Below are 245,652 nucleotides of genomic sequence, written 5' to 3' on the forward strand. Positions count from 1 at the left end.
CCAGAAGAGAAATGGAGTAAACACACAGCTGGTATTCAGATGTAATTTTTAGGAAACTGCCAGTATATTGTGAAGCAGCACATTTTCCAAACACTGCTAACATCCTAATATCATCACCTTTTAGCTGACCATTAGGAAATATTCAAACACATTAAAGTTTGCAATACTCTCTTGAAAGCTGGTTAATGGTCATTATTAGGAATTATCCATACAGTTCACTCCAACATTTGCCAAAAAACTTTACAACATTTTAATTTTAAAAACTAACAAAATCAGGAACAAATTATAAGCTTTAGCTCAGGTGATCTTATCTTTCATTGTTGCACAATACCAAAAGAGACGTGATGGTCCCCATCCCTTCTGCACTGTCTGTTAAAGCAAAGCTGCTGGATCAGACAGCTGCAGGCTCCTCTGACTTAGAGACCTAGCAAAAACTCACTTCCTTTTGGAACGAATCCCTCTCGCCTTTCTCATTTTTAACAGTCCCAATGCAACCGCAAGGTTATTCTCCACTCTCAAATCAAGATTGGGCCCTTTGACATTTTGAGTCATGCTAAGTAGTCCATTTGTCTTTAATAAGATTACCCCCTGATTATCTCTTTGGAAGGCAATTGATCAATCAATACTAATGAATTCATTTAGACAAAGGATCTAGTATCCAAAGGTATGTATTCAAAATTGAATTTCACATTTACCTTTAAGTTCTTAAATATTTTTAGAAAGGGGTCTACAGAAGTGAATAGCTTATTAGGTGCCAACAGCTTCATTATAGAATATTAATCACCTTTATGGTTTCTTCATACCAGTGCCTCAGGTAAGACTGATTTGAAATATGGACAGCAGAATTAGAAAAGACTGATTTCCCACCGCTTTAGCACTCACAACTAGATTTTCCCATGTCTACAAAGGCACTAATCTGACAGAAGTAATCAGGGCATTCATATGACTGCTGTCACCTATAGATGATCTGATAGCTAATGAGGGTTGAACTGACACTACCACATCTTCCTAATGAGTGCTGATAGATAGGCAGGTAGGAGATACGGATTGTATTTTCATGAAGCTCATAGAAATCAAGTATCTCACAGATTGAGCTCCATTGTCAGCTTTGGCTGAAATTAATTGATGGCTTCAAAATTGTTAGAGGAGGCACAAACACCAGGAGATTATACTCTTAGTCTCATTTCTAAAAGAAACAAGGCTTGCAATGTTTAGTTTATTATCGCATATACACCTTTCAGATAGGTTTCATCTGTTAGATCACTATAATGCCATACTGCAACATTTTTCAAATTGTACTTAGTTTAGAGGAAACTTAGAACCTTGCCAAATTAATCTGACTTAGTAACCCAACAAACCTTACCGGGCCCTATTCAGCAAAAACAGCCAACTGTTGAATGCCTTACTCTAAGGGATTTAATTCCCCTCACAAAGATTACTCAAGACACTGCAGACTGAGCATCCTGCAAATACTTGCAGTTTCCCCCTCAGCTGACAGAAACCACTTGGTTGTTATCCTAGGGCAAATCTTATTCCAGGCGGCAAACTGGCCTTTTCAGATGCCCCAACTTCAAACACCACTTAAAAAAAACCAACCCAAACTAAAGAAAACCCACTAAATAAAGAAAACCACAAGTTGTGTGAAAGTGTTTCTAGTATGAAAATAGCGTATGCCTAATTAACTGAAGTAAAATGAACAAGACACTCACTATAGCCGGGCACTGCTGCAGAAAGAATGGTACAAGGTAGACAGTGGTAAAACATGACTTAACAGATCTTTCTCAGGTGTTGAACGTAGTTCTTCTTAAATAGAGTAAAATATCTTTTTCCACAGTTTCTAGTCTCAATCTCCTCCCTTTAGAATTTAAAGACATTGATAAGCATGTCTTTCTATCCTAAGCCCATATTCCTCTGGCATGTTGTACTTGGAACCATTACATTCCTGTATCAGTAGTATTATCCCATTTCTGAAGAATATCCACGTCCACTCATGCAATTTTAAATTAATAACCACAAGAATCAAGAACTGAGTCTGAAAAACATCCTTTTTCATTTCACTTAGGACTCTCAGTTGTACTAGTCCCCTATACCTTTCTTCATGTTTTCCTCCTTCCGAACAGACTTATGGTATTTCTCTGAGCCAGAGAAGGCTACCTTCTCGGCAAGCTGCAAGGCAGCTTTCTGTTCTGCAGAAAGCTGTAAAGCTCGCTGGCAGCAGTGTCCAGTGGCCCCAGGCATCACCTGGAGCCAGGGCATCCTATACCCTGAAGCACAAGGCAGATGAGTCTCAGAGAGCCTTTTCACTGAGTTTCCCTTCCACTACTTTGGGGTGTGTGATCCGACCCATCTTAGCACATTTCTGAGGGCTGCTTGGGAAGCCTGACATTTACTAAGTTCCTGGTGCACTGAGATTTCAATTAGTTTATTTCCCTTTCTTCAACTGACAGCAGCTAATCTTCTGGCTAACCAACTTCAGAATCTCAGGTAAACTTCACCCAGCCCTGTCCTGAAGAAGCTACTTCTTGTCTTTGCCATGAAAGGTAGCTTCAGCAGAGTAGGACTCAAATTTTGTCCCACTACTGATTGTACTATAGCCCTTTGTTAGTGATATATTTAATGAGGTCAGCATAACTCAGCATAATGTACTCCTAAATATATTTAATATTGATTTCCTCCACTTCACTAGCAAAGTAATGTTGGACAGACGGCCAAAATATTAATTGATTTTCCAGACATTTTTCTTTTCCTAAGGTTGCTTCCAATAGAAAGATTAAGAAAATTTAATCTATCATCTCTAAAAATCTATTCTACATGCAGGTGTTCCACTATGTCTGCCTCCTGGTATCCTCTATCACTTTCCTCACGCTGTAAAACCTGGCTCTGAGCTCCTTACAGCTATTTACTTCAGCATTAAACTCTCTATTCAGCATTTGCCTTTCCTTTCAGGTGTTGCCAGTGAAGAATCTACTTCTCCTTGGTGGCAGGCCAAATCAGTCCTCATCCAATTGACTCTGAGGACATTTTAAGCTCAGAACTGCTTTCCTCAAATACTTACAGAAGTGTTTTTCCCAGGAAACCTTATCATTAATTTCATAGTTTCTGGCTAAAACCTGTCAGCTAGCATCTGTTCTCAAGCCTGCACAAAACACTCCCCGTTTTATACAGACAGTATTATATTCTTTTTATCAGACTTTGTATAAGATTACATATTTTCATCAAGTTTCAACAAAATGCTGAAGTAGGTAAACTGACCAATGTATTTCAGCATCTCCCAGACACAACAGCAGCATAACTAGGAAGGAACTTCCCTACAAAACATCCTGATCCACATGTCCCTTACAAGCCAGCTTAAGGCTTGCTAAGTTTTCCATGAGGCTACATTAAACAGTACCAAAAAGAAAAACAACAAACCCAAACCCCAACAAACCAACCCACAAGCACATCTTCATCCCACAGGGGAACTCCAAAATGGAAAGGGATCATTTGGAAACAGTAATGGTAGTGTGCAGGTTCCTTTAAATATAATCACTAACATTGCTTGTTTGTGAGTACTGAAGATAACAACGTAAGACTTCAGGAAACCCAGATGATATCAAACCAACAGTAATTTCAATTTTGATGCTCTTCATGCGTGTAATGTTTCCTGTACCATTTGGTGTGTTAACATAAAACATGAATTAGAAATACACAGTCAGCGCAACCAAATCGACTTTCTGAAACATTCCCTTTTACTTTCTCAAGTGTACATTGCTAATTACATGTTAAATTATGTATTTTTAATATAAACTATGAGTTTTCTCTCCTTGTTTACTAATTCTAATGTATTTAATTAGTCACATTGATAGAGGCTTGCCTGCATAGGAAATGTGGATTGAGATCTGTTCTTAATGAGAACGGGATAAGCTTCCAAAGCTCTGTAATAAATTGTTCTGGAAGCACACTCTGCTTTCCCCAAATGTCTATCCCTTTACCTCTTCCCAGCCTCTTTCAGCTGCCCTCTCCTTCCATGTTAGAGCTTACTTTTAAATATTTTTAAAATGATCTCCTAGTAAAAAAGCACAGTCTAATATTTCACAGGTGCACTCATGCTCTCTAGGGTAAATGTATCACCCTGTCATCACCATGGTCAACACATTCCTCACAATCACATTATCAGCTGCTTGTGTTGTTTCTCTCCTTATGGGGTGGTTGGGAACGCACAGAGCTGCCGTGTGAAAGATTTCCAGGTGCAAGGTTATAGCTTTGCATCTGTTTTTCTTCTCATGAGAGTTTTTTTTTCCTCCAATCTTTATAGGATTTCCATGTGCTCTTATTATGTTATCACTAGTATATGAAATATACACAACCTTTTAAAAGCGGACTAAATACTATGCAGAGTGAAAGCAACACTGGATTACAAGATTAAGGCGATTTTACCAGGGCTTCATTAATATAAACACTATAAATAAATTAATTAGTCCAGTCCTATACTTCACTATGATTATGCTATCCTGCATTCTCAGCTATCCTTCACTGTCTTTTAACTTTCAGTTACTTATCACCAAACCTCCTTTTACCTAAAACCTGAGAGCTATCTTTCTTACAGAACATCAGCATAAAAGGCAATCATCACTTAGAAAACTCTATATGTGAATTGCCAAATAATTTCACTGCCAATTCTAAGTTTCATTAAAAAAAAAAAGCTCATCCCTCCAGACCTTTCGTGGCAGTTGGGTCCATATCTGGACTTCCCACCTTTATACAAGATAGGAAACAAAAGATCCATTCATTACTGAACTTTAAGGAAGGTGTGTCTATATTCAAATGTGCATTGACTCACAAATGTCAGACTAAAATAAAGTCTGGAAAACTGGAAACACTGTAATGCTCCCATGGAAGACATGACCTTGCAAGCAATGATTCTTATTTTCCACAGCCACATACCTGGCTACGTTAGGGTTTTCCCTTTGTCTACAAAACTGGCACAGATTTTCACATTAATTTTTCTGATAATATATAAATTTTATCATCTCAGGAGACACCATTCCCAGAAGACATCCTTTGGCCCACCCACTCAGTATCCCTAACTATGCAGATAGACAACTCTTCTACATCTGACTCCATGACTGCATGTTCCCTGGAAGCTAAGGAGAGTTTGAACCATCCCAAAACCCACCACCAGCAGTAGATTAATAACATTGTAGATTACAGCTGAATAAGAGAGAACGACACTGCAAGTGCAGATGCAATCCTAGGTTAAATCTGTTTATACAGTAGGGGCAGTTGTCACAGAAGGTTAAGACTGAAATCTTGAAGTTTTTAGAAGAGCAAAAACTGATTCTAAATTAACAGCAATGTATTAATGTACCTCTTTTCAAACCCAATGCATTTCACTTGTTGCAAGTGAAAGGGATTTTTGTTCCATCTGAATCAACTTTTAAAGGGTTCCTTTCCATCAATTTCTTTAGCAGCTCAACAGCACTAACTGCAGGTTTCTGTGGCTAAATAGATAAATGGAAATTTCATGACAAGTTATTAGGCTTTGTCACTGAGCTCTTATAGAACATTGCAGTCTGTCCCTTTACTTGTCCCACCTATAACATAGTTTGATTAATGAAAATTTCTTCATTCTTAACCATTTGAGGTAGGTGAGCATAGTGCATTGGCCTTCTTCAACAGTTCCAAGTATTTTTGCTTTCCAGAATTCATTCACATACTAAAGTTGAAAGGTGAAGATTCTGAAATTAACTCAGAATTTCTACTGCATATCAGAAAAAAAAGATCAAATTCTTTTGGAAAGACTGCATACTTTAAACTCTCTCCGGTGAGTATAGTAGACAAGCTTAAGATTTATTTGTAGGTAGCAATCCTTGCATCTCTTGTCACTCAACTAAACAGCACACATGTTTTTAGTAGCTGTGATGTTACAAAACAAGACTCAATTAGAATTAGATCATGCCAAAATTGGAGTCCAGAAGATTTACACTCTGCCAGATTGCATACAATATTCTTGTTGCAGCTAATGCACAAGCCAAGTTCCAGTGAACACATTCTTATAATATGTTTTGAAATTCTATTACATTAACCCTGTTCTGGATTTCAGACTCTGCTAGTGCTGCCTGACAAATAGCTTGCTGTTACAATGTCAATTGTGCTGCTTTTAGAGTAGACTTTACGGTCATATTTTCACTACAGTTTAGAGGAAAACTTGTAGGAAGCCACAGGCACAGAAGAGAAAGAGAAAAGATATGCCCAGACAGGCCTGTTTTCTCCCAGGGCTGATACAGCTTGATCAATACTCAGTATCACTGAAGGAGATATTTTTACTTATGAAAAATAGTAGGATAAAATAGCCAGCAAACCTCAAAAGTTATTTAAATGCAACTATTAGAAGTTCTATACTCTGAATTTTAACTACAAAGGAATTTTGAAGAGTCCTCAATATTAGAATCATTTGAAACAAAAAATTAAAAGGGACTACATTCTTAAAGGAAATATTTTTAATAAAAAAACTTACTAATTTAGTTGCAAATTAAAAAAAAAAACAAAATAAAAGTACTGTAAACAGGAATAATATGTTCTATGTATAAGAAGAATATCACAATAAAGTAGTTGAACATTTACATGCAAAATTGAAATTAACTTCAATAAGGGACTTTTGAATAGCTTTCCAAAGTATGTGTAAGTAATATTAAAATCCACTTTCTATCTTCTATGGATACAAGCCATTAGAGAACAATTTCTTGCAATATACTTACAAACTAAATCTCTTAGGGAATAATTTTGTCCATTTTGCCTACATTTCATCATCAGAGTAACAATGCTGAGATCTAACAAGAAGTGCAGTAACAGCTAGGTGATACTAATTTAGTTCTTATCCTTGTTGAAGAGTTTCGCCAGTCAATCGCATAACACATTGCTTTCTTACCATGAACAATTTTCCTTTCACACACAAAATTTACTACCTTCTGAAAAAAAAAAATTAGACCTCATATTGTACTGTTTTGTAGTGAATGAACCTGCATTGATTTTTAAGTTGTTATGGGGAGACTCTAGTTTCTGTAATCCGTCCTTTGGAGATCCCATTGAGTAGATCAGGGATTCTGAAAAGGCAACCGAAAGACCAAGCCCACCCTCTAGAAAACATTAAACAAATCTAGGTAACATGCTAATCCTGTAGAGAGAAAGGGAAGGAGCATTAACCAAGTGGCCTCTGAAGACAGCCAGTAACACAAGGACACAGCAGCAGCTGGGCCATTAGGGTTTAGATCTTTCTCACCTGTGTTGAGAGAAAGGCTGTAGGTTTAGGGAAAAGTCTAGGATAGGATAGAAGTAACTTCTAGATAAGAGGTCATAAAATAAGGTTGTTATGGCTGGCTGAAAGCAGGTTGTTGTTTAGTTAACAGGCTTCCTGGAGTAATTAATTGGAAGGGGACAAGTTCTCTGAAGGTTGGGATAGGGCCTCAGCAGGCAGATATGCTTTCTGACAGAAAGTTTGAGCTGCCTTACAAGCTTGCTGTAGGAATATAAGCTTTCAGGACCCTGATCTCTGTGGGCCCAAAGCTTAGTGGGAGTTTTGCTGGGTTACAAGAAAGGAAATGGCAACAGGTGTTTCAAAGTGGGATATACCACCACTTCACAGGATCTGAAGGTTCATGGGCTAGACTTAGGAGTGATGACTAGAAAGATGTTTCTGCTAGGGAGCAGTGCATGCCTGTGGTAGGTGGGAGAGACTGTTTTCGAGGTAAAGGACTAGATGACAGCAGGGATATTTCATAAGGCAAAAAATCATTCATTGTAACATTTGCTCCACTCCTCATGGGGACCATGGTCTGGAGGTACTCAAGCCCTTTCTGAGTTGAAATAAGGGATCTGGGGACACAACCTGATGCTGTGCTTCTGTGGCTGTACTTGCACTATTATCTTTTTATGGAAGTTCTTCTGTTACCAGAGTCTCCCAGAGTCTCCTATTCCATTATCTGTTGCCCCAGATAACAGAAAACCTGGTAATATTCTTGATGATTAGTACCCGTGTACAAAAACACAGCCCCCAGTCACAGTGAAGTTGACTACTTTTCACTGTATGGGGAAGCAAGTGCCTGAATTAGATGCTTCAGGTCAGTTGCTGAAAACACACTGGGTTTTGCCCCCTCCCTTTCCTGCTCCAGCTACTGCTTCCAGCATAGCACCATAAAACTGTCCATCATCAAGTAAGGAGCTTTCAACCACCACAGGGTACTTGAATGCCTGTTTCTGTAAAAATCCATAGAAGTCTGTATGGCTCTTATATTGTCATTGCCAGCATATCAGCAGCCACTTGTAGTTTAATTTATGAAAAAACTTTGTTTCGTAAACTATTGCTACCAAATCATCTCAAGCTAGCACTGCTATTGCTTTCAATTTGGAGAATTATTTTGTAGTGTGGACAAACCAGCAATAGAAACCAAAGCTAGTAAGTTCAAATGAAGCTGAAAGGAAAAAATGAGTTTACTAATATGCCTAGGTAATTCTGTGAGGGCTTGCAGCTCGTTTCTCATCCCAGTAGATTTAATAAAACTTGTTGAATAAACCATACACAAAGGGTAGTTGAGAAAAAGTAATATTTAAATTTATTTCAATCCAGTTTGACCGTAATTTTTTAAGGTTAATTGCTATAAGGTTTACCTGCTATGGCCAAAGTTAACTATTTGCTCAGTTATATGCTTTAAAATATCTTTGCAACAGATATTTACTAAATCTATTTGCTAACACAAATCATGTGCATCATCAACAGCAGGGACAGAAATGGGTTAGAGACAGGAACATTCTCAAATAACTAAGAATGGTCATTCTGGTTCCCTAGTGAGGTACTTTAGTAGACAATGGGAAAAGTCTCGTTGCTGCTGATAATGAGGTAACTACAATGTGACTAACAAAAAGAAATTATCTTCAGGACGGTCAGTTTGTCATTTGTCAGCATTTTTTTCACAGAAGTTCTTACAACCTTGGAAGAAATAAAACCAAGATGTCATTTCTATGGATCAGGTCACATAGGAACACTGCTAAGGTTCTTGCCTATCAAGTGAAAATCAGAAAACGTTTATAACTCTGCAAATGTCAGTTGACATTAGCAGAATTATTTTTTATTATGTTTGTCATTGCAGTAAATAGCACTTCTATCAATAATTTAAATTCATTCTAAATTGGCATAAATTCAGGATCTCTTGGGTATATAGCTTATTACAGTTCTGTGGATAATAGATAATTCACACATACTTCTAAATCTACATTCTCTTAGTCTGGATAGGAAAGCTGTACAAATCATGCCAGGATTCCTATGACAATAAAAAAAAAAGCAAGACCAAAGCTCATCCATGTTTCACTGAAAAGAAATAACTGAAGGGGTTGTGGGGTACTACAACAGAGAAAAAACCAGTAATGATTCAGACCTCTGAATATACAATATCCTTTATATGGCACACAATAGCAACAACCAATCTCTGATGCTACGGCCCAGTAGTTAAAGCTGAGACCTCGAAAAAATCACAGAGCTTCTTCATCTGTGACACAGTGCAAAGGGCAAAGTAACAGTATATTTTCTGGCAATTTTCCTTCAGCACAGAGGAAAATTAATGTTTCAATGAAAAATAAAAGGAAAACTATTTCCTGGGGAAATAAGCATTCTTCTTTCGTCTTCTGACTAAATTTTATAGTTGTAAGAAAATAAAATCTTACTCCTGTAAGAGTTTATTTGGTTTTGGTACCTGCTAAATATTTGAATTATAATGATCTATTTGTGATTTTAAATTCATTCCCACCATGTGGGATATTAAGAAATAAAATTTCTCATAGCTTTAGATTCGGAATTCATATAGTCGTATAGAGCATATACTGCTCTGTATTACATTGAGTATTATTTAGTATCAGGTTTTCATATGCAAATACAAAGTGTGAACTGCAATGAAAAACTGTGAAAGCTTAGATTCTTACTACTGATCCAAGGAGAACTAGAGTAAAAATTTGATACATAAACAATGGCAACAGGATGGATAGGTGATGGATAGAAGGATATTCAGCTGGGTAGACAGAAAACAATATTTTGTTTTTCTGTTGAAGATTGTCAGTGGTTCAGCACCGTACAAAACCAAGGGATAGAACAGGATGTTCTAGATTACAGGATGGTTTGGGGATTTTTTTAAGTGCACAACAGTCATGGTAAATTGGATGTACTAACAATGATAAGCTTGGCAGAAACTGTGCTTCAAGGAATCATTTGAGTTAAGGTAGGTTAGTAATTTGCTTATAAAAGGTGAGAGAGACCTTCAGAAATACGATACACATGGTCTTTAACAGCACTTACTGATGCTGATTAATGTATGAAAGCGATCAACATAGGTCAACATAACTGTCGTCAAGAGGTCAACATCAAGAAGGCTCCAACAATATCTCTAAGAAAATAGCCAGAAGCTTGGATTTATTAATTCATTTACAAGTAGTGACATAGATGGTTGTCAGATGGATGCTATGAAGATGTAATACTCAACATTAGAAACATTAAAAGTTTCTTGCATATCCTGATCAAGTCACAAGGACACGCAGCAGCTGTCAGTCACTGGGTCACAAATTGTCTGATATTACTTCTTCGGAACTTGGCAGCCCTCTGCACTGATTCACCATTTTTCTTTTTATAAAAGATTATACAATTCTTAATGTAGTTATTTATTTTGAGATAATTACATAGATGACTTCTTAGTCCGTTGAAATTTTCATCATTTCACTAGTGGCCCCAGGAAGATATTCACTGCAGTCTAGTCAAGAGAATTCAAGATACCTAGTAAAGACACCTATAGCTAGGCATGTGAGTAGTCCTGCTTAAATTAGTGAGTTTACCTTTGCAGTAAAAGATAGGTACATGTTACTTGTTTTGTTGAAACAGGATTCTCCTTATGCAACTAAAACAAACCTGGGCTTAGTTACATGTTTTGAAAAATCAAAATCTGTAAACTCTCATCATCAGTTAATTTACATGCAGAAGAATGACATCCTCATTATTCCATGTTAAGTGACTAGCAATTTTCTACAGAGAGTTAAACATTTACTTGACCAAGAATATCATCTGGAAGGTGGCAGAAATGAAGACTACCAAGCCCCGGATTTCTAGGGAGAGGATGATTTCTAGATAAAATCAAAGGAAATCCTTCCCTTACATCTTACAAAAAAATGACTGACGGCGCAATGAAATGTATTAAAACACTGTTCTTGGATAAACTGTCTTTCAGCTGGCATTTATATTTACAGTTACAGTAGGTATGCTGTAAGGTTATTGCACTTTGTTCCAAAACCTGATGCCTAGTTATCTCAGCCACACATCTTGTCCAATAAGGCAGTTTTATGAACTGGCATAACCCCAAGTAATACTTCAACATTTTGATTAATTTTGAAAGACGAAAAAATTTGGTTTCTTCTTCATCTTTTCACTGTTAAGCAAGCAAACACCCATTTGTTGTAAAACAATTTTATAGTGAATCACTGTCACAAAAAAAAAATATTATTGTATGCTACCTGTAAATCTAAATTATAAATCTAAGCCTATCCTATGGTTAAGCACTCTGGCCAAAAGAAAATATGACCTTTGGCATATTTGTGCATTTCAGAATCTGTCTGTATTTTGTAACTGCAAATGCTTGACTCTGACTATCTCCCAAGTTCCATATGCTTAGTTGTACTATTCTGGGCTAATGCAAGAAAATAGGTTAGTCACCAAAAAGAGAATCTCAATGTAGAACATCCAATTCTAAAAGTTATGATTGGTACAAAAAGATTCTCACAACCTAAAGGAACAGAAAATTGAAAATTAGCTGCTACACCTTTTAAGAAAATCTATTTCTACTAAAATTTTTTATATATAGAATAGATTGCTGGGAAGGGTTCATTGTTGGTCTTTCAGAAACAGATATATTTTTTTCTTCAGCTTCTATTTTTTTTTTTAATTATAAAATTTCCTATCTACCCATTACAGGAGAGAATTATTCCATGAGCTCAGTATATTTAGCTTAGATTGTGGGTAACTTAATTATAATCTTAAGTAGCTACCTGAGAGGGAAAACTCTCACAAAAGTTAGAAAGAGTCTTGCTCAAATCGATGGGAAGGGACTATGGCCTTACCACTCACAGAAGTGCTCAGCACAGCAGCCAGTGCTGGTATGAATTAGAAACTGCTATGCATGGAGGACCTAGTAATGTCTATAGGCAAGAACTGTATGAGCCATGAGTTTGTACAGGACCAGGGGGCAGCATGCTATTAAAGCTACGTTAGACTGCTTAGTGTACAAAAAAGATGAGGATTCTACTCATCTGTCCACAATATTTCTTCTTAACCCTCAAGTCTTTCATATGGATTACAAAATAAGTAGCAGGTTCCTCTTCTTGGCATAATTCAGGAAGTTCAGGTTCCTCTGCTAGAATCACACAAAATTTAATTTAATGCTCAAAATCACCAACAAATCTAAAATGCTGTTTGTTTAAGGCAGTCCATTAAATATATTGACAGCTATTATCTGACAGTGAAAACAACAGACTTACAATTAATTAAGCATCCCAGAGTTCAGACTGTTTAGGAAAAATTGAAGATATTTTAAATAGAGAAAGCTTCTCAATCTTTAAAAAAAAATCCCATCTAATTTATGACACAGTAAGGTGGCTGAAACACACTGGATAGTGCTTTACTTTTTGATGTCCCACACTAAACAGGATGCTATACACGCTAATTCTGTTTGAGTCTGCAGATATATGAGAGGAAGACTACTGTTTCATGAGCAAATGTAATTCCAGCAATGCTGAGTTTCAAGTACCTGACCAGAAAATGTTGACACTGGCTTCAATTAACCACAAACAGTAATGCTCCAGGGTTGAGGGGAGAAAACATTCACAAAAAACATTCATGATTCTCTCACAAACTGTTTGTCAGAGAAAACAAGTTTTCCACACACCAAAGGAGTTGTAAATCCATTGCTTTTTCCTGGGTGGTCTGAGATTTATGTAGAACGTGGAAGAGCTACAAGAGATCACAGAATCACAGAATCCCAGGTTGGAAGGGACCTCAGGGATCATCTAGTCCAACCTTTCTAGGAAGAGCACAGTCTAGACAAGATGGCCCAGCACCCTGTCCAGACGACTCTTGAAGGTGTCCAACGTGGCTGAGTCAACCACCTCCCTGGGGAGATTATTCCAATGGTGACTGTCCTCACTGTGAAAAATTTCCCTCTGGTGTCCAATCAGAATCTCCCCAAGAGCAACTTGTGTCCCTTCCCCCTTGTCCTCTCCATGGGACTCCTTGTAAAAAGGGAGTCTCCATCTTCTTCATAGCTACCCCTTAAGTACAGGTACATGGTGATGAGATCCCCTCTGAGCCTCCTTTTCTCAAGGCTGAACAAACCCAGCTCTCCCAGCCCTTTGATCATCTTGGTGGCCCTTCTCTAGACCCCTTCCAGCAGGGCCCTCAGCAGGGGACTCTGTACCTCCACACAGTTAGTGAGATGTCATTTTTGTGGGCAGAGTAGGAAAACTGATTCAGTTTTAAGGTGTTTTATCGAATTGGTGTTCACATCTATTTCCAGCCATTACAGAACTCTCAGCTTCCTTCCTTCAGGCTTTTTGCTTCATCCCTCCAATACCTACCACCCATTTGAGAAACTCATGCTGTATTATGCAAAGGCTGTTCAAACATTGTTTATTGACATCAAGCACCTTGGACCCACAGAAATTCCTGATGGACACAGGCAGGAGATGATAGTGTTGAAATAGCCAAAAAGGCTGTTTTTTACAAAGAGAGTGAGACTTTAAAATCATTAGACTTGTAAAACCGTATTGGGATGATCCCACATAACTAACAAACTGGTGGATTCACAAGAAGTCTGCCTTTTCACAACGTGGAAAGGCTTGTGACAGCCATGATCTCTGCAATCTGGGAGTGCAGAGACTTGGCCACAAACTGCAAGTCACAAAAAAAAGGAAACGGAAGAAGGCATGATCATAATTCAGTCAGTCTCTGCTTTCAAAGCAAGGTTGAAGAACGAGGAGGAGAAACCTACTACATCCTTACTGTATGACAGAGTGTGCCTCAGAGAGGTGCAGACACTTCTAAAGATGTATTAGGCACAATCTCTTTAGAACAGAGATTTCTTTTTCAAGGGAGTGCAGCTCTTCACTGCCTCCTATGAAATATTATTAGAAGAAATGTCCAGGACAGATCATAAAATCTTTCACAAAACAGAAATCACAATGTGAAAGCACATAGCTTCCTCAGTTGTCAAGTACTTGCCCTTAACAGAGACAACGCCAAGCACTGTGTGGTAAAATTAGCCATAATGAAGTATATGAAACTGTATTACTTAGGAATTGATATCTGGCATTTTTATTGAAATAAGATATGTCATCTGTAAATCGGCATTTACTTATACTAGTGGCAAAATCATGTACGACCTGTAAAAGTGAAAAGCCTAATGTTAGGACTAAGTCCTGTTTTATTCTCATGGCTTACAAATAATATATAGAGGTGAGCAGAGAGAGTCTGAGATCATATCTGAGAGCGTATCTGTAGCTTTTGTCAAAGTTAGGATGAAGTTTAATGGTGAGATTTCTGTGGGAATACACGATGCCAGTGCTCTAATTCCACAAAGCTCTGAAGCACATGCTCAAAATCAAATGTGAGTTTTGCACCATGGAATAAATTTATACACATGCTCAACTTAGGTGTGTACTTCAGAGCGTTGTTGAATATAGGCCCAGATATTTTAGCTTATTGAAGACACTTTTTATTTCAGCAGATCACTAGTAAGAACTTTATCTGAACAGATTCTTTAAACTTTTCTATATGTGGGATATGCTTGTATCTATATCTATATATAGATATTTTCCCCGTCTTAAGTATGACAGGGATATGAAATATTATCCTGTCAAGCTATATTCTAAATTAATTTCTTCTGACTACCATAAAAATATTAGTTGCAGTTGAAGACGTTTCAAGAGCAAAACATATGTGTTAAAATTCTACATAGAAAAGATCAGGAAATTATTATCTTTCAATTAAAAATAGTGAAGTATTGATCTCTTTAGGACAATGTCAAGATTTAGCAATGCAACGGGTATGTATTAATGAAAGCAAAACTACCTAACATAAATTACTGACCAATCACACATAACAAAGACCTACATAAACAATTTGGTAATTATTGCAGGGAGCTCCATTAAAACGGAAATCTGAAAAAACAGTGTATCTGAAACATTTCACTGAATCTGCATATTTACTGTCTCTTCATGATCTTTGAATAACATGTTCAGTTTGCACCTGAAAATGATATACGTATATCTACAAATATAATTACTATGTTTGCACTTCCCATATTAGCTACATAAAAAAATGGAAAAATCACCATAGAAAAAATATATATGGATAGATTAATTTCCTTGTGCTTGCTGTTAACACCTGTAGGCTACTTTCTCCGCTGATACAAATTGGTATAGTTTCACTAATTTCAAGAGAAGTGTGGTTTTTTGCCAGCTGAGCAGCCTGCCTTGTTCTTTTTGTTTTGCTTTGTTTCAATAACCAGATGGAGGCAATTTAAAGATACAGATATGAGACCACTTAGAGAAATTATTAACATTGCTTTATAACATATTTGTGTTTTTAAAATAAACTGTAAAATCTGGCGTGGAAGCAGTTAGACTTCAAATTAGAGTTAACTCACTGGTTTTGGACATTGCAACAGATATCCCTTTCAACATAAATTTTGCTTTCAACTTAGCCATTCAGAAATCTCCTGAAACACTGAAATGTTTCCTACAACTTTTGTCGTCACAGCTTAGGTTCCATTCCTCCCCAGCTGAAGTAACAGTTAACGCCTGGATTGTACCGTGGCTACATTTTCCTCACAACATACAAATTCTTGGATAAAGTAGGAAAAGCTCAAAACTCTTCTCAGTAGAGAGGGAGGAACTAATAACTCAAGGAACATGACATTTTTATTAAGCACCATGGTCCAAGTTTCTTCAGGAACCAGCTTTAATAATTTGGTTGTACATTGCTCTGAAGGGATTAATATTATTTACTTATAAGCATGGCTTGGAGCAGGACTGCTAACACATCCTGTACTTCTTCATCAGCTCTGCATCCGATTTTGGCTACACATAATTCAGAGGAATCATCACAGAGTGATTTCCCAACTATCTATGTGCCTCCAAGCACACGCAAGGGAAAACTCTACCAAGCATAAAAAATGGCCTTTAATATCACAGTACACCTTTTGAGATGCTTCCCTAAACTAATTCAGAAAAGCAGATGAACATTTCTGTCTGTTTGTTCAGAAAATTATAGAAAATTCTACACTGTCCTATATAAGAAGATCAAATTGGGACCATTTCAGTATTAATCACTGCTGTCCATACAGATTTTACTTCTTATTCTCCATGTTTTGTTAAATATTTGATAACATTCCTGACTGCTCTCTGAGGATAGTCAGAGAATGGCAGACTTTTAAGAAAATGTCATAGTTGTAACACTTCTAAATATTGCATTAAGATAGAATTAATATATTCAAATGTAAGTGTTCTTATTGTGTCATTGATAAGACTAATCTTATTTAAGTTCTATTAATTTCAAAATGCTTTATAGAAATAACTAATTTTAAAGGCTTCAGACTCTTACAGAATCTTTGAGCACACTGTTACTGAAGTAGCGTCCACAGCTATTACAACTGAGCAGAAGCAGTATTTCTCCTTATTTTTAATTTGTTTACCTTTTTGTTTGATTATCAGAAGGATTCACACCAACTGGAGTTCAACAACAGCTTTAAGAATACATACTTTTAGCTTCTTTAGGACTCGTGATAGGTAGCTGATCTCCCATTGTCAGTAAGAATTCAAGCAAGAACTTTATGTTTAAATGACATAATAAAGACTAAAAATATTTCTCCTCCAGTTGAGTGCATTTGGCACTCTCTGTAACTTCACAAGCACAAAATCTAAGCATGCACAAAGAAAAAAAACCAAAACCCACCAAACCCATTTGTACCAGTGCAGGGCTTCAGTATCCCCTTTTACAATAAAACAACAAATCTTCCTTCAAGACTTTCACTTGAACAACAAGATAACTACATAAAAGAAAGAAAGGGAGTGTAGACAGGACTAAAGCTTGCAGTAAGGATAAGTAAAAGAGCACATACAGAAGACAATAGGGAGATATCGAAATGTTCCCCCATACAAAAGGGAGGAAGAGAAAGTTCTCTTGGAGTGAATAACTATCTCAAACATTAGGAGAAGGAAGTAGCTGGTCTAAGCCAAGAATGAGGAAATCAGCTGTGGTTGATTAGCAAACAATTGTCTCATTTACATTACCTCAATATACTGCAGAGAGTCACTCTGGTGATTAACTAGTTTGGGTCTACTGATCAAAAAAAGGTTTCCTTGACACCTGATAAACTAGATGAATATGATTTAGAGGGTATAATTTTGTGGAATTTTCCATATTAGATAACCAGAAATGAAAGAGAGATTGTCAGGTCAAAAATAATGGCTGGTGACAACTGCTGCTGCTCTGTATTTACCCTTCAGACACACCCAGAGCAGCCTCCCTCAGGGCTGCAGCCTGATGCTGTGGTAGGTACTTCGCTAATAAAGGACATGGCTGCTGCCTGAGCAAATCAGTAACAGTTCAGAATAACTCATCACGGTCCAAATAAATAGATCAGCATGCAGTTATAACACTGAAACACTGTGTTAATGCACAACATGTGGAAAATCGGAAAAAATACAGAAAAATAGCACTATAAGCCTCCAGATTTAGTACAGCCATTAATGTAGCTATTTCTATTTCATCAGTGAAACATTTTGAGTTGGACTTGAAGGTGGAAATACTTGGTTTGGCTTAAGCCAATGTGAGAGCTTAATACCACCAAAAGGGTAAGATCCTGCTTTTCTTCCCCCACAGGTCCTTCACCACTAACACTTTCCACTGAGGCCCACTTCAGATCCCCATGTGCATGCGTACACACACACAAACACAAAGAGCTGATTCAACTCACAAATCCGACAGAAGACTGTTTGCTTATTTTTTCTGGGACAGCAAGGAGAAATATCTGTCTTTCAGTAATGATCTCCTACTACTGTTAGTAGATTACCAATTTGGATTGGGCCATATAATTTAATTTCATCCCAAAAGTGTACCTTCATGAGATACTGACTTCACTGAAATGACCTGGGATAAAAAAACCTTCCAAAAAGTGTATTTTTAAGCCACTTTTTCAGTAATCCAGTTAAGCCACTTTTTCAGTGATCCAGTTTACAATGTTCCTAAAAAATATTATATTGTCAGAACTGAGGAGGCAGACAATTTGAACACATGACTGGAAACAAGCCATCAAGGGAAGAAGACAGCGTTTCTTAAGTTGGCTTTCTTGGGAAAACCAATGTCTGGCAAGCCTGCGCCTTTAGCATCCGTGTATTTTCAGAGCTCAATTTCAGAGTTCAGAGTACAGAGTTCAGTTACTTCACTGGTGGCATACCTCAGTGCCCATTAATTACCTATTTTTGCAAAGTGAACTTTATTGGTGACTTGTCTTTTTCCAACACTGCTTACACTGTGAGTTTTCACAGAATGGCTGAGCCAATGTAACATCATTTTGCTGCTTGAAGTGGCTGTCTTCCTTCCTTCCTTCACTTCATCCTTCCCTGTACCAGTTACAGCTCTCATGTGAGCCCTGTGAGAGTGCTTCAGCTCCCACCAAATCACAGAAAACTATTCACTTTTATTCTGGATTAGTTTTCTCTGGTTTAGTGAGTGGAACTGGCTTATGGTAGGGTCAGACAAACACAATAGCCAGCATCAGGGAAGCAACAGGAATGTGTGGCCAGGAGAAGGGGGAAATTGAATTGACCCTTTCAGCAGCGGCAAGCCAGTTCAACTTCAGAACAAGAAAAACAAAGCCTTACCTTGACTGAAGGTAATAACCAATGGCTCAGTTACTGTTGGCCCAACAGCTAGCTGAATTCAGCAGTTTTTCAAAGAAAGTCTTGTCACCTTCCATATCTTCTGGGTATAAAGGGTATAACTAAAGAAGAATTATAGCACTCATAAGAGAAGTCCATCATCTTGGCAATGAAAGCAATACTCCTGCACCACAACAGGCAGTAGCAGTGAGGAATATAATCTGTGTCTTTCATAACACTGTCATTAATAAGTGCAGTGATACAGCTAAGAAAGTGCTTTTTGGACTAAGATCAAAACAGAGGACTTTATCAGATGGAGGAGATTTCTCTCCCTGCCTCTCTGTCCCCTCACTGAACTGCTCTCCATCCCTAACTGCCTTCTAGGACACACAAGCCTCCACTCACACCAAATGTGTGGTGGCACAGTTCTCTTTGGGTCCTTTCCTAGGAAAAAGCAGCAACACTCCTGGCCTTGGGGAAGGGAGGGTGAACATTTCCATGAAAGCAAGACAACCACAGAGATACTACAGACCCAACCCTGTGAGGAGGCCAAAGAGGGAACAGAGGAAAGACAATAGAGCACAGGCAGAGGCACGATTATGCTCAGAGCCAGACTGTGACAGAGCACAGCAAAATCTAGTGCCACAGATACAATCCTGCAATTGCAGGAACTAGTAACTGTATCATGTACATTTAGAACTGCAGTATTACCATATATCACCATATGCCGTAACCACCCGCTGCGAATAGCAAGGATCCTTCAGTCGTTTTTTTCAAGCATGAAAAAGAGATCCATTACTGGCTGGATTCTCTCTGAAGGTTATGGGAGGATAATGGCCACAGGAAATAAAACACAGCTATTGCCATCTTAACACCTGCAGTTTTACTTCCATTACAGCATGACTTCTCTAGACATAAAGAATCAACCTGTTTGAATTGTACCCTGCAGATACATTTCTAAATACAGGATGATTTTACATGAGCTGTCTCTTGGATTTCTCTTAAGTAGAAGGATCAAGCAAGTCTTAGTCTTGTTAAATTTTGGTATGGATCCAGACTGATGCCAGTTAAGCCACAAGCACAACTGTCTGACTTTTGTGATATAGCAACATGCCATGGGAGGCTCCAGCAGCCCAAAATGCAGGAGCGTCTGGGAGTAGAAAGGGAATTGGCCAAACAAGTAATTTTTCAGACCTATTAAAATATTTTATTTCATGTATTCTTGTGTACTTCTAGAAAAGCCAAATGTAGCCACAAAGGGATTTCTTTTCTTTTAAGGATATTGTTTCCTTGGGTATATTTGAAGAAAAGTGGATGTTGAGCACTTCGGAATGAGTACTGGAGAGCTCTGAGGGCACCAGGCACGCAGCACCGCATGGAGTACTGCCACCTTTTGGTCATTTTCTGCAAAAACCCTTTTCCTTATTTTTTAAAACCTCACTAGCGTGTAACATTGTTTCTTTTTCCATAAAGTCCTTCTGTCTTGGAAATCGTCTCTCCCTTCTTCTGAGAGATATGAAGAGATATTTGGAAGGATATTTAATATCCTTTGTTGTACTTGATTATTAGGTCATCTTGGTTTGCAAGCAGTCTTTTTTACAGTTCTGAGAAGGCTTTGTGTTTGATTAATGTGAAATAAAAGCATATTATTACAGTTTTATTCAGACTCACAACAATGCTGCTATACGTGACTGCAATCTTCAGATACTGCTATCCTGGACAGAGTTATTAAATATGTCCTTCTTTAAAATAGGTGTCACAAATAATAATAACCAATAACCCTGCTCTAAACCACAAGACTGGAAACCAATATCCTAAGAAATTTACAACTTTCAGTGACACAAAAAAACACTGACATCCATTCACTCCAACAGATATTTAGTGCAGGGGATTGTTTTCCTGTTGTAAAAAAGAGCCACATCTTGTATCCTTCTGGAGTCAACAGGAATTCTGAATAAAAAGACCCAAGCTGAAACCTTTCAGATTGTACTTGCTACTTCCCTGCACGAATTACTGAATTTCACTTAAGTTCCTATCCACACGTAAGATTTACACACAATTCTTTTTCTAGAGAGAAGAGAAAAATGCTAATTCTGAAAATTTCCAAAGGTCCCACTCCTTGGACTGAAGGAAATGGAAACTGAGGAGAACAGACAACATCTTTCACTGTCAGGCAAAAGGAGAGTAAACTAGCGTATTTACTTTTATCAGTTTAAATCATAAAGTACTCAAAGTGACCACTCCTCTTCATCTCAGGGGTTATAAGTTTTTTAGCAGGGCCTGTAGCAATAGGACAAGGGGCCATGGTTTTAAACTGAATGAGGGTGGATTCAGGCCAGATATAAGGAAGACAATTTTTACAGTGAGGGTGGTGAAGCACTGGCCCAGGTTGCCCAGAGAGGTGGTAGATGCCCCATCCCTGGAACCATTCAATGTCAGGCTGGATGGGGCTCTGAGCAACCTGATCTAGTTGAAGATGTCCCTGCTCACTGCAGGGGGGTTGGACTAGGTGACCTCTAAAGGTGCCTTCCAACCCAAACCCTTCTATGATTCTACGATAACACTTTGGGGCGGGCAGGGAAACTTGGTTCTTTCAATATCTGTTAATTCTCCTGCATTTAGTTATGATCTTACATCCCTGCAGCCAGAACAAGACTGTTTGTGTGAGGATTCCCCCAGGTACAGAACATTTTTCTAGTTTAGTGACAAATATATTTGCAAAATTGTTCTCTTTTCTCAGAGGGTAAAAGGTCAGGGATTACTTTGACTGCTGCATTAGACCCTTATGGTTACATTTTCAAAGCTACGCTTATGTTGGAAACACAAATCCTGTTATTGTTACAGGATTAGTGCACATAACTTTCCAAATGCTGCTTTGAAAATGGAGCCAAGAAATATTATTTTTGTGTACTTTCTGGAATTAATGTAGGCTTGATTATTGGCCAGTCTTACAACAGCACTGTTACATACACATCTTTTGATGCACTTTCTTTCTATAGACAGTCATTCAGACCTGTCCGGATTTCTTTATTAAAGGGACATTTATTAAAAAAAAAGGAATGATAAGACATCAGTTTAACCTACCTCTTTCCTTTGCCACAGATTGATACAATTTGTCTTGACTCTGCTAAGACTTTTTCTTGCCTTTTTTTTCAATTGTCTCTTAGGAATAAAGAAAAAAAAGCCTTAAAATTAATAATATAATCTTTGTTTTGCGTAGTTCCACTAGGAACTTCAAACCTGCGCTGCAGTGATGGAATCAACCTGGTGTTGGCATTCACAATTCCCTAGTTCCTCCAGCCTGATTAAACTTTTTCTCCTGTTCTGAATTAAAACAGGTTTAGAATCTTATTACATTGTACAATTGCCTCAGGTGAGAACCAGTTTTCTCCTTGTTACCTTACAGCATCTACTGCAATCAGAGTGTTAATTTCTAACTGTAAATGCTTAAAATTGTCCTCTGCTTTTATATGAACTCTTAAATGAGAATGGGCCTTCTAACCATTGTTTTAACTGCTAAAATCATTAATAACGGTCTTGACAAGGAAATAGAGGAAAAGAACGTGTCTTGCAATAGAGAGAACATCTAGTTTCTGTACCTTGATTATACTGAGGCATGGCATGCATTGCCTATCCAGCACTACCAAATCTAAACCAGTTCCAGACATGCCCTGTGGCATATCACTAGGCACCTGGCACAGTCTGAGAAAGCTAGAAAGCCCAGAATTTGAGTACCATGTAAGTAGGCATTTTAAGGATTATAATTTTGGCCCAGAGTGCCTAATTTTGCATTTGGCATACTACAAGCTTATATACTTATCCTGATTTGATTTTTATTCCTGACACTGTCATTATCTTATTTTCAGTTTATACAATAAAGTAGGAAGCTAGCTGCTTCCAATGTTGGCTTCCTGTGTATCAGCAGGGTGAGAGGGCCTCATCAGGAGAGTAATTCAGTTACCCATGATGAATTCTTCCTCTAAATTGCCCTCTGGGTGGTAGAAACCTTTTTCTCCTAACAGTTATGGAGGATCCTAGGAAGGCACTTGCCTTGCAGTGCCTTGCATTAGATTGTGTGAAAAGCACCCAAAGTTAAAAATAACGCCTCCCTTACATGGGTACCCCAGCAACGTCCGGTTTTTGTAAAAGCAAGTAAATTGTGGTAGTCATCTTCTCTGATATTGTCACGCTCACATCTTATACAGAGCTGACATGCAGTCAATATAAACCTCCATTTATCCCACAAGCCACATTTCAACTATTTAAGGCTAAAACTATCACTGACCTTAGCTTTCATCTTCCTCTTTTGTCAAAATTTTCTAGGATTTAAATATAATCCAAGCAGAAAGAACAGAGATTATTTCTTCAGTAAGTAATGATAATTTCTCTTGTGTTGGTGCAGTATGAATGCAGACAGCATCCAAAAGTCTTACAGCCACTGGTGTAATAAAGTTCTTTCTTGGTGTGATTAAACATCAAATAGTTTTAAAGAACCCATTTATAAAATTTGAATTTCTAATGCTTATTTCACTGCTGAAAATCTTGTATTATGTTCAGACAGCTGATCTATAAATCCTCCCAATCCTTAAACTGCACTGGCCAAAGTACTACCATTCATTAGATAAGGACAGTGACTACCTCATTTAAAATGAATCCCAGCAGATGACAGGTGGTGGAGGTAATATTTTCTAGTGTGACAAGAGCCAGAAATACAGTTACCTAAAGGAAATAGCATTGAGGGTTAGTAGATATTAAACAGGGAAAATGCCTGCATGATGATGACTGTGAAGGAGGCCATTCAGAGCTTCTACACAAGCAATATTTCTTACATAGTCTTGGCTATAATCCAAGACTATATAGTCACACACACATATGTATGTATAAAAAATATACCATCCATCCTGGAATATAATTTAAAACATAAATTACAAATCCTTACGTATATTAATCCAACAGTTGTGGGCTACTTACTACGAAAGTCCACTGTTACATGTTACAAGGAACAATATTACTTTACTGTATTGTTTAAATACATTTGGTCTTGTGATGTATAGAACACTGATGGTGTAAATCTGGATCTTATGTCTCATTTGGCAAGAAGCAGGCATTTCTAAGGGTTTTAATCGTCTGAGGACGAAGTAATAATTCAGTTCCAATCCTCGCAAGCTATACGCATGCCTAAGTTCTTGCACACAACATAAAAAAGTCAATGGGAATGTTCACATGACTAGGTTTTAGGCATATCCATAAGGCTGGAAGAACTACGGCCTTAGCATGTGCATGGATAGAAGTAGTTTTACGACAAAGGGGAGAAGAAGGGTCTGCAACAGCTAGACATGTTCTCCATAGAACCTGGAATAAAATCAAAGATCTTAAATTGAACAGATGCTTCAAAGTGATACTGAAGTATAAGTAATAATAGCCCTCAGGATTGCTTCAGTCTGGTATTTAATTGTTTAAGGTTTCACTTTCTCTACGTTTGCAGTTGATTTTCACCTAAAAACCAAGCAGAACTAAAAAAAGCAAACTCACTATATATTTTTTAGGTGAGTAAAACTTTTTGCAGATGAAGTAGGTATTTTGAAATTACTGCTTCTCTTTTAACTCTAGTGCATAACAGAACAAGTTTGCAACAACTTACGGATATACCTAAACACGTTACGGCTGCCTACCTGTTGCCATGATCAACACATGGATGTGTCGGGATGGAATGGTGGTGTGTTTTGCAGCCAAGCCATGCATCTCTACAGCCTGGCCTAACAAAGGTCTCTTTCAAGTGTGCGACAGCAATCATAGATAAAGTTTCTAGAAGGAAATGGGCTCAGATATATTATGACAGTTTTGCTCTCAGCAAGGTCGAACCACCCTCTCTAGGCAGTTACTATGGAATATACCAGCACTACATAAGGGGCAGCCTGTGCAGGGTACACAGAGGCCTACCTGCACGTGATCGACCACACTTCTGAAAGAGACTTATTTTACAACAGCAAGATAGAGGGAGTGGACAAGCGCAAAGGGCAATATATTTCAGTAGAGCAAAAAGTGAAGTCTTTGGCCGTTCTTAAGTAAAGCTTGAAGGTGTTTTTTTTCTTTCATTTAAAAAAGAAAAAAAAAAAGTTAAACCAGACTTAAATAATACAAAGCAAAAAAGCAAAACCACAGGACTGAATATGGGAAAGCATCTATCACACTAACCTAAAGCAAACTGAGTGGTGTGACATGTTCTTCCAGTGCATGGCTAAGGCAGGAATAAAAAGCTTAGCTCAAGTTCAGCCTGGAAACAAGAGGAAAATGCTTTCAGTTACAGTTTGGTCTTGTCCAGAAAAGTTCTGTTGGCATTCCGGATGCATCCACAATTTTTAAGATACAGGGTACCTCCCATCAATTGTTCAGCTGCATTTCAGCCCAGAGCGCAGCACTAAGGTCAAGAGAAGTTTAGAATTTATTACAGATAAAAGATTGTTGCTGTGGGACCTCTCTGGCATGGAGCCCCGGAGAGCAGAAAGCAGCCCCCCGTAACTGCTGGTCTACACAATCTCCATTGTTCTCTCAGGTTTCACAGCTGCGAAGGTTGCTTCCTCTTCCAGAAAGCAAGAGCTCTCCTCCGTGCAAAGCTGCATAGCAGCTCCTTGACATGAAGGATTTTTCTCTTTCAGTCTCATTTTGGCTGGGAGGGGAGAGGTGGGGGTGCTGACCTCATATGCTCTTCACTGCCTATATTGCCGGGCCCCCAGTACCAATGGAGTTGGCCTGAATGGCCCAGTGGGTCTCAGGTGGCTGGGGCTTTATAGGGCATTTCCTCTCTGTGTGCTAGTCTTGATAAAAATTACTTAAAGGATACACCTCCTAAATTATTCATTCTTTTTTATTTGACAAAAAAACAACTTTTGCCTTACATATAAGAATTTGAAGATAGGCTAAGAACATATGAATTAAATATTTTAAAGCCCTATTTAATTGATTAACACTGTTCCTCAGAGACATTCTTGCTAGTTCCTGTCTAAGAGGATCCTTCACCTAACAGCTTCTTTTAATGGAGGGAGCTTAGGCTAAACATGTTTCCCAAACTTTTTAGTAACTTGATCCCTTTCTACACTGGAATTCCCCCAAGCCCCCTTGCAGGAATCACCCGCAATTCCCAGGTGATGACAGTCCAAAAGGCAGGATATTTGTGGCATAAGGAAACTACAGTTTGAACAAATCTCTGGAGTTTAAAAAGGGATATATCCATGCTATAAAATGGGAGCTGTAGACCCGGTATCCTCACACCCTGCTATGGCGTAGTGCCATCTCGTGGACACCAGCGGTTTCCAGCAGAACGCAGATGAGGCAATGAAGCTGGAAAGGAAGACGAATCGGTCGTTCCAGTAAAGAAACTAAACCCCGTTTCATCTGCTATGTTCCTGATGTAGTAGAGCATTCAAAGCAACCTACAGGCATCTGATTGCTCAGTTACCATCGCATATGTTTATCTTTGAGTGCCTTCATGGTCGAGTCAGGCGACATGTATGTGAAATTGGGGTGTGACCGCTCCAGAAAGCTGAAACTTAAAACATGTGAAGATTTGGCCCAAAATCTGAACTTTAATCATTATTAACTCTAAGTAACAAAGGCAGTAAAAAAAAAAAAAAAAAGCCTAAAATAACAGAGATCTAAAAGGTTAATATAGTCCTTCCACACAATTACTATTGTATATTAATATTTGTGCATCATTTTTCATATTTAATGCAGTTAAAAATAATTAATTTACCCACAAACATCTCCGTGAGCTAGGTACCAGAAAAACCTATTAAAAAATTGTTTGTTTTACTTCACAAATTTGGTGGTCTGAGAAAGACAATGTCATTGGGTTTTTTTCTGATGAAGTGATTTCATATTATTTCCAAATGATCTTATTCCACTCCAAAGGCAAGTGAAACAATTTTGATTTATAACTATTTAAAATCACAGACTTTCCTTGGAAAGCTAATTTGTCATGCTCCTGAATTCCCACTTTGTGGGAACGTGAACAGGCATTATTTTGTCTGTTCCATAAGCTTTTAGTTACTGTAGTTCCCAAAATAAATGCATCACTAATCAGCAACTACCAAAACAGCATCCGGTCTGAATCTAACCTTTTGCAATAAAGTAATAAAAAAAATATAACCAGATTAAGAACTACTTTATTTTCCTAGGTAGATCAAAATCTCCTTCACTGCTTCGGTTAGATTTTTTTTCTGACATAACTGGAAACTCTTTTGCTAAACGAAATATATCTGCCTTTATTAGATTAGGATTTGGCAGCAAACTCTGAAATATTATAGTCTGCCATATCAGATGACACCAGGGCTTAAAACTTTTCACATTCCTTTAGTTACACATTCTAGCACAGCTCTGCACAAATTCTCAAATCTGAACTTTAAAAAAGCCTCATTTTTGCTTTCTGCCTGATGCCAAATGAACGCAAAGAACTCTGGCTTTTTCTTTTGTTGGAAAACCTCAGTTGTTTTTAGGGTAGACAAAATTAACTTGGCTTACTTCCATCACGGATGTATGGGTTGCAATAAAATTCGCTTTCTTGAGAGAAGGTGCCCACACTCCCCATAAAACGCAGGAAATTTAGGCATTCAAACTAACAATTTTAATGGACTGACACCTAGGCTACCAGTAAAAGACACCAAAAAAAGAAAAAGGAGAGGATCTAATATTTGCCACCCATAAGCAGTTAGGGGCCTATCCTTATTCGGGATTCTCAGCTCTCTTCTAGAGCTGGTGTCTATGTCCCATCAGCCCCTTCTCATAAAAAATAAGACAGAAGACTCACAGTGTTTCCGAATTTGCAATACTCTATAACTTAATGGTTAAAGCATTTGCTTTTGTAGGGGAAGGTGCATGTTTGTGTTCCTCCTCTGGATAAACAAAGCCTTGATTTTTGTTCTTCCATGACTGGTGTGAGTTACCTGCTTTTCAGGATACACGATCAATACTACTTTCTCCTCTCCATCTGCCTCCAAACTAGAGAACAAGAAATTCAAACCCTCTGCTCTAGGAAAGAGCTCTGACTACTGAGTTTTGGAAGGGCATATAGAAAAACTTTACATGTCTTGTTGCTGTACATGTCTTTTGCATAGATGGATCTAGACTCAGTTGCCATTAAAAAACAAAGGAAAAAAAACCAAACCAAACCACAAACCCACAGCTCTTCATGTAACATTTCCACAATTTCTTAATCTATCAATATAGTTTAATTTCAAGCTGGTTTGTGGACACTCTTTAAAACTATGTTCTTTAATTTCTGACAAAAATACAGACTCGAGAAGGTTGTTGTCTCTTTTTTCAAATGGAAAGACTTGCTTGTCAGACACAGTTAGATTTTAAAATTCTACTCCAATCTTCAAATATATAGCTGACATTGACAGAATGTTTTACGATGTGATCTCTCTCTCCTACTTCCAGCTAAGATTAATAAAGTCCTCATGTCCCCTTTGGCCTCCAGATCTTATTCCGGGAGGAAATCACACCTTAAAGTAAGTGATCCTGCCAGATACTTCATAGATTCTCATTAACAGTGAAAGTGGCAGGCATGTTCCATCACAGACCTTCCCAAATGCATTGAGGTGAAACAGAAAAAAAAAAATCAGTGTGTTCATCTACACATATAAGTATCGTCTGCTGTTATGATCAGTATTTTTTCTTTCTAGACAATACACATGTAAGAATTTGGTTTACCCTGAAGTTTTTAGGAGTTTCTTTTTGTATCCTCATTCTTCTATTACTGCAGCCAAATAAATTATTTCATTAAGACCTATATTTTAAAATATCATCCTAATATACATGATGAAGTCCTTTACACAGATAAATTTCTGGGCATTATTACGCTGTACAGTGCTATGTAAAGTGCATTTCTCCAAAACACACCTAATTCCAGAAGTATTAACATAATTAACATAACATTTTTAAAAAGCAATCTAGTGGGGGCTGGGGGGTGGAAGCCCAAGTGCTTGAAGGACTCTGTTAACCAGTTCTCTTCTGCTTAGGCTGAGCCCAGTGATGGGACTGTATTCAATGCCATGTGTGACTGTCAATTTTAAGCACAGTATGACAACGCAGCCATGTGTTTAATCAACTTTTTGCATTACTCTGGGAAGTGATATCAAATCTATCTTTTGTAGGCTTTTTTCGTTTTTCAAACAGTAACATTTCCAGTACATAACTGATTTATTGTTCTATACTGTGAGTTATTATTCTAGATTTCCAAGGGGAAAGGACTGGTATTTTTGCCTTCAGGATTGCTCTAAGAAAACACCTGCATTTAGAATAAGAAATTTTATAGAGCTATGAGATATTGTCCAGGTTACAAGTGGAAATATTAAGAGTTATATCCCATCTGAGGCTGAAATGAATATATTTTAAATTTCTTTTTCACTCTTGCACACATGGAATAGGTTTAACGTAATTCTCAATGCCTGTAGACTTCTTTAAAGCCTAACTGAGATAAATCTACTGTCAGAAGAAGGAACTGTGTATTCACACAGGAGTAATTACTTTTAGTCTTATTCGGCATTTTAGCCTGAAACCTAGTGAGCATTTTCGTTGCCACCATGGAGAATCTGACATAGAGAAAATGCCTCTAATTGTAATCCCATAACCTCTAACTTACTTTTAACTTAACTCCAGCTGTCAGTATGATTACACTAGAAAAAGAACTGCTGGAAGATCAGTTGTGATTGGCACCAGAAAAATAAACTTCTTTTATTTCTCTTCACTTCATACTAGAGCAGCATAGATGAGATTTGATCAACTAGCCAACTTCAGCAAAAGATGTGGATATCTGATATACTATCAACCAACACTGTTTAGCCTGTTTTCTCAAGCCAAGTTTAATACTCCGTAGCAGCATCCAGCATAATGGCTCAGTCCTGCTCCCATGACAGGACTTTTGTCAGGTAAATGCACCTGACGTCCAAGAGACTGGCTAGAGTCTTTTAGCTTCCTACACAACAGAGCCACGTAGCCAGTCCTACACTTCCATGCACGCCTAGAAATCACAGCTGAGCCATATTGCACCTCATTTTCGCCAGGGCAACGTATTTTAGTAAGAGTATTACAAAATATTCTGTAGTTTTACAGAGCTTTACAAAGGATAGGGAAGGATGGTGGTGCAGAATAATCACATCCTCCTACTGGGGTTGTCCTTATCTAATTTTTCAGATTTGAGATAAGAACACGTTATGGGATTTTGATAGATTTTTACATTATTTAAAATAAATATTCGCAGGTGAGACACGCCTTGCGTTTTAGCAATGTTAAAGGGTAATTCTGCCTAGAGGCCTTCACTGTTTTACAGATTCCACCCACACTTAAATGTCAGATGTTCTTCTGACTAGCTTCTGATCCAGGCAGATACTGCCTTTTTGGTCTAGACCTTTAACGTCTGAAACAAATTATGCTGTTTACATGCTTAAAGCTCCTTCAGACTAACTACAGCAAATATACAACATCCTTCAAGATGATCACAACTGATTTCTTATGATTACTGTGCTGCACAATGTGAAAAGAGATATTTCTATAGAAACAAGGTTATTATTTGCTGTGGCTGCGTTTAATCCTGATAGCTTTGGCTAATACACAGGACACGCTGTTATTTTGTCTTTTTCATTCAGACCAGGACTCTTCCTCCTCTAGGTCAGAAGCAAATACAGTTAGGCATCGTCACTCCAATTCTGCCCACAGGTTTCAGAGTCGTCTGCAGTGCAATTTGCAAAATATACCGTTTTTTATTACTGAAGCCTATGGATTATTTTTCAGGAACAATTTCATACAGTGTCCTTTTTTCTGAATGTCATTGACTGAGGTTATTCCTCCTTTGTTACTGTTGATTGTCATTGTATGGAAATCTCAGATTCTTAGTCTTTAAAATTTTCTGTTGCATTGCCATGAAAATAGGTCATCCTGTTATTCTTTAGTGCATAATTTATATTCATTATCTTCCTAACTTGCCTGCTTAAATCTGTACTGTACTAACATGTTTTCTGGTTTTATACTTCAATTTATATACCAACAGCATTTTAAAGCCTAAGATTGTTCTATGTAATATCCAATTACAACAGCATTACAGCCAGGAAATGAAGTAAATTACATTGAATAAGCTCAGAATTCCTGTTTGAGCTGCATCCGTGAAACACAATTGTATGCATCTGTCTGTGGCAATGATAGAAAAATACATCTTGTAAATGTTTACAGCTATCATTTTAGTGTCTAAGTTTGATTTCTCTGTTAAGTACCATTGGCTTTCTGTTGCTATTTATACAGGAGTCCTGCTTCACAGAGAATAGAAAGACAGCAAAACCAAGCAGGACACTAAATACATCTCAGGGTTCTGCTGACATCAGAAACCACTCCAGCTTTGCTCGAGAGACTCTTCATGTATTTATAACCCTGTACTTTACAGTTTCCTTCCATTTACTCTATACATAGGTGACCTACCAAACGTATGCATGACAGCCAGTACAGATTCCCTGTGCCAACAGGGAGCTGTCTGATGTTAGGGCCGACACTCCAATCAGGTTTGAAAATGTCCTGGACAAAAACATGTACCATGTAGCAAAACCTATAGGAGCTGCCTGCTAAATACTATCCATAAAAACAGAACCATTGGAAAGTGAAGCTAACAACATAAAAGTAACTTAAGAGTCGCTTCAGAGATGAGAAGAACATTTAGGTTTTGCACAAAGTGCTGGTTTTCTTTATCAGCATATTTCTTTGTTAATAATTTCTGCTGAGCCCCAAGGCAGAACATTTTGGGCCATGGACTCAGCCTTTCCTCAAAGCCAGGTAAAGGCATCATTTAAGAGGTTAAATAATATATATTTAATATAGATTTTTACATATAACTTATCTTAAAATAAGACTAAAAAGAGATCACGGACATTGAGATGCTGCAGAGCTGCTCCCTGCTCAGGTCATCTTAAGTAATGTTACAGCAGTGGTTACAGTAGCCTTGTTCTCCTCCCAGTCACTCCATGGATGTCCTTTCTCCTCTTTTTTCATCATTCTGAGTAGTTCCTGCCTTTTTTGAAAGCCATTACCAGCAAGCACAAGTTTAAGTAATGAGACTATTCAAGGTCAATGCATCGGTCCTGACAGCTTTTTGGTAGCACACAGAACATGAGGCAAGACAGAGCACTGTGTGACTAGTGAAACCCATATATTGGGTTGTCTGGCTAAGAAGTGATCTGATTAGCCAGGGTTGTTTCTGGCATGCACGTTTGCATGAGCGTGCTCCATCAGCATAATATGTCAATGGTAAAAATCTTCCCTCACTTACATACAAGTAGAATAATTTTCTAATCTTATCCATTAAAAAGTACAGTGTTATTTATATTGAATAAAAGCTTGTTCTTAAATGGGCTTGACAGAACAGTTTCTGTTAACATTCTTCAAAGGTAAGCTAGGATTTACAGCAAGAATAAATCAAATGCCAATGGACCATTTTGTACTTAGTTAGGAATAATATTTTTCTAGTTTATTCATTATATTAAAACACTGCTTAGTTAAAATAATCCAGCTCCCTTTTAATCAGCCCTCCTTCTTCAAAGCTAGTTTAGTTGTTTTGGATCTTCTACTTGTATCTAGGTGTCTCTTTGAAAGGCACAAAGCTACCCACAAAAAAGAAAGACTAAAGCATTACAGTAAGGTGTAGATGGCATCTGGGTGCCAAAATTCCAAAATTCAGGTTCTGTAAATCCTGTGCCAACAAAGGAGCTACTGGGGCTAATTTTTTTTCTTTTTTGTAAGTCGTGGTTTCTGTACTGTGAAGAATGAAGTAGCGTTTCCTGTAAGTGGGAGTTGGAATGACTGAGCTGACACCACTCTTGATGTGTGCCCTGAAGCAAGTCATTGCTCTCTCTGCCACACTTCCTTCAATCTAAAATGAGCATATTGTAGTACCTTCCTCAAAGCAGGGATGGAAAAATAACCAGTAATATAAACATGTAAAAAAATGTGTGATCCTTAACTATACACTTCTAAAATGAGGAGAGTGACAGGACTGGCACCCTTTTGTATACTGATCTTTTAACTACAATAAAATTAAGAAACTGTCAGAGAAATTACTGGAGCATGAAGATTACTTGTTGTTTCATCCTTCACTAAACATTTGTGAGTTATCAGTTTCTGGATGCAGGTTTATGGGAGAGTGAACAGCTCTTAGGACTGGGTACCCAAAAGTCCTCCAGCTTTGTCAAGAGATTAATTCAGGGGGAGACCAGGAGCCTACTCCACCAGCTGCAGGACTGTATGCAGGCCAACAGGAGCAAGCGCACCATGCGGTACTGCCTCCAAACTGAAATAATTAAGAACCAGTTTATGACTCATCTATGATATGCTGTCTCTTCAGTCTGTGCTTCGTTCATAAACAGATGGACTGTAAATATTCATGAAACAAATTTTTCAAGACCAACTTGTGATCTCATAACCAAACACTAATGGGATAAACCTTTGTGAAAATACAATTGAGACAGATCTCTGGATATAAGAAATATAGAACATAACATAATAAACCCTGACTAGACATTTTTAGAATTATTTTAGAATTTGAAAGGCACTATTAAATGACATAATGGCATTAAATTAACCGGTTTTGCAGTGACATTTGACAATCCTTACTAAATTGTGACCTATTGTACACAGGAGAAGATTTAAAAGATTAGGAGTGCTTGATTTAGAAAAAGATGAAAGAAAATCTTGCCTAAGAAATATAGATAGCATATTTTTACATTTGTTTTTATTCATAAGGCAAGAACAAATGGACATTCATCATTATGACAGACTAACATATGCCTGTAATATTTGTGTTGACCTGTAAATTCAATTCTGTGACCATTATTTTGCCTGGAAAGCTTCTAATTTTCTTTCTTCTTTCCTTTTGCATTTTTCCACTTTGAAGTAAATACACATTGAATGGTGAAGCCTTTCCATTCATCAAGAACACTATTAATGAGAAATATGCCAAAAAATGGCAATGCCAATCATTCAGTTGGGTTCACTCTGGAAAAATAGGCTGCCTGCAACACCAGAAAACTGTTTTTCCTTTTTTCCATGTGTTGTGAGAGGGAAGAGCTGAGGTAGGCAATGGATCTCATGACTTGTGGAACTGCTAGAGACCTTTTGACAGAGAACCTAGAACCTGACAGATTTTTCCATGCTGAGGTCTCTGTAACAACTCATCAGCTGAGTACAGGAACAAGGGTGTACTGTAAAACCTGTTAAGCTCTAAGCGGAAACCATGGGCTTTGTAAATATTGAGAACACTCCTGGGAAGTGTTTGGTATGCAGGTGTTTATTAATCTTGCTTTGTTTAGCTAAAAAACTATGGCTGCTTTGAAAAGAATGTTCTAAATGTGTAAATTCCACAGTTTTACTTGTAACCTTCTCATTGTAGGGGTTTATTGATCGGTCACAGCCCAGGTCATGCTAAAATGCAGAGTCCTGCATTAACAGAAGAATACTGCAGTATTAATGTAGCTCAGACAGTAAGCGTGGAAGCTGGCAGGGGTAAAAAGTAGGCTCTACTACAGCCTACTGAAAAGACCTACCACATTTTGAGTTCTTTTCCCCTTTCCAGTAGGAGCTCAGAACAAATCAGAAACACATCCTGTCTATTCCTTGTCATCTAGCTCATGAAGAATAACAAATCATTGGGGGAAAATAGTTTCCTACATATTTAATGGAATAAACAAACCCAAAACAATACACTGCACACCTCTGGAAAGACTTGTAGCTATTGTAATGTACTAAGAAGCTGAGTCTTTCTGGTTCTGCTAAATGATGCAGTCATAACTGCCACATGAAAAATAAAATCCTAGCATTGGCAAATACAGATAAAAGAAAAGAGCCAAGCAGTCCTCTGGTTGTACTCAGAAGGAAGGATAGGACAAAGGCAATGTTATATTCCACAGCCTTTTGAGGGCTGATCAAGCACGTAGCATTAAAATAAACACCCAGCTTTAAGGAAATCTATGTTATGTTCCAACTCAAAATATGCTGAGAGTCACAGCCAGGCAAGGGAGAGTTAGGAGCTGATTGGGTGGCTCTATATCACTCAGCTCTTTATCCTTACAGAGCAAAGTGAATCCATAAGATGTCAGCCAACTCTGTGAAGTGGTAACCATGCAAAAAGCTGCTTGAGTGGGGTCCAGAGGTGAGCTGGATGTTTTCTGCTTGCTCTTCTTTTTTAGTTCATGATATTCCTAGAAGTATATTTTCATTGTGTTCCTTTGCAGGCATCTTATTTTAATTTAAAGTCCCATGGCACCCAGATATAGGACTGTGTTTTAGGTCTGGAGAGTACCTATGCTACCAAATAAAGGAATGCAACTGGGACTAGGTATACATTTATGGTGGCCTTAGTTAAACAAATCAAACAACAAAAAAACCAAACTTGAAAGTAGAGTCTCTGTAGCAGAACAGGAGATTTGAGTTGCATTATATCCACAAAACGCTAACATTCTCATTTTTATAGTAATCATTGCAGCAAGAAAGAAAGGCAATATTCTAACTTTATATGTTATTACTAAACAAAAGGTATCTAGCCGGAGAGACACTGCAAGAGTTTACAACGGCAACCTCAATAGTGGCAATTCTAAACTGAAAATAAACAAAGATCTGAAATGTATAAAAACCTCAAAAGGCAACTGTTGTACCACAGCATGCAATAGTTACTATATGGTTATTTCAATATGTACAAAGTACCTACCATGACAGTATCTTAGACACACTTCTGAAACTTTCTAGAGTAAAATGTATCTATGTAGATTGAAAAATAAAGTACTTAAAATTTAAGAAAAGCTAGATTTAGGCTGGTGTTATAAATGTCATTCTCTCTTTATGCCTTCCCAACCTATGCACTAACTGAAGCAGGGCACCCCTAGGCAAATAATAGGCTATCACGTAATTGTACACTGTATCGTAATGTATTCACTCTAGAAGGCAAAATTAAAGACACATTTACTTTCATGGGAAGCAAAAAGCAAGTAATGATGGTGAGGATTTTAGAAGCCTGTATTTGTCAAGAACAGAGAATTAAAAGGCTTTTAGCAAATGGACTTTTTCTAACTGGTAAAAGTACCACATTGATATTCTCCACAGTTACAACACCAGCACTGGTAGCAATAATGGAAGTGATGTTAGGGCTCAAGGCACTGAGGCTCAAATTGCTGTGATCACCAAGGGGAAATGCTACATCTAACTGTAGATTCTCAAACAATCAGCTAGCCTGTTTTAGTGTGATGACCCATCAATAATCAAAACTGAACTTAAATAGGATTTTCTGGAATAGTCTGTATATAAATTCTTAATGTGACTTCTGGAACAAACAGATCTTGTCCTCTTTACATTTTGAATTACCTTTTGTACTGTCTTATGGCATTTAACAAAGAACTTATTTAATAATCAGATGTAATGCCGCACTGCTTCACTTTAGTAGAAACCTAAGCGTGCTGAGATCTAAGAGGAAACTCCCACAAGAGCTTATACTCACAACTACCTCAGTTGTCTTAGTTTCAGAATGAAAACAAGCTAAAGCTTTTCACTCAGCAGGTTTCTGTTCCTCGTTCTAGTAGGTAATTAATTTAAATATTAATAAATTACCATCAACTTCTATCTTGGTCCTGTTGCTGCAATAAAAAATCAATTCTCAGTATTATTCAAAGGGCACTTTACAGATACATACTTATCACCAAAGACTGGGAGCATTTCAATTGTACATTTTGATTCATTTCCAGTGGTAATATTAACTACGCTACTCAATAAATTAAATGGCACAAAAGTGGAAATTACCTTCTAAAATATGCAATTCCCATATGCAGCCACTGGATGGACTTACGGAGCCAGTGAATATGTTTTGATTGCAGAGAAGATGCGTGATTAGGTGAGCAACTGAGAGGACCTTTCCCTTCTGGGCAGTAGGAGAACTTTTCTGTAGAAAAGGCACAAGCCTAAAAATCAAGGTACAAGGAGGGATTTTAGCCTCTCCTCTTCAGTGAATCCTTATTTTTCAACACAATTAGTTTAAGAAAAACTAGGCAGTGGAAATGAAAGACAGTGATAAGAAAATTAGTTTGTAGGAGAACATACAAGTCAGTTCCAAATGTGATTATTTGGCATTAAAGTTTTAAGGTAAAAGCACTAAAATTTGTACTAAAAAGAAGCTAGGGTTTTTTTGATAGCTCAGTTTGCAAACAGAAGCAGATCATGGTTATTTAAAGTTCTGCTTAATTTTTAAAATGTACACTACTTTTAAATGCTTATATTCTTAAAGAATAAATTAGGAAAGCATTTGCTTAAGCCATCTTACTTTTTTCTGAAATAGGAACCATATGAAAGTTCATAGTGAGTGTAAAACAAGCCCTGCATTAAGTAGGAGTACAATCATCCATGAATATAAAAATTTTATTTCTTTTTTTATTACAGCTGGCTGTTGCAATTACTTCTGAGTATTTTGTGTGTATTATATTTAACTATAATACAATCTACTTAATGCACTTTTTTAGACCAGTTACCATTTCAGTATATGCAGCAGTGATAAAATATACACGTGATTCCATACTCCGTGTTCTGCTGTTGTGTAGCTGAAAGAACTAGTAGGCATCAGCTGCAGCAGGAAAACTCAGTAAATTTACCTCAAAGAAAGTCCATGTAAATAGGGTTGCTGTGGGGAGAACTAAGTGAAGTTGGGGAATGAAAGTATATGTGTACAAGCCTAGAAGAAAGAAGAGCTGTTGCATATATCTCTCCATAACTGCTGTTCTAAATCTGTTGGCAGTGACAGTGACTAACTCAGCCCCTTCATTCCCCCTCTGCAGATCTACCCAGTTACAGGATCTAAATGAGGATTGCGTGGTTTTATCATTTTATCTGACTGCCATCACCCTATTCTGTCCCAAACAATTTAGAATTGCACCAAACCTAACTACAGCTGAGGCTACTCTGCATTCCTGAATTTCTTTTGTCTTTGTACTGTGAAGGTCATATGCAGAGTCTGTAGCGAGTGAATGTCCTCTGACTCTAATTGCATGGGATAGTCTTACTGGGTACCTATTATAGCCAGGATGAATGAGATACAGTTAAAAAAAGCATGGGAGCGGGGAAGGAAGGCTGGGTCAGGTTCGGTGCTACTGTCTATTGCTTGCAGTCCTCTTCTGGAACAAAATATGAAAGGAGACTATAGACTTGACTCAGCTAACAACCTCTTCCCCATCCTAATTCATTTCTTAACCATGTACCACAGCAAGTCTGTGGATAAAACAAGACCTGCAGAAAAATCACTCTGGATCTCACCAATATTTTGCTGCTTTCTACCATATTCTGTAACTTCCTGTTATTTTTTTAAAAATGCAAACAAAGCCTGATACAGGGCCCAAACCAAACTAACTTAGCAGCAACATTTAAAGTTATGCATGCACTTTAACACCATTCCAAGTCAGGAGCTGATATGCATGAATTAATTGCCTGCAATGATCACACAGGCCATGGAATAGGGTGGAATGACACCTCTTGCAATTACAATAATCATGGTGCCCATCACTGGATGTGGCATGCGTGCAACGTGTCTCTGGCGTGCCAGGGCTCCTGAATGCCATATGCTGTCCTGACCTCAGATGGGGGAATACCATCTGGCATAGAAGCCCTGCATTTGGCACTGCAGACTGCAGGCTCCTCTCTCTATCCCCGCTTCCCACCCTACCTTTCTGACTATTACAAAAACAGTGATCCTGCAGGAATGAAGTCAGGCTATGAGAATATTGAATGACTGAGTCAGAGACTAGGAATGGGGCTGGCAACTCTAGAGACTGCCTGATGTATATCATTGCCTAAAAGCAAAATTGTAACAAGTCAGGTTCTCCTGTACCTGTGTGATCCCTAGTGAGATCCTCTCCCTCTTCTCCCCACTACATATAGTGTCATGTCACAGGTGTGTGCCCCCCTGCTAAAATCCTCCCAGAAAACATCATACCTCAGCCAAGAATGCTTATCCCCGTGAAGCCCCTGAGCACAACTTGCTATTCTTGGCTTGTTCTGACCTCCTTTAATTTCCTGACCTTGTTCTGGAACTAGGTGTTGGTCTGCTTTTAATCACGCCAGACCAACCAAACAGCAATTTTCTCATACCAGTGCTGATTTAGAAAGCCTTTGCTAAGCTGCTGCACTGGGAATCTTCCACCATACAGAGATTAGGTCATGGTCTTCCTTCCAGGCTAGGTGGCACCACAAGCTGCCAGCTCCAAGAGGGGACAGTAAACTGGGTGGGGCCGCATCCTAATATTACAGGGGACAATGCAGACAGAGCCTATGGAATTACTAGTACCACTAATCTAACCACCTACATAAGCAAATCAAGTGAATAATCTACCTTACTGATCTATAAAGCCTCAGACACACATATGATAGTGGATATATAATGGTGGACTGGCTCACACGAATTAGATTTTTAAAGTGCTTCTAGATTATATGTTACAATTCAAGCTACTTAGACACACGTGATCAGTTTGGGAGCAGTCCTCCTTCAGACAGAAAATCTAAGTAATTTATTATTCTAGATGAACCACTGAATATGAAACTGTTTATTCCTATGAATAGGATATTTGTCTAAAGGTCTAAAACCAAAGAATTGCAGGATAATCTCATTATCCTACCACTAGCTCAAACTTTTCAATCTACTCTAGTTAGGAAATATGAAGTAAGTATCTATAGCTATAATGTTGCTTTTAACTAAAGCTCTGTCAGGCAAGTAGTTGCTAGCTCCACAAACGAGAAAGCTGATCCAAAGCCCTGAATCTTTTCACTCACAGATTTTTTTGGTAAATTGCTTTATTTGCGTTGGAAGCACTACTAAAATCATTCAAGTTAGTAACCAATCTGTTCCTGTTACTGTACACCTGAAAGTGTAATAGCAAATCTGTCCTATTACAGCCAAATGACAAATATCAGAACAAATGTTGCCAAGACTGCCTGGTTTGTCTGTGTTGAGGCCTGTGGATTCCCACCTGTTCTGTGCAATGCCACTGCGTATATTATGTCGCAGCACAGGCTAAGCACAGCTTGGAACACTGCAAGTGTGGGTGACATATGACATTCAGTATGAATTCCCCTCACTTAATTAACATCCTGTACTTTCTTGACACAAAAATTTTAGTAGCATATTCTTAAAATTTAGAAAATTGGCTTAGATTTCTTTTCGGGCATTCATGTGTGCCACTCTGAAGAAGTAACAAGATTACAGTACTCACATTGCTCAACCTCGACATTTGAAATGTCTAAACCTCGTGCCAAATTATTTTCTGCATATCCAAAGTGCTTGCATATACTCATGCTGATAGGTATTTCTTATCTCCTGACATTTCAGTGTTGATTTCAGATTGGCTTTTTAAAGGCATAAAGACTACCAGTACATGTTTTCAGGTTTTCTGTAATCTATTTCTACTCAATTCAAAGTTTAATTTCTGACACCACACACAAAGCCTTTGCTTGTTGAAAGCAAATATCCATGCAAATATGAAGGCAGAAGGAATTTGAAAGGAAAAATAATAATTTGCAATTCCTGAACAACAGATGAAAAAATTTATAAACCTTCTACCTTGGAGAACACCTGCTTTTATTTATGTATAATCAAATTCCAACAGACTTCGCTCCCCACTAGCAAATGTGTATCCAGAGCCAACCAATTAAGTTCACAGGCGCACTCAGCAAAGCAAGTCCTGATCCAGAGTTAACCCTACCCGTATTTTGCTAGTCTTTGGTGCTTTAAGATTCCTTGTACTATGTCCCAGCTATCCATGCCTAACTTTGATCCTCACTGCTTTATAATGAGGTATGTCTTTTTATGAATTCGGTCTTTATTTAAACTTAGGAAAATGAGATGTGAAAGCGTGCTGCACAGTGTACTTTTCACTCGGAAATGTGCATCTCACACTGCTTGCTAACGTGCAGACTGCATGCCACAAACCCACCCTCTTTAGACATCCAATCCAACCCTCATGAGGGAATGGATTCCTCCAAAACGAGTGAGGAGAACAATGCAGGGAACTAACTTCATTTACCAATATGCACTGGTATGCACCAATATGCATATTAATTTCATGTACCCATATGCATTTCCCTTATCCATGATTCAGAGCCTCTGGATGAGCTCAGAGCTAACGGTGACTCTGAAAATCAGAGGAATAGTCTTTATACGTACACTGGAGACGAAGATTGATGGGAATGGATGCCACAATTACATAGGGAAGATGTACACTCATGTACGTGGTAATTAAAGAGGAATATAGTGGTCTAGCATAAATTACAAAACTCATAGTACTAACAGAACGGAGAAGCGTACTGTGATCTTTTCATAATATATTGTTCTTGAATTAAGGAGTTCAGTGATTTCTAAATATAGCAGTGTTCTGTAGCAGCACTATATAGATAAACTGGAGTGGTAATGTTATTTGATCTAAAAATAGAAAAATGCTTCTCCCTAGAAATACCTAAAGACTGTAACTGGTTTCACAGGCAGCTTAAGGCAATCTAAGATTGCAGAGTCATGGAAAGCAGCTGTGCTGCCCTCTCCTCCACCTCTGGCTCTAAGTTTCTTCTCTTCCCTTACCAGGGCACTATGCTGTAAAACACACTGAGCCATCACATAGCCATTCAGTTCCCTGAACAAAGCTACCTTACATCTGGCCAGCTCAGAGAACACTCAAACTCAGTGACAATTTGTACAGAGCTCTTAGGTAGCATTTACGTTAGATATTAATGAGGTGTGAGGGAGTCTGGAATCCAGAGATCCATTTTCACGCTTAAGCTCCTGACAGAGTGGATGCCTGCATGCCTCAAAATGAAATCCAAAACAACTAGCGAGCTGATCAGGAAGCTGCTTGATGCCACTGTCTTCAGATGTACTTGGCTACAGTGGCACAAGAGGGAAACCTCAGTGCAGGGCTGCGGGTGCTCTGGTCCATCTACTTGTTTGTCACCATGCAGAATTTCCAGATGTCAGGACAGATCATTACCCTCTGCTAACATGATCTAGCAGGGGAGAACACCATGGTGCTAACACTCCAATTTACAAAATGGTATTAGTCCTTCCTCAGAGGTGGGAAATTTGGCCTAATTCCTTCCTTGGGCAAATGCAGTTAAAGCCATATCTCTCTGAGGTGTGCTCTGGTCATCAGGCTAACATTTTGCTCTTGGATGAGGGCTGGAGTAAAGTAAATGGTCAGGCACTTGCTGTTCTTGAAGTTGTGCCACTTGAAGAGAAAAGGGAATGTCAGGCTCATTGGGCAAGATAGGAAACATGAGGCTAATCCTTTAATGTAAAAAAGAAACAAAGAAAGAACACATCTTAATGACATAATGACCAACTGTAGGTATGGGAACCACAGCTGTGCATCTGAATGTAAGGGGAGAAAAAAGATTTAGCTTTCTTACATGTAAGCTGCTAATTATTGTCAACTGAAAACAAAACAAAACAAAAAACCCAACCCAAACCACAGATTTGTCTTTAAAATCTGGTCTTTTCATGCATCCAGATGGAAGCTGCATGTGTCACACATTAATTTACTTCATCAAGCCTGCAGTTTCTACTGCAAGGTAGTACTCACACAGAAGCCCCTACTTCCACCTATGCAAAGTTACATGAATAATGCTAAACAATGACAGGTATTTCTAAAATGTACCTTATATGACTGTATTTTCACTCTCAGCCAGAATGCCTCCAGGTCAAGTAGCAGAGATGCATGCTATAGCACCATCTGTCAGACTCTTTGAAAATGTACAGACATTTCACCATTCCTATTTTTGGGTTCTTCTTTCCTGAATTGTACAAGAGTGGTGAGGCTACAAAGCAATTTCTATCTTTCCCCTCCTTTAGGCTGCAACGATTGCCCTTCATTTTTAAGATGCTTCCAATTGTTAATACCAAGGAGCACAAAATATGTATTGCTGTTATAAGGACTGCAAACAAGACTTCTTGAAATCCTGTGTCATGGGCCTTCTGACATCTTTCCACATACAACATGCACAGAACTTTCATCCTCAGCCTTAAAACCAGCTAAAGAAACCTAAAGGCTATTTCAGATTGGACTGTCCTGCTAAACCAGTATCACTGCTGCTATTTACCTAATAGTCTTTTTATGAGTTGCCAGTCAGGTCACCCAAATTCTCTGTTCAAAGAGCAGGAGAATCAGCTACGACGTCCTCACATTTCCACGGGACCTCTCACATCAATGCAGAACATCTCACTCACATGAATTCCCAAGTGCAAATCAACAGAGAGGATACAGAAGAAAAGATAAATTAGCCATAAACACTGCGGATCACCAAATTTGTATTGAAAAGACAACCATAAACTGCCTGTTCTAGTTAAAGACTGCATTCAGTCCAGAGTTTTGTTTCCTTTTGTTTTGGAGAAGGAAGATCAACTGCAATATGTTATTTCTAATCCACTTTCACAGCATAGAGTAAGATGATATTTAAACAGGAAGACAAGGCTATATCAGCTGCTCTTTGAAGCAGTCTGTAAAAAAGGAATTGCAGCTGCCATAATGAGGTAACACCTGTATTCCTGGCTATGAAATGTCTGGAATTCAATCAGATTTGACCTTGCGGGCTGTTCGCAAACATAGGTCAGTTCGCAGATCTCTGCTCTCTGGACAGACCAAGGCAGCATGGCTTGTTCCCCTTTGCAGTTAGAAGAGGAACTGGCTTTCCTTCTAAATAAGTACTAATTAAAGCTTTTCTACCTACCTTCTTAGCAAAAGTAGCATTAATGGACAGCTTGGGACTCTACATTTGGTCACTGATCACAGCCATAAACAGCTACCAAGCCTGATGCAGTTCTGCTGTATTTAATGAGATAATTTGTGTATTTCAGAGTACTACATCTTAAATTTAGGCTTACAGCCAATCCATCAGGACAGAGAACACTCCAAATGTAGCGGCTATGGCTAAAGCGCAAGGCAGGACACTGCAAGTTGTTTGCCGTATCTACGAGACATTTTATAGGTCTAAGTCTGAGAAAGAAACAAAGTCTGCTGAGGGTGGCAGGGTGGCTGGTTGATGGCTGGGAAGGTTGAGAGGGTATTAGCAATGCTGCAGCATCTTAAAACACAAGGAAGTGTTTTCTAAAATAATCTGGTTTAGCTGGGCAGGAGGAAGTACAGGGAGCTGTTTTCTTCCGAATCTGCTGCTCTTACAAGGGCCTCATTCTGTTTGTTCTAACTGTGATCTACTTCAGACTAGGGAAAGAAGTAGATATAATCAGCTATATATGGAACTCCTGCAGTTAAGAAATCTGCTGTCTCCTGCAGCACACCTAGAGGCATAGAAAATTCAGCGGAGATGTGAGATTTTATGATCGTATTAGCAAATATTCAAGTACCACTGAAGACGCACATTACATAAATGGGATAGAAAGGAGCAACCCACAACTGCTTGTATGAGCAGCAGAACGGAGAAGCACAGGTACAAATTACGACAAACACAGCTATACTGATGCATGGAGGACTGTAGTCTTGTCAGACCAGCAGAAGATTGTTCCCCCTCCCCATCTTATTTTTTTGCAGAGGGAGAACCAGAACTTATGTACTTGTGATGATATATCTCCAGCTGGGCTTCTTTAAATTAGAAATCTCTCTGATTGATAGCAGAAATAGAACTCCTGATCTTTCACAGGCAAAAAAATTGTGAAATGTTTTTGGACTGACCAGCCTTTTTGTAAAAAATATAAAACGGCTTTTATGAAATCGAAAGCAAAGTATGAAGGGTCCCACATGAACGTATTTAATTTTAAAACTCTAGTTGTGCTTCATTTTCCGAGTTTAATTATCAAAAACTGCTAGGATCCCACTAGAAGGAACAGAACTTCTTTTTCTTTTAATACTAAATCAAATTTTCTCTTTTAATAATTATTTTCCTTAAAAGAAGAGGCTTTTTTCTCTTCTTCTCATGTGTGCAGCCTTTAATTAGTCTGTTCAGACACAAGCAGTATTAGCTAGACTCTGTCACAATTACCCACATTCGGTAGCTAATTACTCCTTGAATAGTCTTAAGGCTACCAGCAATTTCAGTACAATTGGCAGCCTGGGGCCCCTAGGAGCTGTTCCAGCAACCAAGAATAGCTGGAACGGAGAGGCGGGCCAGCCGTGACCCTTTCTCCTCAGCCACCACCTAACATATCTCCTATGCCAACGGCAAGAGCAACACAGAAATGAAAATATTCCCAAGTGGTTAAATGTGCTCTCTTTATGGCCTTTTTAAACTAATGGAGTAGCATAAAGGGACTACAGGGAAATGGAAAATAGGACCTTTTAAATGCTAAATCATTGGCAGGACTGCTAATGATTTTTCAATTTTGCAATGTTCCATTAAAACAACAGTACAAAGCACTTAGATGGGATCAGATTCTGACACAAGACTTATTCTAGTGTAATTTTATTCACTGATGCCTCATATTGCAGTAATTTACATTACTGCAATATGAGTGTCAAGTGGGTATGAAATGCTGACTTGATTTAGTAACATTTCATATGTATTTTACACAGGTAGAAATTACTTCACAAGGGACACAGCAGTGTCTGTGATCTCAGTAAAATGATCAGTAAGCTGTATGCTTACGTGACATCAGTGGCAGACTAAAATTAACATTAAAATTTAAATGAGAACTTCAGTTTTAAATACACTGTTAATTCAGATTCTATTCTACAACTCCAAAGAGTGTCGCTCTGCAAATTCAGCAGTGCTGGCTTTGCAAAGAGCAAGGAATTCCTTTTAAAAAACTTCAGAAGGTTATGAGGGATCCCTTCTATGTGTTTCTGTAGCTACGTCTTCACTGAAGAATTAGCTCATTACCTCTGCTTTTCCTAATCCCTTCAATTTAGGCCAGTGTTCACACCAAAAAAATTATTAGTCATCCATCAGATTCTCAAAGGGAACTGACTCTTCTTGCAAGGCATGACCATTTACTCTGGTGCAAGAGAAGAGGCGCCGGCACTTGATGTACCCAAGTTTGGAGGAAGAGCAGAATCGGCTCTTTCCACTGGCTGCCCGTTGTCACTGTGGATTAAGTGTACAGGAAAACCGCACCCCACTCAATGCCACTCTGGAAACGATTTTCTACTGAACCGTGGAGACCATGGGAATTGACAGATATTGCAAGATTATTAGCCCTCAAGTTAGTAGGCATCCATAGCGCAGAGTTGGCAAGTATGTTCTTTTAATTTAACCTTTAGCTTATCACTGCTGATGAGCAAACTGACACGAGTATACCTATGGATGTGTCAGCATTGCTGAGGTTGACGATAAGATGGATGCTGGACCCTGAGCAACAGCAATAGCTTAGCTCAGCTGCCATCAACAGCACCACAAAGCTGTGAGTTTGAAGATACATTGCCTTTGGCAGCAATATTGACTTAAGGTACTTCCAACAATTTTTCCTTCCTTCCTTCCTGCCTGTCCGATTCTCTTAACAGCCATACGACTTTTATCAACACAACTCTCTGTAAGGCCACTCTGTGGATCAGGCCCGGGGAATTAAACAGGTATTAAAGAAAAATTCTGCAAAAAAAGCATTTTTAGGCATTTTAACCTGAATTAGTCTCACGATTCAGTTCCCAAACATACGCATAAACAGCTGTGTTGGCACAGCTGAAAAGGTGTCAGGAACAAGCAACTGGCAGTTGAGGTGGGTCCTGGGAATGCCTTAAAATAGGCTGCTGCTGGGGAAAGTGTGCATGGAACAATACCTTTACTGTGTCTGTCTTGGCACTGCGTACCTGCATGTGCATTGGCCAGTTCCAGGGCTACGGTCCATGACTTTATGTACTGCAATAAGTCGAGGCACCAGTAATCCTTTCCCAGTGTTTGTGAGGGAATTTGCCTGCCCTTCTGGGAGCAGAGTGGGGATTGCAGAAACAGCAGTGTTCTTAGCACCTGATTGCAAATCACCAACCTAAGGGAAAACAAAAGTAAAACATATCAAATTTGGGTTCCACTGAAGTACACATGCAAATCTTGACCCTTCTGACTAACTATAGCAAAAGATACTCCTCAGCTCAGTTCCTCAGTAGGAACTATGCTAAGACTCGACTATAGAACTCTTGTTTATAGAAACTAAACGTTTCTATAAATACATTAGCAACAAAAGGAAGGTTAAGGAGAATCTCCACCGTTTATTGGATGTGTGGGGAACCAGAGTCAAAACATGGGGAAAAGGCTGAGGTACTTAATTCCATCTTTGCCTCAGTCCTAACAGTAAGACCAGTTGTTCTCTGAGTACTCAGGCCCCTGGGCTGGAAGACAGGGACAGGGAGCAGAATGAAGCCCCCATAATCCCAGGGGAAATGCTGAGTGACCTACTACACCACCTAGACACACACAGGTCTATGGGGCTGGATGGGATCCACCCAAGGGGACTGAGGGAGCTGGTGGAAGTGTTCACCAAGCCACTGTCCATCCTTTATCAGCAGTCCTGGCTAACCGGGGAGGTCCCAGGTTGACTGGAGATTTGCAAATGTGACACGCATCTACAAGAAGGGCCAGAAGGAGGATCCGGGCAACTACAGGCCTGTCAGTCTAACCTTGGTGTCAGGGAAGGTTATGGAGCAGATCTTCCTGAGTGCCATCAGGCAGCACATACAGGACAACCAGCTGGTCAGGCCCAGCCAGCACGGGTGTATGAAAGGCAGGTTCTTCACTAACGTGATCTCCTTCTATGACCAGGTGACTCGCCTAGTGGATGAGGGGAGGCAGTGGATGTTTTCTACCTGGACTTTAGCAAAGCCTTTGACATAATTTCCCACAGCATTCTCCTGGAAAAAATGGCTACTCATGGCTTGGATGGGTGTACTTTTGGCTGTGCAAAATACTGGCTGGATGGCCCAGTCCAAAGAGTTGTGGTGACTGGAGCTAAATCCAGTTTGTGGCCAGTCACAAGCAGGGTTCCCCAGGGCTCAGTGTTGGGGCTGGTTCTGTTTATCAATGATCTGGATGAGGGGTTTGAGTGCACTCTCAGGAGGTTTGCTGATGACACCAAATTGTGAGGGAGTGTTGATCTGCTCAAGGGTAGGAAGGCTCTGAAGAAGGATCTGGACAGGCTGGATCAGTTGTACGAGGCTCAGCAAGGCCAAGTGCCGGGCCCTGCACTTGGGTCACAACAACCCCACGCAATGCTACGGGCTTGGGGAAAGGTGGCTGGAGAGCTGCCTGGCAGAGAAGGACCTGGGTGTGTTGGTTGGCAGCTGGTTGACTATGAGCCAGCAGTGTGCCCAGGTGGCCAAGAAGGCCAACAGCATCCTGGCGTGTATGAGGAATAGTGTAGCCAGCAGGAGTAGGGAAGTGATTGCCTCCTGTACTTGGCACTGGTGAGGCCGCACCTTGAATATTGTGTTCAGTTTTGGGCCCCTCTGTACAACAAGGACATTGAGGTGCTGGAGCGTGTCCAGAGAAGGGCAACGAAGGTGGTGAAGGGTCTAGAGAACAAGTTTTATGAGGAGTAGCTGAGGGAACTGGGGCTGTTTAGCCTGGAGAAGAGGAGGCTGAGGGGAGACCTTATCACTCTCTACAACTACCTGAAAGGAGGTTGTAGTGAGGTGGGGGTTGGTCTCTTCTCCCAAGTAACAAGTGATAGGACGAGAGGAAATGGCCTCAAGATGTGCCAGGGGAGGTTTAGACTGGATATTAGGAAACACTTCTTCACCAAAAGGGTTGTCAAGCACTGGAACAGGCTGCCCAGGGAATTGGTTGAGTCACCATTGCTGGAGGTATTTAAAAGACTTGGTGCTCAGGGACATGGTTTAGTGGTTAACTTGGCAGTTAACAGTTGGACTTGGTGATCCCAAAGGTCTTTTTCAACCTAAACGATTGTATGATTCTATTCTATGACCATGTTCAAAGCACTGCACAAAATCCTCTCTGGCTGTAAGAACCAGAAGACTTCCCAAACTAACTCTATGGTGTCCTGACTCATGATTTCCTGCCCTTTGCGCTCCCCTAACATCAGAGTCCAAGACTGGAAGAAGGAACAAGAGCAGCAGATTCTGAAGAAGAGCCAAAGTTGCTTCCTAAAATGGTCCTGGTCGTGGATCAGATAGTAGGATAAACAGACTGTAGGACAGATAGAAAAGACATTGTGAAAAAAAATTCATGATGAAGGTAGTCAAACACTGCAGCAGGGTGTCCAGGGGGACCCACTGACTCTCCATTCTTGGAGATATTCATAACTCAGCAGGACAAGGCCCTAATCAATCTGACCTCAAACATCCCTGCTCTGAACCAAGGTTTGACCAAGTGACCTCCACGATCCCTTCTAATTAAATTATTCTGTGATTCTGTGATGAAGGAGCACCACGTGCATGCTCTGATGAGGCACTAAGTGCAAAAGACAACATGATTTAAACTGGGTAATGCTCAGGATTAATCCCCAACAGAAGTCAAAGCAAACCCTCAGCCTATCTTTTTATCACTTATCTATTTCCCCAAGCTCACCCTTTCTCTCTTGACCTTCTCCTTGCTTAAAGTATTTCATTAGGTCACAAAAAAATTTCCTTTTTTACAAAAATTGTAATTCCCCACTTAAGTTTGCCATGTAAGCACTAGATAATACAGGGGGTTTGTGGCTTTGAGAAGCTCAGATCCTAGAAGCAAAACCTGAAAGGCGAGGAGTTGCTGTATGTCTTTTCCCACCTCTTATTTCATATGCTTTGGAAATTAAGGAAATGTCCACAGCTCTGATACTGTTAGTAGCTGTGTATGAGAGCAGTGAGGGAAATGGGGGCTTGTTTGTGACACAGGGAATGTTATTACTTTTTCTTAATATTGTTTATAGCAGCACAGAGCCCACGTGAAGCCTTGACATAGGGAAAACAAGGCCATAACTAAGTGCAATTCAAGAATCATTTAGAGGGTTAAAGCCTTGGGATAGGTATAAGGCCTTGATTTATGTTGCCAAAAAGAAAAAAAAAAGTCCTTATTCACAAGAATATTATTATACTCATTTTCTGTAAGGCTGGAATTCCTTAGAGACCTACTCAGGAAATCAGAAAGGGGTTTTGCCTTTCATTAGAGCCTTTCCAAGCATTTTTGTTTCGGGGAATTTCTTTTTCTATAATCTGTGGGCAAATCCTAAGTTAGGGGTGCTATTATCATTGCTGTGCAATGAAATTTAAGCACACTGGGAGTTAACAGCATAACAATTATAATAATTGTATATAATTATAAATTGTGTTGTGTAAAATGTTTCTGTGCATTTTGCCTTACAAGTGCAATTTAAGTTTTTTAAAAAAAAACCTTATGTCTAAAAGGTTAATTAAATTTTTACTGAGTTAAAAAAAGCATTGGTAAGGTTTTATAGACATTACTGTACAATGATGAATTATCTCTTGTGTGATCAAAATGTTCTTACTCATACACATTTTGATGATAGGGCATGTTCTCTGAGGGCTGATATGATTGGCATGGGAGCATAAAGAACAGTGGCTAGTTCACTGCAGAAGCTACCAGCAAATGAGTTGGCTCTTAGAGGTCACCATTTGAAGGCACCACCATTTTAAGCACGTTAAGAATGGGCAGTTGCCTAGAGGGCTAAAGAGGGAACTTTGAATGAAAGATGGAAAAAAGTTGGTGGCTTCCTGGCTTGCTACTGGGAAGGAAGCTGTCATTTGGAGCACGTAAGGTTGATAGAAACTTAAACAGAGGTAAGCAGCATTGACAAAAGCTAATCCACATCACAAAACCTATCCACATGACATGTTAAAGCACCGAATTACAGGAATGAAATACTACATGTACACAACATCATATTTATACCAATATGTTACAACGGTAAGAGCAAGAGTTCTTAATAAACCCTTCTACTGTGCAGCTTAAAGCCAGAGTATTCCTTTGTCAGAAGACCAGCCAGCAACAGGGGGACTGGCAGGAAGGCAAGCAGGAAGAAGGAGGAACACAGGACTACGTCCATACCTGAGGGATCAAGTTTCTGTGTACCAAAGATCCCTTGGAGACATGGTTGTACAAGCATTCCTTAGTCACACCACACTAACTATTCTCTTCCACATTGCCCATGTCCAAAATGAACGAGTAAGTTGTCAATGTCTTCTAAAAATATCCTATTTAGTTTGAATTCTGATAAAGGCCCAGCACCTGTCAGTCTCTTCTTTTTTGATATCTTCACGTCTTTTGCTCTCATGTGACACTGCACAAAGCCTGCCTGTGACCCAGCCCAATTCACAACATTCTTTCAAAAAGTTTGAATTCTACTCTTTCCAGTATTTTTGGCTCTTTCATAGAGCAAGAAGACTTAGGACCTCGACACAGCACTTATGGGAAGCACAAAGGAGAGTTAGAGCAAAATGCTGACTCCTAGGGTGTGATACACAGAGATAGTAAACCTGGCTGTAAACTGGCATTTTAATGTTTAGTCCAACCACTGTGACTTCAGAGTGGCAAACAAAAGCGGGTTGTTTAGACAACTGTGGAAACTATGTGCACAGCAGCTGGGGGAACATAAAAAAAATTCCTATGTAGCTTCAGTTACATGAGTGTTATAACGATGTAACAGTATAAGATGAAATGAGTGATGATTTTAATAGTTAAATGTATTCACAAATTTGCCATTATTTTATAAGAAATTGCACTGGGAGAAATCACATACATGTTTTTTTCACATCACTCTCGTTCCCACGCGCTTTACCACAAATTAACAGGTCCTATCGTTCAAGGAGATCAGATCCCTGTGGTATCTGGGCTGACCATACTCAGTAGTCCTCAGTAGTTTCTTTGCCTTAGGATCTGTGGTCACTCCCAAGTCTCTGAGGATCCAGAACAGCCTAAGAGAATGCCTCTATAATGCTTGCTGCTCAGTAGCTGGACCCATTCAGACCCAAGTGCACTGTAATCACACATCAGATGGCTGTTGTTTCTCTTGCAGGTGGGAGTCAAGTAACACAGAAACCACATTCTGGATTAAATATCTACATATGTAGCAAACTGCTATGTATCATCAGAGCTTAACTTAGTATATATAATCAGCTTTTTCTTGGAAGCGTTTTCTACTGATGAGCTTTTATGAAGCACCCCTTTCTGCAAAATTCTACTCCAGAGAATGTTTTCAGTTCTCTTCTTGTTTACATTTAGTACTTGCATATAATATAATGTGACTGCAGTTAAAATAGCACTGCTAGTACAGATTGCATCGGAGTGGTCATGAGCCCAAGCCTGTGTCTAGAGCAAATGATGTGAGTGCTTTGTATGAATTGAATAGTGGTATGCTGCCAAGAGTGTAGGTTATTCCTCCACAGGAAGCTGTATTAAAAATACCAATCTCTCAGTACAATCTGGCCCCATTCTGAAAACAAACATAAGCTTTTAAGGAGTGGTAGTGGTAGAAGAAACAGTAGTAGAGGAATGCTAAAGACGCTTCAGCTGTGCCGAGAATGATTTCGGAAAGTTTACCAAAATGTATCAAGAGAAATGGAACGGCTCTTCAACGTCTAAAATGGAACTTCTGCATCCTCTCAAAGTGCTGGCTTAGTAGAATTACAGCTCTACAAACCTTTAACTAAGATCTGCATTAATAGGAATTCTTGCTGAATTTGGAGTGTGCAATGTTTATGTTAGATGGGTATGCTATTTATTGACAATTCCAGTTTTAGGGGTAAAAATAAAACCTGTAAAAGTTTTATTAGCATAACTCAGTCAGTTAGGAGAACATTTTTATTAACATTGTTATATCAGCACAACTGGTACAGGTATAGTCATATTACAGCCCCCAGTACATGCTATGTTTGTGAAAAGTATTTCTGTATTCATACGACTGCATCTACTTCAGGACACCTTTTTCTACTTCCACTAATTCCCTGGAATGGAGTTACAGGTATGCTCTTACCTTGAGTTTGTCAGAAAATATCCTTCTTTCGGTTTATCCCACACCACCATGCCCTTTTGCTAGATCTGCTGTAAGTTCCCAGCTCCATTTGTTTTCAGACACTATGTAGTTTGAAAAAAAAAAAAATCAGTGGCACTGCCAGCTTTCATAATCCCTGTATTCTCCAGTTAAGTCGGTTCCAGGGGCTAGTTCACTAGGCACCAAAAAAAAATTGCTGTGCTAGCCTAGTAGAGACTGCAGTGCAGGTGCGGAAAATGAGTAGCCAGGGTTGCCTGAACAATGTTAAGCAGTACTGTCATTGAATGTTGAATGGCAGTCGGTTACAATCCCTGGCCAAAGACAGACAATAGTGCAGTGACAAAAGTAAATTCATAAATTCTAATTAATTTAAATGACAATTTTAAAAAATCCCAACAAAATCTTAAATAACCTCAGCCAATTTTGTATCAAAGTTAGTAAAAACTGTATACACCTACTGACGGATTCGGCCCTTTGACTTCGGAAATCTCAAAAATCATCTGGTTCACACTGTAATGTTCTTGTTTACTATCTTCACCTCCAGTAACTAGTGTCATGACAACTCATCTTCAGAATGAAGTGCCAAGGATCCATAGTATGACACAGCAGCTGTGTCTTTAAAAGAAAAACATGGTGGGAAGCACAAAATCAAGTCCTTTCTCTTTCATAATATGGGCCCAAACCTAACCCCGTAATCTCAAGAATTATGTTCCTAATTATCATTACGACTCCTTTTTTTCCCATCTCATTATTTACATTTATACATGAGTACACTTGAGATTTCTATACAGATCATATTCTGAAACATTTCTGTATTTGCCTAAGGTGTAAAATATAATTTGAATCTGTGAATCTCCTTTCCCTCTGAGGAAAAAATTGTCAGTCTATTTACAGCTAATCAGATATAGACATGCTCTGACTTGAAAAAGATTTGTCTAAGGACTACACAGGGTTTACAGCATATTAGGGCGGCGCACTATCAATCTGTGAGATAGTAAATAGCTGGAAGAAATAATTTTGTCCCAGGAGAGTTCCTATCAGATGAGATATTGTCTGTTTGTACCACTCTAACTTTATGCTGGATCAGGCATAATGTGTCCTCCTCGACTGACAGAAAGCTGGCATAAAATCTGAATAAACACTGTAACATATGCTCTGGCTGATTCGATAAAAATGCAGTCGTGTGCTCACGCCAGTACAGATCAAATTTTTAATGCCAGGAAATCCGGCATGCACAGATTTTATATTATTTAATGCACAACCACAGCCTTATATTGCTTCTTTTTTTTTTCTGCATATTAATTGATTTTAATTACTTTACTATGGGCACAAATAAAGAATACAGGTTTGTTTGAAATCGCCCTGACGAATACTTGTTTGGAGTAAGCCTACCATAGTATAACGGTTTCCCAAATATGATCTCCAGACAGCACAAATATCTCTCTCATAACCCTGGCATGCATGATTTTTTACCTTTGTGTTCTAAAAAAAAGATTAATTTACTCAGGGCAAAAGAGGCTGTAACACCTCTCTGTAAAAAAGATGTCAGACTGGCAGCATATCTGCAACACTGAAGATACGCTTATGTGCAATGGCGAAATTTTTGTATTATTTGTCATTTCTTTGCAGCCACTAGCAACATTGGCACAGAGGAAACAGGCTACTCTGATTTTCAGCAGGGACTAGTCCTGCACAAGCTTTATGCTGTGTCTGAACTCTCATGCACACCTTGCACTGTCTGTATAGCTGAAGCCCTAATCAGCACAAATTACTAGGTGTACATGGTCACTGCTACCATTGGAGGAAAAATGTAGTCTCTGAAGACTACTTCTGCGAGACTGCGTTGAACACAGATGTTAACAGGAAAGTTCCCAAATCTTTATTTGTGTTAACGACAACCTCTCTCTCTGACCTTCTCCAGGCTGCTTCTGTGCCTTGGAAGCCTCTCCAGCTTCCAATTCTAACAAACTGATTTTTAAATTACAGTATTGTGCTGCTTCTTTGGAACGTGGATTTCCCATTTAGATTCAGGCTAGGCCTGGTCATTATTCAAAATGAAAAGGAGGAGATAGGGGTGCACAGAAATAAAACATGGATACATACACACAGAGCCTGCTCTTCCAGTGTCTTCTGTTTTATTTAGTCATACACACTCCTGCTGGGTGAGTGCAAAGCCCAGGTCCAGGGCTCCTATTTTGATTTGTTGGTATTATACGCTTACTTTCACAAGGTTTTAATAACAAAAAATTTGCAAGGTATTCTAGTCTAACTCACTTGTTGCTACAGTAACTAAAAATTTGCCAGGAATGTAGAGAGAAGAATGTGTATTTAACAGGATGGTGAGCTTTGAAAGACTTCAGTCCCTTCCCACTCAACGTCCCTCTCCTTGGGTAGCGCAGGCTAGCTTGGCAGGCATGATCCTGCTCATATGGTACCGTGGCACCCATGTGACTGAGCAGCCCTGTCATCTCAGCGTGGCTGCACCTGACCCCTGACTGAGTAATGATACAATCATCTGCCATATGTTTGGTGGTCTTTGTGTCTGCCTCTTCCAAGGAGAGGGATGTAAAACACGTGTGCTGGCGTGTTTTGCTTACACAGCATTTTGTTTTGTTTGGTGCTTTCTCTTTTTCTGGCAGTGGAGAATAAAGGTTCACATCCTTATAATATATAAATAAAAGATGAATTGGAATGAGAGACTAGTTAATATTACCCTTCATGAAAATGTTCCCTGTAAAATATAAAGGAGTGGGTTCACCTGTTCTAGAGTACTTCAGTAACAATTAAACCTGCCAGCTTAACAGGTTTACAGCTGCTTTTTTACATGAAGTAGAAACTCTGAATCTAGCTTCAAGTACTTCCAGACTGATGTGTATGGTCAAGAAAACATTACCATGACACAAAAATTACATTCTTCTTCTTTCCCATTGTCCTTCAAATCATTAATTTAATATATTTATTATATGAAAAATAATCATATTCCTGTCATCGCAGGACATTGGTTATTCCCAAAAGAATATGGCTGTTTCTCTCACATAAGGCTTGCCTTCATGATCGAGCAGAGGGAGTACTCCCTGACAAAAAAAGTTGGGCCTATAATTTGTTATCCCAAAAGATTTAACACCTGCATTAACCAGAAGAAGTATAACTCTAATTCTGAATGTTTTGATTAATTTGGTCACACCTATGTCAAAAACACTACTTAACAGTGGCAGGCACTGACAAGACACTAGACGACCTGGAACCTTATTCAGAACCAGCAGCATTGCATGTAATGGGTTAGAAGTTGTTAAAATACTTGGGTAAACCTCATTTATCTTCTCCTGACATTATTTTAGAAGCAAGTTCCAGACAATGTGGGGCCTGCACAGACAAATCAGCTATGTTCTTGGCCACTGCTGAAGGAGAACATGCATTTGGAAGGCAAGATAACACCTCCTCTTACACTACAAACAGTTTAAGCAAGGTTGTGACATCCTTCATTTTGCACCATCACTTGAGAAACTGAAAGGGCAGATCCAAACAAGGTTTGGATCCTGTAATGTGTTGCTATGAGTTGTTTTGAGCTGCCTTGCACTTCTGGGAAGCATCCATACCTTTTACAAGAAATCAGGAAGACTAAAATTATAAAGACTATATATACTCAGATGAGGCCATTTTAGGGAGAAATTTTCTGCATATAGGGTGGGGTTTTGGCTGGAAAAATGCTCTGGAATATGTCACACACATGTTATGCAGTTTTATAGAGGCCTGTCGTGCTTATTCTTTAACAAGCTTTAGGTTAGGTGACCAAAATTTGTACAGTTGTATAGCGCCAGATTAATTGCATGGATTGCTTGGGATAAAGGTTGATTGCTTTTTTTAATTACATGTCAAATTAAACATAAATCTTGGTGTGTACTTTTCTGCGAGCACAGGATGCTGTTGTATCTGATCTTACAGAATGGTTGCTTTATCCTTCTTTAAAACATCCTGGTATAATGGCTATTTCTTTATGACTAAGTGGACAACCGGTGTCTAAATAAACAAACAACTTTATTAATATTAGAAACATGTAAAAGGAAATGTTAAAGAATAACACTATCAAACCTTCTGTCAGCTAACAAAGAAATGTTTTTCAACTACCTAGTACGGTTTGGCATGCCAAGTGCAAACTAAACTAAAGCGAAATCTGTGAAAACAAAGTCGATAAATGCACTGTCATCATTTTGATGTGTTCAGTGCTACACTGTACTGGCTACTGCTCAAGGACCTTGTCATTAGTCTTCATAGAATCTGTATCTGCACATAAACTTTAGATGCTGGAAGCTATTCATTACCCTTTTTTCCTCGTTTTGTCTCATGCCATTCAGTTGCCAGAGTTTCTTATCCCTTGTTCCTGTTGTACCTGCAGCAAGTCTTAGAATTTGGTGTTCCTTTTTTGCATCTCCACAGCGACGTCACTGGGAATGAGATGCGCTTGTTTGCTATCTGTTAGTCTCCCAACTGGCCCTTCCATACTCAGAGTATCTGCAAAATTAGAGAAAGAAAATCCATTAATCAGAAATTCAAAAGAAAAATATTGCCTAGCTTCCTTGTGATAAAAGCCCCAGTTTACAAATTTTAACACAATGACTATGCTTCTCCTTTCTAAGCAAGGAGAAGGTATTCTGTTCAGCAGAGGAATTTCTTCAGCCAATGAAAAGATTTTGTAGACCCTGGTGACACTACCATGTATCAGTGAAAGTGAGTGTTAATAACAGAAGTGACCCAGCAAAATTAACCTTATTAACTAAACAAATTGACCAAGATTATGGCTGCATAATAAATTTGTAAGTATTATTCATTAGAAAGCGGCAAAGGCTACTGATGAGTTGCTGATGTAGTTGCTGCTACCTGTATTCTGCAACTTCCTCCCCCTTCCTCATAAAAAATAGAAAAATAGAAAAAGAAAGGACAAAAACCTGAAAAACACAGACTTTGCCACAGAGGTCTTCAGCAATTTACTCCTCACTGTGAAAGCTTGCCAAAGAACAAGAGCTGCATGTGTGCACAGTTTTCACACACACACCCTCCATAAAAAATCCAAACCCACCTACAAGGACAGATTGACTTTTGGTGACTCTGAATGCTGACACATTTTTCCAGTGAAAAGGTCTATTATCAGTAGCCTAAGTTACGACTTAACTCTATCTCAGTTTCCCATCATGTGTGAATGACGTAGTTCTGCAGATTATGACAACACTCTAACGAAAAGACATCTAATCATATGAATGGTCACATATGGCTATTTAAAACAATTAGGTCACTACTATGATACATTTACACTAGGTTGTGTATTTACCATTTTCCCCCCTCGATAATGATGTGGACTTTGCGATGGAAGAGAGACAATAAACTTGTGCATAAACTGCCTAAATGGCTTTTGCCCTCAACAGAAGCCCATCTCTCTAGGAAAAGCAACACTGTAACAACAGATATGGTGAAAAAAATGTATATTAGCTCAAAACATTGGTTCCTCCACTTTGATCCTGTGGGGGCACCTCTGAATTCACTGCTGAAATTTCCCAGGATAGCTAGCAGCCATTTCTGAAATGAACCCAAAATGGGGTGTGTAGTCTACTTCTCACCACCACTTACCAAACACAGGTCTGCCTCTACGGTCAGTTACTATCAATCATTGGCTTGTCAAAACCGGGGTTCATTAGCTTTCTCTCTGAACAGTTGCTTGGAACAGTCCATTTTAAAAATTGTGATTGAAGATGGAATAGAATATAAAATGCCTCAAAAACTTAATGGAACTGAGATGGAAAGGCAGGTAAGCAGGACAAGGAGATACAGGAGTGTAGAACAGGAGGAACGCCAGTAGTGGCCTACTTCTGCTTGTGATCTTTAACTCACAGCTAGCAGTGTGGTGTATCAGCACCGACACTTACAGAGAGGACGGCAGCTGAGGTAGACACCTGTGGACAACCCAGCAGGTGATGACTGCGGTGAATCAAGGAAATTACCATTGGAATTTTTAACGTAAGTGGTATCATGGACATGTAAACACAGCGGTATCTTATAAAGACAATCCCAAAACAGAGTTAAAATGGAAAAAAGAAAAAAAAAAAAAAACAACCTGAAACTGGGCTAAATCAGTATTGGTTTTAAAATTAAATGAAAAGTACCTATGTTAGTGTTGTTTCCTATGGGGGAAACAAGCCAACCAACCAACAAACCCAGCTCTTTTTAAGATCAAGACAAGGTTACTAGTATTATTAAAATTGTGACATTAAAGCCACTGGAAAAGCTCTCATTAACTTCATGGGACTTAACTATATCACCTCACAGATAAACATAATCTGGTTACTTAAGTGCTTGGTTGGCCAGCGTTCTAGTAAAACACACACAGTACAATTCTGCCCAGTGTGCAAAAGGTCATACCTGTATGGTCAAGAACGGAGCTGGAAGAATAGAAATACTAAAATTATTTGCAGTTGCATTAAGGAGTTAAAATTATTTTCTGACTTTAATTCCACATTTTACATACACTATTTCATTTTCTATAGTGCCAAACTACTAGTGCTAAGGCAAACATACCCATATCTGAGATCACCAACTGCAACGTACCAGCGAATAGTCTACTTCCCAAGCCTCTGGACAGTTCTTACCCCCAATCTCCTTGCCACACTCTTATGTCTGTGTAACTTGCTATTTTTGTCTTCTTTGTGTTCCTTTATGGAGACCTGCTAAAGAATATTCTGCGGCTCTTACATAGTGCTCACGCTTTCTGCAGACATACCCCATAGCACAGTGAGGTTATATAATGCTATGATAGGCCTGGGTGTTTAGTATACAGTCGCAAATATCCCAAGTAAGTTGTTTTGTTAAAAACCTGCCTTTGCAAGTACATTGGCCTATGTTTTTTTAAAACCTCTCTCTAGTGTACAATTCAGCAATTTATTTGACCAGATCTGGAATAACATAAACCAGAGCCACTGTGTGACCAAGAGCTGAGAGCCAGAGTAACCTGATCTGTCCATCTTCAAAGGAAAGCTACTCTCAGCTCCTACACCAAGCTGAGCTCCAGATGTAGCAAATCTACCTCTGGCTCTGTAGCGAGGCACCACCAGTTACTCATCTGGTCAGCGCTTGACTGGTGCTCACAGGTTTCTGCTGGTCCCAGTCTGGACTACAGAGACTTTTCTGTGAAGTCCTCCATTAGACAGAGTAGCTTTATAATGAAAGAAGAAAATCAAACTGTTTTGTTAGAGAATAACTTAATATGTTTCTGCGATATTATGGCCAGGCACTTCAGATACCACACCATCTACAAAGACTAAGAAATCACAGTAGACTTTCTGCCAGTGCAAAATTGAGCCCTGTACCAGCAACTGTGAAGAACGTTAACTCTGTCCTAGCCAAAACCAGAACAATAGGTTGATATGAATTTTGCTTGATGACTATTCATACTGTATTTTCAAGTTTCTGAAAGAAATTTCTGAATAACTTCTCTGCGTTCAGCATCCCTTCATTAAAAGACCCTGTGACATGATATTAAAAAACTTTAGATAGGTCTACATGTGGCACTTAAAATAAATATGAAATAAAGATGCATTAAGAAATGTAAGCAGATACTATTTTGAAATAAGACATCAAGCATTGCATTCTCCTCAACAGTAAGCATTTCCAAGCTGTATCAGCTTAAAACAATATCATCAATGCATCCCATACATTAAGATGGGTTTAAAAATATCCTAAAATCAATTGAGCCAATTGATTGTTCAGTTATTCCAAATTCACCAAGACATTCCTTCACACACAGTTTACCTCCTAATCTGTCCTGAATGCAGCCTGTCTTTGTGTGATAAGGGATGTTTCTTCAGCTTTAAAATCAATAGAAAATAAGCTTCAGCTGTGATAGTGGCTCATATCAGAGTTCAATTTCTGTTTGTAAAGTTGTGCTGTCATTGTGCTTTTCACCAAGCTCAGACTTCTTTCCAGAGACAGCAATAAGCAGTGTTTGAAAAGAAAAAGTGAAGAACGTAACTCTGAGTTGAGGCATTCACCTCCTAATGGAAGGGTCATCCACAAACACCTTACCTGATTCTCTCTAAAAGTTAGATAATTATTTCATATGTGGAGCAAACAAAGTAGGTGGCAACTGACCGATTTGTGACATTCTTAGGACAAAGTCAGTCATACCATATATGTTACACTGTAACACAGAAGGCTCTATTCTGAAAAAAATGTATACCGATATAGAAAAATATTGACCATCTAACACCAGTGAGAAAATAACTTCAAAAGGTACTACTGTTTTTTCCTTGTTATTAGAACAAATCACGTAAGATATGGCAGACAGACTGCTAGGAAAGTTAATGGCTATTAACCTCCAAGAATTAGAGGATAAACAAGTAACAATCGATGAGATTGCGTAAGAATATAGTGATAAATTATTAATTTTCTAGGTATTCTTCAAGTTTTGTTAGGTAAAAAAACCCAATAAAATTAGATTACTCAAGAACAAAAAAAGCTGTAACACATAATTAGAAACTTCGCAATATTCTTTCATATTTGTTTTTTTCAGGGCTCACTAAGCTGTTTATAGGAAACTGTGATGTGCAAGTATTACTACTTTGCCCTTCAGATCAAACCTACACAAATGATTTAGCTGTGCATTAATTTCAAAATTTAGAAAATCCTTGAGGTTTTTTTTCATAGGTAACCCAGCATGTCTGAGTCTCCTTTCACTTCTCTAATCCTATTGCAGTAATGACTCCACTGACACAATTATATACATTAGCAATACCTGGGCTCCCCAATCATGGGTCAGGATCTGTGACAGCTGACTGTCAATTAGATCAAAATTGATCAAAATTTGGTTCACACCAAAAGAACCACCAAGAAGTGTACATAAAGCACCATAGAAGCAACACAGTAATGCTAAGGAACTTTTAGGGGGCCCTTTACTAGTTGTAGGAGGTTTATAGAACATTACTTTAATACTTTACAAGGACAGAGTTTTTGTCTTGGCAAACCAAAGACAGGGAAGGAAGAAACACTGGAAGCAGTTGTAGTGGAGAAACTGTTTTTCTTCTGGCATTTCTATAGCAGGTACAGCTAACAGCAGAGTGACAAAATTTGACTGAAGTTGAAACTCATCTGCCCAAGACAGGAAGGTGTTTGCTTGTCATATCTGAGTTAGCAGATCATGAGCACCTGTCTTCTGGTGATGGTGTTCTGGTACTGAAGGTGGGCACAGCTGTGCTGGGACCTTTGCCTCTGGACTTATCTGAGGTGTACACTAACCGGGGGCAACCAGCCAGCATTTCTCCTGTTCCAAACCTACATGTTTTCAGTGGTTTCTTTCTCCTAGGTTTAGAAAATGTTCTAATTTGAGTATACTTAGTATATTTAGTGTATTGAGTATTTGCATGATATTATTTTTAATGTATTTGTCTATTTTCTAGAGTTTAAATTCCTTCAGGTAAAATTCTTCTAAACTTTCACTTCCTTAGCGTGGATTCCTGGAAGTCCTCTTGGTTTCCAGCTTATTGGGACTCAAAAATAGCCACCATTTTGCTGCGCTAGATCCAAGGCTCACAGAACCAAATCAAGGTATTCTAGCCAAGCTCAGGCAGCAAAAGAATCTCTTAAGAAGGCAGCCAGAACAAACAAATGAAAGCTAGAACACTTACAGGAGCCATGCTAATTTCTGAAAGAATTCCTTCTAGAATACAGCAGAACACCATGCTCACGCAGTAGGAAACCATGTGCTTTCAAAGAAACGTCTAGAATTATTTAGCCTGTCTGTGTGAATTTAGAGATAAGATCGTATTAGGCAGATGGATAAAAGTATTTCATATCCTTTGCTACTTGTTTTCTGAACCTGTCTTTAAGGTACAGAGGAGGTTAAGAGAACATAGTAAGATGTTGTGGAAAATCTAAATTAAACTCATGAGGGAAAGAAATCTGGACATAAGAGTGCAACTCCATCTTTTTCTGACCTGCACCACAGCTGTTCCCAGACAATCCAAACATATTACGATTCTGTGATAAAAACTGATGTTAACCACAATCAAGCTGTGACTTGTTGAGATAAAAGGACTTTCTTAATAGTGTTTACTTTGACGTATATTAAATAGAGCCTGCTTGGTTAAGAGGAAGAGTAGTAGTATTTTAATTGCAGGTCTTTAACTGGCAAGAACTTCATCCTGTTTCCTCACAGAGGTAGTCATTACTGAACTGGCTCAGAGAGCAGAAGATTAAACACCTGATCATTACACAGGGTGTTGAAAATGCAGAGCTTTATGTAAACAGCAATGTAAATATTGTTAGTTATTTCCACTGGGTTGAGTCTCTTGCACTGTCTATCAGCCTTTGTGAAAACACAGGAGTTTTCTGACTTCTCTGAGTTACATAATTGTGAGTTATTCTTCAGGCTGATGTTATTACGCAGGGATGCTTCAGCACCACACAGTTACGTGGAATAACAATGTTTCTCAAGTCCAAAGTACTCCTTGCATCACATTCCAGCCACAGGGAGCGTGACTGAGCCTGGCTTAAGTTCCCTAGGCCCAGTTACACATTTCTAGAGCAGCTCTTCAGTATCATCTGATGAGACAGTTTTGCCTGGGAACACATTCACAAGATGAGAGGAACAGAAGGGCTAAATTCCACCCAGGTCTTTGTCTTCTCTGCAGGTAAGCGTCATCCTACTGAGATGGTCTATGTGCACCCACTCTCCTTGAATATAATAAAAGCTTCAAGTCTTTCTCCTCACATAACCGAGCAAACGCACTCCCGGACACCGGTCATACTTAATGAGACCTACTAAAGCCACCCATGTACTGCCACTGCTACATTTCAAAATACAAGATGTAATTCTAGTAGATTAGCCTACTGTTAGTAAGCACCCCGTTTCTGCCAGCAAAAAAATAGCAGGGTGTATTTACCCTACGCAGTGAAGCGCACCAGTCCCTTGAGCTACCTCGAAAGGTCTCCCTCCAAGAACGGCTGCTGCCTCACCGCAGGGCACGCCTGCGTTCCCTCAAGCAGACGGCAAAACCACCTCCGCACCAGGGCTGCGGGCAGACGCGTCGCTTACTCAGCGACCGCCGCAAAGGCACGGCACGACGTGGCTGCACCGCCGTGGCCAACACCGCCGGCCTTCGACCCTCTCCCCAGCGACGGAGGCAGGTGCGTCCTGCAACACCGCCCCGCCGCCTTCAGCCCCCTCCACTGTACCGCCTACCCCCCGCACCCTGCTTTGACAGTCGCGGGCGGCGGTGCCCTCTCGCTCCCGTGAGGGGGAGCGAGGCTAAGACGAGCTACGAGCGGGTCACTGTGGTAGCTGCCCCACCTCAGACTCCCCCCCGCTATCCCTCTCCCCCTCACATTCCCGCCAACGCCACCTGGGCGCGCGGGGTAACTCGGGGGCGGGGAAGCACGCATGCGCGGCGACGGCACCTCTCGCGAGCGGAGAGCTGTTGCGGCCGGCGGGGCGTGTCCGCACCCCATTGGCCCGCCGGGCCCCAGCCTGCCTGGGGCGGCACCGCCTCTCCTGGGGACCAATGGGAAGCAGGCGTCGGCGGGGTGGGCGGGGTGCCGACCGGGTGGGCGGAGTCTCGGGTGGGCGTGGCCGCGGCGCGGGCGGGCGGGCGCTGGCCGGGCAGCGATGGCGGACGATGGGGACGGCGGGCTGAGGACTGAGGGGAGCGGTGGCGGCGGCCGAGGGGGCGGGGGAGCGGGGGAGCCGCCGGCCGGCGCGGCGGCGGCGGTGGCGGGCGGTGAGATGCTGCTGAACGTGGGCCTGCTGGCCCTGGCGCTGCTGGCGGCCTACCGGCTGTACCTGCGGTGGGGGGCGCGGAGCGGGGCGGGGGGCGCGGCGCGGCAGAGCCAGGCCGCCGCGCTGCCGCGGATGAAGCGACGGGATTTCTCCTTGGAGCAGCTGCGGGAGTTCGACGGGGCCCGCAACCCCCGCATCCTCCTGGCTGTCAACGGCAAAGTCTTCGACGTGACCAAAGGCAGCAAGTTCTACGGGCCCGGTGAGGGGCCGGGGCCGGGTGAGGGGGGGTCCCTTGGCGGAGGCCGCCTCTCGGGCGGCGCTGGCGGGAGGCGGCGCTGGGGCGGACGGTGGGGACCGGTGGTGGGCCCTGCCCTGCCCGGCCCGGCCGGCGGGGGCTCCCTCTGGGGGGCGGTGGGCTGCGGGGAGGCCTCGCTGCCTCTCGGCGCCGGTCCGGGCCCCCGGGTTTATCCCGTGCTGCCTGTCCGCACGCCTGACAGGGCCGCCGGTGGCGGTGTCAGGTGGGAAGCAGCCGTGCACACCGCCACCCGGCCGCCGCCGGCCGCAGCCCCCTCCCAGGCCCGCCCGCTGCCTGCCTGGGGCCTAGCGGCAGTTTTAAATAGCTGGTGCACAACGGGTCTGCCTTCTCTTCAGCCGTCCGGCTTTCCAGTCGCCTAGATTTGGATGTGCAGCGTTCAATTCTTTGGGGTTTTTTTCCTTCTATCTCTTCTAGTAGGTTTCCCAAGTGCAGCTGAGCAATGCTTCCTTCATTCTAGCTCTTACGGTTCAGGAAAGGGAAAAAAATCCAGCTGTTTACTTATTTAGGTGCAAATGCCATATTGACTATGAATTTTAATCAGGATAGAGGCAAGCAGGGAGAGCTCGGGGACTGATGTATTGCTACCCTTGAGAAGAGTGCAGAAATCAACCCAATCTCTTACACAGAAAGAGGGGCAATGTGGTTCTTTAGAGCAGAAACGTATACTTCAAAGGTTAACAAAAGTGTGCTTTAAAGGCAGTGTTGTGTTCCTATATTCCTGTTGCAGGTTGTGAAACTGCAGCATATTTGCCTATAATAAACAGCGTTCTTAATAGTGACGTGGATAAACTTTGTAGTCAGTGCTGCATTCACATCTGATGCCAAAGGAAATGAGGGTCGTGACTGCTGATAATTTTCTTCCTTAAACAATGGTGGTTTGGAAAACTTGATCTAATCAAATTATGCAGGAGTTTTCATAGTAGGTATGGCAAGTGTCCTTGTACGACGGGGTGGAGGGGAGAGAGGATACTTTCCCTGCTGCCCCGCCCCCCAGGAAATAGCTCAAGTTAAGTAATTATGATTATTATTATTTTTCAGTGATCTTAGGTTACAAAAAGCAAAATAGGGAACTGGTGTATTACAAGTCTTTGGTTCTTACCAGGGAAGCGATAAGCAGTTGTACTGTGCTAGTATTTTGTAACTCTTGTTAACCCTCAAAGTTCATGACACCAGCTCTGCTACCAGTCGCAGAAATGGAAACTGCCATAAGTGAATCAAAATGCTTTTCTGACCAAGTACTGTAAAAGTTACTGATGGAATCTGAACTACCTTGCCATGCCTTATTTTGTTCATTGACCAGTAAAGCTGAGAAAATGCATTCTGGCGTGCTGCAGCTTTCATGACACGTAATCGGGCTCGTACTTTTGTCTCTCTCGCTTTAGGGGTTTTTAAACTGAGACCTATGTGCTGATGTAAAATGCAGGTAATTCATATGCTACATGAAACTTAAAACGCCAGTAAGTTGACAGATTGCTTCATAAATTACTCCCTGAGATAATACCGAACCATAATCTAACCATTCACTTTAACTCTTTTGTGTATTAGATTTTAGGCGCTCCACTGTAGATATCATCACTGGTCCTCATTGTCAACCTCTGGAGGTCTATTATTGTGAGGAAGCTGAAGCTTTATGTTCCAGGACTGCTTTTTTGATAACTGGCAGCAGCTGTTTTCCCAAAGCAGTGCTTCCAGCTTTTTGTGGAGAGGGACAATGGGGTTTTGGGGTCTTTTTTCCCCCCCTGTAGTGAAAGATTGCCTCTTTATAACAGAACTGACATCACCTTTGTCTATCAGATCTCTGTTACTTGGTGCCATGGACGTTAGGCTAGTGATGCTCAACCTGTGCATCATCAGCTGTGTGTTTTCTGCCAAATGTGTTGATTTTTGAATCATGCTGACGTGGTTTCCCTGTACAGATGCATGTTGGGGAATATTTTCTTGCAACTATGTTATGGCTGAAAAGAAGAAAAGCTAGCAGGTGGCTTGCAGGCCTTAAAAGATCTGAGAAGAGTTAGGTAGAAAAGTCTTCTAACACTGGTTGAGACCTTTTTGGAAGGGCTTTGGTCAGAGTAGCCAGACATCCGCAGCAGTTCTCTTGGTGATTTTATGCCTCCTAGCTGGAGTACAGCAAGAAAAGTGCAAAGCATACGGACAAAGCCAAATTTTGTTTAACAGAATAAACAGTTGAGGGCAGTGGCTTTGCTGACATGGTGGGCTCGGACTGTGAGCCTTTTGTACTTTGTTGAGGTACTGATGTGAAATAGTGCTTCAGCTCTGAAGGCAGCAGAAAGCATTGGCTGAGGGCTCGCTATAAAATCTTAAGGATATCTTGGCTGCTGGGTTAATGTTGAATAATGTGGTTGTCTCAGAAGGCTTCTGATATCCTGAAATGAAGATTTGGGGTTTTTCTTAGCTGTAGTTTGGATGTAAAGGTGTTCCTTATTTTTCTACTTATAGCAGAAGGCAAAAAATGCATGGAATTGCCATCAAAGTCCAGATTTTTGTCCAGCAGTTGAGACTCCATTAAAAGTCCCCCCAGGCTTCTGATTTTATTCGAAGCTATTCTGGTTTTAAGTTTCTGTCCATGGAATCCTGTTATACTTTTGTCTGTTTCATTGAAGAGGCCTTTACTTACATAGAGTTAAGATTTTATTTTTTTTTAAACAGATAGACTGTTGAAGTCATCCTTTCAAACAGCCGAGATTGAAAACTTCAGTTTTGTGAACATTTATTTGATACATTTTTTGTTTTCCTCATGTTGTCTTCTTTAAGCCTTACACAATTTATCTCACTGGTATCCTATTAGTCTTTGGTATGTCTAACACATTTTAGCTGGGAGCAAGAAAAGGTTATATCACACATTTAAGTGTGCCTCCAAAAATCACTTTACTTTCAGCGAACTCTTAATTTAAAACTTTATTTGCCAAGTTCTTTTCCGAAATGCCACTTCCTGGGATAGTCCTCTGTCCTGCAAGCATATCCTTTGTTTCAACACTTGACTTTTAGTTGTATTAAATACCACCTCTATTTGTGCCCAAATGAGTAAGTGTCCTAGAATGCTTTGCTTGGTTATTAATTTTAATTAATTACGTTTATCACTCAATCACTCACAGACTCTAAAAAAATAAACAAATAGCGGCTCACTATTAAAAATACCATGTAACCAGATTTTCAGAGAAGCTGTTTTGGGGTGATTTCCCCATCTGTAATCACATCTCATGACTTAAAGCCTAATGATTAATACCTTTAGTGTGTCCTGTGTTGGTTTTATTTCCTTATCATGAGAGACAGTTTTTACTGTTTCATTTATCACAACATTTAATTTCATGTTTGCTTGTATCAAGATTCCTGGTAGTATATTGGTCAATAGAAGGGCATAGTAAGGGTTAAAGTAATGTTAGCAGGTCTTAATATTTAGCCCTTAAATTAGCATGCCAAGATAATGCTGTAAACAGCTCTTGATCAACTTATCAAATACTTTGTGCAGTTATAAAAAACAGACTGCTTTGAGCATGACAAAGCAAGATTACATGCAATCCAGTATATACAGCTGCTCCACGTCACTTCTTGGTTCTTAATGTTTCATGATTCAAAAAAAAAAAAAAAAATCAATTTCCTGACTTTCCTTTGCTGCAATACTTTGTCACTGTCAGCTCGTTTCTCATCCCACTCTTTTCTTTCAAAGTGTCATGAAGATTTCTGCTTTCCAGTTTTCCAAGAGGAATAGGCTAGGTAGTAGTAGTTCCTTCCACAAAAATTTCCATCGTAGTTAATTTTTCATGAGGGGAAAATTAGCTTTATTTCGTATTGCAAATCCAGTTAAGAATTGTGATTTCTGTTGTTAAATACTTTGAAAAATTCTGTAGTAAACAGCTGTCATTTTTTGCCCATCATCTGTATAAAAATCTGATGCTGTTAGACTTCCTTTGGAACCTCAGTGTGTCTCTATTTAGATGGTACTGATGCTTTTCAATTCAGTTGCGAAATGCTGTAGGAGGGACATCATATATGTTGTCGCTGGAGAATTCTGTTAAGGGTGGCCTTATCTTAAGAACACAACAGGCTGAGGGTTTACAGATGAGTACAGAGGATAAGACTTGAGGGGGGGGAAGACGTGCTTCCTGTACGGTGTGTATTTTCTCTGTGTTTTTGATGTGTGTCAGCTCTTTGGTGTCAGTGTAATGGAGGTGTCTCCAGCCCTGGGACTCAACTTTTTAAAGAAACAGTGTTTCTGGATAAAGAAACTTAAGTTCCTACCAGAAGTAGTAAAACTGAAAAGGTGTATACCTGTGTTTTGGCGAGAGGTTGTTTCCATACTTCTGATGATAGCGAGTAGTGCCCTTGCCACCAGGACGAAGGGGTTGTCCTAAGCCCTCAGTCCATGTTGACAGAGAGCAGGGGCCAGTGAAGTGGTTCTGTGCAAGAAGATACATCGCTCTTTCTCCTCCTCTGCTGCTGCTCTGTGTGTCTATCAGCTTTTTTTTTTTCCCTTTTTCCTTTTTTAATAACCTGAATGTATTCCTTAAAACTTGAACAACTGTGTGTTTGATAAAAGGTCTGTGTAAACCGCTAGTTGATCAAGCAGGTATGCTCATAGCAAGGTATATTAGGATGTGGTAGTGGCTTCATTGCTAATGACATATAGATGGTAAATCTAGTACATAGCAGTGTAGCTCTCTATCATTTAACCAAAAACCTGGCCAGCATTGCTTGCCTTGTTGTGGAATAAACTAGCGGCCAGAGCACTTCTCCCTAAAGCAAGGTACAGGAGCTGTCTTCCAAGAACCTCCTGACTACTGAACTACAGGCTGTCCTACCAGCACTGGTTATCTGCCTGTCATTGAAATTGGGTCATTGATTCCTGTGCTGTTTTTCTAACAGTGTTAAAAAACAGTTAAAAAAGCAAGCAAAGGAGAGAGTGAGGCCCCCTGGTCTTGTGCCTAAGAAGTCAGGTTTAGACCCCTCTTGCTAAGCAGTTCCCATCTTAGCATGCAGGCTTTGTGGACTGCTCTCCTAAGAGCAATTACTTCCCATGCAAGTTGTAACTTAAAATTGACCCACATCTTTCCTTTTCCGTACATCTGGAGGAGTAGAGTTAAAATTATGTCACCTTGAATTCCCAGTGATAAATGTTATTAGAAAGCTTCTGCTTTCAAGCTGGCTTTGTCTAATGTGCAGCTTTTTCATTCCCTCATAAAAGATGCAACGCTGAACAAACACATGTCAGCATTCAGATGGAAAATTTTAAACAGGCAGTGGAGATTTCACTTTGGTTTGGAGTGGAAAAGGTAGACTAAGTGGTAGAATACTGCAGCTGTCAATAATTTTGTGGTCTGTCTCCCTTTGTTCCTTTACATTAAAGGACAGACTAGTCTTTATTCTTGTCTGCAGTTTAAGAAAAGTTGCCCATGAATTTCTAACCTTCAGACAAAAGTGGGTTTTATTTCCAGTGGCCTCATGGAGCACACAGATGCAAAGAACATCTGGTGTGCTTTGCATATTTGGTGATCGCTCAGATGTGCTTTTTGAGCGCTTCAAGAAACCAAAGCTGGTTTAAAACTGAGCCTTGTTAACCTGTGTTAACTTCAGGGAACTTGCATGGGCCTTGTGAGAACAAATACAATTCTTAGACTACAAATCGATTCATTAGCCATAAAGTCCACCTGCGGCTATCTGTGGTGCAGTCCCTGTGCTGACAGTTGGAGCAATCCAAAGGTCAGTGTGCAGCGTTCACCTTCGTTACTAGTCTTGGAGCAATAGTCTGGGATGTTCTGTAAAGCTAGTGTAGAACTGAAATGGTCAGAGAGCCTCTGTGGTAAACCAAGAATATCTATTCAAAAACTGAACACCAGCATAGGTTTTGCTGGAGGAACTATTGCCCGAACCAGCGGAAAATTCCAAGATCCAGTTTAGCCTGCTTTGGAGCAAGTGACTAGAAGCAGTGCTTCCAGATAAAAACTTCAGCTTGGACAGCTTCCTATCTCAAATTTTTAATACGGTGCTTTAATGTTAAATTTATTTTTCCTTGCCTGCTGTTGTTTTAGGGTATCTGCAAAGAGAAATGACTTCTTCATTTGAGAACTGAAACAGGGCTAGGACATGCAGAAATTCTGAGTGGGGGGATTGGAAAGGTATTTTTACTGGCCGAAGAGACTCTGATTTTGCCCGTTCCCAAGTTACCCAGTTCATTTGTGAATACAGGTGGATGTCAGGCTGGAACAAGATGTCAAATCCGTCAAGGTGACCAGATTTTTAACTAGATTCTGAAAGAAAATGAGGATCTGCAGGTAGTGGGTAGTAACATTTTGCATGCTTCGTAGCTTAGAGAAGGGCATTCTTTCTACGACGTAGTTGTAAGGCAAACGAGGACTTTATCCAGGGGAAAAAGGCAGTATATAAACGTGGTGGTATAGATGTGGAGATATGTAGGCAAATACGTAGTCTTGATAACTGTTTGGTCTCAGTGCTAAAATAAACAAAGGCTCTGAAACAAAGTGCTTTAATATGTGAAAGCAACGATGGGAAGAAAAGCCTTCTTCAAGAAACAAAGTTTTCCTTCATGTAAGGCTACCTGTAGCCAAGTAATGTGGAGCAGACGTGTTTTAATGGGTTTTGACACTTCCCTGGCTTTCCTTTTGTTATTGCGAAATGCCAAATAGGAATGGAAGGAGAGTGGTTTTTTTAAGAAATATTTGACTATGAAATAGCTAATTTGGGGGCGCAGCAAAAGACGACCACTGAAATTTTGTGGTAGGGTCTCAAAAATCAGTTTGGTATACATACCTATGCTAACAGCATCTCTTTTTGCAATCTCTTTGGTATGTATATCCTGTCATGGTGCAATCAATTATTTAGAACAGGAGCCAGTCTGAATAAATAGGCAGACAATAGGAAAGAAAAGAAGGGCTGTGGGTAGGGCTTGCTGAGTAAACTCTACCTGGTCATGAAGGAACTCTGCGGGAGTATGTCTAGGATTGCACTGATGTGTCTACCTCAGAATCGTGTTCTTGAAGCATATTTCTCCCCAGGGTTCTCTGTGCTGGCACCTTCCTGGATGCTTCTCCAAGCACAATGAAATCTGATAACTTTTTAAGACCGTCGCACCAGTATTTATATAAAAGTGAAAAATGGACGAGGGCTTATAGCAAAACCTCAGACCTGTACATTCTGTATTAATATAAAATACTCTACTTAATCTCTGCATAAAATATCTGAATGGAAGCTTTAAATCTTGAGGTAGATTGCTTTTACTGAGATCTCTGAACTTCTGCTTTAGCAGCCCTGCAACTAAGGGGAAGCCAGGCTTGCACTTTTTTTTTTTTAAATAACCATAATTCAATATTTGCCTTCTAGTAAAGGATTAAAGAATGGGACACATTGCTAAGTTACATTTGCAGAGCTGGAATTTGAGATGTAGTCTACCAAGTCCAAAGGCTGGTTTTTACTAGTTAGCATTCTGTTGAGTGCTTGGGCCTGGCTTGATGGTTTCCCTGGGACTCCTGAATACTTCTGTAGTAAACATGTTGGATGTTCACATTTAAATTCAATTTTAGGAAAGAATAAAAAATATTGGCGTTGTAGCATCTGATATTACAATATATTTGCAGAAATTTTGCATCCATTAATCTTAATGCAGACTGATACATTCTAAATGCATTCTTGCTTTCAATTAAGTATATTACGGAGATGTAAGGGTGTTCAGGGTTTGATACAGATAAATATAATGTAATTATCTTTTTAACAGAAATAATTGGAATTGAGCTGGTGGACCAAGAGGTGGCATCTCGGCAGGCGCTGTAAAAGTCCATAAACCACTAAACGCAGGGTAGAAGGGCAGGGGAGCAGTGTGCTTCTCTAACTCTGGTTAGCCAGAATTTTGAAGATGCATTACGCAAATAGCTAGTCGTGTTTATGGAAATACTTGTTTTAAATGCTTCAGAGAAAGGAAAAACTCGGGACAAAACACTGATGGTGGGGAGGTTAAGTAGCAATTTATAATTGCTCTTAAGGATTTACTGGTTGTGTGTGGTCTTCGTAAGAGCTGTTTATAGCTCCTGTGTTCTTCATTCAGAGCATCAAAAACCAGATCACTCGAATTGCAGCTGTTTTGGAGTGAAGCAAGACTTTTTGTTTGAAGAAGCTCTCTGCTACATTGCAAATGATGGCCATTGCTACCTCCTACGCTGTTTCACGGGAGGTGACTGAGTGTGCAAAACGTGTAGATTAAATATCTTGCTATAGGATTGATTTCAGCCTCTGAATCCTGTTTTTCAAATAAATGTCTAGTTCAGGATACAGATAAGAAAAATGGCATTCACAAACCCTCTGACTTTGTTTCTTTTAAGTAGCATAAACGTAGTCCCTGATCCCAGAGGTAGTTGCTGTGAATGCTGTGCCTGGAGCTAAATATCTGAAAGGATGAGTGCAGAGATGCTATTAATCATTATGGTTGTCTCTTACGGCCAGATTTGTATGGTGAAAGCTTCCAGTTGATAGCTCTTTCTCTGATGTGTACTTCTTGTGAAATTTTGTTTTTAAATCAGTTGGTTTATTTCCAGAGAGACAGGGGAATTGTCTTTGGCATATAAGACATGCTTCTGTTCTCAGGTTTCACTGTAAGCAACTTAAATGCCAAGCACTCTGGGGTGGAGACACAACACCAGTTCTGGTGAGGACGTAGTTTCTAATCCATATGGTGCTCAGGTTTCCTGCCTCAGGTGTTCTTCCTGCTGCATTCAGCCTCTGTCTCAACCCTGAAGTCAATGCCCGGCAAGAGCAGATAGGTGTGGTGGCTGGAGCAAGCGGCCTGGGAGGAAACCAGCCTCTCTGAATTATTTCCTGTGGCTCATCCTGGTGCAGAAGAGGTCTAAGGTGCTACAGCAGGCAATAGAGGGGGTGAAGGACAGTGTATTGCCCCTTGCTTGTGTTCGTTCTTGCCCGTGGGTGCTGCCTTTTCTTCAGGCTGACAGCCACTGTCATCTTCTGAGAGGTAAGCCAGAGAAGGGTTCTGGCCTATTTATCTTCAAGTAGTGACCGTTCTCTGTAACGCTGTGGGCATCTCCCTGGTGCTTAGCTGCTGCAGTTAGTGCAGAAAATTTTAAAGAGGTTTTTTTGTTTTGTTTTTTGGGTTTGGTTTTTTTTTTAAATTGAGCTGAATTAAGGTATTTGTTTTTAGGTCAAGAAAATCCAAGACAACGATATGCTTGAAGTTCTTTAGTTTAATTAAAATTTGGGAAAGCCAGTTACCAACCTAGTCCTGACAGTTGTTGGTTTGCAAATCATCCAGTTCTCCTTGTAATAATATTCATTTGACAGTCATGGCTCAAAATTTTACCAGCCTATTTGTGTGCCTTTGCATCAGTCAAAAAGCACAAAGGAAATAGTTGCTTAACATTCTTAACATGAGGATTTGTGCAGCTTTCACGAACAACACAAAATAGGTGTATGGGTGATCTGCTGCCCAACGTAAAGGAGGTAATTTCCACAGAAGTAAAAAATGTGTCAAAAGATGCACTGTCTGTCAAGTATGTGGAAAGTTGTGGTGGTTCTGTAAGGGAAGTGAAATTATTAATTAGCACTCTTAAGTTCGATTAATTGATAAAATTCAATGGATTTCTCATTAAGATGTCTATACAATTTGCTTATGTTCATGCCTGACTTGTAAATATTCTATGTTTTGCTTAATAGAAGTGCGTTTCTTTTTAATTTCAGCCTCCAGTCCCTTTGGAATTTACATCAACTGACTTACATCAAATGACAGGGTTTTTTTCCAGATATCCCTTCAAAGCCATATTTCTGGTTCTGCTTCTCTCAGCAGACTTTATCTCCTAGTGACACTTAAGAGTGAATCGCAGTGCTGTTCAATGTCGCAGCCATGGTGTTGAAACTGCTGGGGTTCCCATCACTGCAGAAGTTTAATGTATGGCTTCAGCAGACCATACAAAGAACTGAGATTGGTCGCCATAAACAGAGACTTGAAGGTATCGATTTTGTCTTTTTGTTTTCAGAGGGTCCATATGGAATATTTGCTGGCAGAGATGCCTCCAGGGGACTAGCAACTTTCTGTCTAGATAAAGATGCACTCAGAGATGAATATGATGACCTATCGGACTTAAATGCTGTACAGATGGAAAGTGTAAGAGAGTGGGAAATGCAATTTAAAGGTAAAGTCTCAAATTAGCAGCACATCTTTAGCTTAAGGAAATACTTTTATTAAAAAGTGACTGATTTGGGCTCGGGGCAGCTTTTAAAGAGATGTGGACAGTAACATTAATACTGCAATGTAACTTTCCTAGGAAAAGACCAGGGGTTTCAGGCCTTTCTTCCCCAGAGAGGATCCCCCTATATCCTATTACAGCTTTTTCAACCTTTTCGTTTTATATGAGAAAGCTGTTCTCTTCTCAGCTCTTCAGCGCAGGATTTCACTCTTGAATCTCGGTGTAGCTTAGCTGATGGAATTCCTGCTCGCAGGTTGTTGGCTTTGGATGCCATGGAATTACAAGTAGGACTAAGAGTTGTTTTGGCATGAGGGGTATTGAAGGAGTTTGCCTTGAAATAATTTCTCAAAGGTATGGAAGTATGCCTCTGGAGGGAGGGGGAGTCATTCTTCACATTAACTGAAATCAAAACAGGCTGAGGGAATTTGTGCCGGTTTTAACAGCAGCGGTTCCAGCCGTTGTGTGATAAAGCTCACCTGATGAGGGACGGGAGACCCGAAACAAAGCGCTCAGAGCAGAGGAAGTAGCAAGATTGTTTTAGGAGGCTGAGCTTGCTGATAAATTGCCATCAATCTCCATGGTTCAGGTTCAGAACCTTGGTGCATAGGAGAAGTGAATTTGGAGCAGTGAAGGCTAACTGGCAAATGCAGCTGTATTTGATTGTAATGGAATCATAAATCTTTTTCAGAAAAATACGACTACGTAGGTAGACTCCTAAAACCAGGGGAAGAACCATCAGAATACACAGATGAGGAAGATACCAAGGATCACACTAAACAGGAATGAACTTTGTAAACAACCAAAGTCAGGGGCCTTCGGAACTGCAACCTCTTATTCCCCATCACAGAATGTCCTGCATCTTTGGGTACAGTTCATCTGCTGCGAAAAACATTCAACAGGTTTTGTACAAGGAAAATAATATACTCACAAATGAAGATTTGAATACTAGACATTATTTGTGCTGCCACACTTTTCGTTGCAGTTTATTTGTAATGTCTGGTTAGGCTTCGTTAGCGAAGAGGGGCCAGGGATCTAAAGGCAAGAACGCTATTCCTTTTTATCAGTAAGCTGAAGCCTTCAAATCGTATATGTTACAAGCTCTCTAAAAGACGTGAGTCTTCAAGCTCAGTGGACGGTTTGAATCTTGTTTCATGCGTGTCTTCTCCTTCAGCATTACAGAAAGACGTACTCATGTACATCAGTATCAGTAGGTTAGACTACTGAAACCGGTGTTAAAATGTGAATTTCCAATTTTGTTTTGTTGGTGGGCGTTAGTAGCCCTGGCAGAATACTTCAGTTCTCTAAGAGAAGTCCATGTAGATTAGGACGGGGGTAAAATTCATCCTTTTCTCAAAAGGGTCGGGTAAAACTGTTTCCTCTGCAACAACGACGATTATCTGAAGCCTGCCTCTCCCCCTTTTTCCCCATCCTCTGAATCAAATCAAATCAAATCTTAATTGTGCCTTATTTCGCTTACGTAGACTTGAATTGTTTTAAGGGACAGCCCCCAAATTGTGGTTTCATAGTCACTACAAGCAGCATTGAGACTGAAGTTGGAATGTTCTGTTGACTGGAAAACCTTGATGTCATTCTGTGTATAGAATGTAAAAGAGGAATACTCAGTGTTACTGCCATATGTTAATACTACATATACTTAAATTAGCATTGTGATGGCCAAATGCATACTCCCATGCTTCTTTTTAAGTAATTACAAACACACACAAAAAAAATCACCCTTCCTCCTCTTCCAGAAGCTGCCTAACTTTTGGGAGCGTAGCCTTCACACCCCTGGAGAGTGAAGGGGCGTGCGCGCGTGTGTATGTGTGCGTGTCTGTCTGAATGCAAGACTTGGGAGGGATTGTTTCTGCAGATATTGTAAATACGAGTACCATTTTAATAAAGCATGTACAATACCAAACGTGCTGTCAGACTTTGTGTAGAAGCTGTTAAGGAGAGCTGGAAGATGATGGAATACAAAGTAAGGGGAAGAAGTCTTGGATATGAAACATCCACCACTGTTAATTCTTTTCTTTGTCATCGTGGCGTTATTTTTCAAGTCCCAGCTTTTGAAGAATCTTGGAGACTTCTGCAGGTAAGCTGTATTTAAGAGAGTAAACCTGTGCCAATGCATTCATGGTGGGGAGAAAAAAATCAGTGATGTAAATAAAGGGGAAGCATTTTAGGAACTCGTGTAATGTACAGTAAAAGGAGTATGTCGCGTGGCACTAATAGGACAAGAACGCTGGTGATCCACACGTGGGTATCACTCGACACACTGGAGAAGTTTCACCATCTGTTCTGCTAAATTCGTAACGGTGACGCCACAAAGTTCATGACTTGCAGCTTTACGGCTTACATCTGTACCTCTGCAGATTTCACCTGCGATAAGCCTACAGTAGCAGGTTTCTATATTCTGTTGAACTGTAAACTGAAATCCCAGGGACTACTTCCTTTTTATCACTGTTTGAAAGAGATTTATATTGATGTAAACAAAACAAATAAAAATCCTCCGCTGAATCACGTGTAACTCACGTGTCCCAGAAGGCAGGCTGAATTCTCTTTCTTGCGTACCCAGGCTTGGAACAGAATAGTTTTATCACAGGAGGAGCAGAACCGGAGTCGTTTCTCCACAGAAGCTGGGTTACACTTGCAGGTTCTTGTACAGACGGAACAGTCCGGTCGGGTGTGTGGCTGCCCAGTGAAGCACCCGTTTCTGCTTAGGGCCCGTCCTTGAGCTGAGCATTGGTGCAGCGTCCAGGCTTCGGTTTGTGCCTTAGCACTGTGTCTGCTGATCATCTACCACTGCTGAAATGCTGGCGTACCAGTGTAACTGACCACAGAAACGTGTTTCAGGTGGAATGATGGAAGCTGCCAAGGGATAAAAGAAAAGCTTCCATGCGTAGGACAGGAGCTAGGAGTACTCGAGCACCAGTTCTTTATCTGGATGTTTCACTAGGGATTTTGTTTTTTCTGTTAACTAAATCTTGCTATAAAAGGCTTTACACCTTTTGCTTTTAGCTTTTGCACCAGCTGCTGCACCTCGCCATGGCACCAAGCTGCGGCTACCTGTGGAGCAGGAAAGGGCGGCCTGCCCAACCGTCAGCTAGGACAACCAGATCCATACTTTTTTCCCAGGCTTCCACATGAAAACACACGTACTGTGTGTTACAGCTTCTTCTGTACCAAGTCGTGGCTGGAGGTTCTTAACACTTGCCACGAGTTACTCTCCTCTTCGCTCGTTACAGCTATCGGTGTTGCTACGCCTGGCGTAGCTGTAGCGTTAGTGGCTTATCGTGCTTGTGTCTGGTTTGTGTAGCCGCTTCCTAGTGAGAAAGAAGGGCAGCTTCGTATGTGCCACGACTGCCTAACCCAGGGGCTGCCTTGCCTTTCCCTTGCTGTAAGAAATGCAGTGAAGCTTAGTCGCAGCCAAGCTACAGAAAGCTTTGTTGTGTTGGGTTTTGGATTTTAAATTGTTTTAAAAGAACAGTGCTAAAATTTTTACTTTTATGATTTAGGACTAGTTGAACAGCAAGAGGGTAAAGGACAAGTTTTGCTTTGGAGGAATTTAGTGGTAACTAAAGAACACAAACCTGACATCCCATGGCACCACTGTGTTGTATAGACTGAATCCTGTATTTTGACAGCTAGCAGATGTAGGTCCATCCTACACACAAAGTCACCGGTGACTTAAAGCTGACAACCTAAAACCAAAGTGCTTCAAAGCACGTTGTAGCTTTCATTTTTATAAAAAAATAAAGTTGACACCTACACAGGATAGTTTAGAATAACATCAGATCCATCAAAACTTTAGTGCAATTAATATAAGAATTTTATGGAGGCGTTCATCCTTGTAAAGTTTGCGTCAATCGCTTGCCCAAAATTCACTATTAACTACAATGACAGGCAGGTTGATACTGACAATGTGTTGAATTTTGTTTAAGCAACATAAGGGACTTGAAGGAAGTCTTTCTCGGCATCTTTAGAAACAAAATACATTTCCAGTTTAATCTAGGACTTGTTTTCCTAGGCTAGACTTAGCGTTAAACTAGTTGGAGTAGTCATTTGTTTTGACACTTCTGCCTCATTCGCACACCAAAAATGCTTTATTATGGAGGAATTTATTTTTAAACCTTCTTGAGTTAAGAAAAAAAATATCATGTTGTTACTTGATCTGAACATCTTGAATTCCCACTAAGAACTACAGAATTAGCCTTTCATGTGCTTGTATTTGTATCTTTTTATTGTGCTAGAGCTACTTTTCCTTGGCTAAAGTTTAATTTTTTCTATCATCTCTGGGTTGCACGCATCATCTAAAGTCAGTGTAGCACTCTGCTGCTGATCTTATTTCACTTTCAAGATCTTAGGCCTTCCTACAAAATCAGTTTGATGTTACCATCTTAATTGTAAAGGTCAAGGAATAGTTAAACCTTATTTATGCTTTGAGTCTCGCTGATCATTGTTTTTGCTACAATAAAAGTTGGAGGGGTTTTATTTCCTCCAGGAAACACATGCATCATTGTGTAGAATAGTACAAAATAGTGATCAAGACCTAGTACTTTGCATATAAAGGTCTTCCCAGCTCTGCTTTGGGGTTGGTTTTATTTTTTTAGGACAAAGCCATGTGGTTTTTCATGAAGCGTCACTCACTAATTCAGCAACTCGGTACTGAAGCATTGCTGAAGTTCACTTATTAAGCTCAAAGTGTGTTTGTGATGAAATCCACAGCCTGAAGAGTCCTCCTTGCAGGCTTGGGTCTTTCCCATTTCAGTGCTGCAGGCTGAAGCGTAGGCTGGGGGAAAAACCCAGCCGTCACTGGCCTCTGACTGTGCTTTCAGGCATGAACGGAATGATGCAGTTGCAGCTGTAGACTTGGCTGTTTACTCCTTTTCCTACTTAACGCTAGTAATAATGTAACTCTGGCCTAGAAAGCTTACTTAAATATGGAAACCAAGTAATTCAGTATGAAGGTTACTAGCCAAGCCTTCTGCTGGCTTCCATGCAATGGTTAAAGGTGAACGTTTACTAGCAGGTGTTTACAGATTGGGTTTTAAGCTTGCTTGTGATAGAACATGTGTGCAAAGGTTGGTTCAAATGCAGGGGAAGGGTTGTTTACCTGAAAACTTCAAAACAAAAAAAACCAAACAAACCCAAAGCATTCCTCGCCCTTTCTCTTGGGGAACTGTTGTGGTTTTGTGTATTTTTTCCTGCATCAGCAGGCAGCAACTTTAACGCGTTTCAGAGAGGTAGGGGCTGCAGCCTTCCTCCAAAAATCATGAACAAATCAAATTGTCCCCATGCAGGTTACAAAGTTTACTACTATTTTTTTTTGTTATGATGATTTTATGTTGCTGACCTGTCACTTTTTCTGGATACCTGAGCAAAGCCTACAAGCATACTCTCTGGAAGGATCTAAAAATAAAGCCTTTTGGAGGTATGAAGTGCTGGTGGCAAGTCTGGATTTGTCACTTAACCACAAGCATTCAATTACTACTTGTATGAAAACTCCCTTTCACAGGAGTGAAATCCCTGTCCTTTGCTTTCACAGAGTTGAAGGCATGGTTTGGGTTTGGTTTTTTTTTTTGTGTGTGTGTGTATGTGTCATTTTTTAACTAGAAAGAAACCTCAGCTAATCAGCTTTGAAGGTACTAAGGCAGGACTTAGAACTGGTAACAGACTGTTACATTTCTTTAATATGTAATGTTGCCACATTAAGTTGTACTCTGAAGTTTCTTGGTACTTAGGTCAAACAGTAATACAACACCTCAGACAAGCTAAAAACTGTAGGTCCATTACAGGGTTAGGTGTTGGGGATGGTCTGTGCGCTGCATTTTCATAGTGGAGTTTGTGGAAACATAAGCTGCAAAGGAAACTGCATTCTCCCCACCCCAGGAAAAAAAAAAACCAAACAAACCCAATCTAGGCCAAAGCCAGCAGAGAAGAAAGCTTTTAAGATTCCGGGTATAGCCTAGCATAGCTGTGGGGTTTGTCCGTAAAAGAACATCGGCTGACGCTTAGTCTCTTCCTCTGTCTGGAAGCGAGGGAGTGCAGTTTGTCACCTCAGTGCTGCAGCGCTGCCTGAAGCACGTTCTGCAGGGTCGAGGCTGCGCTGAATACAAACTGGCTTCTGTTCATTCTAGTGCTTTATCTCCTGCAGCAACCCGAATCCCTGCTAAACTCCAGGAGCATGGGTCATGCAGGCAGGCTACTGCTGCTTAAAGAGGAAAGCATACCTGGTCTCCATCCAGAACAAGAGCCATCTGAAGTCTTCCCTTCCTTCCCTTTTAAAAAGCCTTTAGAATCCAATATTCTGAGCATTACAAAAGAAAAATCTTCCTGAGTTTAGGCGGGGGGGATACTTTGAAATACTTGTACAGTCATTTCTCAACAGAAGAAATGAGGACAAACCTAAACTAAGTTCTTTAAAGAGCACATGGGAGAAGTTTTAGACAAGGAAAGGTCTAAGACTTGCTAAGTGTTTAGTAATAGACTACCATTAGAAAACAGCCAGGCTTAAGAAAGACTAATTGAAGGTTGGGGTTGGCTTAAATGGAGCTAAAAGGCATCAGAAAGAATGTTGGGCATGTACATGTGCGTTCAGAGGCAATTTTATGGCTCTGCAGCACAGGTGTGCCAGTCAGTGCAAGGTGATTAACCACTGTAAGCCCCATGGAGAAACGAGCTCCTTCGCCAGCAAAGTGTTTGGGGTTCATTCTAAAATCCAGCAGGTTCATTCTCAGCTTAGCGAGGGAGGGAAGATTCAAGCCCATGGGAAGTGAAAGGAGGCAATCCTGAAAGGCAGCCAGAGCTGTGGCATGGACTTGGGTGGGTTTTCTGTCCCCCTAAATAAAGGGACAGGGTCTAAACAGCTAGCCCTGCAGAGGCCCGCTGGTAATGCGCTCACTCTTTGCTTTCAGCCATATTTATCAGCCACCTGTCATGTTCTTCTTTGAGAAATACCCAGTCATATGAAAAACATAAATCAATATTGAACTCAAAGAAAGCTGGCTCACATCCCAAGAACTACTTCAGCCTTGCGTGGGCTGGGTTTCCCTGGTACCGGCTTGCACCAGAGGCAACAGAAATTCACGTGCAAGTCTCCAGCCTTACACCCGTTCTAGATGGTTTTCTTCACACTTTGGGGAAAAAAAAAAAGTTGATGTACAACACTAGTAGGGTTTGTTGTTGTTGTTGTTTTTATAAAATTTGTCAAGATATCACAAAATTACACACACTAAGCTTAATCTGCACATTTTCCAATGAAAAAGTGAAAGGAAATATCTTAAATCCATTACTTGTATATACAATTTCAATCCAAATTTACATTCGCATCATTTTCTTGGATAGCAAAAGGCATGGATCAAACACAGGATTGAGATGTGTCACTTCAGCATGTTTATGGGAAAGTACTTGAAATATTGGTATGTGTTCGTTTGAATTCATTTAGAACAGGCCACTTACAAAAGGCTCAATTTCATACTGAAATGGTAGTAACTGTAGGGAAGGCCACCACTAAGATATGCTCCCTTTACAAAGCAAACGTTCGTAATTTGTTTCATCGAGATTCACAAGACAGTGACTGAAAAAATAATGGACTTGTTCTTTAAAGCCCCATACGTGGTTGTGCTGTCAGGGCACCTTCGTGGATTAAGGCATTTGTGCTAGACCTAACTTTTTAACTTTAGAAGTTAACTGAAGTCTTTTCTGCAGTTAACTAACGAAAAGCTGAAATTCTTCTCAACTGCCCTTGGAAGAGGTAAGTTACCCACTCAGTTTTTTGAATCTTTAAAAGCCAACAGTAATGAGGTTAATAAGAAGTTACAGGATATAAACATCCCCATATTTCAGCTACAGACGTGGATTTGTGTTTGAATAACTTACATTCAGTGAAATTGCATTTAGACCTGCTTGAAATTATTTAGGCTTAGCTAGCACAATTTAAGCAGAACTTCATTCAGATATTGCAAAATAAAGCGAAAAATAGAATTTACAAGGAATACTTTGTTTCCCTCCAAACTAATTTTTATTACTTGGAATAGGGAGAAAAAAAGATTTTTGAAAATTATGCCTCTCCTGTTAGAGTACTTCATAATCGTAAGAGAATTCAAAGGAAGACACCTCTCACGCCAAGAATAATTTGAGTAGTTTGCTGTTTGATCAACCTGCACAAACTCTAGATACTGTATGTGAATTAAGACACTGTGAAATCAACAGATCCATTTTCCCCTGTATTTTGCTGTTGCTTGAGCTATTTAAGAACCAGTACTGAAGGAAATAGCTGCAAAACTATCCCAGTTATGTCCACTCCATACTTAATAAAATACTAACTATGGAGACCCTGAAAAAAACATAATAGAAACTATGTCTTTAAATAGAATCAAGAAATGCAGTTTCATATACAGCTGCACATTCTCGAGCGTGCTTTGCACAAAACCATACTTTTTCGTAGTTAGATTCAAGAGCAAACCAATCACATAGATCCTTCCTTTACATTTAAAATTCTACACATAACTTAAGTTTTTTTTGCTTTGGTAACATACGAATAATGGGAAAATCTGGGTAAAGAAAGCACAGTAAATAACATGGGTATATCATACCTTTTTTTAAGAAATATGAGCTGAAATGTAAGGCATCCCCAAAGTATTTTTTGCATATGCAAGGAATGCAGTTCTTTGTAAACAAAAGCTCGGAGAAAGCAATACTGAAGCCAAAGAATCTTCCCTAGGATCCTTCCGATGATCCCGAAATCCAAGAGCAACTCTCCTAGGGTAAGTGTTTTGGAACTAAATCCTGTGGAAAAGAGAATCCAATCCTTTGTCTTCCCATACATTTTTAATCGCATGTTAGATTGGCTCGCCTTGAAGATCTCCAAATTAAGAGTGATGTAAAAGCTGATTCTCAAGGGCGCAAGCTCATCTTTAAGTCTATTTTTCTGGTACATCACTTTCTATAGGTTTTGTGGCAGCACTGTTATGGCCTATGGACGCTTGCGCAGTATTCCCACTGGTGACGTTTCTTCGTGCCTGGGACTGACAGGCAGCCGTGGGCTTAGCGGCAGGAAGGGTTTTAGAAGAACTAGGCTGATGTCTGCGATGACCTGAATCCTCATCTGTTGTGGCTACCGGTCTCTTTCTGCCAGATTCTTCACTGATAGGAGGCTGAAAATAAACATTGGCAACCTGTTGAATGTTTTCCGCAAGGCCAGGTATTTGCCTTTTCATGTACTTTAAGGACCAAAAAGGACAGAGCATTACATAATTAGGCCCTCAGTGAGGCCTAGTAATCTCAGTTAGTCACAGCTCACTGGTGACATTCTAAAGCTTTCCTGGCCGTTTAGCTAGAAGTGCTAGTGCATGGCACATTGAGGACTTTAAACAGCCTTACAGTATTATTTAATCGGCACTGTCCAAACGTTTGCAACAACTCCTAGAAAATGGAGGCTTACAGAGGACGACGGTGACGTAGCGCACCACAGCCCGTTTGGACAAGCACGGCAGCACCGAACTCTGGAATCACACGGTTTACGAATGCAGCGTTCTACAGGAAGGATACATTGAACTTGGCATATAAAGCCTCGGCAAGGACAACGTCCGTCACAGTTCGTTAAGAAATGCCTGTTGGGCATTAATTCATTTGCTGGATTCTTAAACCGTGTGGAAGTCATCAGTCTTGCCAGATGACAAATAAGCTTTTTTTGCTATTCGTTACACAATGAAAACAGATCGATGCTTTTTACATTTTAGCCACCACACCTCAGCACCATACTTTGGTTCAAAAAAAGAATGTCTAGAACAAAACTGCATTTTTCATTTGAATCTAGGTTTTCAATTGTGCTTTTTCTAGTCATTGACAGGATTTGCATAGCTGCCTTTTTGCGAAGTTCTGTTCTCAGTTTACCTTGCAGTGAAAACATTCCTACACCAAATATTTATTTACAACAAGTATTGAAACTTACATCCACTCGGAAGTCCTCCAGTCTCTTAAATTTATTAAGGTGTTCTTGCAGTTTGGGGTCAATGGCTGGAGTCTTGTGCTGAGAGTATTTTAGATAAGCCCAAAATTTCTCCAGCCCGTAGAGCTGACCTAACAATGGAAAAAGATAGTTTTACCAATTTACAAAGGTCAGATGTAATTAAAAACTTAATTATTCACCAGTAACTCTATGTTCAAGAGAACTGTAAGATAAAAGGAACATGAACAAAAGCTGTTCTTGGGTTAGTTAACAAGTCAGTGCCAAGGAATTGGGATTATCTCCCAGATAGAGTTACCCCGGTGTGAGCAGTGACTGGCCTATGATAATTACCAGCTTCATAGTCTCTCTTTGTTTCTTCTTGGAAATCCTTGAATATTTCTTGCCTGAATTTCTTTTCTAGGCCATAGCTGTAAAATCTAAACAAGCATTCCAATCCGTACCTGTAACAGAACGGAGAGGTATGAAAATCTCACACATACACTCCTCGTTCCTCAGAAGGACTCAAGTTTTCAGTCTGTCCTTGCATTTAAGTAAATGGCATGGTCGCATTTTACCATTCTCATAAAAAAACTTCCTTTACACATTGATTTTTATCGACCTATTGTTCTAAAACATCTTTACAAATAATCAAAACTGACCTGGGAAAAATCAGGTTTGTCCCATGGTTTCAGCTGATGAACTACAGGCACAACGCGCACATACCAAATGAAGGCATTTTCACATTTTTGGTACGTTTGTGTACGCACACAGTTTCAACATAAACCCAGCCTTAGTGGGTGAGATCACAAGCCAGCCTAACCCACTGCCAGTGCAAAACCCAACCTTTAGGGCAGGAGTTGGTGTTCCTCCAGCTCCTGCACAACCCAGCGCCAGGGATTCTGGCTCAGTATTTAGCAACACACTGGCTTTGGCCGCCACACTGGTGCCAGGGCTGCCTCGGGCCTCCGGATAGTGGATCTCCTCCTGTTCTGGGTTCATCTGATGCCACCTTAGTCCCCTTAATGGCCTTCTGAATTTTCTCCTGGTACATGTATCCTTGGATAACCACAGAGCATCAAGAAAGCTCAGAGCAGAGACACAAGGTATTATATCTAGGGACTATCGCTCTGCAGTCTCAGAAAACATACTCAAACTTCAGGACTTCCATAGCCAATACGTCCTCACTTGGCATTCAAAATGTTGGGCTACCCTGACTCTTTGGCCAAGAGAAAGAGTCAGGGGAACTGGGTGAACGAAAGGGCATAATATCAAAGAACTATTGGGGCAGTGGTAATTTATTTTGTGGTCATTTTTCTGGTATTTTTGGAAGGCAAGAAACAGTTTGAACAAGTTGAATGAGGTTAAGAATGTCTTCACCTAGGGAAGGAAGAATCTTAAGAGTGTTGAAGTACAGAGCTGACTTGTCACGGTCAACAAGTTACAGGAATTTGTAGAATTTGGGACCCATTACAAGTCAGGAAGTGCTGCACGTTTAGCTGTTTATCTGGAAAGCCCAAATATATACAAAGAGACTTTTTGTATTAAAATAATTTATACAGCCCGCTATTTTAAAGGTTTACACAGAGTCAAAGCCAATACTAAAAAAGTTCACTTCAGATATACATAAACTTCACAGTCATTAAAACAAATGGTAAGACCTCCACAGTTTTTAACTTCCAGGAAAAAGCGAGTACCTGTAGTGTTCTTTTGCATCTTCCAGGGCAAGTTGTTTAAATTCTTCATACATTTTCTTGTTGAAGTGATCTCTCAGAAAAAACGACCAGAAACGAAAAAGTGTGTTCATTTCCTGGGACTGGCCAATTCCCAACCGTTTCCTCTCTGGAAGAAAAAAGAAAGGAGCAAGGGGACAGCTATATTTTAATTTTTCAGCAGAATCTTTTCAAGTGCTTTTCCATTAGTAATACATACACGACATCTTCCAGTAACTTCAGTTTAAAATTTCAGTGTAATTTTTTTTTTTTGTCAGGGAATGTAGAGTTAAGTGGAAAGCAGAGTTCATAAGATAGAAGCAGCAAATAAATTTTGCTTTCTTTTCCCAAGAAAAATTAAGGATGAGGAACAACATTGAGAAAACTGGTATCAGATGACACCTGGTAACTTCTACCCAAAATTTTAGGAAGCGCACTTAACAGCTTACCCATTAGACACCTTCGACGGTATTTGTGGTACACCTGTTGAGTAAAGCCATTTTCCTTTAACAGTTCATGAGAAGGATGCTGAAATTTTGGAAGAGAATTTGGGGTACACCCGTAACTTCCTCCTAGCGGAACTCCTTCTGAAGGTGAAGCATTGGAACTGCTGAAGAAAAAAATAAAAACCCACTTGTTTCTGTCGCATAAACAGTGCTTTTCTACGGAAGCAATTTTCAACAATTCTAGTCTATGCAAGTGCTGTCAGAATAGTACAATCCCCTGACGACCACCTCAATGCATGCCTGGGGTCCCAGTCATCTGTTTTCAGGTGTACCTCAAGAAAATCAGATTCTGTGCTAACATGTCAAAAACCAGGAAGTTTTAGAAGATGATAATTAAATGTTACTGTAATGTCTGATTTTTAAATGACCACTTAAAGACAAGATCACTGACGTGAACATCAGTACTTCAAGCAATATTACTGCTTCTATATCAAGGATCAACAAACAACATTGTGAACACAGTCACTCTAGCTAGGGTGCTTCTAGCTACACCCTGTATTGTTTTTGTTCTCGATGGCTCTTTTCTTGCTTCCACTCTATTTATAAATATTGTCTTTTATCACAGCCTATTTCTCCATTAGCAGTGAGAACTAATGACATTGCAAACACATTTAGTACAACAACAAAGAAAAAAATTTACCTCACAGAGGAAGCTGTTGGCCTGTGGTCTCTGGAATCCATCACCCAACCAACATGGCATTCTAACGGAGGATTTGTACTGTGTCGTGTTTTTCTTTTTCTTGGAGTCTAAGAAAGTAAATGAAGTATTTATTTCCCTAATTTGATGTTATTCATCCTCTCCCTCTTAAAACAAAGTTGTAAAAATTTTATGTTCTGTCTAACACATGATAAAGTCACAACACTCCAGTTTCATAACCTAAAGATTAGTCTTATGTAACAAGTTAGAAATCTTCAGACATTACACTTTTTCAGCAAGGACTTTTAAGAAATGTTACAGAGAAAACTCTGAAGCCATTCTGTAGAAATAAAAAAGAATGAATGTGGTAAATATTTTGAAGATAAACAAGAAAAAAGGATGAGTGTTTCATTTTTTGCTTTTTCATTGTTGTTAAATTGTATCCACAGCTGTGAGTTTTATAGGCTTTTTCTGGTTAAAAAAAAATTTACATCTTTCCATTTACCTTTACATCAATGGATCGCGCTTCTTTAACAACAGGGTAGAATCTGGGTGTTTTGTTGGGATCCTGGAGCCTTGGGGTGCGAGGTGTTTGCGAGGTGAAGCCAGAGTGAACAATGGGGGAATCTGGAACTGCTGTTGGCAGTGATCGAGCTATTGCTGCTGTTGGAGGTACTTCAATATTTAACACATTAGAAGCTAGCTCCTCTGCTAAATCTGTAGGCAGGAAGGAGAAAACATAGGTTTTCAAAAGAAACTTAGGATTTCAAAGCCTAAGCTCCCCTAGTATCTTAAAGGCCTGTTTCATTTCAAGCCAACTGCATCATCCCCAAAGGATAATGAAATTAACAAAAGCACTCGGCATAGAAGCAGTACAAACTGTTCAAAACTATGAAATAATGTTTCAAGTGTGTCTTTAGTGGAAAATTTAAATGCCCTTCTTTCTTATCTGCTTATTTTTGTGTATCTACACCAGCAAAGTAATGGAAAATAAACATCAGTGAAAGTGTAACCACATTCTTGCTTTTTGGTGAGGTGGTGGGTTTGGCAAGGTGGTTTTCTTCAACTACTTTAAAGATGCTATTAGCATGTATCCTTCTAAGTGTTACTACTACTCATATATCAGAAATACCTTGAAAGGCGTTGTGCCTGCTCAGTAGGGTTATGACACAAGTAGAAAATTCTTCCAGTCTCACTTTGTTCTATCCCATAAAAATACTGGCTTCTAGAAAATGTTTTACAACATCACTGGCTATTACTTAATACACTGTAAATGTCAACTTACACAAAACACACCTGGCGTTGGTACACGGTGACAACAAAGTAGAACACTGCCTATTGATGCTCATATATACCCTGAGAAGTAAGAGTACCAGCTTCTTCTAAAAATAAATATGTAATACTTACCTTTCTGTAACCCTGGAGGTCCTGGAGGAACTTCCTGGGTTGTATCAGCAATTGGTTCTGGTGCACGATTATCAAATTCTTCCTTACCAATGAGATTTAGCTTCTTAAAGTTCTCAATCTCTTGCTGAATTAGAAAAAGCAAATTGTAAATGCAAAGCACAACAGTGGATATCATCCTGAGAAACATGTGAATATCATAAGAGAGAAAAGAAGCAAGCCAGTTGACACACAACTACCCATACCCAGCCAGTACGGATTTCTTTCAAGGAAGATGGCAGGAGTCTCCAGCACACGTTGTACGAAAGTTGCAATGAACACTCTATATAACCTAATGCAGCTCACGCTGCACTAGCTAAAAGAAACAGTTATGCCAACAAATGGGCGAATGGAGGCAGGTAAGCCCATCTACATGCAAATTTTCACAGAAAAATAAGGAATGGAAGTGACTAAGATCCTGCCCCTTGCCAAAACCACCCTTCTGCAGCAAGCGTGCCAAGGAAGATCCTAGCAATTTAGGGGAGCAGAAAAGGCCCTGCTCCTTTCCTCAGACTACATCTAAAGAAAAGCCAGTATTTGTAAATAAAGTGTTCAGCCTTTTTAAATTTTTTTTTTATTTTCCAAGATGTGTGGCACCGTCTCAAATCACTCATGCCCCTACTCAGCTGAAGGTGGGGTGGGACGGGACATCTGTGTGTGTGTGCATGCTGCGCATGAAAAAAATCTTCTTTAAATCATGGTCAAGAAGGTAACAGCAACAAAAAAGAAAAGATTGTCTCTTGTGTGCTATTTGTCACTGTCTTCTTCCAGTTTGCTGGGTTTCTCGGTCCATTTCCTTTGTACTAAAACCTCTGTATTCCAAATTCTACCTTTATTTCTTGCTTTTATTCTCAACATTCATTTCTATCTTTGTCAGCTCTTTTTTTGTACCCACATGCTCCATTTGTCCTGTAAACTACTTGCCCCCTTCCACCTCATTCCACGACTCACCTTTGCCCTTGTACACAGATAAAGCTCCTTCCCCTCACCACTTTGTGCTTAGGTAACTCTGCATTTCTGTACACACAATATCTGCTAGTGATACAGGCTTCCTACAGACACGCTGCTCACTGGCCTCCCTCGCACAGAAGAAGGGGTTTCTTAATAAATCAAGAGCAGTGACAGGACTGCAGCGTGCCACGTTACCTCTGCCTACAAAGTGCTGGAGTTCAACTCATCTGTAATTTTACAGCTGCCTAGTATATTTAAAAAAAAAAAAAAAACACAACCCACAAACAACTACAACATAAAGAATAAATCACAAAGCTGACAATCTCCTTCCAAAGTTTTGAAAGCCTCAAAGACAGGGGCACATGTACAGGCTGGGAAATAGAAGGGTTTCTATAATAAAGTAAGGTGTGCAATCCAAAGGTTCATTTGCTTACAGAGCTATCATTCTAACAAGCTACAAGGTCAACAGAACCTCAATATAAAACTCTCTTACAATGACTGTATTACCTCTCCCTCTTGTTATCTCACCTCAGACAAGTGCCCCCTTCCCCTATGGCAGGGGTTTGCAAATGTTATGAAACAAGTTATTCACAGAGCAGGAAGACACTGGAAAAGTTGAACCATCTCCAAAACATTAAAAATAGTTCTAAACAAGTATTCATTCAATGGTTTTGGTCAAATCCGTGACAAGAAAAGCTTTGTTTTGCTTTCAACTGTTTATAATACTATCAAAATAAAGACAATTCAATAGACCTGTAAATTCAACCACTGTCACTTTTCTTTCAAATAAGTGTAGCATTTTCAATTACGTAGCAGATGCCTGAAATTAGTTTTGGAACTGTTTGGACAGGCAAGTTTTTCAGGTCGAAAGTGAAGCGAGTTACCTTCATCATAGTGTCATTTTCACTCTGCTCCATCCACAAATCCTGTTCATAATAGTATAAGCCATCATTAATGACTTTAGCAAGTTCTGATGTAATTTTTGCACGGCACATGTGGTTGCCAGTACGATCTCCACCAAGATGTTTTCTCATATACGGTGGTGTCTGTGTTACAATCAAAATCTTGTTTACGTCCTGATCATCAATTTCATAATCGGAATCGCTGTCTGACCAATCAGTAAATTTATTCTTCCGATCTTGAACGTGTTCCATCTCTTCATCAAACAAAAAATCAAGTTCTTCTTGTTCTTGTTCCTCTGGGCGGGGGGGTGGCTGCTGTTGATCTGACGTTTGATCAGCTATAGGAACAGTTTCCTAAGTTGGAAAAGGTGATGCATTTAATATTGGAATTGGATAGTGATTATCCAAATGGGAGACAAATAGAACATGACACTACATTTTCAATAAACAAACGTACTGGAATCAGAAACAATACAGCTACTTTCAGATGCTTACGTAAATTACTGTACTGTTCTAAGTAATTCTGCCATATGCTTTTAGGACAATTGTCAATGCGTATTTTTTAATAATCAACAGGTACAACTGTCACTCAGCAGAAAAAAACCACAGTATTTCCTTTTCATTTTAGTGAGCTTCGGATCATGATTTTAAATGCACTCAGTTATTCAAGCTCTGGTAGAGTGACAAGTATGCGCACTAACTGTATTGGATTATCGAGCATCACATACGTTAAGATGTGAAAAACCTTGGTTTACAGCATAATCTGAAAGTTGGCAGGTCTTCCATTTTTTTATTGAAGCACAACTTAAAGGTTTCTGATTTTACCTTTAGTTTGACCGTAGATGCATGATGCCTCTTCTTCACTTCTATCCAAGGTTCAGAGTCCAAATCAGGCAAACTTGTAGACAACCCTTTGGACATTGTCTGAAAATTACTTGTTTCAGTGTTTTCCTTTGGACTGAGCAGGCTTCCCATTCTTGGAGAACTTGGTGCAGACTCTAGCAGTGGAAAACAGTGCTCAGTAGCTTTTCAACCGCATCTACCATTTTTCTACCTCTCTCGCTAAATATAACACGGATCAGCAGAATTTCTTTCCATTTTTAGGAGACAGCTTTTCACAGTTCACCCAACATTAAGAGAAGATCAATTCTAGCAACTTATTTACGTGGAAACTTTCTAACAGTCTGAGAGAAATTATTTGCTGTTCAGAAAACAAAAGCAGCATCATTAGGGACATGTTTTCTCCACACCATCCTCTAGCTCTGTGGACAGGTGCCTAACTCAGTCATCTTTCTTCCCATTTAATTCCAGCCAACATTTCAGTAAAAGATTTCCTTGCCAAGGGTCGTCAGCAAACAAAGCCATCTCTCTATTAATAATGTGAATTAGATCCCCATCCAAAACCAGGATGCACCAAATACAAGAGTTCACTTTCAGCTGCTACCTAAATGAAGCAGATTTTGTGATTAACTTAAGATTACGAGTACTACTTCTGCAACTACTACTAAAGGACTGTATTTCATCGCACCATATTCTGGAGAATGGTCACAGCCATAACACATAAAACATTTCTATCTACTTCACATGAGCCGTGCCATCCATGTGACTTGGCAAGTGCAAGGCTGACAGGCGTATGTATCAGCTGAATAAACCACTACCAAATGTACAACTTCTGTTATGAAACCAGTATCAAGAGGCAAACTTCCTAAGGGAGACAGACAGTCCTAAACTTATGTTTCTATAAAATAAATCCTTTACCAGTATGTGAGCCAAAAATTTGGCCTGGTATGAATTCTGGACAATTGATGAGCTGAGAAAAGTCAGTCGGTGGCAGACTGCACGGAGGAGGGCCTGGAATTGGCCACTTTTCTGGATCAACCCTTTTCCTGATCCTCTGATCCACAGTTTCAACTTCTGTACTGTCCTTTAGAGCCTGTGTGACAAGCATATTATAACTTTAAAAGCTTTACATATCCAGCACCATCCAAAAAAGAAGCAGCCCACAAGCTTTGCCATTTATAGCCTCTTTATAAAACCCCTGTCATCGCAAACAGAAATCTTTAACTTCACAGCAATGACTTTAAACGGCAGCACAAAATTAACCAAGCAGCTTTCTATATATGTACTTCTGAATTATTTTACCTCCAAAATAAGCGCAGCATTTGTAGTCAGAGCTTGCATCCGATGGAAGCTGGCAATCAATGACACGGGCAGAAATCCTTGTTGGTCCATCTTTCTCCTCAGAAAGAAGTCTCTTTCCAAATTTTCTGTGCTGAAATAATACTCGCTGCAGAAAGAAACATGCAAATATGAGGCTATTATAGGTTAAAGAAAATCCTAAAATAGCAACTTTGAGACTCCTTGTTAAAGTCTTCCATTAAAAACAGAGCATATTTTGCCATCAACAAAATTGTACTTTCAACAGGCGTATCATCATTATTAGCAAGACTTACAGAACAGCATGCATGCTTGACACGTTAAGAAAGACTCATGGTCCAGCCCAGTACATAGGGGTATAAATCAAAGTCTTGTTACGTTTGCATATATGAACTACATAAGGAAAAACTAGGCTCAATTTTTCTTTCACCCAGCCCCCTCCGTTATTACTTACATGAACAGGAGGAAACAACATTCTCTTAGCCTCCATTTAGATGAAGGACAACTACTGCTTACAGTCAGGGCATAAGTTATTTCCCACACAGCAGTATCAGTGTACCTTCATCCTGAACTGTATTTTTTCTTTTCCCAGTTTCCAGTACATTAGAAGGTTTAAGTATGCTATCTGAGTGTTGAGGCACATATATGTACTCTGAATCAATACTTCAAGCATGCTTGTGGGAAGATGAGAAAACAAAAATAGTAATGTTGTATTTGTCATGAAACTGCACCAAAAGGCACAACAATTCATGGAGAAAGGTAAAGTCTAAAAGAAGAGATGATGTTTAGTGGATAAGAGGGACAAGGACCATTTCAGGAATTCGACAATACCACAGAACAAGACAGACAAGGGACAAAGAAATAGCAGAAAGACGAATCTTCTTAAACAACGAAGCTGCTCTATGAAATGATTAGGCTGTCATGATGTTTTATACTCAGTGAAGAGAGGAAGTAAGGAATTCAAATCACAATCTGTCACACAAAGCAAGGGAACAAGAAAACATCCTATTAAAAAAGAATGGAAAAAACCCCAATTTAATCCTGACAACTAAAATCTAGGCCTTTCATAGAGTTTACACATCATACCATGATTTTGCACGTTACATCCAAGAAATACTACTCCTCATCAGGTTCAGGAAAATGTAGGTAGTGAAATATTTAATGAAAAGCAATTAACATTCTATGATACAAAAATAGAGGCAGTGCAAAAATAAAACAAGAGAGCATTAAAACGCTGAGGAAAAAAATCCCACATGCAAAAGTAAATAAAGTTAATTCTATTTTCAACAAAGTATAAAATGTTAAGTGTCTCCACTGAAGTTGGGATCAAAGCCAAAGTTACCAAGAGGAGAGGACTCTGATGTCATCATTGACCCAAGGAAAAGCTTGATATAATTTCTTCCTCTAATTTTTGGTAGCTAAAGCTATGCAAAGCAAAAGCTCTCTATATGAAACACTCAGCTCCAAGACAGAATGAATATAAAGTCTCAAAGTTGGACAATAAGACATACGACAAATGGAAACAGTGCCATTAAATCAGAGCAAACAGAGAAGAGAATAAGGCTTTCAGAGAATTAAGCTCTTACTTAGAGCTAGTAAACCGATCAGTGAAGCAACTGTGCACAAAGAGAAGGATTCTTTCAAGAATATCCTATTTACTGTCCTGAACTGCTACATTTCTCTTCCCCTCCCAATCTAGAAGATAAGCAAGCGCAAAAGCATTATATCAACATTTTACTAATGTTACCTTTACAGTCATACAGTAAAGGTAAAATCTTGTAACCATTCACCTAGTTAAATATTCCACAAGCAGAAATGGACAATGACTGAACTTGACTCAAACTGCCTCACTTGATGTCCATCAGTCTAGAAAAAGGAATGTAAAAGACCATTAATGATAAATGAAGACAACGCACAAGTTTGCTCCAAGTAGAGGGACAAACCTAAACACGCACACCCCCTCCAGCTTTTCTTTTCTTTTTCATTTTCCTCAGAATCCTGTTGCTTATTCTTGAATTGATGCAGACTTGGATGCATGTCTGAACTTTTATTTATGTCTTGGTTGTTTTTTTTTAAAGAAAGAGGACTTTAAATAGAGTTCTACTGCATGTTGCAGACTAAGCACTGAAACTTTTCAGGCTGACTACTGCAGCCTGTAATTAAAAATGTTAAAAGATATTTTTGTATGTAATACAAATATTATTCTCTCTCGTACATCAAACTGGTTCTTGGAACAAGCATAAACTGCTTGGTAGCAGTAGTTTTTTTTTACTGTAATTACACATCAACTCAGTTGGACACAGTCTCTAAGATTTTTCCCTACTAAGCATGTAAACTGTTTTAAAATTCATCAGTTCACTAGGATTCAAACCAATCTCACTTCTGTAATATATCCTGATTTATCTTGGACTCCATAAGGAACTCCGAGACCTAGCAGTTCTGTGTAGCTTTGTTCTGTATATACTTCCTTCTTAGGCATAGCCACTTTAATATTTTATAGCTAAATTATGAAAGGCAGACAAAACTATCCCCAATTAGACGCTAATAATAGGTAATTAATTAATATAGTCTGTTTCTCATCATTTTTAATGTGCTAAAAGAAGCAAACAGATAAAAACACCCTTTTTTTTTTTCTTTTTTTAAGGAGCTTAAAAATAGTGAAGTTATGGTCTAAACCTGCTCAAGAATCTCCCTCTCTCTCATGGAAAGCAAACTCCGTAATCGAACTGCCTTAGGAGTTCATATCAGACAAGCAACCAATGGCTCTGGTTAGCCAGCCATGCCAAGTCTTCTATTGACACCTGCCAACCTCTTGTTGCTAAAATAAAATACAAATATAACCAGAAGTCAGATGTGACCAATGCTGTAACTGACATTTTTTTTTTCTCAGCAGAGGGGGACATCATCATGTCCTACCTTAGAAGGTCTGGATTCTACACTGCATGCCCAGAAATCTGGCCAACAGTGGAGTGTCTGTGCTCCTCCCTCACTTGTCTGAGGACAGTGCAGGCCGATTATCCTGACATGGGGGTACATGTCCACTGTCAGGTCTCATAGGGGCCTGGCAGCAAGAGTAACAAAAAAGACTGCAATAGAAGTTTTGAAGTTGATAGCCACATGCCAGATACTTTCTGCCCTTAAAGAGGCTTTTTTCTTCCTTTTTGCGTCAACTGTAACAAAAGAAGCAAGAATAAAATAAGCAAGTTGCTGTATGGAATACAAGGGCAATCAAAAACCACCACAAAGGCATCACAGAGAAATGCCGTTGCAAGTACAGAAGATGAAATATCTGCCAGTGGTGGAAACTGTCTCTTTAAAATGAACTAGTGGTTTCCAGGCCCTTTTTGACTTGTCTCCTGGTGATAATCAGTCTTCCAGATGGTTTCTCATTGCCTAATGGTGTACATGAGAAAGTAAACATTTCAGATTATTGAAAAAAAACCAAGCATCATTGCAAAGCTACTCTCTTTCAGTTAAATGTTTCAGGTGAAACACCCTGAAAACACAAAACTAACAAGACTTCTCAAAGTGAAATTGAGAGCAAATAAGGGAAATATCTAGCTACATCACCCAAGAAGAGCTTTATAGGCAAACGGACCAACAGTACTCAAAAGCACAAGCTCAGAGACATCCATATCTCAATTACATGACAACATAAAAAGAGGGCTATGTACCGTAAAAAAAAAAGCAGGTATACAAGTTAGAGCCAGACTACAGCACAAGATGCAGAACAGCTTCCTTAAAATTCCTCCCCATCACTCCAGTTTTTCCACCCTGCTAGTGAATAAATTCAAACTGACACTGGTAATGGTCAAATCAAAAAGTTAAATTGAAATGCCTTCATCTCCATCTTTATATGAATAATAAGGATTAAACACTGTTTGAAATGAGTTATTTTATCTTAACTAGATCTCTGAAAACACTTGTACATTAAACAATCTACTTACATTTGATGCTTTATATATTCTTTGAGAAGTGCTTCATCCACAGAATACATCTGCACTCCTGTTCCATCACCATAGTAATACATCACACTAGCATTAAACTCAGGTTGAAATACTTGGTCAGTTCCTTCACCATACAGTTCTTGATAACCAACTGAATATTCAAAGTTCACTTCAAAATAAAGGAGAACATAAAGGAAGATGATGAAAAATATTAAGTCCAGCACACAAATAATATAGGGCATGATGCACACTATTTTACTGTTGGTTTACAGCATCTGATTTTAAAAAGACAAGTTATTTAATTATATGAAGTTACAGGACATCTTTTTTGAGACAACTCTTACTTCACGTGCAAACAATAACTTTATCAGCACAGTTTTAAAATTTTTGCTAAGCATCTACTTCTGTGCATACTTCTAGGATTTCCTCTGCCTCGTCCTCTTCCTCTGCCTCTTCCTCTTCCTCTGCCTCTGGAGAATCCTCGAACACTGCCACCCTCACTTCTCACACTGCACACTTCATCATGATCATCTCTCTTTTCTCTATCACGACGCCAATCTAAGAGAAAAAAGCATAATGGTTGCAATCATAATTACATATCACAGCACTAGAAAGTCCCTTGTGACACAGTTCTCAGCTTGCGCCCAGGCAATCCACTGACTCAGTCATGCTGGCTGAAGCAGAAGGTCAGATCTGAAGCTGTAAGGGTGAAATGGTAAGGTTTGCCCAGCCATGCCTGAGGGTGAGTCGGGCAGAAGCTGTTAGCTATAAAGAAGAGTAAGTGGGCTTGACAGGCAGCCAGTCTCAAATGCTTCTGAAGCAACTGGACACGGGTGCCAGCTCAGGGATCACAATACCTATGATCGGCTTGGGACAGGAAGGAATGATCATGCAATTCTCCTTCCAGGCACGATAATAGTGTCTCCTCCTGTGGACAACTCCCAGTACCTAGAGAGAGCCAGGAAATGCTGCTAGCTCTCGATGATCCTGCTCAGGGTGGGATTTCCACAGCTGTGGCTCTCTGGTGCCTCCCTTTTTGTTCCCAGAAGCAGATGTCTACTGCTCCCCTGGCTCTGCCCATTTAACAGCAATCATTTATTCTCTGCTGGTTGTGCCCCAAACTGAATTTTTAAATTAAGGGCCCCTTTTTGACAACACATGCATATCCAAGACGACTCTGTAAGAATCTATGTAAAGTTCTTATATAAAAATCTGATCTGCACATAGCAAAAGAGGGCAAGAGAGAAGCAGCAGCAGCAGAAAGGAAAGCAAACAGGTCCAAACCAGACCTCAGGGACCTCAGCTTCACTCCCCACAAAACTTAAGGACAGGTGTAATTCTCACTTTACTCATGAGAGAAAACAAAGCCCCCTCTCACATCATTTCTTCCTCTTCTCCTAGCACTCTCAGAGACTTCCATCTTCAGTCAGCCACCCTTGCTTAAAGTTTCTTTAAGTTGTAATTGGATAGTCTTCCAGATGCTGGGGGACCTCTTTGCCAGAGGAATTCCTGGGGATACAGCCCCTACTTGATCAAATTGAGAGCTGCTAATTTTAACAAAGGACTGACTAAAGATATGATTCTTCGTTTTTATTAGAAATCTTGCTTTACCAGCAACTATTTTTATGAACCCTCAACATAAGTTGTACGCTCATACATTCAAGTCCCTGCACTTTATTTTCTGTCAAATAAGACTAAATTTATTAATATCATCGTCTGTATGTGTCTTTCTCATCGGGAATTTGTACCTTAGGCTTCACACTTGCTATCCTCAACCTTAGAAATCCCAAATGCATAAGGCATTATTTGAACTATTTTCCCAAATCAGTTTCAGTTTTGCACTCAGAGTACATGCGGCTCAGACCCATGTAAAAGTCCTACATATAACACCTCCATGAGCTAGTGTTGTATTTAAGCCCGAAACAAGTTTTCTATTTAAACAGCCAAAGTTCCTGAAGAGCAAGAGATATTTTATGTTCTCTCACACTGAAACTAGTCCTGAATCACTAGAGCCTTGAGGTAGAGTTCATGATACAAGTTTCTGGTCATTTGACCATCCTGAGGAATAATTGCTGAAGAAAGTGATACACTAGTAAAAATCCTCTCCCTGCCCCTGTCCACCCCTCAGCCATCCAGATCAAACCCTTACATCCATGTTCGTAAAATGACTTCAGCAAACAAATCCCATTTCAGTAGTATCCAGCACTTATTAAAATCATAGAATCATTCAGGTTGGAAAAGACCTTTAAGATCACATCTAACCGTATAAGCAAACATTTAAATTGTTAATGTATATTGCAATTTTAAAATGCAATACATAAACCAAAGAGATACACTCAGCCTAAGATTTCTGCCATCTGACAAGCTGTATTCAGAACACCTGAGGACCAGAAGCAGTTCCAGCTGTGGTGCATTTCTCCCTCTGTTGTGCTAGCACAACTTTCTGCAAGGCCATGTCGAGAAATAGGTCGGGGAACTGAGGGAATTGGTCCAACTTAAAGGGAAAAACATCATCAGTAGAATTGCCAAAGCAGAGTTTAAAATGTAGGTCCACAAGCAATTGCTCTGGTAGCAACAAGCTGCAGGAATAGCAGTAGAGCAGGACAGAGCAGCCACCTTATGCAACTGTTATCAAACTTTCTGCATTGTAAAGCTGCGGCCCAAGACACTGTAGGGAGCCACGAAGAGAAAAACATATGCCGCTCTGATGCGGAGCACCAGCACACACTGTAAAGACAGACTGTTTCCAAACTCAGTTATTCAGCAGAGTCAGCGATTGAGACATTACAACTCTGATCAATGTGTGAAGAGGTTCAAAAAACAATCTGACAGTAAGCTTTTAAACAAAACTTTCCAATTTAAACTTTGTTAAATGACAGCACAATTTATTTATCTTCTACTGTTTTTTGGCAAATATTAACACTAGGTTTTAATTAATACAGGCAAAGTCAAAATTCAACATAAACTGCCAATATAATGCCTACTCACAGAATCAAAGAATCATTAAGGTTGGAAAAGACCTCTAAGATCATCAAGTCCAACTGCTTACCCAACACTACCATGCTTCCTAAACCATGCCCTGATTTACACTTGGTATAATACATTATGGTATATACCATAATAGTGTATATATATTATGTGGTAAAATATATATCACGTGGTATTATATTTGGTTTGCCACAAATAGAAAGACCCAGAGATTGAAAACTACTTACTTCTTGTCTCACTCCGCCTGTTGTTATGAGGTATTAACTTGTTTGTTTCCAGCAGAAATCTTGAGCTATTTCGAGAGCCTGGTCTTTCTTGACTGTCTGACCTTATATCATCCAAGTGAAGTGGCACCCATTTCTGCTTGTTACCTTGAAAAGTTTAATATATTACTCTTAATTACAGCACTACTTGAGGTTTCAGCTCCTGAAAAGATTCTATAGAACTCTTCTTGTAGAACTAGTAACAGTTAATTTCAAAGTTTAAAAATGGGGAGAAGCTTAACATTGAAATTTTAAGATATTATGAATGACTAAACAATAATAAATGCAGTAAACAGGAATTTCTCAAACTGACAGGTAACCTTACCGCAGGTTTAAATACATGAAATGAAGGTGATTTTTTTTGTTTAATTAATTTTTAGGTGTAAGCTCCACTACCAAGAATTTATAGCTACAGAAATGTTAAATATATACAGTAAATTAATTACTATATAATTTCACAACTTACATATAAAACTTAAAGGTAAGAAATAACATATCCAGTTAACTACTAAGAGATTTCAATCAGAAACCATAAACATTTTCCTGAAAATTTAGCTATGATACTGTATTTTCACCTTGAGGTAATTCAGATTAAGTTCATTCACATGCATCAAAAATTATCAGCAAAGCTGTATTTTTTTGTAGGCTGGCCTAAAATATCCACTAACCATTTATTTAATGATAATATTTACTGTCTTATACTTGATTGGTATTGCGGGCTTCCTACCTTTGTAGCCAAGAAATATAATTGCTTATATTTTTTATATATGTATGTATTTTATATATATAATGGCTTATATTTATTTTATACATAAAATGTGTTATCCACTCTGTGGGGAAAAATCCTCAAAACTTAGGTTGTACCCTGTGGAATGCTTTGCTTTAGGTTTCCAATTAGACTGAAAAAATTAAAAGCAGTAACGTATTTGTTTTTAAATATATACATAGGAAGATTAACAAATCTGAACAACAGAAGGTCTTTATGATCTGAAGAAATACCAGCAGGGAAGCAAAAAATAAAAAGCAGCTCATGGCAGCAATATCTTAAAACTCTCTCAGCTCTTCCTCCAGCCTACTGACCAGATGAGTTTTGCTCCCTATTTTTAATGTAATAGACTGGATCAAAAGGAAATTAATAACCTGGTTTAGTTTTCAAGCGATCATTTAAAGGTGTAAGCTAACAGCAAAACATGAAAATTAAAGCGTTAGTATACAGAGTAACACACATACATAGATATATATGTGAAGTTAAATTAACTTAATGCTATCTATTTAGGGAAATAAAGATATGAGAGACAGTAATGGTTTGTACAGCCACACTAAAATTTTCCAAAATTTGTCAAGAGCTCCACGGACCATCAGTAGGAGATGAGCTGCTTTTTCTCCACAATTCCTATTTGACTAAAAAGAACACTCCAAAACCTGAGAAAGGAAGCCTGTTTTAAGCTTCCTAGCAGAAAGCAATATATCCTGTTACCACCGAGAAAATGCAAAACATAAAAAGTTTCATCAAGTCATTCAGCTGGAATTAATATAACTGTATCACTGGTGACTTATTGCATTATACATAGTGCCCAGACTGACCTTTTTTCCTTTGGTTATTAGTTTGAGCTTCATCTTCACTAATATTATCTCCTGGACCATCTGGCTTTGCCTCCAGGTTGTCCTTGATTCCATTATTGCTTTTTTGATCAGATTTCTCCTCCTTTTCTCTTCTATTTGTTGGCTTCTTACTGTGACTTACAGTCTTACACTGCAAGATATAATGGTAATTATTTCTGACAGTGCAGCTGCTGATAGCAAAAGGTATCAGTTTCCTTTACCTATTAAAATTCCTTTATTATTACCTGTTCTCAACCTCTTCAGTAGGGCAAGTTTTAAGAACTGTGTTGCTTTGTAAAGTCTCATTTTAAACAGTTCTATTTTCTGCTAACTTGGCAACACTATAAAGAATTTTTAGACTAAGAAAGTTTTTGTTCATTTGTTTTTAACTGAACATGTAGAATTGCAGAGTGCACAACAATTGTGTTTCAATACCTCAGAACTGAAATGTATTTTATAGGAAAGAAAGATATACTACTCACCAGTACCTACTGTTCAAACTGATTATCTTTTAAAATCTGTGCTTACAGAATACTGAATGGTAAATCAGAAATTCCCATGATGCTGTACAACCTCAACAGCACGCCAAATGTTCGTGCAAACTATAAGGAGCCATAGGTCTTAACTCTGACAATTCTGTTCCACTAAACCAGAACACTAACTAAAGATCAGAGGATGTGGAGCTGTGCGATTACAGATTTATTTTTTCCCCACATTAGAATGCGGCATTTACTGGCAACTGTGTGCCTTTGAGTAGTGCCAGCATCCTGCAGATCATTGCTTCTTGGAAATCCCACAGAATAACACATTTCAAAGCAGGCAAAATGAACAGCATTTTAGCAAACAGTGGAAAGTTTCATTTTTCCCCAGTATCAATACAGGCTGGGGGATGAAGGGACTGAGAGCAGCCCTGCAGAGATGGACTTCAGGGTACTGGTGGATGAAAAGCTGGACATGAGCTGACAATGTGCACTTGCAGCCCAGAAGGCCAACCTTATCCTGGGCCACAACAAAAGCAGCGTGGGCAGCAGGTCGAGGGAGGGGATTCTGCCCCTCTACTCAGCTCTGGTGAGACCCCACCCGAGTACTGCATCCAGCTCTGGAGCCCTCAGCACAGGAAAGGCATGGACCTGTTGGAGTGGGTCCAGGGAAGGCCACAAAAATGATCCGAGGGCTGGAGCACCTCTCCTATGAAGAGGCTGAGAGAGTTAGGATTGTTTAGCCTGGAAAAGAGAAGGCTGCAGGGAGACTTTATTGTGGCTGTCCAGTACTTAAAGGGGACTTAAGAAAGGTGGGGACAGACTTTTTAGTAGGGCCTGTAGCAATAGGAGAAGGGGTTGTGGTTTTAAACTAAAGGAAGGTAGATTCGGGCTAGATATAAGGAAGACATTTTTTACTATGAGGGTGGTGAAACCCTGGCACAGGTTGCCCAGAGAAGTTGTGGAGGCCCCATCCCTGGAACCATTCAATGTCAGGCTGGATGGGGCTCTGGGCAACCTGATCTAGTTGAAGATGTCCCTGCTCACTGCAGGGGGGTTGGACTGGATGGTCTTTGAAGGTCCCTTCCAACCCAAACTATTCTATGATCAGATATTATATCTACCTGCAAAACTGAGCTTCGCAGACAGTTCTGCCAGACAGAAAGAAAACTCCTGTGTCATGGAGATAGCTTTGAACCTGCTGAGGTACATACAGTAGATACTGCAGTATTATGCCATAATTAATTTGAATGCAAAGCCTTCCCTTAGACAAATCACTTGAGATTAAATACAAACTAAATGTTATTTGGTTTAAACAGACACTACATGAATTTGTGTACTAAAATTCTCATGCACTTAAGATAGCAAAAGGTTAATTAACATCTACGCAATACAATCTAGACCACCCAGTAGACCAAAAAATCTTTTGAAAAAATACTCTTAAAGCAGACTATTTCAGACAGAAAACATCAAATGTGTATATTCTCATGAAACACTACATATGTATCTCTCCACCACTCTGATTAGTACTGCAGAGACATCATTAATCACATCAAAATTTGACTTAATAACTTAGTAGATGCTAAAGACCTGCAGTAGTAAAGAGAATGCAAGATACGGGTGCATGTTTTCTTAAGTCACTAAAATCAGTATTTCCGAAAAGAAGAAAAAAAGATGCTAATATAAGCATGTTCTAGACTTAGTCACAAATCAACATTAGCATTTACAGATATTGCTAAAGAATATAAAATTTAATCCTTTCAATGCCATTCAATCTCTCAGATCTAAGTGCAGCACACCCTCTCCTTTTCTGAGCATCAGAACGGGATAGAAAACATCGTTATTTTTTGGACACAGTTACAGACAAGAGTTTCTCTGCATTGTATCTCCTGTGTTAAAACAGTAGCCTCTGAAAAGTTACAAACAAAAGTATTGCATAGTGGAACTGGCTGCACAATCTTCAAGAATAGCATTTTTGAGTTATCAGACTGCAGCAAACGAAGAGGCTGCGTGTCTGAGGTATAAAAAGCACAGGTGAAATTTTTTCTAATCTTAGAAGTAACTAAGGAAGGAGTTTGACAGACAGCTGAGAGTTATACACTTCTAATGCCACCAGATAAATTAGCAGCTTGAGGATGCAAGTCATGCCTCCTTCATGATACTGTTAAATATATCACCACTGCCTCCTTCTGAAGCGGTAGTCTCTTCCGTTCGCAACATCTCAGCAACTGACAGGAATATTGATGATGGAGAAGCTTATAAATACTTCAAAAAAAATCAAAAAGTCAGATCAAGGATCTTTTATAAATCCTAAACCACGATAGGATGTAGACACACACTGAAGTATTCTAACTGGTATGCGAGCTAACTGAATGAGCATTAATTTATTGGCATATAACCTGTTCAGGTTTTAAAGATTTTCTAGCAGTCTCAAAGACTTTCTTTGAGATCCTGTAGAACAAGCTACTGGAGGAAGAAAATTCTACCTAACAGTAAACACAACGTTCTGTCAAATCTACAGACATCTATAATTTTGACCTACAATGCTAAAAGCCTGGTTAGACACCTGAAAACATTTAGTTGCTGACATAAATAATGAAGTTATGATAATCAGTTGAGGGAGAAGGAAGGGTGTTAAAAACCGAGCCCGCAGGACAAATGATTCACACCAAACTACTTTAATGCTCTTTTTCAGTTTTCATATGGACACTTTCATTATACAATGCACATTGTTGAACCCAAATCTTCTGGTTTCCCTCACCAACAAAACAGTAAGACGATCACAGAGGTGCTGCAGCAGAACTGAAGCAAAGAATGAAATGGCACCTCATAGCTTGCAATAACCTGTGCTCTGTTCTTGTTTTAAAGAGCATGATCAAGGTGTGATATATTACACACTTATCACTTGAGATAAAGTGAAAGGAAGATCATTAGATGGAATAGATGTTAACTGAAGATCCAGCCAGGGGAAAATATATCAGAGGAATAGGGCAAGGATAACTAAGCTGCCCTAAGAAAACCTGCACAAAGCATTCTGAACCACAAGGGAGGGCAGCATGTTCACAACTCCAAAGGCCTTCTCACCTGTGAGATGTAGAAAAGGGGAATCTGGGTTTTAAAGGGGTGGAGTAAGTATGGCACATTTTTACCTACATGTCCATGGCATACCACTAACAATAAATGGAATGTATCTCTGTGGGCCTGTGAAGGCTTCAGAAATTCCAGAACCAGTAAAGCTCAGCCAGCATCCTGAATTCTTGACAGAATTTCTGCTGAAAGCCTACAACACCCAAAGCCCATTCTGGGTGGGCGGAAATGGTATTAAGCAGAGAAGTCTATATGTTTTTTTTTAAAAAAAATAATACTGAAGATAACAAAGGATACTTACTTCATTGTTTGCTATTTCACTTGGTGTTGGCCAGTTTGTGATATCACCAAAATCTCCAGCCTGCAAAGACAACAAAGGGTTTGTACTGCTTCCTAGATTTAGTCCTTTTATTAAAAACACAACATGGAAGGTGTCAGTCATGACTCAGATGGCCAGACCACCCCTTCGAGCAGAATTGTTACAAGCAGCAATTTTTAAAAATTGAGAAATACAACAGAAAACAAAACACACAACTTTTGAAAACAGAATACGATCAATTGTAGAAATAACTATTAATTCATTACATCCAAATCAAGGTCCAATATATCTTAGCTCATAATTAGTGTAACTGTCTAAAGAATGCCTTCATGAAGAATATTTTAAGGGGGCACAGGCAAAAGAGATAGCAAGCAAGCAAAATCTTCTGCATTCCCTTATAAAAAAAACTAAGCAGGCTTACGACTTTTGAGCACACAGAAAACAACTATCAGATTAAATGTTGTCTTACACATAGCGTCCTATGTGATTTAAAGGTATCTACTGCTTAAAAGTCTTTTAGCTTTCGGAAGACCTTTGAGCAGAGGTATTATTCAACCTAAGAAGAGGTGGCTGTACAAAATTTTAGAAACTTAATTTTTCAATAAAAGGATTCAGCGTCTCCTGTTGGCATAATCATAATTTTGTAACAGCACATAAAGCGCACACATCACATAATAGGCAAAAAGGATTTCCAAAACCAACCTAGCATCACTTGTGCTCAAGTGTTGTTGTTTCTTTGCAGCCCCTTTGTATTTTTAATAATCCCATTGCTTTTTTAACCAAAAATGCCTTTTCTTATCCCTCATACATACACTGCTTTGGCATCCCTTCTAATTTTAAATTTCCCTTCCTTTCCTACTTTTCTCTGTCTTCAAAATCAACCATTACCAAGGCAGAACATAACAGTTCTGGCTATAACGTAAAAATACCTTGCTATCTTCTTATTTTAGTAATATCAGCTGTTTACCATACTGAATATTTACAGCCAGAAATTATTTAATTTTCCTACCATATTATCAGCTGATCTAAATGCCAGTTTAGATTAACATGTTAGATGAACTGGGACTTCTAATACAATCAGCCCAGTAACTCATAGCTAAATGTCCCCCTGGCAAACACAAACCTTGCCGCATTTCCTCGTCCTGGGCTTCGCTGCTTTTATAACTTTAGTGGAATTTTGTAGTTCTGAAAAGGAAGAAAAATATTTTCAGGTGAAGAATGAGACTGCATTTTAAAAGAGTAAGGAAGGTATGCTTTAACAACTCTGTTTAACTATCTATCATACTACACCAAAACTTTGAGGCCTCAGTATCGAAGTCAGTGAACATTTCAGTAAAGTAACTAACAGTACATGACATTGAAAAACTTACATTCATAACGAGTGTAAATAATCTTGAAAACCAGGTGTACGGGATACCGTATGACACAGTATTTAAGCATTTGCTCAGCTGTAAGGTCAAGACTATCTCAAAATGCTGGTACTTTAACCTAAGAAGTAGCAAAGAAAATAAGCCCCTGAAACACATTTTAAAAGTTAGCCTATTAGAAGCTATGAATAAGACAGAATTAATTTAAGAAGTCTATCAGTATGCAATCATAAAAAACCCACAGAAGTAATTATATATTCACAGTAATTTCCTTTTATAAGCAATTACTCAAATGCCAAATAAAATTTAGCCATATTGCTCATAATCAAGTCAAAGCAATAGGAAAAAAAAAAAAACAAGGAAAGGTAAAAAGAGAAAATGACTATAAAAACTATATTAAGACTAATAACTTTTAATGCCCAACTCCACAATGAATATGTTTATGATAAATATCAGCATTTGCAATGGGGCTGACACTCATATTTTCAGAACCATCCCGAGTCAAGACCTAAACTTTCTAATAATGATCCCATCTGATCTCCTGAGCAAAAGACTTATTTCTACCAGTAATATCTGCCAGGAATTAATATAATGCTTGGAACTAACTCTCTCTCCCCTATATAGCAACATTGTTGGGCCTAATAATCTAGGATCAACAACCTGCATTGAAAAATAAAAGTCTATTTAAAGTTACTACGTCTTTTAATACATATGCAACTACCCTTCTGCATATGCATCCAATTTTCTTATTCTGTGTAATTTTTCCCTACCCATCTCAACTGTGTTCTCCTTTTTGTATTGGGAATTCAGGGGGAAAAACACCCACCAGTATCAGGCAATTCTTCTTGGAGATTAGAATTGAGACAGAGGAAACCACCTCTTAACCTCCCCCGTTAAGCCTGGTTCTGTTCTCCCAACGTGTATTTTCCCATAGAGAAGTAGTCGCAACCTTTCCTTGAAACTTCTTATTCAGTATTTTATTGCAAGACAAGCTTGAAACATTGAACATGACTGAAATCACTAGTGGATTATTATTTCATACAGGGATAACATCACCTCCTCAACCCTTATCTGTTTCACATCCAGTGACTAATCTTCCTTATCGCAGCTTCACACTGGGAACCCCACCCTCGTACCCCAGTGCCTCTGAAAACCCTGTCTGCTTCCTGGAATATACTGTGAATGTTAGAAGCATAAACTAGTGTACACTCCCTGCTCCACTGCAAATTATATTAACACTGTAATATGCAACTTGCACATCACACAAAACGTGTGACTTCAGTGAATCCTGATCGACCTTTGCCACACCATTTACCAGCAGGGTTTTCTCCTCTCCTACAGATCTGCTGTTTAAAACAAAGACAGAAGACCAACCCCAAACCGCCTCTTTCTTGTTATTCAGCCTCAGTTAACTTCAGACTGAGAACTTTCAGAAACACTCAGTGACTGTGTAATCCTAATTTTTACTTGTCATTCAATAGTAAACTAATTGCCCTTTACAAAACAAGGCAAACAGCTGTAGAGGCGGAGTAGCAAACAAATTTGTAGTTTTCTCCAACAAAACTGCCAATTATCTGTAAAGGTAAACTGACTGGCCATAGCATTTGTCCTCCGGGAGTCTGTAAACACGCATCTCCCTCTAGCTGCTCAATTACCACCCTGAAGTCCTTTTTCCATCTCACAGCACTTACTTAATTTGCTGCTGAAGGACTGCTCCGCCAGAACTTCTACCCTGTGTGTCACCAGGGCATAGCAAGGGATTCAAAAATAAAAGACTCCATGTTGCTGGGCTTAGTCATGGGGTATTATTCCAGGCGGTAGGAGAGGCCATCTGAATAGAGTAGAATGAGACCCAACTCGTTTTAAGGAACCTCTTATCTGTATGTAGTAATCCAAGACTTGGAAGACGTATTTGCACACTAAATGAAAAGAAAATTAATATTGGGCAACACACCACCTAGCTGACGATGCCCTTTCTGAACAAAAAGGCCTGAGATCTCACACACTCCGTACTTCCCTACCCGAAAGCAACTCCACAGAGTTTCTTGTCATCTCCCGAAGGAGCCACATTCAAAACCAAATTTAACTGATCTTTCCTGACTGGCTTTCTAGGGCTTATCGTGTGGGAGTTGGATTTTAGTGTGAAGCATGAAAGGGAAGAGAAAGGGGAAAGAAAAATTAAAAAGATGGTGAGAGAGTAAAAGAACAAAACATCAGGTCACTGAAAGGTTTTACCCAGGTCACATCTGTCACGGTGTTATGAACAGGCCTAGAGCCACTGTTCAGGCAAAACTTACTCTAGAGGGTGTTTAAACAAAATCTGTAGGCTTAGCATTACCTCGGTACTCTGTTTCAACATCACCTAACAGTGCTGAACACCCAGAAAAGGCATCTTTAGTACACTGCTCCAGCAGAACCCAATAAGCCCTTGCAAATAACTTATTTCACTTATTGTTAATTCCAACTTAACTGTATTAAAAGGGTTCATTTAGTCATATGCCACAAGGTAACCTGTTCAATAGTGGCATGCCATGTTGATAAAAGAATTCAGTTATCTTCAATTACTTTGCTTGCTGGGTTTCAGCTGAGTTTTGAGGGGGTGGGAAAAAAAATTAAGTCAAGGATGAAGAAGTTTAATTGCCAATGACCACCTTCGCAGCCATTTTTATTATGGCTCTTCCAAGTCTCTTAATACACCACATACTAACAAGATATTTTCTGCAGAAAGACATGGATGTGCAGACATGCCAAGACACATGAGATGACAGTTCTGAAAAATGAAAGATGAGTTTTGGAACCACCAAAACAGCAACAATCCTCTGGGACAACGGCAACAGAAAAGGAAAAGCAGACTGGACGCTGTGCAGAGATAAGAGAAGCAAAGTTTGTACATAAAGATATATCACCAAAGTACTGCTTATTACAAGACAAATTATGTTTTTTAGTAGTAGTTCTTCAGAATAGGTAAAGTTCTGCAAATAACTAGTCAGCAAATAAATTTTTTTTCCTGACAAAAGGGGAGGGATATATCACCAATTTCTTCTGAAAGCAGTTTAATGATAAAAGGTGGAACACATTCTTTTTTTGACACAAAGAATTTTTATTTATGCTGTAAGGATTTCTAGACAATATTCAGGTTTTATTTTTACTTAGACTGCAAACATATTTCCTTCAACAATAGGCTGTTGAAGTCACACAGCAGAAGAGCTCTTCAAAACTCCAGTGCCTTCAAAACTAGTTTGTTGAACTCGTACAACATTTTCCTTTCAATGCTCCGTTTGAAACATCACAGCGTAATCCAATTTTAAACAAGGTAAGCTATACTTGAATCTATTGTTTTAGCAGATAAATGTGAAAGTCTTGCAAATATGACAAAACAATCCCTTGGAGTACATCATAGTTTAAGTCTAGAGCATGGATTTAGATCCAAAATACTGGGAAATAAAGAAATTTAAAACACAGAGCAATTATGCTAACATCCTTTCCTACAGTAGTTCTAGCATCTTATAGCAAAACTACCTTAGACTGGCCTCCTTCTTCACACTATTTGAACAACTGACCAAGGCAGTGAGTTATGACACCTGCATCCTTCCACCTATTTACATTCAAAACCAGTCACTTTTTAATGCAACAAGCAGTAGGGGAAAAAATCCCCAGTATATGGTTGATTAACCATTACGCTATTTATTTGCCTTGCATTTCATTTCTCATGGCTTTTTTCTTAGCATTTTCATAGAAAGCTGCAACCTGTGACTCAATTTCTACAAAAGCTTTCATGGTCTAAAGGGAGCACGTGCTAGAGCCAAGTAAAGCAGTACTGTGCCTTGGACTGCAGGCAGCAGGATGGATTTCTCTCTGGTAACAAGTCTCCACTTTAGAAACAAACACCACCACCACCACCACCACACACCCTACCATACAAAATTACATACACTCATATATATAACTAAAATACAAACAGCAGGTTTGTAAAGATAACACTTCTAATCCCTTCAGGGTTGAGGTAATTGTCAATATTGTGCCTTCTGATAATTCTTAATATCATTTTTAAAAGCTGCTATTCAAACACTCAGTGAATTCATAACAACTGACAATAATATATGCCTTAGATACACCAAAAAAAATGATAATTGGATCATTTACCCATTTACTGATCAAAAGCTTGCTATTCCTAGTAACACAGTATACCTTTACTAAACTGCACTTTTACAACATGCTTGCTAACAGACTAAAGCAAATTAATTTATGCAATATCACTACAGCGAACTGGTTCTGCTACCAAAATATCAATCAGATAAAAGGTGTTTTTTGATGCCCAGGAATAAATGCAATGAAGAAAGACAAACTCAGCACAATATAAAGGACTGAAGCGTGCAGTTATTTTAATTAACTACATCATTCAAGCACACTAGGAAGCAAAGCTACTTCAGCCACTTAAGCAGCACGGGTATCTTGCTTCATTGAATACTTTTATAAATTTCATTAACAATTGTTGAATAATTATCTAATGAATCATTAAAGACCCACATCAGCTATACAAACCACATGAAGACTAGGGAACTTGTCATTCAGACTCCCTTTTCCAAGCTTACAAAAAGGGCAGCACTTTTGGTGTCATCAAATGAAGAGGTGGAAGAACTTTTGTAATAAAAGTCATTTCAACAGCTCCATCCTGGGCAAATTGTTTATATGGAGGAAGGGTAAGTAGCCTCCTCTGCGAAAGCCCAGCCCCGAGGGGGGTGGCTGAGGAAAAACAAGGCTTGGAGGAAAGACACGGAATACAGGACTAACACTGCGTTGTTCCACCACTTCCATACGGACGCATCTTATTGGCTCAATTGAAAAAAAGCTTATCTTGTTACCTTGTAAAAAATTATCTACAAGATTATGTAGGACTTCTTCCTTGCAACCGTTCCTCTCCTCTTACTCATAGAGCTTCAGCTTGAAGGACTGAAGACTTACTGCAATATATCGGCTGGGCGCTACAAAGGAAGGTGAGGGGAGGAAGACACACCGCACAAGGACCTTTCACCATTTGACAGCCTTAGCTACAGCTACCTCCCTGTGCTCACGGTCACCGAGATTAGACAGAAGCCTATTAATTTCACTAGCCATTTCATACTGCTACAAGTCTTTCTCTATGAGTTAAATGCAGATTAGGATGTAAAAGGAGCTGTATAATTCTGAAATTACCCTGTTTAAAAGAAAACTTTAATAAAAGGCTTCGTCAGAAACAACAAACTGTGGTAACAAACATACCATTAAAAATTCAAATATGTTTACATTAGGTGTTTGGTTTACTATATCATGATTAAAACCTACTAACGTATCCAAGACAAAAAAAAATAATAGGTCATGGTAACGACGCTTTGACGGAATTCTTTCGCCAAGAATGTTAAGCCTCCTATATTTTCTCCTTCTCGTGTCGGGTGACGTTAACAATTTCTTTGAATAACAAGAGTCAGGCTTGCCTCTACTACGAACTAATACCACACTAAATTGAAATTCAAAAGATGACAGACTGGGGTCAATTTTCTCAAGTGTGTAACTATCACTGAACATACCGTACATGCATGTCTCAGAAAACTTTCAACAAATTAAGCCAGGATCAACAAGTCAAACAGGATTCTGTCACTACTTTGATGTGAGATCCTACTGCGTTTTATGATCCTCTTTACGGATAGTTTTACATTCCATCCCAGTAGCATTTCTGCTCATCTACTTATTATTTCATATGACTAATTTCCATACTACTACGTTCGAAAGGGCCTAGCGTGACTGACTTTGCACTGCCAACATGCAATTAGTTACTTCAAAACCCATCCCTTGTTGCAGATGAAGGCACATGGCAATACCTTCCATCTAACAGCCAGGGAAGATCAGCTGCTTTGTCTTCTACAAGGGCAAGAGTGGTGGCCAAACCAAAACACGCACCCTGGTACATGTTCTTCACTGATGCCATTACCAGCAACCATCACTCCCATATTTGCTAAATCAGACACCTGCCACTGAAAAACATGCTCCGGTGCAACTACTCAGTTTAATATTAATTTGATGCAGGGTAAGCACAACTTCTACACAGAAGAAAAATAATTTAAAGTTCTCTGAAACCAACAGATTAAACTTATAACATGCACAGTGTATGAACTCACCGCCTCCTTTCTCTCCTCCCTTCAACAACTATTTACTTTTCCACTTCAGGTAAAACACACAAACTTTACAGAAGGTGAAACACGAGGTGCTAATGCAACAAAAGAAGTTTTCCTAATGCTTCTGATGTACCATTATTATTACTGCCCCAGCAAGCCAAATGAGTGACAAGCTCTCTTTCATGTACAGACAAGACAACAAGCTGCTGCCCAGCACGCCAAATTGTAGGAACTATGCGCAAATAGGTATTTATGAGTGCGTCGGTACACACAAACAAAACAGTCGAGATGATAAAGATGACTATATATGTTGCCAAAAGGTTTGATCTTCAGCTAAGTAGAGATTTTGTGGTCTGGAGAACTCTTTCCTCTGCTTGCATGACCTGTATACTTGAAACTATAAATTATATATTTCCCTTTGTGAAGAAAGTCATACGTAATTCAAGCATAAAAGCAACTGTCAGATCACAAAAAGGTTCGTCAGGTGCCTTCAGGAGCAAGTGCCGAGATTGACATTCTCAGGAAATGCAGGTTGAAATACGTATTTTGAGGTCAGCGGCTTACTTCCAGCCAAGAACAACACTCCAAGAAGCTGCTAACTTCTAGGAACGCTTTGCTAGCCTAAGCGTGAAGCCTGGCAATTTCAAGTCAGGTCTTAAACGACCGACTCTGTAAAGCCATCTATCTGCCTGCTTAGTCGGTATGGAGCCTATAAAGTAGCTTTATCTTACATGTAGTGATTAAAGGTCAGAATAGTATAGCACGGCTACTCTCGCTTCTGTCTCTTCCCACATAAACAGCTTCAATTCTGAGAGCAAGTAAACTTACTACTTTTTTTATAACACTTAAAGCCTCCACGATCTAAATCTTCTGGAAAGCAAAACCAGGTAACGGATTGTACGGAGGGCCTTACTATACAATTATGCAAAAAAAAAACCAAAAAACACCCAAAACACAAACACGACCTGCGGAAAAGCGAACGGGATTTAGCAATATTTTTAAAGAAAAGCAAAGCGAACAAGTAGTTACCAGCCCTGCCTGCCAGGACCTGAGCCCAGCGCCGTGCGGGGCTCGCCGGAGGTGTCACCCCACCCCTCCCCGGGCCGGGGGTGCCCATTTGCAATCGTGTCCCCGCGTGTCCCCCCCCGTGACCCCCCCGTCCCCAGCTGGGGGAAGGCGGCAGCCGGACCCCACCTCTCCTCCCTCCTCCCTCCCTCGCCTCCCTCCTCTGCCCATGTATGTCAAAAGCCAGAGCGCCCAGCCCGGCTCCCGCGGAGCCGCACCGCCGCCCGCCCGGGGAGTGGGGACAAACGCGCCCGCTTCGGAGCTAAAAATAAAAACAAAACTAAAAAAAAAAACCAACCCCAAAATGAAACACCACCACCCCACCCCCCCAACCCAGAAGGCCACCTCCCGCGCCCGGCCCGGCCGCCGCACCTGGGTCCTGCGGGAGGAGCTGCCCCTCGGCAGCGGGCGGGGAAGAGCTGTCCCGCGTGGGTCTGCGCCTCGTCCACGGGTTCTCCTTGGGCGGCGGGGCTTCCACCACCGCCGCCCGCCGCCGGCCGCCCTCCTCCGCGGCCTCCTCCCCGCGGGGCGAACCGGGCTCCGGCCGACGGGCTTCCTCCGGCTGTGGGGGCCGCCCGACCGCCGGGCCCCCCCCGCTACCGCTACCGCCGCCGCTCTCCTCAGCGCCCCATCCCCGCCGCTCGGCGGGCGCCTCCGCCACCTGCGCCGCGGACATGCCCTGCCGCCCGCCGCGAGGGGCCGCCAGCCAGGGCGGTCGCGGGGAAGCCAAGGCAGGGGGGCCCGCCTCCTCCTCCTCCTCTTCCTCCTCCCCCCTCAGCCGCCGCCCCGCCCCGCCGCTCCCCTGTCAGCTCCCCCGGCCGGGCCGGGGAGCCGCTTGCCGCCTCCTTCCCCTCAGCCGCTCATCGGGCGCGGGGTGAGGGAAGCAGCGAGGGAGGGAGAGCGACCCACCGCCGCCTCCCGGCGCGGCGCGGCCCGGCCCTGCCCGCCTGGAGGGGGGTGCGCGGGCGGCGGCGGCCGCACAGCTAGGCAGAGGGGCGGAGCCTTGGGGGGGAGGGGGGTACTCCTGTGCGTTATGACCTCACAACGGCCGTGCTCGAGCACGGTGGCGCGAGCAACCCCCCTTCCCCCTTCTCCACGCGCGGCCCCGCTTATCCCCGCGCACGCAACGGCTTTGTCACGCACCTCCCGTGCTCGAGCACCTTCGTTAGCAACGTGCCCCCACGCCCGGCCTCACGCCAATGAGCTGGCGTTAATTGAAAGGAAAACTAGTACAGGCGGCGAGGTGGCCGAGCGGCAGGGCCACCTCGGGGCGCCCCCGCACCCCGCACACGACTCGGCGCGCCTCGCTGCTGCTGGAAAACACGGTAAATGAGTCACCCAGCAGCTGCCCTAAAGCGAGAGCACGGGTCCGTTTTGAAAACCTAATTAGAATCATTGATAAGTTGTTTTTTTTTTTACTATCAAGTCTACTTGATATTCCCGGCTGCTAGCGGGGAAGGCTGAGACGAAAGACAGGCAAAGAGGGCAGGCGGTGCGGGGGGCGAGAGCACAAGGCACGGCAGCTGCCAGGGCCCTGCTCTCCATTACACACGCACGTCCCGTAATGCTTCCTGGACATCTCTTTATAGGTCCTTCCCCCACCGGTACCACACGACCTGGGGCTCAGAACACAAGAGAGGGAGGAAGGAGGTTTCCCTGAAGCGTGGCGGACGTCCCCGGCTCGGCACTTCCAGCAGCCGAGCCTAGAGAACGTGCTCAATGGGCACGTGAGGACGCACCTGGGTGCAGGCAGCGAGGGCGTCACGCATCACGGAGCGTCGCAACAGTCGGGCTCCTTCGCTATCGCACCCCGTCTCCGCTACCCTTCTGCTTTCTGCCAGACTGCTCCCAGAAATCATCCTGCAGCAGCACGTGTGCGTTCGGACCACGCTTGCCAGATTCGGCAGGAGGCTGTAACCGCGCTTCTGCTTTACGCTGCTATAAGCAAACCACATGGATACTTTAATGCACGTTTCCGTAACTGCGGATTTAAGCTCCAAACATTGGTAATAAGGCTGGAGTTTCTCTTTCCATAAATTGAAAAAAAAATACTCCTGCTGCTAACTCTAAGTACAAAAAGTAAGTACTGTGTAAGTACTAAAAGCACTAAGTTGTACAAGTGACACATGTACCCCTCCTTCGTTTTAAATTTGCACCAAGAAAGAGGAATGGTAGAATGATTAAAATTAAAGGAAATCTTCAAACTTAGAAGCATTTTTCTTTGCGACCAAGAGCTCTATTTTTTTCACGTGCAGTAAGTTCACTAACCAAGGACACACCAACTGCATATCACAGCAACTAATTTATTTGAAATGGAGGAAAGCATTCTTACTGAATAATTTTGCCAGTGAAGAAGGGCAAGACCTGCATATATTTACATCCACATTCCTGAAAGCAGGATCATCAGCCTCCCTACCCATTCAAAACAGTTTTCCCAGATTCCATTTGGTTTCCAAAATCAGGAGTTAAGCAGAGGTTAGGGTGATGTGAAGGCACAGAGGCCCTACCTAAGTCACTGGTAAGAAGGGGATTGACCTCCCGTTTCCTCTTCTTCTCGTACAAGCATTAGAAGACGAGGAAGCAGACGCGCCGGCCAGCGGGACTTGGGGAACGCCGCAATACTGCGGTGCAGGAACCTGAACAGACCAGGAAAAAAGCAGGCGGCTGATTACAGGTTAACTACAGGGAGGGGGGCAAGAAACCAGTAAAAGTGACCAGCAACGTGGCAGCTTGAGGAGTTTTTGTACGTACTTGTTTTGCCAACTTTGCGGTAGTAGGCGGCTTTTATTGTACACTTGATTGGATGGCCTGAGGAGCATAGAAAGAGCTGTTACAGTTGCCTTAGACTCGTCCTAAACTCTTTGTCCACTTTGTATCATCCATCTTGTTACTTTCTAGCAGGGCAAGTCAGACTTCCTCGGCAAAACCACTCACAGTACTTCTTTCCTTTAAGAGCACAGTATTTAAAATACTCGTATTTGAAGAAGAGGCTGATTTACACTACATGAAACCAAGAGAATAACAATCATTACAAGCTACTTTACATTTTAAAGTGTATGGTTTATCTTCTGTAGAAGCATCCGAGCGTACCAGGAAGCTCCGCAAATTACAGGACTGCGTAACGCAGTAGCATTTTACTCAGGTAATAGTTTTTCATGAGGAATTAGGTGCCTGCAAGACTACAGGAACCTCCTTTCAATACTGTATAACTTATCATTCCAGCCAAGCTGACAGAGAACCTGACAGTTTAAGATAAAGAAACTTCCCTGCCCAACCAACCGTAATTAAGATCAACATTTTTTAAAAAGCGACACAAGACAGAAACAATTAAGGTAAATTAAAACAGGAAAAAAAATTAACTGCCTTAAAATTTTAGCAGCTTCCAAACAAAAATTGCATTCCAAGGATCCAAGGATTTTCACTTTCTAACCTACTATTTAACAAGTATCTATATACATGTGTGATATTTTGGTAAGAAAAAGCAACAAGACTCCATTCCTTCTATCTTTTTTGCAGACTTTCTAGAGTAATATGACACAAGTGATCTACCCTTGCTCAAAGAAAAAATCACTGAGCTGTCACTTTTGAGGAGGGTGGATTATGTACTGGGGGGGGATTACAAAAAGCTCCATTTGGCAATGATCAGGTGCGCTCTGTTCTAGGTGGTCATCAGCACTTATAGATGTGGGGTTTTTGTGTGTAAACATCATCAAGATTCAACATTTACAGCCGCCTGTTCAAAGCAGCCTTTCAGCTAGCGTGTGATATTCCCATGCATACGACAGACTGCTGCAGACTACAAAATAGTCTCCTCTTCTCCCCGTGGCAGCACTCCAAAACCCTGCCGCCACCTTCCCATGTTGCAGGAGCAACCATGAAAAACACAGGCAATTCTTTTTTTCAGTTACTGCTGGGCAGTCCGACACTATGCTCTGAGTTTATTATGGTCTAACACACCCCTGCTTGGAACACAGCAGCAAGCAGGAAGAAGGTGTACGGGTTCCAGACCTCTTTAGAAGTAGAAAGGAGTTTAAAGTAAGTCCAGGAAATTCTAGCGCAATGAAGCCACTGAAAAGTATAAAATTGGAATCGCAATGGTATCTTAATTGGTTGATACAAGCTTGTTTTCTTTACTAGGTGCTGCATGTAGCAGACCATGAAAGCAGTATCACTGTTTCTTGTGTGAAGCATTTATGTGGTACTGTCGATGAACTACTCTGCTTGTGCTGCAGTACTAGCAGGAATAAAAAGGATTACAGAACGACAGGGAGATGTATTTTGAATTCCTGTTAACAAAAAAGAAAGAAACCCTCACACCTAACTGTTTTTGTTTAGGATTTTTATTGAAAAACATTAAAGCCAAAAACTTATCAAGGCCCGTTTTACAGTAAGTGTAAGACACACGGAAGGGCTTAGCTGCTATCTGGATTTAGTGCAGGGACCTTATTCCAATATTTTTCTCATGCAATTGCTAGATTAAAATCACATCCTCATTTAACATCAAAATGAATTATTAATAATGCTTTCTTAGGATTTAACACTAAAATCTGGTTTTAAAAGTCCCTTTTCCAAAGGCTAAAAACATTCACACAGCAAGATTCCCCCCTTCGCACACCAGCTGATAGCTTCCTGTGTCCGGTAACTGGCAGAAACAGACAACAGAGCTCATTTTTCCTTTTTGTTATTCTAATCTGAGAAATTTCTTAAATGCTGCTTCCTGGGATTTCATATTTGGCCACATTACTTTAGTTACACACAAAACGTGATTTCTCATTCTTGTTGGAGAGCAGTCTTTCACTACTTATCCCAAAAGACACCCTCCCAGCCAGGGGTTACGTTAGCATAAACCTGCTGCTGCGAACAGCGTGCCCTTTAGGCAAGTTAAACCTTGTAGTAATATCATCAGAACACTAACCTCAGGATGTCAAGCTCCCATCGGTTGTAATTCCTAATATTGTGCACTTTGAAAATATTTACTTTAGCATGTTATACTTTACAGCCTAGAGAAGTTGATTTTTTTGTGTGTGTGCTTATTCCCCGCCTTTCAAAATCTGTCTTTCCTCTCTTCCATTTATTCAAGCCCTTTCCCTTGCCACCAGTTATTTCCCTTTCTCATAGCTGCAAGAAACAGGACAGAAAGCACACAAATACATTTCAAATGTGAGATCTGAAAAAGTTGGTGGACAGCAGACAATGGTCTGGTAAAACTCTTAGTTGATGAATGAGCTTGTAAAATGTAAACCCCATAAACCCTTTAGTATACTATTCAAGCCTTCAATTTTAAATTTGCAAATTTACTTATATTGGATTTCAAACCTTCCAACCTTCAGTGGTTTACTGTATTCAAATATGCTAGTCACTTCACACTTTTTCCCGATATATATAAACACAATGCTCCCTGAAGAAATGATGAAGCACCACTTGAAACAAGCAATTTTACTTCTGACAGAATAAGTTCTTTTGCATTTTCAGTACATTTGCATGTTAAATGATTTGGGTTCTTAAAGTTGTTGCACTTCAGTTTTCCCTGAACTTATCTGATTTTCAAGTGAACCACGATTTCTTCGCAGTTAATAGTCCTGTCTGCCAGAGTAAAATTCAAGGCTAATTTACATGAGCCTTTTTTTGCTTCATACTCTGCCTATTAAAAACCATTATGCTAACCATGGAGATAAACAAAGTGCTTGATTTGAAAGGTGCAGAAGTCACGTAACCCAAGAAATGGCTGGATTTTCTGTTTGTTTCTGTGTAACTCTGGCCACTACTGTACTAAAATTAGTACTGAAGTGTTTCAGTTTGCAACTTCTCTGCAAACTAGCTTTAAAAGAATGTTACAGGAGATTACCACAGAAACAATGTGGGCAGATACCTTATACAGCTGATGCATGACCACCTTTTATTCTGCTGTAATTCGCTGGCATTTTTGATCTCAGAAGAGGGAACAGACTTTGGATTTTGCTAAATGCATTCGTAATTCTCATTTTTATTTTCCATCCAATTAAAAAGACAGCATTGAAAAACAAGTTGTTTTGATAACCCTTAGTCTCACATACATTTTTAATATGACACAGCGAAACTATTTTGCATATTAGCGCTGAGTGCACTTTAAAAAGGACCTCTGTTGAAATATATCCAACAGGTCTTTATAGCACCAGATAATCTGCAGTTGATTGAACTGCTTAGAGTCAGGCTCTTCGCAGCACTGCTTCTCAGGAAAACTGATTACATTTTTATTTCCTCTAGGATTCTGAAAAAGAAAAATCTAGAAGTAGTAGTTTATGTTATCCAGCTGAATGCATGTAAACCATTACTAGACACTCCATTTTCACTTATTCCAGGTTTGTATAACGGATCAATTAATCACTACATGATTCTTCTGGAATGGCACGGTTTAATTCAGTAGCAGAAAATCTCACAGATGCATGGAATGAAAATGTCTCCGATGAATTTTGAAAGTCGTCTCTTGCAAGGTTCGATTCTGCCCCTTGTATTACGTCTCGTTTTCAATTCATAATAGAGAAAAGCAGTGAGGAGCACAAGAGGCCAAGTGCTGGCAACACCATAGAACAACACAATAGGAATAGCAAGGGGACAAGGAAGCAAGAGGAAACCAAGGTACCTGAAACAATCTAGAAATACATTAAATGCAAGATATCATCTTCGGTCTACACCAAATTTAATATTCTTTCAATACCAATTAGATTGGTCTGTTTCCAACTGATAAGCAATTCAGAATTTATTCAGAGTTAAAAGGAATACACAATGTGATGAAACATGAAATACATGAACCATTCATGCACTAAAAACGCGGCCATTGTTTTTTTCACAGGTAAAGCTGAAGCAAGTATGTCAGAATGGCATTTGGTTGAAATGAAAGTAATGCTGGTACGTTACCATTTTTGGTAATTGTTACCTACAACAGTCAAAGTCAGTGACCATCTATGCAACGTTGCAAGGGGCTTGTTTTCCAAATACAAGTTCCAGTAAGCAGAAGTACTATTGAGATCAGTTTGAATACATTATGAAGACTTTTAAACTGTGTATTTCTGAAGAAAGCGGTCAAATGCATCATAAATGGCTTGTCTAAAACAAGAAAAAAGATGATCATTTGTATAATTTGGGAAAGGGCAGATATTAGTGGCATATTTCCATATGTTCACAAATACACTTACGAAGCTGTCATCACAATTGCAAAACAGTATTCAATGAAAGTGTGATATTAGGTAGTCTTTTCTCCTCCACTTATTTCTGGGATCTCTCACTTCAATCTAGTAATATATTTATGTTTCAGGAATGAGTGGGACTGTTTACCAAGTTTAATGTAAGTGCAAATGTTAATGGATTAGGATTTTGCTACTCAAACATGTCAGGAAATGGGTCAGAGACATGCATAATTTAAAGTTTTTGAACAGCTGTCATAAAATAAGGCTGAAGTTTTAAATAGCAGTAAGTTAGTGGTTAGCATACCTTGACCTGGTATGTTGCTATTCCTTTTTGTTGTTGCTTAGACTTCCTAAATGGGAGGTACAGTCTTACTAACTCCTTATTTTTTCACATTAACAGAAGTATAACTTTATAGAACTAAGGAGCTGCATTTATATAACTGATTTATATAACTGCCTTCAGAAAGTCAACACCTAGTATTACTAAGGAAAGAATTAATGCAAGTGCTACTCATTTGCAGTCAAGCTTATGTTTTAATTCTCATGTTCAGTTGTGAAGGGTTTTTTAATTCTAAGAAAGCCTTTGCAAAAAGACAATAACTGCGCAATATGACAGAAGTGGTCACTGCTGAAAAACATGTTTTCTAGTGTCCAGTGAAACAAACTAAAACCTTTTATCAGAAAACAAGAGTGAGAAGGATCATTCTCTTGCCATTGGCTTACTGAATGATCTGAGCTATATTGCACCTCATCTTTGCTCATAAAATGGAAATGCTGAAATTCTATTTAAATTATTTCAGAGCCAATAGCTTGTTCTTCAAAGCAGTATTTGGTATTTGTTGTTTTAATTATAGACTTGCTTTTAGAAAAAAATTATGTGTCTCAAAATTATGGTTTTAAGCTCTCAACTATTTTTAAACTTTCCCATCTACCTTACCTAAAGAGTCCTTGTTTGAAGAGGTAGGCACTGATATGACCTCCATCCAGATACCTAATTTCACATCCAGGCCAGATTTCTTGAAGACTGCGCACCCCAGTTCGGGGAATATACGCATCCTCCTTAGCTTGTACAACTATGATTAAACTGGGGTCAACTGGAACTAAAGAGAAACAAATCAAAATTGAATTTATCTCAGGTAAGAAGCAGAAACACATCATCTAAGATTTCTGTTGTAAAAAAGCTCTATTTCTAAAAAAAAATTAGCATTATTCTAAGATTTTATAAAATTATATTTTCTAATGTCTCCTGCAGCATTTATGTGGCTTTTACCATTACAGTAGTGAGGCCATCAGTAGAAAAACAAACTAATCCATCCCCTTCCCTCCCTTTAAGCAGAAAGCTTCACAAGTCTTATAGGAGAATTGTCTTTCCTTTTATCAACAAAACTCTAGAGCCTTCAGGTCAGTTCTCCAAGATCTCTCTTTTTCAGAAAAAAAAAAACCAATAGAAGAGATCTAATATTTAACAGAGTAGAAGCTTCATATAATTTTTTTCCTCAAGGAAAGGAATAAAAACAACTTTTCATACGAGAGGTCAGAAAAAGTGCAGTATACATTCACTTTCTTTTCTGTTTCCTACATGTTTTAGTTATAACAATATGTTGAGATTTTTATGTTGTATATATTTATTCCTCATAACCAGAAGTGCTCCAATCAGAATACTAACAGGAATAACACCAAAATGGTGTTGAGAAAAATAACAGAGCAGTTCTCTCTTCACAAATAACGTATGTGGCATGGTAAAGAGTGACCAGCCAAGATGTTTTACAATGGGTGTTGCAAAGTATTTCAACCCTCTCCTTACATATATACTAGGTCACGTAGAGGATATGTAATACTAAGTTTGAGTCTAGTCTTCCGTTCAGTTTTGCCTGAAATCTGAACTTAGGCAGATTTTCTGAAGCTCATCTCTAGCCACACTCCAAGGATACCCCAGCAGGGGTTGCAATGTCTCCCAGAGCACAAAGAGACCTGGGAGACAATTGACATGAGGGACTACATCACTTGGACAAGTGCATGAGGATCACAGATCCTCTTAAGTTTCAAGAAAGGTCAGTGCTTTAGCTAAGTGATACCTGGGTAAGCGTCTAGATTAGCAAGAATGTCTGTATTTAGAATACAGTTTACAGGTTTTTTTTCTGTCTACTTAAACAACTTTTAAAGCCTTAAGGAAAGCACTTCACTGGCATTTAACACAAAATCCCTGGCTAGCAGTGATCTGGGACGTTGTCCAAGTCATGGAATCTATCCTAGTTTAGAAATCTTTGGATTTTTTTTTTAACATTTACCAGTGAAGTACTGAATGCCAGAATTAAAAAATGAGGTGGCACAGGGTCTCAGTATCAAGAATGTTTTGACATTCAAAGACAACTCTGTCAAAAACCTGTCTGAAGTCAAAGCATGTTCTAGGACATGCCGGGAGTCCCCAGTGGGTACGGGCACAGTTCAACCATTTTGTCTGAATGGCCTGCCACAAAAGCAATTTCGAGCCCCCATTCCAGCAAAACCCTTTCAATCAGCTGTAGGAAGAAATCACTTGTTTGCATTGCCTGCGAAGGAGCCACTGAAAGAGGTTTGCCCTACATGCCAATACACCCAGGTTCATCACATTTCAGGCTCGCTGGGCTAGAGCTCCCCCTATATGCTATGCCTATCTTGAGGAACACTATATTCACCAGACCACATTGTCCCAGAAGGACCCCGGTGCATTTTTACTGGTCACACTTGTCTAAAAGCTGAGAATTGAGCTTAAATGATACTATGTAGGCTACTTCCTACCTGAGGTCAATATCAGATTTCTGCTTTATGAGATTTACTCGAATCTACTTGAAAAACCTTGTCAGCAAATTATATCTAGACATTCCTCACATCACACAGACGTTTTGTTCTTTTAAATAACACTAATTTACACTAGCTCATATCTGAAAATACCCACAGCAAGGCAGAGAAAAAAAATGAGCAAAGATACTAAACAGCAAATTTTTAACTCACTTCATTAGTTGGCCATTAAGAAGAAACAGAAAAACAATTAGGAAATTGAGTAAACAGATGTTACTGAATAACACTCAAGATATTTTCACATGTCAGCTAAGGTGCTAGCAGGTTTACCCAATGGAGAATGAAGTATCATATTTTATTCAGTTTTCCAAATGGCACAATATAACAAATACATACCTGAGAAGTTAGCTACATGGGTACATTCATCCATTACTCCTTTCATGAACCTTAAGGATTCTCTCTGTAAAGTGTCACTCTTTCTTTTATTTATCCTGTGTCCTTGTGGGTTGGTTACGTTTTTATTGCTATTGCTACTGGTTGAAAATGTTTGATTTATGTACTGCATTTTAGGAGCATCTTGTATGAAGAGTCTTTCTGATGAGGCACTTAGAGTACTTCTATTTGTGGTGAAACTGTGAACAGCTTCTTTAGATACAGTCTGGTTTGGGGAACCAAGGTCGAACATTCTGGAAGTCACATCCACATCCTCCAGACTGTCCACACTGTCAGGGAAGTTTTTAACAAAGTCTTGTCCCATCTTGAAAGAATCCGTCTAAACAAAGACAACAGGTCATTTATTAAGGGTTTCTCCTTTAAACCAGTTGGTTAATCTCATTTTTAAAATCAACTTAATATTAAAACAAACAAAAAAAAAGAAAAGAAACAAACAGCACTGCTCGCTACTTATATATGGTAGCTTATGATACCAACATTTACTTTTAGTTCTATATTAAACTCTGAATTTATAATCACAGTCGTTTAAGCTTCAATTTCTGGGCAATAAACATGTGACCAGGTCTAGTGTTAGGTTTAGGACTGAAAAATCTACTGTCTCTAAATACTAGGAAGACACAAGGTGAACATCCTGAAATGTTTCTTCTTATTATTTTGTCTGCTCCATCAGCATTCCTGGAGTGTATTTTACTCAAAAACAGCAAGTGCTTAAGTAACTGTCTCCACCCCAGCCCTTCTTCTCCTGTTGTAAGGTATCTGAAGAAGGACTGTCACAAAGCGAAGAATCTGAGGAAAAAAATTATTTATCAGAATTGGCTAGAAGACAGCGTTGCAACATACAAGCAATTCTCAAAAAGTTATCATTCCAATCTAATAGAGCAGTGAGGCAACGAAATCCCCGTGGGAAGTGTCTTTCAACCCCAGCCAAAAAGAGTCAAGAAGCAAGCAAAAAAAAAAAGCAGGCAATAAATTATACTTCGTAACGAGAAAGAAGCTAATTACAAAATCTCTACCTCATGTTTATCCCAACTGCCTGGGCAATCAAAGTTTAGAGCTGAGGGAGGGCTAGCATGACACATAGAAACAGAAATAGAGAGACCTAGAACTCTAGACAAACTAGAAAAATAACTTAATATTGCTACATAATAAAAATCTTCTACAGCATTGACTAGTTGGAAGCAATTGCTTCAAAGGGCAAGAAATCATGTTTTTGTATTTATACACCAGGCTACCGGTTTTCCAGAATATATAGCCAGGTACTGGGAAACATTATCTACAGTTTCAATGTTTTGATTAAATATATTTTATGCAGCAGATTACACTAAGTGTGGCCATAGAAAAAACGTGTAGCAAGGGCTATACTTAACACATATTATACAACCAAAAATATTAGCTTCTGTTTTTCAGAAGGTTTTCTTTCAAAGATTTAACAAAAGCATAAGGAAACAACAGGCAAATGTGTTTTAGCTAACAACGGGCTACTTTTACTGGAAGTAAAAAGAAGTTACACAGTTTTCTAGCTTTGCACATGTAAATATTAGCACACAGAGAAAATAAACTATACTTACTCCACAGTATTCCAGCATTTGAATTATTTCTTCTTCATAAACAGTGTGTGTAAAATACTGTTTCTCTAGCTCTCTCCAGTTCACTGCCTTGCTCAACACACCCTGAGATTATAAACACAATTGTCCAGTACACAAGCAAAACCCAGAGAACATGCTAAAATAACAATATACAGAGAAAACTGATCTGTTCCTCAATATGACTTGACTTTTCCAGTGGAATTCTGCCCAAGTTTCCAGATAACCCTTAGAATTATCGTAATCAAAGCATAAGCACATATTATAACATAGGACACGGAAACCCACCTCCCTTAAAACAAACAAAAAAGTTAAAAAAAAGGAAAAAAGAAGGCAGAAAACAGTCGCTCTTAGGGTTTATACACATCTACACTGGACTAAAACCAATGATAGGTCTATTTATTCACCTCCCCTGGCAGCAGTAGTGAAAACAGGTACCCCCCATGGTAGTAGCAGCATTATCACTCAACTATTTCAGCCAGGCTTTGAGCACAAGAAAACATGTTTTCATGGTTTGCTTCCTCACTTTCCCACATCCAGACCACCCCAATCCAGTGGGACCCATCATCGTCCCACAAACCAGCCCCAGCCGCTAATTTGGTACGTGACCCACTGAAGTAGCTCAAAGCTGCCTTCCTTATCATCTCTTGTATACCCTAAGCAGGAAGGGTGTTTTTTGCCACTAGTCACCAACAATGGCCAAAGGATGATAAAATACTCTAACTGAAAAGGTGTATGTGGCCAACCCAGGCCTTTTAATTTACATATCTGAGTACATTCTAGTATGTTAACAAAAATATATGTTAATTACCGTAGTAAAGACTGCAGAAGCTGTTGACCAGGACAGACATGGAATCAATGGCAACGGTTTAGGCCAGTTTGTCACTGCCAGTGAAGCCATCTAGAATCAAAGGCATTTATTACATACTCTAATATTGAAGTCACAATATGGTAAAAAGAACTCTCTCACCTTCAGTTTATTTCTTTATACAGCATCAGACACATACACAGTGCCAAAGCAGTTAAGGCCTGTGGCAATTGGATATACTTTCACCTCTTTAGAAGATACAGCCTATTCTTCAGTGATTTCCCTAACAATAAACAGTGCTCCAGACAGGACTAATTTCAAGGCTGAATGGGTTTTTGTTATAAGAATTCCCAATGGAATATTTATTCTGACCATTTAGTTCTGTAAAACCATGAAAAACGTCTATAAAGCTTTTCATCAAGCTCTTGCAAGCTTATTTCAAGGAAAAATGAAGGCACTCTATAAGAAGGACTATTTAACATTCTATACTTAAAATTTGTATACTGGAAACAAAACATGGAGAAGTAATTCAGCATGTTAAATGGACTCTTCTTTCCTTTAAAGTTTAGATTATTATTTTTACATCACTTCTCAGAACACATTTTTGTGAATATTCCATTTATCCCCCAAAAAAAACAGAGCAAAGAAGCTCAACGTTCAGAAGGTCCCTCTATCATATGCTCTTGACAAGTTTTATTTTATTGCTTTAGAGGATAACAAGTGATTACACTGAACAGTGTAAACCCTTAATACAAAATACCCCATGTCTATGCCAGATGTTCTAATAAATGGCTTTATACAACTGAACTATAATTCTAGTCTAATTATATTTTAATTTTAAAAAGTTACAGGAACACCAAGTATCTATGTTCTATCAGCCAGAAAGGCTGACTTCTTTCTTCTTGGTTCTAGCTCTACCCATCAGTAGAACTGAGTTAATACTACCTACCTTCTGTTGTAAACCACACATTCTAGAGATGATCAACATCAAATATGACTTATTCCCCTGGTTTTATATTGTACCAGAAGTCCTATAAGTCAGTCAAGACTAGCTAAAAATGTATCTTCCTGGTCTAACAAAAAGAAATTGCCAAGGAGTTTCCAAACTCACTCAGATCTTGCCTCCTTCTCTACCTGTGCTGTATATGACCATTGGTCTAGGATACAGTATCCGTTATTCCTATCGCATTTGCACAGCATTTGAAGTGTCCTGCACGGTTAGTGGTACACACAACAGCTGGAGAATTCCAATGCAACTTACAAATAAGACAGGGAAGACATGCTTAGCACAAAAGTTGTTATTTCAGCAGGGTGATGTTTAATGTAAATCAAAGGTGCTTTGTAAATGTATAACATTTAGAGTTATAAAATTGTGCTTTGGCAGGAAATTATTTTCCTTTCAGTAGACACTACTATTACCAACGTTATTTACTTAGCTCCTACCAACAAACAAGGATCAGCAAAACATAGGTGCATCGCTTTAATAAGCTTTGTACCTATGTCTCACAGATCAATAATTATCTGTAGAGGCACAAGCAGTAATATTTTAACTGTATTAGTCTTTCAGGCATCTTACTAATACACTGCTGTTTTAGTTTGAATCTGCACAGTGTCATACACAAAATCTTATCCACCTCACCACAGAAATCTCTAATCAATACCGATGATCAGGGGAAAAAAAAAGGTAAGTTGAGAATAGAACTGACACCAAAAGTCACCTCAATTATAACACGCCTACAAAGAGGCGACATTTCACACAATGCATTAAAACACAAAAGTTTAAGCAAGCAGAATGGAGGAAAAGAGGGAGAACTAGCAATTGATCAGTATAGAGCTTCATTCAGAAAACACTTCCCCCCGCACCCCCCACCCCACGCATTGTAGAAAAAAACTTAATTATGTGAGAAGCTTATATTCTTATTAAGCCTGTCAGGAGATGGCTGACAAAGGGCTCTATGATTTGTCAGTACATATTGAGGATTATACCAATTCAGCACCCCAGAACATGAGAATTGCCAACAATTTGTTTCTTATGACCCAAAATGTTTATTTTCAAGTACTTCCGAGAGGAACACTATACAACAAGTTATTTCTGTATGCTAAATGATCAAATGAGAAGTTAAAAAAAATTACTGAACAGGAAATATAAAAGCTTACATGTCCTCCCATGGATATTCCAGTCATCCCTAGCGGTCCATAGCCTTCTCTCTCTAGCCAGTGCAAAAGAACTGCCGACTCTAGAACAAGAGCTCCTCCCATCACAAACAGGTCCGAGACATTTTTTAAACATGACCGTCTTTTCTCCCCAGAAAAGGAAAATATAGGATTTATTTTCTAAGATTAGATTTTGACAGTTCTCATCATTCTATACATACTTTTATACAAAGCCTGATCACAATCCCAGATAATTTTGGAGGTGAACTCCTGTTGACTCAACAGGAAAAAAAGCAAGTCCAGATTCTATGGCACTTGTACTTTTTCGTCTAAATCAGCACTAGAAATAGACACCTGCTAAGCTTCTAACGTAATATCACTGGCAGCCTGATCTTCTAGAAACAGGTATTACCAACATTAGAATCTCACTAGTAGTAATCTTCTGTCCTAAAAGTTATAACCAATCTTCTAGAAATAGAATCAAGGTGATACAGTGCTAGACATACACTCTCTCATTTGCGGAAAAGATCCTTTCTCCCCCCCCCCCCCCCCCCCCCGCCTTTTTTTTATTTAGCTGCTTTACATCATTGAAAAATTACACACAACATTTGAAGAGCGATCAGTATGTCAGCTTTGGAAGCAGCCCTCAGTGTTATAGTAAACCTGAAATTGTGAAGTGGGAAGTTTGTCATGGTACTGAAATTCATGCAGCATACTGCAAAGCATTAAAACACAGAAGAAAAAAAAAAAAGGAAAGCTATTCAGAGGGGCTCCAAAAGGTGAAAAAAATGTATTTTACAGAGCAATTAACACACCTCTAATTTGGACTGTGTATTTTTGGTTTCACACAGTCAGGTTACAAAAGGCTACCAGCCTCTTCTGCCAGCATACAGTAACATTTGAGACACTGAAAAACAAGGACAAAGCTTACTGTGCAAGCCACAGGAGAAATGAACATAGCTGCTGCAGACCAGTATTTATAGGCTAATGTAATTCTTTCCTACAGCTTTATTAGGAGATTCCTCAGCCCTCTCCAGCTGCTATATTTATTAAACACTGTTACTAGCACATTAATTAAAGCCACTGCTGCTGCTTTGGAATCTTATATCGAAGAGTGACAATTACTGGTTGGGGTAATAGACGAAGCACTCCCCTTTCAAAGAATCCTTCTCTACATACTAAGCTGCAAAGCCAGACAACTGAGAATGGAGTTAGAAATAGCCTCGTCAAAAACATTTATTCTTCTGCATCAGATCCTCAATAACTGGGAAAAAAACACCAATGGATTTATTCCAGCACACATACTCTCCTGTCACTTTCCTATAATCTTACACTTCTAAATGCAATAATAAATATATGTATGTTTAAGCAGTTCTCCTATCAAAGAAGCAATTTTACAACAATCATCTTAGCTGATAAACGTAATTCACTTTCTTTATAAAAGTGGTTCTTATGTCAAAATAAATAAAATTCAGCATCTGCTTTGAAAAAAATGGAAACCATTGAATTAAAGTCTTATCCTTAAAAGTAATATTTTTTTTAAGCTTTTGAATTTAGGAAATCCAAATGCTGAAATCTAAATAAAACCTAGAAAATCTGAAGTGCTGTAGCGTGAGACAGAATCCTGGTGAAGTCCTAATAGACTGGACAGGTTTAAAAATAAATCACCTTCCATGCGTCTTCTGCTACTGTTAAATGTCCAAGTTAGGATTAAAAATTATTAAAACACCAACTCACATATGCACTTTAAGAAATACTGGTAGACTAAAACCACAGCTTTGCCTCAGACACATATCCTGTTTAATTCTGTTTATACTCCAGTGGTTTGGAAAATGTGAAAAGCGAAAAAACAGGACCACCTAATTCAGCTTCTAAATACACATTTAAGAAAATGACTGAGGGAACAAGTCCTGTAAAATACTGACTATTGCATAGTGTCCACTAACAAATAAGCAACACCAGGTTTATTTACCTGACTGTAAATCCTTAAAATACCTTGGAAAAGCAAAATCTTAGCAATTGTAACAGGAAAATACACCATCTGAGCAAAGATTATTCACAGTCGACTGAAATATAATTGCAGCATTTCTACACACAGTTGTCCTTCAGGAAAATAAACTGGTACTTGCTTGCATCTCACGCTATACTGGAAGTCCATCCCATGCACACTTTCCTGATCACTGTGATCTCTTAACAGAAAAAATGGCAAAGCAGCCTAGCAAAGGGCAGACAATTACACATTAGCAGGTTACAAGTGGCCCATGCTTGGGAATTTTTTTTTTTTAATAAGCTATCAAAGTTTACACTACTTTGAGCTTCTTCAGAAAAAAAAAAGGTATTTCAAAAAGATGGTATCTATGAATATAACGGTAATACTTACAATTGATCCTTAGGTTTTCTACAGCCATGTAGAAGACTCAAGTTAAAGAAAGTAAAAAATTTCTTTATATAAAAAGTGGTAATTAAAACAAAAACTAAAATAAATCACATACATAAATAGCACAGAGTAATTAAAACTTGGAACTTAAATTCCAGATGTTTAACTGGAACATCAGGTTAAATGTAGCTGCTGATGTAGTTTGCAACATAAGATTTTACTTTGTCAGGTATATGGGTAGGAAAAAAGTGTAACCAAAGATTCTATTTAATGAAACAGAATAACAGCGTTATAGAAGTTACTAATGAATTGATGACAGGGCAGAACCTAATTTTTTTAAAAAGAAACAAATCTTAAATGGTAGCAGTAAGTTTCTCAAAAGTACCTGAGGTACTAAAGGATTGCATTTGAGAAGGGAAGGCAGGAGAGGCAACTTTCTTTTCTCTCATCAACACATCCAGAAGTCACACAGTATGACATAGAATAGTTTTCACCCTGTCACAGCTAAAGGAATCCTACCAGTACTTTGATCAGTACACAGATTTGTATCAGACCTTCTATTCTAATGACTACAGTAAGATGCTGTAGAAGACATTTTCAAACAAATCAGAAAAGCAATACTTGGTATAGAAGTAGCACATCATATTAACTGTGTTCCACATTGTGTTTCATGCAGCAGTCATACTTTGCTTTTCGCTTCCCTCCACTGAAAAGTCCACTGGAAATTGATCCACAAAGCACATATTACATTACTGTGAAGTGTCTTGCACTTTCTGGAGAGAATGTTAAGAATAACTATTGTTCTTCCCACAAAAGGATATAATAAGGATTTTCTAGCAATAGGGAAGCCATACAGGCTTCTTTAATCATTGGGCGTGCCATTAATGTGCGTCTCCTCCAGAAGTGCTAAAAATAAGATGTACAAACATATAGTAAGGCAAAAATATTATTTAATTTCTCAGTTACAATCAGTTTTACATTTTACATACTCACATGATCTCCAGTGCCTGCTAAATGAATGCACACAGGTCTGTGCTTGCTACTCCATCTTCTGGGTATAATGAACTGAAATCTATGAGAAACAAAACAGCTATTTTAGCAAAGTAAGTGTATCTATTTACAAGCTGTGCCAGAGAAAATAATCTTTAAAAAAAGACAAAGACAGAATAAAGTATTTTCAAAACCCATGCAGGCAAACTGCCAACTATTCAGCAATATCATTTTTCATAAACACATCCAGCAAAGAAAGGAATCCAAAAGTAGGACAGAATAAATGCCAAACGAGAAAAGGAGCCAAGCTGAAAGATCACGTTCCTAAAAAAGACCACTACCTCATCATCACAATTTAAATTTTGCAGAGTAGAGAAATGGAACTTCAGATGAAAAGCAGCCTAAACAAGTATGACTAGCTCTCCTAGGCAGCATTGCTATTTTTCTCCTGAGGGCACAACAGCTGAAATTGAAGATTAAGATGAGCAATATATTTAAATTTAAAAAAAAAAATAAATCAAAAACCCAACATACAAACCATGAAACTATTCTATTCATCCAACATCAATCAGTTAATGTCTTCTGCTGCTACTCAAGTTATTTTCAGTCTGACTACTGGGAGGGGGCGAAAAAGAACATCACTCTGAGCCACTAGTATTTTCCCCACAAGACAGAGCACTGTTACCTACAGTAGGTTACACTTTGGAAAACATATTCCTGCAATGCACAACCATCTTAAGGGGCATTTGTGGAGCATTTCAAAACTGTAACAATACTGTCCAATGTAGCAATTAGCATAACCTGACTACAAACTGTAAGAGAACATAAATAAGGAAACATTCAGTATACTATATTTTCCGGTATGGTACTAATTAGCCCAATAATGTTAAGAGACCGGTTCTTTCTCTAACCAATGGAGAGGTGGAAAAAGACTGATATTTTGACTATCAAACTTTTTCTGACATTCCTTAGTGTTACACATTTAAGTACACATAAACACACCAACCAGTTATATCGATAAAATTGACAGTGACCGTATCGACTTGAGCTGACAAACTTCAGATTTAATTTTCAAAATTTCAAAATTTCCAAGTTTAGTTCAAAACTAAAAGCAAACAGAAGTTACACTCCCTTTCCAAACCCACTCCTCAGCCACAAAGCAGCGTTAGTGTGAAACCAGCAAAAATGCCATTAGGTATCTTCTGACTATTAGGGATCATCCAGCTCTCTGTGAGGACACTGGGTTTTTTTGGCTTGCCAAGTAAGAAAGGCACCAGATTCTCTTGCTACAATTAAATGAACTTACTACTTCAGTACACGTACAATATTTTTGTAGTCAATGTAAATGGAAGGCTGGAATTGTTCCTTCAAATATAATAACATGCTTCTTTCACATAAACAGCTTCTCCTGCCACTGTAAAACAAGCAACTACTGTCCTGGCTATAGCATCCTTCATTTCCAGCATCCATTCATTTCCATTGCACATTTGGGAAAACAAACAAACAAACAAAATTTTAAAAAACCCCAGGATATTCCATAGCTTTGTGCAATACGATTTCTACACTCAAAAAGTCCCCTAGCAAGGTATGTCCTTTTTTTTTAAACACAGATTAAACTATCACTTGAATAAGAACTATCTTCACTTTTGAGATCAAAAACTATTTCAACACATTAGTACCAAACCAGTTTGAAATATTTTACAGATAATTTGTGTTAAAATCAATTAGCTTCACAATAAAACTACTTATAGACCATTCTTATTTCTCTGCAGTACTAGTTTCAGAAGGGAAATACCACCTGGTTTCTCTTACCTTGCTATAAGAGATTCGACTGGCAGGACGCCTGGGACATAATGAGCCAAGGGGGAAATGAAGTGCCCCTCAAGGATTTTACAGTCGGATTGCTCCTCAACCTACAGAGAGAATGAGATGATAGCAATACATTTCATATCAGTGTTTAACTTTCTCTGAAAGCTAGTCTCTTAAAGCAGAATTTGTTATAGGATAAAAATGTACTTTAAAAAACTCAAAGCTGAGGTCTATTTCAAATATAGGGATATACATGTTACCAACATAGTCAAAATATTTGTTTCAAACTTTGCTTTTATTAAATGACCTATTAAAGGAATCAAGGAGAAGTGTAATGCTGCCCCACTTCAAATAACTTTGACAACACACTAAGTTTTGAGCATTTTTTTGAGCTTTAAGATCTGACATCCCACCTCCCACACTGCCAACTATCATATTACTGGGGGGGAATAAAGCAGTATCTCTACAGCCACTGCTTTATTCTTCGTTTTCTTCCACTCTCTGCTAGTAGCCAACGTGACTGCTCATTTTCCCACCCCTTCCAATCCTGTTTCACATTTTTCTTGTTGCTCCTAATTCTATCCACAGCAGCTCAATTTTTAACAAAACAAAAAAAATCAGAACAGCAAATTGTTAAAAGTATTATCTTGCCACAGCATTGACCAGTCAGGAAAATATAGATTTACCTGACATCAAGATTCTGTTCTTCTATACCACAAAAGGTGCCTGGTAGGTACTAAGTTGATTTCACCTTTATATACCACGAGGAAAATAAATTTTGTTAAACTGCATCATCTCTTGCTTTTAAGTACCTTGTCAATGAACACTGGGTAATCTCTTGAAACCAGCGTCTGGCATTTTTCCCTATTGCCAATAATCTTTCTGAATTCAAATATTCTGTTGAAAGGAAACAGAGAAGATTCAACTTTTAATCTAAAAAAAAAGAGACTCTATATATATATCTGTATGTGTGTATATATATATATATATAATTTCAGGAGCTAAAGTAAGCCACAAAGGAAATAAAAGTTATGAAGCCAGCTTTGCGTTTACAGATTAATCAAGCTACCATAGAAAATGAAGTTTTTAAGTTAAAAAAAAAAAAGGCTCGAGTACATAGCTTGTCATTGCACAGCTCTTAAATAGTATTTTACACCTGATATGTTGAAAACTTGTGTCATTCTTCAGGACTAAATCAATACATAGCAACCTCCTACGCTTACAGATCCTTTGTAGCCACATTGGGGCAATACAGACTGAATGGGTGAAAAACAAGCTGGACTACCAACATCAAAGTGCAATTGCCAACGATCTGAAAGCTATCTGGAAACAAACTACTAACAGCACTTAGGGAAGTTCATGACACAAACGGGAGGGTGCTGTTAACAGCTGGAAGGTAGGGCTACTGTTCAGAGCGACCCAGAAAAGCTAGAGTAACAAGTCAACAAGTATCCTAATGCTCGACAATAAAACTGCAACGTCTTGCACCTAGGACAGAAGAGCCCCATGCAACAATACAGGCTGGGAACTTCCCAGCTAGCTAGCAGCTCTGCAGGCAGAGGCACGGGGTTTCTGGGGGACAGCAAACTGAACACGAGTTGGCAGCACATCCTTGCAGCTAGGAAGGCCAATGACATAACCTCTGCATTTAGCAAGAGAGAATCCAGCAGGTCAAGGGGGACGGGGTTTCTATTGCCTGGGGAAGAACGTGCTCAGGGGCAAACCTAGTTACTTTCTTCTACTACTTAAATAGGCTGCAGAGTCCGACAGAGAAAATGAAACAAGGCTTCTCAGAGGTATACAGATAGAGGACAAGAGACAATGGTTGGGTGTTGCAACATAAGAAATTCCTACCAGAACACAACTGAAAGATAGTAGTTAAGCATCAGAAAAGATTGCCCAGGGAAACTATGAATAATCTCGATCCTCAAGGGACTTTCAAAACTCAGGTGGATGAGGTGCCAACTGACCTGAATCAACTAAGTTGTTAGCTTTGTTTTGAATAGGGATTTGGACTAGATGCCCTCAAAAAGGCTCTCACAATGGCTCTCACAGCCTTAAATACTCTATGCTAAGAGCAACTTGCTCATTCTTATGGTTGTAAATACACACAACTATGTTACCTGACCAACCAAAAGAGCAGATTTCAGTAGAAAGTACAGAACAACAGCGTAACAGCAATGACCTGTCCACCTTCCCAACACTAGAAAAAAAAACAAACCTAAAGGACAGAAAGAAAGTCGATTTTACCACTGTACCAAAAGTAGCTCTACTATATAGCCTTCACTCTTCTTGTCCAGAAGCACAAGTGCATCAAGTATTTCTGATAAAATAAGGGTAAAAGGTATGGAGAGGTGAATGTGGAGGGTAAGCTAAATGAAGAGAGGCTTTGCTTGACACTAAATCCTCTAAAAATACTGCATTTATCTATTTCCTCTGTAGCTGGGAGGATACTGAAAGCTAGATCTTGCATGTGTTGAAGAATTTCAACTCTTGCTAATGAGTTGAGGATGAAGCATTAGGATATCAGTAGTCATCACATGAAGGGCGTGCACATAAAACTTCAGATTACATCTACGCAGGGTATTCTGCAATATCAGTCAATCTCAGTTAATGCTTGAGGTATAAGTAATTTAATAATTTCCTCTAATGGAGCTTCAGCGTGATCAGTTAAAAAAAGACAGACAATGCTGACACTGTTTCTGGCATGACAGGGCATGCATACTAGGGAGTGGTCCTCCCTCCTCCCACTCGCCAGCGTGAGGACTCAGGAAGGGTGGTATTCTTCCTTCTTCATCCAGGTGAAGCCAGGCTGCTGGGGTACAGCTCATCTTCTTTCCGTTCAAGGGAAATACAGAGAATGAATTCTTCTTCCACTTTTCAGACCAGCAGGCCAGCAAGCATGCCTCATGTTTCCCCCCACAGCTTTTGACCTCATGTGAGACATTCCCCCCCACTATGAAAAAAAGAAGGGCCATAGCTGATTGCATTATTCCTGCCAGCAATGCTTTCTTAATGCTGCTTGACATTAACGTGATTGCACCCTTATAGACCTCACGCAAGAGAAACGCCTTGCCTAGCATTGAAATAGCTAACAGTAGAATTAGTCAGAAGTTCCCCTATAGGCAGTAATTGTGTTGGGGGGAGATGGGGATGGGGGAGTGGAACTTCATCATGTCTCACCAAGAACCTAAGAGTTTGAGAGGGTTTTGATAACATTAAAACATCCTATTTCAGGTACACACACAAAACAGAAATGCTGCAATCAAAACCAAAACACATCTTTTTTGCTTATTCCAACAAAAGTAAACTACACATTTTAAAAATCCAGTCTCATTTTGCAGGAAAGTCTGCTACTGAAGAGAAAAGTCAACTGAAGAAAGGCATACAAAGCAATTCAAGTGACATTTCAAGATGAGATGTTTCACTTGGACTTACAAACAAAAAACAAACCCTGCATAACTCCACTGCTATTCACAGTGAACAAAACCTTCAGGTTTTTAAAATTTTCTTTATTGAGTTTCAAATACATAAGAATTAGCTCATTAAATGCAGATTTATCATTTCCTATTTAAATACTACATAGTGCAGAATGTATATATTCAGTCAAGTTTTAAACTTAAGTAGTGCAAGTGCTGAACTTCCTGGCATTACTCTTAACTAATAATATCAAGCAAATATAAAAATTAAGGGGTACTTCAATTTTTTTATTATTTTCAAGACATCTAAAAAGAATGAGTTTACTGCTTTGGGCTATAAGAGAAACTTCTGATTAGATCTTACAATTTTAAAGCTCATTATTGTTAAGAAGTTACAGAAAGCTAGCAAGATCCTCTTTAATGTAAAAGAGAACAATTCCTCAGCAAAAACTCAGCAAGCTTTGTTTTTAGAATACACCTTCAGAGATGCTGCTTGAAGTATGTTATGCATATATGCATAAGCAAAAAATGTAATTGGACCTATATATATCCTCTCAAGAAGAGCTTCCTGAAACACAAACATTTAGCAAATCCCTTTAAGACGTCTTTTAAATCCAGCTCCTCTCTTAGTAAGGAAAGACATGATTTCCTGAATAAAACTAACACGTGAGGTGTTTTTAAATACAGGATAGTAACAATTGTTGGCACTTCAGGGGTTGCTTTTTCCTTTTAATATAAAGTACTGTTTATGTGGGGTTTTTTTAACAAGTCACCTTTTCAGATCCTCTGGTTTTCCCCATCCTCTGATGAAAAGTTTAGTGAGGAGAAGCTTTCTGTACAAGACATCTAATTTACTTACACCCATTAGCAGCAAGCTGACATCTAAAAAAGAACAGGTAAAAACAAGGCAGTTAAAGGTGTTAACTTGAATGGCAAGTTCATTGATTGTAACACAAAGTAGGTTCTTATTCTGGTATCTGTGTTAAAGAAAAGCCATACCATTTTATTCCAAGGAAGTGAACCTTAATATTTGGGTCAATTCTTTTCATTTTAAACAAAGTACAAAGGCAGTTAATTCGAACTCTAGCTTTCAGGAAAATGTAATTTAGGAGTAGGAATTTAACATGCCTAATATAACCAGAAATTTCTTACATAATAGATGACAAGCCAACTGAAGAGGTACATAAGGTCACAGAACTATATCTTCAACCAGTCCTAACTGTATTTTACTTGAACCGATAAAACAATGAGTGGCACTGATCTCTGTCCTGTCAATATAGCTGTGATGGCAAAAACTTTTCGGTCAACATGCACTTTCATAAACATGTCTCAGAATGTAAGCTTGAAACAATATTTGGTTTTAAACAACTAGAAGACTAGATCTCTAGCAATGTAATTATTTGTTTAAAAAAAGAAAAAAAGTAGCTCCAGTCACTGATGCAGAGAAAGCTTATTTTTGCAAACTTATCTTCATTGGTGTCAAACATACACCCTAACCCTTATTTTATCCATTCCTTTCCGATTTTGGCCAACTCATTTCTTATGGTTTTGAAAACAATATTCCCACTCCCTTCAGGGAAGAAATCACACCAACAAAATCCTTACCAGTATCATTTCTTTTTAGCAAATATACTAGCTCAAATACAGCTAAAGCCAACAAGATTTTAGGCAAGCTGAGTATTATTTTCAAAATAATACTTACTGAAGTGAACAGGGAGCCACTACCGTGCTCTTCCAATGAGGAAGGAAGGAGGAAAAAAACAAAAAGGAAGAGAATTCAAATCTGGTTTCTTGGTCAGCAGGATAGAGGTTATGCAAATAATAAAAAAGGTCCAGGATCTGCATACACCTAAGAAAGCAACAGATTTAATAATCAAAGGCTCAGTAAGTTACCTTTAACTCTTTTCTAGTATTCCCAGACCCCTCCATACTAAATGGTCTAAACTTCATCGCACTACACAACAGTGTAATTTAATGAATGGGGTTTTTTCCATTTTAATCCAGAGTTAATTTTTCCCACCACAGTTTAATATGCTCATTTTTAAAATAAACTTGTCTGAATACAAGAAGTTTAAATTGCGGTGAAATTAATAAATACGTTTCCTCTGCACTTCTGAAAAGCCAATACTTAAGAATCAATATACAGAAAAAAAACCACTTTAACACCTGGAATAAGTTACTATCAAAATAGACGTTTTAGACAATTTAAGGTACTTTAATACTGGAACAAGCATCCTAGTAAGCCCCAGTGGTTCTATGTTCAGTCATTACAGGGCAGAAATAAATACCTGAAATCACCAGAAAGTCAAAGTGGGGACCTTCTATTTTAACACTGTAGAAAGTATTCATTCCTACTCCACCAGCCTCAAAGAGCCGACTGCGTAATCTTATTATTCTGATCCATATCTGCTTGGTCTAATAGAATCACAACCTCAATATAATAATTTTCCTCGCCCACTCTTGAGATCTCCATTGACCTCATGTGCTGTTGGGGTGTCAGACAGGAGATGTTTGCTAGCCTCTGCAAGGTCTCTCCTCTGCTTTTTGGAGCAGGGAGACAGCTTGGTATTTTCCTGGTGCTGAAAGAGAATGGGGTGATGGAGACAGGGACAGCAATACAAAGTGAAGCCTCTATAGGACTGCGAAGATGGTTCAGATTGAGTATGCACAAGAGTAAGTTATTCTGCCAAAAATATACTAAAACTAGATTTGCAGATCTGTTGGTATTGTGAAAAGAAGTTTTAATCAATGTTTTGAATCTTAACAAAGCAGCCTTGCATGATTTGTTTGGTTGTTGTGGTGGTTTTTTGTTTGTTTTTGGTTTTTGGTTTTGTTTTAAATCCTTTCCAAAATAAAAGTCACAGAAGAGAGCAAACGTGAAGATGTTGATTTTGCTGTGATTTCAAAGGCTGGCCTGACGAGCTCTCTCTGTTGCGCGGAGGGAATGCCAAAACAAATTTCTAGGCAAGTACCTTATATTTAAATGCAATATTGATTGAGGTGAAAGGAATGCTTCATCCTGTATTCGGTTTTATTGATTGAATAAAGACTTCAAGGTAACTCAGGATATTTCAATTAATCAGATTGAAGATTAAACCACTACCATTAAGAGTGCAAGAAACACTAAAACAAAAAATATTTCAAGTACCTGAAGTATGTTGTATAGAACTTCTCAGATGTATTACCGAGATAAAATAGGGGTCAGTCTCCCATTTTGTTTACCTTAATAACAAAAAGGTAGGACACACTTCAGTCACTGCCCATCAACATCTACATGGAAAGACAATTACAAGTACTTTCACTGTCAGAAATGGCAAATCCAACTGTTGGAGGTGGAAATTTTATAACTTCACAGTAGAAGTAAAGAGTTTATTGTAGCAGCAGGAGTTTGAACTTAAGAAAAGAATCAGCAGAGCTTGTTTTGGAATGTGAGTGGGTTTCCACCACTTGATACCACGCGTGTAACATGACAATCCCTCTGTAAGACAGGTCAGCTGGAAGCAGTGACCCAATAAAGATGCTGCATAGCTGTGTAACCCACAGAACAGTACCTGTGCTATGAATATTCAATGAGTATATTGTTAACACAGTAAGCTTTACATGATTGCAAGTTGTGAACAGAAACTGTAACAGATAGAAAGGCACATTCTGAAGCGATCCACTAAAAAACTCCCTACATTCTAATACAAAATACATTCTGTATTTGCTACAGAAGAAGATAAGGAAACCTAGAGATAAACTATAACTAATCTCTTACTCTAGGAAGAGTGTTTTTCTTTGCTTCCAGAACCCTCATACTGCATACTAACAATACATTTTTGGTGTGTATACTTATTTCATAGAAACAGGCACAAAAAATCCAAAATCCAACATGCAATAGGTCAGCCATTCCTTTTCATCCAGTGCATGCAGCTTCAATTACAAGAACACTACCACTGGAAGGAACGTAAAGACTTTGTTAAAGGCCCAGACTAGTGCTTTTATACATGACTACGAAACAGCTCCCACCAAGAAGTCAACCCAAAAAAGCCAAGGTGTATCTTATTTTAGGAGGCCGACTCATTAACTTCCTTGCACTTTAAAAAAAAAACAAAACACACCACTCTTTTCCAATTAATGTTAGGTCATACTTTTTTTCTTTTCCCTCCAGTAAAAGAAAGATTGATTTTTTAAAAAAAAATCATAAAGAAGCCACGGCAACAGGTCAGACACGCCCACAGCCACTCCACAGGCCGGGATACGGAGGAGCCTGCGGCCGGACAGAGGGCCCAAGGCAGGAGGGCTGCGCCGCCGGCCGAGCCGCCCCCTCCCGCCTCGCCCTGCCACCCCGACATTCACCAGTCCAAAGTGCGGGGCTCACCCGACGTCGCCCTCCCGGCCCCGGGGCTGCGGCCGGCCCCGACGCCCTTTGGGGAACCGCCCAGCCCTCCCTCAGCCTGCACCGAGCGGGACCCAGGACCGCGGACCCGGGAAGAGGCGGCAGGAGGCGCCCCGTTAAGGCCCGGGGGCGCGGCGGGGAGGCGGACCCCCGCTCCGCCCCGCTCCCCCTCAGCCCGCCGGACACCGAGCCCGTCCCCCCGCGGGAGGACAGGGGTCGGCAGCCCGCCCGCGGGGCGAGGCCGCCTCAGAGAGGCGCGGAGACCAGCCGCCGCTCCCCGGTCGGGCGAGGGGGTGGGGGATTCCTCCTTCCCACTCCATCCCCGCCCGTCCGCCCCGCAAAGGTCACTCACCCGACGGCCCGGCGTTGCCGGTACTAGGGCACCGCATGAGCGGGAAGGGGTCGTAGTGGAGGAGGAGGAAGATGAGGAGGAGGAGGGAGAGGGGCGGGGCGGCCTGGCCGCACGGGCGGGCGCACGTACGCAGGCGCTCAGCAGACACGGGGGGAGGCCCCGCCCCATGCGCGTGACCGTCCCTCCCGCTCCGCTCCGCCCCGTCCCGCCCCGTCCCGCCCCGCCCAGCCGTCCCTCGCCCCCGGCCGGCAGCGCCCACCGGCGGCGGGCGGGAAGGGGATTCTGGCACTACGGGGTCGGTATGGCGGCCGCCGACACCAGTCCGGAGGTGGCTGCTGAGGGGCGGGAGCCTTTGCTGAGTCCTGGAGAGGAGGCGGCGGCGGAGGGGGAGAGCAGGTAGGGGCTTCTTCTTTCCCGCCCCTCTCCTCTCTGAGGCGGTGAGGCGGCAACCCATGCGGCGGCCCCGACAGGCGCCTTCTCTCCCTCCCTCCCTGCGCCGGGGGGCTGAGGCGACACCCCACCAGTCACTAGAGGAACCACCCGTGGGTGACGAGTCCCTTCTGCCCCTGCGTGGGTGCTTTACCCCGGGGGGGGTCGGGGAGCGGGGCTGCTTCCCGCTGTGAAAAAACCAAACGCCCTCGCTTGGGAAGTTTCTAAAAAGCATACAAATCGGTTGTTGTGGTGCTGGAGCCCAGGTATTTAATTGCACTCTTGTGCGGGCAGCAGTTGGTCACTTGGTTTCTTCTGTCAGGAAAACAGCAGTGCCTTGAACGCGTAGGGGCGGCTGCTGCTCCTCTCTTTGCTGAAGTGTTTTTATACTCGTACTGCTCGATTTAGCTAAAACCTTGAAAGTAACCAAACAGAGCATATGCGTACCATATACAAGAAGTTGACTGGCTTTTTTCCTATGAGTGATGGGCAATAAGATTACAAAGTACGTTTAGAAACGTCGTTTATGTGGTTAAAATTTCACTGAACCAAGACACTCCAATGGTGTAAACATTTCTGAAGAAACAAATGTACAAATCATGCCGTGGAGTAGCTGTATTAGCTTTAAAATTGCATGTACGCCTAAGTCTATATATGGCCTATATAAACAATGTTCATAAACTATGTTCAGGCATATATAACCCAGGCCTGCATCTTTTGGACAGAGAAATGAAGAGCCCTGAGATGTTCTTGCTTCTGAAAAAATACATGGGTCTCAGAAGGCGCTTATGAAGTTTACAAAAATAACCTGCTGCTCACAAAGTTTCTAACTTCTATTTTAAATGTTTTTGCAGCCCTTAAAATCTTCAGCAATATCTTTTACACACATCTTTTACATTGTATAGTATATTTTCTCATGGTAAGAATAGATTGGCTGTACCTCTTAGTCTAATCAAAATTGTTCAGGTTTGGTTTTTGGTGGGTTTTTTTGCTTTAAATTCACAGCTCTGAGAAGGTGTCTGGGGTTTTATGGTTTAACACATGCTTTTAATACATGCTTCTTCAAGCCATTACAGGATATCTGTGATCCTCCAAAGAGATTGCAGAATTGAAGATCTCTCTAGATAAATATCTCTCTGTGTAACATTTAAATGCAATGGTACATGATAGCATTTCTGTTAGTTTTTTGCTTGTCAGCCTAGTGTCTTTCAGCAAAAAATTAGCTTGCTTCTAAAATAAATGTGTTGTGTTCTTTGCTGTGTGGAAGTCCGTTCCTGCATAACAATTTACACAGTTTTATTGAGAGGGTTGTGAAAAATGTTTTTAATGTCCTGTGGGAAAAACTGGAAGAGAATCTGAACGATTTCTTTCTCTCTCGACTTTTGATTCAAAAACAGGGACATTGTGGAAACACAAGAGCATTATAAGAGCAGGTGGCGATCCATCTGGATTATGTATCTTACTATGTTTCTCAGTAGTGTAGGTAAGTAAGCACAGGTGGATTTCAGTGTTATTTGCTTAATTAATATATTTTGGTTTGAAAATTACAGGGTTTTCTAGGTTTCAGCTACATAGCTCCTTTAATGCTACTGTCCTTCTATAACCTTAAAAAGGTGCATTTTCTGATTCTTCAAAAGAGAAGACATGACTAGCAAAGCAAACAGAAAGTTACATTTAGTAAGATAAGTTAAATAATACTCTGTTTTGAGACTAAATGATCTATCACTTAAATCTTTGTTTTACGGCTTTGTAATAGTTCAGGGTAAAAGGTACTGGCAGAGCAAGGTCATTGCTCCGAACCAAACAAAACTAAGGTCACACTTTTATCATACAAAGTGCAACTTCTAGGTAATGAAAATAGAAATAATGCTGAGTTCTTAAGAGGTAAGATTTTTGTGGGAATCTATGTTATCTGTTTGAAAATGTGTATGAGAGCTTGTTTTCCCCTATGGGATTTTGCATCTCCACTGCAGGACAAATGGCTGTTTCATTCCTAAATAACTCCCTGGAAACAAGACTTCTGGTGATTTTTCTGTAGGCTTAGAAATGATCTTGAAAAATCATAGGATACCTCTGTGATTTTTTTTTTTTATTAATTAAAATTTCTTTGATAAATTAATACAAACATGTCAGTATATGAAGAAATTCTTTTTACCCTGGGCACCTTGTCTTTCCATTGGGAGGAAAAATCCCACACAGTTTGCTTGGCGCATCAGTACTATTTTCACAGGAATTCTTTTCTATTTTTTATGAACCTATAAAATGTCCTTTTAAAAATAGTTCTTCCTGTTAGGAAGAATTATCACTCCTTAAAAAAAGCACATAATACATAATTTTTCAGGTGGCGGACCAATGCACAGTTTTAGAATATAATGCACTTAGGAGCAGAAGAACAAACCTGTAATAACTGTTTCCGTAAAACAAATTACTGATAAACACAGCAAATAAAGTAACTTCAGCTATGTTTTTACTGCATTGCAGGTTTCTCAATTGTAATAATGTCTGTGTGGCCATATCTCCAAAAGGTTTGTAAATACTTTTTTTTTAATTAATAAGAACAGAAAACTCCGGCTCAGAAAGTATGTAATACAAAACTTGGCATTTTATTTAGGAAAAGAAACAGTAAAAGGAAATGTGTGGTTATAAGAGACTTTTATTTTGCCATCCACTTAGACAACTTTCATTATTCCATGTAAAGTCTGACAGTTAATTTCCTGAATTGATAAAGGTACATCATAATCCAGAAATGCCTGGTTTTCCAATGTAATTTCACTGTTTTCTTAGACAGTGGATCGATAGAAATCTCTTTATCTGAATGCATTTGTAGGGTTAAAACATAATACACACGGCTTGTCTGCATTAAAAAAAAAAAGGAAGCGGAAGGTAGAAGTTGCTCTGTAAATGTCAAATTTTTGCAGTTAGACCTTCTTGGTATTCTTAATTGGGAGTCACCTGTGTCCAGGTTTTTAGTTTGGTTGGTGTTTTTTTCCCTCTGCATTTCATTCTTGTTAGCAGTGGTATAAAAGGTCTCTCAAACTTTAATTTTACTGTTCCTGGAATTGTAGAAGGCAGTTTCTAATGCAAATTTGGAAGAAGTATCGTGGGCAGGGTCCTAGAGGTGTCATTAAAATCAAGGCTGGTGCTGAATTCTTGGAGAAGAAAACGAAATGCATCATCAGCCTTGTAAATCAGGACATATTCAGGCATGTGCAGAGGATACTTAAGTCATTTCTTGCTCCTGGCATGCGAACTGACTTACCCTACTGCTTAAATTATGCCTATAGCCATCAGCAGTGCTATATGAAAACTATTTGAGTTCGCTGCAAGTGAGCTTTTTCCAGTCACAGAAGCAAAGCACTTTTCCAGCACTGCTGGAGACAAGTTAGGCACAGTTTATTGCCCCAAAGTACTATGTGAAAACAACTGCATCTGAGACCCAGAGCGGGGTATTAAATACCGCACAGTGCCATGCAGACACACTGACTTGTTTAGCAATAGCTTAGGTTTGATGCTGCATTGCATAGTGCCATACACCCTCAGAATTACAGTGCAGAGTCTTAGGTGTTTCAGGTACTGATTCTAAAATATTTTTGTTGATACAAAATACTATAATACTTTACCCATAGAATTGATTAATTTGTTTCTGCAGATTGATCCGACAGCAGATGCAAGTTTCTTGGGCTGGATTATAGCTTCATACAGCATTGGCCAAATGGTTGCCTCTCCCCTGTTTGGCTTGTGGTCCAATTACAGGCCAAGGAGAGAACCTCTCGTTGTTTCAACTGCTATTTCAGTAGCTGCTAATTGTCTTTATGCCTACGTCCATGTACCTCATTCACACAACAAATACTACATGCTGACTGCACGTGCTCTTGTGGGATTTGGAGCAGGTAACCACGTCAGAATTTATATTTCTGAAAATTATTAATTCTCTGTCTTGTGTAAGATGGTTAACTTGATATTTTAGTACCAGATTTACCATATGTGAATGATGACTTGTTACTTAAGAAAGCAAAGTGTCAGCCAATAGTAGTTTATAATAAAATTGTATAATTGTGCAGTTGTGTATAAATACTAGAGCAAGTGCTGGGTTTTATTTCCTTGCAAAATGAGAAAAAAGCAGCCCTAAAGAAATGTAACTGGATAATTTAAGAATATAACTTCGTATTTATGCACTTTCTTGGTTTTGTGTTTTTTAAGGAAACGTGGCTGTAGTTCGATCGTATATTGCGGGTGCCACTTCTCTTACAGAAAGGACAAGTGCCATGGCAAATACCAGTGCCTGCCAGGCAGTTGGCTTCATATTAGGACCAGGTAAAGCACATCATCTTTCTTCACTTCTCTAATATTTTTTAGGATGAAATTGAGCATTGGAAGTAGGAATCTTCAGCAGCTCTATGTCGGGGATTTTAAGGGATAGTTTGTCAGTGGTCCTAAAATTGAATAAATGGGATCCAGTCATACATACTTGTGTATGCCAACATAAATGAAATACTCTAGTCAAAGAAATTCTAACTGTAGTTGAAAACTAGCTGGTTTGGGTTGCTGGCTGCAGGAAAACCAAGTTCCAAGATGCTCTGTGTACCAGTGCCCACTAAATAGTCTATGACCAATTGCACCTTATTCACGGAGAAGGGAACTTAACGTTGCTGTACTCAGGCAAACATTTCCACTTTTCCGAAATGACTGAAGATTTCACCTTGCCTCACACATTGTGGCAAATAACATCCAACAGATCCTTCTGATCTTGTAGTGATGATCACGAAATCTTCACGTTGACAAAAGTTGTAAGATATAGCACAGGTATTACAGAGAGCAAAGGGGACAAAGAGCTCGAGGGGTGTTTGTTAGATCAGGCTTGACTGGCTCCTGAGGTGCTCTGTCTGCTTCATGGGAGAAATGCGTTAGACTTCGCCTTGTGTTGTAGAGAGAGACCAGCAATTTTGTCCTAAACAGCCTCTACTGATTACTTGTCCTCTATAGCTGGAGATTAAGATTATGCAATTAGTAGGGCTGAAGCGTTCTGTGTATGGTAATATAATGAGGTGAACGTTCAGGGTTGAAAGTTTTTTCTCCCGTGGATCATTACTGGTGCTGTTGATAGAGCATTAACCAGTCTACAGCAACAAAAAGTCTGCCTTCTTTCTGTGATTTGCATCAAGTATAAATTTAGGTAATTCCCTTTCCTAATTTGATAGGGACTCTCAGTCTGTTTCCTAACAGTAGTAAGCAAGTGACCTGATCTTACAATCTTTTGCTCTGCAGCAATTTAAATTTTACTTAAAAAAAACCAAGCCACAACTTCTTTTCTCTCTAGCTTGCCCTTAGCAGGAGGGATAGGCCAGTCCCAGGACCAAGGTTTTCCATGTAGGAGGAAAAAGAAAAAGGATAAATCAGCTGTCTGCACATGGCCAAGAAAATGAACCGTTGGTACACTCAGAATTCACTTCCAGTTCTTTAAGTGTCATTGCTGTTATTTATACAGTGTATGTATGTAACCAAGTAGTTTACTGACTAGTTGAGACCCCATGGGTATCCACCAGTTTATTTAGAGTAGGATTCTCAAAATGCAAAAGGTTTGACAGGTATAATATTTAAATTTCACTTATCAATCAGAACAACTTTGCTTATTCAGTTTTATATGTTTTTTCTATATGCATTGTAATGTTTTTGTAATGATTCTCAAGATTTTCTTAATACATTTGTGTTTTTAAGTTTTTCAGACATGTTTTACACTTATCGGAGAAGAAGGAATAACATGGAAATTACTTCACCTTCAGCTGAACATGTATACGGCACCAGTTTTGTTTGGAGCTTTTTTAGGAGTTATTAATATTATTCTCATCTTTGCCATATTCAGGTAGTCATATCAAAAAAGAGAAATATTCTGCCTTGCTTTAGTGGGTGGCTTGTAAGAAATAATATGCTGGCCAGAAGGAGGAGTAATAAGCCTGAAATCTGGAGCGCTAAAACTATAAGCTGTTATTTGTTTTTCAGGGTTTCTACCTTCTTCAATACATATCTTTTTAATTATGCTCATAAATTAATCATAACGATGTTACAGCTAGAATGTAAACTGATGGAAAAAGTTACAGCTGTTAGATTATTAGCTTAGCCTTGATATATTTCTAGTGTTGATGGTTTCTGCCCATGTTTTTTCTTTAAAGAGAAATAAGCTTCGCTTGTCTGTAGGGTTCTTATGGTCTGTGTCTTTCCTTTAAGAATCTCAAGGCGGGATTTTTATGCTTTATCCCATTGGTGGCAGTGAGGGGAGGGGAGAGATGCACACAGATATGTGATATTCTCCCATTAGAATATTTTCTTTCTTGAATATGAAGGTGTTCGCTGCAGTAAAATGTAGACTACACAGGTGATGTTTAAACGAGCTGCGAATAATTAGAATAGAAGATTATGCCATTTATTTAATAGAAATTTGACTCAATCGTAGATAAAAAAATATGGGTATTAATGAAAACAATTCTATACTTCTAGAGAGCATCGAGTGGATGACATGGGACGGGAGTGCAAAAGTGTCAATTTTGAAGGAGAAGGTACCTGTGTTTTCTTGAAAACTTATTCTGTGATTATAATTTTTAAGTACTCTCTTATTACTTGCAAGCATTTAGAAGTATTCTGAAGTCTGATGCATTGGGAACTCGAAGTGGAAAGTAGGCTACATCACTTTCTAGCTGGGCCAGAAATTGCTTCATTCTGTGTTGTGTCCATAGTGCTGTCTGGTAGCAAAGAATTAAAAAACCCAAATATTGTATGGATCCTTCCAGATTTTCATCCTGGAACTGCCTCTTCCAAGAGATGGGATTAACTGAACATGGACATAAAAAAAAAATTTCCCTTAACTTCTACTCTGCAGTCATTCTTCTCTTCTGTTCTCTGCCATGCTGAGTAATATTGTTACTGTATGTCAGCTTTCACAAACAGCATGTTATTAAAAGGTGTATGTTGTATAAGTAAATTCGGTTGGTGAGACTGAAGTACAGTAAGTGCCACATACAGTGTGACAGCTTATGTCTAGTATATACCCTTTTTGTACACAGCTCAAATTTTTTAAAATATTGTGAGTATTCGTCACTTGAAGAATAAAACGCATACAAAAAGTCATCTTAAGCCTCTTTTAAAATCTATGGAAATCACCAGTATTGTATTAGTTTTCTTTTCAAAAATGGAGCTGTATGTGCACACTACATGTGGGTGCTTTGTGTATGAAAACGCTATGCCCAGCGTAGAGGAACAAATTGGTAGTGCACTATGTGGTAGTGCGGAGAATTCTGTGTATTTTTGACCGTGCAAGGGGAACAGAAAGTGTTTTGGTTTCCATCATGAAGATCTTTTTAAAAGTTTGCTTATTTTGCTGTCACTCAGGACTTGTCAGTCCCAGCATTACAGAGGGAAAACAGATGGTATAACCAGTTTGGAAATAATTTTTCCTCATTGTCAGAGGAATTGAAGTTTCAACAATTCCATTTTGATTTTAAAATATTACACTTGGATTGTCAAAACAAGCTTGCCTAGCCGCCCACCAACCTGCATGTTAGCTACTTAACAGAGTAAGGAAATCATTACGTTTGTAATGTGTTGTGGTATAAAAAAAAAGCTCTGTTTGCAGTTTAGAATAATTCTTCCATTTTGTTGCAGAAGGTGGTGTTCTGGATCAGGACGCAGAAGGAAATGTTGACCATGCTGCTGTGGTAGCACTCAATTTTCTTTTCTTTGTCATCTTGTTTGTGTTTGCTGTCTTTGAAACGTAAGTTTGTCCATTTTCTCTCAATATACTTGGACAGTCTAAGTCTAGTCTTAGTCTAACTGTAGTTAGACTGGGTGTGCGTGGAAAAGCTTTTCTGCTGCACTCATTTTCTTAACCGTACTCTGCCTAAATAGAGGTCCAAAACCATATGCAGTCAAATTGCTGTGTACTGATGCAGAGTAATGAATTAAAGGTCAGTAATAACTAAAAATATGTAGCATACAGTTTGTGGTATATGAAACATAAATGTAAAAGTTTTTGAATGGATGCAAACCCATTTCCTCAACTTTTTAAGTGTTTTGAAAAAAACACTACCTGAAATCTTCAGAGAAAACTGTGCCTTTGGTTGAGTACCTTGTTCTATACTTTTCGTTTTGTGTAATTTCTTGGTATGATTCTGATTAGCTCCAAAAGCTCCAGTGAAGCTCTCATTTCAATAATGATTAAAACAATTGTTTGCAATAGTTAATGCAATTGTATTCTTTTTCTTTCTCTCTTGTATTCTTATTCTTTCTCTCTATTCTTGTACACTACATTATTTTACATGATTTTTTTTTTACCTACAGAGGGATGTTATTCACTCTCAAATTTTCTGTGTGTAAGGAAACAAGTACAACATAGCATTACCTCAGACTGAAGTATACCTCATTTTTTTAATTTATAAAATCCTCTGAGGATAAAAGGTTTTCTTGTAAGATTTTTGAGCTCTAACATTGCTAAAATTTCTTTTAACAACATGTCTCTGTCTTAATTGCATTATTTTTAGAAAACTGAGTTCCTAGAGACTGGGTGGTTGCTGAAACGGAAACCATATTAAATGTTCATTATTTTTATACTCACAGGGCCTGATTTTTTTTTTCTATTACTCTTGATTTGCTTCAACTCTATCATCTTTTCATGAACTATTGGAAGTAATAGATTAATGATGCTTCAGAGTATGGCTGGTGTAATGCAGTTGTAATTTTGTCTAGTGGATTTAGTTTTAATAGATGATGCAGAACAGAATTAGTTTCTAACTAGCCTGTGCTTTCTGATATGCCCATGAGGACGAAAGGCTTCTCTACCATTGTGTTTGGTGTTTTGAGACAATATATGTGTGGAAATGACTGTATAGAAGCAGCCTTTTATTTAATTAACGTAATTTTGTTCTGTCAATTTAGTATAGCTACTCCATTGACGATGGATATGTATTCCTGGACCAGGAAAGAAGCTGTTTTTTATAATGGAATAATCCTTAGTGTGGTTGGCATTGAATCGGTTGTTGTTTTCATGGTGGTTAAAACGCTATCTAAAAGGTAAGTTTGGGGAGTTTATCGGAATTTTGTTACTTATGTTAGCTCTAAATGTGAAAAGCTTTATGGCAAGGCCAAATCTGCGTTACTTAAATCTGGTTAATGAATTTGGGTTTACTGTGACAATGAAGTATTTCCACTTTTGACACAGCTGTGGTGCTGTGGTTGTTCTTTATTCTGTTAACGTCACCCCCTCCCTTGTCTGTCTGTTACCCGTGAATCACAAGAAAAACAGGTTTTGAGTTACTGTGATTTTCCAATTTTTCTTGCAGTTGTTTCAGTCAGGCATCTTTTCCAAAAGCTAATGGGCTAGGTCGTTAGCACCTTCATAAACTTTAATTAGATGATAATTGTCATTTCATTGTGTGATAGGACTGGTGAGCGGGCCATACTCCATGGAGGCTTACTGATTGTCTTGGTTGGATTCTTTATCTTACTGCCTTGGGGGAAAAAACTACCAAATATCCAGTGGCAAGGTATAATTCAAGTCATACTAAACTATCATCATGGGTGTTTCTGAAAGCTTTTTGTTGTATTTTTTTTTCTTAAAGGCACACATAATTTATTTTTACAGAAGTAAAGAATAACTCCATTCCCAGACCAACTTCCACTGAAATGTTCGTGCCTTTCTGGAGTTTGGAAGTGATGCAGCTTCCATCCAACGACACAGTGGAACCCGTTGGCTGCCCTGTCACACAGTCCTGGTGCCTGAACACTCCTATGATCTATCTGGCCCAGTATATCAGCTCTGATATCCTGATAGGATTGGGCTATCCAGTTTGTAATGTCATGTCCTACACATTATACTCAAAAATCCTAGGCCCAAAGCCTCAGGTAAGCACGATGCCTAAACGGTTTATTTCATTTGCTCTCCAGGACCTGCGCCGTCAGTATTAGAATGAGGGATCTGGCTAAAATTCCTTTCGTCATCAGCCAAATCATAGTACATTTCAGCCCGGGCAGAAGTTTCCAGGAACTCTAATAATTTTTTAAAATCCAAGGCAAGTCCCTAGAGGAATTAGAAGGCAAGGCTCGTGCTACAATTTACAGCAAATCTTACAGCTTGAAAATTTTGGAACAAGTAAGCCCAAAACTTGTGACTTTCACAACTGTTCTGGGAGAGCCAGTTTTGTAACAACCAGTTATATAATATCAGTAGGGAATAATGTTCCTCTTCGTAACTACATTACATAAAGACTATAAATGTTATGATAGCTCCGGTTATTGACATTTTACAGGGGTAAAACGCATAGCAAGCTGATATTACTGCTTAATAAATTTTTCTCTTCCTTTTTCACTACTTATCTCATTTTTACCATGTTATATTTTGCTGTAAGAGACTAAATGTTTTGAGCCAGAATGATTTCTTGTTAGAAAGCTATAGAGTATGTAGCTCAGCAGAGCCTTGGAATTAATGCTTAGAGAAGCTGAGCAGTGCCCTTGCAAGCAAAGTATTCGGTATCTTAACGAGTTAAGAAAGATAAGCAATTGCTTAAACACGCCTAAATTTTCAAAATAGGATAGTTGGTGGGAACTATTGGCAAGCCAAATAATTGCTGTATCACTGACATAAGCTTTTGATCCTCTGTAGGGTGTCTACATGGGATGGCTAACTGCCTCTGGAAGTGGAGCACGAATACTTGGGCCTGTTTTTGTGAGCCAAATATACACTCACCTGGGACCACGCTGGGCGTTCAGCTTAATCTGTGGAGTAGTTGTAGTCTCCCTCTTAGTCTTGGAGATAGTATACAAGAGACTGATTGCATTTTCTGTCAGATACGGAAGGATGCAAGAAGAGAATTGTTAAATACGTATTTTTTAAAAAAAAGGAAAACCAACCAGGAATAATACTTTAGTTTATTACTACTTTTTAATGAGGAGTACCGAACCACTGACCTTGTTGGCTGTATACTAAGAACCGTAGACCTGTACTTACACATTGACATAACACGTAACTTGGTCATATCCTAATATATATGGTCGCACCTGCTGCCACAGAGCGTTTGTATTCTGCTTTTCTAGCAGCAGAGGAAGGGATGTGAACAAGTCAGGTCGATACAATGGCACATTTGAAGCGTGTACAGCTTAAATGGTGCACCTCTGTACTGAATGCAGCTGTGAAGGTCACAGGTGACGTGCATCCTTTTCAGAAAGAAGTAAAAGAAATATTTATCTTGATTCTGTGAATCAGGATTAGTAACTCTTGTAACTACGGGATTAGTTGAGCTGCATGCACTTTGTATGGAAACATCCCTACTTCAGTGAACCTTCTGATGTTCGGTTTGCTAGCTTGTGAGCACAGCTAATACAAACGGTCTCACTTTGCAAACGGTTGTGTATCAGCACGCCTTCTCTGGGATTTCAAATGAAATGTGACGGAATTGCAGAGGGAGGTAGGTGCCCACTTCACAAGCAGTTTAGGTGGGACCTGGGTGTTTAAGTAGGTTAAGAGCCATTGTAAATCAGAGCCTCAGCGGCTGTTACTTGAACTACAGAGAACCATACGTGCAATTTTACTTCTACTGTTTTGCCGAATGCCTTTTAGTAGCAAGAAAGATAACCCACGCAGCATTACATTGCGCACATCTTTTCTTAGCTTTACTACAAGAAGGAAATACTAAGCACAGTAGTTTACACTTTGGTTGTCACTTGTGAGAGTGAAGGCACTATGCTGAGCAACCAGTGCTCGTGAAGTGAAAAGGAGGAAACTGGCTCCTTGAGAGTTCACTATTATTTGTAGGCTTACTTTTTCTGATAATATGGTATGAGAAAGAGGAGTTTACAATGTTTGAAAGAGTCAGTGTTTATTTTAACAAGTGAAATAATAATTTTCTTTCCTAATGGGGCCTAAGCTCATCTGTACGGGTTTGTTTTACCTGTTTCAATACTACTGGGGAAAAAATAAGTGGAATAACTCTAGTATGAGAGGTGTAGCTGCTGCTTAAGGGGTCTAATATTTGATGCTTACTGAATATATTAAATGAAATGAAGTATTCCTGTGTAATCAATTGTTCAAACACTAAAAGACTACTGAATTAAAAGATTATTTTTTCAGTACTGACTGAATGGAATACAGAAGTTTTATTCTCTCTTTCCTGCTGCAGAATCACAGAATGTTACAAGAAAGGCTTTTGCTTACAAGAAAAGCATTTCTTTTATACACTAATTCATAATAAACTACAGAAATACTGGGTTTTGGTGGTGAAAAGAGACTGCAACGTGAAGCGCTTAGTTACAGCAGCCAAAAGTTACTTCTGTAACTGGTGATATCAGTTACTTCAGAAACTGGTGTTACCTTAGACATGAGAAATGCAAGGGTTTTAAAAATGGCTAACAGGGTTAGGATTTTGTGTTCTACAACTTCATTTGTGCTGAAAGTACATACATTGTAGGGTTTTTAATGCTGTTGTTCTTCAGGCTAGCTAACTTCCAACTTAAGTGTGAGAAAATGTTTGGGTACTCGGAGGGATTATTTTACCTGTAATTTATTTAAAGGGTTACGGATAAAAGCAGATTCAAGTCTCCTCTTCTGCAGTGAATACCTGTAAAACGCAGAATCGCCCTAAAAAGGGGTAACCCATGGACATTAATAGGTTTGCATAATGATTAAAATAAGAAAGCAACAGTTGAAATTCTTTGGCTGTGAGTTGTTTTTATTTTCCTAGGTCAGCTGTGTCTTAAGCTATGGCTAACTTGCTCTGGATTATCATCCTCACATTCTTATATTTGCAGGTACGGCTCCTCCTTTTCATTCTGGTTAGCAACATAATATAACTGCACTGAAGTCACACTGTTCCTTACAAGCTAGCTGATCATTCTTTCTAAGCAGTTATGCCTTTCTGCCCTCTGGAGTCTAGCTCTTAGGCTTTCTTCAAGTACTAAACTGAAATGTTTCTTCCAAGAAAGCTGTGTTTATGTGCCTGTGTAAATGTTTGTGTCTACAGCTATATTCAAAACCCCTTAGTCTGCACAAGAGCTGCACAGGCTTCTTGGTTTGTCACAGACTTCTTGTAGTTATTTTACCATGCATTCATTCCATCTGAGGATTAAGGTCCAACATGAGAAGATTTAGTTGAGAAGTGTAAGAGCAGTTAAAATTCCTTTGGGACAATCATTTAAGGAGGTTGTTTTTAAGTACTACTCATAGATCTTTCTTGCTGTCCCTAGTGCCAAATTCTTTATTTGGCACTTTATTTCCTTGATTTAGACATGACAAAATAATCAAAGACTGTCTCTGTTAGAGACTAGATGAATAAGGAGAACTGCCTTGAAGTCAAGGCTATTTCAGCTCTAACCTGACCCTGCAGACTTGAAAAAGCAGTACTGGAACACCTCTTCCCTGAGGGTTTTACAGCTCCTGATTTTGGGCAGCCACAGGCCAGAGGTAAAGTACTGAATGTACAAACCACAGTGCTGTGTTTCAGTTCAGCAAGTTAGAGGTAACTTGGTGCAACCGTTTTCTACAGTTTCTCCCCAAGCTTCACCCAGCCCTAACCTCCCACCATAGGATGCTCTAACGACAGCAGATCGGTTCCTGTTAGAAACAGAGCTGAACACTTAGAGGAAAGGGCTTGCAGGAAACCATCACTTGGACATGAAACAAATAGATCTGGACAGTTACCACTGCATATTTTTTATTTTTGTATAAAATGCTTGTGCAGGGAAGTTAAAGCTGCTGCTACAAAAAATAAAAACAGTTATAAAACATATACATATTTACATATATTACTTGTAAGACAAAAATATAAGTTATTTACAAATACAAACACTTCAACAGCACAGATGCATTTTCCTTGATTGTTGGCACTGAGTAAGCAGTGGGGGAAGAATGAAATACAGCAGATTCAGATTATTTCCAGGAAGTTGATGCTATCTAGAACTAAGTTGCTCAAAGGTTTGCTTGAGCAAGTTTATCCATCATTTTGATGAAAAGTGTGTTTTGTATTATATTTTACAAGCAATTTGCTACATAAAACAGAGCAATCCTTCCCTTCCTATTTTTTACCAGCTTTTAGAAGAATTTCTGCATAAGCTGAGTAAGATCAGTCACTTGACTTGAAAGTCAGTGAGTGAGGTTATTAAGCCCTTGTGTCCTGACACGTGCTTTGCTTTATTCAGTGGGGACCAGCTGGATTGGTAAACATCACAAGAATAGAAGACAGACAGTGTAGCTTCTCTTTGATGTATTCTGGCAACTTATCATTTTCTCCATACCTAGAAAGGCAAATACACATACAAAAATTTAGATGCTTGAAATAATTCGTTTTATTTCAGGACAGTATAATTATTTCAAAACTTTCCTGGAAATACACAAACCACTAAATCAAGTAGCTACTAAGTATATCTAGACACATGACTTGGACCTTGATGGCTTAAATACATATTTAACCGATAATGTTAAATTTAACCGATATGTTAAATATTTAACATACTTAAATACATATTTAACCGAAAGAAGTGTTTCAGATAAAGAAAATAATTGAAACAGTGTTTAAAGCTGCAGTAATATCTGAACAGACCATATATTGTGGTGTCAAACTTCGTACAGAGGAGGCATGTTACCAAGTGGCTCTGTTTGTATGGGAAGTGCCCAGCATCCAAAAGATAGGCAAAACTTCCCCTGAGTGCTTCAGGTCTTTGCATCAGTGTTGACATGTTATCTCCCTAATCTAGCAGTATTGGGGGGGGGGGGGGGGGGTGGTGGGGGGGGGTGGGGGCGAGTATTAAACCCTTACTTATCTTCCCCTCCCTCTTTTAAATACTCTACATGAATAGTGACTATCCTCTGGAGACCAAGTAGATGCATTCCCAGCTTTTTTATTAAGCTTATATAAGCTAATTGACCAAGAAGTGATTGAAAAGCTCAATTTTAATATTTGCAACACAAAATGAATAGCAGCTATTAAGTTTACCTTGTAACAGCCTTGCACTGACAGTAAACCAAACTATTTTTTTTGTTTACTGTAGTAAACCAGTAATAGTAAAGCAGTAACAGACTCACCTAGTTGTCTGGCCATCTGGAGATGTGTAAGTGATCGAGGAAACACCTGCCTGGGCTACCAGTTGGGATCCATCGTTAAACTGAACCCATACTGCTCCACTGGTCAGCTAACGAGAGAAGGTGTGTTACGGTTTGAGGACATAAAATACAAGATTACATACCTAGAATTTTTCTAATAAATGAAGCTGCAAGTCTTTCAGAATTACTGAAGTGACTTAGGTATCTCAGTCAGTCTTCCAAAGATAAAGATTGCACGTGCACTACTTTGGATTAAGTAGCCTCGTGCAGTCTCAAGAATCAGACTTCCCAAGGTTTCAGGTACTTGGCTTCAGTCATCCTTTTCAATGAGAGTTAAAGAAAGAAGTATCTTTAGCTTAACTGACTCCTAAGGAAATTTTAAATAATAGCAAACATAAAATAGAAGTTCCATTTGTAAGAGCGCACAGCTATATACATTTCAAAGTTCATATATATACAAAAAGCAACCCTTTTCTCTTAGGAGAGGAAGCTTACTTCAGCAGGATTGCAGAGAACCATTTTTTAAATACAAAGCTGGTCCCACAGAAAAGCAGAGGAAGAATTTCTCTGTAAATACACAGCTTTTCCTGTTGTAGAGGCAGATTCCTTTTTCTTCTACAGATCTGGCACACAGCTGTTAAAAACACTTTGGCACACCACCTTTACATCTTTGTTGGAGAACAGACAGAAGTTTAATAGCCTCAGTTTTTTACTAGAGTCAAATTTAAATGACACAAGATGCTGAAATAGGCAGTAACCACCACAGGAAAACTGTGATAACTGAAATACTGAACTAGTATTTCAGGTTCTTCTACTTATATAGTTCACCACGGTGTTTGTCGAAGACACTTCTTTGGAAGGATCCTTCCACATACCAATTTCTGGATTTAAACTGTAGCAGAGCACGACTTAATGCATTCCTCACAAGAGACTTAAATATGCATCTAAAGTTTAGTAGGAAAAAAGAACATACTTCCCTCCTTTATCAGTACTCATTTCTCACCTGAGAAGCCCAACCAACATTTTTCACAAAGACAGATTTTAAAAGTTGGGCTGAATTTGGACTGCATTCCGTTTGATGAACAGAGGAGCATGTAGTTTCAGTGTTAGTCATAAACGTAGACTTTTCATATGACACCACCTAAAACCCAGAAACACACAGTATTAGTAGCCTTAGTATTAATCCAGCTGATCACGTACCGACTGTAATGATCAATTACCACCTGATTTAATCTTTTCATACATACAGACAGCTTTAGCCTATATGCTTCATTTAACAGCATTACATTATAAAAAAAACCACAGGATTTCATGTGACTTTCTCAGTATTATGACAGTTTTTCTACCACTTCCCTGTACTCACAGAAGAATCACAGACTTTTCCTACTTAATCCCACTTTTTCCTTATTTGACTGCCAGAAAACCCTGTCCATCTTCAGGAAAAATGTTCAGCACAGGTTAGATTATAAAATAACTCTCATCCAGATGAGCACTTGGCCAATATTTTACAAAAATATGGACATTGCTGTAGTTGGAAACTAGGAGATTAAACATTAATAGGAGAGCTCTACAGCACATACGGAGTCTGTTACGGGTTGAGAGAGAGAGAGAAAGGTGATGAATTAAGAACAGAGGCTCAAATGTTGGAGGCCTTTAGGACCATGGCACCACTACTGTCTAGGAGGAACATGTCTGCTTCTCTGGAAGTTCTGCTACCCGGATACCTCTTCCTATAGTCACACAGATGAGGTGGTGTGCTCTGCAGTATTTAAGATTCAGGGTTCAGTGAAGAGATGCAAGTAAGGGGATGCCTCTGAAATAGGAGAACTTGGTCAGGAAAGAGATCAGGATCCAGATAATTACAGGAACCTGAAAGAAACAAGCTGTACCTCAGGATATTCAGATCTAACTCAAGTATAAACAAATTGATAAAAAGAGTCAAGGGTAACATGGAAAGACAACCAGCTATTATGTTATTTTGCTTAGAAATACATACTTCAGAAGAGAAAGCAAACAGTGAAAGTCTTACAAAGACCTAAGTGTTTGCTATACGGCAAACAAAGGATGAGTTTGAATGTTGAACCCTCAAGTTAGAACCCTGGTGATGGGTAACCTTAAGTCAGTGTAAAAATCAACACTAGTACTGAAGCCCTAAGGAATTTTTGTTGCCGGGTTCATTTCAGTCGAGCAAAAACCGGCTGATCCTGCACTAAGGACACGTGCTACACAACCAAGCAACAGAGGTGCAGGCCTGCATAAATTCAACAAAGTTAAAAGGATACAAGCTCAGTGTGCCAAGGCCCCAGCATAATTCAGTCAGCTGGGAAAGTTGTGTCAGCAATTGAAGCTTGGTGTGTCTTTTAAACAAACTAGATGACATCGCACACAAAGCCTTGTTGGCTTTACATATAATTATATTTACACTTACACTTTTTTAAAAAAAATACACACTAACACTTGATTATTTCAGAGCAATAGCCTGAAGTGCTAACATCCTTTGTGACTACCATCCGATATACAGGCCTCAGGGCATTTCAGCGCTCTCCAAAACAAACTGAAGACTGTGCCGTATAACGTGAGCAAGAATTTTCAACCGATGTTCCCAGGAAGCATTTGTGGTAAAGTTTTGGAGGATTTTGATTTTTTTCAGGTGATCTTAAATCCAGATATCAAATTCTAGTTGAAATCAAAGTTAGCATCTCTAGTCGACAGGCTAATAAAAGCCTACATCCATCCATATTTCCATTATTTCAAGTAAAACAGCAATATTTGAGTTCCTCCTGGAAAGTCATCTCCACAGTATATTTTGTGTACTTACAGAAGGAGTACAGCTTGGAGCTTGAACTGGAGCAGAACTGGCAGCGATATTTGTATCCAGTGCCATAACTTCTTTTGAAAGGTTTGTATTGTCCAACAGTGGAGGTGCTACAGCCTGGGGCGATTCAGTATTGCCAGGTTTTCTGGAAAAATAATGAGACAAATTAGGAAAAGGTCTGTCCAAAAGGGACTAAAGAAACAAGTGAGGAGACATAGCTTTTCCTTCAGTTTACCACAGACTGTATAAAAGCAGTCTTCTGCACAATTGTTTTCAATCGTGCTAATTGTTAGCTTGGTTTAGTCTAAATCTGCAGCTGTGTGTTGTCCTAGTATCAAAGGAGACTTTGCGGGTCTCCAAAATATGGTGTTCATGCATGCTATCAAGTTATTATTTGTCTTGCTAATGACTATGAGCCTCTGGTAAGCAACCCTGGCTTCCTCAAACATTAGTTGCTTAGTGGGAATGTTCAAATGCCTAAGTATTTTCAAGTGAAAGATACTACCTTCCAACAATTATTGGAAAAAATGGAACACTTGCACTCCTTTTTTCTTCTTCCACAACAGCAGATTCCAGTGCAAGGCATATACGATGTCCCTGAAATTAGAAGGAGCTTGTTATAGTCTCATTGAGAACAGTATAACTATTTCATAAGTAAGTGTTTGGTGTGGTAGGTGAGCCTACACAAGGAAACACTTTTTTCAGCAGTACCAAATATCAGTACTAACTGCACACATGTACCATGGAGGCAATTCAAAAAGCTGTACCACGGCAAGACTCCCTCGTAACTTCAGCACATTAGCACAATTATGCTCATAATATTTGCATCTCCTCCCCTTTTAGCAGGACTAGACAGGGGAGTAGAAGACCCCTGAATTCTATTCCAGAAAGTAATGGAAGATAAGGAAGACCGAATAGAAAAATCTATACTATATTTTTACTGTTTCCTAAGTTCGTGGACAAAAAATTACTCTTGTGACCGCTAGTTGGGTGACATGAAATGAGAGATGAAAAGTGCAGTAGGCAGGCCAGTTAAACACCTGGCAGGTTTTTGTGTTTGGGTTTTTTTGGGAACTTGTTTTTTTGTGGTTTGGGGTTTGTTTTTGTTAACTTTTATAAAGCAGCTTCTTCTGTTCTATTTAATCCTTTCACCAGACAGGCAAACCTGCGTTACACACTAGTAAGAATTTTCTCTAACAGTCTTCATTATGAGGCACTGCTTCCTCTGCATTCATATTTGCTCTCCCAAAAAACACGTTATCATCCCTCCTTATTAGTGTAATGAAAGATATGAAAGGCAACAGCAGAAGCACATTTGTGAGAAACTGAATTTTCAGAAAGTTGCTTTGCACTGGCAAAGGCCAGTGTGAAACAGTTCACCTCATTTGCATGATCCATGTAAACTTGTATTTCCTTCTTCAAACCTGCTTCGCTTTCTCCTTTCAAAGTGAAGGATTTCCCTGATTTTTCAATCACACGAGTTATACCAGCTGTCTTGTGTATCTTTGCTCCTGTAAAAAACAAAAATTTCTGGTGTGAACTGTATAAAATACCAGCATCTACACAATACAGATCTCTGCCATTACATTCTAAAGTGTATTTCACTGACTTAATTATTTCAACAATAAAACTGCCCCTGCATGAGCTCTATGTCCCCAGAAATAAAAAGCCACATAAACTGGGACTGCGATGTTAATGCAATGCCCTCTATGGCCAAAGATCACTACTTAAATGGGCTGAATAATGCATTCATTACATATTTTAAGAATTACCTTTCTAAACATTCATCTGATACAAAATTAACACCTCTAACAGCATTGCCAAAAAATGGTTAAGTAAGCTCTGTTAGTATTTGAATACGGTTTTAGAAGAGATGCCCGTTCTTTAGTAGCAGTTCCACACTGAACCACAGAGCGGCTAAGTCCTTTTTCTTCTTTTTGTCATAAATTCTGTTGGGGTCTGCCTATGCATGTGGCAAATGAAACAGGTGGACAGTCTATAGTGAGAAAACAATCAGCAGCGCACCAGTGAGTGTTCTTTCTCCTTGTCATTTAACCATGGATCGCTTCGAGTAGGGACGCACCTTTCCCTACATATGTTAACGATCAAATGTAGACGCAAGGAGCAGCTCATGAAAAAACACAAGGCATAATTTAAGTAACACTTTTGCTAAGTGTATCCCTGAACAAGATATCAGTAAGGAACTAATGAATAATTAACTGATTTGCAAGTGCTAGAATAAAGGCAGAATAAATAGTTTCCAGTATTTTCTTCAACCTGAAGTATTCATTGTTTGGCAATATTGCAGTGCAGCTTTAATAACACGATATAACTGTTTGCATAATTGTAAAAATGAATACATACCATCATAAAAACAAATTTCAACATCTGCAGGGGGTGAATTTTCCATCAACATGCACTTGGCATATCTTGTGTAGAACGTAACTTTGGGGGTTTTTGTCCTTACCAACTGCACGAACTTGGCTGCATACTGGTATTTTTTCCAGTACTTCTCTAAAAAAGAAAATTTTAAAGCTCCTTTATCAAAGTCATCAGATTAAACACTGTGCACCAGCTTGGAGAGAAGTAATTTTTAAAAATGTACTTGATAGCTGCGGGCTGTAATATTTAAGTACTTTACAGAAGTACGTTCAAAGAAACCAACTTATTTCCACCAACTTTTAGAAAAGCGTGCCTCTTCAATAGCTTTGATTAATATAGTTCAGAACCTAAGCAACATATTGGAGCGTTGCATATACCATTTAACTAGATATTATGGTCCAGCTGGCTTCCTGGCTTTAGCTGAAACCCATCTTTGATCTCTAGTTAGTAAAGAAGTCTGCTTGTCTCTTAAGAACTTACCATTAGCTTATATTTGTTCTTCAGCTGTCCAAATTCCTCTGTCAACGCTTTCAGGAATATAATCCCCCTCCCCAAGTTATGAGTATTAGGAAGCACAAAGTAAAGTTGCTCTGGTTTAAAATTGACTTGATAATATTTCTTTCATTCATATTTAAACAGTTTCCAATATGAACAAAGAGAAGAATATGAAAGCTTTATTTCTAGTGACTCCTTATAAATGCCATACAGAACTTAAAACCTGTGGGCTTACACTTCTAAATACAGTTTCCAGTTAAACTCTGGTTTGAATCTTATTCTGAAAGAAGTTTTATCTTCACAATTATCTGAGAAGTAACAGCTAAAAAGCCTCAAACAAGATTCACTAAAAATCAAATTAATCATCATAATTTTAAGATAAATCTCAGGTTACCTGGCAAGTTGTCAAAATTATACATACAGATGTCTTCAGGAGGAGCAGGAGGTCTGTCATCAAGAAGGAAACCTCTTCCTTCATTTGGATGATAAACTGCAATCTACAAGAAGGGTGGGGGGAAGTGTTTGCAGTTGCAACTTACAACAGCACTTCCTACTTTTAACAGGTACGGAAATAAGTCACGGTTTAATTAATTACCATGATTTACCATGAATGCTCTATTAGTCTAAATTATTTAACAGCAGCAGTTTTCAACAATACTTCACCTGTTCCAAAAGTCAAGTCCGATTTTGCTCTGACATAATTGCTTGCTACCTATATTTGTATGGCTGTTCTATGGGGGGGGAAGAGGAGGAAGGAGTTTACAGCTGTGCTTACGTAAACATGGCATTTCCAAACAAATAATCACTTAAATGAAAATTAAAAAAACTGAAAGAACAGAATCATCTAGGCCCTTATTACAAGTGAGGAAACTGAAAACACACTCACCCCATTTCCATCACAAGATATTCTGAGAACTTCTTTCACAAGTTCTTGTGAATGGTGTTCTTTTAGAAACTCCATACACACTTCCCCAGTATCTAGAATGCTCACCTAAAATATATAAAATATACAAGTTAAACAAAATACTTCTGTTTAGTTTCTCAGAAAATAAGATTCTTTCCACAAATGCTTTAAAAAAGGGTGGATTTTTTTTCTGCACTGCAAACTTATAAATGCTTCTTACAGAACACTTCAACATGAGCGAAGGTTATAAGCCTGCTCAGTGAGGGCGTGGCTCCTTAAGTGACAAATCAAATGAAGACAGGTCAGCTTTGTTATGTTCTTTTTTTAAAAACCAAATTGGAGGGCAGAGGGAAACATGACAGGATGAGCAAGAGTAAGAAATGGAACAAAAGCCAGAAAGGTGATACCAGGAACAAACCAACCAGAAAATTTATGTGATCAGTGAGGATTAAGGGAATTTGTTTTGCTTTCCCACCCACAAAACAGGGAAAAAGCAGCACCATAGGAAAAAGATTTAGGTTTTTACTTGAGAGGAAGACTATTTTCACTTCTAATCCAGTTACTTGTTTGATCTGTAAAAGTGTTTGACGCAGTTAAAATCTTAATGTTGAAAGCTTAAACTCAACCTGTACAGCTAAGCAGTAGAGAGTTTTAGAGCCATAGGAAGTATATATGTATTTAATACGTTACATGTACTTACAGTTTCTTTGCTTGCAAGCTAAAAGCAATGCCATGTCACTATTTGCAGAAGTGACCACGAGGTTATGGTATTCCATATACAACAACTAAGATGCATCTTACTAATATATACTACTTACTAATATATAATACTCAGGACTAGACTCTTTTCATTAGTGCCCAATGACACGACACGGGGCAATGGGCACAGGTTGGAACACAAGAAGTTCCACCTCAATATGAGGAAAAACCCCTTCCCTGTGCGGGTGCCAGAGCAGGGGCACAGGCTGCCCAGGGAGGCTGTGGAGTCCCTTCCCTGGAGACATTCACACCCCGCCTGGATGTGTTCCTGTGCCCCCTGCTCTGGGTGTGCCTGCTCAAGCAGGGGGTTGGACGGGGTGATCTCCAGAGGTCCCTTCCAACCCTTACCAGTCTGTGATTCTGTGAATATGATCTACAATAACTTAATTTAAAGTTAAGTTTTATTAAAAAAAATGCTTCTAGTTTACCAAGTAATTTGTAAGAGAGAGTCACACTACATTCAATACAGAAGTTGTTTCCGTTTTAAGAACTGGTACATACCACTGCATTTTTTGTTTTTTGCCTGATGGGTTTTAGCCTGTGAGCGTTGAGAGGTGATACTATACTTCGCAATGTAGGTTTCTGATGTGCTGATGGTTCTTTGCCCCATGCTTGGTTTTGTTCTGAAGTTGACCAAAGGCCACACGTAGAAGATGACGGTTGAATTTTCTCAGATTTGCAGAGAACTCCAGGGATGTATTCCTTTGGGTTTCTCTGGTTTAAAGAATGCGGACAGTCGACAGATACATCATGATTCCTTATATCTTTTAAGGTGTTCCATGCATTTCTTGATGCATCTTGCTGCACATCCAGATGATACTGAAAACCTCCATGTGCGTTACTGTTGGCAGTTAGGTCTGCAGGTGGTCTCAGCGGAACTGAAAGCATCAAAGGTACATTGTAGCTTCAAAACGTCACAGTACAAAGGAAAAAACGCTACTGCGGTTTTAAAAGCTTTTCAAAATACAATCTCAGAAGGCTTATTTCACTTAAATAAGTGAAATAAATAAGAGGAGGATTTCTTCAATTTCAGTCCAAACCATTAGGCTATAACTTTAGTACCAACCAATGCCAATGCTAAAAAACTCCAGCGCTACTTAAAATATATTGTTACTAGATTTCATTTATTACGGCCTTCAATCTTAACATATATCAAATCATTTTGCAAAACCATTTATAAACAAAATACTAAGATTTTTAGATATTTGAAGACTTTCTTTACAAGAATTAATTTAATCTTCTGAAACATAGTTTACTTGCCAGTCAGATAACCACTACTACCAAATTTCATTTAAGTTTCAGCCTAACTAGGTTTTAGCATTAACCAGAGGTTTTAGTACTCAAGATGTCAAACGCACACTCCAAAACCTTTGTTTTATTTCCAGTCACTTGTTAAAAGACAAAAACCTATTTTTATATATAAACTTCCTATGACTGCTTCCCTAGCATTGATATTTAAGCTCTTGATCCTCTTTTGCCTCACCCAAACAAGTATCACACTCCTCCTGCCATGTTGCAGAGCAGTTGAGAAGGGAGCAAAGATTACACAGGACCATGTCATATGAGTCCAATTCCCCGTAGACAGGAAGGGAAGGAGTCTAGTAATATCCAAACAAAAAAGGCCAGAATGGATTTGTGATTTAGTTTTATGATTAAATTACATTATTTGTAAATGATGTAACATGATGCGTGACAAAGAACACCTCCTTCCCTTCTGTCTCTTTTGTCCTTTCCTCCACCCCTCCTTCTGCAGCCTCATTATCTTTCACATTCCCCAAGGTCCCATTTTCTCTTAAGGTATATTTGCACAACTAAATTAACAAGACTTTTGAGTCACCCGCCAACCTTTTGTCACATATTTATACTTGCACATGTTTCAGGTCACAACTGAATAATTATGGCAGGTTCTAGAATTGTGTTTTCCTCTCTTTTTGCCTTTATTTTTTTTGCTAAAACATTAAGAGGAGATAAGGACCGCATTGTAGGAAGCTACATATTCAAATTCAACGTACAATTTCTTCACTGTTACAAAGGCCATTATGTACAGTTCATTATACTAACCCAACAGCTCGAAAGGAACACTTAACTACAAAATCTTCAAAATTAATTCCTCCCTAAGGAAACTAAAATGTTACAGCTTAGTCCAAAAAGGAGAACAAAACAATGTTTTCAATTGGGGTATTTCTGGCTTAGGACTGATCCTACAGATTAGTGATGCTGGACATCATTTTGCCTCTTTCAGTTGTCAATTTTGCTTCTTCTGTGGCAATTTTTTGCAGTGACAAGCCAGTTTAGGGTCTCCCATGCTTTTCCTTCAGTAGCCTCTGTTAACATCCAATCGCTGTAATGTAGGATGCCAGCATTACACTCCACTGTCACAGTTACTTGGCCATAAAGATATCCCTTCTGCACAAGTGTGAAGAAATACAACACAGAAAAACCACAGAAGCAGTTACAAGTCACTACTCCAACTTAAGTGCAAAAATACACAACTGACTAGTAACACACCATTTGTTTGCATGCTTCCAAGCCACTGCTGCATTGTTTCAGCTTGGGACTTCTGCTCTAACAAACCAACCTGGGGCTTCATTGGGCAGAGATAATTTGAGCTGTAAAACAGAAGTTACACATGTAATGAAGCTTGCATCAAAAACACTTGCACAACAAAAGTTAATATTACAGCTGCAGAAACCACAACACTTCTAGAACATTGAAGAAATACAGGTGGCATTTTGCATCTCTAGACAGCATAGAACATGCTTTTTTTCACGGGGAATGTTCATCAGGTAAAGCATAAAAAAAATGAAATAGTGTTTCCAACTGGAATGAAAAGTTATTACTAATTTTTAGCACAATTTTAAGCCTGTTAGCACTCACTAGTAGACTCTTGGAACTGACATATATGAACAAAACCAGTCACTGATAATGCTGCCAGCAGCGGCTGTTTCCACATCTAGTTCTTAACTCACAGTATAGGAAACAGCCTCTGAGAAGACACAGGGATGCTGCCCATGACCCCTGTGGATCTCATTCACCATAACAAATATGCAGCTGAAATACATAGGCAATCTTGCCACCTAAAATAACTTGAGTTTATATAAAATATAGTAAATCCCAAAGATTATAAAGATTTTTTACCAGCTTTAGACAATGACATATATGTAATCACAGGTGAGCTCAAGCTATAATCCAAATGTTGAAGAATAAAGAATACACACAAAGCCAGTTACTGTAGGATCACTGATCTGTTGTAAATTCACACTAAGCTCCTGAGACATTTTTTGTCTCTGTAGCCTGTACCTGTCTGTACTTCCTTTTTGCCATGATCACTACTTTAGCACTGGCAAGGGCTCGGTTATCACAAAACACCCCCCCCAGAATATAAGCATCTAATTTGGGTCTTAGAACCTTTCATTTAAGATTGCTGTGCAGGCCAGGTACAGGTGTAAGAGGCTCTCCTCCTGTGATCAACCGCTTTTAAAAAAGTAGTAATTATTCAGTTAATCCCCACACTCTTATTAATATTTGGTCACTTTTACATATAGCATGTCTTTATGAAGTCATGGGGAATAAAAGCATTATGTTAACATTTGTAGAAATAATTTCTTTCTTGATTCATCAAACGTTTCTCAACCTAGAAAGAGCACACTTGCCCATTGAACTTCCTGAAGAGAGGCTTATGTCAAACACTTGCGACTAGTCAAGAAAAACCTCTTACTCAGTCTGCTTTCAATACAGGGCAAAGCGCTCATTTGCATTTTCCGTGAATGGGTTTGCAAAAATACAAACATATGAAGCCATCACACAAACCTGCTGCTCTTAATGTGAGGAGAAACGCAAGAACCAAGGTATGCAATAGTCCTCATATTAAAATAGGAAAGCGTTCTTTGATATTCTGCTGATGGAAAAAATAAAGCAAGCTTCTGAGCATAGACAGGGTAAGTTCATCACAAGGAAGGACTCTTGTTGCACAGCTGTGCACAGAAGGCAAAGATGAGGCCTCCAACACCACAGAAAACATTCCAGCATCACTTGTAGATCTGACACCAGAGTTGGTTTATACCAGCTAGGGAAGGATGTCCATCAAAATGTATAGAAAGAAGCCACAATTTTCACCCAGAAGCTATAACTAAGGATAGAACTAAGTCTGAGATAGCTATTTTTGAGTGTTATTTTCCTTTCTGGTGTGACAGTTTTATAATCCATCACCTAATCTTGTACTTGATTTGAGTTTTTTTTTTTTCCTCTATCTTGTCTAAGCGTAAGGCATAGTTAAAGACGAACAGAAAAAAAGCCAGAGCAGCAAGTAAAACCTTTGGTAGTCACACTCTGAATGCCTTCCATCCTAATGTATGTCTCTTCTACAAAGAAGAATTAGCAAGGCTCTCTACTACAATTACTGTAGGGAAAGAAATACTTAGCTTGCATCATGTGGAAATAAGCCAATAACAGTATTAACAAGATAGAAAAAGCTACGATCTAGCTAGCTGATGCACTGCATCTATGAACTTTAAGACAGGGACAGTGGGGACGTAAACCCCTACACAGCAACAGCAGCACCTATCACCCTCTCCTATTTTGTATTCAAGCTACAAGCGCAGAGACTTCAGGCACTTACTGCAGCTTAGTTACAGGAAACATCATGCATTTTAATATAAGGCAGCTCTAAATTTCATCTTAATAAAAACTGATTCTTACTGTGGTTGATCTTTTACAGGTGGAGATATTTGCCCTTCAAAAGAACCGGAACTATTAGAAGTCTTCTCCTTAAATATTTCTCCTATATCAGTATAGCTGTTCACAGGTGAAAAGCATTCTATGTTTTCCTTTATTCCTATTTTAGGCTTAGAAAGCAGTTCCATAGAGTGACATCTCTCAACAATATTCGATATGCCTTGGGTCTGACTATGGGATGCGCCAGACCTATCTGAAGAGTGGGCTCTTCGGAGGTAGCGTGAATGCGGTCTCTCTTCAGCAAGTTGCATGGTTCTTCCCCTCCCGATTATGCCTATTTCTTTCCCCTGAATTCCCCACTGATGAAAAGAACCGCTTCCATCTACGGATGAAGTATTACTGGAATTCTTGGTTTTAGGAAAAAAAGTAATTTTGTTTGGGAGTGGCTGTCCAACCAACAGCTTCTTCTTTTCCTTCAAGCAACCACTGGTACTGATGCTGGAAGAGCCTGTGAAGGTTGTAGAGATGGTAGCATTTCCACTGTCCATGGAATCTTCTGAAGTTCCCGAATCTTTACTCCGTGTAGAGCTACACCTGGACATAAAAGGATGATCCAACACTGAGGAAAGACTCAAACGATCTGCTGGATTTTTGCGAAGTAATCTATGGATAAGGTCTTGCGCCTCTCTCGATAGAAAGGTTGGCATTTTGTAATCTGCTAATACTACTTTGTTTAGCGTGTTCTTGACCGTGTCCGTGTCAAAAGGTGGCTTTCCAATAAGAAGAGTGTAAAACATACAGCCCAAAGACCACACATCAGATTCAAGTCCGTGTGGACTCCTTGTGGCTATCTCTGGAGAAATGTAATTTGGAGTTCCACACATGGTGTAATGCTTTTCGTGGGGCATTTTCAGCTGAGTTGCTAGTCCAAAATCAGCAATCTTGACATTCATATTATTGGTGAGTAAGATATTAGAAAGGGTGAGGTCCCGGTGCAGTATTCCATGAGAATGAAGATACAGCATACCCGTGATAATTTGATGCAAGAAGTGTCGGGCTGTCAAAACACAAAACCAAATGTTTTAGTCACATAATTGAAGTCACAGCTGTGAAAATAACTTTTTGAAGTCTGCTATTGGTCTCGCTTTTTTTTTTTAAATATAATGAGGATGTTACAAGGACGTTTAAGTGTCATGCTAATGGGATTGGAATTAACTCTGCTTTTTGCTTTAAACAATATGGCACAACTGTGTTCTAAGATGGTTCATTTAAAAAATATTCTGTAATGCAGTAATCAGATTTGCTTCTTTGCCAACAGAATGTAAACAGGACCAGAGAGGTTTTCAATTAGCCTAAACTTTTTAAAATTAGATTCTTAAGAATTTTAAAAGTTGCTCCACACTTTCAGAAACAGCAAACAGTGGAAATCAAGCAGCTTCACTACGTGCAGATTATAGAATATAGGAGACAATTTGCATTATATTTGTTCTATCGTCAGCAAACTGGCAGGGCTAGCAGTATTTCAGTTTCTCAAAAACTTCTAAGTTGATGATACTAGGATAGTCTTTCTGTTCTATTACATTAGAAATTCAGGGAATATTCAAGAGTTTTAGCTTACAGCAGGAATACCAAAACCTCATCCAGGCTGAAACAGCATCATTTATTATGATGTTGCAATTACAGCAATTTTAAGAATTGTTCTTTCTAGAGCAAACAATTTACAGTTCTCGCCTTCTCTTAACAGAAGGCGAAGACTGGTCAGTAACAAACATTAGCAGAAACCACTCCTCAGAGGAGGAGACTTCTTTATCCAGGTCAGTGGTTTACAAGCTTTTAGAATGAAGGTACCATCAGGTGAACCATTTCGCTGGAGCAGATCTGAACTAAACAGACAATGCCTGTATAGCAGTACAGCCCCCTTTAATCCAGTCCCGTGATCTGGGTTCCAAAACACCTAATATTTTCACAGAATTAAAATAGAAACCGATAGAGACACAGGTAAACTGGAAGAACTGGGGAAGAGATGACCAGCACGGTAATTCTGGAAGCAGCAGAGGCAATAATCACTGAATCCATGTAAGGTGAAACCAGAACAGCTTGCTTTGCTGTCTTCTTTATTTTTTGAATTGTGCTGTTCTGGTTAGGCTCTGGTTAGGCTTTCAGTGGTCCATGTTCTAACCAAAATCCTCTCACTCACAACTGTAAGAAGATGAAATATCAGTAAATTCATAAGTGCAATTAATTTTTTTTTGCAAGACTTCTTTCCCAAAACACTAGTCAAAAGAATAACATCGCCAATTTAAAAACTTTTAGTATTACTCTTAAAATGAGCTCTCAAGGAAAGATAGGATTTTCAATGCTTTCCATAAGAAAAAAAGGTAAAACCATAGAATTTCTCCTCAGTTGCCAGTCCTTCAGAAATCCTAGATGGCTTGTTAAATTGGGTATTTTCCTTGCTAACTCAGCCCTTCAGCAGCAGTTCCCTGCGTTATCTTGGTTTCCACACACCCTAGAACACAGTAAATATTTCCAACGATACCACGTAAGGCAAACTATAATCTAGAAGGCTTTCTAGCTGGTGACATGCAATACCAAGGTGAAGAGGTGCAACACAAAGCAAATCTGTGGATGTGAAGCTGCTAGTTTTCCTCTGCGGAACTTCCCAGTCTTTACCTGTACACTTCAACATAATTTTACACACAAAGGTAAGCTCTACCTTCTATATACCTCTACCTTCTGAGTTCATTGTCTTTTTTTTAAACCCCAAATAGCACAAGATACTGGAAAATGGCATAAACAGAGAAGTATAGAGAAATTCAAGTGAATATGTGTATAATAGTAATGATTCTCTAGATCATCATTTATCACAAGTTTTTAAGCTATAGAAACTGGTTCAGAGTGACAGCAGTTCTAAACATGCTTTCACTAGAATTGTTTATTGAGTAAACCAAAACATTAACGCAAAGTGAGTGACACAGGAAAAAATCTCACCTTCTTCTTCTGTAAAGGGTTTCTTTCTGTTCTTTATATATCTGCTCATTTCACCATTGTGACACATCTCAAGTATCAAGTATACATAGTTGCTATCTTCAAAATAGTTGTAAAGCTAGAACATAAAACAACGAAAAAATAAAATACATTTTGTAGACTGTACAGCAAGTCACATATATAGCCCTCTCTACAGAAACATGGTTCTTACCTCAAGTATAGATGGATGCTTTAGCTGACAATGTATTTTCACCTCATTTTGAACCCTCTGTACCATTCCAACTTTGTGCATAGCTTTTTTATCTATCTGTAAATGGATCACAGAATATTTTTCAAGCACTGCAACACTGATTACTTACACGTTAGCCTTGAAATTCAATTTTAGATGTTCGATGCATGTTTGCCTGAAAACTTCTAAATACAAGCAAGCTTTCACATAGTTTAACCTACTATATGATTTTAATGAAAAAATATCATTGATAGGTGGAGGAACACACAACTCTGAAAGTAGACAAGTGTAACATTTTCAGTACTAACATTAATCAGAAAGTTTTCTGAAATACTTAAGCAGAGAAACCTAATTCTGATTTTGCCACGCAGATGCACTAAATATAGTTAATACTAAAAAGGTGGCTAAATAAAAGTATTATAGATAAATTAATCTGCCAAAACATCTGCAACATGCACATTTCCTTCACAAAGTTTGTCCTGGCAGGAAAGGAAATTTTTTAAGACATTTCTTCACCCTCTCTAGCCATGTGGATTCTAAATGAAGTTTTTGTGGTGACAAATTTCTGAATTAGAATTATAAGGCTGATTGTTCACCCAATGTTGACTAGTTGAGCTTAAGTTCCTTTAATAGCACTGTAAGCATTTCTATTAATTATTGGTGCAGTCCGTTTGGTTGTACCGCATCGTTCAGGATGGAGTCCAAATCTCAATATTGGTTACATAGAAACACGCAACCCAGGCAGGAATGCCCAACCGCAGAACCCCAACCTGTTGCAACTTGCCCTCGTTCAGTCTCTCGGAAGACAGAGATGTCCTTGGCTGGCTGCCTTACCATTTTGATAGCCACTTCCAGACCGGTTTTCAGGGATACTGCTCTGTAGACACCTGCGAAGGAGCCCTTCCCCAGGAGATTCCCCACCTTGAAATCCTGCAACACCAACAAGTCACGGCCGTCAGCCCCGGCGCTGACGCCCCTCCCCTGACGCAGAGCCCCCCCCAATTCCAAAAACCCCAACACCCCCAATTCCAAAAGCTGGGGGGCCCCCGCATCCCCGGTGCCGGGGCAAACCCTCAGGCACCCTCAGGCGCCCCCAGGCGGTACCTGGACGGAGCCCCCCGGGCCGTGGCCCTGCAGCACCCTCCACGGCATCGTCCTCCCCGGCTTCAACCGGCACCGGCACTGCCCCGACGGCGGCCCAGCCCGGCCCAGCCGCCTTCCCGCCGCCTCTCCCGCCGCTGCCGGTGGAGGAGAGACACCCGCCCTCAGTCCCCGCTGCCATGGCAGCGGCTGGGGAGCAACCACCTCCCATAAGCCACCCGCCCGGGAGAGGGACGAGCCCCTCCCCAGCAAATGGCGGGGCGGCCCCGGGCGGGGTCTGGGCTCCGCACCTCTATTTTCTCGCCGATGCAGGTCGCCATGGCGCCGGCCGCTCTCCCCCAGGGTCCCGTTAATGGCGCCTCCTCAGGACGTCGGCCGCGGCTGCCCCATCACGGCGTCCCCCACCGCCCGCCCCGGCCCAGCCCCGCTCCCTCCCGGGCCCGGCGGCCGCTCCCCTCCCCCGCGGCCTCCATTTTGAAAAATCCCGCCGTTACCCTCCCGCGCCCCGCCCCGCCCCGCCCCGCGGCTGCGCCTGACGCAATCGCGTCGCGCCGGCGGCACCCGTGGCGCACCCTGTCGGGCAGGGGGTAGCGCATGCGCAGGGCGCTGTCCATCCGCTCGCCCGGCAGCCGTTAGCGCGCAGGCGCAGTGGCGGGCTGAGGCGTCTCCTCAGGCTGGCCTGTGTGGAAACAACTGCTTCCGGCAGCCGTGGGCCGCTCCAGGTACCGCGCCTCAGAGGAAGGAGAGCCTCCGTGCTGCTGGCGGCGGCCGGGCTTGTCATCGTGGTGGGAGCCCTCAGGCCTGGGAAAGGGAGCTGGCAGGGTCTGCTCCTGGTTGACTGTGAGCGAACGTGAACTCTCCTGATAAAAGGAATAGCGCTGCCCGCGCGTGGGTATCTCCCTTGCGCTCAGAGAGGTTTTGTTATTCCTTGGTTGTTATTTTTCAATAGCTGGGCTAAACTCTGGGATGAAGTTTTAGGGCTTCCCTTCGGCTTATTGCCTTACATATTAAGCACAAAGTGCAGTTTTGGTCACCGAAAACCAGCAATAAAACTCCTCAACACTGGGCGTATCAAAGAGCAGGCATTACTTTATTCGGCGCCGAGTGCATGGGGGAATCTCTCCACTCCTAGGATGCACACCTACTGGGAGTTCATTTTTTACACTTACACATGGAAGTTAACACACCACGCCTATCTAATACATAATCATTGCATGATTGAGCATCCTCTTCTTCCATTGGTCTGTATCTTCTCCGCTTAAATTTAAAGCTGCAGTGTGATTTTAATTCACTGCTTGAGGGGAGGAGGGGTAGTCCTTTCCTCCCTCAGTTGAGTCGGTGGTCGCAGTCTCCCCCTGCCGGAATTACTTTTCCCCCAGTTACTGTGACTCTCGCTGGTTTCGTTGCTTCATGGTTGTGGCATCGCTCGATCTTCCTGGCAGGAGAATGTTTCTTTCTGTTATTGGTCCTTGAAGTTTCTCAGCTCATGAACCTTGAATTCCTGTTACAAGTTGCCTCACTGAGTCATTTGTATTTCTCAGGATGTGGGTTTAGGTTAATAATGGCTCACGCTGCAAGTTTAACCCTTTAGTTATTTACAACACTTCCATCTTACCTTCTCTGATACAGCGTCTAGCAATGGAGAGAGACATGGGGTATTTTGTCTCCGATGTATAGGCTAGAAAAAGCAATGGGCTTTGGTGCAAGGCTGCCTGTGTGGCCTGGGCTGGGTGCCCAGCCTTCTCCTATAGGGTACCCATGGGGAGCAGCAGCTGCCGCCACTTGGCACCCTGAGAAACCTGCAGCTGTACACAAAGCATGCCCAGAGCTAGCTGAGAGAAAAAGCTGTCAATTAGGGTTTGTCCCAACTCCCTCTCTCCTGGGTGTTCAGTCCACTGAAGGAAGATGTGCAAGCTGAAGCTTCAAATCCTCAGTTCCCAATCTTTTCTTGAAGGAACATTACTGTGTTTTTTCTCCACATATCTGAAAACCTTGGGCCAGTGAAGTTTTGTCAGCTGGTGGCGGTACAGTGCATAGCAGACTACTGGAGCACATGCTGAGTAACAGCAAGGCCTGGGTTTAATTCACTTTTCTGCTTGAGGAACCCATTGGAAGGTTCTGTGATTTTGGGGCTGTAGTGCCAAACTAAGTAAAGGACTGGGCTACTTGCGTAGCTGCAACATAAACACAGCACAAGATGGTGACTGATTTTATCACCAAGTGTGCTGTGGAGCACTGGGCTGTGAGGGGCAGTTCTTTGTGTCTAATACCTACTTCTTGGGTTCTTTCTATACTGTTTCATAGGAAATATAAAAGTTTTTGAATGCAGACTTAATTAGGACAAAGAGGAAGTGAGTTGTGTTGAAAGACTTCTCAAGTGCTGTAATTGAAAGGGTTTTTAACAGAAGAAGGAGTGCTTCTGGGAATGGATTATGGTTAATATAGAATCATAGAAGGGTTTGGGTTGGAAGGGTCCTTCAAAGATCTTCTAGTCCAACCCCCTTTCAGTGAGCAGGGACATCTTCAACTAGATCAGGTTGCTCAGAGCCCTGTCCAACCTGACCTTCAGTGTTTCCAGGGATGGGGCCTCCACAACCTCTGTGGACAACCTGTTCCAGTACTTCACCACCCTTATTGTAAAAACCGTCTTCTTTATATCTAGTCTAAAATCAACCCTTCTTCAGTTTAAAACCATTCCCCCTTGTCCTGTCACAATAGGACTTGCTAAAGAGGTTGCCCCCATCACAAACATTGTTTGTGATGTTCATCATCAGGTCGTATTTCTCTAATCAAATGTGGGCATGGTATTTTGATCTGCATATATTAAGGAACACGGGACATAGTACAGATTATCCTTTCTTAGCAGATACGCCAGTTTCTTACTAATGGAAAGTATGCCTGTGCTCGGAAAGATGGTTAAAAGTCGCTTGGGACAGAAGGGGGAGCTGTTGGCGCAGCAGCCAAGGAAGAAGGGGCTCTGTACAGATGCATACATTTTCCAACCAGAAGATAATTCTTTTTGCTCTTAACAGGAGTTAATGAAGTGTTCTTTTCTCATGGTCTGGGAATGGAAAAAGGGTACTTGGTACTCTAATGATCTTGAATGCTGAAACATTTAGCAGTAAGAACTCTTTCTGAGACAATCTTTTCTATTAAGGGACCAGGTTTCTCCTACTTGTATTGATCTTAATTTTTTGTCATTAATAAGTGGCTGCTTCCCTTAAAGCAGCAGGCTTTTTATCATGTCCTTTAAGAGGCATATCCCTTTCCTTTAATTGTCTGTAGCATCATTCCTCCAAAGACGTTATTTTTTCTCTGGCCTTCGCTTTTATGATGTACGTAACTGGAATAACAACATATTTGTTCTAAGTGTGAGAAAATATTGCTCTCTGCTCATTACACATCTTCATGTGCACAAAGTTAGTATTCTTGCTGGGTTACAGTTCAGTTAGAAAGCTATCAGGGTCAAGTGGTTTTGAAAGTAGAGCCAGAAAGATTTTATGTTGCCTTTAATGGAGTAGAATCTAGGCTATAGAGGAGTAGTCAGAGTTCTTGGAACCATTCATTTGGAAAGGGAGCGGCACAAAAGGGTGAGCAGAGCTGTCATATATAATTTCATTATTTAAATTTGGTTGTTTTCCTCTCTGTGAGGTTCTGCTCATGTTTTGGTTTCTTTTGCTTTGAGTAAAATGCTTTAAGTGGGTCTGGGACTGTTCAGTCATTCCACAACTATTCTATCAGCACCTGTGTTCTCAGCTGCATTTCTGATCTCTCGATGCTGCTTTCAGCTGCAAGCCGTTCTTTTGCAACCAAATTCCTCTTGGATTTTTAACCTTTTTCAAAGGTATTGCAACTCCCACTTCTGTTAGTCTGTTCCACTGAGGGGACTTATGCCAATTTTGCAGCAGTGGTTATTGTTGTAATTATAGTTAGAATATAGTTCAGCTTTTCTTTGAGTTGTCTTCTACCACAAGAAGGTGCAATGAGTGTAACATACAGGCAGAACTGGGAGGCAAAGGCAGGGCAGCTGGTTTAATCCATTTGTGGGTTTAATTCCTAGCTACACGGTTTTATTTTCCCAAAGTGCTATTTCCAACTATTTTCCTGCTGAAATAACTTCTGAACTGTGAGTTAGTTTGGAGTTTTAAAAAAACATGAGTGAAGAAAATAGGGAGTGAACCTTATTCCATCACCTCTGCTTAGTATGTTCTTCTTGACATGAATCTTTCTTTAACCTGAGGTACTAATGTTATTGGACAGAGCCCTGAGTGTTATGGCTGTTAGCAGACCTCCAAACCTACATCTTAATAACAAACTCATCCTTTCTAAGGCTGCTGGTCCCCATTAGCTTGGATTGAGCTTACTCAGGGCTGCCCTTGTCTCATCTGTCTTCTCTCACGTGCTGGCTGTGATGCTTTTACAGCCAAGTGGCAAGCCGTTTTAAGAAGCTGAAACAGCTAAAAATGGGTTCTCTTTCAGCAGGGTTAGGTTTTTCTCAGTGCCCTGGTTTAGGTCAGTGTGTGATTGTGCCAGGGCAGTGGTAGGGGCAAGACTGCAAAATAGGAGCAAGAGGGAAGGTGGGATGGCAGCAGCTCTCTCTTGGATGGGTTGATTTTGCTGTGGAATTCCACTAGCCAAAAGTGGAGCAGTAAAGTCACATATGGTTACCATATGTGACTTTAAAACTACCAAGTGACCTTTTTGCCTTGTGTTTTGTGTAGAATATATGATAAAATAAAACCCTCTAGCTATGTAGAGAGAGAGTTTGTCACATTGCCTGTGTCCTTTGGCTCCTTAATTTAGCTTTTGTTTATTATGTCAAAGCAGCAATTAGACCTGGTCAACAGCACTTCCTGTCTAATGTGAAACACAGCAATGTTGTAACAAATTTGTTTTTATGGGCTAACTGCTTTCACCTGATGCCAGGCATCATTGATGAATTTTGTTTCTGTAGTTAAGGTGAATTTAAAGTGTGAGGGAACACTTCAGGCTTCATTACTTGACCAGTTCGTTTACATTCTCTTGTGCTTTTCTATTCCTAGCTAGTCTATTAAAAATGAAATTAATCTTTGGGCAAGTATGCCTTCAAACAATATTTTGACTCAGCCAGTATAGTGAACTGGTGCAGGTCCCTTGCACGGAATAAATTTTCCCCAATTTTGGAGATGATACTTGCTTTCCCATTTCTTATTTTTCAGCTAGTAGTTCAGTAGCTTGTTCATGCCTTGCCTGGCATTCAGATGCAGTACTGTTTAAGCTGGCTGAAGCAGATGTGAGTATTTGTTTCCACCCTCTGTTTCTTCCTCTGTTGTGTGGCAGGACCGTTCACATGGCTACGCAGTGAACCAGATCAAGGAATTGGTTTTGGCTGGGAAAAATATTTTTTGTTTGTTTTTTTGATACATCTGCCCTCTGAATCGTTCCACTTCATAATCAGCTTGCTGGCTACTTCTGTACCAGGGCACTGCTCCCAAAGAGTTGCTCTGGCTAGGGCAGGCTAGTGTCCAGGGTGCAAGGAGGTGCCACCAATTTATCACTTCACCTTCTCCAGTGTTTGCCAGCTTGTGACTATAAACTTCACCAGTTTCCCCACTGCCTGCCAACTTTCATTGCTGGAATAAAATATGGAGGTGGCTTGTAATCAAGCTGCACTTTCTCCTTCTGAGAAGGAGGGTCTCAGGAAGTTACATGCAGTCATCTGCTCCTTAATGGATGTAAAATGGATTGTGGATAAGTGTATGTGTCAATCGTTGAGAATCCTTAAATGTAAAATGGAAGCTGCGTGACTGATTAAATAGATCTGGTTTGTGGAGCTGTACAACATTAACAGTCATCACTAGTTTGAGTAATTAGGGTGGAAGATTAGCAAAAATAAGACTTTCAATTTAATTTCAAGGCTAGACTTTTAACCTGAACAGTGATGAGAAAAGTTGTGTGAGTGAATTCATGTGCCAGAAGTATGAACGATACATATTGATGTTGGGGGCAAACTAAATAGCTAACAGCATACAAAGCATGCTGCATGACTATACAGAAGGCAAAGTTTGTAGGTAGAGGTAATACCTTTTTATATTAGCCACTGTGATTGGAAAAGTCTACGTGCTTTAGGGCACAGGGCCTGGTTTCTCTGAAGTTCTGTTGCACAGTGTGTAGCATGTTTGGGGTTGCATGGTAGTTAGGAATTTATAAATAGGAAATCTTCAGAAGATGATCATGTTTCTTGCATGAGATTGGGAGGTGGATATCATTGTTTAGTTTGGCTTATTTTTCTTTCATGTCGCATAGTCCTCATTAAAAGAGGAGCCAGAGAGTGTTTGGGCTTTCAGCAACTGGCTAAGTGTTCCTCCAGTAATTGTCAAGCCAGCAACATGCCACTAAAATTATACTTCCCTCTGTCTGGTTAAAAAGAAAATTAAATCACAGTTCTGTTGTTGGACTGAATTTATGACTACAGGGGTCAGCATTGTAAGCAGAGCTTGCGCAATGAACCAGCGATGTCATAAATCCCTTGCTAACTCTTTTTATCAGAGAGTGAATATATATCTAATGTTCTCCATGTTTAAGTGTTGAAAGAAACGCTAGCTTAAAGTCTTCATAAAACAGTTTTGAGACAGGAATAGGACTCCCTTTAAAAAGGGCATGCAGGCCTTCTTTCAATTTTATTGCACATCAAGATGTGAACATTTTGAGGGTCCTTCATCAGTGAAGAAGTCTGATTAGCAACAAGAGTAAAAAGGAACTGAATAAGAAGGGTGATGAAAAGCACAACTAGAGTACTCAGAACATCAGAACACTGAAACTGGGAGAAAGAGGGGAAGTCATCCTCCCTTCCTGCCATTCTGCTTCATTCAGGTGTCACTGTAACCTTCTGAAACTGATGGAGCTCTTCCAGCCTTCCCCTGGAGCATAAGGGAGCGACAACAGATTTTTGGGTAGAAGGCGAACAGAAACTCTCAAGAGTGCTGTAGTTTGCAGCGGTGGTGACAGTTTAGCCCATGTTCAGAGCACTTCATGTGTATTGATGTGTTGTGTCCTAGACACAAGATTAGGCAGCGAAAATGGTTATTTTAAATCTGATGTCTCTTGGCTGCACTGGCTAATTTTATGAGCATAGATAATTATCTTTGCTATTGAAATTTAACACATGTATCAGAAATGATGCAAATCAACTTTGTCCTTGAAGAAAATGGCAGAGGTGCAGTGTCAGTGCATTGCAGAAATGTCCATGCAGGTAGAGCTCAGGTCTTTAATTAGCTTGCTTGTTCAGAACATCTGATACCTAATTTATTCTCATTAAAAAGGGCAGAATTTACCTCAGTTTATATTCTCACTGAGTCAGAAAAGCTAGTAGAAAGCCTGGGTGACAGAGGTTGCTTGGCATGCCATGCCTAGTGTATCATTCATTAATTCCATGGATACGTCGTTAGGTGAGACCACAAAGCATTTGGGATGCCTGTGGTTGGTATCGGTTTTTCTGTAGGCTGACAAGCCTTAGTACGGTCTTGTAACTTACAGATACAAGTTCTTCTGTACATGCAATCTCTAGAGGGGTTATTTTGTGCTATCTCATTGTAATTTAAAAAAAAAAAAAAAAAGATTAAGGGTCCTGTGGCTTTGGCCTGATCTGTTTTATGCTGAGATGTGATCACGTACATCTTATGTCACGCAAGCAACATGATCCGAGGTTGCTTTGTTCCTGGCTGATTATGTTGTTCTGACCACTGCTTCCAGTACTTGGGCAAAACTAATAGTATGTATGTGATACAATCATCTTGCTGTGTGTTAGCTGCGATTGTAAGTAGCCAGTAATTTGACAATTTCTGGTGAAGTATTTCATAGTCAAAATGTGAAGATAATCAAATTGACCCTGGTTTTATTTTTACTTCTGACATTAAGAACATGAAAGATTTTGCTGGATCAGACCAAAACCAAACTTTTTTATTGTAGTAGATGTTTTACATTTTAATTGTCTTAATTAAAAAACAAACAAACAAACAGAAACCCACCAAAACAAAAAAAAACCCTCTTGGATTTCTGATTAGAACTCCAAATTTTAAGAAGCCATTTAAATAAGAACGAGCTAGTTGTAAAGCCTGGAAGCAGCCAGTGCATTTGTAAAGGTGTATTAAAGAATATATGGAAACAGTTGTGGGGTTCATATAGGCAAGAATATGTGTTTGCAAGGTAAACATTTTTACACACCAATGCTGGGAACACTCTCAGAGAGTGCTTGACCACAGGGCTTAAAGTTAGAGTTTACAAATGATAATCTGTCACTGTTGGTTGTTCTACAGCTTTGCTTGCGTCTTGGCAGCAAGGTTCATGACACTAGTGGTTTCACAGATTTAATATACGTATTTATTTCTTATTTCTACTTTTGACAGATGCAGGGAAGCATTCTCAGGTGTATCTGGCAGTGTAGTGCCAGTCTAGACAACAACAGTTGAGTCTTTTCAAAAATATTTTTTGTGTATCCTGGGTAAATGATGAGTTGTGAGCATGCAGTGATCCATCAGCTGTGGCTTTTACTTGACAATTAGGACTAAATTTTTTAAAATCCACCTGGTTTTATGCTCTTTCTCCTTCAGTGACACTCAAGTGTCATGAAACATTAATTCTTACTGACTTTTTTTTTTTTTGTGATGGTCATTCATCCTTGGTGTTATTGTTTTGAACAAAAGAATTGCTTCAGCAAATCATATCCCACTAAACCTTAGTCACAATGGGTCTTTTTTGTCAAAGAAACAGAAAGCAAGGAGTAGTTGGAGAGTTTCTAAAAAATTAAATTGTGATATTTCAAAGGTCTTGCTCAAGGAGTAGAAGGAAAAGTTTGAATAATGGCTTCCAGGATCAAATCCTACCTTCATTGTCATTCTTCAAATTTAGAAACGGCTCCTAATAGCGTAAGTATTTTTGATTAAGCCACAAATGCATGACCCTTCACTGTGTATTACTGGATTTCATTTCACCTCTGTTACTGAACTTCTGAGGGTCATCTGATTCATTAACTATGGTACCCAGCCCTCTGTTTTTATGTTGGCTCCTGATTCTATGTTATCATTAAAGCTTATTCTTGCATCCCTCATGCTTTTATAACAGGGCAATTGATGGTCTTTTCAATTTTCAGTGTTTTACACCTTTGATGAAAAACAGTTCTAAGCCTTTTCTATACTTACTTGGGTTCCAAAACCTTTATACCAAAGAATTGTATTTTTGCTGAATTGAAATATGAGCAGTAATTCTGTGGTTATTTTCTATGAACACGTTTTTTTTATGGTAGTTTTGCTGGTTGCCAGTCCAAATTTTAAGTAGTGTCACCCCTCCCTTGCTCAGTGTATACATGGCAAGGACTTCCACAGACTTCAGTTTCCTTTAATCCGTTGAATCATTTTCTCATGCTGACACGATACCCTGCAATATTTCTCCTTCTAATCATACAAGAACACTTTAGCCTTTTCTAAATCTGATTCTGTCTTTTGTGGAGGTTTTACCCTACCCCAGTGGAGTATCTGAATCCCAGTTTGGAATCCCCTAATTATCTGACCCTATTTTATTTATAGTAGCTCTTACAACATCAACATGCTGTACAGACTCAACAACAAAACTAACCGGGTTAGGATTTCTGCATTAATTATTAAATTGTATTTGTCTTTTGGGATCCAAAGTTTATACCAGCCTTTTGCCAGACATATGTTACTGTAAAAGATGTTCAGACCAAGGAAGAATGTTACTCTGCTGCAGCTGCCATGAGCAGACAGACTTGAACTACGTTGTTTTCTACAAAGCAGGCAAGGAAGAGTTACTGGTTGTGTGTGTGCCTGAGAGGCCCACAGCTCTGCAATTCCATCTCCAGGCATCTCATTTCCATATTAAACATGTCAAATGACAATGACTCTGTCTTGCCTTTAGCTAGGTTGTCTCAGTGGCTAACTACCCCCACTTTAAATGTATGCATGTATTCTAGAATGACTTTACCTAACTTTGGCTTCAAGCCATTAGCTTTGTGTTTGTTTTCTGCTAAAGTACAAATCAGTACCATCATCCTGTTTTAACAAAAATGTCAGGTGGTACTAGGTGCAGTGCTTTTTCAAAAGTCTGAGGTTATGATGTTGTATTTGGTTTGTAGGAGGACTTCTTACTGAATCAAGGAGTACCTGCTGTGTTTGGTGCCTTTTGTGTGACATTGTGTGACTGGTATTTGTGGTGCTAATACCCTTTAACTCTTTCACGTCTTCTACTTGGTCTGTACTGATGTCAGATTAATCCATCCCTACCTCAGGTCTTTCCATTAGCCCTTCAAAAATATTATTACAATATTAAATTCTTAGTAGTTATCTGAGGCTTCCCCAAATTTCAGCAGCTTGGATAATCTCTTCAATGATCTCTCTGTTTGAAAGCATGGAGTGGTGGAGTAATTTAGATAACAACCTCTGATTATTTTTTCCCCCTCCATTTTATTGCTTCAGAGGAGTGCCAATCTTTGTTCTTTATTTTGCTCTGCTAGAGCCAAAACAGATGCTCAGTTTCATTTTAATAATAAATGAAAGCCATGCAGTCCTCTGGGTCAGGTATTTTCCAGCAAGACAAATACACTGTTTGCAATTTATAATACGCACTTCTTTTTAATCTCAGTTGTGATTCGAGTTAACCTAAAACCTGTCCAATTTTGCATGAATATATACAGGTCAATTTTGATTTATGATGTCTTACTTCCCAGACTAAGAAGAACATGTCAGTAGAGCAATTAAAAACTGTAGTTTCCTTTTTTTTTCATAGAAACATTGCACTCTACAGTAGTGAGTGGTACTCTGTTGAAACTGTTCCTGTTACTGTATTTATTGATTTATTGCCAAGTGTTATAAGATTACTTTAAAAGTCTGGCTTTTCTGGTGCATTACAGAGATGGTCAAGCTGACACCTTGCATTTAGTGGAGATTTGCTGGCTATTAGGAGTATCCTACTAAGTATTATTCTCTTACCCAAGAAGGCACAATGGTTTGGAGGATGACTCAATCATATCCTCCCTCGTCCCCTGAAGAACTGGGAAGATGGCTGTGGTTTTGAAGAAAGCTCATTTAGACGACATGGCTAATTTTGATTTCTTTGTTACTTCAGATTTAATTTTTTAAAGTTTGCATAACCTCTCTCACTTATGACTGCTTTGATATGCAAGAATGCTAGAAATAACATGTTCAGCTCAGGTGAAGGGAAGAAGGAAAGGAAATAAACCACATAATGCATCATTTGCTCTCTTAAGACAATTAAGGTGTGGCAAAGGAAGGTATTGAAAGGATCCCTGTTGGGATCTGCTTTGATGTGCTAACCTTATATTCCAAATATTAGAATAAATTATGCCTTAGCTTCCCTGGCATATGCACAAGAGATTGCTGTGACCTGCCAGGGAGTGAGCTCATTGGCAACATGCTTGTGCAGGGAGTGTATTTCAGCAGCACTGCAAGCTGTTGAAGCAAAGAAGGGCAAGCAAAGCAATCTGAGCACCAGGGCTTGTCCTACAAGTCTGCCTGAGTGCGTTAGCAACGCGATAAAGTAAATGCAATTCTGTGAGACTTCTACACTGGAAACCAAGTCCTATAACTGTCAGGAAGAAGAACAACTTATTTTTAAAAATCGAAGCTTGTAATTATACGGTCACAAAACTTCAGTGGGGTATTTCCTGGCCTAATATCACTGAAATGCATATTTTGTTTTCCTGTTTATCATGACTGCCCTGTGAAGGGAGAGCCCCTTCCAGTTACTCTTTCAGGGACATCACACAGGCAGTTTTCTCCCATATTCTTCATTCTGTGTGGTAATACTAGAAAAATCGGGCAGGGAAGGACTGATTTACCCAAAACATAAAACTGAATTCAATCCAGCTTATGTTTGCAATGGGGTTTTGTGTGTTTTTTATTTATTTATTTTATTCAGGGATCATGGAGGCTTGGATGCCTCCCTCTTTCACTAAATAGAATTATGCGTTTCTACAAAGAATATAAAATTTTATCCAATGAAACTTTTCTTTGTTTTGCTGCCCACCCACACAAATGATTTCAGAGTCAGACTTTCAGTAAGAGAGCTGAGCTTTGCTTTCAGAGATGGGAAACCTTGCTCTTGTTATTTAGGATCATCCTCTCTGATGAAAACTTGAGTGGTGAAGAACAAAGTTTCTGTCAGTGACAATTCATTACTGGGCACTTGTTTCAGTCTGGCTTTTCAACAGTTTGATCATTAATTTTGGAACATACTTGCTGGATGTTTGCTGTTGACAGTGGTCTGCACTCTTCACATCATGCTTCTTATGTTAAACATAGTAATGTAATGATTGGAATAAGTACATCCTACAGATGAGCATAAAAAAGTATTGGCACTTACAAGCTTTATCTTAAAAAGGCACCATGCCAAAATTTGTGAGAACAAAACCTCTGTATCTTGACTATACTGAAGTTTGGAGCAAATCTAATTAAAAGTTCTAGCTCTGACTGTGCTTGATGAGGAGCATATGACCTATTCCTTATGGTTATTATCCACACCTTCAGTGTCTGTGTTTATTTTGTTTTCTAAGTTATAAACTGTCCAAAAAGTTTAGTGTTCTCCTATGGCTCAGAAGATAATCTGGGAAAAAAACCCAACCCAAAAAACTCTTTATTTTTGGCTTATGCAAGGGGCATTCCGCCTCGGACTTTATCTATGCTTAATTTAGCCTGCCAAAATGCCTTGAGAGGAATACCGCAGCATCACTTTATTGCAAATGCATTTTATTAATGTAAAGGCTTCAGCCTACAATTTCTTTCTCTTTCCATCTTAAGCACCCAATATCCAAAGGTGACACTAACCTCCAGTTCATATGCAGGTGGAATTGTAGCTGTCTTCAGCTCTGTAAATCTTTTGATCTTGTGTTTCTCTACCTTTTCTCTTGACAGCTGAGTGACTTGGTGCGCCGGAGGTGCAACTCCACAGATAAACATGTTGGTGGAAGCATGTGCTCAGTGTGGTTTGGTATCTGAGGGTTCACTAGTCTGTTCATTTTATCCTTGCCCAATGCCAGCATCATTCCTCGCCCCCCCACCCTAGATACACTGCCTAACATTTTAGTTTATTTAGATGCTCACTAGAGGTTTCTTTGGCCCTCCTTACTGAGTACTCAATTGCCAGCAGTGGGTGTAACTGCCAATGTTGACAGCTAGTTTTATTTGCAAACACAGACTGCTCCCTTAGGCACAATTCCTTTGTTAATGATGTTTCCAAGCCATACAGAATTATGCAAGAGTCATGAGAGTAACTACCGTCTTATGTCATATTTTAATCCTTTGTCTAATTAGCATCTGTCTTTATGTATGTTTTCAGAACTCAGATCTTTGCACTTACCTGTACGCTGAGCCGACACTAAGCAGATGAAGTTTGCATCTGTTTCATAGACTGCAAAAAGACCACTGAATAGAAAACAACTGGATTTTGAACTGCACTTTAATGTATGAATATTATGAATAATATTCTGCACTTCATGCAGGAAGACAGGATCATAGTAAGCAATGCTTTTGATAATAAATGGAGCATTCATATCTAAGCAGCCTTTTGAAGTTAAAAAAAAATACATCTTACTGAGTATAGATTTTCTTCTAAGGTATAGCGGGTAAAAAAGTTAATCTGCCTTTGTAGAATGTACTGTTTATTTTGCTCTTCTGTCCAAAGAGAATGAATGGATTTACCCCGTCTTTATGCTTCACGCTAGCGGTAAAGCTCACTAAATTGTAGGAGGAAACATGTACCTGTCGAATGCAGCATAGTATTATTAGTATTTATTTGTACTGTGAACATTTATGATCATCCACTGAGCCATGGAGTATCACCTTCTGCCACATGAAGTGTAGAAGTTCTCTGAGTGAATAAATGATCTGAAGTGACCATCACTCTATTCCTGGGATCCAAAACAACCTGTGACATTCATGTAACTGCAGAGGCTTGCCCAGTTATAACATCCTCAGCTTCTTCTAAAATAAGAGGGACTTAGCAAAAACGAGAATAAGATTTTTGTCAGTTTTAGCAATGGAACTGATCACTAACTAAATGAGTGTGATTATCTTCCACCATCTTGACTGAAAATAAATTTGAAGTGCCCACTTAAACCATGCAAATCCTCTGAAGTGAACATAGGACAGCACTTTCCAAGGGCAGAAACTGTAGTGGGCTCTTTTCATCTCTAAACACAAGCAGCTGTAGTTCCACTGAAAGTGGAGAAGTTGTGTTGCTTTGTACAAAGGTTCAATTTAATTCCCAGGTTGGGGTTTTAAATTTTCAAAAACTGTGAAGTGGTATGTCTTCTGTGACATTTCCAGGTCAATAGTGAACAGCCTCACTCACAGTGAAGAGGAGGAAAAATAAGAATAATAGGTTTTTTTACTAGTTAAATTCGTATACTGTCAGGTTGGGTTTTCTTTCCTACATGTTCCAATCTCAGGAATGCTTTGACCTAATGGCTTCACGTATGCGCCCCTTCTCTTACAACAATTTGCACATATTTTTATCACTGGCTGAGGTTGGGCCTGCCTTGAGCTTCATGCTGATGTGGCTGCACTAGGACTTGAACAAGGCAGTTTGAAATGGGCAGGGGTATCTTTACCATGCGACTGAAGTTTGGAGGTACATGAAGCAGTATGTAGGCTCAGCTTTGAAACTCCTTTCTTAAACAAAAGTCTATGTTCAGCTGTAATTATTGAGCTCTCAGTTCTCCTCCCTGATATTCTCTCCTACCATTAAGAGACCAGACTGGTTTTCCTTGGGAACTTTCCATGGCATGTTTATGCCCATGATACTTTATTGCATAAGGCTGACAAATAGCATTGCTACAGTGCAGTAGTCTCTGTTTCTGCTTTCAGTAGTCCAAGCTTTTTTCTTTTTAAGAAAAAAAAGCTTATTCCACTTCACATTCCACATGCAGCTACTCAGGAGAATAACATTCCTCTCTTAAGCATGCGAAATATGTGAATTTAGATGTCATGTCAATGTTTGAATTGTGAGAGGCTGGCAGTTGAACAAATATCTTGGGACCTGCATAATTTTTTATGCTTTGCCTCATACAGGAAAAGGGCTGTGATTCTCATTTGTCTGTCTGATGTTGAGTTTTCCAGAGGGAATGTCTGTTTCAGACAGAAAAAAGAACTGCAAACTCCTTCATCTTGTAACTGACCCTGCCACAGCCATGCTGATCAAGAAAAAAATACTTTTCTCACCTACCCTACTTCTGTGCTAGTGAAAATCCATTTATTTCAGAGAAGGAATCTTTTACAGAAACTTGTCAGCCACTTGATTCCGTTTACTCATCTGTAAAACTGACAACATGGGTCATCCTTAGCTGAGTGTGGGTAGCTATTTAAGTATGTAAGTGAAAGAAAAAATAGTTTGTGCAAATAATTATTGTTTCTGAAATACTAGTTATTAAATATATTCTGGTTTGAGTAAAATCCTTGGTATGTCATAAGGCTTTGTTTCACTGACTAATACGTTTTTATGGACATTCCAACTTTGAACCTTCCTATCCAGTAACTGGCCCTGCAGCAATGTCCCTAAGCCTCTGTTACAGCAATATTATGTTGCTTATGTAAATCTGTCAAAGCCAGGTGAATATTCTGTTTTTGTTAATTGCCTTGGACTATGATGCCAGCATTTGGTAGTCCAGTGATACTCAGTGGAATTTCACTGTTTATGCCAGCATAAGATTATTTTCCCCTCTCATACGTTTTGTACCTCTTTGTTATGTTACTGCATTTGTAACTTTGCGTGGTATAGTTGAATCCTGTCTCTGTAGATACCAAGTGTGAGATTAGTCACTGATCTACCACTAGAGCCAGGCTGACATCATGCCTATCTTGTTATGGAAACAATTAGGTCATAGTTATGTTTTGCTAATTTAGCTAATGCCTTGGTTCTAAGTGTCTGCCATATTCGCTGCTGTATGGAACATAGCACCAGATTGTGCTGTGTCCTTAGGCAGGACATGAATGCCTGTGAAAGTAGTTTTTTTACTGCCTTCTCTGGAAGTTCACTGTATGTTCCTCAGTCAGCCTCTCAGCGTGTTAGTCTTCTGTATTTGGAAGTCATACCTTCCTGATTTGACTTCCCCGCTTTCGACTACACTTATTTGTTTGCAGTCTTCTTTATAACTGTGAACATCAGTGGATATCAGTTTGTGATAGATGCATTGACTATGAAATGATCTTTGTGTCATTGCTGTAGAGCAAACACAATTGCAAAAGCAATTATTGTGAGTTGTGATTTACAGGGTTGTTGCGTTTCCCCTTTCTTCCCTGGTCATCGAACTTCTCAATGGCAATCAAGTGCCTTATATGCGTGTCTGCATATCTCTTGAAAATGAAACATTTCTATTCTTTAACTGTACAGCAGTAAAGAGCAGAGATTCTAGGTGAGTTCAAGATCCAACTTTGCTCAGTGTTTTGCATATGCATATTGAGTATTTTCCTTGCAGAACTCTTGTCTACGCAAACTTGCCGAAAAGGAGACTTGTTCGTAGTCAGATTGGAAATTTGTAGCAGAGCTGGGTGCTGTACTGCTGGTCCTCACGGTTGACAGTAATAGCTAACGCCCCAGCCCTTCCAATAGCTATACAATCCATTTAGCAAGCAAAAAAATCTTTAAAAGCTTTTGGTGGAAGTTTTTTTTGTGTGTGTCCCCAGTGTACCTGCAAATATATTCTCACTATAACAGACTATCTCCTGAGATTATGAAGTCCATCATTTTCAAGAAAAGTGAAACACAAATTTGTTAGGGCAAGTATACCTTTTTAATTTTTGTCTTGATGCACTTAAGTGGACTAGATAACCTCTAACGTTTCTTTCCAGATGCATTTTCTGTGTTTCTTATCATACAGCACTTGTGACCATTAAGCGATAAGTTTTTAATAGAGGAAACTCTTGCAAGTCAAAATAAATTGTTTGGGAAGGGGTGGTCCCAGTATTTGAACCATTTATTAAGAAGACCTAACTTGGTCTAGAATTATCGTCAAATTCATCACACAATTTTCACAAACCTTGCTTACATCGGTGAAAATAACACCATCACAACACAGCTGGATGTTTCGAGTTCCAGTGAAGGAGTTTCAAATCAGTGCAGACACTTATGGGTTACCCCTTGCATTGTGTCCCCTTACAAGTGATGCTCTGCCTTGTAAAGTGATACAAACTTAAAACTAGAGGACAGATTTTTCTGTGCAGCAGCACTGCTATTTGGATACCTATAACTAATAACCAATTTAAATAAAAATCTATTCAGTATTTCCCTAGGGTATGATGTCCAAAATTTTGATTGACTCCCTTTGAAGTTATTTTTGTAAAGCGTTAGTTGTAACTAGTACTTAGTTACCAAGCAGGCAGCTGGATTTGCAAAGAAGCTGAATCCCTTAGGTAGTGATATCTGCTACGGTCATTCAGGTGGATTTGAAGAGCATAATAAAGGATGCAGGAAAGGACTTGAAAGCATCCTCAACAAAACATCAATTACATTGTAGTATGCCTGACTGAAATCCTAATAATATTTTTTCCCCTTTTTACAGTTCATACTTTACCATCAGGGCATGTGCCTGCCCCTTTGGCTTTGAAAATGGGTTTATTGATATTATTCTTGAAAACAAAATGTCATCTGAGCATAAATATGTAATTTATGCATTTGTCCAGTTGTTGACAAAGGATTTAGATCAGCAGTTTAGCATATTAAGACAAATTACATTTCTCAGTGCCCTTTTTGTGGCAAAACATGTTGTTGCGGTATTTTTTCTGATGTGATACTAAAGAAAAGCGAGACAAAATACTCCTCTAATGGCTTGTTATATCACCAAGATGATGCAGCAAGACATTACTTGAAAAATCAGTTTCTGTTGTCTGAGCCTTGTTAGTTTGTCTTGGAAAAGCACTGTCATGGTAATTGAGCAAATTGGACTGTGGTTGTTTATTTCCCTGGGAGCAAAGACAAATGCAAATACTGTATTTCTGTCATTTAAAGTTGTATGAGAATTATTTTTAAAATTTCCATAGTCTTGGCAACTTAGTGATTTTAGATACATTTTATATTTCTACCTGTCAAATTGTATTTATAAATTTCATACTTTCTGTAATATGGAAGAAAATGAAACTTTCCCATCAGGTCAAATAAATTCTCCTTGAACATTTGAAATCTTAGTGTGGACTTTTAGATCCCTAAATTGAAAACTGTGATTTCTAAACCCACCAGTTTGCCTAATTTAGAAAGTAACCAAATCTCCAACTGTAGTGCTGTTTTGCTTTCAGATTCCCAGCCCTTGCTTGTTCTCGTGTGTGTACATGGCACTGTCTCAGGCCTGTCGAGCCCCATCACTAGCTCAAGCCTGAAGTCAGACCCAGTGGAGAAGACCAGGTGTGCCTCTGCCCGGTCCAGAGCCAGCAGGCCATCCTGGAGTGCACTCTGAGAAGGTTTTGCTATTTAGTAAGGGCAATTGCTGCTTCCTCCTGTGGAGTGGCTGCGGTATGGATGGAGGGGGCCTTCCTCTGGGAACTGCAAGGGAGAGCATCTCACTGGTTGGATTTGCAGAGTAGGAAGTCTGTGTTTTCATTGGATGATTGGAAAACAAGCTTCAGTACACAAGTTTGGAGTTGTTAGTTGACAACAATTTTTTTATTTTTTGGGGTTTTTTTGTTGTTGTTGTGGGTTGTTTTTGGTTTTTTTTTCATTATGGCCAACTTCAGCTTGCCTTTTTGGTGGTAAAGCCAGTCCAATCCAATAATATTCTCTGTCCTTTAAAAAAACACCTGTATGGATGGAAAGGCCTGTCTGAAAGAGAAAAAATTGCAAAGTGGGGCTTGTATTTCCTGTGCAGTGTCACTTGAAGAATTTTGAGGGACAAAGCTTCTCAAGTAAAATGTTCTGTTCTGCTTCTAACATATTTTAGTTGTGATGACTCCTCTCCTAAAATGCGCACAGAGTTTAAAGGCTACCATATTCATGAAGCTAGTGATATTTCTCTGCCTGCCTGCAGAATAGAAATATTAATGGGTGCAGTTCTTGTGCCTATGGTTAAATTGATGAGTGACTAACATTTGCCCCTTTTTGAAGGGTCTGCTGGGACTTGACAAACTGTTACTTGAGTGGGTCGTAAGAAATGACAGAATCTATATTTCCACATACACCTGTTTGCTCCTAACATCTGAAAAGAGAGCGCAGAGTGTAGATGTTTAAGAAGGGGCTCAGAACTGAAGACCTAAAGCTGTGTTTGGACTGAAGTGAAGGATGTTAGCAAGCAAAGTTTGAAAACAGAGTTCTCTTCGGGAGACCGATGGCAGCAAGTTGTATATGAGGCCTCTCTGTTGGAGTCCTAGGCTCAAATCTGGGGAAGAGTCACACCTGTGCCCCGCTCTGTGTATTGCAGCAGTGCTATTGAGAGCAGTAGGATTAATTGCACCATGTTTGTGTAAGGATCTGTGTAGATCTTTGCAGAATTGGTCAGTGACCTCCATTTCAACTTTACATGCCTTATAACTACAAAGTTATTAATTTTCAATTGTTGGCTACATAGAACCTCATTGATTTGGGAGTCAAGCTGTGTGTTTGGGTTTTTTTTCATTTGTAAGAATAATGAGGAGCTCACAGAAATCCTTTATTTACGCATTTGTAAAGCCATTGCCCCCTGGGAGAAAGCCAAGAGGAATTTGAGAAGGGGTGACAGCAAATCACAAGTAGCAGAGGTTAACTTCCTCTAAGAGCTCTACAAGATTTAATTAAGTAAAAAATGAGGAAAACACTGTTTCTGTGTTTTCTTATTTCAATCAGTGTATAAAAAAAGGTTGTTTGCAAAATATACTGAGCTATGAAAAGTCCTCTTTGCTCCTACCTAATTCTGCGTGTGTGTAGATATCTGTAAATTTTTTTCTGAAAGCCTTTCCTCCAGTGGTTACAGTAGTTTTGGCTACTTTGTATACAGAGTGTATTCAGAAGGCTTACGTCTCTCTTCAGTTATAGCTTCTATATGATTTTAATATGTGATCCTGTTCTGGAAAGTGTAAATAGAAATTTAATTGTTTTATTAAACTTTACCTGTTGACCTGCTAAAAATGTTTGAGATAAATACAAATTTTCATTTACTCTCCCTTTTGGTTTTATACTTGAAAGAGAGGAAAATGTACTGCACTTTTGCCTCTAGATATTTATTTATCTGCTTGTAAATGCTGGGACTTGGTATTTTCCTGCTCCACCCTTTACTTCTCTAAGTAATTGTCTTTGAGGTTTGGGACTGAGGTTTAATTGTTTGGGATTTCCCCCCAAACATGTGTTTGACTGTCAAATAAGTGTAATATCCTCATGCTTATGGGTCTTTTCTGGAGGGTTGAACGTTGTTTGGGTCAACAGAGCTGGTCAAAATTAGAAATATGAAAATGCTGGAGAGAGAAGTCATTGAAGATCTTATGTAAATTCCTTGAGGAATAGCACCGTCATGATAGGAGGGAGTTTGGATTTTACTTGAATTCAAACTCCTGCTATTCCTGAGGAAATAAAGCTCAGCTGACTATGTCAGCACAGGAGAAATGGAGTCTCCTCCCCGGTCCTGTGGAAAATGTCATGGTGCCCAGGGTGAGTAGCTTCGGGAAACAAGGATTAGGGGACAAGGAATTAGGGGAACCTTGAAACTTATAATTTGTGGGAATTATGGATATGGTAGTAAAAAAGAAACATCACTAAACTATTTCCTTTGCTGTGGATTCCACAGTCTGAGAGGCAGCCTGGTCTCTGCACACCACTATTTTGTCAGTTCTTGTAGAAAAAACATTTATTCCCAAGTTGTATATTGTAAGGGGCTCATGGCTTTAGGAGTGCAGAGGTAACTGTGAGTTTCCCCATAGCCCACCCAAGCCCTTGCTTCGGGGAAGATGGGGGGAGAGGAAAGGACTAAGGAGAATGTAGATTGCACCCTTCTCACAAAGCTGCGTGACCCTGCCTGCTGTCATTTTCAGAAGGTGGTGTATCCTGCTATGGTGTGCTCCTAGCCCATGTACCCAGAGCCCTCTCTCCCTAGCGGGTATTGCACTTAATCCTTATAACGGCTTGGGTATGATGTGATTAAGCTTCTCTTGTGTACGAGGGAATGGAAGTCAGGCAAGGCACCAGGGCTGAAAGAGTAGGTAGCTGAGCACATGATGTTCTGTGAGTATGTGAGTAATACATTGAGTTTTCTGTTCACTTACAGAGGGATAGTCATTGAGTACACTTGACTGGGGAGAGCAGTTTTGATCATCCCTGACTAAACCTGTGTTGCATTACTTTTCTCAAACTTCCCCTAGAGACCTGGTTGTAGAATAATAGAATCATTTAGGTTGGAAAAGACTTTTATGATCATCAAATCCAACAGTTAACCTAGCACTGGCAAGTCTACCACTAAACCATGTCCCTAAGCACCACGTCTGCACATCTTTTAAACACCTCTAGCGATGGTGATGCAACTACTTCCCTGGTCAGCCTGTTCCAGGGCTTGACAACCCTTTTGGTGAAGAAATTTTTCCTCGTATCCAATCTAAACCTCCCCTGGCACAATTTGGGGCTGTTTCCTCTCATCCTATCCCTTGTTACCTGCGAGAAAATCCCATGTTTCTTTATTGAAAGTTCTCTAGAGGAAAACAGTTCATTTCATAACACCAAACAAAGGAGTAACTACATCTGTGCCTGGATGGGGTGAGTTCCCTGACAGGAACTGCTGTGCTTTGTGGGGAGGGCGCAGGAGTATGGGAGCTGGAGAGGAGGCAGTGAGAAACCAGTATTCTCTCTTGGGCACTCTGCGCTTTTCTGTTTGACCCAGAATTCTTCCTCCACTGTAATGCTAAAGGCCCAGAGATGTCAGCCTGGTGAGTTTTGTCAGGTGTTTGTGAACTGCTTGATGTTACAGGGAAGTGCTTTTGAAAAAGCAACAGTCAGAGAGAGTTTTCAATTTGAACCGAAGAACTTAGATGCTGTTTATGAAATAAATTGGGGGGGGGGGGGGGGGAGAAAAAAATGTGGAAAAAGAGAATATGGTAGATGGACTTATTAAGGCAAATGGACAGTTTGGAGTTAATACCACCAGGTGTCTGTGAAACTGGCTATTGCTACTATATGGATGTATCTACTCCTATAGGTTACTGAGTGCTGTGGGCGGCAGCAGAGGTATCTTTCTGGTCCCTGTGGATAACTGTTACAGGTGGGGTTATTTTCATTTAGATTTTGTTTTTTGAGTATTAGAATATGCAGATCTTCAAACAGAAGACCAACTCCAGACTTCAAACAGAAATTAGATAGATGTAGGGTAGGAGATACATGGAACTATTGTTTTTTCTACTCCCTCATGCTTTTCAAGTGGTCATCTGCCTGAGCTTTCAAAGGGCATTAGTCTCTAATACAGGCAAGAGGCTATTTTTATCATATATTGGGTTAGATGAGTATAGATCACACAAACAATAGGTAAGTTGTGTTGTTCATTCCTTGTAAATTAACACTCAAAAGCAGCAAAGGTAATGCCATTGACTTTTCTGAAATACCTGGTAAGCGGGCTGTTAATCCTTCCTTAACAAGAACTTGCAGGATGGTGTTTGTGTGGTTATTATTTCTTTAGTCAGTTTTCAAAGCAGAGGTCTAGAAGAGTGTTGCATTAATGGTAGGACTCTGAGGAGAGGCTAGGGAAAGACCCTACCATTAAGTCACAAGGTTCAGACAGGACCCCCTTACTTTCTAAACTCCTCCGAGAGGAGTCTAGGTGCGTCTAAGTCCAGTCTTAATCTCAGACTTAATCAACGGTTTATTTTTTAAGGGTTGTAGGAGCAACCACTCATCAGGGCATTTGTTGTTAGTAACTAATTTGGCAGATGCCCCAGCCGGTCGCTTTCAATGAGAACCACTCATCAGGGTATTTGTTGTTAGTAACTAATTTGGCAGATGCCCCAGCTGGTCGCGTTCAATAAGAACGATCATGGCTAGGTTAATGAATAGTGCAATTTATTAAAGCAACAGACACACAGGTTCTTTGGATTACCAGTGATAAGATTGCTGGTTACAAGACACACACAAATACCAAAGGTATGAGTACACTGCTAGGCTACAAGTATGCTAAACAAATATGAAGTGACTCTAATATGAAGCAAAGCAACTCTAATACGTTAGGGATTTAAAGTGACACTACAGGGGAGGTTTCCAGTCTTACCCAAAGGTGTCCCAGTGGGGGGGAAAGAATGGCTCAGCCTGTTGCCTGGTCCCAGAAGTCAGAGTGGTACAAGATGGTATCTTCCCTAACACCCTCTTTCTCTTCACACATTTTATACTCTTTTTTTACCTTTCAGGTGGAGCTTGAGTGATTCTAGTCATACACACCTTTATTATGATTGGTGTAAAATTTCCTCGCTTTACTTTTAAAAGTGTAGACTAGAAGAAATTCAAAGCACATGCCCAGTGAGGGGTGGTCGCACCTTAGAGGCGGGTTACATTTGGGATGGAGGTGTGTTTTGGTATTATAATGATATTACCATAAGCAAAGTTCACCAAAAGGACAGTATTTTGTCAAAAGTATGACAGATTGTTGGCCCAGGGTAGCAAATATGCAGCGTACCAGCTCCACGGCACCTCGAGTTCCCATTTATCACAGAGCCTGGCTGCGATGCCTCCACACCGCTCCACCCTCCGGACAACTCCTCTTAGAGTCAGGACGCCAAGTTCTCCTGGCATTGCCGACATCTATGGTTAGTAGGGAATTTCCGTGGAATGGATTCCTCATGTATCAGCTGCACTTCACCCTGACAGCTTCTTCAATGCTGTACCTTTTCTAAGAATATAAGTTTAATTTCTAAGTCACCTCCACTGATTATTCCACAAAGAGCAATCATAAATAGGATGACCTTTGCCTCCCAGATCTCCTGTCCATCTCCACTTTCTATGCTAAAATTGCCATATAAACTTTCATAGGGATATTTTGACCCGCCTCGGTATTGTAGGCAATGCAGTGCAGGGAGGCGATGGAGTAGGTGGGGAATACTTATTGCAACAAAGTCCTGAAGCATTTGAAATATGTGGAAAGAACAAGAAAGGTTGTTTTTGGTTGAGCAAGGAAACTTCTTAGGCCATGTCTTTCTGTAGTAATGGCGGGACAAATGTTTCCTGTTTGCGTTGTCATTTTAGTTTCCAAGAGTATCTCTTGTGTTGGCTGCTGCCATGATCTACGGAAGGAACTCAGAGCTCTGGCCTTGGATTTTAATGCAGGTGTCTTGTCTTCCTGGTGTTGAGGGTAGCTACAGCCCAGGGAATGTATCATGTTTTGCCCTTGTCACAGGTGGTGTGTGACTTGAATGAGTCACTTTACTTGCCTTTGGAAGCAAAGTAGTAATGCACATTTAGTTTGTCTGTGCAATGTTATAAAATGTCCAGTGTCATTTCTGGAGCCCCCCTAAAATGGACATAGTGCATGCAACAGATAAGCATGCTAACATAACAATGTTACCTTTTCAGGGCATACTTGGCATTTCAAGGACTGTTAAGACTATATGCCTTTGAGCCACTGAGAAACTTTAAATTGTTATGCAATTCATCTGGAAAATCACCCAGTGGAGGGACTACTGTTCATTTTCAATAAGTTTTAACATTTTTGCTAATGTTAAGTGGTAGCTATGGGCTACCACTTTTTAATTCAAAGAGGTTCATTGCACATAGTGGACAATGCCTGCTGTATCATACTTCGCAGCTTCCAGAGTAGAACGCAGCTGGCTGAAGGTGTAGGTAAGAAATGGTGATCTGTTTCAGTCAGCCCTTCAACTCAGTGCTGAACACCAAATTCTCCTGTAGTGGCCCTCCAGTTTAGAAGGAAAAGGTTAATTACAGGCTTCTGCAGAACCTGTTGTGGTTTGGGAGGGTATGGGAGCAAGGAGAGCAGGGAGGGAAGAGCAACTGCACTTGATATCCCTCTGCAAGTCTTGGGTTTATTTCAAGATTAAATTGAAGGTGAAAGTCTTCAAGGCAAGTTAAAACAAACAAAAATCCCTGCTACCACCTTCTTTTGAAACTGGTGGTTATATTATAGACAAAGTAGCTGTGGGCTCAGAAGCATAAAATACTTCTGTTAATACAACTGAGACCATTCCCCTCAACTTTTTTTATTTTTGCAGGTGATTTTTGGAGAAAACTCATGGCCCTGCTTTGGCCTCCTCAGCACATGAGACCCTGGGGCATAGTGGGAAGTGTTTGCAAAGGCCAAACATTGGGAACTGCTGGCCCTTGTGGATCAACTTCCACTGCAGTGTTTGTTCCTGGGTGTGCTGCTACTGCTACCCACGCTGTGGGACACACCAGAATATTTACAGGCCTGAGGGATTTTTGTCTTTTCTGTGGCTGGTTAATTGCTCATAATCCACTCCTCGGAAGGGTGAAGAGACATAAAACTGCTGAGTGGTTAGACTGTTGTCCTGAAGATTGTCGGGCTGGGGTGGTTTATTACTTAAAATCCTCTTTAAACTTCTGGTTGTAATGTTATTGTTGTAGCACCTAAAGTAGGGCAAATGAGCTGTTGCCTGGCTAGTGCTCAGACAAGCTGGGGAAATAGAAAGGATGCATAGTTGTAAAGTTATTTAGGAACCCACTTTGATAATGCCGTTCTTTTAAAAAGCCTTTTGGTCAAGTGGCATGTTTATCTTATTTCCCATCTGGATTCAAAAGATGCTTGTAAAAAGGTAACCTTGGGAGACAAAACCACTGGTGACACAATTCCGTGTGCTCCTGTTGCCCACTAGTACCACCGGGAGCGATGTGAAAGGCCATTTCAGGGATGTGCAGTAGGGCAGGTGGGGGTTTATTACCTTTGCTGTTCCTGATGTCTCAGCAGAGAGAATACTTTTCTATTGAAGAGTTACCCAGGTTTAGTGCTGCAGCAAAAAATATGTATGAGAAACCAGGATTTTCAGAACTCTTGCATCTGTTTTGGGGTGTTTTGAGGAGCTTTTAATTGCATGCAACAGATAATGGAGTGTTTTCTTTCTCTGCTGACTCCTCTCCCACCAGCTATGTCCCCTTCTTGAATATTTGAGGATGAGGGTGTTTCCTCGAGAAACCAGCAAGTAAAATACTCTTGACTAGTAGTTTTTAAATGCTGTATTTTCTGTACAAAGTGCCATTTTCTTCTTTGTGATTGAAAGTGCTTGAGCGCTATTGAAAATGCAATTAACTTCTTATATAAGGAAGAGCACACTGATATTTGTAGAGGGAACAAAGAAGGTAAGTCAGAGTTAATCTGGGAAAGTACAGGATAATATTTACTTGCAGTCATGGTAACCATCACTGGGACACTCTTGTTTCAGAAGCTCTGCAACAAACAATCTCTGGGAATAAATGGTTTTTAGTCCTGTAAGGAGCTCTTGTTGCCCTGAAACTGCACTGAGCCAGCCCCTTGCAGTAGTGTTAGGTATTATAACACCAGAGAAACTCTTTTTTCCCCGACAAAATGTGAAATCTAGGTCCTCACACTGCATCTCAGTATTTTGATGCAAATACCATTAGTGTGACATCATGGCTGTCTTCAATTCCTTGAGTTCCAGCTGGCTACCTTAAGCTTCTTTTCATATTCACCTCATTTTGCTAGAAGAGTTGATTTTGGTCTTTTGCAGTGTAATGACAGAATGCTTTTCTTGCTGGTGAGCATCCTTGTACATCTGGTAAATCCTGGAGTATTAACTAGCTGATTGAGTCACCTGAGATGCTCAGATGATGGTATTTTCCCCTTTACTGACTGCTCTTAAGCACATGGAGTTAATTTTTAATCATACATAGAGGTATATATGTACTTTTTTTTAATAGGAAGGACCTTTCCCCACTCCTAAATCCCAAACCTTGCCTGTGAATTTAATATTGTTGAAATACTTTATTAGACTTTATTTATTAACATCCAGGTATGCAAAACCTGGAAGAAATGCAGACTTCATGAAGCTTTTAAAGTGTAATAAGGAAGATGGCTATAAACATGTTGAGTCACATTGTGTTTTGATACCTTTGTATAGGTTATGCAGATATTCTACCTGTTTTGCATCCTGGTGGAGCATGGTGGGATTCCCGTTGCGCAGCCAAGACATGCAAGAACTCCTGGAGTAAGCCCACGGACTGCTGCTTCACCGCTGCACTTCAGGATCTTCTCAGATAACCCAGTGCCCAAAGCCATCAACTTCCCCCAGTGGTTCAAGATACAGGAAAACTAATTTGAACTTGCTTGTGTGTTGCAGTAAATCATTCATGAGAGATTAATTACTTGAAATTTGGTAGTCTGTGCTCATCCAAATGCAGAAAGGTGAGCACAGATGTGGAAATGACTGCAGTTCCCCAAAGGCCAAGCAGTACTATGTCTGGGCTGCAGGAAAGAGTCATGGTGCCGACAGGTACCTCACATGGAGTTTGTCAGCAGAAGAGAGGTTGCGCCTGGCTGGGACAGAGAAGCATGAGAGAAGCCAGACCTGATTATACAAGCAAGACAGGGTGAGGCACCAAAAATGCCTGTTTCTTACCTATGGTCTTTTGGACAAACATATATTGTATCAATCCATGACATCAGGCAAAGCTTCCTTTAAGAACACTGATGTAAAAATGAGGTCCCAGGTGGTCATTTATGGTTCAAGTAGCAGTTTATATATTTATTATAATTATACACAACCTTGACAATCTATATTGCCATTCAAAAATAAATTGAAGTATTGTCAATTTGCACATGATCTGTCACTAATAAGAATCCCATTTACATACATAGCAAACATTTTGCATACTTAAAACACTGCTTTAAATTCTAACACTCCCATCTCTTCCCTCCCCCCCATCCTGCGGAGATATGTTTAGACTATGTAAACAAACTTTTACAGCTATGCAACATTCAGGGAATACCACCTTTTTTTAATTAATTAAACCATTTCAGCACTTTGTAGAGGTGGCCGGTGGGTATAGCTCTTAATTGCATTTATGTTTAAAATGACTTTTCATAGATCCCATTAGAGTGATTCCTGCTTTTCATTGCTCGATGTATTTCCTTCTGACCAGGGAGATGGAAAACAGGGTTTAGTAACTCTATCAGGCAAGTCACTTTAAATGCATTCCTGGTTTAGTATTCTGCAGCACTAATTGTCACATTTAGTTGTTTCCACTGTTACTTATATGTGTATTAAATGGTTGGAGTCTTCAAATTTCAGCTGTGGAGAATTAATAATTCAGCTAAGAGTGTATGGTAGCTGACTTTCTCTAGCGAACCAAGAATCTGTATTTATACTCCAAATGTTGTCTTGGGGGTTGAAATGAAAATTTACAAGGCATTAACTGCCTTTTGTTAAGCAATATGGTTTTTACTACCTCTTTTGAGAGAAAGCTTGTGTCTTCTGGTGCCTGAAAGGCTAGAAAACTTTAAAAAAAATGTGTAAGAGGCAAGATAATATCCTTCCACCCAGTTAAAGAGAACTCACAGCTGCTGGTAGCTCATGTAAAAGCAGCCTTGGAGCCTGTGGACACTATACTGACCCACAGCTGAGGTTTGGGCAGCTGGGGCTTCAGTTTAGAATAGTTCACAGAAGTCAGCATGTTTAAGTAATACAGTGTGGTAACACAAAAATGAAAGCCCTGTTTTGAGGAATGAGGTTCATGATGACGTTAGTCTATGGGAATGGAATTTAGGTTCTTTTCCTACAGCAGCTGTCTGGGTGCTTTGAACCAGCAAATGCAGCGTATTTGTAAAATGGGTTCATGTTTTTGACAGCTAGTGTCAGCTAACCCAAAGGCATGGATAACCAGAGCATTGACAAATGTGAAGAGTCAAGGTTTGTTAAGGCTGTAAACTTCTCACACTAGTGTCAAAAAATACGTTGGAAGAAAAGGCTCCTACCCACTCCTTGCTTGTTTCCTGAAATTACATTTAAACATAACCCTTCCAGGGAATAACCCCACTTAAATATGGAGTATTTGAGAATGGCTACTAACAGGAAAAACTATAGCAGAGGGTGGAGTTCAGCACACCAAGACATTTCAAAGTAATTTCAAATGCTGAAGCTACAAAGCAATTTTACAAACAGATTAGTTGCCTTAGATTAATAGCCTTCACTTCTGAGTGGAAGAACCAAAACAGGCATACTGCACCCCTCAGCAGCGGTACCCGTGGCTCCCCTCCAGTGCTGCCCTACCTCACAGAGGGACAAGGGCACCTTCCCTCTCCTGCCACCTTGTCTTGTGAAGCCCAGCGGTGAGACTGGGTTAGGTACATCACCCAGACTTGGAGGAGTGGGATCCAACTGCCTACTGCAAGTTTTCCAAGCATGCCTCAAAGGCAGTACTTAAACAGTGAAAGAAGGACAATGCCAGAAGCAAAGGGAGAGGATTCTTCATTCAAATTCAGACCAAACAAAGCAGGCAGCTGTACTGGGTTATTTTTTTCATGTGGCACCCTTGCCAGTTTAAAAAAATAAAAGTAAAAAGGTTTAACTTGAAGGGATTTTTAAAGATCTATTTATGTTACACCTGAATGAACTTCAAAGAACATCCTGAAGTTTAAACTACAGTAATGAAAGATGGGGAAAGGAAGCCATGAATCAGTTGTAAAACAGCTAGTAGCAACTTAGCCGAGTAAAGCAAATTAATTCTAAAGCCATTTCTTGAGCAAGTCTATTAATGCTCAAGACAGGAGAGAATCCTCTTTAAAGGAAAAGGTATTACTAGTAAAATAAAGCATTTATGCCATTCTATAAGTTTTACAGCAAGTTGTAGACTGTGATTAACTTTTTTTTTAAAAAAACCAAACCCAAACTCCACTGCCATTACAAAGGTAAGTGTTGCTTCCTGTTTCTTCCTTTTGTAGGAGGGAGGGAACATTTTCAAACATTAGAAATGTACCTTGCCCTCAACAGGAAGTCTCAAACAAGACATTAGCAACAAATACTTGCTTTCAAAATACACAAGATCCACAGTAGCATACTACTGTTGCTTCCGTAACAAAGCTTGTTAGTTTATGTTGCAAGATACTTATTCTGGTGCTTTCAGGGTAGCCACAGGGTAACTCACTGCTGAGTCCAACACCCAAAAACCTCATCTTCAAGTTGTGCATAGCTTATGTAAGTACTTGAGAACCTCTAATCTGTGTCCCGGTAAAACTTCCTCTTTGTAACAGAAAACAGATTACATATTAACGAGTCATATGTTCACACATTTACATGAAGCTCACTGTGGAAAGAACAATTTTGCCCTTCCAAATGGGGTTCTTAACATGTCCATCACCAACCAGCTGCTATCGGCAGCCTGTGGGTAGCATTCCTCTTCGCCAGGGATCTAGAGACAGAGCAGATGCACAGCAAAAAACAAAAAACCAAACAAAAAACCCCAAACTATTGTAGTAAGAAAACCATACAATTGCGTGTCTTAACCATATCTGCTTTTAAGCTTGCCATATTAAGCAGCTGTAGAATTATTACAGCCTTTATGCATAAAAATTGCCTCAGACATTTGTAATTAATATTAAGCATCTGATAGCCATGAGCAGAAGACTTTCTGTTCTTACACATGACCTTTTAGAGCTATTGGAGAGCTTACACTGGAGATTTCCACTGTTGGAGCTCTTCTGCCAGGTATCAGGAAGTTTACTAGACAAATTAATGTGTAGATGGGTTTTAGGAAGCCAATACTTAAGAACGCTACTCATTACACTGCTGTGGTAAAGCTGTTAAGATATTAATGATGTTAAAGCCTACAGGACCAAAGCTAGCTCAGTCATATATTGACTTTGACTTCGGACAAGTGACACTGAAGTACCGTTGCCCAACTCAGTGCCACAGATGTGTGACCACAGGGGCAGAATTCAAGATGGAGGTTACAGAATAGCTGCAGCTCTCTTCAAGGTCACACAGTTTTTGTTCAAGGGCTTTAAATACGTAAACGCAAGGTGCCAAACCATCCACAACTGACTGTGTAGAGGAGGAACAGTAGAGCAAAGTACATGCATCTCAGTCACCAGATGTCAGTCATGAAGATACAGTTCTAGCACTAGCTCGTTTAGCAGGTTTTATACAGCTGTAAATGCTGCTTCCTTTTTCTTTGAAGCTACTTGAGAGCATAAGAACTATGCTGCTCTCTACCAACTCTAGCTTGGGTCACGGACTACTCTTTGTAGCATGAACAGTGGTGGAGCACAACGGGCACAGTTAGAACTAAAATGGCTGCCAAAGCTAGAAACAAGAGCTTGTACAGAACTGCTGCAGGAATGCCTGATTAGCACCTGAGACCTAAATGCATTTCCTGCAATGGAGTTCAAGTCACTGAAGTGCTACACTGCAACTAATCTCAGTCTCTTATGCTGACTTGACTAAGAAACCACTTTTCATAGAGTAGTCCATTCCTGTTCTAGTAATAGAAGAATTGTTTCAAGTCCAAAGAAAAGTGACTTGCTCTAGCAAGTGCTACAGTACCTTGGGTGACTGACAGAAGCATTCAGAATATACGAATGTACGCTGGGCCTTGACAATGTCTAAGATGTATCTAAAAAATTGTGCCTTAACTGTGTAATACATTTAGTTAATCTAATGAAAGTGTCTATGATGACCAAAGGTATTGGGTGAACTATGCAAGTTCATCAAGTGGATTCCACCTTTGGGTAATAACATCCAGTTTGTAAGCTCTTCTGTTTAGATCCTTGACCAAAAGGTTTCCGTGCCGAGTACCAAGACTTAAATAAGCTCTTGGTATTTCTTTCAAGTTTGCAACGAACAGAACTTAAGCAACCTCAGAACTGGGGTGCCTATACCCAGCTTGCACAGCACTATTTCCATTGTTTCTCCTCCCCAGCACAAGATGTGATCAAGATGTAGATTTCATTCAAAACAAAAGTGGAAACAGTAACACATGCAATGAGACATTTCCAAGGGAAAGCTATGGAACAGTCCTTGTATACTCCACCACTTCATGCTATTATCATTAGCATCATCCTCTCCTAAGCACAGGACGTTATGTACAGCGATGTGCACTGAGACCATTCACTTAATTTCAGCACATGGCAGAGCCACTGTGCTAGCATTTTGTAACTAAGATTGTTAGCGGTATGGGAATCTGAAAAAAATGTTGAAGCTTGTATTATTCAGTTTATATGAAAAAGACCGTACAACTCTCATGGTACATCACCAGATGGAGTAGTATGCCAACTAATCTCTATTTTAATATTTAAATTATAACAGTACAATAACTAGAAAAGGTCAGTGCTTCAAGTGACAAGTTTTGCCACTTCAATTCCAATATTTTTCCAAAATAAAGATGCAATTAGACCTACACTTGAGCATCAGTAGTGCAATACAGTATCCTTTCCTGAATAAAGGAGCTGAGGTTTATCCACAATAAAAGCTTTAAATAAGGTAGATTGTTGCCATTTATATATCAATTCTGTATGTTTGATATAAAATATATTGGGAAAGCTTAAACTGACTTACACAATCTACATTTGGCTAAAGCTCCACATAAGCAGCATCAGTGAAAATGAACATCAGAGGTGTACTTAATATAAAACACTTTCAAAACTACTCAGCAACAAATGACAGAAGGTTGGCTAAGAGTAACTGAACATCTGAGGTGTGTACCAGACAAAAAGAATGGACCCTGTGGTTACTTGCACTATTTTAATTAAGTAAAAGAAATGCAAGATTTAGTCCACTTCCATTTCTCCAGGTGGTTTGGTCTGCTGAGAATTGTCCTTCGCTGGTTCAGGTTTTGTTTCAGTACCGCTCTGTCCGTTCACTGGTCCATTGTGTTCACCATTAGCTTTTGACTGCCCATCATTGGGAGGTTCTATCTTCGGTTTGGGCTTGTATACAATAGGATTACAGAAGCTATCCAATTCCTAGTTGTGACAGAAGTGAGAGAGTGAGTTCATTTGGTGGCACAGTAATTGCATTAAACTAAACTAGAACGGCTCAAATTTGTTTCTGGTTCATAATGACCTGGAATTTGATTTGCAAGGACTAGACTTGTCAATTCTATCACGTCCAGAAACAAAATAAAACCTTTCACCAGCTAAACAGCTTCCGATCGTAAAAAGCCTATATGGTAATCCATTTTCTAGTGACCCTGGTGCTCTAACTCGGGAGATTTTTAAAAGGCTTATGCAGCGGTACTGCTGTAAATCAAGAGCCAGAACTGAAGATCGATAAAACTGTTGCTCCTTCTTTATGCATCTTTTTACAGCTTTAAAAGTCTCTGCAGACGTAATATTCTAGCTCAACACAGAGGCCAAAATCTTGCTAAAGAAAAACTTATTAGAATCAACAAATACAATGATTTCTTTTTACCTTAGATTTTGTCACTATTTCTGCCACTTTGACAACTGGATCCTGAGTTAGACTCAGTTTGTTCTGGGCATTCATTTTGCTGTTCAACCAATTCATCGCCTCACTAATGTATTTTTCAACTTTTTCCATCTCGGCAGGATCTAGGTGATCATATTTTTCATCCTAAGGAAAGAGATATTTATATCATCAATTAATGTAATGCTTCTCACCCAATTAAGGGTTTCATGCACACATAATAAAATAGGATAACACTGCTACAACCTGATGGAAATAGCTTTTCACAAGCATTTAGTATGAAGAATGACTGTAGAACAAGATAGGGCATTATTTTTACACATTTGAAACTGTGATCTTAAGTGCACACTGCTGCAGCGCAGGTTAGTAATGAAGTTGAAAGAAATAAAAAAAGCACCTGAAATTTACTGTAGTTTGATTAACCAATCCCAAGAGATAGTCTTCTAAGTTATAGAAACAACGGTAACAGCCACAACTTGAGATTATCCATGTCAATTGGTACAGGTCATCATAAAAAAAGCACCTATGTATAATTTGTGTTTTCATGAAGAAACCATTTTTGCTAGTGATCCAGAACAGTTCAGAAGTTCTCAGGAGCAGAAGCACAACAGCCATTTTAAAGCAGCTTAGCAGGTAATCCTACAGGATTTCTTTTTAAGCACAAAAAACTCTACAGCCATACTCAAACACCTGTAGTAGTTAATTCCCTGAATAATCTGCTTCTACCTTATTTTTGTATGCTTCTACCGCTTTCATAAGGAGCTGAATCTTCTTTCCCAGTTCATTTAAAACTTTTGGTCTCTCTTCATGTTCCATGTATCTTTCCTGAATAGGCTGTCCAAATTTCTGGAAACAAAGATATTGACAAGTTTACTTTAGTCTGGTCTAAGAATAAAACGCGCATTGGAAGGAAGGCTGCCTTTAACTCCTTTTCTCACCCATTCAACAGCTTAATCTTTGCATTTTGCTTTAGTGCAATTAAAAAACCCAAAAGGGCACAGAAGCCTAAATACAGAAGTAATGTCTGTCCTTGCTAGGCTTAGTGTTTTGCAGTTATTTTCAGCAAAAAGAGTACTTGGAACAATGCATTTGGAAAAGAAACAACGCAGGATTTACATGGATGGTTTAACTGTAAAGTAGTTCATGTGAAAACTTCAAGTTTTATCCATTGTCTGTTTTTGCCTTCTCTTGAATACTGGTATCCAGACAAGAAGGCAGCTGCCAGGATCTACTGCAGTTTCCATCAGTTATTCCTCCCCCAAAGGAAACCTGAGTCGAGGAAACACAGCTGGAGCCCAAGAGCTAGAGACGTACTTAAACGTATTACACAGAGTAGCTAGTCATTCATCAGAATTCACCTTTTCCCATTAGATCCTTAAAATTTAAGTTGTTTTTGTCATTACTAATCAAATGATACAGTGGAAGCTACTGTTAAAGCACTCTTGAGCCCTTATCATTAGATATTAGACCAAAAATTAAGTTTTGTGATACTTTTATATAGAAGACCACAGAAAACAGGAACACCAGAGCATCTGTTCTGGAGTGTAATTCTGAATACCTGGGAGAGCAGTCAAACTACTCAAAAGCCTCTTTCTGATATTACAAGGCTGACAGAAAATTTCCACAACAATTAATTTTATTGTCACTAGTGACAGTCTGCTTTATTTGGACTGTTTTCAGACTAGGAGCACAGCTAACATTAACAAGATATTTTGACCTTGAAATACAACTTGTTTTAATTTCATAACTAAACTACTTCCAGATACAACCTCAATGTCCGTACTTCAAAGTTACTGGATTTACAGAACTGTCATACAGGTATGCACCCACCCCGCCACCCCCCATTAAAAGAGCTTTGCTTACTTGGCCATATATAACGGCACCCACTCCCAAACACACACGAGTTTTCTATAAAGTAACTTAAAATCTTACTCTTAATTCCTGAAGCTTATCCATGTAGACTTGTTTTGGCTGGTCCTCTCCATCTTCATAAAGCCAGTTTTCTGTGTCCTCCAACATCAAGGTCAGCTTGTTTGAATCCTACGAAACAAGTTAGGGATACTCTAGTTCAGAAGGGAACATGAAAAATGAGACTTCTCCCCCCAGTACACAAAGAACGCTGCCCCCCCAAAGATTGTTTCATCAGTTTAAAATATTCAAAGTGATAGTGAGGGGAACAGTAATTAACAGACTTCAAAGCCAAGATTTTGCATAGGAGAGGCAGGACAGCCCTACTAATCTGGTTGGCAGGTGAAGTTCATGGGAGCTTCAGGACTGATTTTATGAGAAAGCACAAGCATCTCTTAACCTTCTGGCATATTATCTTTTACCTGGGAAGTTCTGCTTCTCAGGTTCTCTGATAGCAGAACAGAATAACAACAAATTTGGACAACTCTATATATAGTTCAAGTGAAAATTATTTTAATTGGACTCTACTGGCTATAAAGAAATATTTTTATCTGTAATTATTTAGCAATAAAGATCTTATCTATTCCTGTAACTTACTAAGAGACTGTTTTGAAACTGGTATAGGAAAGACAGCCTCACACCCTTGAATTGATACCGGAAGGGCGTCTGTACTGGGCTGCTGGGTTGATGACCAGGTAATCCAGACAGCAGACCATAAAATTGCTGCTGGACACGTGTCATTTCAACCACTGGTTGCTTGTGTACCAGCCACTCTTATTTAGATGGCTGTTACATAGAGATGCTTTAGCACAACACTGCTTTTGCAGAAGCCAAGCGTACACAACTGTCTTCATCACCTTTACCTGGACTTTTAAGTGGGGAAAGAATCATGTTTCTAAATTGATGAAATTAAACAATGAAACACAGAGCTACAGACACTCCATTTCTGCTCATTTTCATTTTATTCCTCTACCCACTCACACCATTTAGAAGCTCGTGGTTATCTGTGCTGCTTTCCTACCCCCACGATACGGTGGTTGTCTTCTGCCTGCACCATGAATCTTTCCTTGCTACTGAGAAACTTCTCAGACAATAGAGAACTCTGCATGCTTGCATGCAAACTTCACATGTAAATGTAATCTGAACTTCGCTTCCGTGAGTTAAACCATTTCATATTCCGAAACAAGTCCAAGAAACCCTTTCAGCCTCCACATGGCCCACACTCAGAACTTACAAAGGAATCTTTTTCCAACAGTTGAAACCTACAAGCAAGTCTTACCTCTTCAGTGATGAATTTCTCAAAAACTCCACACAGTTTGTCTCTGAAGTCATACACGTATTCTTCAACAGCATTCTTAGCATCATTTCTTTCTTTCTCAAGCTTGTCTTGCATCATCATCTTCCCCTAGGGTGGAGAAAAGCTTATTTAAAACTAAAAGCATTTCAAGGGTCAAGCTTAATGATTACTCTCTTGAAATTGTACCACAGAACTTTGCAGAAGCCTGCTAATGTACAATTACTGATTAACTTTTTCACCTTTGTGTAAGTCATCTTCACTGCACAAACAACTGGAACGGGAAAAATGAGTTCCACTCTGGAAGCTGTTTGGAAAGTGCTTCAACAGAGATGGATCAGGTATCAGTTATGATCTGACCACACCACAGGCAGGACTAGAAGTGAAAGACGAGTCTTGACTCTGGTTTAGAAGTCACTAGGAATCATTCTGCCCTACAAAAATGATTTCATATTTTACTCTTCAGACTGACTATCTTTCAGAGAGGGGCTCAGTCTGGTGGGATCTTCACAGACATGCTTCCTACAAAGTTCAGGAAGGATCCTCTAAACAGCAGGTTTTCTACATATTGTAATACTTCCCTGCTGATGCAGGACTCGAAGGGCAAAAATGTGACCTAACTAAGGACACAGCTTCTGCAAAGCGCCAAAACCCCATGCAAATGCTACTCCTGACTGGTATCAGGTCAGTCAACAACAACTAGGAATGCTGTAACATACTGTGCCGCCTTTACTGGTGGTCCTAGGCATGTCCTGCCTAAGGACAGAATTGATACTTTGGGTAATGACAGGCCCACAGGTCAAACTCTGACATCTGGGTAGTTCAAGTCTAGTGAAACTGATAAATTTTAAGAGGCTTTGGTCTGATTGGGGTTTTTTAGAGAAATTAAAGACAAGCCCCCAAGGAATTATAAATTAGACAGTAAGTTCATGGTTGCAGATACTTTCTGGATAATTATTTACAGTGACATTAATTTGAGTGGTCATCTGTTTACGCTGCTTACCTCATTTTCTATATAGGAATTGATAAGATCTTGTCCCAGTTGTCTATAGAGGCTTGCCTGTATAGGCAGGTCAATACTCTTAACTTTTGCTTTAGCTTTTGGCTGGGCTGCATGATCTTGCTTGTCTCCAGAAGCAACCTGTAAAAAGATTTACATGATTAAGAAACTTTCAAGAATAGAAATATAACTACCTTTATAAACAAAAGAGAAAAACAAATGAAACTAGTAAGACAGCTACAAATTAATCATATGTAAATGAAGGACCTAATTATTCCTCTGCCATTCAGGATCACTACCACCTTAGTTTTGAACCAAACCAGTGGAATTAGATTTCTTTAAATATAACGTGAAAAACTGTTGAGAAAACCTGTTCAAAAGCTACAGGCACTGCACATTCTCCTTTATAATCCTTCCTAAGTTTCCCTGGCTTCCATATTCACTATAAAACTATGTTAATGGTAACTTACTTCAAAGTCTTAATCATATGCCATGTTGAAAATGAAGTGCTGCAGTAGGATTCCTAACTTAACCATTTCAATACCGCTATACTTCTCTAAGTACAGCCCCCTGTTTGCAACTATTAAGATTAATGACTGAGAATACTGAGCAAAAAAAGTCTAAGGGAAGCAACATTACATTTCCTTAGCAATACTGAATACTAACTTTCGTCTCGGTTCCTGCATTTTCAGCTTCCTCATCTGCTTGGTTCTGCTGTTCAGCTTGACTTTTCTGAATACCTTCATCTTGATCAACCTGCATTTTATCCTAGAAAGAGAGTTACATAACTGAATGCAAAGGTTTGCCATACGATTTAAGACTGACATAAATTACAGTAGGTCATAGATACTATAAAAAACTTAAGAATCAATCTTAAAATTTTGATTCACCATGTCTGAAACAGGTATTTTGAAATGGTACTTGTATTCCTATCTACCTTAAATTAAATGGAAATTCTATTCTGCCTGTCCCCATTGAAATAATTATGGTGCTGCCATTTGTCCCGTTAAAGAATTACACAAAGCCCTGCGCATACTCCATTTTAAATTAGAAATAAATACATACAAAATGCATGCAAAGATCATTCTAGAAGCACACCACCACCACAGGCAATAACAACAGGTTCTCTATGGAACAGCCAGAACTTCAACCTTGTATAATTTTTCACCTGAAGTTTGTAATCCAAAGCAGAAGTCATTTTAATCATCATAATTGTTACCTGCATCTGTCTCACAGGACTGTAAAAATTAGTTTCTGTAGTAGCCTCTTGGAGCAGATGACCAACTGCTGCCCTCCCTGCCACCCGAAATTAAGAGTCTCATTTGAATTTATCTGTAGTTCTCCTATGCCTTATTCTAAATGTAAGGATCTTAAAAAAAAATATATATCACTCATTGCTAGTGCTGATTTAGTTTAAGTAATACAATTCCCTGTCATCACTGCAAAAAACTTTAGTAACATAGTAATGGATAAGCCTGAAGTTTTCAGGATGACTCCAATACTCAGACATCCAGAGCATCAATAAATAAGAGCTGTAGCTGAGGTGTGAAAGGTCTAGGATTACTTCTGTTACCAGGAATTAAGATTCCTGGATTCACAGACTACATATGTCTGTAAAATACTTTACTGTTAGTTCTGCAAACTACAAAGAAAGCATTATTTAAGGATTTCAAACTCCTCAACAGGTGCGTAAGTTGCAGTTTAGCTATGTTAATTGATTCAGCAATTTTTTATGCTAGAAGTTGAAAAGAAGGCTACCTCTACTAAATTTACGAAGTTCTGTCACTTCAGAGTAGTACAAAAAAAATAATTCCAAATTTACTGTTCTTACTGTTCACACAGAAAAGGCAGTATCTGGAAGGAACTGTCTTGCCTACACAGACAAGCTAGAGGGGGAAAATAATACATATATACTCTACAAACCTCCTCCTCAGAGTCAAGGCTATCATCCTCAGCAATGAAAGGTAATTGCTGACAAGCACCATTGTAAAAAAAGATGATATATTAGATGAATGGAATCACTACAGACTGAAAGCCTGAGGATGGAAGTGGTTATTCTCACACCGAACACAGGGTGCTTGTCTCTCCATGCAGTACGCCTGCTCACTAGATGCCAGTTACGTCCCTTTCAACTGTTTTTCACTCGTGCACAAACAAACATCAGATGCAGATTTGTCCACAAGGAACTGCATCATGTTTGGTATTTCAGATATGCTCAAATTCCTGGACAGCAGTGTAATATTTAAGGAGTTGCTTATAACAATTATGTAACTAATTGTGTAACCACTTGCTCTAATTCCTGTGGTATATTCAACTAAAGTGGGAAAAGCTGCTAAGGACAAATTTTAAAAGACAACAACAGGAAATGCATTCACCCTTTCCTCTCAATAAAGCCGCCAAGTGTCTGCTTTTTGTCCTACCTTACTCCCTAAGGAAACCCTCCCTCAGTATGCCCAACAACCTGTGAGACCGGTCACTCTGCTGAGTGCCCTGCATCCTCAGGAAGATGGCAAGAGTGTGAAGCAGCAGCTCGCCCACTGCTTTATCCCCGTTTTCACCCCTGTGAGCCGTGATGTAATCGAAATCCCAAGCTACAGAAGGGCACAGGCAAAAAACAAAGGTTGCTGAGGCCACTGGCAGTGTGCTGTCCCCAGCTGCAAAGCGTTCCCTGGCACTCAGTCCTCAACCCTACAGTGTCAACCCTCACGGTTGCACCTCGCTATTCTCACTGGTCTACTTTCAGTATGCAGTGCGCTGACAAGAAAGTTGATCTCCCTTGTGCTAGCATGGGAGAAGATCGTGTTAATTTCGCAGTATTAATGAGAAAGCTATTGCACAGTTATTTCCAGTAATCTTCCCCTCCGGGCTTAACAAGCCAGTTTGCACAAACTGCCAGTACTGAAGTACATAAAGAAGTGCCTTTTGTGAAAGAATGTTTATGAAGAACAACTTTTTCATACATAAAGAAATACCATATTTCTTTACTCAATGAAAATGTAGCATCTGAGGAAAACCAAACCTTTAGAATTAATCTGTCAACAGTTCTCATTCAATATGCTGCCATTTAGTAGCAACATTAGATAACGCTACGACTAATAGATGGTAAAGAACAATGAAAAAATTACTTTCTTCTTTAGAATCTGGTTTTACATTCTTTCTTTTGCTTTTAGTGCCACATGTTTATTATTGAAGTACTGGTGGCGTGAAGAAACGTGTAACGTAACTGAAGTAGTAATTTAAGGGTGGAGGAGTAGTAATTGTTAAAAGCTACACACTGTGATTTAATCTCTAATTATTGGCTCTCTTGTCAGAATTGCAAGGGGTGTGGATATTTACAAGTTTACATACCAGCTCATCATCTCTGCCTTGGTTCTTGCTTGATGATTCAGTGTCCATAGGCGTGTCATTGTGATCTCCCTCTATATTCTGCTTCTCTATGATAGAAGCATTAGCCACGCTGAAAAGGCCATGAATATTGACACGCACTTTAACCTTGACTTTGGAATTGTCACCATCAGGTTGGGGACCAACATTTTGAATAGTGAAACGCCCTTGGAGAGACAAAATAGTTTTAATTGTTGTTCCAAAAAAAAAAAAGGCAAAAGAGAAAAGAAAGAAATAAAATACATTACTTGGAGGGTGTTAATTTAAATAGCAACTTCACGTAACTTAAGTAACTATTTGGAAACTTCCTACTTAGTTGGCAATTCTACATCGTGAGATGCAGCTAGAGAAACTAAAACCTGGTTCCACAGTTATTATCAGTTAACTGATAATTAATGAGATGTTTTTGCTTTATCTGCATTTCATAAAAAAGTGAAAAGAACACTTTATTAGGTGTTCTACTTCTCTGTTGCTTTCTCTAACCATTGCACTAGAGAATTTCTCCGATTCATCTCAAATGGTTTCCTTCATCCATGTCACTCAAACTTTGCACTGAGGAATAAAACAGAGAAAAGATTCTCTCTGACTTTGGCAACACAGACACACTACATATTCTGGAGAATGAACATGGCTCATCGAGGCTTCTGGAAGCAGCGATGTTCGTAATTTATTTTGCAACTCGCTGGAAATTTGAGTGTGAGAGGCACAGACTGTGCACATGTAAAGGAGAATGTTCTTTCCTAAAGATGGCAGACTTCTTGCATAGACAGCTAAACAGGTAGCACCAAGCTTATAACCGATTCATAAATCGGTAAATAAAATTGTGACTTAGTTTAAAGACCGTGAGGAGGCTACTAAAAACTGCTACCAGGAAATTTATTCGTACCATCGAATAAATCGTACTTTAGACTCTACTACGGATGCTTAAATTCAGGAAATGTTTTTCTTATAAGTTCTCAGATTAAGAGAAAGGGACATGACAGATACCTGCCTGGGCAGATAACCGTCTAGTGCGCTCAGGCCCTTTGATCCAATTTCTCTGAAAAGTCCAAGCTGGCAGGCACATAAGATCCTTATCCATTTTACTGAGGGTGAAAGAACCAGACAATAGAGCACTGAACTCTTTGTCCCAACTTTTTTTAAAGCATTCAGAAACAGCGAAGACAGAATGAAGAAAGCAAAATTTTTTTAGTAACTGCCAAAGACGGTGTCAATACTTGGATCACTGCATCCAAACCAAGATGACTGTGCTGAGCCTTTCTAAAGAACCTAGGCTTTTCCATAACCTAGGAAATACGAATTAACATCTTAAAAAAAGAGAACCACTTTTCCCATTTTCAACAGGAGTTGATATTTTTTATTCCCATATCCTTACCTATTCTGGTATCAGGATAAGGCACCTCGTGCGGATGGGTATAGTAAGCTTCCAGGTCAAAAGGCTCTTTCTTGTGAAAGGTAATTACTTTTGAGAATGGAGCAGCATGGTTCTTACTGAAGACTTCACACTCCCTACAACAGTAAAATATTAAGTAAGGTTAAACCACTGAGCACCGCACAATGCATAATCAAAATGAAGGCATGTTAATGACCAGCAGCCATGCCAACTGAGCAGCTAAATAATTTAGTTGAAGTCAGTTTATGACAAGAGCTGCAGGCTGAAGGCCTGGAGGACTCAAAGCCAGACTATGCATTTGGTGTCCCACTTCTCAAAAATCAAGCAGCTTCACACTAACATTTTTTAATTAAGTGCATTTCCAATTATTAAACAGTTATCAGAAATCAAGAGGTATAATGCAAAACAGGAAAATTAAAACTGTTTGAGTGGATGACAGCTTCAGAGTCCAAGGCCTGGTCTTTCCCACAGACCAACAGTTCTTTATATATATATATATATACACACACACACAGTTTTTAGTAGGCACCATACAACTTACCCTGTTCCTTCTTCATAAGATGATTTCCATCTTAATGTTACAGAATAAGGAACAACGTCTGTGATGGAAAACTCACGCACTTTAAAAGCCGGGGAAAGAATTGCACACTAGAAAACAAAGACCAACATCTCATTACATCCATGCGGTCAAGTAAGTAGCGAGTACAATAATTAATACCTAAATGCAAGAAGGCTACAATTCATATAGGTCACATGGAGGTCCTGCTTATCACAGAATTTTTCACAGAAACTTTCTATGCACAGTAGAAAGTTAAGTTTTGACCTGAAAGACTTAACTAAATTAAAGTAGTAGCAACAGATGCTACTTCCCCAGCTATTGTCAGTAAAAATACCCAGCCAAGCTTCCAAATGGCTACACAGAACTGGAAGAGTGCAATTTGGGTCACTGAATTTAAGAGTTCTCTAACAAAACCATCCTTCTCACATGACACAGCAGCAAATTACCAAATGCAATACAACCATTTCTGACATGGTCACTGTCACCAACTGTTGAAACAAATCAGACTCTACATCTTATTTCAGCTATCGTTCCTTCCGGTTTCGGTTAGTTGTATTTCATTAGTACATGATGTTAAAGAAGCAATACTAAAGTTTAATTCCATTAACTATACCTGCAAGGCACAGCCTCTTGCAACAGCTTCATCAGCATTTAGCGTGGTGCTTATCTCTTTACAGAAAAAGTTAGAGATCTGTTCCTTCACTGCTGGAATTCTAGTGGCCCCACCTACTATTTCTATACTGTAGATATCTTCACGCTGAAGTTCTAGAAAAGAGAGCGCATGGCCTTAAGTTACCATCAAGATATCAAAAAGCTGTCTTTGGACAGCCAAAAATATAAAGTCCTCTCATTATTTAGACACTGTGACAAGCTCTGAATGTATTCAACAGCCAACAAGATCTTTAAAACCAAATTTGTCACAATGTGTCCCATTCAAACTCTTTGTCCCTCCTGCAGGCCACAAAGCTTTCTAGTTGCGTAATCCTGGAAAATGCAGAAGCCAAGCATTAATGAGGACAGCTGTTCTTTAAAACACATTGCCCATTTGCGTCCCCGTTCTGGTGCAAACAGACTCAGGTGTGTATAACTGGGTTTTCAAGCCCTGTGCTACTGGACAATACATCACCCCTCCCAAACAAGAACAAAGTGAAACCCAAATATATTTCATTTTATAATTTGGTTTACTTTTGGTTGCCAGTAAAAAAAGCTAAACACTTAACTGAAAATACCTAACAAATACTAGACTGTGCTTGCAGGGTAACTTTAATTCTGAATTCAAGATATGAGCATAAGGTGATATCAAACAACTGCCAGTCCTTGAACAGCTCTGCTCAGCAGTTATTTGGTTTCTTACTGCCTCTATTAGCTATCTAGCCAAGCCACAAGATAAGCAGAATTCTTCCCTTTCTTTTAGTTGAAGATACTGGAATTGGGAGGTAAAACCTTTTCCTGTGAAAGTCTAATTCTCTCTTTTATACTACATTAGGCCAAAAAAACCCAAAGTTATTTGCACATGCTTCAGATAAATTATTTCAAGAATATACTGCCAAATTCTCAGGTCAGTGAGGACGTTTATGTATCACATATGGAACAGGCTGGCCAGAGAGCTGGAGTAAAGAATAACAGTTTTTCCCATCATGGTTTTGGTTTGGTTGTTTTGGTTTTTTAAATAAAATAAACTTTCAGAGCGCCAACCTTTTCCATGACACAGGGTGAATGAGGGTCAATAAACCAAGGCTGCAGAGTGGTATGTGCACTAAATGAGGCAGGGATGGGATCATGCATACATGACAAGCATATGAATGGAACTTACATTTAACTTTTCAGTACTTAGCTTTGCAATTCTAATAAATACAAAAATATATTGAAAAGATAATCATTAAAGAGATCTAGGATAACTGGATTACTAGTTACTTTCTTGAACCAAGAGTAGCTCCTACAGTAACTCCTACTTACTAGCTTGTTCCATGGCTGCTCTTAGAGGAGGTTCCACTCTGGACAGGAGGCCTGCACACAACTGCTCAAACTGAGCCCTGCAGGGAGAGTGTTTCACATTACAAGACAGCTTAAAGATCACACTTCACTGCACTTCAGTGAAAATAAGGCACAGTACCTGTTCATCTTACTGGAGACATCAAGGTCATTCATGAAGCACTCAATATTGAGTGGGAGATCAGAAGCATTTGCACTCATAAGCTTCTTCAGTTTTTCACATTCCTGATACAATCGTAGCAGCGCTCGGGGATTCTCTTTTACATTCAGCTTGTATTTTGTCCTAAATTCTTCAGCGAAGTAGTCTACCAAAGCCTCATCAAAATTCCTGCCACCTACGAAAGGGTCAAAAGTAGTAGCCAAGACCTGCACAGAAGCGAACGAACGAAGATTAGAAGTTACTGGACAATGTTTGTTTAGCTAGAAGAACAGCTTTCACACAGATGCTAGTTCTGTAAGTTAACACCTTTACAAACAGGTTTGGTGTGGGAAAATTCTTTGTCGTTTTCTCACCAGCTTCTATGGTTGCCAGCCAGAACAACTTAAAAAGACCACTCCGCAATTTTAAGTCAACTGCACAACTACAATGCTCGTAAGTCTACCAGAACTTGGAAATATTTCAGTGGTATAACACAGCACAAAAACTTGTGCAGTATGCTTTGCTGTCAAGCACTTTTCAAAACACACTTTGGGATACTTCATATCTGCATTTTATAAAAAATGGATTTGCTGAAATAGCCAGAAAATAGCAGAAAGTTTTTGTACTCAGCTTTTCAAATATATTTGCTATAGACATTTATTTAGTTAAAAAAATAAAAATCCCTTCCACAGAACAGTATTCCACAAACAGTATTTTGAGTATTGTTCAGTTAAGTACTTCAGGAATATGGGTTTTACTGTATGACTTAAAAGATTACCTTCAGTTTTCCTTTGTTAAAAGCACAGATTGAAACCTGATATGCAGAATGCCCCATATCTACAAAGACCACGTTTCTGGGCTTCTCTTCCAAAGCTGGCAGATCTTGCTTGTATATTCCATAGGCTAGTGCAACTGAAAAATACCAACCCACAGAAGTTAAGGGAAAGCTGTATACAACTGTAATGCATGCATTGAAAGCGCTACCAAAAGACAGACACTACTCATGTTTACTCCTTCTGAACACCTCCATTACTTTGCTCAAACAGAACGTAAGGGTCAAATACGTCACATGTTTTAGACCATTATGAGTTGCCATGTTCTTTATTTTAATTTCTTAGCATCTGATTTATAGTTTGACTAGTAAATTACCTCATGTTCATTTATATAACAGACATCTAAGTATTCTGTATAACCTAACATCCCTTTTCAACAACAGCTGCATGCTGTGCACCTTCAAAGCACTAACTCAGTCAGTAGCATATGCGCCATCATAGATTTGTATTTCTAGATCCAGGATTTATCAGATTGGTTAGATTTGCTTCTGTTTAAGAATTACTGTTCATATATAAAGCATCTCATTGCAAAGAAAGTTACTTTGTTGAAAAGATATTTTGCACTGTCAAGGCCGGAAACAGAAGGTTTAACACGTGTAATTTGTGGAACTGCACAGATTAAGTCTCATGCCTACCCTCCTCCTTCGAAATGCCTTACTTTCAGTGGTTTTTAGCTCAGCTTCACAGAACTCAAGCATGCTCAAGAGATAAAAAATGTTTTAGAAGACTAGTCTATATGAATTTAAGACTTCAATACCAGCACTCATTTGGTTGAGACTTTCTAAAAACCAAAGAGAATTTAAATAAAGAAAAAAAATTACTAGTTTAAACAGCTCCAACTTTAGCTCCCATCAAGTATGGCGTATTTCTCTGCTCTATGCTAGAATTCACCAAAACAAGAGGAGGGCAGTACACAAATTACGTTATAGAATTACTTTATAGAAACAACTGACAGGACTTCCACAAGTTTAAACTGCCATCATCCTGCAGATTTATGCTAGACTTCATTTGGATATTTTGAAAAGTCCTACAGTTCAAGTCGTTTCTAAATACAATCAGCAAGTCTGCTTTCAGAAGAAGCTCCATAAAAATGCAGCTTGTGTAGAAGCAGCTTTTAAAGCGTACATATTAAGTAGTTAAAAATGAAAAATATTAGGATTACACATTTTTAAATTTCCCTTCGATATATTCAATTTCAAGTAAGTCTTAGCTTATGATTAAAAAAAAAGTTATTTCTCTAATACTTCCATGAGATTTATTTTCACTCCAGCACACCCATCTTCCAGTAAGCTGCAAAGAAAATTAGAAGGCCCCACCACACACCTACATTCAATAACGTACTTATTGTAATCTTTCAGACAGATGGAGGATACACCTGGTAATAGTGTACTATACTATTATTTAACACAACAGTTGAATTCAGGCCAGGTGCACACCCCAGCTGGATCACTAAGAGATCCTGAAGCTAGCTCAGGCGTTCCCGATAGAGCTGCTGTAGATCTCTGGTACAGCAGAGAGGCAAGAACAGGCACCAGCTTTATTACAGAAGCAGAGCAGCTACGTTCACGCAGCACTGGATTCAAGTTAGCAAACCCAAACCTTCAATATGTCTCATAAATGATGAGCACCACCCCACCAAAACAGTTGCTGTGTTTCCAGTTTCCAAGCTGGACTGGGCAATACTATCCCAGACAGCTTTTTCTCCCAGTTCCCAATTTCCAACTGTGTAACAGGATTATGTCATCACCTCACAGGCACAATAGCCGGAACGGGTTTTAAAAAAAAAAAAAGGTGTTGCTGCCCTTTACCTGCTGCAGTTTCATTCATCAGCTTCAGACAATTTAATCCTGCAATCTGTGCAGCTGCCATTACAGACCTCCTCTCAGCATCAGTGAAAAAACTGGGTACCTGTTTCAAAAAAATGACATAGGATATTATGAAATACAGACTTTTTAATTTAACAAAGTCAGACATACCCATTAAGCAACCCTATAAATTTCAGTACCACAAGAAACTGTTACAAGCTAACCTCAGATTAATATGGCAGTTTCAATAAGACAGCTAGGTAATTCATTTTAGTGCATATTTTAATTAAAATTTCAAAAGATGATAAAAATGAAGAGACATCCAGAGTTGTTTTACACAAAGTAGATTTAAGCACCAAAAACACACCCCTGAAAATGTTTTCTCAGCTTCTTCTGATGAGTGATCTTAAAATCATTACCAGTTTCTGAAAACACTTGTGCAGCACAAAGTCAACACAATAACCATTCATACATGGCCCTAAAATAAGTCAGTGCAGAAGCACTACAGTGGTGCTGGAGCTAAGCTTAGTGCTGAACTAAACTTTGCATTACAACTGAATCTGTATCCATTTTTCAGTTATCACCTCTCCCACAGTGCTACAATACTCAGTTCCACCAAAAACAGCCAAAGCACAATCAGAGCCCACTTAGAAACCGACTGCAATCAGTTGCCGTATCTTCAGCTTCAGTCAAGCTTCAGACATAGAACTACATTCACAGTGCAGTTTGTTAGCTGCCATTGTGGTGTATTACCAAGGATCTTTGTTTGTGTGGTATCCTCTGTACAGGTATCCTCTCTAAGTGTCTTTGTACACCATAAGGAAGCAAGGTAAAAGATCAAAGCAGATTTCTAGTAGCTGAAGTATACAACTTTCCAGTTCCCATGTGTCTCTCTGACACAGAGGGGATAACCCCAATACATCATGCCCAGGCTTCTCACCAGAGCAAGAACTCAAGTGAAGCAGTAAAAAATGTGAAAAGCAGACATTTAGGACTTCATATCAGGAACAAAACATCTTGTCTTCAAGTTCCCCCTCCACTCCCCCACTGTAGGTGAGGGCACTAGTTAAAAACACATAAAACACCCCATCCAAACCAAACAAAAAAAAAACCCAAAAAACAAACACCCAACCCAAGTAAACCAACCAAATAAGAAACGTTTTCAAACAACCACAGGTAGCTTGGGCTTCTCAAATTGCCAGTACTACCCTCAGAGCTATAAGTTTCAGGCAACTCTCAACCCAACAGCATTCAACTACGTAACAACGAAGAAATTTAACATGAATTTGGGAGGGTTCTTTGGAACTGAGGAAGATATGCTTACATGTAGGTCAGTTCCCACTTATAACAGGAACTACAGTAATCGGAATTACTGTGTATAGCACTAAAGTTGGCCAGTCTGGATCAGCTTAAGCAGTATGTTCTTTCAGAAAACACACTCTTGATTTAAACAAATTTTCCATCTTCTCACACATGAATACCAAAGCGTTCTCATTTGGAAAAGCTTATAATAAAGGCCCTTTTTTTTGGGGGGGGGGGGGGGGGGGGGGGGATGGGGGGGGGGGGGTGGGATGTGATTTCTAGCCACTACTAGTATCTCTAACCATTGCACCATAGCATAAACGGTACTAGCTTAAAGTTACCTAAAGAAAAAATTGCAATAAACATATTACAACTTACTGAAATCACACAGTCTGCCACTGGTTTCTTCAAAGCACTTTCTGAAGTCTCTTTAAGTTTGGCCAGTAACATTCCTGTAATCTGTTCAATTGCAAACAGTCTCTCTTCATCTAAATATCTCACCTGAAACAGAGAATTGCAGTCCTGTAATGAATCATCTCAACTTTTCTCCAAGATGTGCAACTCAGACATTTTGTCTAATACTGAGCAATGAGACCAAACTTTAACACCAGACTCTGAACACAAAGAACTCTCCATATCAATTGATGCCATAGACTTGTGCTACCTACAACAAACTGTTACAGTTTGGTTTAACTGAAAATTGTTTTGTAGGAAGCCTCAACATATCTCTAAATACATTCTAGCCTCAAGGGGCTATTCACAAAGCTACAGTATTTTTGTTGTTTGTTTGGGCTTTTCTATTTAATTTAAAAAAACAAAACACAAAACCGAACAGAAAATGCATAATGAACATAGAATCACATTTGTCCTAACATGAGGTAAAAACAAGAGTTTTGGCGCAAACCCAAGGAACATTTGCTTCCTGCAGGGTCACTCAAGCATATGAGGCAGGGAAGAGGCAAACGAGGCAATTCTAACAGCCCTGCCCTGCTCAGGAAACACATCTGAGTTGTCAGCCTTCACAGGAAGTTCTATGTCCTCAACTCCTGACAGGCTGCCGGCTCTCTAGCAATCCCAAATGCTCCTGTGCAGGGAAACCCAGAAAGATGAGCAGCAGCTATATTTACACGAGCAATTAGTATGATATGAGCAGGTATACAGAACAAAAGAAACTCACTTTGTGCAGTACAAAGCCCAGCCAGAAAGCAACTCAGAGTCCACCAAGTGAGGATAATTGGAAGATTTGCTTCCTACGTGCACTCTTGATCCAAATGAAAATGCTAAAAGCTAGACATATTCAGAGGCTGAAGCCAGAAAGCCTGAACTTTGAGAAAAGCAGTTTCCATTCTGAGTTTGGAAGCAAATTAAAAATAACTTTAGATTGCATCTTCAAAGTGTGATTTGTTTTCCTGAAACTTGGTCTCTGCATGTCTGTAAGACCTAAACTCAGATGAGACTAATAATCACACACTGTAATTATATGTATTTGATGGTAAATATAGTAAGGTAAGGTGAAAAGCTACTAAAATGTGACTACAGAAAGCTAATACAATTGATGAGAAACCTCAGTGGACACCCCCAAGAAAGTACAGCACTTGAGCGGATGTTACTGCAGGGAACAAAGCGTTCTTCATCTCTCAGTAACACCAGATTTATTACACAGTCAATTTTGTTGAAGGTGAGTGTAACCTTTTTTGGGGGTGAGAGCTATTAACATTTTATAGCACACCTGTATGGGAGACAATGCGATACCTTTTTTACACCACTTCATTACCAGAAGGCACGAATGTGTAACACAGAGCAAGTACTCTAGGTCTTCCTGAACATTTAAAGAAGTGAATGAATTACAAGGAGAAAACTATGCTAAGGCAGGCTCTGTGAAAACTAAAAGGTGTTATTGTACTGGTTATCACCTGACATTTCTTCTCAAAATGAATAAGAATATATTTAGAGCTCTCTTAAGGAAAATACAAGTCAGTTCAAGCAGGAAGTTAAGTAACAAAGGTCCAAAGCGCTCATCTCTACCACTGAAGATATTCTGCACAAAGCTCTAACTCACCTTTACTCCTACGGAGCCATTCGGCATCTTCTGAAGTTCATAGGGAAGTTTGGCCCTTTCACTTTGTATGTAAGGATCTTCAAATGTTCTTCCATGCAGTTTTTTGAAGCCATGTAATGTATTTTTTACATTTGTGACAATCTGTGGAAAAGACATGTTATTTTTAATACCCATGACATGCAGACTATAGAATACCATCCAGAAGAGAACTACCGTTACATTGGGCTTAATGCACATACTGCAGACCGGTGTCAAGCCCCATGCATTTACTGGAAAGCAAGGAGTACGGAGAAAGAAGCATTTATTTTTTTAAATCTATGGTCTCCATTAAAAATATTTCACATTTACTTCCGTCTTTAATATTCATTAGCTTGCTGCCGTCAATTTTCACTATATTTCTTATTTTAGAGGAGCTTTCTGATACAGAAAGCAATATTTGAGATCATATTACAATGGCTGTCCGCAGGAACAAATGAAGTTACTACCTACATTAACCTTAATCCCTTTAAGGACAGTCTTTTAAGTAAAAAAAAGGACCAGAACAAACAAATCCCAACAAATGCAATATTTAAGCTATGAGAAGAAGTTATCCCAGCGTGATCTTCTCCAAAATAAACTAGTCTAGTTTGCCAGCCTAAATAACAAACTTCATATCCAGGAAGAGTACTGACGGGAGACCTTCTCACCAGCAAAGTTCAGGGGCTAAGCTAAGCGTAAAGTTTCTCAGAATGAAAGTGATACAGCCCCAGCATACACTGACTATTGCCTTTATATCTGCCAGGCAAGCCTCCAGCTACCTACACTCTACACTGAGGGGCAGAAAGTCCTCTGCACGCCAACATGATGCATGGGTGCAAAGAAAGAGGGCAAGACCTGATCTGTTTTGAATTTGTAGATTCACACTGGCCATTACGAATTTTTATGGATTTTCCTCCCAAAGCAAAGTTTTCCTACAGGGCAAGTGAATTTACAGAGGATTAGAGGATTTTCACTTCTGTTCAGAGTTCCAAATTGAGACAGTAAATTCCTGAGGTGCATTCACTTGGCATTATGAGCAACATCCAGTACCTATACCAAACTTCCATTGTTCAAGTTCAGTTTCAACTTTTCTAAAACAAGCACAGTATTCCTCCCCAAAGGAAATTTAATGATGAACTCTATTTTTATTGTCATAAGTAAGAAAAACAGTCCTTTACTGGGGAAGAAATAAGGTTTTCTCCTTCTTCCCATCTTTCGCTCTGAGTAACAAAACAATGAAGAAATACTGTTTCAAGTTTAATATAGGGAATATACTGTTGAAGCAGTAACTATTACTGTGAAATGTATATTTATTGTAGAAAATTTACTTTAAAACAGAAAAAATTTGAAATTTACTCATTACTTTTCTTCCCACAGTTCACCAGGAGATGACTCACATAAGTAATATGAGTTTTTGATCCATTTACCTGGCTCTTTGCTGCATTCCCAATGGCCCGGGTCTTGGATCCTAAAGATATACATGCTCTAAGTAAAAACAGGGGGAAAAAAAGAAAATCAGCTTTAGAAGAAAACATTATAAAATATTCCCACAGTACTTTAAAACACCCACAAAAATTAAAGTAGCAGAACACGTATGTGGTATATTCCAGCATTATTGCACAAAGCACCAGAACCTGCAGTGGAATTCTAGTTACTTTGTGCTTTGCAAATTAGCTTAGAAACAGCAACCAACCGCAATTGTTTTTGCTATAATCGCATTTAAGAAATTCTTTAAAAGCTTACCTGTTCTACAGATCTTATCATGAAGGTAAGGAATTAATAGCTACTTTTTGGTCACAGCTTGTAACCAAAGAAGCCTGGGACGTTTAATTTAAAAACCTGAACTTCACTAGTCAGGTTTTCTTGACTCAAGTCTGACACTACCATTCATTACTCTAAGAGCTATTAGCAACAATAATCATAAGACAACAGTAAAAACACCCACATAAGCCCAAGGTAGTAGAACTGGGCTGTTCAGCAAACTGTTAAGCACCTCCTGTGACCAAGGACTACCAGGTACACACTGCAAACAGGCACAGGGGGAGATGTCTGACAACAGCTCCCAGCCACCAAGGGCTTGGGAAGCTCTCATAGTCCCTGGCTCCTTGCTGCTTGCTTCTTCTCAGGTTACCACCAGCACCCTCTCAGCATCCCCTCAGCCTTGCCTCTGGCTCTAGGGAAGGCATCCCAGGTCCCCAGCCACCACCTGGCCACCTCACTCCTGCCTCTGGAAACTTTTTTTTTTGGAAGTCACTATTGCCACACCTTCGCTTGACAGATTTGAAATAAAACTCCTTCCCCAAAAAGAAACTGACCTGGCTAAAACCGTTCAGCAGTAACTAACATATACAACCCAGATTTCATACGGTTCAAATTTAATTGCGTACTGAATGCATAAAGGTCACTACAGTAGATTGCTTCCTGCCTTCTCTTCATCATCACTATGAGGGCACTGCACATGCATTATCTAGCAACCTCTTCTGCTGTAACACCACACTGAATGTGCAAAACCTGCTCCAGATTTAACTGCTGCAAACAGACAACGCATTGCCCTACATTTTCAAACACGCAGTTCAGCTTTCGCAAACAGCTTTTAAAATTTTTAGTGTCACTTAACTCTACAGCTCCCAACTATACTTGGTAATAACGAAGAGAAGTCAGATAAAAGAGCAATTTAGAAAGGGTGCAGATGGTTTACAAGACATTTACTTTATGGATAACAACAGGCTAATGCTATTATATCACACATTTCCAGTGTAGGAGTTCAACCCTGTTGAGAGACAGCATTACTTGCAAATACCTCCATGCAGAGCACGAGGCATCAAGTCAGAAGCTACTCAGAGTAGCGGAGTTCCTGCCACGGTTTACTTCAGCTACCCAGTTCCAGCACAAGGGGACGGATGGTTTCTCCCTCCCTTGGTGGGAAGATATAAAGAAATAAACGTGCTCTCTTTGGCTCCAGACACTCCGGTTGTGTTCCAGACAGCCCTTTAGGAAGCACATCCACCCTAAGGATACAAGTGTGACAACTGAACCACCTCGCCCACCCCCTACCCTGCTCTGAGTGAGCTTTTGAATACTACACAGGCTCTTCCACAGGGAGCAACTCTCTTCACCAGGAGGACATTCCAATCCTCTCCATGCATTGTTCTGAAGATGATGCTACCTCATAATTTTAATTAGTTTGTGATTACGCTAATTGCACATGAAAATTATGAGCTATCAACAATCAACTGTTTTTCAACAAAACCACACTGGTGAGGCACAGCACTCGGAAGGGCCATTTGCCATGAGTTTAACAGGCCCCACGGGCTAGAAACACGTACAACGGACCGACCAGAGCCCCCAGTTTGGAAAAAGCAGAGGGTCAGTTAACGTCCAAAGAGACGCCAAGGCCAAAAGCCTTAAAAAGTACAAGTTCTACTGAAATGGATGGCTTCGTGGCAGTCGCCTTCCTTCTTCCCTGAAATACTTGTGCTAAAGCCTCAAAGATGACACACATTTTACAGATGCTAACAATCCCATGCCTTAGATGACGCGATGTAGGTTTTAGGCAAACAATATTAATTAAGGATTACCTGAATGCTTTAAGTTGTAAATCCAGCGTCCCAGCTGTTAAGAGTGCTGTATTAAAATGCGGTAAAACGTATCTTCTGTAAGTCTACACTGCTTTTGTCTGTGGCACTGAAGCATACTTATGCTAGCGCTGTACTGTTCACGGCAGTACTGCACAGATGTCTGAACCAGCTCTGAAACTGGAAACTGGCTACACTAATTAGCCTTGCCCAGAAAGAGCAATTAGCCCTGCAGAGCACAGCCAGGACTGTCCTATCTTTAGGACCTAACCCAGTTATCTTTACACGGCTTAATAACAACACGCTGCGCATGAAAGTGTACTAGCTGGTCCAGAGCTAGTTCAGGTATTTTTATACCAGACACAACAAACATTAACACTTTGTATTTCCAGGAGCAAGTCCCAAGTATTTGGGACACATCCAATCAATGTTAACTATTAGCTAACTTCTTCAAGTATCTAAGTGATGGGAGCACATCTATAGGTACAGAGTTCATTTACTGTGTTGCAATGTGTAGTAAGCAGAAAAGTTTTGATGATTTAAGAGTTAAATCTACCAACATCACTCAAACCCTGTCTGATGTCAGGTTTAGTTACTATAATGAGCTTCCATATTTACTTTTTGGTCTGCCTCAATCAAGACAATAGCATTAAAAGGGAAGTTTCTCACGCCTCCTGTATTATGTTTCAGAGAAAAAGAAGGAAAAAGCTAGGAACAGTGTCACCTTAAGTGAGATAACTACTGTGTTTAAGTATCTGCACACTCCAGAGGCTATCTTGCTAACGGCTTTAAACCCCTTTCGTAACCACTCTTGTAAATGTCTTGAAAGTGTGGTTACTCAGATGTTAAAAATATGGATTGCAGGGAAGCCTACATGAAGCCTATCTGCAAAGAACGCACTCCAGTAACAGCTAAGAATTGGAAGTACTTGTTATTGTAAAGGGGAAGTGCAGCTACCTGAGGATTCTTTGGGCAACAATTTCAGGGGGTTCCTTGCACTGAATTTGGCAGGTCCCAGAACTTCAGTTCTCATAAGATGAGCACAAGGATAATGCCTTCTTCAGAGTTAATGTAAGAAGTATACTTTTCTAAGTACTAGAAATAATTTTAAAGAGTTTTCACATTAATACATGCAATATACGTTTTAGCACTCAACTTCTCTGTACTTTAAAAACAAAACTTTTTAGAAAGCAAACCGAAACCTGCATTTCTCTCGAGATCAAAACCACAGCAACGCTGAAGTTACTATGGCCTCACATCGCACACACAGCTTTCTGTTGTTGGCTACAAATTCCTTTTATATAAGAAAGCACCATCCAAAACCCGATTTTTACGAGTATTACACGAATTCCTGAATCCTCCTTGACAATCACGCACAGATGGAGCTCTAAAAACCCTAGACGTATCCCATAGAAACAGGAGAGGAAAATCTCCACCTACTCTTGCGTATCCCATCATCGCTGCCCGCTGCCCCCCCCCCGCCTTCCTCGCAAGACCTCGCTATTCCCGGGCCCGCAGATGCGGCGCCCTGCAAGTGAGGGCAGGTTTCAGGAGCGGGAACGTATCGCGCCACTTCCCCGTTTCCGTGGTGAATCAACCTCCTCCTCCACCTCCTCCCCACCGCTCCATCGTACAATTGTTCACGGAAACGCTTCGAGCCCTGCCGAGCGCCCCGGAGTTGGGGAAACACGCGCGCTCACCGGGGTCTTCACCACACGAAGGGGAAGCGTTACAAGGGCGCAATGCCAGAGCCCCCCGTCGTGCCGGGGGAGCGGTGGGGCACCGCCAGCGCGGCGGGGTGTTTCAAGGACACGGGAGAGCCTATAGCTGGCGGGGCGGGAAGGGCTCCCCGCCAACCCCCCGCCCCGCACAGCCCTTTTTGCGCCCGCTTCAAACAGCCCCCGTCTCGCCGAGCCCGGCCCCGGACCGACCCCGATGGAGACTCCCTCGGCCGCCGACAGGCCCGCCCGCCCGGGACCGGGCCCCGCTCCCCTCCCGCCGGGGGCAGCAGCCGGGCCGGGGCGCTGGAAGGGCGGGAGCAGCGGCCGCGGGAGCAGCGGCCACGGGGGCCGCGGCGGAGACACGGCCCCGCGGGGACACGCGTGACGCCGCCCGGCCGCCCCGGGGAGCCCCGCACGCCGGGCGGGGGGTGAGGAGGAGGAGGAGAGGACGGCTGGGCTCGCCGGTGCGGCGGGGAGTGAAGGGGGAGGCGGCCCGGTCGCGCCGGTACTTACGGCGTGCAGCGGTCGCTGTATTCGTTGGCGATGGTCTCGATACCGCCGCTCCGTGCGACGCCGATATAGCAGTTGAGGAAACCGAGGTCAATGCCGACCACGGACATGGCTACGCCTGGCGCTTCTTCCCGCTCCCCGCCGGCCCGCAGCGACTAAACGGCGGCGACCGCCCGGGCTACCGGTAGCCGGCTGCGCGCCCGCCTCTCTCCCCCACTGCGGAGCGCCGGCCGCCAACCGGCGCGGACTCTCCTCCGCGCAGGCGCGCTGCGCCGGCCGGCGGGGGATCGGCCGGGCCCCGGCCGCCGCTTCGGCACTTTCCGGAAAGGCTCGGGCGGCGCCGGCGGCGGGCGGCGCGCCTTCCAGAAGGATCTGGAAGGGGAGGGAGAAGGCGTCAGTTACAGCGTCACTCCGCGCCCAGACGTCAGAGCTACGGCGGGACGCTCCCCCCGACCCCCCTCCCCGCAAGAGGCGGTGCGGGTGGGCCGGGCTGAGCGCCTCGCCAACCCCCTTGACATGAAGGGTGGTTCCGCGGCAGCGTGGTTTAACGCGATTGTAACAATCCCGCGCGGTGGCGGCGGTTGGGTTCCGCCGTCTGTCCGTCCGTCTCCCCTGAGGGCGAGGAGTAGGGGCGAAGCTCCCAGTCCTGGCGGGGGGCGGGTGGCTGGGGGAGCAGGGTGTCAGAAATGAAACCCAGGCGTTCCTGTCCGTAAACGGAGGCAGGTCACGCCTCGAGTGCCGTGCTGCGTGTTGGGCCCCTCGGTACCAGGAGGACACTGAGGTGCTGGAGCGTGGCCAGAGAAGGGCAACGAGGTTGGGGACGGGTCTGAAGGGCGGGTCTTATGAGGAGCGTCTGAGGGAGCTGGGGGTGTTTAGCCTGGAGAAGAGGAGGCTGAGGGGAGACCTTATCACTCTCTACAACTACCTGAAAGAAGGTTGTAGCGAGGTGGGTGTTGGTCTCTTCTCCCAAGTTACTAGGGATAGGACAAGAGGAAATGGTCTGAAGTTGTGCCAGGGGAGGTTTAGACTGGGTATTCAGAAAAATTTCACTGGTCAAGCATTGAAACAGGCTGCCCAGAAAGGTGGTGGAGTCACCATCCCTGGAGGTGTTCAAAAAACATGTAGTTGTGGCACTTTGGGACATGGCTTAGGAGGCCTGGGGGTGTTGGGCTGATGGTTGGACTTGATGATCCTAGAGCTCTCTTCCAACCTTAATGATTCTGTGGGGGTGGCTCCTGGTGCTAGGGCTGGGCAGAGGCTTTGGACCTCCAAGTCCTGTCACATTCCTCCTTAATGCCAACACGCACAGAAGAGCTGCCCCCAGTCTGTGCCTGCGTGTTCCCAGAAGTGCCCTCATCTGTGTCATTTTCCTTTCCTAGGAAAAAAGATGCCTTGAAATGTGAGCTTCTCTACAGCACTTACCCATTTTTATGGGTGTCATTGTAAGTATGGAGGACTGAAACATCACAAAACATACCTACAGGCTGGAAGAGCTCCATAAGTATTTATCTGCTTCTAAAAATGACATCTCAGTTTCACACAGCAACATGACATCTTTCTGACACAGCATGTGACACTGCTGCACGATTTTGTTCCACTGGAGGGACTAAAAATAAGTGCTGAACCACTGAACTAGATTTGCATCCTTGTGGAGTTTTGATTATCTCTGCCTTTGTTACTGTTTCGATGGTCTGCCTCACAAGGAGAATTTTCCCAGTGAAGACGACAGACACCATTTCCCTCTAAAACCTCTACAAGCAGGAGACGCCACTGTTAAAGAGTTATTTGTAACAGAAGTGCTATTTATTAGTACAAGCGCTTAACCACCTCATTTTCCTTGCTAGTATTAGGATCAGAAAGGCAAACCAGGTCCAGTTCCATCTGCAGTGGCCAGGGAGACAACTCCCAACTCAGGTTTCTGCTCTGCTCTTTCAATCCCTGTTACAAAACCGGTTCTTGGTGATTCAGGGTATTGCAGCACCACCTGAGGCTAACTCCTGACTGGAAAGAAGACCTTGGGCTAAAAGATTATATGCAAATACTCCTGTGTGGCTATGCAACATGACCTAAGCCAGGCCCAGAAGTGGTGCAACCTTGCAGCAGAGGACAAGCCATCCCTGCCGAAGCGCTGGCATGTCTCACACCTCAGCTGGATACAGCAGCCTGTACACAGCTTTGTGCTGCCACTGCAGTGCTGTTTCTGGCAACCAAGGCAGCTGGTTTCAGGCTGCAGTCAGGAACGCAGATGTCTGTAGGCATTCACGATGGCGACAAGAAAAGTGCCGATGGACTTTTTATTTGCTTTGTCAGGACTAAGACTGTTACAAGTTAGAGATGAGATCGTCAGCAGGATAAACCAAACTCTTAAAAGTATTTCATAAAAGTCTTGTTTATGTGCTTCAGTGTCAGACTGATTGCTCAGTCTGCAAGTATCAACAAAATTCACTCAAGTCAGATTAGCCACAAACGTGCCTGAGCATATCCCCCCAGCTGACTGTCACTGTAGCAAACTTGGAATTGGAGTTGTCCGAGTCTTTCCAATTCTTGGCCTGTGGATCACATCCGATTTTTTTAGCAGCTAAAAAAATATTTGTACTAACTGAAGGAGCTATGGGGTTTGTGTGAAACTTAATGGTAGTGGAGCAATGGTAGGAACGCTGCTAGCCTTAATTTCTTTGAAACCAAACATTTAAATAAAGGCCTCTTAAATGCTTTCTTGAGTCCCTGAGTTATCCATATTCCACAAGGTTTGGTTTCTTCCTCCTTTCCCTATTGAAAATTACTACCTCAGAAATAAGTCTCCTCAATTTATGTACACTAAGATTTATCCTCAATACTGAGAAGAATCCTCAGCCATTTTAAATTTCCTCAAGAAATAATGTAGTAAGAGTTCTAAGTCTCTGGTTGCTTGGGTCTCCATGTTTTTGGGCTATGTTTTGACTTAAAATGCTGCCAGCCAGACTACAGTCTTCTCAGTGTCATTTGAGGGATGGGACAGAGAGGAAATGGAGCTGCTGTGTTTCTTAATGCCAATTTAAAAAAACCAAAAAAAACAAAAAAAAAAAACCCCAAACCCACCCCGTAAACTCTTTTGCTGTCATGACTTGTGCTTTGAAATACCATGAGAATGCATCAATAGGCTAGAAACAGGTTTTCCGTTTACTGTGATTCATACAGAACCCATAGCAGGCTGACACATACACATACAACAGGCTCTGCTGACAGACTAGGGAAACTGTTGTTACCGAAATATATCCAAGTGTGTGCCGTAATTTAAAATTCGAGATGTGCAACATTTAGTATGAATAAAACTGAAACACTGAGAATCTTAAACAAGAGGCAAGTATTTTCTTGGATTAATTTCTTGAATGAAATGAAAACAGTGCTCTTGTTCCCTGAAAACAAATTATTTAATTTAGTACACGCTTAGTCACAAAACCATCCAAATAATTTCTGAAAAGTATTGTTTGTGTAACATTTACACTAAAAATAGGCTATGCAAACAATGAGAATTCTATCATGAACACTGTACAAGCAAAATAGATGTTCACACATTATTTTAATCAGATCCTGAATTCTCTGAAACATCGAGATTAAAAATGTCCTTAATCTTGTCATAAAGAACTAGTACTAAGACTCCTCCTGTTCAATGAAAGATGTTGGAGAATGCTCCAAGGAAGAATGCATTAAGTCCTTCTTGCTCGTATATTTTCATAAAGCAGTCAAGGGTTCCTTTTTATGGACATTCAGTCTCTCCGGTCTGCGCACAAATAAATAAGGACAAATCATGATGGCACTGCACTGAGAAAGAAACTTTGATGCCCAGCAAAGTTTGTCAGTTTTTACTAAAGAACATTAAAGAACTTTTTTTCCTAATGATTCACTTACTGTAGAGCAGTGATCTTTTCACTAATAAATATTTATCTGATGTAATGCTCTATTAGCTGGTTCCAATAGCTAAATTTAGAAAGGCTGTGATCCTTCTTGTGATGCTTCTTTTAAGCTTCACTGGGCAAGTAGAAGGCTTAGGAATTAAATGAGGTCACTCTAGTCCTAAGGGTGCTCTGAATTGTTTCAATGCTATTAAAACTTCCACAACTCTCTTTATTTTCCTTCTTTAGTACCACTAAAGTAGTTTTATACCTCATAGATTTCAGTTCATTACTAATCAATAGAGTCCTCTAAAAAACAGTAAGGTGTTGACTAGCACGATAATATAAAAACACAGGAAGGCTAAGGAGGAGCACAGTCCAGTTTTTATGTAGCCCACCTTGTTTCTGAGCATTAATTTGCTTGACAGACAAAAAGAAAGCAAAAAAGAGGATTTGTTAGAGATCTCGGCGCCATGTTCACCAAAACTTGCTTCTGGTGCATACAGGTGAAGGAAATAAAGGACAACAAGCAGTGAATGTTCACATGTGCGCATACGACCATTTCTGTACAAGTCAGAGCTAATGTACTGAACTATCCCTTCAGCTTTTCCCAGGTACACTAGGACTGAAAATCATGCCAAATCCTTTAAAATTTTCAAAATGTCAGCAGTGGAGTAGACAGCCCACAGGAAAGTTGTGTAGCCATTCTCTGCACAGCAGAGCGCTCGGGAAATCCTCTTGCCCACTGTGGAACTCAGCATAGCGACGACAGCAAGTCTCGCGGATAGCCTGAGTAACGCTACAGCTCCTGACAAAGCGGGTTTGTGTAGACGTGCTTGGTGAACTGTCCAGCACTTCCTGTTTTGGAACTGCAGTCTCCTCGGGATTTGAGGACTGTATTAGGAACTGACACTGGTATTTGCCTTCACTAGGAGAAAACAAGTGTGCTTTTTTTGGTGAGATTAATCCCAAATCCCTGTCTTTATGTGAAATTCTACTGGAAAAAAGACACTAGGTTTTTTACTTAATGTTGAAGTTTTGACTTGCATTAGCTACTTCTTACATCAAGTCTACCTGCAATATCAAGGTGCGATTCTAGACTCTAGAACAGCTGAGAGATAACCTTGCCTACTTATAGGCCTTTGTGATATGCTCTGCGGCTAATAACATGATGTTTGAATTTTCTGATGAAGACAGTGTTACATTTTGTTGTATCTTCTCTTAGGAATCAAGGTGAGAGATCACCGTAGATTTCCTAAACTTAATAAATGCAGAAAATACATCTATGATAAATATTCACATAAATCAATATAAATAAGCATAGTAACATAGCTAAAAAGCATTTTAAATATTTGGGTTTGAGTCTACATGAATACACACACACGAGAAGGTATTTGGTAACAGTTATTACTGCTTAGCTGACAGAAATCAACTTTGCTGAGAGCAGTACTACCGTGCTCATTATTTCAGAAAGTTACCCCATCTGGCAAATGTAATTTAACTGAAGAATTAAAAGGCACTATATTTAATTCAGGGCTTCCTCTTGCATCAGAATAAGCATCATCATGAGAAATTGATAAAAATCATACTAATCAGCTTTATTTGTACCTGAAGCTTCAAAACTACATGACAAACAAGGACACCACATGAAATATATTTATACATCCACCACATATATATGTCCTCTCACTCCCATCCTCTTTTGTGCTAGTAAATCCATTACCTTATATGATTATAATTTATGTTTCTAATACTCTTGGATACTATTCGGTATCTTATTGGTAAGTTAATTACCAGAAATGCAGTCAATTTCTTGGTAAGGCCTCAAGAAGAGCAGTAATTATGAATAAAGACAGCATTGACTGTAGGCCTACTGCTGATGAGGCAGATAAAGCAGAATCTGAAGACAGGGAAATCATATTTAGTCTGAAGGAAGAAGCCAATAGTGCTAATGGTGTTTGCCCACTGTAAGCTTCAAGGGTTTCTGTTACCTAGGACAGGTTACCAGAGGTAGGCAGGCATTACGTTAGAATGTAAGTATCTGCTAGGATTTTTTGAAAGCACCTAAGCAAGTCCTGTGCCAACATTTACTCTGATTTTCTTTTGACTTTCTGGAATACCGAGAGAAAAGAAGATACTCCCGAAAAAAAAACACAGACACAGTTCTTTGGAACTAACAACTTCTTTCTATTAGCAGATGGCCAAACTTCCTTAGGGATGCAGGGAGCAAGGTCCTGACTTTTCAGGAGCTTTTTTGTGTTTTTTTTTTATTTTATGTTTGAGGATGATCTCTGTAGCGAGAATTTCTATTATTAAATGTACTTCAAATGCTACTGAACTACCTAGTAAAACTACCTAATAGCTAGCAACAAGATCCAACAATAATTGCTAATAATACTCTGTCATACCCATCACATGCTGGGAAATAATTCTCATCCTGTACTGAGCTTTGAAGATTACTGATTTTTCTACCTCATACCTGAAGACCAGCTGTGTGCCACACAGATTATTTGTTAACTGCATTAGCTGGGCTAATAAAGGATATTATTCTACGCACACACCTATCTTACTCCAAATACCTCGCTTCTGAGTAGGGAAAAAAACCCAGATCCTGTCTTTCTACTAAAAGCTCTCACCCAGTTGTGAACCAAAATAGCTTTACCAGACTCCCACAATAGTATTATTTAATTTTTCCTCTTGCCTTTCTGGAGGTTTCCACTTTTTTTTCTGAACAGAGGCTCGCCTGCTGTAAGACTATCCAGTTAGCATATCAAACTTCAAAAATCTAGTAAGTAATTTTCAGAAAAGGATTGCAAGCTAGACTGTACCTGCATCATCATGCAGCTCCTGACAGTGTCAAAAGGGTAAGACCACATTCCTGAGCAAGTAGTCACACTGGAGCAGTGAAAAGGCAAAGAATGAATGGAGTTTGATTTGGATTTGGCAACAATCCCTGCAAAATAGAACAGAAATGGAAGCCTGTACAAAGTCTGTAAAATGTATGCCAAATCCAGCAGATACCATGTACAATTTTGATAATTTCTGTTGTTAATCCTACTCTAAAATGACTTGACTCTTTGGTAATATACTCTATTGAGCACAAATAACTGTAAAGACAAAAGCTGTAACTAAGCCCCTTATCAGTTCATAATAAATATTTAAAATACCATTATAAATATTTAAAACATGCATTTTTGTTTGTAAAAGCTACCTTATTGGTATCATAACATCCAAAACAGGAGGCTCGGTACCCGGTGGTTCCCTGTACTGACACACCAAACCCCTGGTGCAGGCCAGGAAGTCCAGGAAGTCAGTCTGTCTTTGCAGTTTGGTTAACACAGTCACCAAGGCCCTGGAACTGTTGCTCAGCAGTGCCTGATATGAAAGAAATTTATGCACAGTTATGCTTTACAGAAGCCCTTCTCTTTAGTACAAGCTACTCTGCATGACTGAAACATTTAACCTTATCAAAATTATATGGAAAACCTAGTAGATCATTGTTTCATCCACTTACGGACAAAGTGTAGAGAAGAAATTGAGACGCGTGGATGGCTGAAGGCAGTTCATGCAAGCAGGTAGTGGTGTCCAGTTGCTGAAACACGTTCAGGTCAAATAACTCCGATTCCAACCTTGTCCTCCTTCAGCTTTCTGAAGAGAATTCTTTCTACATAATACCATGCTTTCACTCCCTCCCCACACATTCATACTCAAATTCATTAGAAGCGTTACTCATTTCAGCTTTTCCCTATAGTGGTATGCTAGCCACAAGCTGTGACAAAGTTAAAAAAAGAAATGCAATTTTTGTATCTGTAGATTCTTCATCTGTTTCCACATTCCACAGGTAACTACACCCAAGCTCTTAGGATTCTCTGTAGGTGAAAACACAGCAAGCAATAAACTGACCTTTGAAAGAAGAACTTCAGGCCGTACACCTTCTTACACTGAGGGTATCACAAAAATACTAATTCAGCCCAAGTACAGGGCACAGAAGGAAAAGGTAGAGTCAAGCAGCCATCCCTGGGACAGCCCTGCACAGCACAGACAGTAACTCGAGTTAATTCAAACCAGGGCAGGCAAATCAGGAAAGCCCACAACAATACAGAATGCAGAGATCTCTGCTGCAAAGCCTTCCTGTTTTCGGGTAATTAATTTTATCTATGTGAATGAATGAAACATACATCTAGAGACATATGCTACCCAAAATCTTTGTTGAAAATCTTCAGTTGATATTCTTGATATAGAACAAGGCTGGTCATTAGCTCTTTAAATGACACCCTGTAAAACCATAAGTTAGCCAAAATTAAACTCCTCTAGTTTCTGGCGTCCCAAGTTGGCAAGGTTCAGGTAAACTTTTCCATATAGAATCTAAAAATCACACAAAACTGTGAGAACTATGCTATAGCACTATTTCCACTGAATCTTCTTCCACTCATTCCAGTGAAGCCTCTTCCTCTCCTTTTCAATAAAGATCTTGCATTTCTTAATACTTTTATGTTTGTAAGTAAAATCTATCTAAAATGTATTATTTACAAAATAGTAAAGAAACACGGCAGTCTCAGAGTAAGACCTATCCTGGGGTATTTTGAAGTTTCCACTTGTAAAGATTCCCTGGCTATTCTTACATTTATTAAAAAAATATTTGTAAGCTATTTTCTTTCTCAGCTTCTGAATTATGCAGTGCTCTTGCAGCCCAGATAGCACGTAACATCTTTCTCATCGATAATCATCCAGTCCTCTGTAATAGTCGGCTTGCGGATCTCCCTGGTGCAACAACTGTGCATCAACCCTCTGATGGAGGAACGGGGAAACATAAAAATCAATGTACTTACTTCTGCTGTGGCCCATACTGTTCACCAAATAAGAAAAAGGTAATCACAGCAGAAGAAACCTTTTGCATAACATTTTTAGGTGTCGATATCTGACATAGCTCTGTTGATTTAAAAGGCGTCACGGTTACATCTCATATAGTAAATGCAGACCGCGTAGATGTACCCCAAATCACTTTCTGTTTGCAGATTCAGTGACAGCAACACTGTAGCTGTAGTAGTGTGGAGTCCAGCATAGCTTAACCACCCTAATATTTTATTAGTTTTACAGAAGGCTTTGCGACCTGCCCTGGCTCGTGTTGCTGCATACGCTGTTGCTAGCTGTAGTAGCAAGCACGAGAGGGGGCAACTGCAATCTAAAGATGCTTGACTGTGCCAGTATTGCCTTTGACACCAAGTGTCTGGCACGCAGAGATAGCCTGGCTTCTTTAACAGAAGTTCCTTTGCACTTTACGGTCTAAAGGGTTTAGTAATTACTATTTTTTTAAAGATAATCCAGCTAAGCAAAACCTAGTGCATGTATCCATATTGTCTTCCCTATTTCTTATCCTGCACAAACCATGTAAGAAAGCATCCAAAGACCTTGAGCTTCAACAATGGATATGCTACTTTGCTAAATACTATACTTCTAAAGAAATTAGTCTTGAGAGCTATTCATGGAATGTTTCTAAAATTGGAGTCAGAAGCTCATACACATGTAAGGCATCTGGAAACGCTTCTAAGAGACAGGAGATTTGAGGAACTATAAACACTGTGTTATTTACATCACGCATGTATTACTTTTTCCACCATAAGAAAAGAAAGAAAACAGCAACCTTAAACTTTCTACATACAAAATGACTGTAATTGAAAAAGGACTGCTTAAGAATTTGCCTGCAATACAAGGAGATTAATCAAACTTTAATGACTGACAGCATTCCTCCTGGTCAGCACCACCAGAAGAGCGCATGGCAAGAGAAGTTTCTGGTACTGCAGTAAAAAACTGTCAGCAAGAGAAAGCGCAGAACATGGGATTTTTGTTCAAATTATCAAAACCTAACCAAAGAAATCTTAAAACAGATAACCTGAGACAGACACAAATAAAGCAGATTTCCCCAGCTATTTTCACAGTAAACAAATTAGATACAAAGAACTTATTTGCAGGTCTGCCGTTATGAATTAGTTTTATGCTATTTGTCAAATGCCAATATTGACATTTCACATCCCAGAACCAAGATTTCTTGTCATTAATTCCTTGGGTGTAGACCTCTGTCTCTCTCAAGAATCCATCCAAGATAAGGGACTTTTCCCAAGCGCACAGAATCACAAGGTAAGGCAGCATAGCGCAAAAGTTTAGTTGCCATTTTGAGCTATAACCTCACAAAGCTCCTTTTCTGGCGCATTGTACAAAACCAAATTCTTAAAACGCTTTAACTATCAATAAGCACATTTCTAGCTTTACATGTAGCAAGAAATCACTTTTCAGTATGAAGCATTATTTATCTACAGCAGTAATATGTGCTTTGCTACCTGTAAGGTTTTTCTGACACTTCCATACTACTGGCTGTCAAGAAAATAATGGGGAAAAAATTAGGAGAGACTCCTGCTTAAGGGACACAGCCCAAGAACTTCACACATTAGAATAAAAGCAGCTGTAATTTCATGTGAGTAAAATTACAAACATAAAAGTTTCTGAGACCAGAATCCACGTTAATGCAATCTTAACTGTGGGAATGGAATTGGGGTTTTTGACAAGGCCCAGAAACATCGGTGTCCGAGTCCAGGATTTTTAATATCCATCTTAATACTTGCATCAGCTAACTCCAAAATAATTACATGTCCTGAACAGAACTTGGAAATTCTGACCACAGTTATAAGCAGTTATTTACATGCACCTCACAAAGTCCTTAATCATTAAAGATCAAAACCCAGATTTCATTACCTTTAAAAATAAGCTACACAGCAAGCTGTGCTCGCTCTTCCTCTTGTTTAAAATAAGCTGATTACAAAACCTTATCAATATACCACCAGTAATTACCAACCATGCTGAGAGAAAGAATTGCACAGCTCTTAACCAGATGGAGTTTATTAAACAGAACTAATATGCAAGGGATTATTTACCTGTTTTTCTTCATCCGCTTTGAACATGAAAACCTGTTTGTATTTGTCCTTAAAAGCAAAGTTTAGAGCCTCTGTTGGGAAATACCGTATAAAGTTTGCCAAATTGGCATGCCAAAAGCTGAAAAATCCTATGGAAAATAATTGGATCTTTAAAATAGCATTTCCAAAGTTTATACTGCACCAAGTATACTATACAATATTCCTTCTGTTGTTTCTACTTCGGTATGAGCTGTAACAAAGGCCAAAATCTTCCTTTTTGGGTTCTTTATTTTTCAGGCGTTTGATATTGGAAATATGGATTTATTCTGACACCAACAGTCGTATGCATTCAGCATTACCACAAGAAAATCTAAAACTGCAAGTGAAACATCAACAATGCTGAGAAATAGGTAAGATTTTCACCTTCCTTACTTCATACATTCCTAAGGCTAGGGATACCTGTGGAAACTGCAGTCTGGAAATTGTAGAATAGAAGAATATGTCACGGAACTGTGTAGGAATTTTCCTGCAGTAGCCTGCCTATGCATTATTGGCTTCCATAGGGGGTGCTCACGCTCCACGTTAAAGCAATGAGGAACGGCTTATACAGGTATCAGAAAAATGGTACCGCTTTTTAGTTTAGAAGAAGAATATAATTACAAGAAAGGATTGCTTTGGACACCCAGATAAATGCATAAGAAGCTAATGGAGCTGAGAAGGTAATGCAGGAGCAAATCTTATGTAGATTATGAGAAAAAAAAAGTCTCTGAGGATGTTCACAGACACTGGACTGGTAGACCACGTTAGACTTTACTACATGATGACAACAAAGTGACCTCTAATGCGTAGCCATACTCTTCATCTGGACTTCTTAATGTTCCTGTGTCACCGTGGGTGAAGGCAAAGACTCCTTGAAGACAAAAAACCCCTCAAAGCTGGGTTTTCATGTCTTACTTTGATCATGCTTTCCTATACATTAACATGAGGATGCCAAATAAATGCTGCTTTTGTGAAACTATGACAAGGAAAATGTTAAGGGGTATTTTACGCTGTCCACAAATACCAACGAGCATGACTTTGCTACTACCAAATCAACCAAAAATCCCTGTGGGGTTGTACCCAGCAGTAACCCCCTCCTCACCACCTCCTCCGCCAGTCTCTGTACTCCTCTGAACACCCATGGCCCACGATGGATGCTCCATTGCTGTCACTTCAGAGATATTTCTAAAAGCTTTTGTTTTTACAAGGTTTTTGAGAGAGAGGGTAGGGTGCGGGACCGGGGAGCAGCCCCAGGTCCCTACCTCGCTCCCTGGGAAAACGCATGAAGCAGTCCACTGTGCCCTTGTACTGCTGGTCTGCCCGGATCTGCCTGGATGAAGCCAGCACCTGCAGCAACAGCCTCATCCACTCAACGGGTGCCGCTGCCATCTTGGAGCTGGCGGCTGCCATGCCACTGGCCAGCAGGTCCTTCCCAAAGGATATGGAGTCGCAGAGGTCCTTGCCCTGCGGGGCCGCCGTGGCGCACCGCCCCACCCCAGCTGCCCACCCACCGTTTCCTCTTCTTCCCAAAAAGCCCACAGCCGGCAGGCACCTGACTGGCTTCTTTTTGCTCAAAAGTTAAAAGCTGATGGTCTCAGGGTATCCAGCTGAGCTGCCTCCGTCCTCCACCCAGAAACTGTGCCTTTTACTTCTGCTATATGGTTTCCTTTCCAGGAGGGCCTCCCTCCCTGAGCTGCAGGCAGCAAGCCTTCTAGAGACCTCAGGAACCTTCCAGAAGCTTCTGTCAGCTGTGAGAACTGCCCGTCTCTCCCAGCCAGGAACTAGAGAATAAAAAACCAGGTAACAAAGGGTAGTTGTTGATCATATTGAATTATGACTTAATAAACATTATATACATATAATACAAATAAACATTATATAAACAAGTACATTAATTTAAGTCATGTGACTTATACCAATTCCACTGCAGGTCAGAAGTACCAACTCCTTCTAGATTGCTGATAGCATTTTTATTTTTAATTGCTTTACCTCCCCTCTATCTCCTGACTTTATGACTAACGAAGGCATGAAACACCAAATTTGTTCAGTCAAAATGTTTTTAACTGTTCATGTTTTCAAATGCTTTGCGTCCCTTGAAATCAGTAATTTTAACCCTGGTGCTCCACTGATTTGTTGTATACCACATTGCTTTGCAAATCATTTTTATAAGTAACAATTTAAAGGCAAAAGAAATTTCTTTTCAGCCGTAGCACTACCATTTTAACTCCTTTAGTAGCTTCTCCCTATCTATTCCTTTTAACATTAACTCTATACAATGATTCACAGCTATAATTATCCTGAAAATTATAAAGCTACAAGATTTCTATCAAAAATACCTGATAAAATCCATTTTCTGTAGGAAATTAAATCACATCAGCCTTTGGGGCTCTTTTTAAACATACTCGTAAAAAAGCTGCGAAATACAGCCTCTGCTGAGTAGACTCACAAAGTCACCAATAGAAATCTCAAGTGTTGTATCCACACGATTAATGCAAATTTTGCAACATTTATGTCGCTGAGCTACACTGCTTTGAGTCTAAAAGGTGTACTGTCCTCGGATGCCCTTAATTCTGTTTAAGGTGCAGTTTCTGGTGAAGAGGCATGCCCATCTAAACAGCTGATGGGCCCTGAAGGAGTCACACCTTCCGACAGTTCTTATTTTCCCCACACACATCTATACATTCGCACTCTTTCTTCTGCACTGACCCAGCTGTGTGTTTGGCCCAGCTGAGTCAACTGAATTTAACCCACTGGCAGCAGAGTAACCTGCGTCTGACAAAACACAAGGGTCTAGATAAAATTTAGCTGTCCTCTTTTTAAAGGACTCTTTAAAGCATTCAAAGATCTTCTTTTTTAGCATTCAAACCATATAGCCCAGCCTTTAAAAGATTGAAACAGGAGACAAACATCAGCAAAATTACCCTTTTCTATACGTGCGTATCTGTATATGCTCACATGTACAGGTTCTGTAAAAACTGTTAAACCTGCTAAAAGCAGTGCAGCAAAGACTGCTTGCTTTTCTGTGTTCCTTCTTCTATCTACAATGAAATCTAATATTCAAACTGCACATATTTTAGACTTTAAAAGGCGCTGTTCAGACGTCGTCCATACTATTACATATTTTTATTTTTCAAACAGAGTAAATCTCACATCACTTGATGTACAGATCTAAAGCACGCTTCTGATACTACTCAGTTTTGTACGTCTCAGACTAAAATACTGTCCCCCATCTTCTA

The 245,652-nt window shown here is 39.8% G+C and overlaps 6 protein-coding genes and 1 long non-coding RNA gene across 19 annotated transcripts; 3 read left to right on the forward strand and 4 right to left on the reverse strand.

The window, feature by feature from the left end:
* Positions 1–64,468: 64,468 nt before the first annotated feature.
* Positions 64,469–77,663, forward strand: PGRMC2 (progesterone receptor membrane component 2). The gene is made up of 3 exons (XM_064450486.1): positions 64,469–64,872; positions 74,937–75,092; positions 75,835–77,663. Exons 1-3 carry the CDS (start codon positions 64,503–64,505, stop codon positions 75,930–75,932), a joined length of 624 nt encoding a protein of 207 aa, XP_064306556.1. The 5' UTR covers positions 64,469–64,502; the 3' UTR covers positions 75,933–77,663.
* On the reverse strand, positions 75,838–115,476 carry LARP1B (La ribonucleoprotein 1B). 5 transcript variants are annotated; one of them, XM_064450472.1, is made up of 19 exons: positions 115,039–115,476; positions 107,209–107,270; positions 106,068–106,127; positions 102,183–102,351; positions 100,563–100,706; positions 97,762–97,905; positions 97,348–97,516; positions 93,386–93,530; positions 93,002–93,176; positions 92,069–92,241; positions 91,226–91,597; positions 89,355–89,478; positions 88,453–88,664; positions 87,951–88,057; positions 87,254–87,411; positions 86,790–86,934; positions 85,447–85,556; positions 85,099–85,226; positions 75,838–84,301 (listed from the first exon to the last, which is right to left on the reverse strand). In XM_064450472.1, exons 1-19 carry the CDS (start codon positions 115,340–115,342, stop codon positions 84,068–84,070), a joined length of 3,135 nt encoding a protein of 1,044 aa, XP_064306542.1. In that variant the 5' UTR covers positions 115,343–115,476; the 3' UTR covers positions 75,838–84,067. The 5 variants fall into 5 exon arrangements, with proteins under 5 accessions (XP_064306542.1, XP_064306541.1, XP_064306544.1 ...); XM_064450471.1 differs by having other exon boundaries at positions 87,254–87,414; XM_064450474.1 differs by lacking the exons at positions 97,348–97,516; positions 97,762–97,905; positions 100,563–100,706; ... (2 more) ...; positions 107,209–107,270; positions 115,039–115,476 and adding exons at positions 95,191–95,266; positions 96,317–96,566 and having other exon boundaries at positions 87,254–87,414.
* A 3,514-nt stretch (positions 115,477–118,990) lies between these two features.
* Positions 118,991–143,050, reverse strand: ABHD18 (abhydrolase domain containing 18). Of its 7 annotated transcripts, none has more exons than XM_064450478.1 (15): positions 142,931–143,050; positions 141,349–141,422; positions 139,903–140,049; positions 138,974–139,082; positions 135,594–135,678; positions 134,785–134,885; positions 132,976–133,054; positions 132,802–132,888; positions 131,986–132,011; positions 129,609–129,747; positions 127,455–127,544; positions 126,629–126,730; positions 125,004–125,379; positions 122,767–122,929; positions 118,991–121,749 (listed from the first exon to the last, which is right to left on the reverse strand). In XM_064450478.1, the coding sequence occupies exons 4-15, from the start codon at positions 139,063–139,065 to the stop codon at positions 121,698–121,700; spliced, it is 1,392 nt and encodes a 463-aa protein (XP_064306548.1). In that variant the 5' UTR covers positions 139,066–139,082; positions 139,903–140,049; positions 141,349–141,422; positions 142,931–143,050; the 3' UTR covers positions 118,991–121,697. The 7 variants fall into 7 exon arrangements, with proteins under 7 accessions (XP_064306548.1, XP_064306549.1, XP_064306551.1 ...); XM_064450479.1 differs by lacking the exon at positions 142,931–143,050 and adding an exon at positions 142,561–142,819; XM_064450481.1 differs by lacking the exon at positions 122,767–122,929.
* A 7-nt stretch (positions 143,051–143,057) lies between these two features.
* On the forward strand, positions 143,058–155,475 carry MFSD8 (major facilitator superfamily domain containing 8). Of its 2 annotated transcripts, none has more exons than XM_064450476.1 (12): positions 143,058–143,326; positions 144,757–144,842; positions 145,841–145,884; positions 147,009–147,249; positions 147,560–147,673; positions 149,075–149,219; positions 149,852–149,910; positions 151,013–151,121; positions 152,282–152,416; positions 152,786–152,889; positions 152,988–153,247; positions 154,005–155,475. In XM_064450476.1, the coding sequence occupies exons 1-12, from the start codon at positions 143,097–143,099 to the stop codon at positions 154,218–154,220; spliced, it is 1,743 nt and encodes a 580-aa protein (XP_064306546.1). In that variant the 5' UTR covers positions 143,058–143,096; the 3' UTR covers positions 154,221–155,475. The 2 variants fall into 2 exon arrangements, with proteins under 2 accessions (XP_064306546.1, XP_064306547.1); XM_064450477.1 differs by having other exon boundaries at positions 151,016–151,121.
* A 1,542-nt stretch (positions 155,476–157,017) lies between these two features.
* Positions 157,018–175,200, reverse strand: PLK4 (polo like kinase 4). The gene is made up of 16 exons (XM_064450487.1): positions 175,070–175,200; positions 174,513–174,608; positions 173,661–173,756; positions 173,453–173,567; positions 170,486–171,518; positions 168,296–168,396; positions 166,289–166,665; positions 165,011–165,115; positions 164,519–164,621; positions 163,612–163,761; positions 162,628–162,758; positions 161,753–161,844; positions 161,251–161,392; positions 159,436–159,573; positions 158,415–158,521; positions 157,018–157,627 (listed from the first exon to the last, which is right to left on the reverse strand). Exons 1-16 carry the CDS (start codon positions 175,097–175,099, stop codon positions 157,528–157,530), a joined length of 2,916 nt encoding a protein of 971 aa, XP_064306557.1. The 5' UTR covers positions 175,100–175,200; the 3' UTR covers positions 157,018–157,527.
* Positions 175,201–175,412: 212 nt separating this feature from the next.
* On the forward strand, positions 175,413–202,505 carry LOC135313174 (uncharacterized). The gene is made up of 2 exons (XR_010372799.1): positions 175,413–175,501; positions 201,809–202,505. It is a non-coding gene; the product is annotated as an uncharacterized LOC135313174 (long non-coding RNA).
* On the reverse strand, positions 202,405–231,931 carry HSPA4L (heat shock protein family A (Hsp70) member 4 like). 2 transcript variants are annotated; one of them, XM_064450491.1, is made up of 19 exons: positions 231,604–231,931; positions 227,222–227,279; positions 225,777–225,917; positions 224,096–224,218; positions 222,419–222,518; positions 220,556–220,689; positions 219,760–220,004; positions 219,603–219,679; positions 218,260–218,411; positions 217,629–217,735; positions 217,070–217,203; positions 215,659–215,861; positions 212,977–213,078; positions 212,314–212,451; positions 211,296–211,421; positions 210,041–210,148; positions 208,835–208,954; positions 208,094–208,255; positions 202,405–207,645 (listed from the first exon to the last, which is right to left on the reverse strand). In XM_064450491.1, exons 1-19 carry the CDS (start codon positions 231,708–231,710, stop codon positions 207,451–207,453), a joined length of 2,532 nt encoding a protein of 843 aa, XP_064306561.1. In that variant the 5' UTR covers positions 231,711–231,931; the 3' UTR covers positions 202,405–207,450. The 2 variants fall into 2 exon arrangements, with proteins under 2 accessions (XP_064306561.1, XP_064306560.1); XM_064450490.1 differs by lacking the exon at positions 231,604–231,931 and having other exon boundaries at positions 227,222–227,422.
* Positions 231,932–245,652: the final 13,721 nt, after the last annotated feature.

The sequence above is a fragment of the Phalacrocorax carbo genome, chromosome 4, assembly GCF_963921805.1.
Source record: "Phalacrocorax carbo chromosome 4, bPhaCar2.1, whole genome shotgun sequence".
In the NCBI taxonomy this organism is placed as follows: Eukaryota; Metazoa; Chordata; class Aves; order Suliformes; family Phalacrocoracidae; genus Phalacrocorax; species Phalacrocorax carbo.

Coding starts and splice junctions, on each gene's coding strand:
- PGRMC2 (XM_064450486.1), top strand. CDS start 64,503: ATGGCGGACGATGGGGACGGCGGGCTGAGGACTGAGGGGAGCGGTGGC. Junction 64,873..74,936: donor CAGCAAGTTCTACGGGCCCG/GTGAGGGGCCGG, acceptor TTTTGTTTTCAG/AGGGTCCATATGGAATATTT. Junction 75,093..75,834: donor GTGGGAAATGCAATTTAAAG/GTAAAGTCTCAA, acceptor AATCTTTTTCAG/AAAAATACGACTACGTAGGT.
- LARP1B (XM_064450471.1), bottom strand. CDS start 115,342: ATGTCCGCGGCGCAGGTGGCGGAGGCGCCCGCCGAGCGGCGGGGATGG. Junction 107,271..115,038: donor GCTCCTCCCGCAGGACCCAG/GTGCGGCGGCCG, acceptor CTTCCTTTTCAG/AACTACAAAATTCCACTAAA. Junction 100,707..102,182: donor TAATAACCAAAGGAAAAAAG/GTCAGTCTGGGC, acceptor AAACTTTTCAAG/GTAACAAGCAGAAATGGGTG.
- ABHD18 (XM_064450478.1), bottom strand. CDS start 139,065: ATGGGTGTAAGTAAATTAGATGTCTTGTACAGAAAGCTTCTCCTCACT. Junction 132,889..132,975: donor TAGCAGGCACTGGAGATCAT/GTGAGTATGTAA, acceptor TCTTATTTTTAG/CACTTCTGGAGGAGACGCAC. Junction 127,545..129,608: donor GAATATCCATGGGAGGACAT/GTAAGCTTTTAT, acceptor CTTTGATTCTAG/ATGGCTTCACTGGCAGTGAC.
- MFSD8 (XM_064450476.1), top strand. CDS start 143,097: ATGCGCGTGACCGTCCCTCCCGCTCCGCTCCGCCCCGTCCCGCCCCGT. Junction 147,250..147,559: donor TCTTGTGGGATTTGGAGCAG/GTAACCACGTCA, acceptor GTGTTTTTTAAG/GAAACGTGGCTGTAGTTCGA. Junction 152,890..152,987: donor ACCAAATATCCAGTGGCAAG/GTATAATTCAAG, acceptor TTATTTTTACAG/AAGTAAAGAATAACTCCATT.
- PLK4 (XM_064450487.1), bottom strand. CDS start 175,099: ATGGCGACCTGCATCGGCGAGAAAATAGAG. Junction 173,757..174,512: donor TGGAAGTGGCTATCAAAATG/GTAAGGCAGCCA, acceptor ATCCATTTACAG/ATAGATAAAAAAGCTATGCA. Junction 161,845..162,627: donor ACATGGATCATGCAAATGAG/GTGAACTGTTTC, acceptor TTCTAATTTCAG/GGACATCGTATATGCCTTGC.
- HSPA4L (XM_064450490.1), bottom strand. CDS start 227,407: ATGCTGGAATATACCACATACGTGTTCTGCTACTTTAATTTTTGTGGG. Junction 213,079..215,658: donor AAGGCAGAGATGATGAGCTG/GTATGTAAACTT, acceptor CTCTCTTTCTAG/GATAAAATGCAGGTTGATCA. Junction 210,149..211,295: donor AGAAATTCATCACTGAAGAG/GTAAGACTTGCT, acceptor CTTGTTTCGTAG/GATTCAAACAAGCTGACCTT.